Source organism: Pteronotus mesoamericanus, unplaced genomic scaffold (assembly GCF_021234165.1).
Source record: "Pteronotus mesoamericanus isolate MK-2021 breed Mesoamerican mustached bat unplaced genomic scaffold, CSHL_Meso_final scaffold_174, whole genome shotgun sequence".
NCBI classification, from domain to species: Eukaryota; Metazoa; Chordata; class Mammalia; order Chiroptera; family Mormoopidae; genus Pteronotus; species Pteronotus mesoamericanus.
The window spans coordinates 46,637,794-46,892,724 of record NW_026555309.1 but is presented as its reverse complement, the minus strand read 5'-3'; the positions used below and the strand labels follow the sequence as shown (position 1 = coordinate 46,892,724).

At 65.8% G+C, this 254,931-nt stretch overlaps 26 protein-coding genes across 38 annotated transcripts in view; 13 read left to right on the top strand and 13 right to left on the bottom strand.

Annotated features, from left to right (window-relative positions):
• The window catches only part of LOC129084408 (zinc finger TRAF-type-containing protein 1), a 20,379-nt gene extending 17,113 nt beyond the window's left edge, over positions 1-3,266 (top strand). For both annotated transcript variants that reach the window (XM_054590663.1, XM_054590658.1), the window contains exons 3-4: positions 551-762; positions 2,243-3,266. In XM_054590663.1, the coding sequence (XP_054446638.1) occupies positions 551-762; positions 2,243-2,634 (604 nt within the window). In that variant the 3' untranslated portion in view covers positions 2,635-3,266. The remainder of the gene's footprint in view (positions 1-550; positions 763-2,242) is intronic.
• Positions 3,267-6,175: 2,909 nt separating this feature from the next.
• TONSL (tonsoku like, DNA repair protein) lies at positions 6,176-17,097 on the top strand. The gene is made up of 26 exons (XM_054590593.1): positions 6,176-6,200; positions 6,301-6,396; positions 6,565-6,707; positions 7,071-7,254; positions 7,586-7,715; positions 7,835-8,006; positions 8,088-8,202; positions 8,653-8,798; positions 8,891-9,043; positions 9,207-9,332; positions 9,435-9,618; positions 10,540-10,622; positions 10,718-10,807; positions 11,110-11,182; positions 11,253-11,416; positions 11,504-11,627; positions 11,755-12,455; positions 12,554-12,630; positions 13,020-13,173; positions 13,258-13,336; positions 13,724-14,025; positions 14,158-14,329; positions 14,952-15,127; positions 15,568-15,641; positions 15,887-16,020; positions 16,904-17,097. The coding sequence occupies exons 1-26, from the start codon at positions 6,176-6,178 to the stop codon at positions 17,095-17,097; spliced, it is 4,071 nt and encodes a 1,356-aa protein (XP_054446568.1).
• A 357-nt stretch (positions 17,098-17,454) lies between these two features.
• On the top strand, positions 17,455-21,794 carry VPS28 (VPS28 subunit of ESCRT-I). 4 transcript variants are annotated; one of them, XM_054590676.1, is made up of 11 exons: positions 17,456-17,518; positions 18,165-18,316; positions 19,006-19,072; positions 19,605-19,633; positions 19,728-19,765; positions 19,913-20,002; positions 20,579-20,684; positions 20,771-20,872; positions 21,237-21,290; positions 21,377-21,468; positions 21,541-21,794. In XM_054590676.1, the coding sequence occupies exons 3-11, from the start codon at positions 19,036-19,038 to the stop codon at positions 21,656-21,658; spliced, it is 666 nt and encodes a 221-aa protein (XP_054446651.1). In that variant the 5' UTR covers positions 17,456-17,518; positions 18,165-18,316; positions 19,006-19,035; the 3' UTR covers positions 21,659-21,794. The 4 variants fall into 4 exon arrangements, with proteins under 4 accessions (XP_054446649.1, XP_054446651.1, XP_054446650.1 ...); XM_054590674.1 differs by lacking the exon at positions 18,165-18,316 and having other exon boundaries at positions 17,455-17,518; XM_054590675.1 differs by lacking the exons at positions 17,456-17,518; positions 18,165-18,316 and adding an exon at positions 17,780-17,857.
• Positions 21,795-28,746: 6,952 nt separating this feature from the next.
• Positions 28,747-32,702, top strand: SLC39A4 (solute carrier family 39 member 4). Its single transcript, XM_054590624.1, has 12 exons — positions 28,747-28,938; positions 29,292-29,558; positions 30,078-30,273; positions 30,364-30,506; positions 30,599-30,770; positions 31,043-31,215; positions 31,371-31,508; positions 31,582-31,707; positions 31,883-31,937; positions 32,025-32,177; positions 32,306-32,493; positions 32,574-32,702. The coding sequence occupies exons 1-12, from the start codon at positions 28,747-28,749 to the stop codon at positions 32,700-32,702; spliced, it is 1,932 nt and encodes a 643-aa protein (XP_054446599.1).
• A 1,617-nt stretch (positions 32,703-34,319) lies between these two features.
• CPSF1 (cleavage and polyadenylation specific factor 1) lies at positions 34,320-44,863 on the top strand. The gene is made up of 37 exons (XM_054590590.1): positions 34,320-34,567; positions 37,071-37,098; positions 37,190-37,332; positions 37,446-37,526; positions 37,662-37,813; positions 37,905-38,051; positions 38,131-38,270; positions 38,346-38,456; positions 38,531-38,624; positions 38,718-38,805; positions 38,882-39,004; positions 39,241-39,292; positions 39,379-39,473; positions 39,541-39,615; positions 39,704-39,784; positions 39,856-39,945; positions 40,121-40,231; positions 40,312-40,453; positions 40,528-40,706; positions 40,778-40,914; positions 40,985-41,159; positions 41,241-41,447; positions 41,532-41,621; positions 41,694-41,837; positions 41,918-42,070; positions 42,637-42,753; positions 42,824-42,914; positions 42,983-43,067; positions 43,146-43,287; positions 43,373-43,525; positions 43,599-43,775; positions 43,853-43,919; positions 43,993-44,040; positions 44,123-44,278; positions 44,356-44,485; positions 44,557-44,695; positions 44,770-44,863. Exons 1-37 carry the CDS (start codon positions 34,424-34,426, stop codon positions 44,815-44,817), a joined length of 4,335 nt encoding a protein of 1,444 aa, XP_054446565.1. The 5' UTR covers positions 34,320-34,423; the 3' UTR covers positions 44,818-44,863.
• A 113-nt stretch (positions 44,864-44,976) lies between these two features.
• ADCK5 (aarF domain containing kinase 5) lies at positions 44,977-58,731 on the bottom strand. The gene is made up of 15 exons (XM_054590625.1): positions 58,690-58,731; positions 51,727-51,821; positions 50,952-51,101; positions 47,387-47,462; positions 47,049-47,249; positions 46,832-46,972; positions 46,614-46,727; positions 46,388-46,519; positions 46,231-46,314; positions 46,030-46,111; positions 45,862-45,940; positions 45,693-45,784; positions 45,378-45,630; positions 45,191-45,307; positions 44,977-45,113 (listed from the first exon to the last, which is right to left on the bottom strand). The coding sequence occupies exons 1-15, from the start codon at positions 58,699-58,701 to the stop codon at positions 45,008-45,010; spliced, it is 1,734 nt and encodes a 577-aa protein (XP_054446600.1). The 5' UTR covers positions 58,702-58,731; the 3' UTR covers positions 44,977-45,007.
• A 7,134-nt stretch (positions 58,732-65,865) lies between these two features.
• On the bottom strand, positions 65,866-69,203 carry SLC52A2 (solute carrier family 52 member 2). Of its 2 annotated transcripts, XM_054590653.1 has the most exons (6): positions 68,866-69,203; positions 68,292-68,518; positions 68,128-68,189; positions 67,316-67,683; positions 67,095-67,218; positions 65,866-66,993 (listed from the first exon to the last, which is right to left on the bottom strand). In XM_054590653.1, exons 2-6 carry the CDS (start codon positions 68,419-68,421, stop codon positions 66,781-66,783), a joined length of 897 nt encoding a protein of 298 aa, XP_054446628.1. In that variant the 5' UTR covers positions 68,422-68,518; positions 68,866-69,203; the 3' UTR covers positions 65,866-66,780. The 2 variants fall into 2 exon arrangements, with proteins under 2 accessions (XP_054446628.1, XP_054446627.1); XM_054590652.1 differs by having other exon boundaries at positions 67,316-68,189.
• A 79-nt stretch (positions 69,204-69,282) lies between these two features.
• FBXL6 (F-box and leucine rich repeat protein 6) lies at positions 69,283-72,159 on the top strand. The gene is made up of 9 exons (XM_054590701.1): positions 69,283-69,725; positions 69,976-70,134; positions 70,252-70,315; positions 70,594-70,725; positions 70,800-70,907; positions 70,992-71,105; positions 71,173-71,404; positions 71,504-71,750; positions 72,009-72,159. Exons 1-9 carry the CDS (start codon positions 69,298-69,300, stop codon positions 72,157-72,159), a joined length of 1,635 nt encoding a protein of 544 aa, XP_054446676.1. The 5' UTR covers positions 69,283-69,297.
• A 103-nt stretch (positions 72,160-72,262) lies between these two features.
• Positions 72,263-74,186, top strand: TMEM249 (transmembrane protein 249). Its single transcript, XM_054590700.1, has 6 exons — positions 72,263-72,337; positions 72,909-73,065; positions 73,250-73,344; positions 73,432-73,627; positions 73,764-73,849; positions 73,998-74,186. The coding sequence occupies exons 1-6, from the start codon at positions 72,263-72,265 to the stop codon at positions 74,184-74,186; spliced, it is 798 nt and encodes a 265-aa protein (XP_054446675.1).
• An 8,035-nt stretch (positions 74,187-82,221) lies between these two features.
• SCRT1 (scratch family transcriptional repressor 1) lies at positions 82,222-85,464 on the top strand. The gene is made up of 2 exons (XM_054590666.1): positions 82,222-82,653; positions 84,524-85,464. The coding sequence occupies exons 1-2, from the start codon at positions 82,539-82,541 to the stop codon at positions 85,462-85,464; spliced, it is 1,056 nt and encodes a 351-aa protein (XP_054446641.1). The 5' UTR covers positions 82,222-82,538.
• A 5,483-nt stretch (positions 85,465-90,947) lies between these two features.
• DGAT1 (diacylglycerol O-acyltransferase 1) lies at positions 90,948-98,756 on the top strand. The gene is made up of 17 exons (XM_054590644.1): positions 90,948-91,270; positions 95,068-95,155; positions 96,166-96,206; positions 96,310-96,395; positions 96,477-96,529; positions 96,742-96,847; positions 96,984-97,097; positions 97,186-97,281; positions 97,383-97,486; positions 97,573-97,611; positions 97,695-97,736; positions 97,811-97,855; positions 97,928-98,040; positions 98,122-98,187; positions 98,268-98,355; positions 98,454-98,516; positions 98,601-98,756. Exons 1-17 carry the CDS (start codon positions 91,074-91,076, stop codon positions 98,754-98,756), a joined length of 1,497 nt encoding a protein of 498 aa, XP_054446619.1. The 5' UTR covers positions 90,948-91,073.
• A 1,326-nt stretch (positions 98,757-100,082) lies between these two features.
• HSF1 (heat shock transcription factor 1) lies at positions 100,083-115,224 on the bottom strand. Of its 2 annotated transcripts, XM_054590635.1 has the most exons (14): positions 114,938-115,224; positions 104,877-104,985; positions 104,382-104,518; positions 104,029-104,153; positions 102,988-103,063; positions 102,855-102,916; positions 102,656-102,752; positions 102,441-102,574; positions 102,099-102,356; positions 101,659-101,742; positions 100,853-100,958; positions 100,716-100,775; positions 100,555-100,624; positions 100,083-100,486 (listed from the first exon to the last, which is right to left on the bottom strand). In XM_054590635.1, the coding sequence occupies exons 1-14, from the start codon at positions 115,052-115,054 to the stop codon at positions 100,281-100,283; spliced, it is 1,641 nt and encodes a 546-aa protein (XP_054446610.1). In that variant the 5' UTR covers positions 115,055-115,224; the 3' UTR covers positions 100,083-100,280. The 2 variants fall into 2 exon arrangements, with proteins under 2 accessions (XP_054446610.1, XP_054446611.1); XM_054590636.1 differs by lacking the exon at positions 101,659-101,742.
• A 182-nt stretch (positions 115,225-115,406) lies between these two features.
• On the top strand, positions 115,407-133,751 carry BOP1 (BOP1 ribosomal biogenesis factor). Its single transcript, XM_054590609.1, has 16 exons — positions 115,407-115,546; positions 117,010-117,201; positions 121,390-121,473; positions 130,899-131,053; positions 131,127-131,244; positions 131,321-131,422; positions 131,489-131,701; positions 131,780-131,941; positions 132,016-132,096; positions 132,165-132,234; positions 132,325-132,457; positions 132,549-132,729; positions 132,823-133,111; positions 133,217-133,301; positions 133,375-133,482; positions 133,561-133,751. Exons 1-16 carry the CDS (start codon positions 115,460-115,462, stop codon positions 133,712-133,714), a joined length of 2,214 nt encoding a protein of 737 aa, XP_054446584.1. The 5' UTR covers positions 115,407-115,459; the 3' UTR covers positions 133,715-133,751.
• On the bottom strand, positions 127,953-129,369 carry SCX (scleraxis bHLH transcription factor). The gene is made up of 2 exons (XM_054590680.1): positions 128,818-129,369; positions 127,953-127,991 (listed from the first exon to the last, which is right to left on the bottom strand). Exons 1-2 carry the CDS (start codon positions 129,361-129,363, stop codon positions 127,953-127,955), a joined length of 585 nt encoding a protein of 194 aa, XP_054446655.1. The 5' UTR covers positions 129,364-129,369.
• A 133-nt stretch (positions 133,752-133,884) lies between the features above and the next one.
• On the bottom strand, positions 133,885-173,990 carry MROH1 (maestro heat like repeat family member 1). Of its 4 annotated transcripts, none has more exons than XM_054590585.1 (44): positions 173,930-173,990; positions 166,557-166,660; positions 165,622-165,700; positions 165,360-165,505; positions 164,165-164,296; positions 163,506-163,668; positions 163,196-163,294; positions 162,675-162,826; positions 162,106-162,246; positions 161,745-161,837; positions 159,785-159,863; positions 159,495-159,608; positions 155,451-155,524; positions 154,553-154,675; positions 153,280-153,387; positions 152,998-153,142; positions 152,871-152,911; positions 152,503-152,644; positions 152,203-152,255; positions 151,695-151,802; positions 151,316-151,435; positions 150,996-151,118; positions 150,206-150,352; positions 150,098-150,124; positions 148,983-149,105; positions 148,731-148,810; positions 148,538-148,649; positions 148,336-148,431; positions 147,742-147,846; positions 145,785-145,920; positions 145,565-145,677; positions 144,704-144,856; positions 142,441-142,595; positions 139,928-140,093; positions 139,182-139,378; positions 136,889-137,026; positions 136,299-136,413; positions 135,720-135,866; positions 135,317-135,505; positions 135,044-135,199; positions 134,837-134,971; positions 134,654-134,756; positions 134,520-134,585; positions 133,885-134,094 (listed from the first exon to the last, which is right to left on the bottom strand). In XM_054590585.1, the coding sequence occupies exons 3-44, from the start codon at positions 165,641-165,643 to the stop codon at positions 134,009-134,011; spliced, it is 4,923 nt and encodes a 1,640-aa protein (XP_054446560.1). In that variant the 5' UTR covers positions 165,644-165,700; positions 166,557-166,660; positions 173,930-173,990; the 3' UTR covers positions 133,885-134,008. The 4 variants fall into 4 exon arrangements, with proteins under 4 accessions (XP_054446560.1, XP_054446561.1, XP_054446562.1 ...); XM_054590586.1 differs by lacking the exon at positions 173,930-173,990 and adding an exon at positions 171,619-171,840; XM_054590587.1 differs by lacking the exon at positions 150,098-150,124.
• LOC129084454 (testis-specific serine/threonine-protein kinase 5-like) lies at positions 170,756-179,887 on the top strand. The gene is given in 12 exon segments (XM_054590699.1): positions 170,756-170,767; positions 171,629-171,760; positions 177,453-177,650; positions 177,954-178,061; positions 178,197-178,399; positions 178,491-178,546; positions 178,827-178,920; positions 178,922-178,957; positions 179,032-179,117; positions 179,431-179,496; positions 179,499-179,543; positions 179,616-179,887. Coding segments are annotated over 12 exon segments (1,308 nt in total).
• A 31-nt stretch (positions 179,888-179,918) lies between these two features.
• Positions 179,919-182,972, bottom strand: HGH1 (HGH1 homolog). Its single transcript, XM_054590651.1, is given in 7 exon segments — positions 179,919-181,222; positions 181,304-181,426; positions 181,511-181,602; positions 181,802-181,900; positions 181,996-182,096; positions 182,169-182,803; positions 182,805-182,972. Coding segments are annotated over 7 exon segments (1,398 nt in total). The 3' UTR covers positions 179,919-181,042.
• Positions 182,973-188,571: 5,599 nt separating this feature from the next.
• On the bottom strand, positions 188,572-197,102 carry WDR97 (WD repeat domain 97). The gene is made up of 25 exons (XM_054590698.1): positions 196,973-197,102; positions 196,647-196,768; positions 195,834-196,480; positions 195,612-195,733; positions 194,738-195,434; positions 194,522-194,664; positions 194,199-194,435; positions 194,034-194,124; positions 193,714-193,846; positions 193,505-193,626; positions 193,187-193,247; positions 192,868-193,017; positions 192,663-192,762; positions 192,504-192,613; positions 192,308-192,421; positions 192,134-192,217; positions 191,184-191,312; positions 190,856-191,074; positions 190,582-190,776; positions 190,307-190,504; positions 190,099-190,220; positions 189,859-190,021; positions 189,045-189,583; positions 188,888-188,949; positions 188,572-188,774 (listed from the first exon to the last, which is right to left on the bottom strand). The coding sequence occupies exons 1-25, from the start codon at positions 197,100-197,102 to the stop codon at positions 188,572-188,574; spliced, it is 4,893 nt and encodes a 1,630-aa protein (XP_054446673.1).
• Positions 197,103-197,226: 124 nt separating this feature from the next.
• On the bottom strand, positions 197,227-200,306 carry MAF1 (MAF1 homolog, negative regulator of RNA polymerase III). 3 transcript variants are annotated; one of them, XM_054590669.1, is made up of 9 exons: positions 199,936-200,306; positions 199,573-199,647; positions 199,088-199,198; positions 198,842-198,970; positions 198,600-198,765; positions 198,339-198,460; positions 198,138-198,257; positions 197,871-198,002; positions 197,227-197,745 (listed from the first exon to the last, which is right to left on the bottom strand). In XM_054590669.1, the coding sequence occupies exons 3-9, from the start codon at positions 199,168-199,170 to the stop codon at positions 197,724-197,726; spliced, it is 774 nt and encodes a 257-aa protein (XP_054446644.1). In that variant the 5' UTR covers positions 199,171-199,198; positions 199,573-199,647; positions 199,936-200,306; the 3' UTR covers positions 197,227-197,723. The 3 variants fall into 3 exon arrangements, with proteins under 3 accessions (XP_054446644.1, XP_054446646.1, XP_054446645.1); XM_054590671.1 differs by having other exon boundaries at positions 199,573-199,643; XM_054590670.1 differs by lacking the exon at positions 199,573-199,647.
• Positions 200,307-200,493: 187 nt separating this feature from the next.
• On the top strand, positions 200,494-204,781 carry SHARPIN (SHANK associated RH domain interactor). The gene is made up of 9 exons (XM_054590655.1): positions 200,494-201,176; positions 201,483-201,657; positions 203,387-203,524; positions 203,601-203,742; positions 203,829-203,919; positions 203,996-204,149; positions 204,229-204,350; positions 204,435-204,563; positions 204,655-204,781. Exons 1-9 carry the CDS (start codon positions 200,979-200,981, stop codon positions 204,736-204,738), a joined length of 1,233 nt encoding a protein of 410 aa, XP_054446630.1. The 5' UTR covers positions 200,494-200,978; the 3' UTR covers positions 204,739-204,781.
• A 1,062-nt stretch (positions 204,782-205,843) lies between these two features.
• LOC129084412 (cytochrome c1, heme protein, mitochondrial) lies at positions 205,844-208,316 on the bottom strand. The gene is made up of 7 exons (XM_054590667.1): positions 208,157-208,316; positions 207,347-207,543; positions 207,131-207,257; positions 206,881-207,038; positions 206,634-206,794; positions 206,261-206,361; positions 205,844-206,145 (listed from the first exon to the last, which is right to left on the bottom strand). Exons 1-7 carry the CDS (start codon positions 208,283-208,285, stop codon positions 206,041-206,043), a joined length of 978 nt encoding a protein of 325 aa, XP_054446642.1. The 5' UTR covers positions 208,286-208,316; the 3' UTR covers positions 205,844-206,040.
• A 3,990-nt stretch (positions 208,317-212,306) lies between these two features.
• On the bottom strand, positions 212,307-215,522 carry GPAA1 (glycosylphosphatidylinositol anchor attachment 1). The gene is made up of 12 exons (XM_054590622.1): positions 215,360-215,522; positions 215,045-215,224; positions 214,849-214,960; positions 214,543-214,690; positions 214,361-214,462; positions 214,080-214,276; positions 213,812-214,008; positions 213,569-213,722; positions 213,313-213,408; positions 212,972-213,162; positions 212,721-212,891; positions 212,307-212,639 (listed from the first exon to the last, which is right to left on the bottom strand). Exons 1-12 carry the CDS (start codon positions 215,431-215,433, stop codon positions 212,396-212,398), a joined length of 1,866 nt encoding a protein of 621 aa, XP_054446597.1. The 5' UTR covers positions 215,434-215,522; the 3' UTR covers positions 212,307-212,395.
• Positions 215,523-216,079: 557 nt separating this feature from the next.
• EXOSC4 (exosome component 4) lies at positions 216,080-218,696 on the bottom strand. Its single transcript, XM_054590672.1, has 3 exons — positions 218,389-218,696; positions 217,175-217,381; positions 216,080-217,064 (listed from the first exon to the last, which is right to left on the bottom strand). The coding sequence occupies exons 1-3, from the start codon at positions 218,557-218,559 to the stop codon at positions 216,705-216,707; spliced, it is 738 nt and encodes a 245-aa protein (XP_054446647.1). The 5' UTR covers positions 218,560-218,696; the 3' UTR covers positions 216,080-216,704.
• Positions 218,697-223,699: 5,003 nt separating this feature from the next.
• On the top strand, positions 223,700-233,282 carry OPLAH (5-oxoprolinase, ATP-hydrolysing). Of its 2 annotated transcripts, none has more exons than XM_054590591.1 (27): positions 223,700-223,773; positions 224,225-224,448; positions 224,523-224,714; positions 225,173-225,272; positions 225,344-225,467; positions 225,576-225,771; positions 225,848-226,013; positions 226,094-226,232; positions 226,310-226,377; positions 226,506-226,771; positions 226,908-227,020; positions 227,107-227,277; positions 227,480-227,617; positions 227,706-227,844; positions 227,964-228,076; positions 228,294-228,445; positions 228,904-229,064; positions 229,152-229,253; positions 229,325-229,499; positions 231,023-231,207; positions 231,338-231,484; positions 231,581-231,715; positions 231,899-232,048; positions 232,170-232,327; positions 232,410-232,570; positions 232,746-232,843; positions 233,083-233,282. In XM_054590591.1, the coding sequence occupies exons 2-27, from the start codon at positions 224,278-224,280 to the stop codon at positions 233,227-233,229; spliced, it is 3,867 nt and encodes a 1,288-aa protein (XP_054446566.1). In that variant the 5' UTR covers positions 223,700-223,773; positions 224,225-224,277; the 3' UTR covers positions 233,230-233,282. The 2 variants fall into 2 exon arrangements, with proteins under 2 accessions (XP_054446566.1, XP_054446567.1); XM_054590592.1 differs by lacking the exon at positions 223,700-223,773 and adding an exon at positions 223,783-223,907.
• A 65-nt stretch (positions 233,283-233,347) lies between these two features.
• LOC129084401 (sphingomyelin phosphodiesterase 5-like) lies at positions 233,348-235,428 on the bottom strand. The gene is made up of 7 exons (XM_054590650.1): positions 234,593-235,428; positions 234,423-234,495; positions 234,053-234,193; positions 233,883-233,972; positions 233,734-233,797; positions 233,520-233,655; positions 233,348-233,445 (listed from the first exon to the last, which is right to left on the bottom strand). The coding sequence occupies exons 1-7, from the start codon at positions 235,418-235,420 to the stop codon at positions 233,353-233,355; spliced, it is 1,425 nt and encodes a 474-aa protein (XP_054446625.1). The 5' UTR covers positions 235,421-235,428; the 3' UTR covers positions 233,348-233,352.
• Positions 235,429-237,416: 1,988 nt separating this feature from the next.
• Positions 237,417-253,707, bottom strand: SPATC1 (spermatogenesis and centriole associated 1). Its single transcript, XM_054590626.1, has 6 exons — positions 253,503-253,707; positions 245,038-245,277; positions 244,387-244,746; positions 243,772-244,290; positions 243,515-243,654; positions 237,417-237,746 (listed from the first exon to the last, which is right to left on the bottom strand). Exons 1-6 carry the CDS (start codon positions 253,705-253,707, stop codon positions 237,417-237,419), a joined length of 1,794 nt encoding a protein of 597 aa, XP_054446601.1.
• Positions 253,708-254,931: the final 1,224 nt, after the last annotated feature.

The window sequence follows — 254,931 nt, the reverse complement described above, 5'->3', positions numbered from 1 at the left end:
GCTCCCGGGTCTCCGCGTCTGTGCACACGTCCCTTGGATGACCTTGCAGGGCTGGGCCAGCGCGAAGCGGCTCAGGGTCCAGTCCCTGCGGTGGGCTGGGCGTGGGGCCCACAGAGGGTGGGGCTTAGGTCTGCACACACTGGCTGGCTGGACCCCACTGTGGCCGTCCAGGGGTCTCTGTCTGTGTGGCGGCCTCTTACATAAAAGGCTGCGCTTGGCCTCCCGGGGCCCAGGAGAGAGCAGCCAGCTCAGGAGCTCTGGGGCCTCGGGGAGAGGCTGTACTGGCTCCCCAGCCGCTCCCCAGTCCCTGGCAGCTGGGGCCAGGGTCCAAGACTGGTCCAAAGCTGCCCTTTCCAAGCAGAACGGAGACCCCACGGCAGCGGGTGTGGCTGGCTTGTGCATTCACGCCTCGCACAGCTCCTCCCACGCACACTCGCCTCTTCCTGGGGGGCAGTGCCTACTGAGTGTGTTCTTCAGGGAGCGGCTCATGAGTGAGCAGGGCTGCACAGAGGCATGGGGCACGGGCCGTGACCATGTGCCTGCCCCCCAGGGTGACCCAGTGCAAGTACAAGCGTATTGGCTGCCCGTGGCACGGCCCCTTCCATGAGCTGACTGTGCACGAGGCCGCCTGTGCCCACCCCACCAAGACGGGCAACGAGCTGATGGAGATCCTGGACGAGATGGACCAGAGCCACCGTAAGGAGATGCAGCTCTACAACAGCATCTTCAGCCTGCTGAGCTTCGAGAAGATCGGCTACACAGGTGAGGCACCCACTGCCCACCGCATGCCGCGGAGCCTGGGGCCGGCGGCTGGGCGCCCGGGGAGCAGTGGGCACAGGCTGTGCCCAGGGCTGGGCTCTGGGCGAACCCCCGGTGAACGGGGGATGGCTTGCGGGAGAGGCTGGCCCGCAGGCTAAGCAGGGGAGGGGCGGGGCAGGACCTCAGGGGCACCTGCATGGCTCTCACAGGGGCCCCGCCCACCCATCCTCCCCTCCCAGCCCCACCCTGCCACCTCGGCGAGGTGGCGTCCTCACTGCATGGGGCTGCACAGCCTTAGGACCATGGGTCTGAACCGAAGGTGGGTGTGGCTCGGGGGGCCCAGGAGCCGGTGGCCTGCCCTGCAGAGCCAAAGGCCAGAAGAAATCTCGTCGTGTTGGGTCCTGCCGGTGGGTGTGAGGCTGCAGTGGCCACAGACCTCCTGAGGCCAGCGAGAAGATGCTCAGGGCCGGGGCTCCAGATCCAGCTGAGGGTGCCGAGCTCGAAATGCAGAGCTGGGAGTGGACGCCCGGGGCCAGGCAGGCTGGACTGCACCCAGGCCCGCTGGACCTCGTGGGCGCTCCTGGCCACTGCCTTTGGACATGCTGGGAGCAGGAGCCAGCCCAGAGCCTGGTCTAGACACTGAACAGCCAGAAGCACCTGCTGATGCTGGGGCCGTTCAGGGAGACTCCAGTCCTCTACTGCCCAGCCCCCGCCGGGGGCCGGCTCCGAGAGCCAGGGGCTGTCACTGGCAGCCAGTCACACTGTGCTGCCTCGACTGGGCCTGGCTTAGTGTGAGCCCGCACGGGCCTGAGCGGCGGAGGGCCCCAGGGCCCATGTAGTTACAGCCTCGGCCCCCCTCATGGGCGCCGTGGCCCACAGCCCAGGCCAGGCCTCTGTGCCTGGGCAGGCCAAGGCATCCTGGCGTGGGCGCCGGCAGGGCAGAGAGCCCATCCACGCAGGAAGGACTGACCACCTCCGTGGAGGGACAGCCAGCCTGGGGCGTGGGCTGTGCTGAGGACTGACGGCAGAGCCCAGCAGTGGGCCGCACACCAGCACTCGACTGGCCGGATGCCACACGCCGGCCTGCCTGCCTGCCAACTGTCTGGCAGCTGTGTATGGAACCAATAAAGTGCACTGTTCTCGGAACTGCATCCTGTCTGTGTGTCTGCTTACCCACGGCCCTGGGGCGGGCGGGGGGCCAGGAGGGAGGCCAGGGGTCGGGCTGGTCGCCCACCTCGCAGCCTCTGGACTCCCTGCCGCTAACGCGTGTCACTTCTGTTTATAGTTCTTTCCCCAAAGCTTGTGTGTGCCTCCATTTGCCATAATTGCCTTTGATTTGCCCTGTGACAAGCAGAGCACCTGTGTCCTCCTGGTAAGTTGCCTTCCGCCCGGCTGAGCCTGTGTTCTCAGCTGGTGGGAAGGCGCCACCACTGGCCTGGCCCACCCTGACTGCCGGCTCTTTCCGGCCTGTCTGTCTCCACAGAGGTCCAGTTCCGGCCATACCGCACGGACGACTTCATCACGCGCCTGTACTACGAGACGCCACGGTTCACGGTGCTGAACCAGACGTGGGTCCTGAAGGCGCGTGTGAACGACTCGGAGCGCAACCCCAACCTGTCGTGCAAGCGCACGCTGTCCTTCCAGCTGCTGCTCAAGAGCAAGGTCACGGCTCCCCTGGAGTGCTCCTTCCTGCTGCTCAAGGGCCCCTACGATGACGTGAAGATCAGCCCCATCATCTACCACTTCGTCTTCACCAACGAAAGCAACGAGACGGACTACGTGCCACTGCCCATCGTGGACTCCGTGGAGTGCAACAAGCTGCTGGCCGCCAAGAACATCAACCTGCGGCTCTTCCTGTTCCAGATCCAGAAGTAGGCGCCCGCGGCGCTGCCCACACCTGTCCAGCCGTGGCTTCGCAGTGCTGTCTGACCATTTCAGCGGAGGAGGAGGAGGAACAGATGTGAACACTGGGGAAGTCTGCATGCGTGTGCGAAAGTGTGAGCGCTCACCACCTCGCCCTCCGCCCCGTCCAGGGCGCCGGAGCTGGTCCAGGGACACCGCGAGGCACGCACAGCAGACCCGCCAGTCCCCGTCCCTCGGCGGGGCGCCCCGCCTGCCCTGGGCCACACACAGCTCCTGGGCCAGGCTCACAGGGCGCTGGCTTCAGACAGCATATTTGATTGCAATTAAAAAGGCACCCTTGTTTCCTACTTTCTGTTTTGTTCAAGGGTAAGGCGTGGCTGTGATTGGACATCTTGGGGGCTTTGGTTTGGCCTGGGCGTCAGAGCCTGCCCGCCCTTCACTGTGCCCCCTGGGAGACACTCGGAGAGGCTGCCCCTCTACCATGGGCCCTGGCAGGGGAACGGGCAGGGTCAGGGGTTTCACAGTGTCCTCAGTGCACCTCCCAGCCACTCTAGGGAGGCAGGACTTGGCCACCTGGGCTCAGCAGACGTTTCGGAATGCAGGGTGAAATTCTGTCTCTTCCCAGGAAATAAATGAAACTCTTTACAGGCTCCTCTATAAGTTACGCAAATTTAGCGAGAGAGACTCGATTTTGTCACCAGGCTGTGAAGCGAGCTCTGGGGGCTGCTGGCCGTGGCGAGCCTGGCCGGACGAGGGTCACAGTGGGCCAGCCGCCCCCATGCTCTCAGGGACCAGCTGCTGGTCCTGCATCGGGGCCCCCGGGGAGGGAGGGCAGCGCCTGAGCACCATGGTTTCTCACTGAAGAGAGGTGGTCCCTTCCTAGCTGTGAATTTGCTGCTCCCCGAGGCCCGAGCGAGCATTCCCAGGGAGGGGCCTCGGAGTGAAGGGAGCCCTGTCTGGAGGACCTTGGGACCCTCGGAGCTACTGGAGAGCTTGTCCCTGCTGCCCTTCTCCGGAGACATGGCTCTTCTGTGATAGTTTTTTGTAGCTTCAATACCAAAGAACTGTCTCCTTTGCCCCTGGCCAGGCCCACCCTGTGCCTCAGAGCAGCCCGATTGCTCTGGCCCTGCAGGGCTCAGCGGGCAGTGCAGCCATGGCCTGGCCTCTCTCTGGGGCGCCTCTCTCCTGCCAGGGTGGCTCCCCAAGCTCCTCTGAGGAGCCCATGTGGCTTCCTGCTCCAAGCCCAGGGCATGGGGCTCGGGCGGGGGCGTTCCCCTCCTTCAAGGCCAATGGCCTGGCCCCTGAGGGGACCAGAAGGCACACTGTTGGGTTTTCTGTCCTCTACGAAGATCCCACTGCAGCCCCCATGAGTCTCAGTGTGGACGTGAGCGCCCCTGCCCTCGGCAGACCCCCGCTTGGTGGGTGCACAGGATGACAGGCAGGTAGACGCACGCCGGTGTCCTGTGTGTAGGAGATGGAGCTGCGTCCCTGCATCTCAGCCTCTTGGGGCCCGGCGCCTCCGCAGAGTTCCTGGATTCCCGGGTGACGGTGTTGTGAGGGCGTCCAGGCAGGGAAGGGACTGCCCGGCCCACTGGTGTCTGGGTGGCCTGTGTGAGCGGGAGTCAGCGTGGGGGGGGCGGGGGCAGCCCCTGGCGGCCCTCTTGGGGGCGCCGGGGGAGAAGTAGCCGATTCCTGCGTGCGGGTGGAAGTTGACAGCTGCCAGACAGGGCTGGGCAGTCCAGGCCGCCGCTCTGTGTGCACGGAGGGAGGCTCCACCCCACGTCAGGCTTCCAGCCCACGGTTCTGGCACCAAGGGCGTGTGTGGGAGAGGGACCAGGCCAGCTGGCCCTCCCTGTCGCGGGCGTGGGTGTGTGTCTGGGGTGCCCAGGAGGCCTGCTGGCCCGTCCCAGCCCCGCGATGGCCACCTTACAGCCCGGGCAGCCTGGCACCCAGGGAATCCCAGCCCCCACGGGGCAGCGGCTGACCTCGTGTCATCTTGCCGGGGGCCGCTGGTTTACGGCCACGCCAGTGGGCCGTCGCCAGGACCTGCTGCCATCCTGGCGCCCGGACTGGGAGCTGGCAGAGGTGCCGCCTCCGCGGTGCCGGGGAGGCCGCGGGGCACCGACCAAGCCGGCCTGTCCGCCTTCTCATCCCCGCCCGCTGTGAACATTACATTCTCCGTTCACCCAAAGTGAGAGATTTACCAACACAATAAAACGTTTTTACAGAGCGGTTGCAGAGGTGTTTTTACCGCTGTTGGAAATGACTTTCATGTCACTTTTGTGGTCTGAGTTCTCTTCGGATATTATTTGTATGTAACTGAGCTTTAAAAAAAATTCCAAACCACGTTTTGTCTGTTTCTTTATGAGAGGACAGCCTCCCGGGTGGGCTTCCTGGGCCCTGCAGGCCCCCAGCCGGGCTCAGCTCCGGCCCCTGGGGGCTCCCAGCCGGTGGCCTCCCCGGCCTCCCCAGCCTCCAGCCCCAGCGCAGCGCCAACGGCCATACACACCCGGCTGACCGGTGGGGAAACCGAGGCATAGAGCAGCTGCGTCCTCCCTGGAGAGCAACGGGGCCCCCAGGACTTGGCGCCCTGAGGGTGCAGGGGCTGCAGGGGAGCCGGGCAGCACCGCGGCGGTGGCTCTGGGGAGGGCGCTCAGCCGAGCCGCTCGGCTTCAGGGTCTCCTGCCCCGCTCGCGCCGGGGCCACACGCGTCGGGCGGTGGGGTGTCCAAAGGGCCCCGCGGCCCGCCTCCTGCCGCGCCGGCCGCCAGGCCCTGGGCAGCCGTTCTCAGACCGAAGGCCCCGTCTGCCTGCGCGTCATTCCCTCCCTAACAGACCTGGGCTTCCGCCCACCGGCCGAGGCTTTGACGCCATTGGGGGCCTTTCGACTTCCATGGAAGATAAATACGTCCGTCTCCCATTGCTTCTTTCCGGGCCTCCTCTAGGGCCTTCGCGGCGCCGGCCGCGGCCCCGGTGCCCTGGGCTGGGCGTGCCGTGCGGCCGGGGCCGCGGGTCCCCGCGCTCGGAGCCAGGCCCGACCCCGGCCGCCTCCCGCATCACAGGGTGGGCCGGCGGCTCTAACGGAAAGCGTGCCCCACCCTCCGCGGCCCTGGCGCTGAGTCCCCAGGCGGGTCGGGCCACGGGCACGTCGAGGGCTCGGCCGGCGTGGTCACGGATCCCCTCCCACACGACGGCAGCGCGCTCCTCAGGAAAAGTCGCGCCGCGCGTAGGTTGGGTGAGTGTGGGGGTCTGCGGCGGCACGGGGCGGCGGCTGCCGCGGGGCCGGCGCGGGGGCGCCTCCGCGTCCGGACGGCCTCGGGAGTCCCGGCGGGCGGCCGCCCTCTCGCCGCTCCTCCCGCCCAGAGCCAGGCGGACTACAGTTCCCAGGATGCTTCGGACGACCGGACTACACTTCCCGTGAAGCTCCACGACGCGCAGGGCCTGAGGGGCGGGGCTGAACCCACGCTGGGGCGGGGCCTGAGCCGGGGAGGCGAGGCGGGGCGGGGCCGCCGGAGCGCGGGAAGTCTGGATCCCGGAGCGGCGGCCCGACCACGATGAGCCTGGACCGCGAGCTCCGCCGTGAGTCCCCGAGTCGAGCTCCCCAGCGCGGTCCCGGGAGCAGTCTCAGGCGGGCGCGAGCGGAGGGCCTCAGCTTCCCGGCCTCGTTCTCTCTCTGCAGAGCTGAGCAAGGCCAAAGCCAAGGCCCAGAGCAGCGGGCAGCTGCGGGAGGAAGCCGCGCTCTGCCATCAGCTGGGAGAGCTGCTGGCCAGCCATGGTGCGTGCCTCGCGCGGGGCCGGGGGTGGGGGCGTCCACAGCCGGGGCCAGGGCGTGGTGGGGGGGCGCTCGGGACGGGGGCGGTAGCCTTGTGAAGCGCGTTGCCCGCGGCCCCGGGCCGCCTGCCCGCCCGCCCGCCCGCCCGGCTGAAGGCCGCCCGCCCGACAGGCCGCTACCTGGAGGCCCTGCAGGAGCATCAGCAGGAGCTGCGGCTGCTCGAGAGCGCGGACGATCCCCTGGGCTGCGCCGTGGCCCACCGGAAGATCGGGGAGCGGCTGGCGGAGATGGAGAACTACTCAGCTGCCCTGCAGGTGGGCGGCGCACCCGGCACCCCCGCCGGCGACCGAGGCGCAATCTCTACTGTCCCGTCCTCTGGCCAGAGGGGGACGTGCTGTGTGCGACTGGGTCTCGCCGTCAGGGGGTGGTGGCCTGGCCGCGGGGGGCTACAGTAACCCAACTTTCACATACTGTCCCTTTGCTGTTCTGATGTTTGCTTGTTGGGCTGTGGGGCCCGTGTCCTCGCAGGGAGCCTTTGGCATGCAGGAGATGCTCCGGGTGGAGGGGGGAATGTTCTGGGGAGCAGAGGCTCTTCTGTCGCAGGGGGGGTCCCTGGACACGTGGGGTTTGCTTCAGGCAGGAGTTGGCTCACAACCCCTTGCCCCTCTGCACCCCAGCACCAGCACCTGTACCTGGAGCTGGCCCGCTCGCTGTCCAGCCACACGGAGCTGCAAAGGGCCTGGGCTACCGTTGGCCGCACTCACCTGGACATCTATTACCACTGCCAGTCACAGGATGACCTGCTGCAGGCGCGGGCTGCCTTTGAGAAGAGCTTGGCTATCGTGGACGAGAAGCTGCAAAGTGAGTGCCCTGGGTCCAGCCCTCCCCACCCTCTGCCTCCAGAGCTGTGGGCCGAGGACCCTGCAGCCCCACAGCCGGCCCAGCCTGCGTGGCGCTCACCTGCCTGGGCGGGGCTGGGATTGTTCTTAGCAGCCCCCTCCTCGGGGGACACAGCCCGTGCTCCTGGCAACTTCAACTCCGGCAGCTAGTCGCGTGCTCTTGTTCCTTCACGCTGTCTGCAGCATGACCCCTGGAACCGCCCCCCGCCCTGGAGAGAGGCAGGAAGAGGGGTGGGGGTCGGGGCCCCCCCAGCTGGGGTCAAGGCCCTGAATGTCAAGAGGTCATCTTCCAGGGACGCTGTCCAAGCGAGAGCTCAGTGAGATGAGGGCCCGGCTCTACCTCAACCTGGGCCTCACCTTCGAGAGTCTGCAGCAGACGGCCTTGTGCAGCGACTACTTCAAGAAGAGCATCTTTCTCGCCGAGTAAGGCTGCCCTGTTCGGCCCAGGAGGGAGCTGCGTCCATTGTCCCCCGGGGAGGCAGCTGTCGGGTGGGCGGCTGGGCCCTCCGTGCGGCACTCTGAGCACTTGCCTCCGCCTGCAGGCAGAACCACCTGTACGAGGACCTGTTCCGCGCCCGCTACAACTTGGGCGCCATCCACTGGCGCCGAGGGCAGCACTCCCAGGCCATGCGCTGCCTGGAGGGCGCCCGGGAGTGCGCGCGCGCCATGAGGAAGGGGTACATGGAGAGCGAGTGCTGCCTGCTCATCTCACAGGTGCCCTTCTGGTGGCCTGGGCTCAGCTGCGGGCAGGCTGGGGCCCTGGACACCGCAAGCCTCACCTCCCTCACCCCCCAGGTCCTCCAAGACCTGGGTGATTTTCTGGCTGCCAAAAGAGCACTGAAGAAGGCCTACAGGCTGGGCTCCCAGAAGCCTTTGCAGAAGGCAGCCGTGCGCCAGGCCCTCAAACATGGTGAGCCTGGAGGGTACCCTGGGGGACGAGGCTCCCCTCGCCTGGCAGAGGGGACTGGGCATGTACCCTAGAGAGCAGGCAGCCCCCCACCCCCTGATGGGAGACAAGTCTTTCCTGAGTCTACAGCACAGTTGCTGGAGAGGCCCTTAGGGTGGCCAGGAGCCTGGTTGGGCACTTCCATGTGAACCAGAACCTTTGGCAAACTGGAGACAAAAACTGGCCCCCCACAGCGGGCAGGGCGCACGGCCAGGGTGCCGACGGAGGGCGCCAGCCGTGTGGACAGCGGTCTGCCTCCGGCCCAAGCCGGCAGTGCCGAGTTGTCACGTGCCTGTCCCAGTCCACGCAGCACCCCCGGGAGGCCGACTCCCCGACCAACCCACCTCCCCTGCAGGCCAGCGGAGGCCGGGCGGGGTGGGCGGGCCGCCCCTCACACGAGGCTCTTCCCGGCAGTGCTGGCGGTGGTCCAGCTGCAGCAGCGCCTGGAGGAGGCCGAGAGCAGCGACCCTCAGGGCGCCCTGGGCCTCTGCGAGCAGCTGGGGGACTTGTTCTCCAAGGCAGGCGACTTCCCCAAGGCGGCTGAGGCCTACCAGAAGCAGGTGCACACCTGGGCGGGGGCCGGGACGGGCTGGGCGGGGCTACGCTCTGGGCTCCCAGGTGGGAGGCAGCCCTGACCCCATCCTGTCCCCAGCTGGATTTCGCGGAGCGGCTGGGCCGGCCAGGGCCTGAGCTGGCCGTCATCCACGTGTCCCTGGCCACCACCCTGGGGGACCTGAAGGACCACCGCCGGGCTGTGCATCACTACGAAGAGGAGCTGAGGCTGCGAGGTGGCAACACCCTGGAGGTGAGCAATGCCGGCGCCCGCAGGTCTCCGCGCTTGTCCCCGCCGCTCGGCCGCGGCACCTCCGCTCTGGGGGGGGCGCGGGGGGGCATGCACGGGCCCGGCCCATCTTTCGAGGAGGGAGGGGGCAGTTGTCACCAAGCTCATCGCCCTCTTCTTGCTCCAGGAAGCCAAGACCTGGCTGAACATTGCGCTGTCACGCGAGGAGGCTGGGGACACGTATGAGGAGCTGGAACCGTGCTTCCAGAAGGCTCTCTGCTGCGCCCAGAAGGCTCAGCAGCCCCAGTTGCAGGTGCAGCCCTAGCCCTTGTCTCCCCCACCCCCCATCCTGTCTCCCGCGACTCGGGGCGGCCAGTCTCCCTGTGGCCGTGACCGGCTGCCCTCTGCTCCTCAGAGGCAGGTCCTGCAGCAGCTCCATGCCGTGCAGCTGAGGCTGCAGCCCCAGGCAGCCCCGGGCACTAAAGCCAGGCTGCAGGCGCTGTGTGTGGGCCAGAGCGAAGACGAGGAAGAGGAGGACGGGGAGGGAGACGAGGACAGCGGCCCCCTGGAGGCCAGCGACCTGGAGCTCTCGGACAGCGGTGAGGCCCGCGCGTTGCTAGCAGTCCCCGGAGTTGCCTCCACGACACCCAGTCAAGCTGGGCCTGGGCTGTGGCGGGGGAGGGTGGCGCCCTCAGGGGCCTGCTCCCCAGCTCGTGGCAGGGACAGCTTCAGGGACTGCGACCGAGGAGGGGCGTGTGCAGGGGTGCGGGGCAGCCCTGGAACCTCCCTGGAGGGGCTGGCGAGGGGGGCTGGCAGGCGCCCCCGAGGAAGGTCAGACCTGCCGATGGCACACCGCACGAGCACGGGCAGCGAGGGGCGGCGGAGCTCGGCACCGCCTGGAACCCCGAGGGCTGGTGCAGGGCCCCCAGGGGCCGGCGCGGTCGGTGTCACGGCAGGTGGACATGAGGGACGGGCGTGGACTGCAGCCGCCTCAGGGCCGCGGGGGCAGCGAGGGGGGGCTGGGCCAGGAGCCGCAGGTTCCGTTTTGAATGTGAGGGGCCTCCAGAAGCTCTCGGAGGTTGGGGCGTGGGGGGTTTGGGCCACGCCTCAAGGGGGTTGGGCCGGATGTCGCTTGGGGGTGAGTGCAAGGAGCCACCGCAGGCGCAGAGGGCGGACCAGAGACAGCTCTAGGCCCTGCTGTGCGGTGGGCGGTCCCAGTGAGGACAGGCTCTGGGAAGGGCCCGCGGCGGTGGCGGGGGCGGGGGGGGGGGCGAGGGGGGGGGGGGGGGCGCAGTGTCCCGCAGCCCCTCCACACCGTGCACGCGGCCGGCGGAGGGAGCGGGCTCAAGGACAAGCTGTTCTTAATGTGGGTGTGACTGGTCCCAGCAAGGATGCTTCTCAGGAGAGGGAGGACACTGAGCGCTGAGTAAGGCCTGGGGGCAGGACGGGAGGTCGGCCCTGGGCAGGGCCGGGGGCGGCGCGGGCTCGGCTCACCGGGTGCCGGCGCGGCCCTGTTGCAGAGGAGGAGGCCGACCGCCAGTCCCCACAGCTGGAGGAGGATGAGGAGCTGCAGGCCTGCCGGGGCCGTCGGCAGGCAAACAAGGTGAGGACCCTTGGGGGGTCCCCTCGGCTGCTCGCTGGTGTGGCCTGGTCCCCTTATGCCTTTATGTCCCCGTGTGGCGATGCCTGCACCCACAGTGGAACCGACGCAATGACGTGGGGGAGACCCTGCTGCACCGAGCCTGCATCGAGGGCCAGCTGCGCCGCGTCCAGGACCTCGTGAGACAGGTGGGCCTGTGCCTGTCCCCCCACCCCACGGGGCGCAGCAGGGCCCGTGCAGGGGGTGCGCTGCCTGCCCCGAGGGCATGGGAGGAAGCGTGAGCTGCCGGCCGTGCTGTCCCAGAGGGCCTCGCCGGGGGCATCTCCCTCGCTCTGGCGGGTCCTAGGCCGGGCCAGGCGGTGGCTGGACCCGGGGAGCCGGCTCTGGGCTCTGCCCCCCAGGACCTGGCCCTCCTCCGGCCGCAGAGCCCCGAGGGGAGGCCAGGCCCCGGGCTGCTCTGGCTGAGGCTCCTCTCTGTCCTTGGTCGCAGGGCCACCCCCTGAGCCCCCGGGACTACTGCGGTTGGACACCCTTGCACGAGGCCTGCAACTACGGGCATCTGGGTGAGCACGGGCCCGGGGGCCGGGGGCCGAGGAGGGTCCTGAAAGCTGGCTCACACCCCCCGTCCCACAGACATTGTCCGCTTTCTGCTGGACCACGGGGCCGCGGTGGACGACCCAGGCGGCCAGGGCTGCGAGGGCATCACTCCCCTGCACGATGCTCTCAACTGCGGCCACTTTGAGGTGGCCAAGCTGCTCGTTGAACGGGGGGCGTCGGTCACCCTCCGAACTAAGAAGGTGAGTGCGGGCGGGCCACGCGGGCACGGCACGGCCACGGCTGGTGGGCCGGTTCCCGCCAGCCTCGCTCAGCCCCGTGCCGCACAGGGCCACAGCCCACTGGAGACGCTGCAGCAGTGGGTGAAGCTGTACCACAGGGACCTGGACGGTGAGACGAGAGAGAAGGCTGGCGCCATGGAGAGGCTGCTTCGGGCGGCCTCCTCCGGCCGAGGTGAGCAGGGACCCCTGCCCCTGGGGCATCACTCCCTAGCCTGGGTCCCCTGGGCCCCTCGGGCGCGTTCACACAGGCGGCAGGAACGTGTCGCGCCTGCCTCACAGCAGATTCCATCTCCCCACAGCTCCCCACAGCCCCCTGGCTCCCCGGTCCTTCCCAAGTGACCATCTGTTTGACCCTGAGACCTCTCCTTCCTCGAGACCCAGCCCAGGACCCCCCGAGGCCTCTCAGGCCAGTACCGGGGTCTCGGGGGCACAGGCGGTGCCAGCCGCGGCCAGGCCTAGGAGGAGCAGGCACTGGCTGACCAGCAGCAGCAGCGGCGGCTCAGAGGGCGAGGACAGCCCAGGCCCACCGGGGCCAGCCCAGAAGAGACCTCGGCACGCGGCGCCGGCACAGCGAGCGCAGGCCTGGGTGCCTGGCCCGGTCGGCGCTCGGGAGGCGGCGGCGGCTGGCTGGGCGGCCAGCCAGGGGGGCAGTGCCCAGAGCTGCCGCCTGGGGCCTGGCCCGCCTCGGGGCCCAGGCGAGGCCCCCACCCCGCCGCCGGCACTGATCCCCGAGGAGTGCCTGCCTGGGGCCTGGTTGGAGGATGACCTGCTGACCCATGGCCGCCAGGGCAGAGGGTACAGGAGCAGGCGCAGTTCCTCGGGATCAAGCAGCGACGAGAGCCCCGTCCGGCAGCGGGCCCAGGCCAGGCAGAGCCAGCCACGCCGTCACGGCAGTCGGAGCGCAGCGGCCAGAGCACGCGGAGGCTGCAGTGCGGCCACGGAGCCCCCACGGAGCCCTGGCGTTCCCGGCGGGGACGGCCCTGCGGCAGGCCAGCCCTCGGTAGGTGTGCAGGCCTGGAGCAGAGCCGGCCCCAGGCTCGGGGTGGGCCGAGGGCTCTTCTTTCTGACTCGGCCATCTTTCCCTGCTGCTCCTGCCAGGGACCAGCCCTGCCCGCTGCCATCCGGGTTCGGGTTCGCGTGCAGGACAACCTTTTCCTCATCCCCGTCCCACACAGGTAGGGCGCCCACCTCCTTCCTCGGCTCTGGCTCCGTGTGCCTCTGGGGGTTCTGCTGGGGGCCCTGGGGTTTGCGGGTCAGGCGGATGTGGCACCCTTGCGGGCCCCGGGGGCCTGGTGGCTGGGGGCGGGGCAGCAGCAAGGTCAGGGCGCTCTGCACAAGCACAGGCAGGGCCCTAGAAGGGTCAGGTCGGTCCCACGGCCCCTGGGAGCAGGAGGTGGGCCGGGCTGCAGGGGCCATGGGCATTCTGAGCAGGCGGGGCAGAGAGGAGGAGCCGGAGGAGCGAGCTTTCCCTGGAGAGCAGGAGTAGCGGGGTGCCAGGGCCTTTCCTCGGCGGGTATGGGCGTCTGGCCAGCGCCAGGGGTCAGCGCGCCCTTTGCTCCCACAGCACGGAGGCCCACTCTGTGGCCTGGCTGGCCGAACAGGCCGCCCAGCGCTACTACCAGGCCTGTGGGCTGCTGCCGAGGCTCACCCTACGCAAGGAAGGGGCCCTGCTGGCCCCACAGGACCCCATCCCCGATGTGCTGCAGAGCAACGAGGAGGTGAGGGGCAGGAGCCAGGGCCCGGCGCGTGGGGCGCCCCGGGGCTGCGGGGGCCCTGCGCTGCCCACCCATGGTGCTTTCCAGGTGCTGGCCGAGGTGACCTCGTGGGACCTCCCCCCGCTGAGCGACCGCTACCGCAGGGCCTGCCAGAGCCTGGGGCAGAGTGAGGGCCCAGCAGGCCCACGGTGGCCTGGGCGGGGAGGGGGGGCGGGACACGTGGGCTCCACTGGTTCCTGCCCCTCCCAGTTCCCCAGGCGACCCTCACCTGTCCTCAGGTTTTCCTCCCCAACCACTGCCTGCGTGTGTGAGTGGCATGGAGGGGGAAGCGGCTCCACCGGGAGGCAGGACCTTGTGGAGACCCCAGAGCCGCGAGGCTGAGGGCCCTGCTGGGGAACACCTGTTGGAGAGACGCAGGCCCGCGCCACTTGCAGGCCTGCACAGGCTTGGAGTGGGGGGCTTGGCAGGGAGGAGGGGCTGCCTGCCTTTGCCAGGCTTCACAGGGCAGACAGCTAGGCTCTGGCCCTCGCGGTGACACCACGTCCACTTGCAGGGGAGCACCCGCAGGTGCTCCAGGCCATGGAGGGCCAGGGCTTGGGGCCCTCGTTCCGCGCCTGCTCCCTGGCCCTGCGCCCAGCCCAGCTCACGCCTGTGCTGCGGGCCCTCAAGATGCACTCGGTGCTCCGGGAGCTGCGCCTGGCGGGGAACCGGCTGGGGGACGGCTGTGTCACCGAGCTGCTGGCTGCCCTGAGCACTGTGCCTGGCCTGACTGTCCTCGATCTCTCTTCCAATCACCTGGGCCCCGAAGGCCTGTGCCAGCTCGCCAGGGGCCACCTGGGACAGGCCACCTTGCAGGTAAGGGCATGGGGAGCAGCGGGTCGGTGAGAGGGCGACCTCGGGGCACTCGCACTCGGCCAGGCCGCAGTGGGGGGCGCAGCTCCGGGGCGGCAAGGACACCAGGTCCTCTGGGGCCTTTGTCTTCCTCAGAACTTGGAGGAGCTGGACCTAAGCATGAACCCCCTTGGGGACGGCAGTGGCCCGGCCCTGGCCTCTGTCCTGCAGGCCTGCCCCGCGCTCGGCGCTCTGCGCCTCCAGGCCTGTGGCTTCGGTCCCAGTTTCCTCTCAAGCCACCAGGCAGCCCTGGGCCGTGCCTTCCAAGGTGAGCTGACTGCACATCCACTCCCTGGCCTCAGGGTTCCAGCTGCTGTCAGGAAGGGGTGTCCAGGCCCAGGAAGGGGTGTCCAGGGACCGTACCTTGAGCAAGAGGGGCCCTAGGGCATTGGCCTGGATTCTGGACACATGTAGGTAGACAGACACGGGTCCTGGGCCATCCCCCTGGGCAGAGTCCCAGTCCCACCAGCCTCAACAGCTCAGCCCCACGGGCCTGCGATCGTTGCACTGCACGCCTCGCGGTGCTGCAGAGCCGTGGTCCCGGCACTGAGGCTGGGAGCCGTGTGCAGTGGTGGTGGGCAGGGAAGGGAGGCTCAGACTCCCTGACCCGGCCACACCACATCCTGCCCATGCCTCTTTCGGGCAACGTGGGCGCCTCGTCGTGGGTCAGGGCAGGCAAAGGTCAGAAGTGGCGGGGAGCCGCTGGGTGCCAGAGTCCGGCCCCCCCTCCCCAGCCAAGGCCCCTGGGCAGGGGCAGCCTCTCTGCCTGCGCACGGTCTCAAGGGTCGCGGCTCGCCCCGGGGCCTTGTAAGGGGTCTGGGCCCAGGACTCCGTGGCACGGCTGGGGTGGCGGCTGTGTGCGGCTGACGCGGGTTCTGCCCCCGTTCCAGATGCCAAGCACCTGAAGACACTGTCCCTGTCCTACAACACCCTGGGCGCCGCGGCCCTGGCCCAGACGCTGCAGAGCCTGCCCGCCCAGGCCCTCCTGCGCCTGGAGCTCAGCTCCGTGGTGGCCGGCAAGAGCCCCTCAGGCCTCGTGGGGCCCGTGGTCAGGTACCTGACCGAGGTACGTGGGCGGGGACAAATGCTGTGCCACCGGAGCCCTGGGCCACCCAGACCAGCGGGCCCACAGCTGAAACCTGAGGCTGGGGGGGAGTTGCAGGCTTCTGGGGAAACTGCGTCAGGCTGGGAACTTCAGCAGGAAGGACACTGGGGACCCCGGTGGCCTCCCTTGTCCCCAGAAACAGGTCAGGCCTGCCAGGGCTCTCCCCGGGGGCTCTTCCAGCCAAGGCTGGGTCCCCGTGATTCCCACGTCACAATAAGCCAGGTATGGCTTCTGCCTGGAAGGACAGGTATTTCCTTCCTTTCTGCAAATCGAGGAGATGCTGCTCCCCCGACACCCCTTGGCGCCCAAGAAAGAGGACAGGTGTCTGGCCGGTACTGTGACAGGGAGGCAGGGGGCGCGTGCCCGCTTGCTGCAGCCTGCCTTGGGCCTCTGCTTTCTAGGAAGACTGTGCTCTGGGGCACTTGGACCTGTCTGCAAACCACCTGGGCGACAAGGCAGTGATAGAGCTCAGCAGGTAACACTGTCCTGCCCTGTCACGAGGGGGTTCTAACAGCAAGGCCTGGGGTTCGGGTGCTAGGTCAGGAGGGAAGGGGAGCACGTGCTGCCGGCCCTTCCCTCAGTGGGCCCGCGCCAGCTTGGGGGCAGGACCCACCGGGCCTGGCCAGTAGCCCCAGAGCTGTGGGTTTGTCTGGGGCAGCTCTCCACAGTGGGGGCCCCCCTCCCTGGAAGCTGACCGCTTTGCTTCTCCCCTCGCCCCAGATGTCTCCTTCGGTGCCCCCCACTTGTCTCGCTGGACCTGTCTGCCAACCCCGAGATCAGCTGTGCCGGCCTGGAGGAGCTCCTGCGTGCCCTCCAGGAGCGGCCCCAAGGCCTGAGCTTCCTGGGCCTGGCAGGTGAGCCCTGGGTTTGGTGGCCGTCTTGCTACACCAGGGCACCAGGGCTGGTGACACAGCTTCCTCCTCAGGGGCCTCCTGAGGCTGACATAGTGCAGGTCAGACAACAGGAAGGAGGTGTAAGCCTGGCTCTTAAAACACGGGGCAGGAGGAGCCCAGGGTTTCTGCCCCTGGCCTGCGTGGCCAGCCCCTCAGGCCCACGGTGGCGGGCATGGGACCCCCCTTCCAGGGGGACTTCCAGATTCCCATTGGCCGGAGGAGGGAGCTCAAGGTAACAGTGGTGCACACTGCCGCGAGGGGACCCTCCCAGTTCCCCGCAGGGGCTGACTGACCCCACCCTCCAAGCCTGGGGCCTGGCTCCGCTCGTCCCCACTGTGGGCACAGCGCCCTGCCAGCCAGAGCTATCTCTGTGACCTGGGGGCAGCCACCCAGCAGCGGGCACATCCACCTGGGGCCTGGGCAGGACAGCCAAGCTTGCCTCCCGGGGGGCCGAGCGCTGGGGGTGGGGTGTACTCAAGTAGCCCCTGGGGTCCGGAGCCTCCCGGGCCCTGTGACCTCCGAGGACTGAGCTCGTGCGCCTGCCACTCCCCGGCAGCCCCACCGCGCGCACTTTAGGGATGGGGGGCCCAGGCGGCGGCGCAGACACGCTCAGAGGCTCAGCTGTGAACGCAGCGTTTATTCCAGCCCATCTCCCTCTTGCCTGACCCCCGGCTGTGACGGGGCCCAAGGCGGCCCCCTGGGAAAGCGCTCCCACCCCGGCCTCTGCGGGCGGCCCTCCTTCCCCGGACACGCAGGTCGCGAGGAAGGGCTGGGGCCCCGCGGGACCACCCGGCCTGCCGGCTGGGAGCGACTGCCTGAGGCCCGCCCTGCCTCCCCTCCGCAGGCTGTGCTGTCCAGGGCCCCCTGGGCCCGGCCCTCTGCGACCAGATCGCCGCGCGGCTGCAGGAGCTGCGACTGTGCAGCAGGCGGCTCTCTGCCGAGGACCGGGACGCCCTGCGCCAGCGGCTGCCCAGCCAGCCGGGCCCCGGCGCCCGCACGCTGGACCGAGGCGCCAAGCTCTTCTTCCGGCGCCTCTGACGGCCGGCGCCGCCCTGTTCCCTCCCCGTGTCCCCAATAAAGGATGCCGCCGCTGTCGCCTCACCCCGGCTGTTCCTGCGAGGTGGGCGGGAGGCGGGATTGGCTCTGCTGCCGGGAAAGAGCCGCGGAGCCGAGAGTGGGGGCGGCCACCGAGAGGCCCTGTGGGCGACGGCAGAGCCCGCGGGCCCGGCTCCTCTTCCCGCCTCGGTCGGTCGAGGCCGGTCCGGCCCGCGGGCTGAGCGCCTGCGTCCGAAGTCGCTGCGTCGGGGGCGGGGCCGTCGTGGTACGGCGCAGGCGCAGGCGAGGGGGTCGAGCGCCAATGGCTGGGAGGTGTGCGCAGGCGCGGATGTGTACGATCGCCGAGCGAGCGATCGGCGGCCCCGCCCCGGCGCCATCTCCCTGACCCGCGCATCCCGCCCAGGTACTGCGGCCCGGGGGGCGGACGGGCGGGCGCCGGCTGACCCGGTGGGGACAGGAGACTCGGCCTGCGGGCACCGCCATCCCGCAGAGAGTACCCTTCCTCGGGCCCCGGCCCTTCATCTTGGGGTGTCCTCTCCCGGCGCCCAGGATTAGCGCCTCCGAGCCTGGCGGCCGTGGGTAGCAGCCCCAAAGCTCGGCCCCCGCCTGAGCACCTCCGCCGGCCGGCTCCGGGCCCGGGCCCCCGAGTGCGCCCCCACTCTGGGCGCCTCGTTGCCAACCTGGACCCGATGTCAACAGTCACATCGCGGGCATTCCCTGGGAACTCGCTTTTCTGGTTCAGGTCTGGTTTGGGAGGTTCTGCCTGCGCGCTCGCTTGTCGCCAGGGGGCGCCGGTTTGCGTGGCTGAAGGGGACGCGGCCGTCGCACCGACTGGGCGCCCCCTCCCTGGGGTTCCTGGGAGGTCGCTCCAGTCTCCGGGTCCCCATCCAGCGGGCTCTTGTCAGTGCACCTGCCCTCCCAGACCCGGCCCTTGTTTCTCTGCGACGTGCTCTCGGCTGGGACGTCGCCGCGCTCTCCCGGCCCCTGCAGCGGGGTGACCCGGGCTCCTTTTTCTCTTCGTTTGCCCCTCACTGGCCCCCGCGGGACAGCACCGGCTCAGCTCGGAACTCCCCCCGCCTCAGCACACGTCTTGGGTGGCTAATGTAGCCTCAACCCTCACACATCCGAACCAGGGTGCAGTTACCTGCACATCTGCCCGGCTGCCAACCTGCTCCTCTTTCTACTTCCGTCTCACCTCACGGTAGCGTCCTGGTGCCACTGAGCCAAAAACCAGTGTCACCCTTGACTCCTTTACACCCCTTTTCAAATCCTCCCGTGGGTCTGGTAGGGCCGCCTCCGGAGCCCTTCCAGCTCGAGCCCCAGCCACTGCATGGGCCACTTCCCGATGGGCCAGGGGCCTCCTGCCCCCCTCTTTCTCCAGCCCACTGCGCGTCCGGAGCCCCCAGAGCTTGTCTTCAGCCCTACAGGGGCCCCCACTGAGCCAGCACAAAACTCAGACCCAGACCCCAGCCCTGCGAGCGCCGCGCACAGCAGCCGCGTCCCTGGGATGCTCCCCACTTGGGAAGCCCCTGCCCGTGCTTGTCTGTTCTTCCACGTCGGTCCCCATGCAGAGGCCTCCTGTCACCTCTCCGTCTCCTGGGCCCAAACGCTCCTCGAGTCGTCGGTCGTCCATCCAAGCGCTGCCGCCTCCCACACCCCCCGGCCCCCGCCCCCGCCAGGCGCGTGCTCCACGCAGCCTTCCCTTCCCCGGACCACGGCTGCTGTCCTAGGTGCTGCCCCGACGGTGTCCAGGGCCGGGCGGGTGTCCCCACGTAGCATTCGCTGTCCGATGTGTTCGCTGCTGTTTCTCCTCTGTCCCCGCGGAGGGCGGGGAAGCTCTTGGGGAGGTGTCGGGGGCCCCTCTGAGTCAGTGCTGGTCCTGTTCCCCAGGTGTCTGCTGCGGCCACCTGAACTTACAGGATGTTTCACGGGATCCCAGCCACTCCAGGCATGGGAGGTGAGCGTGGCCCGCGCTGGGCCCTGGGGCGGGAGTTGCCCACACTTGGAAGCACCTGCTGCAGAGGCTGCTGGGAGCCGTGGCCGAGGGTTGGGGGGGGGGGGGGCGTCGATGTGTCTCCCCAAGTAACAGCCTCAGGGGCTGGTGCATTTTATCCCTGGGTCCCAGGGACCCACGCCGGGCACAGAGGTGACCGCGTTCGTGTGGCCGGGGCTCAGCACATCCTGGGCTTCCGGAGCCACCAGCCCGGGAAAAGATCACAGTGCGTGTGACAAACACTGGTGCCCTGTCAGGTCACTGTAAGCAGGGTGTGGTCGCCCTGCTGCGGGGGGCGGGGGGGGCAGTGGTGGAACGGGGGCCAGGCCTGGCACGTCGCCCCCAGCCCTGGAGGCCTGTCTGCTGCTCGAGTCTCCCCACAAACCAACAGCGTCCCCGCCCCTCCAGACCCCTTGTGGCAGAGCCCGGGGCGGGCGGTCCGGGAGGGGCCGGGCCGACGGACAGGCCCGCCAGCCCTTTGTCTGCTCTGTTGCAGCCCCAGGAAACAAGCCAGAACTGTACGAGGTGAGTGGCGGGCACCGGCCAGGTGGGTGTGGACCGACAGCACCGGCCCGCATGCGCGGCCGCCCTGGTGCCCACACGCCCTTCTCTCTGACAGGAAGTGAAGCTGTACAAGAACGCGCGGGAGCGGGAGAAGTGAGTCCAGCGCCCAGGCTGCCGCCCCGGGCGCACACCGAGGGCCCGGGGCACGTGGGGCCAGCGGGGCCCAATGCGGGGTCTGCCACAGCCGGGCCCTGGGCTCTGGGGGCCTCGGCGGCCCCCTGACGGACACACCCTCCTCAGGTACGACAACATGGCCGAGCTGTTTGCCGTTGTGAAGACCATGCAGGCCCTGGAGAAGGCCTACATCAAGGACTGCGTCACCCCCAACGAGTGAGAGCCCGCCGTGCCCAGGGAGGGGTGCCTGGCCCCAGAAGCTTGTGCCCGCCCTCCGGGGCCTGGGCGCTCGGCAGCAGTGCAGGGGGTCTGTGTGGGGCCCCGGGTGCCGGCAGCCCGGGCGCCTTCTCAGCCAGGAGGTCCTGGCTTTTCTGCAGTGTCCGCAGGGAGAGGCGCGTCCACGGCCCCAGTCACCAGCCCGCTGCCCTGGGTGCAGGTGTCCCTGTTCGCGCGAGGGCCTCAGGAGACGAGCGGCGGAGCGGGGAGGGGGCCTGCGGGCGCGGCTGGCCAGGCCCCGCGCCCAGGCTCACGCGCCTTTGTTCAGGGCCACAGGCCCAGCCAGAGGGTCACGTGCTGCGGGTGTGTGGCCAGGGCCGCGCAGCCCAGGAGAGCAGGTAGAGGGCGCTGCCGGGCCTCTGCCCAGTGCTGGGCTTGGGGCCATGCTGCCGTGTCCAGGCCGGGCGCCCTGGGGCAGCCGTAATTTGGCCGCCCCCCACCCCCTCATCCAGCGCTCTTTTCCTGCGGGGACCCGCGGGAGCCCAAGCTGAGCCCCGGGGCGGGTCCTCTCCGTAGGTACACGGCGGCCTGCTCCCGCCTCCTGGTTCAGTACAAAGCCGCCTTCCGGCAGGTCCAGGGCTCAGAGATCAGCTCCATTGATGAGTTCTGCCGCAAGTTCCGCGTGAGTCCACTGAGGGGCGGGGGCGGGGGGGGGGCCGTGGGGGTGCTGTTGAGAAGGGGCCCGGCCAACACCCCGGTGCCCCTCAGCTGGACTGCCCGCTGGCCATGGAGAGGATCAAGGAGGACAGGCCCATCACCATCAAGGACGACAAGGGCAACCTCAACCGCTGCATCGCCGACGTGGTCTCGGTGAGCCCGCCGTGGTCTCGCGGTGCGCGAAGGCCCCAGGCGTCCTGGCTGCCCAGCGCTGACTCCTGCGCGGGGAGGGCCTGTAGCTCAGACAGGGACAGGCGGGCAGGCCGCTCCCCTGGGCAGTGTCCAGGCAGCCCTGAGTCCCCTCCCAGCGGAGACCCCGTGGGAAGGCCCAGGGTTCTGGCAGCCAGGGCCGAGGAGCCCCCGGCGGTGGGAGGGGCCTGCGGGAGGAGGGAGGCTGAGAAGGGAAAGGCTGAGGTCCCACAGCCAGACGGGTTAGCCCCTGCGAGGGCGCCGCCCTTGCCCACCCCCCACCCCGCCAGGTAGGACGGCACCACCTCACACACACGCCTGCCCCTAGCTCTTCATCACGGTGATGGACAAGCTGCGCCTGGAGATCCGCGCCATGGACGAGGTGCCTGCGCCCTGGGGGGCCGTGGGGGTGGGGCGGCTCAGTGAGGGGCGGGGCGGGGGCGGGGCCTCACGGCGCTGTGTCTGCAGATCCAGCCGGACCTGCGGGAGCTGATGGAGACCATGCACCGCATGAGCCACCTGCCTCCCGACTTCGAGGGCCGCCAGACAGTCAGCCAGTGGTGAGTGTGGGACCCCCCAGCGGCCCCGGGAGCCCCCGAGCGCCCCTCTAGCCCTGTGCCCCTGCCTGCCAGGCTGCAGACGCTGAGCGGCATGTCTGCCTCCGACGAGCTGGATGACTCCCAAGTGCGCCAGATGCTGTTCGACCTGGAGTCGGCCTACAACGCCTTCAACCGCTTCCTCCACGCCTGATCCCGCCAGCCCGCCCCGCAGCCTCTCAGGGTGGTCTGCTTCCCTCCGACCGCGGGACTCGGCACAGCAGCCCTGCCTGTCTGTCCACAGGGCCTTGACCCAGGAGTCCCTTCCCCATAATAAAGATGTTTCCTGCCCCGGCTGGTGTGGCTCAGTGGATTGAGCGGCGGCCTGCGAACCCAAGGGTGACCAGTTCAGTTCCCGGTCGGGGCACACGCCTGGGTTGTGGGCCAGGTCCCCAGGAGGGGGTGTGCGAGAGGCAGCCACATAGTGATGTCTCCCTTTCTTCCTTCCCTTCTCTCTAAAAATAATTTTTTAATGAAAAAGGTGTTTTCTGACCTTGCTGCTGCTGGCGGCGCCCACCCAGGCCTCAGGTGGGATCCGGCCGCCCGGGAGCGCACGGGCTCCGAGCACAGTTCCTCAGGGAAGGGCCCGGGTGTCCCTTCCGGGGCGGCGGCGGCCTCTGTGATGGGCACTGCCTGGGCAGCCACGGGGGTGGTCCGGCCCCCACCGGGCCGGGAGCGGCGGCAGCCCCGGCCGACGCAACGAGGCCGAGGCTCCGGGTTCCCGGCTGCGCTGCTGCGCCTTCAGCAACCGCGGCGTCGGATAAGACAAGCCAGACTTTCACTGTGGCATCTCCTCCTCCGCGGTGTCCCGTGGTTCCTGGGGCGGCTCGAGGCAGTGGAAGGAGGGCTCTCACTTGTGTTTTGCGAGGCAAAGAGCAGAGCCGGGGTTGGCTGGAGGGTCGTTGGGGCGCGTCAGGGGTTGGGGGCTGGGCGTGGGCTGTGCTGAGCGGCGCCCAGTGTGTGCCGCCGGGAGAGAGTACCCCGAGAGGCACTGCGGCTCGGTGGCTGGGGAAGCACGGGCGCAGGGCTTCCCGGAGAAGCGCGGGCACCTGCGGGACACAGGGTTCGGTGGCGGGGCGGCCAGAGCCCAGTCGGCACAGGAGGAGCTGGACTCGTGTCTGGGCGGCTGGACATCAGAGGCTGAGGGCCAGCAACCTGAGGAGACGGCAGGTCTGGGCCCTAACAGACCGACAGGCCACCCTCAGTTCCGTTTTAAACAGACCCTTTTTATAAGGAGAAGAAAAGTGTAGGCAAGGGGTTTGGAATTTACGGGACAAGCTGATGAGGTAAAAGCCGCAGCGTCCTCTCCCCTGTGCTCTGGGCGAGCGCAGTGGCTCAGATCCCATCTCGATGGCCTGCGGCCTCCTGGGGCACAAAGGTGGACCCGCTGACGCCGGGAGTCCGGGTGAGCCACGCCTTCAGCGCCTCAGACTCTCTCTCTGTACAGGCACTGATTGCTCAGCTTACTAGCTTTTACCTGAAACCGAACATTTTCCAACTTTGGAGTCCGCCGTCATTTCCCCATTGTTACTTAGTTTAAACCATCTTATTTCTATGACAGCACTTTCATACGGAAGTGCTCATTTTGTCGAGCACGTATCTTAGCATTAGACCGTCCGGCAGGGGGCTTAGGAACACATTTAATTGCAGATCCCCCTAAGGGGGCACATTGTACGCAACAACATGGTACGATAGCGCAGGAAACAGTTTTTAGCACAGCTGACACTCTCCGGCTGGGGCTACATCAGTCACTTGTAAGGAGAACGTTTCTCAGTCCTTTGCGGGCCCCGCAGGTGCCCAGCTACGAGTATCAGAGGAGGCTGTTCTCTTACGGACACGCTGAAGCGACCGTGTCATCTCGAAGGCTCTCCGGGGAGCCCAGGCACCTGCGAGACTGGAGTGCGAGTTCGGTCAGCGTGAGACAAAATGCAGAGATGTTTAGAACCTTTTTGCTAAACGCAGCCAGTTTTTCTCAGGCGTGGTGAATCCCAGGGTTTTCTCCGGCAGCTTCTCCGCGGGGGGGCCGCTGAGGAGCCGTCCCCAGGCTCAGTCCGGGTCTGCTCTAGCTGGCTCTCCGGAGGTGCCGGTTCGAGTCTCGAGTGGCACCTTATCCCCCGGCTCAGGAATGCAGCCGTGTCTGGGGGGAGAGGTCCCAATACGAGCAAGGTCAGTAATCACAGCTGAGGGCTGACTTAACTGCCGCACATGTTTCTTTACCTTCCCTCCTCGATCTGCGGTCTCATCTCCCACCCACTCGCCGGAGTCCGTCTTCGCGGAGCCGCCCTGGCCGCGCGCAGGGCCCGAGGCACGGCCTGGCCCCGCTCGGCTCCGCTTCTCTTCAGGACGTGACGCGTCCTCTCAGCTTCCCGGAAGCCCGAGGCCTCCGTGCCGTGTGGAGGCTCCGCTTGATTCCTAAAATTTTACGAACCTGTGTGATTTCCAAAACAAAAACAGGCCCATCACTGCTCCGGCTGCTGCCAGGGAGGCCAGAGCGAGGGACTCTCCCCTGCAGTAGGGCTTCCACTGCCCGGAGGATGTCCCCATTCCGGTCGGACAGGCTTCCCCGCCTCCTGAAAAGGTGTCGGCAAAGACTAGCAAATACTTCCGCCCTCGGACCCTTGGCCTCTGGGTGATGCCTCAAACGGGCGCTGTCCTTGGTGGTGTTTCCCTTCGTTCTTCTGAGGGGGTCTGTCTAGGGGCTGTTCTTCTGCTGTGCAACACTCCCAGCATGACTTTGCACGTGGCTTTAGGAAGTCCAGGCGCTACGAGACGCGGTCCAACACGTGCAGTCCGTGAGCCCCTTCCGCAGCAAGTGGCCTCGCGCCCGCGCGCCATGCCTGGCTCCGCTGCGTGTTCGGGGAGCAGTGCGGCTCCTTCCTTACTCTTTCTCCGCCCGCTGTCAGCTCCTTCTCCATCGAAGCCCAGCTCTCAGCTTTCTCTGAGTCTGCGTCCAATATCCAGGGTCACACTGACAAGCCTAGAACAGGGACCAAAGGCACTACAGACGTCCCTTTAGCAGCCTCTTCTGCTGCTCGGGCAGCCAGGCTGCTTCCTCGGTCACTCAGTGTCCCCCTTCTGACGCCCCGGGCAGAGCGTCCGTCACTGCCACCAGCAAAGGTACCCGAACAGCGTCTAATAATGTTACAATTCCTGCTGCGTCCTGCATCTCCTTTTTTTGGAGGTTAACCGTTCTTTGTCCTTCCAGATGGAACCATGTGACCGTAAAATTAGGAAAGCATACCTTGAGTGAGTGAAACACACATTCACTGTCTTTTCTTTTCTTTTGTAAGATTTTATTTATTTTTAGAGGGAGGGTAAGGGAAGGAGGGAGAGAGGGAGAGAAACATCCATGTGTGGCTGCCTCTCATGTACTCCCCACTGGGGACCTGGCCCACAACCCAAGCCTGTGCCCTGCCTGGGAATTGAACCAGCGACCTTCTGGTCTGTGGGCACTCAGTCCACTGAGCCACAGCAGCTGGGGCCCATGCACCCCCTTTTCACGCGACAATTCCAGTGCCCTCGTCAATGCAATCAGCTCCGCTTTCAGGGCAGAGGTTCCGGCGGCAGGGCCTTGGCCTCCGCTTCTCCGTCAGGAGGCGCACCTGCACGCCCCGCCTTCCTGCGTCCTTCGTCCACCTACCTGCTCCCCTCGGCACAGACAGCCCCGCCCGCCTCTTCTGCAGGGTGGTCCTGTCGGAGGGTCCCGCTAGAACACACGTCAGCACGGTCCCCGCGTGGCCTTGTGTCAGCGCAGCCCGGTCCCCCTTCCCCCGACCCCCTTTCCGTCCCGCCTCCTGACTGTGCGACCTCACCTGCAAGAAAACGACTCTAGCTACAGTTCCATACAGCAACCGAAAGGCCCACTCGGCGGCCAGCGCTCTCCTGGGTCTAGATGACACAATGCAAAAGCCAAACAGCATCACAATAAAAACCACTTTCTTTTTAGTCATAGGTTTGTCAGCGTAGGTCCGCCAATCAGCTGAAACTTGCCCCAAAGGGCTGTCTCCTGCAACGTAGGCCTTGCCCCGCATTCTCCCGGACAGAGCTCTGTCATATCACAAAAACCCGGAGGCACCTTAATTAAACCAGGAGACACCTTGTGACCAGGCAGAGCTCCGTAAACCAGACGGAACCTCCGTCAGTGACAACCTGACCGGGGGCTGTGACCTGAACCGGGAGCACAATGACTCGCAGGTGTGAAGACGCCAGGACGCACCGAGGGTCCCCACGTGAAATCACTTGGCAGCTGCTAGAGAATCTCCAAATCTGCACCCCCGGGTCCCCCAGGCGAGGCAGCCAGCGGGGCTCCCCACCCAACACCCAGACTTCCAAAGACAGTCCCAAAGTTCGTCCTGTCACGGAGTCACCAGAACATGGGACCGGAAAAGCCGGCATCTGTGCTGCCGGTCACTACCAGACCCGATAAGGAGGGGCAGGGACCGGGCCTGTGTGGGTGCCTTATTCAGACGGCTGGCGATCTGGGGAGACTGCGGGTCTGAACCCTAACAGACTGTCTTAAATTCCACTTTAAATCGACACTTTTTTTTTTTTTAAGACTTTATTTATTTTTAGAGAAGAAAAGGGAGGGAAAAGAGAGGGAGAGAAACATCCATGTGCGGTTGCCTCTCACACGCCCCCAACGGGGACCTGGCCCCCAACCCAGGCCTGCGCCCCGACTGGGAATCAAACCAGCGACCCTCTGGTTCGCAGGCCGGCGCTCGGTCCACTGAGCCGCACTAGCGGAGGCTAAACCGACCCTTTTTACAAGGAGAAGAAAAGTGTAGGTAAGGGGTTTGGAATTCAGGGGAAAAAGTTAACCAGATAGAAGCCGCAGTGCCCTTCCCTCAGCGCCCCGGGCGGTGGGCTTGTCCCCCTGGAGCGCAGAGGTGCAGGCACCGTCTCTGTCGCTTTCGGCCCCGGAGTCGGGGGGTGGGGAGGCCTCGCCTTCAGCACCTCGATCACTTTTTACACACATTGATTGCTAGCGTATTGGTGATTACCTGAAACTAAAACTTTTCCAACATTTGAGTCCCCCATCAAGACCACTTAAAAATTTGTGTTTCGATCCTCACCCAAGGACATTGTTCACTGCTCTCAGAGAAAGCGGGGGAGAGGGGTTAACGCGATGCGAGAGACGCCTCCGTGGCCGCCTCCTGTACACGCCCTGCCCGCCCTGCCGGGAACGGAACCCACAGCCTCCTCGTCGTGGGGAGCCACCCCAGCGGAGCCGCACCGGCCAGGGCTGGACAGACCCGTTCCGCAGGTGGGTGAGGTGGGCAGCAGGAAGGACCCCAGACGCAGGACGCGGCCCTTCACCTGATGCCCTGCCCCGGGTGCCACCAGGCGCTAAGGTCGGAGTCCCTGGACCCGGCCTCTGCTCCTGTGGAGCTTCTGCCCTGCCCCATCCGCACACCTGCAGGGCCCAGGGCCAGGGGCCTAGGGGTCATTGAACCAAGTGGGCGGCGCCCTCCGGAAGGCAGAGCTGAGCAGAAACCTGGCGGGGGCGTCGGCTGGTCCTGGGGCCTGCCCCTTCCCCCGGGTGCCAGCTAAGCAGAGATAAGGCCGGGGTCAAGGGTCTCTGCGGGAGCCTGTGGGGAGGGGCGGGGGCAGCTTCCTTCACTCCGCCTAACAGGCCAGAAACCCTCCCTTTGAAGGCCGACCAGGGTCGCAGGGCCTGCGCAGTGACACTGCAGTCACCCATCCCTCCGTCGGGGACGCCTGGCCTGTCCACGTTCCGCCTGCTGCGGCCACGGGTGTGTCTGAAGACGGGAGTGCCCGCGGGACTCCCTGGACGACAGGGCGACGCTGGCGGGGCCGGGGGCGGAGGCGGGGCCGGGGGCGGAGGCGGGGCCGGGGGCGGAGGCGGGGCCGAGGCGGCGGCAGGAGGACTAGCCCCGAGGCCCGGGGAGCTGCCCCGGCCGCGCCTCCAGGGCTCGGGCTGGGAGGGCAGGCCGGGCTGAGGCCTTGCTTGGAAGCTAATAGGCCCTTGAGGTAGCGGGGTGGCCGGAGGGGCAGCCTGGCCCCGGGGCTCCAGGCTGCCCAGCACAAGGCGGGCAGGGGATGGACAGAGGCCGGTTTGGGCTCAGCCTGCAGAACTGGGTGAACGGAGCCTGCACCCAGCTTCCCTCCTCGTTGACCCAGGTGCCCAGGAACCATCTGAACCCTGCCAGGCTCTTTCTGGCCCCTCCCCGGCCCCCTCCCCAGACGTCGCCCAGTGGTGCCGTCCCGCCTTTGGGTGTGGGTGAGGTGGGCGGCAGAAGCACTGCCCCACCGGGACGCTGTCCTGGCCAGCAGCCCTGCTCTGGGCGACGCCGGACGCGACAGAGCCCTCGGGCCGGGGTCCCGGTTGCCCTGGAGCTTCTGCCCCACCCCGAGCACACGCCACAGGGCTAGGGTCAGGGGTCAGGGGCCGCCCGGAGGCTCCGTCCAGAGGGCAAGGCTGCCCCTCCCCCAGACGCCAGCTCGGCAGAGAGGCGGCCGAGATAAGGTGGGGAGGGGGTCAAAGGCCTGGGGCAGGACACTGGGGGGAGGGGTGGGGCAGGGAGTCACACCCAAGAGCCCCTCCCCAGGTGCCACCAGGGGACAACCCGGGCTCCCAGTGAGGAATTTTCCCAGGAGGGTCTGGGGGCGGGGGCGTGACTCGCCAACAGGTTGGTGGTTCCGCAGACTTCAGGCCACCAGGCCCGAAAGGGAGACCCCCGCCCAGGGCCCGGGAGGAGAGGTCCAAGGCCCCGGGGGTCTCTGGGAAGGGGTGAAGGGGGCCCTTGGGGGAATGTCGGGGATGGGCCCACTGAGGACCGGGGTGGCACCGTGCAGCTCTGCCCCAGGGCTGTGGGAGCAGCAGGCAGGCAGGGGGCTGCCCAGCCCAGGGAAGGGGGCCGAGCCCTCCCCGCGACAGGCAGAGCTCCTGGCTTTGGAGAAGGTCTGCGGCTGGAATGCTGCACCGCGGTGCCTCCCGTCAGACAACCGTGCAGCCCAGCAGGAAGTGCCTGGGAGAGGTCCTGGCCCCGCCAGACACTGGCCCCAGCGGCTCTCAGCCCGCGGGCAGGGCCGCTGGTTTCAGGGAGGACCTGCCCCTGGAATGGTTAACCTGCAACTGCGCCGACAGCCAATCACAGAGCCCTGAAGGAAATACCTGGGAGAGATCCTACCCCTGGCCCCAGTCTGGGCCCAGCAGCCCTCTCTGCCCGCAGCCTGCCCTGTGCGGCCTCCTCCAGAGCACCGAGCGCCCGCGGCCTGGGCATGGCGGGCGCGGCCTGGCGGGAGCCCGGGCTGCTGCTGGCGGTGCTGGCGGTGACCGCGACGGCGGCCCAGCCTGCTCACCTGCTGACTCTGCTGTCTTCGGGCCAGGGTGTTCTGGACCGCGTGGCCCTGGGCAGCCTGTTAAATACACTGGCGGCCCGTGTGCACTGCACCTCAGGGCCGTGTGGAAAGGTAAGTGCCCCACCCGATGGGTCTCCCGTGGGGCCCAGCCCTCCCTGCCCCACCCCGAGGGCTGGGCAAACTCCAGGGGCGGGCAGAGGCCAAGTGGCCTAGTCCCATGGCCTGGCCTGTAGCCCTAGCCCACTCTCCTCCCCGGGGTGGGGGTGCCACAGTGGGGACCCACAGCTCCAGGATCCCAGGCCCCCTCACCCATCGGCCCCCAGGCAGTGCATCCAGGGAGAAGCCCTCTGAAAGGGGGGCCCACTGCCTGGGACCTGTGTGTGCGTGCAGCCTCGTAATCAAGGGGAGCGTGAGGGAGCTGCTGATGGGGGACCCGGGCCCCACTCACCTGCCTGCACCCGCAGTGCCTGTCTGTGGAAGCCCTCCTGGCCCTGGGCCCGCCTGAGGGGCCGGGGCTGGAGCCCCCACACATCGCCCGCCTCAGTGCGGCTGCCGCCCTCTACCTCAGCGACCCCGAAGGCACGTGTGAGGATGTGCGGGCTGGCCGCTGGGCCTCCCAGGCTGACCACCTCCTGGCCCTGCTCGAGGGCCCCGGGGCCCTGACCCCAGGCCTGAGCCGGCTGCTGCAGAGGATTCAGGGTCAGACCGCCAGCCAGCCCCCCGCAGAGGAGGTGAGGGCCCAGGCAGGCCGGACGGGGTGGAAGAGGCACGAGGACGGGGACTGGAGGGGGACCCATTCAGGCGGTTGCTCCTGGCTGTGCTGGGTAGAACGGTCCACTAATCCTTGCTACGTATCTGGGGGGGGTCTAGGGACACACTCAGGAGGGCGGGCTTGGCTGGGGGGTGGTCACAACGTATGTTCAGCACCAGGCTGCGCCGGGGCTTCAGAAGCCCCTGGAGGTGCACCGTCATTCCCTCACGGGGAGACGGCCGGGAGGCGGCTGGGGCCCCAGGGAGTAGCCCGGGGGTGGCAGCCGGGACCGGCTGCCCGGCGGCAGAAGGCCTGCGGTCCCAAGGAGGGGCGGGGCCCAGCGCAGCTCTTAGGTGAGCAGGAAGGGGCGGGGCTCCGAGGCAGCCACTCTGGGCTCCGTCCCGGGCTCACGGCCAGTCTGGGGGGCCGCTGGGGTGATGGCAGCGCTGGAGGCCAGGGGACCACACGGGGGGCGAAGCTGAGGCCGGGCTCCCCGCAGGCCTGTGTGGACGTGCCTCAGCTGCTGGACGAGGCGGCGGGGGCGGGGGCTCCCGGCAGCCCTGGCTTCGTGCTGGCTGCCCTGCTGGACCACGTCAGAAAGGGGTCCTGCTTCCACGCCCTGCCGACCCCCCAGTACTTTGTGGACTTCGTCTTCCGGCAGCACCACGGCGATGCCCCCAACATCACACTGGATGGTAGGGCCTGGGCCGGCCGCGGAGCAGGGCAGGTGCCCGGGGCCGGCCGGGCCAGGCCCACACAGACGGCGGTTCTGTCCCTTCTGCCAGAGCTGGCGGCCTTGATGCAGCACCTGGGGGTGGGCGGCGCGGCCGAGCCCCACGGGGACCACAGCGACGGTCATCGCCACCCCCCTCTGGAAAAGAGGGCCGACCTGGCCGCTCCCAGCAGCGGCCCCAGCGCGTGGGACGCGGTGAGCAGCCCGGTGCCGGGGGGAGAGGCGGGGCCTGTGGGCCTGTCGGTCCCTGACGCCGGGCCCTGCCGCCGGGCCCTGCCCCCTCCCAGGTGTGCCTGAGTGCCAGGGACGTGATGGCCGTGTACGGGCTGTCGGAGCAGACAGGGGTGGCCCCGGACGCCTGGGCCCGGCTGAGCCCGGCCCTGCTCCAGCAGCAGCTGAGTGGGGCCTGCAGCCTCCAGCCCAGCGGCCCCACCCAGGACCAGCTCAGCCAGGCGCAGAGTGAGTGCCTGTCTCTGTGCCCGGGGCGCCAGCCCAGGGCGGTGGGGCTTCCCAGGGCGGAGGTGTGGGTGCTGGGCTGGCGGGGGGAGGCGGGCAATGCGGGGGCGGCCTGGACGGAGGAGGAGGGAGCTCGGAGGGTGAGCAGAGGCCTGGCCAGCACCGGGGCGCCCGCAGCCCTGCCGAGCCCCTGCTCCCGTCCGGACCCTCCCGGCCTCCGCTCCGAAGGCGGAGGGGAGGCTCTCAGCCGGCCCGTTGCCCCCTCCGCGCCCCAGGGTACCTGTACGGCTCCCTGGCCACGCTGCTCATCTGCCTCTGCTCTGTCCTCGGCCTCCTGCTGCTCGTCTGCGTCGGCTGCAGCGCGGCCGCCCACTACGTCACCCAGACCTTCCTGGGCCTGGCCGTGGGCGCGCTCACCGGGGACGCCCTCCTGCACTTGACCCCGAAGGTCGGCCCCACCCCAGGGACTCCTGGGCGGCCTGGCCCTCCTCCCCCTCCCCCCGCCCGCTCTCCTGGGGCCCTTCCCCAAGCCCCAGCCCTGCTTTTTCATCTGTGGGAGGGGCCCTGAGGCAGCCCGCCCAGCACCCCCTCCCCGCCCCCCAGGTCCTGGGGCTGCACCAGCACAGCACGGACGACCGAGGCCCACAGCCCACCTGGCGCCTCCTGGTCGCAATAGGAGGCCTCTACACCTTCTTTCTGTTCGAGAAACTCTGCGACCTCTTGCTGCCCCTGGACCCAGAGGTCAGGCTTGCAGGGCCTGGCAGGGTGGGGCGTGGGGAGGGGGTGTGGCAGGCCCTGAGCTGTCGCCCGCTAGGCCCCGAAGGACGAGCCTTGCAGCCACGCTGGCCACAGCGGCCACAGCCACGGCACATCCCTGCAGCTGGCGCCCAGGGAGCTCCGGCCGCCCAAGCGGCCCCAGGACAGCTCCCGCGCAGACCTGGTGAGCACCCCCCCAGGCGTCCCCCCGCACGGTCCCCTTGCACGGCCCCTTCTAGTACCTGCACCCCCAGCTCCCACAGCAGGGCCCCTGCCCCTGGCCGCTGGGGCTGGTCTGGGGCCCCGGCCCCGCCTGCCTCTCCAGGGGCTCATTCATCTGGGCCGCTGGGTCCCCCCAGGTGGCGGAGGAGAGCCCTGAGCTGCTGAGCCCCGGGCCCCGGAAACTGAACCCAGGTAAGCCCTGGGGAGGCCCTAGGCGGTGGGGGCCAGGGGTTTGGAGGTGGCCAGGCTGACGTCGGCGCATGCCCACCGGACCCGCAGAACTCAGGCTGCTGCCCTACATGATCACTCTGGGCGACGGCCTGCACAACTTCGCGGACGGGCTGGCCTTGGGCGCCGCCTTCGCCTCCTCCTGGAAGACTGGGCTGGCCACGTCGCTGGCGGTGTTCTGCCACGAGGTGCCACACGAGCTGGGTGAGCCACGCGCCGCCGGCCGCCCTCCAGCGCGCGGCGTGCAGGGCGGAGCCCGTCGGGAGCGGCTGTCGGGAGGGGGCGGGGCCTGTCGGGACGCGCTCTCCGCCTGACCCGCTGCGCCGCCCTAGGGGACTTCGCGGCCCTGCTGCACGCCGGTCTGTCGGTGCCGCGGGCGCTGCTCCTGAACTTGGCCTCGGCGCTCACGGCCTTCTCTGGCCTCTACGTCGCGCTCGCGGCCGGTGTCGGCGAGGAGAGCGAGTCCTGGATCCTGGCGGTAGCCATCGGCCTCTTCCTCTACGTGGCGCTCTGCGACATGGTGAGGGCGAGGGCGCGGAGGGGCCGCCCCGGTGGGGCGCTGAGCGCCGGGCTGACCTCTGACCGACGCCGCCTCCTCAGCTCCCGGCCATGCTGCGCGTGCGGGACCGCCGGCCCTGGCTGCTCTTCCTGCTGCACAACGTGGGCCTGCTGGGCGGCTGGGCGATCCTGCTCCTGCTGTCCCTGTATGAGGACAGCTTCACCTTCTGACGCCTCCATCCCATTCTTGGGCCCCGAGTCGGACCCCTGCCTGCGCCGGCTCGGCCAGCCCCTTGGACCCGAACCAACAGCCGGGCACCCGGAGTGCCCGGGCCTCTGAGGCTCTCCCTCCCCCAGGCCCCAGCAGCTCTGCTTCAATAAAGACATCCCTGCCTGGGTCGCCCAGCCTGCTCTTCCTGCTGGGAGGGAAGGTTCTCCCACCAAGAAAGGCTGCGGAGCGCAGCCGTGCCTGGGGCCCTCGTGAGGAGCCAACAGAGCTCCGCGGAGGGGCTTCCAGGCAGCCGCGCCCCAGCCTCGGGCCTTCCCCAGCCCATCGCCCTTCCTCCGCTGGTGGAGGCAGGGGATCCCCCAGGCGGGCCCCCTCGGCCGTGCCCCTGCCAGCCCTGGGGCCTCCAGCCCCCCTGCCGCCGCCCTACGGACGCGGTCTCGCCACTTGTCAGGGCTCTTCCCGGGTGCCAGCCTCCCGTCTGACAGTCCCGTGGACGCACTCCGTTTTCACTGGTGCCCTGTGATGGGGGTGCCGTGACCGTCCACGTGACGTGGATGCTGAGGGTCAGTGTTCTCAGCAGGCTTTTGCTGCCTCCTCCAGCCTCCGCACAGTCCCGGCTTCAGGACCTAGGACTTCTGAAGGGGCCCCGCGTGGCTCAGGGGACACCCACACCTGCCTGGACATCCAAGTGGCCCCTTTGCGCACTGCTCCACGGTCCAGACTCGAGCCTTGTTGCTGGCCTGAGCACGTGGCCCGCCTTGCATGCAACACACACACACTTATATGCCACTTTCTCAGGTGTCACTGTCCTCGCTGGGTTTTTTTTGTGATTCTGTTTCTACGGCCCAGGCCCGTTCCCGTGTATCTGGGGCTACTCCCTACCAAGGGAGAGGAGGTCTTCGCTGTGCGAGCTCCTGGCCCTGGGATCCTGGAAGTGGGCGACGGTCCCAGGCCTGGGGCGCAAGCAAGATCAGGACAGAATGGCTGCGCTCAGGAGAGGGGTTCACGTGGAGGGGTGCGGGGGAGGGGTGACTGGCAAGCATGTGGCCCCAGGTGCCAGGGACTGGTCGCCTTCAGCGCCCAGGCTTTGGTGGCGATGGTGGTGGGGTCGCCCTGCAGAGGGGATGCAGAGCAGAGGCGGGACGCGGGATGTACCCAGAAAGCTTTCCCAGCCCGGGGCTGGTGGGGCCGCCTCCACACCGGGGCACCGGCCGCAGCGGGCCTGCCTCCCCGGCTCCACAAGGACGAGGCTCGCCTCGCTCACCCAGGGGCCAGCTTCTGGCACGACATCTCGTACCGCACGCGCCTCTGCCTGCGGGGAGCGGCTGCGCGCTGACCCCATCCTGCGTCAGGCAGGGGACCCAGCCGGCCCCGAGCCGTCGCGGCCCCGCCGCGCTTCCACCCTGCGGCCGCGCTCCCCCTCAGCGGGATCCGGGAATGCGGGCGAGCTCGGGAACTCGGAGCTCTAGACGCGGAGCCGCGAGGCTTTCCGGCTGCTCGCGGCCACCAGGGGCCACTGTCGCCCTCGCGGCCGCTCCACCGAGGCGCCACTGCGCAGGCTCACGAACCCGGAACCTCCACGCTCAGTTTCCGGGCCCGGCCGGACCGCGTTCACTGCCGTCCCTGTCCCCCGCGAGCCGGCTCCAACGGCCAGGCGGGCGGCGGTCGCCGGCGACCCGCACAGTCTGTCGCCTTCGGTTCCGCGCAGCCCGGGCTCGGCGCCATGTACGCCGTGTACAAGCAGGCGCACCCGCCCACCGGGCTCGAGTTCTCCATGTACTGCAACTTCTTCAACAACAGCGAGCGCAACCTCGTGGTGGCCGGGACCTCGCAGCTCTACGTGTACCGCCTGAACCGCGACGCCGAGGTAGGCCTGCGCCGCGCCGTCTGCCGCCGCTCGCGGAGGCGGGTGCCCAGGTGCAGAGCCGGAAGCCGGCCGGTCTGCGGCGCGCGAGCGGGACGTGCCCCCGGCGCCCCGGCGCCTCTCTGCAGCTGTGGGCATGCGCCCTGCCCTCGTGCATCCTATTTGCTCTTTTGTTTTCCTAGCAAATTAAACGTAGGAATACCTGCTGTGGGCTAGATAGTAGGGATACCGTGGTGAACAAAATCGGAAAAAAACGGGCTGGGGGGACTTCCTTTACATAAGGACACACCTTTCAGCACACTTGTAGATTTCAGCAAGTGCCACGGAGGAAACAGGTCATGAAGGAGGCAGTGCCAGGAAATTGTCGGGAGAGAACATTGTGGCAAAGGGAACGGGCTGGAGTTAGGATGACAGCCTGTTGGGCGCAATTTTAGTGAAGTGCAATGAGCTCATCAATAGAGGAAATCGAAGGGTGCTTTTGTTGCTGGAGGTTGAGCGCTGGTCCAGGAAGGCTTCTTGCAGGAGGCGGCAGCTTATATGTTCTTGAAGGGAGGAGCAAGGCGTAGCCAGGCTCAGGGGGGGCGGTGGAGGATGCCCCAGGCAATAGGAACGCCCGTGCGGAAGCCCAGACCGGTGAGGGCGGGGAGGGCGTGCAAAGCTGGACTGGGATGGAGAGCGGAGGGAAGAGTTGGTCCAGGGCGCTCGGGCAGCCCTCGGAAGGGGATTTGTGCACAGGGAAGGAAGGGATGGAGCAGGAACTGGCAGGACAAGGTTCTTTTCAAAAGTGAGCAGACAGCAGCAGGCTTGTGCATGGAGGGAGCGAGCCGTGGGTGCCGGGTTTGGGGGCCACAGCCCACCACGCCCTAAGGGAGCTTTTTACGTCCTTAAAGAATTGTGAAAAGTTCCAAAGGAGAATCCTCAACAGACTAGATGTGATTGCAAAGCTAAGTCAGGTATTTGCTCTCTGGTCCTTTCCAAGGAAGTTTGCCACCTCTCACACCAGAGAGTGAGGTGTGGGGGCCCGAAGAGAGGCAGAGCGGGAGCTGGACAGGGGCTTTGAGTGGGCGAGAGGGTTTGGGACCAGTCAGCCGTGGATCGGGACAGCCTGTCCTGAGGCTTCAGACCACCTCTGTTGCCGTGGTCGTGCACGTCTGCGGGCCAGGAGTCTGGATGGGGCGCAGGCTGGCCCGTGGGTCGCCTGGCCTCTGCTCGGAGGTGGGACAGAGGACGGAGCAGCCGTGCGGGGCGGGGGTGGGGGCGTTGCCAGGGGCAGGTGTAGTGTGACAACCAGCCACACGAAAGGCCCCTAAGGGACAGAAGCCCATATAGCACTGAACTGAAATTAGTAAAAGTCCCAAGTAAACAGAAAATACATCATGGTTGCAAATGGGAAGTCTCATCACAGAGGTTTCAGCTGTTCCCAGATTAAATCATAAATTTGCTGTTCTTTGTCTCAAAGTCGCAGTAAGGTTCTTCACTAGATTAGTAATCCGATTCTCAAGTTTACATGAAAGAGCCAAAAATTAAGTACATGCAAGGTCCTTTTAAACACAAACAAGGTGGGCCACGTGCCTGGCTGGATTTTCAAGGATTGTGTGTGTGTGTCTTCATTTCAAAGCCGCGTTATTAGGTACATTTAAGACAAACATAGAATACTGGTTTACTGTTTTCAAAATGTGTTTTAGTTTTGAACTGACCTTTTCGTCGTGGAATGTCGCTTTTCATTGCTAGCGCTTCTTGTCTCAAGATCCATTTTGCCCAGTAGTAACGTGGCTGCCCCGGCTTTCTTTATTTTAAGTCATTGTACGGGATGTCTTTTTAAAATCTGAGTTGGTTGTTCGTTATTCTGGTGGCTTCGGTCTTCTCACTGGAATGTCTGTCTACACAGGACGTGACTCTTGTGTAATCCAGTCTGAGTGACGGTCTTACTCTGTCTCTCTGCTTGTTCCTTTATTTCTTCCTGGTTTCTTCTTCGCAGCTTTGTTCTGGATTAATCAGGGGTTTTCATTTTATTTTATCTTCTCTGTTGGCTCTTAGTTGTGTTTTGTGTCATTTTTCTTACTAGCTACGTTAGATGACCACAGGCCTTCTCGGTTTATGGCACAAAACTGGTGCTCTCGCCCCAAATGAGGGAGCGCTGGTCTTGCCCCGGCCCGGTGCGTGCCCGTGGCCTTTGTTCTGTGGTCCCGTGTGTCACGTCTGTGGGGGTGGAGCCAGGCAGCTTCGGGTGCACAGGGCGCTGCCCAGCCTCCGCCGCTGCGTGCGCCCAGCTTGGGCCGGGCGGGCTCCCCAGGAGAAACCCGCGGCCAGGTCGGGGCCCCGGGTTGAGTGCGACTTTGAGCACGTGGCAGGGGTGCACGTGGCCTCTCCAGAAGAGACACAGGGCTCCCCTGAGAGTTTGGTTGGGGCGGCTGGGGGCAGGGCCAGCCCTGGGCCGTTTTTCCCCTTGTCCCTCCACGAGGGAGCCATCCGTGGCCGCAGCGTGTCTCTCCCCTGCCCCCCCCAGGCACCGACCAAGAACGACAGGAGCACAGGTGAGAGCACGAGAGGCCGCCCTGGCTGTGTGCGGGGTGGGGCGGGCAGCGGGGGCAGGAGATCCCGACCTGTGCCCGCCTCCTGCCCCAGAGGGGAAGGCCCACAGGGAGCACCGGGAAAAGCTGGAGCTGGTGGCTTCCTTCTCCTTCTTCGGCAACGTCATGTCCATGGCCAGCGTGCAGCTGGCAGGCGCCAAGCGGGACGCCCTGCTGCTGAGCTTCAAGGATGCCAAGGTGGGCGGTGGGCTTGGCGGGGGTCCGGGGCCCGGCGGCGGGCGGCGGGCAGTGGGCGGCCAGCTGGGCAGGGCTGCGGTGGGCAGGCCACGGGTCTGACCTGCTGTCCCCAGCTTTCGGTGGTAGAGTACGACCCAGGCACCCATGACCTGAAGACCCTGTCGCTGCACTACTTCGAGGAGCCGGAGCTTCGGGTAGGGTCCGGCTGCGCCCCTGCCCTGCCTGCTCTCCTCTCCCCCTCCTGCCCCAGCCCGCGCCCCCCCCCGGCCCCGCTACCCTCGGGGTCGCCCGCCTGCCGCACAGTCACCCTGTTGGCCCTTTGCCCCCAGGACGGCTTCGTGCAGAACGTGCACACGCCGCGGGTGCGTGTGGACCCCGACGGGCGCTGCGCTGCCATGCTCATCTACGGCACCCGGCTGGTGGTCCTGCCCTTCCGCAGGGAGAGCCTGGCCGAGGAACACGAGGGGCTCATGGGCGAGGGGTGAGTGCGGGGCGGGGAGAGGCGCCTGCGCCTGGGCTGCCCTCTGCCTTCCGCCTTCCGCCTTCCGCCCGCTGAACGCCCGGCCCCCCAGGCAGAGGTCCAGCTTCCTGCCCAGCTACATCATCGACGTGCGGGCTCTGGACGAGAAGCTGCTCAACATCGTCGACCTGCAGTTCCTGCACGGCTACTACGAGCCCACCCTGCTCATCCTGTTTGAGCCCAACCAGACCTGGCCTGGGTGAGGCCCCTCTGCGGGCGGCTCCTTGGGGGAGGCGCAGGGGCGGGGACCCTCGCTGACGCCCTCGCTGCGGCCCCAGGCGGGTGGCTGTGCGGCAGGACACGTGCTCCATCGTGGCCATCTCCCTGAACATCACGCAGAAGGTCCACCCCGTCATCTGGTCGCTCACCAGCCTGCCCTTCGACTGCACCCAGGCCCTCGCCGTGCCCAAGCCCATAGGTGAGGGGGGCGGGGGGGCGGGGGGGGCGGGGGACAGAGCGCCCGAGCGCGGCCCACCGACCTGACCTCCTGCAGGTGGGGTGGTGATCTTTGCCGTCAACTCGCTGCTGTACCTCAACCAGAGTGTCCCCCCGTACGGCGTGGCCCTCAACAGCCTCACCTTGGGCACCACTGCCTTCCCGCTGCGTGAGTGTGGGCGGGGCGCCGCCCGGCGGGGGTGGGGCGGGGCTGCGGGCCCGCCTAATGTCCCCGCTGAACAGGCACCCAGGAGGGCGTGAGGATCACCCTCGACTGCGCCCAGGCGGCCTTCATCTCCTACGATAAGATGGTCATCTCCCTCAAGGGCGGAGAGATGTGAGTCTCCCCGCGGCGCGCCCTGTGCCCCTTGGGGGGCCGGCCCCCAGCCCCCGGAGCCCTGCCCCCAGCTCAGTGTCCCCCCGCCCGCAGCTACGTGCTGACCCTCATCACCGACGGCATGCGCAGCGTCCGCGCCTTCCACTTCGACAAGGCTGCCGCCAGTGTGCTCACCAGCAGCGTGAGTGGGGGCCGGGGGTGGGCCTGGGGCCGGGGCGGGGCCGGGCCGGCACCCTCACCACCCGCCCCTCCCTCAGATGGTCACCATGGAGCCTGGGTACCTGTTCCTGGGCTCTCGCCTGGGCAACTCCCTCCTTCTCAAGTACACGGAGAAGCTGCAGGAGGCCCCAGCCAGCACCGCCCGTGAGGCTGCTGACAAGGTGGGCGCCCAGGGCTGTCCGTGGCGGGGTGTCCGACACTTGGGCGTCTCTGGGCCGCGCGTTGAATGCATGGCGACACACAATCACAAAAAAACTTCCTAGCGTTTTAAGTAAATTTACGATGTTGGGTCGGGCGCGCTCACAGCCGCCCTGGGCTGCGCGTGTCCAGCCTCCGTGGGGAGACTGCACGGGGGTGGGGGGTCCTCGGCGCCGCTCACTGTCCTCCTGCCTCACAGGACGAGCCTTCGTCCAAGAAGAAGCGCGTGGACTCCACAGTGGGCTGGTCAGGTGAGGGCCAGGGGCCGGCAGGGGCGGGGCTAAGGGTGCAAGGCCAGGGGCCCTGGGCGGCTCAGGCGGGCTCCCTTGTGCTTCAGGGGGCCAGTCGGTGCCGCAGGACGAGGTGGACGAGATCGAGGTGTACGGCAGCGAGGCCCAGTCAGGCACGCAGCTGGCTACTTACTCCTTTGAGGTGAGGTTGTGCCCAGAGGGGCCCCACCCGGGCCGGCCCACCCCCCTCACCGCTGCTGTGCCCCCAGGTGTGCGACAGCATCCTCAACATCGGGCCCTGTGCCAACGCCGCCATGGGCGAGCCCGCCTTCCTGTCTGAAGAGGTGCCCGCTGTGGGCGGGGGGGACGGGCGGGGGACGGGGCAGTGTGTGTAGGGCCTGTCTTCACCTCGGGCCCCCCCCCCCCCCGCAGTTTCAGAACAGCCCTGAGCCGGACCTGGAGATTGTGATGTGCTCTGGCTACGGCAAGAACGGGGCCCTCTCGGTGCTGCAGGTAGGTGGGCGGTGGCGGGGGAGGTGCCCCCAGGGGACCTGGGTGAGAGACCCACCCCCATGTCCTTCCAGAAGAGCATCCGGCCCCAGGTGGTGACGACCTTTGAACTTCCGGGCTGCTATGACATGTGGACGGTGGTCGCCCCCCTGCGCAGGGAGCAGGTACGGGCCACCCGCGCTGCACGAGGGCCCCGGGGACGGTGACCGGGCTCTGTTCGCACGAGGCCTGGGGGCGGCCACCGGGAGAGCTTGCTCGGGCTTGCCTGCGGGGTCACCCGCCCCCCAAGCACCCCTGGCTGGTCCGGGGGACTGGTGTTCTTTCTGCCCCTCATCACAGGAGGAGACCCCCAAGGGCGAGGGTGCAGAGCAGGAGCCCGGCGCCCCCGAAGCAGAGGACGACGGGCGGAGACACGGGTTCCTGATTCTGAGCCGGGAGGACTCCACCATGGTGCGGGGCCCGTGGGCAGCGGGGCTGCCGGGGGGGGGGGGCCCGGCGGCCGGGGTGCGCCTCACCCCTGCCTCCCACAGATCCTGCAGACCGGGCAGGAGATCATGGAGCTGGACACCAGTGGCTTTGCCACACAAGGCCCCACGGTCTTTGCTGGCAACATTGGGGACAATCGCTACATCGTTCAAGTGTCACCACTGGGCATCCGCCTGCTGGAAGGAGGTGGGCAGGGCAGGCGGGCGAGCCGGCGGGCGGGGGCCGGGGGTGGGGGCGCACTGACCGCCCTGTGCCCGCAGTGAACCAGCTGCACTTCATCCCCGTGGACCTGGGGTCCCCCATCGTGCAGTGCGCTGTGGCCGACCCCTGCGTGGTCATCATGAGCGCCGAGGGCCACGTCACCATGTTCCTGCTCAAGAGCGACTCCTACGGGGGCCGCCACCACCGGCTGGCGCTGCACAAGCCCCCGCTGCACCACGTAGGTCCCCTCCCCCGGCCCCGCCGCCGCCCCGCCCCGCCCCCAGCCCTGAGCCCACCTGTCCCCCACAGCAATCCAAGGTGATCGCCATGTGTGTGTACCGGGATGTCAGCGGCATGTTCACCACCGAGAGCCGCCTGGGCGGGGCCCGTGACGAGCTCGGGGGCCGCAGCGGCTCCGAGGCCGAGGGCCAGGGCGCGGAGACCAGGTGCGCCGGGCGCCAGGGTGCGGGGGCGGGGCCCCGGGGGCGCGCTGCCCGTGACACGTGCCCTCCCCAGCCCCACAGTGGACGACGAGGAGGAGATGCTGTACGGCGACTCGGGCTCCCTCTTCAGCCCCAGCAAGGAGGAGGCCCGCAGGAGCAGCCAGCCCCCGGCCGACCGGGACCCTGCCCCCTTCCGGGCCGAGCCCACCCACTGGTGCCTGCTGGTGCGGGAGAACGGAACCATGGAGGTGGGTGGCGCGCGGCACCTGCACAACAGCCCGCTCCGCGCCCCGCGCCCCGCCTTCGCCAACCTGCGCTCCCCCCCACAGATCTACCAGCTCCCCGACTGGCGGCTGGTGTTCCTGGTGAAGAACTTCCCGGTGGGGCAGCGGGTCCTGGTGGACAGCTCCTTCGGCCAGCCGACCACGCAGGGCGAGGCCCGCAAGGAGGAGGCCACACGCCAGGGGGAGCTGCCGCTCGTCAAGGAAGTGCTGCTGGTGGCGCTGGGGAGCCGCCAGAGCAGGCCCTACCTGCTGGTGAGCCCAGGCCGCAGGCGTCTGCCCTCCCTGCCCCCGGCGCCCGCGCGTCCCGGCCCCCTGGTGACGCGACGCTGTCCCCAGGTACACGTGGACCAAGAGCTGCTCATCTACGAGGCCTTCGCCCACGACTCGCAGCTCGGCCAGGGAAACCTTAAAGTTCGCTTCAAGAAGGTGCGGTGGCGACCGTGGGGGTGCGGGGCTGCAGGGGCGGGGACCCGGTGCTCATAGCAACCCCCACCCTAGGTTCCCCATAACATCAACTTCCGAGAGAAGAAGCCAAAGCCGTCCAAGAAGAAGGCGGATGGCGGCAGCGCGGAGGAGGGGGCCGGGGCCCGAGGGCGAGTCGCGCGGTTCCGCTACTTCGAGGACATTTACGGCTACTCGGGGGTGAGCAGGCGGCTTTGCGGGAGCCGGGCTGGAGCGGCGGGGACCTCACCCCAGCCGCCTCCTCACGGTGCTGCCCCCAGGTGTTCATCTGCGGCCCCTCGCCCCACTGGCTTCTGGTGACCGGCCGGGGGGCCCTGCGGCTGCACCCCATGGGCATCGACGGCCCCATCGACTCTTTTGCCCCGTTCCACAACGTCAACTGCCCCCGCGGCTTCCTGTACTTCAACAGACAGGTGGGCCCTGAAGCGAGGCCCCTGGAGACCAGGGGAGGGGGGTCCAGAGGCCGTGGGGCCAAGGCGAGATGTGGGGCTGAGCGCCGGGAAGGGGCGGAGGACGGGGGGGCGGGGTTCGCGGCACCTGCCTGGGCCGCCGGGACGTGGTCCCTGTCCCTGCTCTGGGAGCCGGGCCCCCGGCTCTGCCTGTGGGGACGCGGGACTCCCTGGCAGAGGTGCTTGCCTTCTCTGTGCCCCACTTTCCTCATCTGTGTCATCCAGAGTCTAGCAGTGCCCCCAGGACCACTCCGGGAGCTCGGTGTTCCTGGTGCCGGCGCCCCCAGAACTGGGGCAGGCGGGGGGGGCGGGCCGGGGCCCCCTCGCCGTCCGCAGACCAAGCGTGGCCGCCCTCGGCCTCCCGGGCCTCAACCGCAGCCGTGGCCGACACCCCGCCCTGGGCGAGCCTGGGTCGGGGGTGGGGGCACAGGCAGCTCCAACTCCACCGAGGGCCGGCCCCAGTGACCCTGTGGGCCGGGGTCGCCTGTGCTCTCAGCGGGCACCTGGTCTCACTGGCCCCCCCCCCCCAGGGCGAGCTGAGGATCAGCGTCCTGCCTGCCTACCTGTCCTACGACGCCCCGTGGCCTGTCAGGAAGATCCCGCTGCGCTGCACGGCCCACTACGTGGCCTACCACGTGGAGTCCAAGGTCTGAGCCCCCTGCAAGGCCAGGGCCCCCCGGGCCTGGTCTCTGGTGTTGACGCCCTCCGTCCCCCCAGGTCTATGCCGTGGCCACCAGCACCAACACGCCCTGCACCCGCATCCCGCGCATGACGGGCGAGGAGAAAGAGTTTGAGACCATCGAGAGAGGTAGGGGGCGCCCGCGCGGGGCCCGCCTTGGGGGCCGCCCTTCCCTGACCTGCACCCTGTCTCTGCAGACGACCGGTACATCCACCCCCAGCAGGAGGCCTTCTCCATCCAGCTCATCTCCCCGGTCAGCTGGGAGGCCATTCCCAACGCCAGGCAAGGCTGGGCTGGCGCGGGGGCGGGGGCCGGGGGCACGGGCGGCCAGGGGCTGCGTCCTGACCCCACCGCCTGCAGGATCGAGCTGGAGGAGTGGGAGCACGTGACCTGCATGAAGACGGTGTCGCTGCGCAGCGAGGAGACCGTGTCAGGCCTCAAGGGCTACGTGGCCGCCGGGACCTGCCTCATGCAGGGGGAGGAGGTCACCTGCCGTGGGCGGGTAAGTGGCTGGCGGGCGGCAGCAGGCACGCCGCAGCCCCTCTGTGGTCCCCTCAGGTCACCAGCTGCCCACCCCCCGCCCCCAGATCCTGATCATGGATGTGATCGAGGTGGTGCCTGAGCCTGGCCAGCCCCTGACCAAGAACAAGTTCAAGGTCCTGTACGAGAAGGAGCAGAAGGGGCCTGTGACCGCCTTGTGCCACTGCAACGGCCACCTGGTGTCCGCCATCGGCCAGAAGGTGAGTCTCTGCCCCGCCCGGCCTATCGCCCCGCCCAGCCACAGGCGCCGGCTGCCACCTCTCCCCTCCGCAGATCTTCCTGTGGAGCCTGCGTGCCAGCGAGCTGACAGGTATGGCCTTCATCGACACCCAGCTGTACATCCACCAGATGATCAGCGTGAAGAACTTCATCCTGGCTGCGGACGTCATGAAGAGCATCTCACTGCTGCGCTACCAGGAGGACAGCAAGACCCTGAGCCTTGTGTCCAGGGTACCTGCGGGGCTGGCTCCCGCTGCGGGGGGTCCCTGGCCCTGTGCCCACCCTGACACCTCCTTCCCCGCTCCCAGGACGCCAAGCCCCTGGAAGTGTACAGCGTGGACTTCATGGTGGACAACGCCCAGCTGGGCTTCCTGGGTGAGTGCAGGGCCTGGGCGGAGGGCCCCCAGGCTGTGGGGCAGGCAGGACTGACCCTGGGCTGTGTTCGCAGTGTCTGACCGTGACCGCAACCTGATGGTGTACATGTACCTGCCGGAGGGTGAGTGCCCCCTGACCCCGGGCGGGGGCCGGGCGGGGCCGGCCAGCCCTGACCCGAGGCCCCCGTGTCCCCTGCCCCCCAGCCAAGGAGAGCTTCGGCGGCATGCGCCTGCTGCGCCGCGCCGACTTCCATGTGGGCGCCCACGTGAACACCTTCTGGAGGACCCCGTGCCGGGGCGCCGCCGAGGGGCCCAGCAAGAAGTCAGTCGTGTGGGAGAACAAGCACATCACGTGGTTTGGTGTGTGCCTGCCAGGGAGGGCGTGCGTGGCGGGCGGGCGGTGCTGGGGCCGCTGGGCTCATGCCGTGTCCCCGCAGCCACACTGGACGGCGGCATCGGGCTCCTGCTGCCCATGCAGGAGAAGACCTACCGGCGGCTGCTGATGCTGCAGAACGCACTGACCACCATGCTGCCCCACCACGCCGGCCTCAACCCCCGCGCCTTCCGGTGAGCACTGCCCCCGCCCCGCTGCCTCCTGCTAGGCCCACCCAGCTCCCCGCCACCTAACGCCTCCCTAGGATGCTGCACGTGGACCGGCGGACCCTGCAGAATGCTGTGCGGAACATCCTGGACGGAGAACTGCTCAACCGCTACCTGTACCTGAGCACCATGGAGCGCAGCGAGCTGGCCAAGAAGATCGGCACCACGCCAGACATCGTGAGTGGCCCGCCCGCCCCGCCGCCCCCTGCCCTGCTCCAGCCCCGCCCCCTCACCTGCTCTGCTCCCCACAGATCCTGGACGACCTGCTGGAGACAGACCGTGTCACTGCCCACTTCTAGACCCTCGGATACGGCCACAGCCCCACCCCTTTTTTTGTACAAAACACAGATGATTTGTTTGGTTTAAGAAGCGTGTGTGGTCATTGCAGGGCTCCCTGACCCCACCAGTGGTCAGCGCCGCCGCCCTGCCCCGCCCCCAGCGCCTCTGGTTGTGGCCGTCCCCACACGCAGTCCTGGCCGGCCCCGGGCCCTAGGTCTCCAGGTACTCGTACAGCCCCTCGGTCCGGGGCATGAGGCCCAGGTGCACCAGCGCTCGGACCAGGAGGGCGGTCAGCCGCATGGACAGGGTCTCCAGCCTGGGTGAGAGAGCGAGGTCAGCGGGGAGCAGGCGCCAGCCCCCCGCACGCCCGCTGGGCTCCCACTGTTCACTCACCTCAGGGCCACTTCAAACTTGAACGTCTCCCAGGCAACCCTGACGTGGCGCGCGACGCTGGCGCCGTAGGCACCCGGGTGTGCTGCGCCCACCAGGCGGCTCCAGCCCCGGACCGCGCTGTGGGAGACGGCGTCAGCCCAGACCCATCCCACCCCGGCCCCCACCCGGGCTCCCCGCCAGCGCCCACCTCTTGGCCATGAGGAAGTAGCGGTCAACGGGGGCGCCCAGGGCGCTGTTGATGGCGCGCACGGTGTTGATGTTCCGCAGCACCAGCAGCATGGACCGCGGCAGGGCCTTGAGCACGGCCATGATGTCCTCGAAGTGCTCCCGGGCCATGGCCTGCATGTAGGCCGCCTCCTCGCGGCTCAGCAGGTGCGACCGCCACAGCTGGCGCAGGCGCACAGGCCTCTGCATGAGCACCTCCGAGAACAGGAAGTAGTCTGGGGCGGGGCTGAGCCGGGCTGCAGGGCCTCCAGCCCACGCACACGCGCCCCAGGCTCACCTTCCACCCCCAGCGCGGCCGCGTGCGTCTTCATCGAGGTGTCGTCCCGCAGGATGATGGCCCGCCACAGCTGGCACAGGGCCGCGCGATCCCTGCGTGGCCAGAGCAGGCTGAGTCCTGGGCGGCTGGGCCAGGGGCCAGGCCCGGCCACCCTACCTCCCACACTTACTTCTCCTCTAGGAACTGATAGAGCCCATGGTCCAGCAGCACCAGCTGTGCCTTCCCGTCCGGGCCTTTCCGTACCAGAACTAGGGGCGAGACAGCTCATGCTCACCCACCCCAGCTCCGTGGCCCCACCCCACCCCGGCCCCGGCCCCGGCCCCGGGGCTCTGCCTACCGTTGCCAGGGTGGGGGTCGGAGTGGATGAAGCCTGTGTAGAATATCTGCTCGGCAAAAGCGTGGATGAGCTTCTCCGCTATCTGGGGCAAGGACAGGCCATGTGCTCACACGCGGCTCCCATCCCACGCCCCCCCCCCCCCCCCGTGCACACACACGTGTGCCCCTCCCTCGCCCCACACCCTGCACGCGCGGCACTCACATCCCGCTCCGCCAGCCCCATGGCCTTGATGGCCTCCACGTCGTTGACCTTGCAGCCCTCACAGAATTCGGCTGTCAGCACTCGCTGGGGGAGAGCGAGACACTGAGCTCGGGGGGCCGTGCGCCCCCAGCGCCCCCTCGGCAGGGGCCCCGCCCACCTTGCTGGACGTGGCCCAGTGCACGCGGGGGACCACGACGTAGCGGAAGTGCTGCAGGTCCCGCGCACAGCGCTCAGCGTTGCGCCCCTCGTTCTCGAAGTCCAACTCCTGGGCCAGGGTCCCCTTCAGGTCCTGGAAGCCACAGGCAGCCGGGAGTCAGGACCAGGCGCCGCGCAGCCCCGGCACGTGTCGGGGCCGCCCCCCGGCTGCCCGTGGGCAGCGGTACCTGGAGGACCCAGCTGAAGCCGAAGCTGGGGTGCATGAGCTCCACGAGCCTGAGCAGGAGTTCCAGGGTGTGGATGTCCCCGTCGAAGCGGTCCCGCAGGTCGATGTACTGCACCTGCAAGGGCGCGGAGGGTCAGGCGGCCACCGTCACCCAGCCCGCTCCTGCCTCCCGGGCCGGCTGCCGCGCAGGGTGGGCCCCCCAAGGCGGGCGCCTCGCACCTTCACAGCCACGGCGGTGCCATCGTGCAGCCGGGCGCGGTGCACCTGGGCCAGGCTGGCCGCGGCCATGGGCTGGTAGTCAAACTCCTGGAAGAGCTCCTGGGGCGGGGCCTGGAAGTCCTCCAGGAACAGCTCCTCCACCTGCCGGGGAGGAGGGGTGCTCGGAGCTGCGGGCCCCGTGCCCGCCGCCCGCTCTGCGCCCCGGGGCGGAGCTCACCTCCCGGAAGCCGCGTGTCAGGGCCCTGTCCTCCAGCACTCGCAGCGTCCGGATGTACTCGGGGGGCAGCAGGTGGTTGAAGGAGCACAGGCCCTGGCCCAGCTTCACGTACAGGCCCCCGTTGCTGATGGCCCCGGCCACCAGGGCGTCGGCCGCCCGCTGATGGCACGCGGACAGCACCTCCGAGTACCTCGGGCTGTTCTGGCCACAGACGTGGAGAGTGGGGTGGGGGCGGGCAGGCACCTCCACCTCCTCCGTCCCCCCGACACCTGCCGCCTCCAGCACGCCCACCCCACAGCACGGGGGGCCCGGCGGTCCCCCAGGACCCTCGGACAGACCTCGTCCACGCCTCGCAGGACGACGTTTGTGCACCACCAGTAGTCCATGGAGATCTGCAGGCCGATCCTCAGAGACCTGCCGGCACAGGCTCCCTCAGCGCCAGGCTCCTGGCCTCCGGCCCCACCCGCCAGCCCCTCGGTGCGCGGGGGCGGGGGACGCATGGCCTCCCTGCTCTCTGGACGGTGTCAGTCTCAGCTCCTGGCCAGCAGAAGAGGCCGCCGGCACCCACGATGACCCGCAGCACCTGAACGCCTGTCCGGCGTCCAGGGCCGGACCACCAGAGGCAGCCCTCCCACCCTGTTAGAGCCTCGTTACAGAAGGAGTCCACCCGAGACCGGCTGTGGCGGCGGCTCTTCAGAGGGCTGCCGCCGCGAGCTCCTGTGCGGGCGCCTCTGCGCTGGGCGCCCGGGAACGGGAGCCCCCTGCAGTCAACTCCTGACGAGCATCCCCACTGCTGCTGCCGACGGGACAGCCCTGCGCAACCCGGAGGCCCAGGTCCCTTCCGGAGCCAGCGGGTGTCCTCACACACACTCCCCACACCTCAGGCTCCGGGGGGGCAGCCCTGGGTCTGAGAGGAAAGGAACCAGGACGGACACCCAGGCCCCCGGCACTCAGGCCTCCACGGGAGGGATGTGGGGCGCCTGTCTCCCGAGGCAGGAGGCCTGGCGGGACCCAGGGCCAGCCGTCCGAGCGGAGCCTCTGCTTCCTGCCTCAGCCGCGTTCTGCCCCGGCCGCCAGCGCCACGGGTGGCACAGGAGCCAGACGGGGTCTGTGAGGAAGGGAGATGCGACGGGCAAGGCCAGCGAGAAGGGGGCTCGGAGCCCCCAGAGCCAGAGGGGTGGGGCCCTCCCTCAACAGCTCAGCCAGAAACCAGCGCGAGGTCTGCACGGGGGTGGGACCACCACTGAGCGAGCCCCTGAACTGCGGGCGAGCATAGCCCGGCGTCCCCCAGCGGGAGGGGAGGAGGCGCGAACACAGAACCGGCTGTGCTGGCGACCGGCTGCAAACGCAGAGGCCGGGCGCCTGCGGCGCGGCTCAGCGCACGGGCTCCACGCGGCCCCGAGACCTGCGGCCGTTCTCCACCCCCGGGACAGCGGTCCACGCCGGGCCGCGAAAGGGCAAGAGGAGCCCGGACCACCCTGCAGAGCAGGAGGGGCAAACGCTCACAAACGGAGACGTGTCCGAGGATTTGGAGACGTTAATGGTAAAATCTCAGTTCTCTGACGCGCATTCCCACCGACGTTTGAAATGTTTTACAATAAAAGGTTGATTTTTAAAAAAGGTCCCAGGAGTTAAGTTGAAGGGGTTCTGCCCAGCCAGCAAGGGGAACCGCTCAGCAACCGAGTGACAGCAACCCTGGCAGAGCAGCCCGCGGGGTAAAGCGTGAGTCCAGGCGAGGTGGGCAACGGAGGGACCGCGGGAGGCACGCCATTCCAGCCGGACGCCGACCCACGGACGCGGAAGGAACACACGGGCAGGGAGTGGGCGGAGCGGGGGGACGGGCTCCATCAGGTTGCAATCACAGGGGTGTCGGCACATGGGGACGCTGCCGCTCCTGCCCCGTGGCAGCCCCAGCCCAGCCCAGAGCTGGCACCAGACACACCCACCCCGCGGGCCTGCCTGCGATGAGGGCAGCCGGGGGCTGGCCTCCCGGGCCGCTGGTGCCCTCACTGCCCCGGCAGCCACGGCAGAGGCGGGCGCGGTGTGGGTCCAAGGAAGCTGCACCCACAAGCCGGCCCGCAGCCCGTCCGGCGCGTGCTGACGCCTCGAGCGCCACAGGCCTATCAACAGCCTCCGGGTCAGCCCGGTCTCTGTGCTGGAGAAGCAACCACCAGAGACGCCTGGCCTGTGCCCCAGTCCCGGCCCGCGGAGCTTCTTGAGCTGCGGCAGCGTCTCTGCTTCATGGTGGCCATGTGACTCCTAAGAGGGGCTCGTTGACCGGGGAGCCCCGTCCCGGGACCTGAGTTTTCAGGCTTTGAGCCGAGTGGTGTCGGCCCAGGGGCTGGCGGGGGAGGGGCGGGAGGGAGCTGGCGTCTGAGTTCAGCCTGAGGCCCACGGTCGCGCTGCACCTCTCGTATAACAGCACCCCAACCTCCAGCCAGCCCTTCCTCGAGTTCTGGGGGTCAGGCCGGGGACTGTCAAAACAGACGGCTGTGGCCACGAGACTCCCAACAGGGACCCCAGCACCGGCAGCTGGGGTCAGTGCCCCGGCCTCGGCGTCAGCCACCTGGGCCACGCACACCTGGGCGCTGCTCCCGACAGCAGGGCCGGGGGCACGGGCCCGGCACCGGTCCTGTGCTGGCCTGCTACTGGGGTGCACGGCGACAGGGCCGGGTCTGAGGGTCATAAGATACCAGCTCCCGGATTGTGGTCACGGAGAGGAAAGTCCTTGTTTAGGTGCACTCAGCGCTGTCAGGGCTAACGGAGCATGCGGACAACTTACTTGCAAAGGCTTCAAGCACAGAGTTCTTTTGTATTATTCTTGCAACTTAGTGGACATTTGAAATTGTGACCAAATAAGGGGGGAAGCGCAGAGATTATAAAAAGAGACCAGGTCCCGCTGCAAACCCCACCCCCACCCCAGTGCATTGGGCAGCGGACGCCTCCTGACCTCGGCTGTTCCGCAACAGGCCACGCCCCTGACATCTCCGCGCGGATGTGCCCGGCCACCCTGCCCCCACCGCCTGTTACGCAGGACCCGCCCTGCATCCCGCCTCCAGCGGGCCTGCCTGGCAACTGTTCCAGCTTAGAACTGACAAGGCGGGGCGGGGGGGGGGGGGATGCCCTTGGCTCCCACCCCAGCTCAGCCTGTGACACCCGGCAGTGGGGACCCGTGTTCCCGGGAGCAGAGGCAGCAAGACGCACCCTGGCTGCCATGGGGCAGCGCGGAGCCCGACTGCAGAGGGGCGGCCCCCCAGGAGAGGCCACGGAAGAAGGGGCGGCCAGGACCCCTGACTCTGCCGTGAGCCTCGCGGCCCACACGACAGAGACCACTGCCCGGAGCCCCGACAGAGAGGCAACAGGCTCGCTTCCCCCAGGAAGCAGGGGCAGGCCGCGGGCAGCCATCGGGCAACTCCGGCTTGAGCGTGAATCTCAGTGAAGCGTCCAGCTCAGTGCCTGAATGCCCGTGGCCCTGGCCTTAACTGGCCGCTGTCTGAGCAGCAGCAGGTGCTCACAGCCGGGGGGCCGGCCCCCCAGCCGCAGGCTCCCACGAGGCCTTTCCCTGGCACTCGCGCGCAGGGGTCTGGGCCAACGGAGGTTCTGCTTGGGGCCAAGGGCTGGTTCTGAGGGCCTCGCAGCTGCAGGAGCGCCGGCGCCTGGCCAAGCACGGGGCGCTGGCCCGTGGGGCCGCACCTGGAAACGAGCCGCACCCCGGCCCGGAGACGGCCGGCCAGGACACGCCAGGGCACCAGGGGCCGGCGCAGGTGCAGCCCTCCCTCGGGGGGTGGGGGGCACCAGCCCCCCCGGGCCCCGCGCCTGTCGAGGCGGATCCGGGGGGCTGCGAGGTGCGTCAGCGAGGACAGGCCTCGCAGGGGACGGCGCGTGCCAGGCCCCAGCTCCTACCTGCCGAAGCGCCCGACACCGTCCACCATGAGCCGCATCCTCCTCCTCTCCTGCGGCTCTGCCACGGAGTAGCGGACGCCAAGGAGCACGGGCAGCCCCAGTGCCGTGGCAGAGAGCACCTTCTTCCACAGCGGCAGGGGCCTCCAGGACCTGGGGGACACAGGGGCACGGCCGCCTCAGCCTCGGGCGCCTGTGCGGTCGGTGGAGCGCTCCCTCCGCACGGCACCCAAGTCGCCTGGCCTGGGCCCCACAGGCGCCCCGGGCCCCAGGCTCCAAGCTCTTTGGCTACATGGGAAGCCGCCCACGGGACCGGGGCCACCTACCTGCAGCCACCCTGCCGTGCCCCTCTCCAAGGGCCCAAGTCACCGCAAGCGTCAGGATGGCAAGACGTGCAGTTAACACACGGCGAGAGGCAACGGCAAGGGCACAGCGGGGGCCCGAGCAGCCGCTCACCGGTTCTCCCCGTCGCTGCCCCACCGGCCTGGGTCTCGCCGGCAGCCCCTCCACGGCACGGCCCCCGCCCTGCCCACTGGCTCCAGCTCTCACCCTCCCGCCCCTGCCTCTCGCTTTGGCCCCAACCCACCGCTACTGTCTGAGCCTCAGCTCTGGTTATCATCTGCTCGCAATGACGTGGCCAGGGTGCTGTCCCTGGACCCCCGTCCCAGCCAGGTTAGCCCACTGCACCAGGCACCAAACAGCCCATCGTGGGCCAGGAGGGTTCAGGGAAGGCCCACCCTCGCGCCCACAAGAGATCGAGAGGCTGCAGAGAACTCACCCCCAAGCAGGCGGGATCCTGAGGCTTCTCCTGGGGAAGGCGGCAGGGGCCGGCCGGCTCTGCAGCACCGCGCAGCGGAAGTGGCACCAGCATGACTGCAAAGTGGGCCACGGTGCAGGGTCAGGCCAGGCGGCCCCACGCCCTCGGCCTGCCCGGGACTGTCGGGGCCCTGCAGCCTCCTGGGTCGTGTCCCCTGCTGCCGAGACCACGGGGCCACAGCCCCAGGGAGGAAGTGTCAAGGGTGCCTAGCCAGGTCCTGGCGGGCTAGCTCGGCTGGGTCGAGTGTCGCCCCGGTTTGCCGAGGTCCCGGGATCCCTGGTCAGGGCGCGTGCAAGAAGCAACCCCTGCGCACATCCACAGTGGAACGACCAACTGATGTCTCTCTCTTCCCTTCCCTCCCAAATCAATAAATAAGAAAGATTGCTTCGCTACACAATCATCACAATCACGAAGACCAGACGCAGGAAAGAGTCCTCGCACAGGTCATTGTTCCGAAAGCCGAGGAAGGCACCAGCGCCGCCAGCTCCCGCGACCCCAGTGGCAGCGTGGCGACGCCAGCTGGCGGGGTGCGCAGGGGAGCTCTGTTCCCGGGGGGCGCTCTGCTCACGGGCAGCCGTGGTCTCCTGCCTCTCTTCCATTGCGGGTCTTACGCGTTCCTCAACCAGACTTCCAGACTGCAAATTCTGTTTTTGGGGGTTGGGGGGAACACTGTGCACAATAACCCATGGCCCACAACACAGACGCTGAGACCGTCGCTGTGAACTCTGGGCCAGATAAGGAGCTGACTCCCCAGTCGCTTCCTGCGTGCAGCCCTGAAGGCGGCTTCAAGGACAGCAAAACAAAGCAGAAGCCAGAGGAAAGTGCCCATGACCCGCTGTCCCATGAGGAGGTGGCGCTGGCAAAGCCCTGCCAGCAAGGCCACACACAGCGAGAGCTGGGGCGGCCAGGCCGCGACGGCACACGGGCCAGGGAAGAAGGTACCTGTGCGTGCGCACCGCGGTCTGCTGCGGGAGCACCGGCGCGCGCCTGCAGGGCGGCGGGTCCAGGCTGGGGTCCCAGCCTCCTCCCATCGGCATCAGATGGGGGCTCGCGACAGGCAGACGTGCCAGGAGGCCTCCGCCCTGCCCGCCCACACTGTGCCCGCCCCCGCACGTGCTTCTGCCCAGCCCGGTCGCCCGGCCCCGTGACCCGCCCCTGACTGTGTACCTTCCGCCACTCGCACCCCCTCACCCCACCCCCGCCACGGAGACCGGCCTGACAGCGGACCCCACGTGCGACCGAGGACCAGAGACAGACACAGACGGGGTTTTGGGGGCAGCCCCGGGTGCGAGGGAGGGAAGGAGGGCTCCCGTGGCCTGGCAGCGAGGGGACGTCCACGTGGACCCTGGAGAGTGTTCTAGACGGCGGACATGGCGTCAGCGAAGGCCTGCAGCCAGGAGAGGACAGGGAGTTTCTGAGAAGGAGACAGACCTATGTGGCTAGAAAACGTGCCCAGGGGCGAGGAAGGGCGGCGGCCAGTGAGAAGGGCAGGGCAAAGGGCGCATCCCAGGGCCCGGCCTCTCCCTGGGGCCCTCCCAAGGGAGGGGACGATGCACTGGGAAGGGCGGCCCTTCGGGAGGCGGCGGCAGGTGTCCAGTCAGAGGGGCCGCTGAGAGAGGGAGCCCGGAGGATTCTGGGCAAGTGTGAGGAGCCCCCGAGTACCACCAACACAAGACCACAGCCTGAAAGTAGCAACTGACAACAGCTTGGCTGCCAGCCACCGCGCTCGGCGCCCGCTGCCTGAGACCCTGCGCACCCCCGGCGGGCAGACCCAAGGGCCCGCCCGGCACCACAGCCTCGCCCCTGGGAAGCCGGCCGGGTCCGGGGGTCGGGGCCTCGTGCTGGGCACAGCCATTCATCAAGTATCTGTGCTTCTGTAAACATTTGCAGTTTTTCACAGGAAGACGTGAAATAAAAGGTTACGGGAAAAAAGCAGACCTGTAGGTCAGGAGGCAAGACAGACGGACACCGAGTGCAAAGCAGGAACACGCCGCGGCCTGGAAGCAGCACGTGCGCCACGCTCACTCGCGACGGCGGTTTTTGCAGACTGGGGTGTGGGGCAGCCCCGCGCCCCGCCGGCCTGTCGGCGCCGTTTTTCCGGCGGGCTCACGGGGTGCTCGGCGTGTGTTCGTGCGAGTGTGTTCCGATCCAGGTACGCACTTCTTTTTAGGACACGGTTCCTGCACACTCAACCGACTACAGCACAAACGTAACTTTTATATGTACCAAGAGGACGAAAATACCGGTGAGACGCGTTCTGCCGCAACACCCGTGTTACTGCGGAGACCTGGAACGTCCTTGTTCGGGGGACGTGCGCTGAAGGCCGAGAGGGTATGTTAAACCATCTGTGACTTACTATTGAATGGTCCAGTGACAATAAAACAAACATTTTCAAATAGAAATAGAAACATCCAGGGCAAGACATCAGACCTCGCTGGTGGGTATCTGTCAGCTGGTCTCTATACTTAAATGTTCTCACCATCAAAGGCACGAGGCATCGGCTACCCTACCCAGCGCCCCAGCCGGGGGTGGCGCTGCGGAGCCGGGGCAGGGGTCCTGCCTGCACAATTCCGCGCCAGGGTATCAGGCGCGGTCTGCAGACCCGCGCTGCTGTCACAGCTGGAGGGAAGCGGCGCGCCTGGCGTTGAGTGGGTGAAGGCCGGGGCCTAGGGCGGCCCAAAAGCTGAGCAGCTGGGGCAGGCCCTGACCCGGACCTCGGGGGCTGAGAGCGAATCCAGGCGCCAGCACTTGCCACCCTACGGCGTGGGCCAGTCACTTCCCTCTCCGCCCCTCAGTGCCCGTCTATGAAGCAGGTAGCGCCACACCAGTCAAGTGCGGGACCTGGGAACTGAGACGTGCACAGCCCTCGGAGCGCGGGGCCCGCAGGGGCGCAGGCTGAGCTCACGTGGGGCCAGCACGGCCCCTCGTCTCTCCCAGGCTGCCTCCTCGTTGCCCCAAGCCGCCCCCGCCCCCCCTCCACGGGCACCCAACGCGCGCTCCGCCCCTCGGCAGCCCTGCTCCACTCCACCTGACACACAGCAACTCACACTTGCTCGGCTCAACTGAACTGTTTGTTAACACAGCTCCCCACGGCCTCTCCCAGGGAAAGAGGGTTTGTTTTGCCCAGAAGAGAGACGACTCCCAAGATACGCAAAGCCTGGTGAGGGGTTCTGCACAGAATGGGAAGAGGCCAGAGCGGAAGGAGGCCAAAGGGGCTGCCGCAGGTCCCGTGAGGTTCGCCGTGGCGGGCAGAGAAGGGACATGGCCAGAGCCCACCGACGACCAGCCTGAGATGTCACATTCAGAACGAAGACCCGCCGGCGCTCCGAGCCCCCGTGCCGGCAGCCGGCAGGAGCAGAGCCAAGGGCCCCGGCTCAGAGGCTGCAGGTGCGACACCCCAGTGCCCGGCACAGCTGCCCTGAGGCCACGGCCGAACCCAGCACCACTCGACCCCCAGAGGCACCAGCGAAGACCGAGCAGCGGCCACACGCGCTCTGGCTGACCCGGCTCAGGCGGCGGACCCTGAGGGAAGCCTGCAGGGGCCTCCCAGTCCCTCCGCCTGGACGCACCAGGAGGGACAGCCAGTGAGGACTGGTCCCCGAAGATGTGTGCGCAGCCCCCGCCGGGCACCAGCCGGCTGCGGCCACTGGGGCTTCCTGGCGACCCCAGGGAGACAGCACAGGGCTCACGGGGGCCTCCTGCTGGTGACCGTCACGCGAGTGGGGCAGAGGCCACGAGCTCCAGGCTCCAGGACGGAGGGACAGGCCTGGTCTGCCACCTCGCTCCCCGACCTGGTGCTGGGCTGGCGCCCATCCTGGCACCACCCTTCCTCTCTGAATGGGGCGGCGGTGTCCCCCCCGCAAGGCTGGAAAGGCAAGACGGTGGGAATAAAGCACCTCGCTCAGGGGCCGCCCTGGCAGGCGCTCACGGAGGAGGGCGCTTCCTGCGCGGCCCCCGTCCCGGCCCCGGCTGGTGGCCCTGAAACCCTCCGGTGCAGAGGGCATTGTCCCTGCGTCCTTCCCATGCAAGGGCTGGTGAGAAAGTGTCCAGTTACCCAACTCACCAATAACCTTAAACCCCTTTGCTGTTAACACATACTTTTCTTGGGGGAGAGGGGGGAGAGAGAGGGTACAGAGAGGGCGAATGGCAACAGAGCACATGCAGCAAAAACAGCGCATTCCTAGTCCCACCCCAGTAAGTTCCATAGGGTTTTTTCTAGTGCTTTGCCTGCCCTGGCTGGCGTGGCTCCGTGGACTGGGCACCGGCCTGCAACCAAAGGGTTGCAGGTTCGATTCCCAGTCAGGGCACAGGCCTGGTTGCAGGCCAGGTCCCCAGTTGGGGGGCGCGTGAGAGACAACCACACATGGATGTTTCTCTCCCTCCCTTCCCCTCTCTAAAAATAAATAAAATTTAAAAGTAAAGTAACCAAATAAACGTAGAACATGCCGTCCCTCTGCAGGAGAGAACCCTAACCCGAATCATCTCACTCTAAAGCACGCGCCCCCGGCCTCCTGACAGCTGCCCAGCGCCGGCCGCCAGGGGCCCTGAGCACGAGACGGCACAGCGCCAAGGAGGCGCGGGCCGCGGTCCCCAGGAACCGCCCTCCCCGGGAGCCCCGCCCTCCCCGGGACCCCTCGTCCGGCCCCCGTAACACAGGTCCCTGCGGGGGAGCCCAGTCAGCCCAGGCCTGTTCTCCAAGCTGCTGTCCTGCCTGGAGAAGCCTTCGACTCCCCCTCCGCCGGGCCGTCCCTCCCCCGCTGTCCTTATCACACAGGAGAGACTGTCCGCTCAGCCTCTGGGTCCCCTGCAGCCTGAGCAGGGCCCGCTCCTCCGCCCCATCGGCACTTCTGGGTCTAGCACGCGCTTTGCTAGATGAAGCAGAAACTCCGCCAACACTTGCTGCGCTGAGATCAAGGGTGATAAGTTCAGAGCAGCCAAAAGCCAGGTGGCCCAGGCGAGGACACCAGCTGAGCCGCAGGCCAAAGGAGGGCACGGCCAGCGAGAGGTGAGCAGCCCTGCCGCAGCCTGGCCTGGTCAGGGCTCCGAGGGTGGGGCCTTGTGCCCACGATGCCACCCACTGCACCCACAGCCTCCTGCCAGCTGCGGACGCCCAGTGATCCCCAAACTCTCCCCATCACAGGGGAGGCATCCCCGAAGCCCAAAGAGGTCACGTCGGGCAGAGCCTGCAGCAAACTTTCCAAGGGCCAGTCCAGACTGGCTTCCACCGCATCACGGGTGCCCCGAGCCACAGCCAGGGCCTGAGCCGGTGCCGGCACACGTGGCGGGTCCTCCTCACCAAGACAACCGCACACTTTTCCCTGTTCCCCTCGCCCCCGCCCCCGCCGTGTACAGCGGAGGACGCGGACCTCCTGTCCCCTGGTCTGTCCTGCTTCCCTAGTGTGCACGCAGTAGGTCTGCAGAAACCCAGGGCTCGCCAGCACTGGCTGACAACCTACAAAACGGCAAGAAAGAGCGCTGAGCAGTAAGTAACACTGACAGCGGGCAAAGCTCCTAAACGGGGCACTTTACCGCAGAACATGCCGCCGTGTGGTCACGTGCTTTGTTTCCGTAAAGCCCGGAGATTAGATCGGACACAGCCTATGAGAAGGAGGGTGAGGACACCTGCAACAAGCGAGGGCCCGAGTCCCAGGATGAGGCGGTCAACAGGGGTGTCCAGCGCGCAGCCCACCCGCCGCATGAGGCCCAGGGACGGCTATGAATGCCACCCAACACAAAATTGTTGACTTAATTAATTGACTTAAAACATTTTTTTGCTCATCAGTTTTCGTTAGTGTTTGGGTATTTAATGCGTGGCCCAAGACGGCTCTTCTTCCAGGGTGGCCCAGAGACACCCGAGGCTGGACAGAGCCCTGCAGCGAGCTGACGCGGGCCCAGCAATGTGACCGCGGGGCCCAGGGTCCCCACCCCTCATCAGCCGGAGGGGCGCGCAAGCGCGACCTCGGGACGAGCCCGGGAACCGGGCCAGGGGCGCCGCGCAGGAAGGGCCGCGGCCGCGGGCGACCCCTCGGCCCGCCAGGCGGGCCTGCTGCCCTTGGAGGCAGGGAGCAGGATCGAATTAGGGACCAGCAGGGCCCCTGCACCGCGTCGGGCGCACCCGGGGACCTGATGCGTGAAGAAGCTTTATGAACTGTGAAGGGCTCCGCTCCAGGCCAGGTCCACGCCCCCCGCCCGCCCGTCGACCCGTGGCCGACAAGCACCCCAAGGCCTGGAGCTGCTCGCCGCCAGCTCCGCGTCCACGGAGGTCATCGTGCTGGGAATGGCTAACTCTGCACGGCCAGGCTCGCGGGCAGAGTGTGGGCTCCCCAGAAAACCCCAAGTGTCAACGCCGGGGGACCGCCTTCGTCCCTGCGGCTCCCGGCCGCGGCAGGAAGGGCCACATTCTAGGAGAGGGCAGGGTGACAGGGGTGCTCGCGGTCACGGGCCCCGGTCGGAACCTGCAGGTCAGGGCACGGCCAGGGCCGGGCGGGCGAGCGGCCACGGAAAGGGCGCCGCCGCGAGCCGCAGAAGCGGCCGGCAGGAGGCCCCCGGCCTGGGTCCCAGCGAGCCCGACGCCCCGAGGGGCCCGGGGGCACGCGGGGCGGGCGCGGCTGTCCACGGCCCGGAGCCAGGGCGCTGGCCGCCGCGCCCGCGCAGACTCCAAGGTGTGCGGGCGGCGGCTGCCGGGGGCTCCTCAGCGGCACTGGCGTCCGCGCGCAGGGCCTGGGGCTCCGCGGGGAGCCTGAAGGGCGGGGTCCCAGGGAGCCGTAGGGTCCCCTAAGGAGCTCCGAGGGTCCGGGGCGGGAGCCTGGGGGCAGCGTCCCCGACGGGGCCCGGACGAGGCGTCACTGGGATGCGCGGGAACCTGGGCCTTCGAGCCCTAGGGCCCTGGCGGGCGGCTGACAGCGACCGGGGTAAGGGACTCACCCGTCGCCACATGTTCGCCCTCCGCTCCGCGCCACCTCGCCGCAGCTCGCGTCGCCGCTGCCGGCACTCAGCGCGGGAAGCGGTGCATTGCGCACGCGCGCCCGGCGGGCAGCGGCGGGGGCGGGCCAGCCTGGGGCCCCGCCCCCAGCGCGCCCGCGTCCGTGGCGGTGCAGCGCCCCCTGCCGGCCCCCCCGCGGCCCAGCTCCAGGGCGCGCGCGCGAGCCGCGGCCGCTGGTTCTCGCGGCCCTCGAGCGCTTCGCCCGCCCCGACCAGGCAGCTTCTGCAAAGGCCGGTCCGCCCCCGACACTGCCCCATCTACCTGGGGCTGACATCACTGCCGCCAAGCCCTCGGGTGGGCGACACCTGCCGGCCTGCCGGCCTCCCGTGGCCTGGCCCTGCCGCTTGAGCCGGGGAGCCCGCGAGCCCGCGTCTCCTGCTCCGCACGCGCTACCGCCTCACCATCACACCAAGTTCTTCGGAAGCTTCCCCCTCCGTGGCGGCCGCCTGCTGGCAGCCTGTCCCCGTCCCCAGGGACGCCACCTTCCACGCTGTCAGCCCAGAGGAGCCTGTCCATCCGACTGTTCCCGGGCGGGCTCAGGCGATGCCGGGCCTCCGCCCCACAACACGCAACACCCTCTTCTGCTGTCGTCCACAGCACCGCCTAGCTCCCTCCGCCTCCAGGCTGCGTCCAGGCAGCCGTCCCCGATGTGCTTTGGCTACCTTGGCATCTCGTCTTCACCTGTGTCCCGGTGCCCAGGCCGACGTTCCCAGTTGCACATGGTCGGCTTCCCTACCTGACCCCTTCTGTTTATGAAACAGGCCCAGGAAATAGGCCAGGCCACTCCAGAAGTGCCTCCCGGGCATCTGAGAGGTGGCAACACCAAGGCGCGAGCCTGGCTGTGCGGGACACAAACATGGCTGAACGCCTGGGCCATGGGCGGCCCTGAGGCTGGGAGCGGGCAGCCGGAGGAGGGCTGGGCTGTCCTGTCCACTCCTGGGAAACAAGGGACAGCAGTTTCCCACCCCAGCCGAACAAAAGAATGAACTCCATCCTATTTCTACATCAAAGGACAGAAGTACTGGCCTGGCTCCCATCCCAAGCAGTGGGGCTCCCTGTCCAGGACAGGGCCCAGGCCCCAGGACAGCATGGGGGTCTCCCGCCCCTGATGGAGCTGTGTGGAGCCAGTTCCTCCACATGGGGATGCTGGGCCCCAGGGGCGGCCAGAAGACCATCCCTGCAGTGACCACCGCTCCCAGTCCACTCAAACCCCAGACTTCTGTCCCCTGTCAGCCCCCGGCGCCCAAACCCACCTTCAGAATCTCCCAGCCTCTCGGTGTTCCCAAGCCCTTGAGTCCCCTAAACTGCTGTTAAAGAAAAAAACAAGAGGAGGAGTGTATTAAGAAACATGACTCACACAGATATAAAATGAGCAACGTGTCCCATCCCCAAAGATATATCCAAGCAGTAGGCTCCAGCTTGTTTGTCCTGTGATTTTATTTGGAAATAGGGTTGTACAGCTGTAACTAAGGGTCTCTAGATGAGATCATCCTGGATGAAGATAGGCCCTAAATCCAACGGCGGGCGCCCTTCGAAGGACAAGGACAAGGATGAAGAGAAGGAGGTCTGAGACACAGGGGAAGTTCCTGTGAAGACAGAGAGAGAGGCGGGAGTGATGCAGCCACAAGCCGAGGCGCAGCGAGAATCGCGGGCAGCCACCGGAGGCTGGGGCGGGGCCTGGAACGCTGCCGCCCACTGCGAGCGCCAGGAGGGACGAGCCATGCCAGCACTTGGGGTTCAGACTCTGGCCTCCAGCACTGTGGAAGAATAAACTTTGGACACTGTAAGCCACCAAGTTTGTGGTAATTTGTTCCAGCAGCAACTCAAAAAGTCATACAGTGTGTCAAAGGCTTATTTAAGCCATTAACTAATGAGAGAACCAGGAATGTGGTTACAAGTTCAAAAGAGAAGTTCAAAACCTCAGATTTATATGGAATAAAGGAAGATTGCAATGAATTTTAAAATGATGGAGGTTTGCTGCCCTGGCTGGTGTGGCTCAGTGGACTGAGTGCCGGCCTCGGAACCGAGGGGTCACTGGTTTGAGTCAGAGCACATGCCTGGGTTGCAGGCCAGGCCCCCAGTAGGGGGCATGCGAGAGGCAACTACACATTGATGTTTTTCTCCCTCTCTTTGTCCCTCCCTTCCCCTCTGTTTAAAATTTAATAAATAAAATCTATAAAAATAAAAAAGAGAGAGATGGAGGTTTGCTTGGTCCACAGGCAAGAAAAACAATTGTGTCTCCACTGGACCTCATTGATGTGCAGGCCTATAAAATGGAAGGGCGTGCATTGCTGCTGGTCCCCTGCAGCATCCAGAGCTGAGCTGTAAAGCAGCTCCGGACAGGTGGACCCAGGCAATGTGAGCCTTTCCATTGGAAGTATCGGTAATGGATTTTGTTTACTTCAAAGTTTAAAATTGTCATCATCTTGTATGTGCCCTGACCGGAGAGGAGATCAAACCTGCAACCTTAGCATATCGGACAACACTCTACCCAACTGAGCTACCCTTCGATTAAAAAAGGAGATTTCAAATAACAGTCACGCTGGGCCATCGAATGAGGCCGCTCATAACCCCCGCGGCCGAGGGGCTCCCCGTGCCCCCCGGCCACATAGACCACCTTAAATTTGCTTCCCAGGAGTTTTCGAAAGAAACCTCAGACTGACTTTCAAAAACCTCTATTCCTTGTTTTCCCGAGGTGAGAAACATACTTCCTATGATTTGGGCGAATTTCTACGTTCGTGGGCCCAGTAGGAAGTGAGCTTCCTGATCACCTGCGGGGCCCAGAGTCCACAAAACCCCAGGGTTTTGGGGCGCTGTTGCCGTAAGCCGGCCCGAGTCCGTCAGAGAGGCCCATCACACCGGAGCCACGAGCGGCCTCCAGCAGCACGACAGCCCACACGCAGGGGCCCTAACCGGCTTCTGGGCGCGCCTCGGTCGAAAGAACGGCAGACTCTTACCGAACCCACAGAAATGGCTCTATTGTCGGGAAAAGTAAGGACGCTCAGAAGGGTCTGATAAGCGGGGTCAGGAGGTGATTCGGTGAGAATCCGCTGTCGCTTAAAAAGGTGGCATTTCCGTTTACAAAGAGTCTAGTAAATTGGTATGGGTTACATGTTGAGAGTAAAACAGAATCAATTAGATATTCCCTCCCCAAAAATAATATATTTGGGGAAGAGAAAGGATTGCCACCCAGCCCGTGTCAACCCAGGATGGCGGGCAGGCCCCCAGCGGCCTCGCAAACCCCCTGCCCCAGAGCCCCGCCCACAGGCCGGGAGAGCCCCGCCCACAGCCCCTCCCCACCGTGTCCCGGTTCAGGACTCAGCCACAGACTCCGCGGCAGCTCGAGGAGTAAGGGAAGGGCCTCCTGCTGCTCACTGTTTCGTGCACCCAGGGCACAGAGAAGTAAACAACGCTGACAGTTCTTCAGGCAAATGACCAGGGCAACTTGCCCCTCGCGGCTCCTGTGCCCCGTCACCAACTCCTTGGCCGCTGGGCTTGGGGGGGCCGTCAAGCAGAGAGCCTGGAAATGCTGACTCGGTCCCCTGTCCGAGCAACGCCAGCACAAGACGAGCCCAAAGTCCCTTCTCCGAGGGGTCAGAGTCCAAAAGACCAGTTTCCACCCTTGTGTGAGGCTCTGTCTCCCAAGGGCTTGCGACTGCGGGGCCTCAGGCAAAACAGAAGGTGACAGAGATTCCGTGGGTGGTTAGTTTGTTACCCGACCTTTTGTTTTAAGGCTTTATTTATTTACCTTTAGAGAGAGGGGAAGGGAAGGAGAAAGAGAGGGAGAGGGGATCAAACCTACAAACTTCTCTGGGCCAGCACTCTGATTTGGGCAAATTCGGGGACACATCAGTGTGTGCTTGACTCCTGCACGCCCCCTGCTGGAGACCTGGCCTGCAACCCCGGCGTGTGCCCCGACTGGGAATCGAACCGCAGACTTTTTGGTTCACAGGCTGGTGCTCAATCCACTGAGCCCCACCAGCCAGGGTTATTTAATTTAATTTATCCTCTTCCAAGGACTTTTTTCCCCCATTGCTTTTAGAGAGAGGAAGCGCGGGGTGGGGCCAAAAGAAACATTGATCAGCTGCTTTCCCTCATGCGCCCCAACCCAGGGACTGAACCTGCAGCCTGGCCGTGCACCCTGACTGGGAATCAAACCAGCAACTTGGAGCTTTGCAGGACGACGCTCTGCCCCCAACCAACCTAGCCACACCGGACTGGACACCACCCAACATTTTTAAATGTAAGACGCAACAGTGAATGTTACATCTGATTTATAAATACGGGTGAATAATTTATACATTCAATAAAAATTATGGGGACTTTTGTTGAAAAATGGCAACATGCGATATAAAATAATCCTAAGGCATCATACACATCAAATCTAAGAATCTACCAAGAGTTTCAGTAAGGCGACTGGTTGAGTCGGGAGCGGAGGCCAGAGAGACGTCTCTACTTTTACAGAACTGCAGGGGGCAGTCACGTGCGGCTGGTCGAAAACGCTGACCTAGACGACGCTTAGATGGAAGCGAGAGAGGTCAGGAGGGGCTGCGCCCACACTTGACGCCTGACACTGTGGCGGGTAACCTGCCGTCCTGTTGCCGGGGCGGCAGGCAAAGAGCCGGCAGGGCCTGGGCGGACGGAGGACGGCTCAATAGAAGGACCACACGCGTTTGGGGGGGGGCCCGGCAAACCTCCAGGGACTGCCTGGGGAGCCTGTGATGTGTGTGTGAGCCGCTGGCACTCATGCCGCTGCACAGCACAGCCCCGACCTCGGGAAGCCGAGCGCCGCTCCTGGTGGCGCCCCTCACAGCAACCACCCACAAACCAACCTGATGAAGCGGGCCCCTGACATCTCCCCAGGGGGAAGGACAAGCCCCCGGGGAAACCCCCGCTCCCCAAGGCCCTCCAGGGAGAAACTAGAGCCCTCTGCGCGGGCGCGATTGTGCAGCCGCTTCGGAGAAGCGGTTTTGAAACGTTCAGCAAGCGTGGCCGCCCAACTCGGCCCTTCCGCTGGGAGGCAAAGGGGAGCCTGCGGGCACACAGACGCAGAGAGACGGGCACAGTCGTTCCTGCCCACGGAGATCCAGGAAGGGAAACCTCATTTGGGGTAGATGGGAGGCCGGTGGGGATGCGCTCACTCAGCCAGCGGGCGTCTCAGGCAGGCGGGACGGTCAGTTTCAGACGCAGCGGAAAGAACCCTTAACCAGACTCGGCAGAGACACTCAGACTCCGTTCTCAATGCCTCGCAGGCGTCTGAACCAAGGCTGCCGCGGGGGTGACCAGCCGGTGGCCTGTCCGGGGACTTGCATTTAGACTGGGCACCCCTCCCTTGGTGGCTGCAGCCTTCTGAGAAGGGGCGCCCACAGAACGATCTTCCGCAGGGACCACCGCGGGGTGGCCAGCCAGGGGACCCCTTCAGTCCACTTGCTCAGTGAGCCTCGTTTCCACTGCCCGCACAAAGGGCTCAGAGTTTCGAGGTCAATTTGCAGCGTGTCTTTCATCAAACCGCAGAGCTTCCCCTGGACGCCCCTGGAGAGCTCACCAAGGTCCTGGCCTGAGGGGTGCAGTGGAGAAAGGTCCCACCTGCGTCGCCCCCCGCTTGGCCTGGCTGGGTCAGAGGCCCAGGGAGCTCTCCCTTGCAGGTGGAGAGCAGGTCAGGGACGCGCCCCCCCCCCCGGGGAGCTGGAGGTGGGCACCTAGGAGAGGGGGGGCTCCCAGGGAACGTGATGGGTAGTCACCACGAGGACAGACTCTCCCCCGGGCAAGGAAAGAAGGAAAGACAGAGCGGAGCCCTGCACCCCACACGGCTCAAGCCAGTGTCTGGGCTGGAGGTGGCCCAAGTGGCCCCAGGCGGCAGGCGTGCTGGGGGCGGGTGCGCGAGGGCAGGCAGCCGGCTCCGTGCCCTTCCCCTGGCTGGGCTCCCAGCTGCCCCCACACTCCCGTTCTTCAAAGCGAGACCGGGAGGCCCCTCTGAATTCTGTGGCAGGGACCGTGGTGCCGCGTCCCCAGGTCAGGCAGCAGCCCCTGGGCAGATGCAAGGGAGGGGCCTCGGCCACCCTGCCGCCCAGGCGCTATCACAGCTACAGCCGCCCCGGAACCCACACCCGTTGGGGGCTCTGTGGGCTGAGCAGCCTGGCCTGGGCAGGTGCCGACCCCACCCGCCGGCCTTTGCCCGAAGCCAGGTCCTGGGCTCCCTGCCGTTGCAGCCCAGGCGGTCACACCTGGGAACGGAGGCTGCCTGGGCCTGCCCCCTGGGGACAGCGGGGGGCCTCAGGTCCTGCCTGGGCCATGGCCTCCCTCCAGGGTCTCCTTCAAGCGCCCCAGCCCCAGGCCTGAGAGGCTCTTAGGGCAGAGTGGGAGAGCGGCTGCCACCCACTGTCCGACTGGAGGTCTGAGTACCCCACAGGCCCTTGGGGCAAGGCCCAGCTCTGAGGGGCCTGGCGTGGTGGGCTGCCCTTCCTCCCTGGCCAGGAGAGGGAAGGGCGTGCCGGTGGCGCCTTCCTGCCTGGGGTATTTCAGCCCCTGCCTTGTTCCCTGTGGGGCACCGACCCACTGACCGGAAGACACTGCAGACTTCAAAGGGCAGCGGCTTCCTCAAACCCCGCTTTCAGCCCCAGGCTGCCCGGGGGGAGCGGTGCTGATGAGGACGTGTGGGAGGGCACAGCCACGCCAGCCACCCTGCCTCTTGTCCTCCTCCCTCTGAAGCTTCACTCAGCACCACCAAAGCCCCCACCGCCAACGGCCGAAGCTGCCCCAGCCCCGGCCCCTGCCCCAGGAGGCCAGGGCTGCACCCCGCACCCCACCCGATGTTTGCCGGCACCGAGCGGAGGCCCTGGCGGTCAACATGTGCAGGCCCTTCCCGCCCTCAGGGGCTCCCTCATGTTCGGCTGGTCCTGCCAAGGCAGGCGGGGCTGAGAGGAACGACAGGGAGGAAGACGCCCTCAGAGGCCCACGCACAAGGAAGTCAGGGACAGTGGCCACGTCCCCCGGCACCCGCTTGGCACCCGCTTGCTGCTCCTCGAGGTGCCAGGGGCTCCCCGCCATGGTGGGGCCCCCCCGCCCCCCGCCCCCGCCCCCTGCGGCCCAGCTCAGGTGCTCCTCGCAGCCCCTGCTGGGGAACCGCCCAGCCCAGGGCAGGTGTGACTGATGCAGGAACCCGAGGCCCCACGCACACCCGCCCCAGGGTGGCATGGCCTCAGGAGGGAGGTAGCTGATGACAGAATAAAGGGCTTGGGGCCTCTGATTGTGGAAAGAGCCAGAAACTGGAGGCTGGTAGCTCAGGGAAGGGGTCCACGCTTTTGAGAAGAAAGGTCCTGTGACGCTGGAACCTCACGCACAGTCTAAGCCGCGCTCACTGTGCCTGGACCTCGCCACAAAGCCCCGGCGGAAAACCCCCAGGGCAGAAAACGGCCAGGGAGCGGACCACGCGGGTCCCACGGCTGGGGGTGTGGGGTGCCCTGGCCGGCTCAGCCCACCCCCCAACCCCCCCGCCTGCAGCCTGGAGCTGCCTGTGGGGCGGTGGCCCAGCTCGGGGGCCTCGCCGCTCAGCTGCAGATCCGGGAGGGCTGACACTGGGTGGACACCGCGCTGCCTCTGACCACCCGAGCCTCTGAGGGTCCCTGGCCCTCCCTCTAGGCCGCTCTCAGGGGGCAGGGGCAAGTCCAAGTAAAAATGGTTGTGGGGGGCAGGAGTCCTGGGACCAGGCCATAACCCCAGGAACCGTGGGAACAGTGGGGGGCGGCGGGCTCCTGCAGAGCAGCCAGCGCCTCACTGGACTCAGGGGAACTCCATCTGCACAGGAAGAGGGACGCCAGGGACGAACGTGCTTTACTGCGCAAACCCCACACGGGGCGGCGGGCCAGGCCTGTGCACGGCCCCAGTGGGACCCGGTTTGGGCCGGAAGAGCCAGGGCCTCCTGTAGAGTGTGTTGGGGCCCGCGCTCGGGCCACTGCATGGGGAGGCCCGCCCCGGGCAGGGGGTAACCCGGCCGAGGACAGGTGGGGCGGAGCGAGGTCCCCACGTGCCCAGGTTTAGGGTCCACAGAGGTCCACACAGTCCTTCCCGCTGCGGAACACGTGGTAGATGCTGGTGGGAGGGAACATAGCGACAGCACCAAGCAGGGAGCCCACCTGGATGGCCACGCCAGCGGCCAGCAGGGCCGGCTGGCCCCCCCCATGCAGCAAGGAGCTGGCGGCCACCTTCACGTATGAGAACAGCCCCAGGCACAGCACCCACGACAGCACCTGGAGGCAGAGACACAGCAGCAGGCTGAGCACGCAGTGTCCTGGCTCTGAGGCAAGCGCCCCACCCACCCTGTTTGCTTCGGTGTCCCCAGTGTGCTCACCACAAGGACCGTCCCCGCAGCAGTGCCCACGAGGGGTGGACAGGGGCTCAGGACCGCCAGCGCCATCAGGTAGGCCCCGAAGAGCATGCCCAGAACAGAGAGACTGCCCAGCCCTGCCAGAGACCTGCCAGGGGAAAGCAAAAAAACTCAGGGCCGGCTGTCCTGGGGCCGGGCCCCCCTCCCTCAGTTCCAGCCCGCGGGGCTTCAGGCCCTCTGTGCACCTGCAGAGCACGCCCATGGCCAGGAAGCAGGCAAGGGGGTTGGCGGCACTGCCCAGGACCGCGGCCAGGTGGTAGGCCAGGCGCCCGTAGGGCAGGCAGGAGAAGCTCTGCACCGCAGGCAACACGCCATTGGTCAGCGCGTTGGTGACGGCCAGCAGGCCCAGCAGGCAGGCGCTGCGGGCGGACAGCAGCCCCCGGGCCTCCGGGTCCGGGCCGGGGGTGGTGCCGGCCGCCTGGGAAGGTGGCTCCTGCAGCGGTGAGGCCTCCTCCTCATCCTCCTGCTCCACGCCAGGGGCTCTCACCCGCAGGCCCAGCCCCGCACCCTCTGCGGGCACAGACGGAGGCAACGGCAACAGCAGCAGGAGACCCTGGAAGGCAGCGGCCGAAGTGACCAGGAGGGCGGCGAGTATCCCGAAGAAGGTGCTGGCGGGAAAGCGCTCCGGGAAGTTGTGGGGAGGCCCCGGGGTGCCGTTGGTGGGGGCTGGCGGGCACTGGAGGCGGCCCACGCCCTGTGCGAGGGCCAGCACGCAGGGCAGCAGGGCGCTCAGGCCCTGGCCCAGAAAGAAGGACCTCAGGAAGGGCGGCGGCAGGTGGCTCAGGAAGGGCAGGAAAGTGACGTTCGAGGCACAGCAGGCCAGCGCGAGCACCGAGGCCAGTGTCAGGAAGGCCACGGAGTGGTCCTGCCCGGCCACTGGCGCCACGTGCTGCCACAGCGGGGCAAGCAGCACTGTGCCTGCCACACTCAGCGCCTGCACCACCTGGATGGGGGCCTGCTCGCCCTTGCCCGGGGCCAGCCGTCTCCACAGGCTCACCAACAGCAGTCCCAGGTTCCCCAGCGCCACGAGCACACAGAGGTAGGAGGGGAGGCTCCAACCTGCAGAGCAGGGGGAGGCCACATCAGAGGCCAAGGGACTAGGCCACGGGAGCCCAGCCCCGGGGCAGAGCTGGGGGCGCTGGCTGGCCCACTCTCACTCACCCTCAGGAAGGTCTTTTACCACCACTGGCAGCTCCACCCAGATCCCGTTAATGGCAGCCCAGGAGCCGATGCCAAAGAGGGCTACCAACAGGTGGGTCAACACCAGATGGCCCAGTGGGGGTGCTGCCATTCAGCCACGGCTGGGCCCCCAGGACAGGGCTGGGTCCCCCCACGTAGGTCCAAAGGAGGCGCCTCCACTCTTCTGGGAACTGAAGGCCGTTTCTAGCCTGAGGGGAACAAACACACAAGCGGAAGCGTAAGGAAGGGACACAGGAGTCAGAATGCCAGACAGCCAGGACCCGGGAAGGACGGGGGTGGAGAGGAGGAGGGGCCAACACCAGGACAACGCAGTACCGGTCTCCGGTGTCAGGACCACGACACAGCAAAGTGGAGAAACACAAAACCAGACCCAAACTGCCACGGCGCGCCCCAAGGAAGGATGAGAACGAGGGAACTGACTTCGGGGCTGCCCAGGCTACCAGCGGCCTCACCCCAACAAACACAGGGACAAGGACCCCGTGTCAGGGGCGCGTGTAAGGCGCCACGCGCGCGCCTCTGCGTTTTCTGCGCCCACCTGTGAGTCCGGAGCTTTGGTGAGATCCAGGAGGCAGGAGCCCCGTGGGGCTCTGACAGGGTGTGGCCAAAGCGAGAACTGCCCACGCTGCGTTAGGTGGGCGGTGGAGGGCAGCCCAGGGCGCCAGGGTCCCCGTGCCTCGGGGTACAGAGCCCGAGCGCTCCCCGATCCAGCGGCCGGTCTTCCCGCCACGCGGCGAGGGCGCCGCCTCCGGCCCGGGATCGTGGCTCCAGCCCAGAGCTGGTGGGGCCGAGGAATGCGGCGGGGACAGAGGAGGGACTCTTACTCGCCGGCTGAGACACGCGAAATTCCAGGGTCGGACAGCCCGCCCTCTGCCGGAAGTCCCGCGCCGGAAGCGGTGAGTCTGTGGGGAAGGGGCAGCCCCGCCCCTTCCGCTCCGCTGGGTCAGGCGGTGGAGCGCGACCGGCGGTTATGGCTCCCGGCGCGGCCCGGCGGCCGCGGCGGCCCCGGCGCCGAGTCCGGGGCGCACCGCCGGCTGGGGCGCAGGCCCGCTCGGCCGAGGACTGGTGGTGGGATCGGCTGGCGCCGAGCGGCTCCGGGTATCACCTGCTGCAGTCGGACAGCATGCTGCTGGTGCTGCCCGGCTTGGGGCCCGCCCGCGTCCGCGCGCACAGGCGCGCCGCCCGCCGCACTCAGCGGCTGCGGCCCCCCGGGTCCCGTGCCACGGCGGCCAAGGCCAGGCCCAGATCCGCACCTGCTCCCGCGCCCGCGCCCGCGCCCGCATCCACGCCGCAGCAAGGGCCCGACCCGGGCTGGGGCGACCGCATCCCTTTGGAAATCCTGCTGCAGATTTTCGGGTTGCTGGTGGCGACCGATGGGCCCATGCCCTTCCTTGGCAGGTACCCCGGCTCCATCGAGCGCAGCGGCCTGGCTCAGGCTGACCTGTTGCAACCCAGCGCGAGGCAGAGGCGGAGGGCGTGTACACACGCCTGGCAGAGAGGCAGTCTCTCCGGGGCTCCATTTGGAGCCCCGGGCGCCCGACTTTGAGCTGACATGTCTGCAGCGATGTCAGAGTTGCGGCCGGCCGGCAGCCAGTGGCGTGGCGTCGATGACAGAAGGCCCTGCCCTTCAGAGCAGCTTTTCTTTCAGGGCTGCGCGCGTGTGCCGCCGCTGGCACGAGGCCGCCTCCCAGCCTGCTCTCTGGCGCACGGTCACCCTGTCGCCGCCACTGGCTGGCCGCCCCACCAAAGATGGGGCCAAGGCTGAGAAGAAGCTCCTCACTTCCCTGGAGTGGTTTATGCCCAATCGGTGAGGCACCGCCTCTTTTCTTTCGCCCCTTCCTGCGCCAAGGGGACGGGTGGGGAGGACCCCGATGGAGAGACAGCGTGGGAACGCTGACCAGTGTTGCCTCTGCTGTGCCCCCAGGTTCTCGCAGCTCCAGAGGCTGACCCTCATCCACTGGAAGTCCCAGGTACATGCTGTGCTGAAGGTGAGTCGCGCGGCTTCCCCGCACGTGAGCTGTAACACTCTGGCGTCGCCATTGTTTTCACAGGCCCCGGTGCTACCGCATGGGCATACCCGCCGGGTTCTCCTTCTCTGTTGTCTCCTCCACCAGGGAGACGCGGACGCAGGAGCCCCAGGTCGGCATGGCATGGGCAGAACGGAGGCCGTAGCAGAGGCAGCCAGAGGGGCGCCGGCCCCCGGTTTCTTTCCTTGTCGACCATCACCTGCCCTCCTCCACTTCTGCTGGGTCTTTGTCTCCTGCAGCTTGTAAGCGAGTCCTGTCCTCGGCTCACCTTCCTCAAGCTTTCCGACTGCCACGGTGTGACCCCGAACACGCTGGTCATGCTGGCCAGAGCCTGCCCCCAGCTCCACAGCCTGGACGTACAGCATTCCACGGTGAGCCCGGCGCCCCCCGGAGCCCCGGAGAAGCCCAAGCTGAGGTGACGGGTAACCCTGTGCTGGGTCCCTAGGTGGAGTCCACGGCTGTGGTGAGCTTCTTGGAGGAGGTCGGGCCCCGAATGCGCAAGCTGTGGCTGACCTACAGCTCCCAGACAACAGCCATCTTGGCCGCACTGCTGGTAGGTTGGTGACAGGCAGGAGCAGAGCGGGTGCTGACGCAGGGACGGCCAGGCCACGGACCCTCCGCACCCCCGCCTCTGCAGAGCGGCTGCTGCCCCCAGCTCCAGCTCCTGGAGGTGAGCGCGGGCATCCACCGGAACAGCACCCCGCTCCAGCTGCCAGTGGAGGCCCTGCAGAGAGGCTGCCCCGAGCTGCAGGTACCTGGCGCCCCACTTCTTCCACCCGTCGTGCCCTCCCCACCTGCAGCCTGGCCCTTGCTCCCAGGTGCTGCGGCTGCTGAACCTGGTGTGGCTGCCCAAGCCTTCTGGGCGGGCGGCGGCCCCCGGCCCGGGCTTCCCCAGCCTCGAGGAGCTCTGCCTCGCCGGTTCCGCCTGCAACTTTGTGAGCAACGAGGCCTTGGGACGCCTGCTCCACGGCTCCCCTGGCCTGCGCCTTCTGGACCTCCGGGGCTGTGCCCGAGTCACACCCGCTGGCCTGCATGACCTGCCGTGTCAGGGTCAGCTGCCCCCCGGGGCGGGGCGGGCGGGCGGGCAGGCAGGCGTGATGCGGGGGCCCTTGCCCACCCCACAGTTCACCCCACTCCTCTCCTCACCAGAGCTGGAGCAGCTGCATCTGGGCCTGTACGGCACGTCAGACCGGCCGACTCTAGCCAAGGAGGGCAGCCCCCTGCTGACCCAGAAGTGGGCCCGCACGCTGCGGGAACTGGACTTGAGCGGCCAGGGCTTTGGCGAGAAGGACTTGGAGCAGGCCCTCGCTGCCTTCTCGGGCGCCCCTGGGGGCTCGCAGCCAGCCCTCTGCTCCCTCAACCTCAGGGGCACGCGGGTCACACCAAGCACGGTCAGGTCAGCACCCCCACCCCCGGGCCCGCTGAGCCAGTGTGGCATGCCTCCCATCCGGCCTGGCTTGCCAGCTCCAGGGGTCCAGAAGGGGAGCGCATACAGGCCAAGCCTCTGCTTGGGGTCAGCCCTGGGGATGCCGAGGGGACTGGAACGGGGCCTCAGTGGCTTGGGTGGCAGAGCAGCTGTGGCACACGGGCAGGGGGCTCCCCGGCTGGGCAGGCGCCCGGTGGCTCATCTCCCGTGGCCCACCCCGCCCCACAGCTCCGTGATCAGCAGCTGCCCGGGCCTGCTGCGCCTCAACCTGGAGTCCTGCCGCTGCCTTCCCCGGGGCCTGAAGCGGGCCTACCGGGGCCCCGAGGACGTCCAGTGGTGCCTGGAGCAGCTGCTCACCAGCCCCCCCTCCCCCCGCTAGGCAGCCTGGCCTTCCAGCCTTTCCCAGTTTTGGATGTTGGAACATTTTGTTACAATAAACATTTTTAAGAACTCTGTGTGGTCCTTGGGGTTGGAGTGAGGGGATGGGGCCTCCACCCGAGGGAGGGAACCACTGGGAGCTAGAGCTGGCCTGGAGGCTGTGGTCTCTTTTGGCGGGGGTGAGCCCCCAGGACTCACTGCTGGGCTGGAGTCCCGGACTAAGCGCGTGTGTGCCCCTGCCCCGGAGCGCCTCAGTGGAGCTGACCGCGAGGCCCTGGCCTGGGCCGGCGTGGCGTCGGAGGGGCGAGGCCCTGCTCTGCTGGGGGTTTTGGGAGGGGTGCCTGCCTACAGGTTTCCGTGTGTCTGAGGACTGGGGTGTCCCACCGCCCCATCCTTCAGTTGAGGATTTGAACCAGGCTGTACAGGGGGCCTCCCATGGGTGCGGTGGGGCCAGCAGGGAAGTGTTTGCCCACTGGAGTGACCCAGCCAGGGGACTCTCCTGGGAAGGGGTAACCAACAGTACGGACCCTTCTAGAACGCACCACCTCAGGCTTCTAGAACCCGAGCTGCCGCCCAGCCTGGACAGCCACCGGGTGTCGCTCCGCTTCCCTGCCCTGCCTGTCGCCTGGGAGCTCCAGCTCCTTCCTGGACCGCAGCCCTGGGAACTTTCTTCCAGGTACGAGCGCAGCTGTGGGCAGTGGGTGGCGGCCGACGAGCCAGCCGCCCGGCTGACCGCCTGTGCCTGACCAGGCCCAGGCCCCCAAAGGCTGGTTTCACCGCCTTTGCACGACTTCCCACGCCAAGCGTTTCCAGCTCTGGAACCTGGGACTCTCCTGCAATGAGCGCCACCTGGCCAGGCGCCTCAAGAGCAACAGCTTCTACCCGTTCACAGAGAAGCAGCCCAACAGTGCGCGCGGCCGGGCGGGGCCGGGCGGGGGCGGGGGCGGGGGCAGGGGCGGGGAGGGGGCGGGGACTGGGCGGGGCGGGGACCAGGGCCCGTGCCGGGGGGTTGCTGCTGAGCCCCGGCGCCGACGCCCCCGCGAAGAGCAGGGGCTGCCTGTCCTCACGCGCCCCGGCCGCGCCACCCGCAGTCTTCGTGATGGAGTACTACCTGGACACTCTGTGGAAGGGGACGCTGCTCTTTGTCGTCTGCCTCGTCCTCGTGGGCTTCGGCCTGGTGAGCAAGGTCTGAGCTCCTGGGCCGGCCTCCCCTCCCCCGCCGCCCCCCCGGGAGGCAAGAGCCGCTGCTGAGACGGTCCCGCGGCGCCCACAGGTGCAGAAGCAGGAGACGTGGGTCTTCCCCGCGTATGGCGTGGGCATTGGCCTGTGGATCATGATCTCGTCACTGCCGCTGCGCCGCCTGGTGCTGAACCACGAGCTCGGCATGTACACCTTCTCCATCCAGGGCCACACCGTGTTTCAGGGCCCCATACACCTGGTCTACGTGCGCCTGGCGCTCAGCTCCGACGGTGACGCACCGGCGGCCTGGCGGGGGGCGGTGTATGCAAGGGGAGGGGCGGGCCGCCCCGGCCCGCGGAGCCCCGCCCCCGGAGCCGAGCCCCGCCCCGCTCCCCGGCCCGGGCTGAGCTGCCTGCCCCTCACTAGCTTACGGCAGGTGCTTCTTCCAACTGGTTCTGTGCGGCCACAAGCTGGAGCCGCTGGTGCTGGTGCAGGTGTCTGAGCGCTACGAGGTGGGTCCGGCCCCGGCCCGGCCCCGGGGCTGACCGTCAAGCCTGGCGGTGTGGTCTGACGAGGGAAGGGGGCATCTCGGGAGTAGGGGGTGGCAGCGGCGGGGCCCCTCTGGTCCCTGCGAGAGCTGACCTCCACGCGCTCGCCCAGCAAATGGAATTCCTGGGCCGCCACATCGCCCGGAAGCTCAACATTAACTACTTCGACTGCCTGACGACGTCCTACCGGCACGTGGTCCACCACTGGCCGCTGGGGGCCGCCTTCAGCCCGGGTATCGTGCAGCGCAAGACCAGAGCCTGCGACAAAAGCTGCCAGTCGGACATGAACCTGGACGTGTGACGCTGCGGAGGCCCTGCACCCCTTCCCTCCAAGCGGGACACACGCTCCCTCCCCTCCAGTGTACCTGGCGCCCGCACCGCCCCACCCCGCCCGCCGCCTGTCAGTAAAGCTGCCGCTTAGTCCCAGCGGTCTCTTCTCCGGGGGCGTGGGGAGGCTCCCCCCAGGGCCTTCTCCCAGCGCGCCCTCCCCAGAGCCTCCGGGCTGCTGTAGGGGGCACCCCTGGCGTCCGGGCTGAATGGTGCAGGTAGCCGTGGGCACAAGGCTGAGGAGCAGCCGGGACCCAACCTCAGAGGCACAGGCCGCGCTGCCCCCCTGGACAGCAGCACTGAACGGGTCCCGCCTGGCCTCGAGGGCTGACCAGTGGGCAGAATCCTGGACTCAGAACCTGATGGGTCCCGCCCGGATCGGGGGCTGAGGCCTGGTCCAGTCAGCAATGGGATGGGGCACGGCCGCAGGTCCAAGCCCTGTGTCTGGAGGTGTGCCCTGGGCTCGACCACCCCACAGCTGCTGCGCAGAGCCCCAGGCCAGGGCTGCCGGCCGGCCTGGGGAGACCCCTCCTGTCTGCGGGAGCCCCAGTCACGTTCCCTCCCCCGGCAGGTGTTCCTGCGCCCTGGGCGCTGGGCGTGCGTGGGAGCAGAGCGGGCGGAGCGCCACGGGGACCGGTCGGAGGCCCGGCCTGGCGCACGGTGGGCCCGGCTCTCCTGGCCACACTCCCCCTCGTGGGCCTGTCGGGGGGTCCGGCGACCTGTGTCGGCCGAGTGTCCCTGGGCCCAGGACCAGCTGTGTAACCTGCAGGGCCCACGCGAAGCGAAAACGTGGGCCCCCCCGTCACAAAACCGTCAAGCATTTCCATGAGGTGGCACCAGAGCAGGAAGCCACACGCAGGCTTTTCTGAGCTCAGGGCTGTGCGGCTGCCCAGGCCGCCTGCCCCCAGGGATGGACCTGCCTGGATCCCTGCTCAGAGTGGACTTCTAGTCGCAAGGCTGCCCTGCACCAGCACCCCTCCCTCCCTGGGGTGGACCCCGGGGGCCGCGGGGGCCGCTTTAGGCCATCCCAGGGGCGCTGGCTGCTGTGGCACGGCGGCAGGACTCCCACCCCTCAGGGGTTGGGGCCTGAGCTGTCCCAAGGGTGGCAGGGCCCAGCCTTTACCAAGGGGATGGGCTCGAGTGTGGGCAGAGCCAGGCACTGAAGGCGCTGGGACAGGGTGGGGGGGTGCGGGGTGCGGGGTGTGGGCCACGGGGCTAGGCTGGCTGGGCCACGCCTTGTGGCTGAGCCAGACCCACCGGGCCCAGGCCGCCTGTCAGCTTTGGACGGGGGTTAGGAGGGCCTGCCAGCTCGTCCGACGCCGGAAGACTGCTCAGACGGGTCTGCAAGGCTTCAGGGTGGGGGCTCAGATCATCTGGGGAGGCAAAGCCCCTGCCCCCCTGAAGGCGAGGATCGATCTCGGAGGGCAGAGGCAGCCAGCAGAGCTAACCTGTCCGCGGCCGGGGGTGGGGGGACCTCTAGTAAGGGGTGAGGCCAGGCCTTCCTGCAGAGGCAGCATTTGACTCCTGCAAGGGGCCTGGAGGCCCGGGCAGAGGGTGTGGCCCCAGGCAGAGCCAGATGTGCGGAAGGAGCCGCGGGAGGCTGACTGGTCCAGGCCGGCGAGGCAGGGGCTGCAGCTCTTTGCCCCCGGAAACCCCTGGGGGAAACCACAGGGGCGTTGTGAGCCCAGATGCACTAGGATCCTGGAGGGAGGGGAAGGGCCAGGAGGTGGCGGGGACAGAGCAGAGAGAGAAGGGCAGCGGGGCCTCTGAAAGGAGAAGAGGGGAGCAGAGAGGCCCAGGGGCAGGTGTGAGCCGCGGGGGGAGGCCACAGCAGGCCAGGGGTGCTGGCAGGCAGGGTGCAGGCGGAAAGGAGAGCAGCTCAGGCTGGGTCCAGGGTTACAGGGCTGGGGCGGGGGAGGAGAGGCTGAGGAATCAGAACTTCTGAGTTAGGGAGGTCCAGCCCGCACCAGTGGGAAACTGCCGGAACAACAGTGCTTTTACAGACGAAACGCCCGGCAGACACCGCCTTTTACCCAAGTGACCGAGGTCAGCATCAGCGGGCGGGGGGTCACGCAGACAGACCCCCTGCTGGGGTGCAATAACCACCGCCCCCGGAGGCCTCCTCTCCAAACCCAGATCCTCAGCTGGTCACGAGAACGTCAGACATACCCCAGCTGAGACGCAGCCTACAAAACTGACCGGTACTCCTCAAAGCGGCCAAGGTCATGAAAAAAGGAAGGCTGAGAAACTGTCACAGAGCACGCAAGGCTAGGAAAGCTTGCCACCTGGGCGCAGCTGGGTGCCTGGACAGCCACCTACGAATGTCCTTCTGTCGCCCCCTCCTGGCCTCTGCGCAATCTAGTTACACATTTTATTACTACATTTGTCTTAAATCGCACATACGTTGTTACCGTTTATTTAATCCGTCAAGTATCTTTTACTCTTAAAGATTTATTTTTATAGGGGAAAGGAGGAAGGAAGAGAAAGAGAGAAACATCACTGTGTGAGAGAGACATTGATCAGTCACCTCTCTCGCATCCCCAGTTGGGGACCCAGCCCACAGGCCTGTGTGCCCTGTGCCCTGACCGGAAACCAAACTGGTGACCCCTCGGTTCGCAGGCCGGCACTCAATCCACTGAGCACACCAGCCAGGGCACGTTTTCAATAACAAGAAACAAAGTCTTTACATGTGCCCACTGTGTTATAATTTCTGTACTTTTCATCCCCGGAGACCTAGATTTTCAGCGGCGACCCCTTCCTTCAGGAGTTCCCGTGGTGCCGGCCAGTGGCTGGTGAGCTCTTTCTGCTTCTGTATGTCTGAGAAGTCCAGGTCACTTGCATTTTTTAAAGAGATTTTCCCTGGGTATAGGATTCCAGGTGAGAGGTGCTTTGATTTCAGTACTTTAAAGATATTGTCCCCATCTTTTAAAGAAAAATTATTGATTAATTTTAGAGAGAGGACGGGGGAGAGCGTTTTCTGTTCCACTTACTCATGTGTGCACTGGCTGACTCCAGCAAGTGCCCGCACCGGGGCTCACACCCAAAACCTCGGTGTATCAGGAAAACGCTCTAAGCCGAGCTCCCCAGCCAGGGCCTCTGTCCCGGCCGCTTTTAATGTTTCCCTTTGTCATCGGATGACAATGTGGCCTGGTGTGGTTTTCTTCCTCTAATGTGTACCCGGGGGTTGGTGATCTTCTTGGATCCATGCATTTTTCATTTCCATCAAATGTGAAAAAAAATGGGCCACCGTTTCTACCAATATTTGTCCCAGTCCCCTCCCTTTCTGGACTCCGTTGCACGTGCGCCAGGCCCCTTGCGGCTGCGTCACAGGCTAAGACTCTGCCCTTCCCTTCAGCCTCTCCCTCTGGGTTTTACGTCGGGTCATTTTTATTGCAGCTCTTCAAATTCACTCATCTGCAGAGTCTGATGGATTGATTCCATCTTGCGTATGTATTTTTTAAATCTCAGCCATTGCAATTTTCATTTCTAGAAGTTCAACTTGGGCCTTTTAATACCTTCCCTGTCTCCTCTGAGCGTGTTTGGTCACGTCCTGGCTGGGCGTTGCCCTGTGCGCCGGAAGGCTGCGTGCTGGACCCCCGGTCAGGGTGCGCACCGAGGCTGTGGGTTTGACCCCTGGTCAGGGAGCCTATGAGAAGCAACCGATCAATGTTTCTCATGTCGATGTCTCTCTCTCTCCTCCCCGCGCCTCCCTCTCCCCATTCCTCTCCCATATCCTCAGGTGGGATTTTTTAAAAACAAAGGCACACGATCAGCCTTCCCCCCAGCTCCCAGGGCCGGGATGGAGCCCTAACTTGGGGACGCCCTCGTCCACGAGTTCTATCACCGGTGTCCGCTCTGGCTCAGTTCTGATTGTTGATTTTTCTCCTCACTTTGAGCTGTGTTTTCCTGGCTCTGGGACTGCCTGGTAGTTTTTTCACTGGCGGCCAAATGTGAACGGTACATTGTTGGGCTCCAGAGGGTGGCGTCTCCCTACGAACGACCCTGACGTTGGCTCCGTGCCGCAGGTCCCCTCAGGTCGCGCTCCTCAGCGTGACTGGGTCTCAGAGTGGGGTTTTGTTTCGTTTCAATAGTTTCCCCCTCGGGGAAGGAAGCCCTTAAATGCTCAACCTGACACCCGTGGATCCTGAGGTCCCACCCTGTGTGAGCTCCAGGGGCTGTTCCTGCTCATCCTTTCGGTGGTCCTCTCCCCAGACCCCAGGACGTTCCTCAAACACCCGCGGCTCTCTGGCCTGGGGCTCCCAGCCACACGCCCCGCAGTTCGCGTGGCCCGCACTCCGGAGTCTCGGCTGCCCTCCACTGCCTCTCTCCAGCCCGGACGGGGCAGCTCCCGCTTCGCCTACCTGGGCCGCCCTTCATTCTGGGCAGCGTCCCGCCCTGGGCCGGTCTGTGGGGGCCGGGAGCACAGGCCCAGCGTCTGCTGCCCTTGCCTCAACAAGCAGGGTGCAGCCTGGTGCTCAGTGCAGGTCTGCAAGGTGAAGGCAGAAACGGCTCCCAACACGCCAACCTCTCCAAGATCTTCTTACCTGCACCCACACCCACCCCGGCCTGTCCCTGACGAAGCCTAGAGACGGACCCCGCGGTGGTCTGGAGGGCGAGACCCCCAGCACCGACAGAAAGGCTTCTCGAAGGGTGTGCTGGCTCTTTAACCCTGGGCTGCAGGGGACAGGGGCTGCAGAGCCCTGAGTCCCATTGCACAGTGGGACAAGGGGAGTTGGGCCGGAGTCAGCAGGGCGGGGACCACAACTCTGCGCCCAGCACACCAACTTGCTTCCGGGAGCAATTCTGCAGTAGAAGAGAAGGCTGTCGCGGTGCCAGGGAGCCAGACCAAAAGGAGGCTCCTAGCCAAGGTAGGGTCCTGGCAGCCAGGGAGGGGGACGTCCAGGGCCGGACCCTCTAGGCCGGGCTGGGCTGGAGCCCCACTGGGGCAGAGGAGGGCTTGGAAGGTGACCGCAGGACCCACGGAGGGCACATACGGGCCTCCGGGCTCTCGCGGGGCAGGGTACTGAGGACACAGCACTTGGAGTCTCTGCCTTAACCCTGGCCTTTCAGTAACAGGGGACCTGCCCAGGGCCGGAGGTGGCACACCCGGAAGCAGAGGGTGGCGGGGCGGCACCAGACCAACGCCGCGTGTGCCTCCCACCCCCGTGGAGGGGGCCGGCCCAGCAGTGCTGTGCACCGGGGCCGCGGAGCAGTGGCCCCTACACCCGGGAGGGGGCCCGTGGGGCTGCCCAGGACCCGAGGGTTCTGTCGCGCAACAAAGCCCTGCAGGCCGCCAGCCCTCAGAGGGAGGGGCGCCGCACGACCCCAGTGCAGGAGGGCTGAAAGTTTCCCAAGGCCTGACGATCACCAACTGTCCTTGCCCAGCCTCTCCAGGCTGGACCCCAGGACCGCGGCCCAGGGACCTCGGGATGGGGGGCCACCAAGGCGAGGAGGCCAAGTAATTGAGCCGGGCACATGTGCGCTGCACACCCAGGAGGCTCCGGACCGATGGCCAAGGCCTGGGCCCAGCTGCCCCTCCCCGCCGGGCGCCCCGAGGGCTTGTGAGCTCCACCGCGGCAGAGAGCGAGGGCCGCCCGAATGGTTCCCCAGGGAGCACCGGCCGCGGGCACATGGGTCAGGGCTCCGGCGCCTCCTCTTTCTAGAGGGTTGGGGGCCAAGGGGGGGGATTGACAGAGAGAGGCAGGGACGTGGACAGCCAGCGGATACGGAAACAAGGGGACAGAGAAGGGCGATCGAGGAAAGAGGTGAAGACGGAGGGACAAAGGGCAGGGCCAGAGCGACAGGGTGACGGGGACTAACGGAGGGGGACGCGGAGGCAGTCGCAGAGCAGCGACGGGGGCCGCGTGTTTGGGAGGAGGCAGGGAGCACGAGGTGAGGGGCTGCGCCTGGCGCGTCCCGGCAGCACCTGGAGGGTTCGCCCGGTAATTAGGCCTCGGTCCAGATGGGCCCCCCAGTCCCGCAATCAAAATGCTAATTGGCCCCGGGCCTCCGGCTGCGGCTCGGCCCGGCCCGGCCCCCCTGGGAGGGAGCAGGGACCAGCGGCTCGACGGATGAAGATCCCGGTACCCGCCCCCACTCCGGACCTCGCCGGCTGCGGCTCGGCGATAAGGGGGCGGCCGCGCCCCACCCCCGCCCCTCGGGAGCGCCTGCCACGCAAGATGAATATTCTGTCGCTGCCACGGCCGGGGCTGCCGGCCACAAAGCGGGCCTGCGGTCTCCTCCGCGTCCCCGCGCCGGGCTGGCTCGCACCCGCCCTCTGACGACTCTCGGGTGACGATGCGGGGGACAGCGGGGCGCAGTGCAGGCTGCGCCGGGGCGCTGAGCTCAGCAATCTCCGCACGCCCCCGCGCGCGCGCGCGCCCGCCGTGGCCCGACTGCCGCGCGCGCCCGCCGAGCGGCCCCACACAAGGTCACCGCGCGCAGCGACGGGCGCGCGCACCGCAGCCCGGCCCGGGCCCCGAGCTCGGCCGCGCCCGGAGCCGCCCTGCGACCCGGGTCCGCGGCGACAGCAGGTCGCCTGAGGCCGCCCGCCGACGGGGCAGACCCGCAGCACCGGCGGGGGCGGGAGAGGGGACAATGGCGGCTCCGGGCCCTAATAAGGGACATATGTCCCCGCGTGCTGCCATTGTGCGGCTCGGAAACCGCCCCCCCACCCCGCACCCTCGCGCCCCGCCATTGGCTGCTGGGCCTGACGTCATGGGGGCCTCGAGCCCGGGGTGGGCGGCCGCGGGAAGGGTTTGCCCGCCTGTTACGGGGCCGCGGGGCGGGGGGGCGGGAGCCGCAGCCGCGCGGAAGGGCGGAAAGCCGCCAGTGAAGCCGAGTTTCTGGAGCAAGGGCATGGCAGCCCCTGTCCCCGCGCGTCCCCCGCTCGCTGGGTCGCTGCCGCACTCGGCACCGGCCCCTTGGGAGGGGGGCGGGTGGAGGGAGCCTCGCCCGTGGGCGCGGGGTCAGCCCGGGTGACCGAGAGGCAGGGCGACACTGCGGCACGGGGCGCGCGCAGAGCCTCCACGCTGCGCTTCCGCTGCCTCAGCACTCGCAGCCTCGCCGCCCGCCGCCCCGCCCGCCGCTGCGGGTCCCTGGGCTCCGCACCCGAAAGCGGGCGGGCGGGCGGGCGGGACTAGCCTGCGGTCTGCCCCGCGTCCCCTCCCGGCATATCCTAAGTCCGGGGCTCGTGGGTCCCGGACGGTTTCCAACACCGCCCCCCCGCCCCGCGCCCCCGACAATGCCGCCGGCTGCGCGCTCCCATCCCCGAGCCGCGCGGGGGAACTACCCGACGCGGGGGCCGCGGCATCCCCAGGACCCTTCCCAGGAGACCCCGGCCGGGCCCGGCCCCGCGCAGCCATTTCCGCCGCCCTCCCGCCCTCCCCCTCCCGCAGCTCCCGGGCTTTAAAAGCGGGAGGCTGGGCCGGGCCGCAGGCAGAGGCGGCCGCGGGCGCAGGAGGCCGGGCCGGGAGCTGTCCGAGCGCCGAGCCCCGCCCCCGGAGCCCCTGTCTCCCCCTCCCCCTTTCCCTCGGCCCGCCCTCCGTGCGCACCCCTCCCCCCGAGGACCCCCGCCCCCCGCCCGCCGCCGCCGCTGCCGCCGCCGCCGCTCGGGCTGCAGAACAATAAAGCCAGCCTCCCCGAGACCCCCGCCGAGGACCCCCGCCCGGCGGCCGAGCCCCCGCGGCCCGCCCCGCGCAGCCCGCGCCGGCAGAGCGCGCCCGGTCGCTGGCCGAGGTGCTGGCCCGGCCGGCGCTGGCCGCGGTGCTGAAGCTGCCGCCGCTCCCGCCGCCGCCGTGTTCGCCGGGCCCGGCGCCGCCACCCCCGGGGACATGGGGGGTCGCTGACTGAGGCTCCGCCGCGGCGGCGGGGGGGAGGGGAAGGGGGCCGCGGAGCCGGGCCAGCCCTGCACCCACTCGCAGCCTCTGGGCCCGGGACGGAGCCGCTCCCCCCTCCCGCCCCCCCAGCCTCCTCCCCCGCCTGTCCAGGGGCGGCACTGCGGGCTGGGAAGCCGGGACCAGAGGAGGGAAGGAAGGAAGGAAGAAAGGAAGGAAAGAAGGAAGGAGGGAAGGAAGGAAGGAAGGAAGAGAAGAGAAGACACAAGAGGCGCCGCGAGAAGAGTGGAGAAGAGGGAAGGAAGGCAGGCGCAGAGGAGGAAGCGCAGGCAGGCGGAGAGGACGGCGCTCCTGCGGCAGCATCCAGAGGCCGGAGTGGGGACCCGCGCTACCTCCCGCCGCTCCTCGGATGGTGACGGGGCCTCGCCGCGGCTGCAGCCCCCCCGCGCCCCGGCTCCGCAGGCCCGCAGCGCCGGAGCCCCGCAGGAATCATGCCCAGGTCCTTCCTGGTCAAGAAGGTCAAACTTGACACGTTCTCCTCGGCAGACCTCGAGAGCTCCTACGGGCGCGCCCGCGGCGACCTCGGCGTGCGACTGCACGAGAAAGGTGCGAGCCGGGCTGAGGCTGCGGGCGGCGGGCCCGGCAGGGCTGCGAGGGGTGGGGGCCGGAGGGCGGCGGGGCGCGGGGGGCAGGGACCCCAGGACACAGGTCCCCGGGAAGCCGAGCAGCAGCAGGCGGTGGCTGAAACCAGACTGTAGGGCGGATAGAGATGGCGGTGGGGAGAGGGGAAGGCAGAGTCAGGCCAGGACTGGCCCCGGGCTGGGCAGCCAAAGTATCGGTGCCCGGGGGCGCAGGGGGCGCAGGGGGCGCAGGGGGCAGGAACGGGAAGTGCCTGAGGCGTGCCCTGACCCGCGCTGCGGCCCATGCCACATGGACACCTGCCGGCGCGGCGGGACCCAGCGGCGCAGGCAGACCCACACCCAGGAGCCTGGGCCTGCCTCAGTGTGCTCTTCTCTCCCTCGGCGGCACCTCCGAGGCTGCCTGCTCGGGCCAGCAGGGGCGGAGTGGGCTCCGGGGAGCAGGCACGGGGCCGGCGGGGGCCGCCCACCTGTGGGCTGAAGGCGCGGGCAGAGGCGGCAGCCGGGTCCTCCCCGACGCCGGGGTCAGGGAGGAGGAAGTGGGCAGGGGAGGCTCTTTGTGTGAGGGCACCCGAGTTCAAGGACAACGGCCGGCACGCGGGCACGGGTGCCGGGAGTGCCCGCGACACAGGGCGGCAGGACGCGTGTGACCTGCAGGAGCACGAGCCTGTGTGTGAGCCTGTGTGCGCCCATGTGACTGCGTGTGGCCATGTGACTGTGCGCTTGTGTGTGACCCTGTATGAGCGTGTGCCTGCCTGTGTGCCACTGCATGGGACCATGTGACTCCGAGGCCACCGTGCACCCATGTGACTGGCAACCCTGGCGGAGAGTACGTCCGGGTGGCTGCGTGCGTCCCGGGGTCAGTGGGCAGCCCACCCTGAGGGGCGCCAGGGTGGGTGGCGGCGGCGAGTGGCCCTGGAGGAGCCGGAGCCCGCCCCGCCGGCGGCCTGGGAGGCCCGTCTTGCGCCCTGAGAACACCTGCGGCTGCCAGCCTGAGCGATGCTGCCCGCCCCGCCGGCGGCTTGTCCCTGCGCAGGTGTCCCCCGGTGGACGCCCTGGCCGTCTCCCTCGCCGCCTGGCCTGCCTTGGGAAGGCCCCGCAGGAGTCAGGGCCTGCGGGAAAGGGCGGTGCGGAGCGAGGCGGGACCCCAGGGTGCAGGATGGCCGAAGGGCGTGCAGGGAGCAGCGGCGCAGAGGCAGGGAACCGGGTCTGGAGCCCGAGGGGGTCAAGTCCAGGGAGAGGGGACGAGGGGGTGGGGCCTGCAGGCGAAGGCGTCTCCAGGGCTCCTTGTGGGACCTAGAGGACCCGAGAAAGGCGGCATCAGGGCTGGGTGCAGGCCCCGGGGACCCAGAGGAAGAGCCGCTGGGAGCCCCGGGGGGCGGTAGCGATGGGGTCCCTGGCGGGAGGCGCCGGCTTTGTGCGCTGCGGGTCTGCAGTATGTTGCATAATCAGAGAAAACTGCTGAAGTGGGGAGAACCCGAGGGGGAGGGGAAGGGGAAGGAGGGCGAGGGAAGCGCCTCCCCTCCCCCCTGACCTTGAGGCTCTGCTGAAGGGGGGCAGCCGCGCCGAAGATGCGCGTCTTCCTCCCCCGGCGAGGGTGGGGCCGGCGGGAGGCGGGGGCGGAGCCGGGCCGGACTCGGTCTCATCTCTCCTCTCTTCTCTTCCCCTCCCCGCCGCCTTCACCCTCCGTCCCCGCGGTCCCTCGGCCCCTTCCCCTTTGTCCTCCCCCGCTGCCCTCTCTCCGGACCCCGGTGTCTCCCGCCGCCCGCCTCTGTGTGTCTCGCCCGCTGCCCGTCTCCTTTCCCTCTGCCTGCCTGTCTGTCCGCCTCGGTCCTCAGGATACCTCAGCGACTACGCGGGGCCCGCCTCCGTCTACGATGGCGACACCGAGGCGGCCTTGCTTAAAGGGCCGTCCCCGGAGCCCATGTACGCGGCGGCGGTGCGCGGGGAGCTGGGCCCGGCGGCCGTGGGCTCGGCGCCGCCGCCCACCCCGCGCCCGGAGCTGGCCACCGCGGCGGGCGGCTACATCAACGGTGACGCGGCCGTTAGCGAGGGCTACGCGGCCGACGCCTTCTTCATCACCGACGGGCGCTCGCGCCGCAAGGCCACCAACACCAACGCTGCCGCCGCCCCGTCCACGGCCTCGGCCCCCGACGGCGACGGCGGAGGCGGGGCTGGGGCGGGCGCGCGCGCCGTGGGGTCCGGCGGCCGGGGCAGCACGCGCGCAGGGGCGGGTGCCGAGGCCCGCGCGGGGCCCGGGGCCGGCAGCGCAGGGGGCCGGCACGCCTGCGGCGAGTGCGGGAAAACGTACGCCACGTCGTCGAACCTGAGCCGTCACAAGCAGACGCATCGCAGCCTGGACAGTCAGCTGGCGCGGCGCTGCCCGACGTGCGGCAAGGTGTACGTGTCCATGCCGGCCATGGCCATGCACCTGCTCACGCACGACCTGCGCCACAAGTGCGGCGTGTGCGGCAAGGCCTTCTCCAGGCCCTGGCTGCTGCAGGGCCACATGCGCTCCCACACCGGCGAGAAGCCCTTCGGCTGCGCGCACTGCGGCAAGGCCTTCGCTGACCGCTCCAACCTGCGCGCGCACATGCAGACGCATTCGGCCTTCAAGCACTTCCAGTGCAAGCGCTGCAAGAAGAGCTTCGCGCTCAAGTCCTATCTCAACAAGCACTACGAGTCGGCCTGCTTCAAGGGCGGCGCCGGCGGCGGCGGCGGCGGCGGCCCCGCGGCCCCAGCGCCGGCCGCGTCGCAGCTCAGCCCCGTGCAGGCTTAGGGCGGCGGCGCCTCCGTCAGCTGGGGCGGCTCTTCCAACGCGGGCCCCCAAGGAAGCTTCCGCCAGCGCTCGGGCGGAGGGGCGGGAGGGTGGGCCCCTCCTCACAGCAATAGGGGGAGGGGGCCCGGCCCCGCCCCGCCGACAGGGGCCTCGCCGGCCCCTTCAAGCAATAGGGTCCCGAGGGGAGACCCACCCCGAGCTCCCTCCCTTCCCCTCCAGGGTGCCCCAGGCTTTTTCCCAGCAATAGGGTCGAGGAGACCCAGAACCGAACCTCAGCTCCGAGTTAGGTTTCTGAAGACGGGGGTGGGGTGAGGTAGGGCGCGTCCCCCTCCTCCCTCCTCTGCGCCCCTGGATCTTGTCGCAGAGACTCAGGTCTTCCCCACCCCTTCCCAAGCCTTCCAGGGCCAGGCCTGCGGCCTAGATGTCCAGGGAGCCGGTCCCTCCCCAGCGGCAGGCCCGGAAGGAGCAGGAGCGCGGCCCGCAGAGGCATCCCCACTCCTCAGTCTTCGCCGACCCCGGAGTGCGAGACGCGTTGGGCACCGGGGAGGGAGGAGGACAGCGGCGCCCTTTTCCCTTGGATCCCTTCTGGGGCCTCAGTCCGAGCCGCTCTCTTCCCCTCGCCTCGCACCCTCTGCCAAATCGGATTCTTCCAGCCCCGCTCCCCGGGCTCCGTCCTCCATAACGAATATAACGACGCATATCGAACCGCATGGACGTTCCCGACCTCCTCAGACCCCCGCCCGCCCCGCCCCGGGACTCCCTCCCTCGCACCCGGGCGCTCCGCGCTGGAGGACGGATTCCTGGGGCCCGGCAGGCAGGCCCAGGCGCGGCCCTCTCCACACCTCTCTGTATTCGCTTCGCGGGTAAAGCCCCCTGGGGGGGTTGCGGATGCGTCGGGTTTCTTTCTTTCTGTATTTGTACGTTTTCTTTATGAACGGATTGCACTCGGGTCAGGGAAGGGGCGCTGCGGCCCCATCCTTCCCCCCGACGCCCGGGGCTTGGGATGTCCAGGATCACTTTCCCCGCCCCCGAACCCCGCTGCCACCTGGGCCCCGCCTCCTGGGAGCCTCAGGCCCCGCCTCTCCGAGGCCGGCCCCTCCCCCGAGTCCCAAGCCCCTCCCCCACTCTGTTGCCAACTTTCGCCCGTCTATGCCAAAGCCTCGGCGGCGACTCCGCCCCAAGGGCCCGCCCCATTGGCCGCCGCCTTTGTGACGTCACTGCATGCAGCCCCAACCCTCTTCCCGTCCCTTCCCGGGGCTGCCCGTTCCCTCCCCCTCTTAGTTAGTCCGATGCTGACTATAGAGCAATAATGCGCACTGCATGCGAAGCTGCCGCCGCCTCTAGAGTTACTGAGAATCAGGTATCCCCCTGCCCCACCCACCCCATAGGCCCCTAGATCAGGGACGCTGCGCGGGGCCGGACGCGCAGACTTTCTTCCCCTCCCACTCCCGCCCCCCCCCCCAAGGCAGAGCCCGGCGGTGTAATGGTTCCAGGGGCGGGGCGGGGGGTGGTTGCCCCCCCAACCCCTCCTTCAGTTGTCCATCATCCATTGGCCGTTCATTGGGTACCTACTATGTGCCAGGCCCACTGCGCAGTCTGCCAAGGCCACGGCGACCTGCGGGGGTGGGGGGGTGCGTATTCGCGACAGGGGCACAACGCTCTTGGATGCGCCAGGGACAGCGGCAGTTGCAGCAGAGGCCGAATCCCTAGACCCCACCCCGCGCCCTACCCTCTCCACCCCGGGCAGAGTGCTGGGCGCAGTCCGTCTCTGCCTTCGATTTGGTCCTGGCGTCCTCAGCTCGGTGGCAAACACCTAGAGCCCCAAGGCCCAGCGCCACCAAGGCCGCCCATGCCGACCCAGTACTTCCACACTCTGGCTACCAGCTCTGCCCTGTTGGGCCAGGGCCCCGGGACAAACGGAAAGGTGCACGCTGGAGCCTATGACTTGGTCAGCCCGGTCCCCGCGGGCGCCAAGCGCCGCTGCTGCCCAGCTGCATCCGCACGGGGGGACCTGAGGGCCCAGCAGAGCAGGGTGCACATCCCGAACCCCTACACCCCGGCTGGGTACCCACACAGCTCCCAAGCCGGGACCTGCCCTCCTGTGTCGGGCGCACCCGCATGCACACACACACAGGCACCCTCCCCCCCCCCCCCCTCCCACGCCCGTCTACCTACCTACGGAGAAGGCTGGAGGGCCGTGGGCCGGCCAGGGCCTCCTGCTTCTCCCCGCACCGCGCCGCCGTGGAAAGCCATGGGCCCCCTCCTGCCCCCATAACTAAGCAGCACAATAACCGACTTAGCGAATTCAGGTAGAAGGAACGTTTAGGTAGCACCTATTTTGTACTGATTCTACAAGTAGGGCCCGAGATGCGGGGGCCCTCGGGTGGGGGCTGCGGCCGCCGGCCCGCCCCGCCCCCACCTCCGCCTGCGCCCCGCCGCCTTGTACATATTCCCACCCGGAACAGGCCGGGATTTTTACTCGGGCCGCGCCTCTCTTCCGCCCCCGTTTGGGGCCGGGCCGGCCGGACAGACGGACGGACGGACAGACCTCCTTCCTAAGCACAATAGCACCAGCTCCCCGGAGCACCGCACCTCCACGAGGAGAATAAACGCCACTCTTGATAGAACTTGGAGTGTCGGGCTGATCTATCCAGGGCTCTGCCTGCTCTGCACGGGGCGCGGGGGACGTCTGGGGGCATCGCTCCTGGTTCGCCGGACCCTAGGGTGCGGCAGGCGCAGGCACTGCGCTGGGAGTGGCAGCCTTCTCAGCAGCCCCGGGGCACGTCGCTGCTTTTCGCCAGGGTGCGCCCGTGTTCCCTTTGGCAAGAGAGTTGCCCTCTACACCAGCACGAGCGGCGGCGGGGGGGGGGGGCCTCCAAGCCCCGGGGACATCCCTTCTCTCCAGGGCAAAGCACTGGGCACCTCTCCTGCGGCAGGTGAATCTACACTGTGCCAGCAGTTGGAGGCGCTAGGGACTCCAGCAGGCAGTCAGGCCCAGCTCCAGGCGGTTCTAGAATGGCCAGAGTGGGCACAGCAGGGCCCGCAGTCCAATGGCCCGAACTGCCCCCGGTGTCCCTGTAGGGTTCCTGCCGCCCCAGCAGCGCTGACAGCCACCAGCGAGCCCTCTTGACGCCAGAGAAGGTGGGGACGGGAAGGGGGCGAGGTCTGGTCCCTTCCTGCAGCCTTTGGCCCGCATCCTGACCCTCAGAGGTGGGGGAGAGGTTCCCACACTCTGGGGAGGCCGGCATGGTTCTGGGGGAGGAGGTGCCAGGGGGCAGAGGGGCTTGCACAAGCACCCCCAGCTCTCGGGCTCTAGAGAGTTGGGGCGATGAGGGGTGGGGCTGTCACGGGAGGGACAGCCCAGGGACAGGGATCCCCTGTCCCAGGGACGTCCCCCTGCCCCCCTCCCCCCACATCCTGATAGGCAGGAGTTGAGAGGCCCAAAGTCCTGGAGCCACGTGGCCAAACCACGTCAGCCCAGCTGTTCCCACCGTGGCATGGGACGGGCCCAGGGGCCCACCCAGACTCCAGCGGGTGGACAGCAGGCGAGTCTGACCGGCAGCGGGTCCGAACGCACGGGCCTGCTGCTCAGGGTGGGGCTTCCATGGGCCCCGCCCCCACCTGGTGTTCCCGCCCTGCCCACCCCCCCGCAGACGCCGAGGTTCTGCCTATTGGTGCGCCCACAGTCCGTGCCTTCCCATTGGCTCGCGCGGCCCTGCTTTCTTTGCTCTCGACTCCAGTGCGGGAACCTTGGCTTTCTCCTAACCCTCGTCCCGGGTCCGTTCTGGTCACCTCACTCCGCCGCCACTTGCCAGCCGACCGCTTGGAGCCGAGGCGTGGACACGGTCATCCATCTCCAACACAACCCTGCACTTCTCATTAGCTACTGCGCTCAGCCTCTGTCAGCCTACTGGTGTCCTGAGCCGTCAACCTTCTTTGCCAGTCCGCTGGCCAGCCTGGGCCATCCTTCTAGTTTTTGGATCTGTGTTGGGGAAGGAAAAGGCCGGAAGGCGCGCGGGGACACGTGGGCGCCAGTGCGGGTCTTCCCTCTTCGCAGCCTGGGAGATGGAGCCGGGAGGGAGTGGCGAAGCTCCCAGGGCTCACCTCTGTTCTGCGTCTTCCCAAAGGACCCTCTCCTTTGTCTCCTCTCCCCTGGGATCAGTACTCCGCTTGTCCGGGGTCGGGCGACAAACAGACGAACGCTCTTGGAGACTGGATAGGAGACGGGGCTGGTCCTGGCATATCGAACCAGGGGCCACGTGGGCACGCGAAGGCTGCTCTCCCTCCCAGTCAGGGCAGCCTCCAAGCAGGCTACTCGAAGACGCCTGCCAGGTAGCCCCAGCCTGCCAGGTAGGGATGCCAGGCTAACATCAGCCCCAGAAGGCCGGGTGGCAGCAGGAATGTGCCACCAGGGGGCCGGGGCACCGTCGTAGAGGTGGTGGTACAGGGGCGAGCCAGGCCCATAGGACAGGCCACTGACCTCAGGCTGAGCCTCTCGGTTTACTAGCTTCCTGCGAGGTGCTCCTCTCAGCATGGCTGACGGGCTCTGCTGCTGCAGGCTTCTTGGGTAAACCAGGCCTGAGCCCCCAGTAAGAACCTGAACCTCGAGATCCAGGCTGCTCACATTCCGTGCCCCGTGCAGGACGCGGGTCCAGCCTAGGTGGGACGCGGCTCCGCCCACCCGCGTGCTGCATTTTGAGGTTGTCACTGTGGATTAGTTGTTTTATCTAACGCAGGGGGAGGTGGCACAAGCTGTGCAATGACACAGAAGCCTCTGCATCCCTGCGACCCGGCACCCCAACCTCCCCACACCCTGGCTGAACTGGCTCCAGTGGGAAACGGGGAGGCCCCGCAGGTTTGCGGACGTGGGCGGAAGGGCACCCGGTAGGAGGAGGCGTGAGTGGGCGTGGCCACACCGGACGCCCGCACCTGCTCCCCTCCCGCGTCGGGTCCAGGGAGCGCGCGGGGCCTGGGGCCTTTTCCACGCGCCAGTCCTTGGCCTGGCGCTTGTCTGACAGCCTTGGTTGAGGAAAAGCGGGTGCCTGTGGTGGTCACTACAGTCGTGCTCCGCGAGGTGCGCGCTTGGGAACCAACGCGCTGGGTGGCGGGCGCGCCTAGGCCCCGCGGACGGGGCTGCGGCCGGCGACCGGACGGTAACGCACGACGCGTTTCATAAGCAACCTCCACCCCACACTCCGCGCCTGACTTCATGGAGTGGCCATGGGGCAGACCAGCGGCCAGCGGAGGCGCACAGCTGCCGCAAAGCCGGCGTCAGCAGGGGCGCCGCCGCCGCCACCGCCGCCGCCGCCGCGCTCCAGCCAGGGCCGGGCGACCACGACTCCCAGGGTGCCCCGCGCCGGGCGACCACGACTCCCAGAGTGCCCCGCGCGCCCGCGCACTACAAATGGGCGCGCTCCCGGGCCGCCCGCCACTTAGCGGCTCTTGGAGCGACGCGGCGGCGATCCGTGGGCGGGCCCGGCGGCGCGCGGGCTACGGCGGCCGGCAGGGGGCGGTGGCGGCCGTTGGCCTTGGGTCTGGAGGCGGGGCCGAGGGCCTCGGGCGCTGAGAACCCCGCGGGCCACGACTCGGCGGCAGTGTCGGGCTGAACCATGGGCGACCGCGGCGGCGCGGGTGGCTCCCGGCGCCGGAGGACGGGGTCTCGGCCCTCGAGCCAGGGCGGCGGCGGCCCCACGGCGGCGGAAGAAGAGGTGCGGGACGTAGACGCCGGGGGTGACGCGCCGGCCCCGGCCCCAGAGAAGGACAAGGACGGAGACGCCGACGTGGGCAGCGGCCACCGGGATCTGAGGTAGCGGGGCCACTGACTCATAACCTCTGACCCCTGACCTAGGCCCCTGCCACCGTCCCCTGCTCCTCGGGCGTGGCCGCAGCAGCGCGGGCTCCGTTTCCGAGAGCCCGGCTCCCGGACTTGGCGTAGACAGGTGTGCCGCTTGGGCTCACCCCGGGAAACTGAGGCCCGGGGGGAGCGTCGCCTGCCGAGGCCACTCGCGGGGGGCGCACGGAGGGGAGCCGGCAGTAGCTCCGGTTCTAGACCCTCCGCCGTCCGCACATCCTCAGGTGGGTCCGGGTGCGCGTTCCCGGGGGAGCGCGGCGCCGGGCGCTGCAGGCGGGCCGGCTCCAGCCTTGCACAAGTTTCCTCTGTCCGGAAGGAGACGGAGCTAAGGGGGCGCTCTCAGATGAAGGGGGCTCCTCCTGAGGGCTGGGAGGGGAGCCTTGGGGGTAAAGGAGGGCGCCGGCCGGGGAGGGGGCCAGCGGGAGAGGGGCTGCCCAAGGCCAGGAGCAGCGGCGGTGGGCGGCTCTCCCGTCCTTCGGACAAGAACCGGGCCCCTTCGTTTCCCAGCCCGTCCATCCCTCACCCCGCGCTGGGCCGACCTGCGCCCTGCTTGTGTTGCCACAACAAGTACTTGCAGGAGGAACAGGCTGGGTCCTGCCTGGGGTACAGGAGAGGGGTCGGAAGTGGGCCCACGCGCGGGTGAAGGGCCGGTGGACCGGTGGAGGGGGCAGGCGGAGCCTGAGGGGTGGTCCCGGCCTGCCTGGACACTGGCTCCCCCTTCCACCTGGCTCCAAGGGATCCCTTTGCCCCGCTCCAGCCCTCGCCTTGGCCCCCCGGCCCTCGGGGCTCTGGCTTTGGGAGCAGCGTCAGGACTAGGGGTCATTGAGCAGGAAGCGGGCAATCGCTGGGTTAGAGGGCAAGGATTCGCCCTCTTAGAGGGAGAACAGAGGCTTTTCTCCGGGGCCCCTGGGGAGGGTGGGCCTGGGCGGCCGGGTGTGGGGGTGTGGGTGCTGCCCCTGCCCGTGGACTGCGCACAGTCCACCCGGCAGATAAGATTATCTCAGCGTTGAGCCTGTGAGCAAAGGTCGGCCGTGAAGTGCAGGGAGGCTTGGTCCCAGGCGAGGTGGCCCTGCTGAGAGGGGTGCCTGCCTCCTGTGTCTGTCGGGGGTGCTGCCAAACGAGGCCGCGTGGAATAAATGGGGTCTGGGAGCGCCTGCGTCAGCTCCCCAAGCTGCCCTCTCTGGGTGCGGGGCATGGCAGCCCCCTCGCCCCTGCGGGCGGTGGGGCCGGGTCGTCGGGGGGGCTGGACGCTGGATCTGGGCTGGGCCAGGGCCAGCAGCCCCTCCCGTGCGCTTGCTCGCCGGGTGGGGTGAGCAGGAGCCCAGTCGGCCCCATTCTGGGGGTCTGGACCTCCCGCAGGAGGAGCAGTGGATGGCAGGGATGGGCCTGCCCAGGGCCAGAGGGGCAGCTGGTGACCACAGTGCCCTCCTGGTGTCCCAGACATTTGGGCTACGTGCGTCTGTTCCTCCAACCCAGTGCCACCAGGTTCGGGCCGGGGGCTGCGGTCAGGGTGTCGGGGCGGCGGGGGCTGCCGGCCCTGGCTGCCCTCCGAGGCCTCGGCCCCTGGCGCGCCTCCTCGTCATCCTCCGGAACGGGCCTGTCCTCTTGCCGACCTCCTCACCCCTCCCTGCACTTCCTGCTCACCTGGGCCTGCCTGTGTGAGTTCCTCTCTTCCAGCCCCGGGCCAGGGTGTGGCTGTGCGCAGCCGGGAGACGGCCACCCTTGCTGCTCTGCCTGTGGCTCCCTCCTTCCCGCAGCTCCTGCGCTCTCCCGGGGTTCACGGCTTCCCCGGGGTGTTTGTTCTGGGGCATCCTCTGCCTCTCCCTGTCCGGCAGGGCCCGAGAGTGTGGGGAGCCCACCAGCCGCCTTGTGCCCCAGGCCTTGGCCCAGGTGGGCGTGGGGTCCTGGGCGTGGTCCATACCTGGAAAAGCTTTGAACCTCCTGGAGCCTCAGTTGCCCTGTGCGCCTGCCTCCCAAAGCTGATGTGAGGGCTGAGCAAGGTGGCACGTGTGACGAGTTAGGGTGGCACTGCTGGCTGGGCGCCTGGGGAGCAGGTGGGACCCCAACAGGCACGAGGGTGAGGGCCGCCCCCGCAGAGGGGGAGAGGCTGGCCAGTGCCGCCCCCGCAGGACAGGGCGGCCAGGCCCTGCCGCCCGTGCCACGTGCCCGTCTGCGCTCTGGCCGTCTGGCCGCTGCTGCCAACTGTGCTGGCGCGGCCGGACCTCTGTGGGCGCGGGGCGTCCTGCCCTGGGTCGTGGCCTTTGGCCGGAGGGGAAGGCATGCCTGGGGTTGAGGAGGGTCAGGAGGCAGGCTGGGGAGGGTCTGGAAGGTTCTGTGATGTCATTTTGTGTCAGGTTGGACAGCGACACCCTTTCTCCACCTTCATTTCCACCTTAGCAATTGCCACAGACAGGGCCAGCGTGGCCTTGGTCAGCGAAAGGGGGCAGGGGTCACAGTGCTGTGAGGCAGCCGGGGGCGGGGGTGTCCAGCCAGCACCACAGGAGGCGGTTTTGGGCCGGTTCCAGTGGGAGCCAATGGGCTTGAACTTGGGCTCCAGGGACAGGCTCAGAGACCCTCCCTCTTTGATGAGTGGGGCCTGGGGCCCCTGCCTGCCTTGCGGAAAGGCAGGTGTAGGGACCAGGGAGAAAAGGGCCCTGGGGGGAGAGCACAGCCCCCCGCGCGGCGGAGGAGCCCGGGCGGCCAGGCCTGTGGCTGGGCGGCCGGAGCTTGGTTTGGGGAGGCCGAGGTGACCTGTGTGCAGTGCCCCGGGTGAAGAGTGCAGGGCAGCACCTTGGCTCCTTGGCCCCGCACCTCGGTCCTGCGGGCAGGGCCGGCTCTGAGGGGAGCCGCGGTGCCCACTCCACCCCCGCCCCCGCCCGTGCCCCTGCGTGGGTCCCTCCCGAGACAAAGACGTGCCTGCAGGAGGGAAGGGAGGCCCTCGCCTCGCCTCTTACAAAACTGGAGGTGTTGCTCAACACCGCGTGGGGCTTCCTGGGGCTCCCAGGGCCGTGCTGCAGGGGTGAGGTTGGGCTTGGCCTGTGTGTGGGGGGGCAGGGCCCCTTCCCCACCCCTGTCACCCTGAGAGCCAGGCAGGGAGATAAGGATCTGCCCGTGTCCCCCACCTTAGCACTGGATGGGGTAGTGCTGCCTGCTTTTGTGAGAGAAGTCCCCCGCAGGTGCCTGTCCGCCCCCCCGCCCGGCCCGCGGCTCCTCTCATGGCCCTTGGCCTTGGTCCCTGTGCCCACTCAGCCCTGGGTGGGCCATGCGTGAGGAGAGGGGGTTTGCGGTGGGGACCCCTCAGCTGGCTGGGTGGTGGGAGGAGCGGACCGGGCGAAGTGGGCTTGCCTCCCGCCCACCTCTGTCCAGCACTGCTGGGCAGGTCCGCCCGTCCCCGGGGTGGGCTCTTCTGTGGGCCCGTCACCCCTCCGTGGCCGGCGTGCGTGGTGGCAGCCAGAGGCCCCTGGGGAGCGAGGCTGGGCTCCTGGCCTGGGGCGCTGTGGCTGCCCCTGCCCAGTGCCCAGAGGGGCAGGCCCGGATGCGCCTCCCTGGTTCCTCTCAGGCTGTAAATGGGGAGTAGGGAGAGTGGACAGAAGAGGAGGTGGGGTGGGGAGTGTGGCGCCCCGTTGCCGGGCTGGATGGACGAGCGAGGGGCTGGATCTGGCCCAGCCCCCGGGTGCTGCTCGGCCCTGGGCCTGGCAGCGCGGGCAGCTTCCGGCCCTGCCCGAGGTCCTCACTGCCTCCTGCCCCGCCAGGTGCCACCGCCTGCAGGATTCTTTGTTCAGCTCGGACAGCGGCTTCAGCAACTACCGCGGCATCCTGAACTGGTGTGTGGTGATGCTGGTGAGTGGGCTGGCGGTCGGGTGGGGTTCGGTGGAGCTGGGCCGCCGCTCGTGCACAGAACTCGTGTGGCTGGGGTTTGTGGGAGGGCCTCTGCGCTGTGAGTTGCGGCTGAGGGTCCCTGGGGGGCAGAGGGGAGGGACCGGGTGGGTGGCTGGCCCCGGGCTGGCAGCTCCCGGGGCGCGGGCGGGCGCTCTGTGGGAACAGGCTTCCCTGGCAGCGTGTGCCGGTGGTCGTTCTTGCGGCCCGAGAAGTGCCCCTCCTCCTGAACGGCCCTTGTGGGTGTGGGGCCCCTGGCTGGCCCAGCCTGGGGCCGACAGGGGTGAGGAGGTGGTTTGTGGGCTCAGGGCGGCAGCCCCAGCCCCAGCTCTGCGGACCCCCAGCCTCTCCCCCTCAGCCTGGCTCGCAGGTGCCCCGGGACAGCGCCCCTGCCTCACCTGTGGCCTGGCGGGGGCCCCTGCCTCTGGGGCCCAGGTCCCGCTGGGACCTTGTTGGGCTGGGACCAGCAGTCCTGACCACGCAGGGGCTGGAGTCCAGGGCTCCAGCGGGCGGCCCGTGGGGCGGGGCAGAGGGCCAGGGCCTGTGGGGCCCAGCCCCCAGCACTGGGGCTGATGTGGCGGCAGGCCTTCGACCCGCAGCCCCGCAACGCTGACACGCCTGCCTCCAGGTCAAAGGCAAGGCTCCTGCGGCGGGAGGGGCTCTTGGCACACCCACAGCTTCCCGCCTGCGGCCCCAGGATGGGCCCGGGAGACGTGGGGGACACGTTGCCTGGTGGGTGAGAGGCTGCTGGGCAAGCAGATACGCTCAGGAGACAGTGTGTCCTCGCCCCTGGAGGCCACTGCTGGCCTGGGCTGGGTGTGCAGCGGGGCTTGGCAGCCGCAGCACCGTCCTCCTGAAAGGCCCTTGGTGCCGCCCACGGCCTTTCCCCTGCTTCTGGCGCCCGCGCCACCCCCGCCCCGCGATGGCAGCTCTGCGCTGCGCTCAGGGCCGCCGCCAAACCCCCTCTCTTGCAGATCCTGAGCAACGCACGGTTGTTTTTGGAGAACCTCATCAAGTGAGTGTCTTCCCCAGGACCCCAGCCCCACCCGAGGCCCCGCCGCTCTCACGGCCCACGCGGGTGCCCCTGCCTGCTCAGGCCCTCATCCCCCAACCCACAGGTACGGCATCCTGGTGGACCCCATCCAGGTGGTGTCTCTGTTCCTGAAGGACCCCTACAGCTGGCCCGCCCTGTGCCTGGTGATTGGTGAGCTGGGCACCGAGGAGGCCCTTGGGGGGGACAGGCCTCACCCACACCTGACCCTGCCCTACGGTCTTCTGTCCTCAGGGGCCAATCTCTTCGCGCTGGCTGCCTTCCAGGTGGAGAAGCGCCTGGCGGTGGTAAGCAGGGCCCTCACCCCCTGCCCCGGCCGGAGGTCTGCTGCTCCCCAGGCCTGGGCTCCAGGCAGGGGGTGCCCCGCCCCACTGAGCATCGCGCTGTGCCTGGCTTTCCCCGGTGGGGCTGTACCCTGGGCCTGACAGCCTTTCACCGGGGAGACCCTTTGTCCAGGGAGTGGGGCCCCTGGCTGAGGACTGCTCCCCCTTCCCCCCAGGGGGCCCTGACGGAGCAGGCGGGGCTGCTGCTGCACACGGCCAACCTGGCCACCATCCTCTGCTTCCCGGCGGCCGTGGCCTTCCTGCTGGAGTCCATCACTCCAGGTGCCCCCACCCCGCCCCACCCCAGCCCGTCCTGGGGACCGCAGGGGAGGCCCAGCCAGCCTCGGGGGCCGCCCCGGGGCCGCAGCTCTCCGGGGGGCGGGGTGGGGGCCGCAGCCTGAGCCCAGCTCTCCCGCAGTGGGCTCCGTGCTGGCCTTGGCCGTGCACACCATCCTCTTCCTCAAGCTGTTCTCCTACCGGGACGTCAACCTCTGGTGCCGGGAGGACCGGGCTCGGGCCAAGGCCAAGACTGGTGAGGGGCTCTGGGCCACGGGCGGGGGCGGGGCCGGGCGCAGCAGGGCCTCACCTTCCCCGCCCTCTCCTCCCCTCGCTGGCCCCAGCCTCTTCAGGTAAGAAGGCCGGCGGTGCGGCGGCCCAGCGTGCGGCGGCCCAGCGCACAGGCGCCGTGAGCTACCCGGACAACCTGACCCACCGAGGTGAGGGGCCTGCAGGGCCGGCCGAGGGCGGGCCGGGGGGCCGGGGCCGGGTGCTGGGGTCAGCAGGCCGGCCGGGTGCCAGCCCCACCCTCCCGTTCCAGACCTGTACTACTTCCTCTTCGCCCCTACGCTGTGTTACGAACTCAACTTTCCCCGCTCCCCCCGCATCCGAAAGCGCTTCCTGCTGCGGCGGCTCTTTGAGATGGTGAGGCTGGGGGCTGGGGGCCGCGAGGGGCTGGAGGCTGCCAGATGCTGGGGGCTGAGCCGGCTGCTCTCTGCTTCCTCCCCCAGCTGTTCTTCACCCAGCTCCAGGTGGGGCTGATCCAGCAGGTACGTGGGCCAGGACGGGGTCGGGGCCGGGGGTCCCACCCGGTGCTCTGGGGCAGGAGCTGACACTGTGCCCTCCTTTGCAGTGGATGGTCCCCACCATCCAGAACTCCATGAAGCCCTTCAAGGTGAGGGGTCAGGCTTCCCCATGGCTGGAGGGGTGGGGGCGGCCCAGGGAGCCAGCTGAGCCTTGTCCCCGCAGGACATGGACTACTCGCGCATCATCGAGCGTCTCCTGAAGCTTGCGGTGAGCGGGCTGGGCAGTGGGGCAGGGCGTGAGGGTGGGGCCTTCGGGAACCTGACTTCGCCTCTCCCCCAGGTCCCCAACCACCTCATCTGGCTCATCTTCTTCTACTGGCTCTTCCACTCCTGCCTAAATGCCGTGGCCGAGCTCATGCAGTTTGGAGACCGCGAGTTCTACCGGGACTGGTGGTGGGTGACTCTGGTGGGTGCTGGGGCCGGGGCCGGTCAGGGTCACGGCGCCGCCTGACCACCGCTGCCTCTGAACCCCAGGAATTCCGAGTCTGTCACCTACTTCTGGCAGAACTGGAACATCCCAGTGCACAAGTGGTGCCTCAGGTGGGTGTGAGCCTGGGTGCGGGGCGCTGGCCAGCCCGCAGGGAGCCTGGGCGCCTGCCCACAGCCTCCTCTCCCCGCAGGCACTTCTACAAGCCGATGCTCCGGCGTGGCTACAGCAAGTGGGTCGCCAGCACCGGTGTGTTCCTGGCCTCGGCCTTCTTCCATGAGGTCAGTGCTGTGTGGGCGCCCTGCCCTGGGCTGGGGGCGGGGGCCCGGGGCCCGAGGCCTGAGGAGCAGGCTGACGCCCGCCCCTCCCGCCCACCCAGTACCTGGTGAGCATCCCTCTCCGCATGTTCCGCCTCTGGGCCTTCACCGGCATGATGGCTCAGGTGAGCACCTTGTGGTCTCCTCACCCACCCCTCTGCCTGCACCGGGTGGTCGCCGTGGCCCCTGACCGCGCACTCTGCCCCCAGATCCCACTGGCCTGGGTCGTGAGCCGCTTCTTCCGCGGCAACTACGGCAACGCAGCGGTGTGGCTGTCGCTCATCATCGGGCAGCCCGTGGCCGTGCTCATGTACGTGCACGACTACTACGTGCTCCACCACGAGGCCCCGGCGGCCGGGGCCTGAGCCGCCGCGCCCGCGCCTCGCTGCCGCCGCGCCGCCCCCGCCGGAGTGCTCAGCGCAGGCTGCCTGCTCGGCACTGCCTCCTGGCCCGCAGGAGGCCTCTCTGCCCCTATGGGGCCGCCTCTTCCCCCCTCGGGAATGGGGGACTCGGCACAGGCCAGCACCTCAAGGGTCTGTGCGGGTTCTGCCCAAGGCTCTGAGGGTATCAATAAAGTACTGTCCAGAGTGACCAGCTTTCCTGAGGGTGCTGGGCTGGTGGAGGTGACAGCCACACCACACGGCCCCTCCCAGAGGTCCATGGGGGCAGCTGCTCTGACGGCGGCGGTGCTCCTGAGCTGCGGACCTGGGCCCCACGGACCGCCCTGGGAGAGGCTGCCGCACTGGCCTGCGGGGCACCCTTGGTGGGAGGGAGGGGCGGGGGGGGGGGGGCGGGCGGGCTGCACACAGCACGGGCCTGAGGCGGCTCAGCTCGGCTCACACTTCCGTCCAACCACCTCCCAACCCATTGATCCCATGCGTGGGGCGGGGCCCTGCCCACAGCCTCCCTGGACGTGGACCTTGGCTCAGGGCAGGAGCCCAGGGCGTGGAAGAGGGTCACGCATCAGCACCAGATCTTACACGTGGCCTCCCCCCTCAGCGGAGGCCAGAGCACATGCTCCAGCCGCGGAGCTGCCCACACCTGACCTGGGCGGGGCCCCAGCGCGCCCTACCTGCCCTCCTGCCCCCAGGGCTGGGCGGCCCCCACAGTGCAGCCCTCAGGACGCCTCACCCCTAGACCCTGCCGCCAACCGGGAGGGTGGGAGGCCGCCGTGGGTCCCTGCCCCTTCATCTCGGTGGGTCCGCTCAGGGCGCTGGGCTAGGCCAGGTGTGCCCGGGCTGCGGGGCCAGCAGCTCAGGTGCCCCCACCCACACCCTCCCCTCCCCTGGGCCAGAGGTGCTGGAGGGAAGGGGCCCACCTGGAGACACCCTTCGGAGCTCAAAACGAGGCCCCTCCCCGATGCCCACCCAGAGGGAGACAACGGGGGCAGTACCCCCCACCCCTCGGCTGGCCAAGTGCAGGACACGCAGCAGGCTGGGCCCCACTCCCCTTCCCTTGGACCAGAACCCCCAGTTCCACAGCCGGCCCCGCTCCCCGAGGGCGCTCTGCTGGGAAGACACGGGAGTGGGCCTCCAGTGGGGAGCTGTGGGGGGGGGGCCTTGCAGCCCCGACCTCCCCTTTAACGATCGCTGCGCACACAGGTCCTGTGGAGCCAGGTGGGCACGGGGTGCCCTGGGCCTTCCCCACTGCCCCCTGGGAGGAAGTGGACACAGGAGGCCATGGGGTAGAGCCTGTCCTTTATAGATCTCTGCCTGTCTCCGTCCGTCCGTCCGTCCGTCCGTGTATATACCTGCATATTTCTATAGAAGTGGAAAGGGGACTTGTGTAAAAACCCAAAATACAATTTGACTGTGAACACCCCACAGTACTAGTCAGTCCGGCGTGGCTGTGAAGCCCCCAGCAAGTCATGGTGAGCGGGCCCGGGCCCTCTAGGAGACAGTGGGGTCCTTGGCTTTGGGGGGCTCGGAGCCCGTCAGCAGGGAGATGGTGGGGTCATCTGCGTAGTCGTCCCCCTCCGAGAAGTAGGGGCCCTCCCCCAGCTCGAAGAGCACAGGCAGGTCGCTGCTCCCCACGTCCACGGGGCCCGGCTCCATCAGGAACAGGGGCTGCGCCGTGTAGTGCACCAGCTGCTTTCCTGGGGGGGGGAGGCGGGGTTAGGGTTTGGCTGGAGGGGGTGGGGGGGTGGCAGGTGGGCTTGCTCACCTGAGTCGGGACTACTGTCCTCCACCTCGAGAGGCTTGGGGGGCTCCTGGGGAGACAGGAGCTCCTGGATCTGCGGGCACAGGAGGGCAGATGAGGGTTCCTGCTCACGCCCTCCTCTCAGCCCTGCCCCTCCCCACCCCTCCCCCACCCACTCTACACACACTGGCCAGGCTGCTGTCCAGGTCGGGCAGGTTCATGTCTGGCACCGAGGGGCTGAACAGCTGCGAGAGAGGAGGACAGTCAGGCAGTGCCTGTGAGCGGGACGGGCCGGGGTTGGGGGCGGGCAGGCGCGACTCACATCCAGCAGGGCAGTGGTGTCCACGCTGAAGCCGTGGCTCGTCAGCATGGTCTGCAGGTTGTCCAGATTGGAGTCCATGGCGTCCAGGTGCTCACTGAGCTCGGCCCTGGTCAGAGCGACAGGGGTCGCTGAGGCCCTGCCCCAGGCACCCCCCCACACCCTCCCCGGCAGCTACACCCCTCCCTGCTGGAGGCCAGAGGAGCGACGTGTACGTGGGTGGGGTCCGGGGGCCTGGCCACTGTGGCTCGGTGGCTCGGGCCACGCTGCTGGTCCTGTCCTGCCAGGCCCCGCCAGGCCCCACAAGGCCCCTGGCGGCACTTCAGGCTGGGCCACGGTGGCAGGGGGCCCAGGGGGCTCGGGGCTCGGAACAGCTGGGGGCAGTTTTTCAGGCGCAGTACGTCTTGCCTTCGCACTGGAAGGCAGCAGGGACTGGGGGCAGCGTGCAGGCCTGAGTGTGGGGCGCGCTGGCCCGGCCCTGGTGCGTGTGGGGCAGACGCGGAGGCCACGACCGAGAGTGTCCTGGGCCGCCTGGGTCGCTGGCCGAGCGGCCAGGCTGGCTCCCGGAGGCTCCCCCGGGGCCCAGCCCCACGCGGGGAGAAGGCCGGCTGCCGTACTTGCCCGGGGGGGGGGGCCTATGCCCGTCCGTCAGTGACACGGAGCGTGGCCGGCGCCCCAGAGCCTGGGGGCCGCTCCTGCCGCCGAGGGCCCGGGATGCCCGTTCACCAGGCCGGGCCCAGGGGTCCTCAGCTGGGGAGGGGCCCGAGCTCTGGCGGAGCCCCCCCGCCCCCAGCGGGGACTGCGCTAACCCTGGCTGGAACCGGCCATGCAGAGAGGAGGAGGGGTGGGGGAAGAGGCGGGCGACCCCAGACATCTGTGGAGTGAGAGCCAAACTGCAAGATACAAAGAGAAGAGCCCCCATTGCAGGCAGGGGCCTGGCGGGCGCCGTGCCCCCCGCCCTTGCGCGCCCAGCCCCTGGGGCAGGGACTGCTCGGCAGCAGGGCCAGGGGACGACAGCAGCCAGCGCGGCCTGGAAGCAGCTGCAGTGGGCCACACGCCCCGGCTCCTGCGGCGGCAAGGCTGTGGGGCGTCCTGGCTGGTCCCCGACTCCCTCCCCACCCAGCCCCCAGGCTCTGAGCTCACCACCAGGTCTGCAGACTCACTCCTGGCGGCCCCTGTGCCCAGCCCCCCAGGACAGTCCTAGCCAGAGGCCGGCGGCACGTCCAGAGGGTGTGGAAGGCGCACTCACTTGTCCAGGCAGGCGACGCTGAGGCACTTCTCAGGGGAGGCGGCAGGCGGGGTCGAGGGGGGCCGGGCCCCTGCATCTGCGGGGGCCGTGGCGGCCGGCTCGCTCTCCCGCAGGATGGAGTCGATGAGGGCGGTTGGGGACAAGGGCGTCTCCACGACGGAGGCCTGGCGCCTTGGGCTCGCTGCCCCCGCCCGAGGGCTCGGAGGGGGGCTGGGGGGCTCCTCCTTGACTCGCACCCGGGGGCTGCTCGACGGGGGCCTGCAGGGGCGGGCGTGCCCGTCAGCAGGCCCGTCTGCGGCCCCAGCCCCCCTCCAACCGCTAGGGAGGCACCAAGGTCCCCACCCCTCGTCCGCGCTCCTGCCGGGGGCGGCCACGGGGCTGCCGGGGGCCAGCTCAGTGACGTCCGAGATGATGGGCCCGGAGCTGGGGACCGCGTCCGAGTAGAGGCTGGAGCCGCTGTAGGCCGGGGCCGGGGCCTGCCATCCAAGGGGGTGACACGTGGGGCTCGTGCCGCGGCGGCACCGCCCCACCCGCCAGGCCCGAGCGCCTGAGCTCACCGAGTAGGGGCCCGAGCCGTGGATGGGCTCCAGGGAGAACTGCCGGCTGTACTTGGGCAAGGAATGCGCGGAGCTGCTGTCGTTCAGCATCAGGGGGCTGCAGGGGAGGGCGGGGTTGGTCGTGTCCCCGGCAGCCCCCCGAAGCTGCAGGGTTGGCCCAGGCCCCGGGGCAGAGGGACAGGCACCCCTAGCGCCTCACATCTTCCTCTTCACCCCCAGGATCCGGTTGGACTGCACCAGCGAGATGAGGAACTGGATGAGCTGCGGGGCAGAGGCACGGTCAGCCGGCCGGGGACGGGCTCCCGCGGGGCCCCCGCCGGCCCGCTGCGCACCTTGTTGACGACCTTCTGCTGCTGGGCGTGCTTCTGCCGCAGGCTGGCCACTTCCCGCCACAGGGCCTCGTTCTCGCTGCAACAGACCCAGTGCAGTCACCGCGGCCGGTGCCACGAGCCCCAGGCGGAGGGGGCTCCAAAGACACTCCCCGCCCCGGGCAGGGGCAGGGCTGTTGGTGACCCCGTCTGGCTGGCTTGTCCCCACCCTCCTTGCTTGGCTGCACGTCACGGGCAGACGCACAGAGGGTCACGGGGGCCTGCCGGAGGGTGAGCTCGGGCGCGGCCAGCACGCCCCCCGCCCCCGGCTGAGGGCCGCTCAGGGGCCAGCCCGCGAGCGCTGTCCCCGTCGCCCCAGCTCTACCCAGACTGAGCCTGAGGGCAGGAGGGGGGCCCTAGGGGCAGTGACAGCCCAGCTCTTCAGGCTGCAGAGTTGGCCCCAAGGGGAGGGCAACAGCTCCCTGAGCACATGCCCCCAACCAATGAACGGCGCTGCCCTTCCCAGAGGCCAGCACCCCCTCATCTTCCTGACACCACACGGACCCCTTTGGCCTCACCCTGAGAGGCGCCCGTGTCTGGAAGGCCAAGCTCACCGGGCCCCCAGTGTGCAGAGTCAGAGGCCAGCAGCCACCTCCATGACACGGGGGCCCGGAGGACCTGCCCCCTGAGCAGCTCTGAGGCCGCCCTGAGCCAGGGACAGCCACCCAGGCTGGCGCTCCTGACGCCCCCGGAAGCAAGCCCGGGGGGGCCTCCCTGGGGTCCTGACTGGTTGCCGGACACGGCCCAGGAGCAGGGGTTCCAGGCTGCAGAGGCGACGCCCGTGCCAAGTGACACCAGGGACAGTGAGCGCCAGCGGGCGGGGCCTCGCCACCCTGGCCTGCGGGGAGGGCCCGGAGGGCGGGCGTGACAGCCCACTCCTGGGACAGGAAGTCGAGGGCAGGGCCCGGAGGACCTCCCACACACTCTGCAGGAGGCAGGGGGGCGGGAAGAGCCCCGCCCCTGCCTTCGCACGCCCCCCCCCCGCCCCCGCCACGGGGGACCTACTGCTTCATGGCCAGGAGCTTGGAGTCCATGCTCTCCTGCTTGCCCTTCATCAGCTGCACGTCAGTCAGCAGCTTGGTGACACTGTCCTGGTGAATCTTTATGTCCTCGCTCTTCAGGGTGGACACCTGGGTCCCCACAGGGAGGTCACTGCGATGGCCGCCCTGGAGGAGGGGGGTCTGGGACACGGGGGAAGGGCCAGGGGCCGTGGCCTGGAGGCCGGCCTTCACCGCAGCGGCCGGCGGGGGCCTGGGCGGGGAGTCCAGGACGGGCAGGCGGGGAGAGCCTGTCCGGCCCCCCAGTGGACGGGGTGACCCCTCACCGCCCGGAGAGCGTCCAGGAGGCCGGCTACTCACGCTGGTCACTTTCCTCTTGATGTTCTCGAGCAGCTGCTCCTGGCCACGCAGGAAGCATGGGTGCTGGAACTCGGTGTCGTCCCTCTCTGGCTTGACCAGGCCGCCTTGTTCAATGTGGACCACCTTCCGGAAGCCGTCTACGCGGGGTGGGGTGAGGGCAGCTCAGCCTCAGGGCTGGGGCCAGAGCCCCTCGCCAGCCCTGCGAGGGCCCGTGGGGGCGTGGGCGGCTCCCCTCACACCCGGCCCCGCTCTCCCAGAGCCCCTGCCTGCAGCAGCTGGGCGGTCTGGGTCTGAGACCCCGGTCCCCACACAGCAGCCCCTGCCCAGCGGATGTGGCCACGACTGGCTGGGGCCTCAGGCCCCCCAAGTGCACGGGGCCCCATGCTTGGCCCTGGCCAACACCGGGATAAGCCTGGAGGCTCCGCATTTGCCGCAGGCAGGGTCACCGGGCAGGCGTCCCGCCCCCGCCCCTCCCACCCGGAGGCAGGCACTCACACATGTTGAGCTGCCGCACGAAGCTGGCCATGTTGTTGTGCTTGAAGTACTTGGGCAGCACCTCTTTGGCAAACTGGCCTTGGTCGAACACATGGAAGCTGTTCCCACTCTGCCGGGAGACACGCGGGCGGTCACACCCAGCAGCGAGGGGACGCGTGCCCTCCACGAGCAGCGGCAGCCACGCACCCGCCCTGTGTGGGGCCGAGGCCGCAGCCGTTGCTCAGTGCCGGGCGCACATTCAGGAAGCTCCACAGCGCTCTAGGCCCCTTCCTGAGGGGACCCCACTTTCGCTGTCATCAGCAAATTTAGACTGCGAGCCGCTGAGACCCTAAGGTAAAGCAGCCAAGAACACGGGGCCCTGATTTTAGTTCCTCCAAAGGAAAACGCACAGCGCGCTCAGGAACGCAACTTCCTCTTCCTTTTGGCACACGACCTGAGCGCGGGCTGCACAGAACCCCTACGTTACACTCTTCTCTGTTTCTTTTCACGCGAGGGGTCAGGGCAGACTCTATGCTGGCGCAAGACTCGGAACGGTGGCCCCGTGCGTGCGCTAAGGGCGCTGGGAGCAGGCTCCCCGTCAGGGGAGGGGGATAGACACGTGGGGGGACCCCAAAACACCCTGGAATTTATCTATGTAAAACTGTGCATTTATTTATTACATTTCAACTTCAGTCACCTTCAAAATACTTTCCATTTGATGCAATACACCTATTGAGATATTTTTCCACTGCGACAGTTTCTGAATGCATCAATTTTTTAAAGACTTTTTTGTATATTTATTTTTCAGAGAGGGGGAAGGAGAAAGAGGAAGAGGAAGATCCGTGTGTGTTTGCCTCTCGCGCGCCCCCCACTGGGGACCTGGCCCACAAGCCAGGCCTGTGCCCTGACTAGGAATCGAACCTGTGACCCCTTGGTTCACAGGCTGGTGCTCAATCCACTGAGCCACACCAGCTGGGGCTGAACCCGTTAATTTTTATGTCTTTTAGTGCTTCTGCTCTTTTTTGTTTCACCTCTTCCATATTGGCAAAACATTTCCCTTTGAGGACTTTTTTCACCCAGGAAACAAAAGTTGCTTGGGATGAGACAGGGGAACAGGGAAGGAGGGGCACAGGGGTCCTGCCGTTTTTGGCCAAAAACTGCTCAACACTCAGTGTGGTGTGTGGGCAGGTGTGCTCATAAATCACCTGTCATGAAATGTGTAAACGTGTTGAAAGAATCTTCACACACACACACAAAAATCGCTGAGGCTGAGCGCAGCCTCTCGCAACAGCACCAGCTGGCGCGCCGGCCCAGACGGGCCCCTAGAACGCTCACCCGGCGGGGAGGCCTGCCCTCCAGAGGGCCATCCGGGCTTTCGCGGGTGCCCCCTGTACGGGCAGGGCCGCTCCAGGGCCGGGGTGCCGCTTTTCAATTCCTGCGTGTGCGGCCTGTCCAGAAGCCGCCCAGCCAGGGAACGAGGAAAGTAGAGGCTTCTACTGAAGGAGACGTGAGACACAAGAAACACTGTACGTATAGGACGATGCCACCTCAGTCCCGTTTGAAGCCAGCACCTGGGGACCTCGCACCGTTCTCCCAGTCGCCATCAGCTGCCCCGTCGTATTTTCCTGAATCTCATTGCCAGTCTGAAATCTCTTCCCTTTCAAAAGTGATTTCAGTTTTGGGAAAAGCCAGAAGTCGCAGGGCGCCAAACCTGGGTTGTAGGGGGGCTGAGTCACCTGGGTGATTTGAGGTTTCACCAAAAAGCTTTGCACAAGACGTGATGCATGAGCGGGCATGTTGCCGTGATGAAGCTGCCGGTCACCAGTGGGCCACGGCTGCGGCCTCTGAGTCATCCGAATGGTTTCCGTGGAGGAAGGCTCAAGCTTAATGCAATTTCTGATGCAGATCCGTCACTGTACTTGCTCAGTCATTTTGAATGCGATGGCTACACAGCGCACATGCTCACTCCACGGCATCTACCACCCCCACTGACTAGGACAGTGAAGTCGCCATTGTTCACTCGTGTGCATTCCAGTCCCCGCGCCTTGGCTGCCCGGTTACATCGATGTCATGCAAACCGTTCTCATTATATTAACAATGGCTGGACTTTTTCCACACAGACCTCATATATGTGGACATTAAAACAAAAACACGTAGATGTGGAGAGCGGCTTAAAGTTTTCTCCTCCAAAGCAGTAAGAAAACTGGCAAAAGAATGTTACAGCCAACTTTTTCAAACTGCTGAAAAATTAAACAAAGGGCCCTGTCTGATGTGGCTCAGTGGGTTGAGGACCAGCCTAAGAACCAAAAGGTTACTGGTTCGATTCCCAGTCAGGGCACATGGCGGGTTGTGAGCCAGGTCCCTGGTTGGGGTGTGCAAGAGGTCTCTCTTTCTTCCTCTCTTCCCCTCTGTCTAAAAAATAAACTTATAAAAAAGTAACCAAGGGGTTGTGTCTCAAACACTACAGACTCACTCTTTCTACTTTCTTGAATAAATGCTTCTTCTGTTCTGGCCGGTAGCTCAGCTGGTCAGAGCACCATCTGATGCACCGAGGCTTTGGGTTGGATCCCCAGTGAGGGCACATTCAAGAATCGACCAGTGATGCATCAATAAGGAGAACAACAGATCTATGTCTCACTCTCTAAAATTAATCAATAAACATTTAAAAATGTTTCCTCTTTCGTTACACGTCTTTAGGAAACTCCCCAGAGACTGCGCCGCTTAAGGCAGCTTTGCTTGCTCCGCTGTCTGAGGCTTTCCCAGCGTAAAAGCCTTTGCTCTGGGGATGTTTGGCTTTTCGACCTTGTGGATCCTAGGACAGTAGACAACCTCTGGGGCAAACAACAGACTCACCGGAAAACTTAAAAGGAAGAGCCGGGGAGTGAGTGAGACGTTGAGAGGTCTTTGAGAAGCTGTAAAAGCTACACACCAGCGCAGGGCTGCGCGCTGGCTGCGCGGGGACTCGGGCCTCAGCTCCCACTCGGGCTGACTCGGGGGCTCTAAACGGGCAGAAAGTGACGGGTGGAGCTGCCGGCCGCCTGGGGGGCCTCCTGCTCCCAAGGGTCCGAGGCAATGCCTGTCCCCCCGCTGCCTGAGCGCTAGGCCAAGGGAGCGGAGCCTTCAGTGGTCTCATGCAGCACAGACTACGAGAGCCTCTGAACAGACAGCAACGACTACAGGAAATCCTGGGGGCTGGGGAGGGGCAGTTCTGATAGCCAGAGTTTAATGTATTTCATGTTGCGTTAACTAAAAGTCTAGTTTTCAACAAAAAACATCCGAGACACATGAAGAAACATGGTAAGACCCACATGGAAAAAAAAGAAAGAAAGAAAGAAAGAAAGAAAAAAAAAAAGGGCAACCAATGGAAAATATTGCAATGGGAGCACCGATGTTTGACTTGCTCGACAAAGACTTTTAAGGCAGCTATTTCATGTATGTTCAAAGGCCAGAACAAAACTGCATCCAAAGAAATAAAGGAAAGCGTGAGAGTACGTCACAGAATAAAGACTAACAGTAGAGAGACAGATTATAAAAATGAACTAAATAAAAAATTCTAGAGTTAAAAACTCTAAACTCAGGTTTGGAATTCATTGCTCCGAGGAGACCAGAACCAGATTGGATGAGAGGGAATCAGCAAACACGAAGGTAGGCCAGGCAGGATTATTCAGGCCAAGAAACAGAAAGGGAAAGAAAAAGGTAAAAAAAAGAAGGAAAAGAAAAGAAAAGAAGGGAAGAAAAATGAACAGATCCTCAGAAGCACGTGATATATCACCAACCAAACCCTAAGATATGCATAATGGGTATCCCAGGAGAGGAAAAAAAGGAACAGAAAGAATATTTGGAAAAATAATGGCCCCCAAATTCTCCAAATTTGATGAAAAATACCCAAGAAGCTAAATAAACTCCAAGATAAACTCGAAGACATTCACACCTAGATACTTCATAGTCAAACTGCAGGAAGCAGAAGACAAGAGAAATCTGGAACACAGCAGGGAGCAACGGCTTCATCACGCACAGGAACCCTTACTAAGATCAACAGCTGGTTTCCACCGGAAACACGGAGGCCAGAAGGCCCAGGGATTAAGGTTGCTGGTTCAATTTCTGGTCAGGGCACATACCGAGGCTGTGGGCTCAGCCCCTGGTCGGGGCGTGTATGCGAGGCGGTTTCTCTCCCTGCTACCATCTCTCTAAAAATAAATTTTAAAAAATTAAGAAAAAGAAAGAAAATAAAGGAGCAAGTTCCACTTCTGGGACAGCAGTGAGATCAGACCCACTGAACCACTTCCACCTGAAGCAAGCGTTGATTATTTAATTAACTTAGGCTTTGGAGATTGTCCCAGAGGCACATAACCAAAGAAGAAACATTTACTCAAGAAACCCAACTAAAATTCTGCAGGACAGAGACTCTGCAGTGCAGGCAGCACAGCCCCCGCCTCCCGCGCCGCACCCGCCTGCCCAGCGGCAGCGCCTGCCGCGGTCTCCCCTTGGGGCGAATGCAGGCTGCAGGAGGGCCGGTCACCGCGTTTTCCATCTGATGCAGCTCCCTGGTGAAGCGGCGAGTGCTTGGTGGTTGCCGCCAAGAGATGGCTCCCTCCGCTTTGCCACCACCCACAGAATGGAGGCTCTCACGGGCACGGCGGGCCAAGCATCCCGGTGCCCGCGCCCAGCTGGCAGGCAGGCCGGGGCCCCAGACTGGGAGAGACAGGCCGTGAGGACCGGAGGCTACTGCACCGCACCCAGGGCAGCGGCTCGGGGGACCTGCCGGAGGGGAGGCGCTCGAAGGCAGAGGGCTCCCTACAGCTCTCCCGGGGGGCTCGCTTTGTTTGGAGCAGAGGGTGCTCTTGGACACAATGGGCCCTCTAAATAAGAGCAGGAAGCTAAACCGCAGCCAGCTTGTCCACAGAGGAAGGGGACAACCAAGAGCTCTCCAGGGGCCAGAGAAACCTCAAAGACTGACCTCAGAAACTATCACCGCTCCAGCTAAGTTTGGAGCAGGCTGCTGAGCGACGTCGACCCCAGGGCACCATCAGGGCCCCGGGACGTCCGCAGTGATGACAGAGTCTAGCGAAGGCACAGCACGGCGGGGGGCGGGGGGCGGGCGCGCACGGGCTCGGTGAGCTAGCAGAGCTCAGGAAAGAGGAAGCTCCAACAGCCCAGCCCGGCACAAAAGGAGGCGTGAAAACAGCAGAAGCAAGTTGCTAGGGGCGGGGAGGGTGGAGATCATCCAGAAGTACTCAAAATGTAGCTTTCCTTTTCTTTTTCCATTTCTTCCTTCTTAGCGAGAAAAACATCAGCTTTTTGTTGTTCTGCTCATTTATGCACTCATGGGTTGCTTCTTGCATGTGCCCCGACTGGGGATTGAACCCACAACCTTGGTGAACTGGGGCAATGCTCTAACCAGTTGTGCTAACCAGACAGGGCCTAAAATGTAGTTTTACAATAAAACTACACGGCATGTAAAGAAACAGTAAGCGTGACCCATATATGGGAAAGAACCTTGAATTTCAAAGAAGCCACTACCAATACATTCAAGGAGATAAAGACAGTTGTGAAGGAAGGCCACACGACAACCTCTCAGACAGCAGCCACGGAGACCCGAGTCGCACAGGGGACCCGACGAAGTCCTGCAGCTGAAAGCGCAATAAGCCAAGTGAGAACTTACGAGGAGGACGACCACAGAACCGACACACGTGGCAAGTGAAAACCGACTGAGGTCACAGGGGAGACGCGGGCCCTGTGACCCCACGGCGGGGGCGGGGGGGGGGCGCATGGGAACAGACATTCCAAGAAATAAGGCCTGAAAATGCCCCAAGTTTCCTTTAAAATAAATCCATAAACATGGCACAACTCTTTTCTTAGGTTACCTTTGCTTTCTTTCATAAATGCTCTCATAGTTTTATACTTGCAGTATACAGATCCTTGCTTGTTTTTATTAGATTTATATTTAAGTACTATTTTTTTTTGAGCAATTGTGATTAAAAAAATCAATTTCCTATCATTGCTAGTATGTGGAAATATAAGCAAAATTCATTTTTAGTTCTAGGATTATTTTGTAGATTCCTTAAGATTTTCTTTTAAAGTTGTACATTTAGAAATACAAAAAAATAAAGGTGTACATTTTATATTTTAGGATTTTCTATGTAGACATTCACGCTGTGAATCAAGACAGTTTCACTTTACATATACCTTTAATATAACAATATATCCATGTATTTAATTTCTTGTCACATTCCCCTAAGGTACTGGATAGGACTTCCAGCGCAACGCAGCCCGTTGTGACCTCTGCCGGGGCCCCGGGCAGGGCAGCCGTCCCCTGCCCCAGTCCGACGCTGGGCGCAGCTGTTCTTGCAGACACTTCCGGGTCAGGCGGAGGAAGTTCCCTGCTTTTCCTAGCCTCCGAGGCCTTTTCTTTTCTTTTTTCTTTTTGCCAACTTCACAAATCTCAACTTTTGTCAAATGTTTTTTCTGCATCAAATAATATGACCATGCAGTCTTTCTTTAGATTTCTGAACCATCCTTGCATTCCTGGGATAAATCCCATTTGTTGTGATGTTTTTCCTGACTTGGTTGTCTTGTATAGAAGACATAATGAAGGACGCTGGGGTGTAGCTTTCTGGGATCGTCTCTGTCTGACTTTGGTATCAGGGTGATGCTTGTCTCACAAACTTTGCTGCAGAGTTGCCTCCTCTGCTTTCCTGAAAAAGAATGTGTGTGATTGGTGTTATTTCTTCTTCGAATGTTGGAGTTTGCCTGTAGGATTATTTGGGCATGTAGATTTCTTTTTAGGAAGGTTTATAACTAAGAATTCAGCTTTAATAAATTCAGAACCATTAAAGTTATGTTTCACTTTGGGTGAGTTTTAGCAGTTTGTGGTTTTCAAGGAATTGGCCAATTATACCTACGTTGCTAAAGAGCCGCTCATGGTATTTCCTTATAATCCTCTTACTGCCTGTAGAGATATGTCCTTTTTTCCTGATATTGCTCATTTTTGTCATCCTTTTTGGTCAGTCATGGTACAAGTTACCAATTTTGACCTCCTTAAAAGAATCAGCTTTTGAATTTTTACTGTATTTTGCTGTCTTCGATTGCACTGATTTCTTCTGTTGTCTTTACCGTTCCCTTCTGCTCGCTTTGGGTTTGCTCTGCTCTTCTTTTCTCCCCCACTCAGGGTAGAAGCATAGAAACCATTCTTATTTCCAAAAACAGCCATTTAATTTCCCGCGGCACCACTCTAGGAGGCCCTCGCACGTGTTTGGAGAGCAGGCTGCAGCTGCTGCTGGGAGAGCCTGCGGCGAAGGAGGGGAGGTGGGCACAGGGAGCGCTCAGTCTCAGGCTGCGCGGCTGCGGCGTGAGGGCCGCTGGCCATCGTTGAAGCCGCCTGGGCTCAGGGAGGGCCCGGGAACCTCCAGCCCCGCAGCGCCTCACGTTTTGCTCCTGGGGTGTGTAACCTGGGACGCTCAGACAGCATTTTGGGTCAACTGCCAGATCCCCAAGGGCGGGGCCCATGGGACCTGCCGGACCCTGCCAGCTGTCGGAGAACGGGCTGGGCAAGCTCGCACGTCTCAGCCTGCTCAGCCAGGGCAGGGGTGGGCCGACAGGCCGCGAGCGCTGAGGGTGGTCCAAGGCCAGCTCAGTGCCCAGGTGTGACTAGGCCAGTTCTTTAAGTGTCTCTGGGGAGCCGGGGACCTAGACACAGGGGCTGCTTTGCCCTGGACTCTCTGACCAGAGACCCGGCCTTGCCTGCGACCCTGGCCTCGGCGATCAGCTACACACAGTAGAAAGGGTCATTCCTGCTTTCCAAGAGCAGAGAACTGCGCCAACCAGGCCGGGACCAGGGTGAGGCCTGAGAGCCACCAGGGGCCAAAATTTAAGCAGGGCCTCCAAGTGCAGGTGGACCTAAAAAGAAGCGCCCCCCCCCCGCCCTGCCCCCACCCAAGCAGGCCGGACTCCGGGCGCGGCCAGTGGGCACCGAGGCGAGCGCACAGCACACACTCAGGTCAAGGGAGTGGCGCTCGTGCTGAGTCCCCGCAGCCCCGCCCTGGGCGAGCTGCAGTGTCCTGCGGGCCCTGCCTAGGAGCCTATCAACTGGGGCACCATCCAACGTGCACCCGTAACTGGACAAGGATTCGGGCAGTGACCTGCCGCTCGTCTCGCGCTGGGCAGGGCACGAACAAAATGGTCCAGACCTAGCCCCACTGGCCAGAGCCTCTGGGGCTGGAAGCGGCCCCCGCCCTGAGCCAGTCGCTCAGCCTCGGGAGCCAGCCTCTGCCCCGTCTTCTGCAGCGGGCCAGAGGGCTCCCCGCGGCAAAGCCGAGGAGTCTCCAGCACGGAAGGGGCCGTGGCCCGACTCTGGGCCACCCGTCCGTCCACACAAGGCCCTGTGGGAGTGCATTCGACAGAGGCCACGGGGCGTGCGCGGGCGTCCCGGAGGCCGCAGGCACGGAGCCGCCCCCTTCCCCCAGCACAGCAGCTCCACAGCCGCCGCGGCCCGCGCAGACAGGGCGTCCTTCTGATCCTGAGCCCGCGCTCGGTCTCCGTTCGGTCTCCGCGTGCTCTGTCGGCTCCAGTCCCCGCCACGCCCTGCCAACGTGCGAACAGACCAGGTACGATCCAACCCTCGCGCTCCAGCAGGCTCTTCCTGCCCCCGCGGGGAACGTGCCAGTAGGGCTCACGGCTGGTGGGGCCGCCGTGAGTGGAGGCTGTCACAGGCCCGGCTGTCCTGGGCTCTCCGGCTCCGAGGCTTAGGCCAGAACACAGAATGTGGGTCCCGGCAGTATGCAGGCGGCACTCCGCCCACACGCCCCGCCACCTCTACGCAGAGACAGCAAGCAGACGGAGGAGCAGGGCAGACTGTCGTAGGAGGGTTAAACTCGGGATGCCCCAGAGGGGCTCTGCGGTTGCTCCCCGAACTGGATAAGAGCGCTCCCTGAGAATTCACAGAGCAGAACGGAGGCGGCGGCAGAACAAAGGAAAACAGAAACGTGGGGTCATTTCCTTCGGTCGGGAAAGTTCGAGGTCTAGAAAAAACAAGGGGACGGTGGCAACGTGACAGCCTGCGGGAAAGCACCCCGCCACCCTCTGGGTCACGAGCTGCCAACGAAGAGACAGGCTCCGGGGAACGAAGAGCACCCCCGGGCGCGGACGGTGAGGCCGATGGAAGGGGTTTCCAACAGGAACGCCGCAGGAGTCTAGTCTCTTCGAACATTCTTCTGGCAGGGCAGAGCTTCAGCCCACGGACAGCCTAAGGGTGGGCGAACCTGGCTGCGAGCTCAGGGGTCCTTCAGCCCCGGCTTTTCTTCCTTCCTGATGGCTTAAGAGTAGGAAAGGGAAGTACTTCGTAGAGTCTGAGAAGCCCCGCCCTGCCTGCTGGCGCACGCCTTTCGGCCCCCAGGGGTGGGGCATGTTTTGAGGCACCTGGAGCCCCTGCCTGCACGACCGGACCGCCGTCAGAGCACGACCTGAGGAGCGGCTTCTCATCCCCGACTGCAGCCCGTCTCTAATTTACCTCTGCAGACCGGAGCTGCACGGTGTGGCAGGGCCAGCCCATGTAAACAAGACTGCTGCCAGGCAACTGGGCACCGGGACGGGAAGAGAGACGCCCTGTGAGGCAAGGAAAGCAAAGCTGCTCTCGGAACCGCACCTGTGATATCTGGACACGGCTTTGACACCAACCTGAACTTTACTACGTTCTACTTTGTTTGCGCTCCCTTTCCTTTTTTGCACTTTTAGAGTCATCCAACGCCCCCGGATTCACGCGCTAAGTTCTGAATATTTTCCGAAGAGCTGTCGATCGCACAACTGGTAACTCCTTTGGGAAGACAGAGAGAGCCACCCGGACACAACCTTCCCTGGCGAAGCTGGGTGCCGTTCAAAGGCGCACCTCCGCAGCTGACCGAGAGTTAGCAAAAGCCCGAGAAAAAGAGGTCCTCCTTCCCTCTCCACTCCGGGAAAAACTGGCGCGGAGAGGAGCCAGCAAGGAGAGGGCCCCGGACGCTTTTCCTCCCTACGGGCCCCCCGCCCCCACACCGGGCGGCCGAAGCGGGGGCCTGCACTGCCCTTCCCCAGAGCGCGTCCCTCCTCACCGGGCTCCAGCAGATAAGCGCGTCGGTGTCCGGGTCGCTCACTAGGGTCCACAGCTTGGTCAGGAAGGCCGGGACGTTGCTCGGCCCCGCCGCGCCGGGGCCCACGGGCAGATCCATACCGGGCAAGGCGGGGAGAGACGGAAGTAGCGATCGCAAAGGGAGGCCGGGGCCGGGCTAGCGCCGCCGCCGCGCCTGCAGGGCGGGCCGCGCCGCCGCCGCCCGCTGCGCACACACAGCCCCGGGGCCCAGCATGGCCGCCGCCATCTTGCGACGGGCGCGCTCACGCCGGCACCACCCTTCTGCGTCCAGGGGGCGCGCGCGCGCCGGCCCCTCCCCGGGCTCCGGTTCCAGGCTCCGCCCCGGACTCCGCGCGCTTGCGCATCCTAGCTTCTCCGCTCCCCACCAATCAGACCTCACGGGGCGGTCCAGCCGCGCTCTCTGACCCCGCGGACCCCGCCCTCAGGCCCACGCGACCAAGTCGCTGCCGGAAGTGGCGGTGAGGGTCGGGACCGGCCGGGGAGCATGGTGGGTTCGAGGTGCGCGGCTGCGGCTGCGGCGGGAGCACGTCCCGGGAAGCGGCCGCAGGAGGAGGACATGGAGCCGAAAGAGGTGACAGCGAGCTACGCGGGACGGGAGCGGGAGTGGGCAGCGAGCAGGGGGACCGCGACGCGGGCCGCACGTGGTTGCCGAAGGCGTGGGGCCGAGTTCTGTGTGCGGATCGCGGACCGTCGGCGAGCCGGCCCAGCCTGCGGTGGGCCTGGGCATGTGAGCAGGAGCGGGTCGCCTCTCCTCTGCTGGAGATGGCCCGGGGGGCGTCCTAGGCAGAGAGCACCTCTAGCGCCAAGGGCGGCGGGAGGGGGGGGGCGGTTCCATGGGTAGAGGGATGTCTGAGCAGCAGAGGCGTAAGTAGGGGAGCTGGGCCCCTGTGCAGCAGCCTCTCAAACCCCTTGAATTATGCCTCCCACCATTTCAAAAGTTTTAGCTTATTCACCCGCAGTGAATACGTTTGTCGTATTTATACACTGCCCGTATGTTAGACACGGTGTGAAAACAAAAGAGGCTATGACGGTAAGAGAGTGTGAATAGAACCCTGTGACCATCGCATCGGTCACACCGTTCAAACCGGACTGACAGCGACTAATGCTGCCCAGATGAACCCCAGCTTGGTTATGGGGGTGTCATCAAAGCTGGGTCATAGGAGGCCTGGGAAGTGGAGCCTCTCTGCTGCCTCCAGCTTAGCTGGATCGCCAGGCCGCCCTTCGCTTTGTGACATGCCCTCCAGCCGCTCGCCTGCAGGCAGGCAGCTCTGGGCACCAGGCTTGGCTGCTCGCACCCCTTGGCTCTGCTCCTGCTCCTGTAACTGTGTAGCTGATAAATATTGGAGATAAACAGCCTGAGTGAGGATGCGCCAGGGCTGTTTCTACGAACGCTGAGCGGAGTGTTATGGAGTAACTGTTAAGCGCTGGCTGTCCAGTTAGGTGAGAAGCTTGTAAACACTGAGAGGCTGAAACCTGGGATCCAGCACTCGGATGCTTCCTAAACGCCTGCAAGCTCCTGCCCCACAGTGAAGGCGAGGGCGGGCCCCACTCACTGCAGAGCTAGGGAGGAGACGGTGTCTGCTTGGGACAAGCTCCAGTCCTGCTCCCTTGGGGGCCGTTTAGAGCCAGGCTTCATTTTTACCGCTGTTCTGCCGAAATTGGCACCCACTGCCTGTCCAGCCTGGTTGGGTGAGGAGGCTCTTGCAGTTGGAAAAGCCCAGTAGCGTTCTGGCCCTCTCCTGGCCCCAGCCCGTGCCCTCCTGCCCTCGGAGCTCTGGGGCCTTGCACGACAGGGTGGGTGCTGGGGGTGGAGAGCCGATGGGAGCGGGGTTCTAAGAAGAGGACATTGTCCTTCAAAGTCCTTCCCTTGGGAGATCCTGGGGCTTAAATGTCCTTCCCAGGGCAGATGAGCAGTGAGGAAGGCCTGGGTGGTGGCTGGTTGTGGTGGGGGTGGGGGCTCTGGCCTTGGAGCTGGGCCACTCGGCTCGTGGGCAGGCTCTGGGTCTGCCGCCATCAACACTGTGCTCCCTGCAGCCTTCCCTCCTGGGGGCCCCTGCTCCTGGCCCCGCGGATGACAGCGACCCCGGCCTCTCAGACAGCGAGGAGAGTGTCTTCTCGGGCCTGGAGGATTCCGGCAGTGACAGCAGCGAGGACTCCACTGAGGGACAAGATGGCTCCAGCAACGGCGAGGGCCGTGGTGGCACAGAGGAGACCGCTGGGCAGCAGGTGGGTGGCTGAGAACCCGCGGTGGGCTCTCCCGTCTGTGCGTGCGGCCAGGAAAGAGAAGGCCCACCAGGCCTTGGGCGAGGGGAGGGGGGTGCGGGGTGCCCTGCGCTGCTCTCTCGAGTTGCCTTAGGAACCTCCCCAGGCCTTTGTCCCTCCCCCGATGCACCCAGGACACGTCTGGGGCGAGGTGGCATGCTCTCCGGGGGACTCAGCCATAGGCTGCGTTTCTTAGGGGCAACTCCCGAGGTGGGGGTTTGTGGGCAGGCGGCCGCCTGGGGACACGTGAGAGAGCCGGGTCACCCCACATGACCACCTATTCTGTGATGATGGGGAGAGGTGCACCCTGCTCTTGTCTAAGGTAGGAGAAGGAGAGAAGAGCTTAACTCAACTGAAATACGTTTGTTAGAATGTTCTAGAAACACGTTTACAACTGTTTGTACTGGCTCTGTGTCCTGGACGTTCAGACCTTGGCGTGTACAAAAGCCCATCCCACAGTGCACATCAGAAAGCCATGCTGGCTTGGTCTGCTTCCTCGGGAGCAACAGACCTGAAATCAGACTAAGCCACTCACCACTCAGGCTTTAACCGCGGGGCTGGGTGTGCAGAGGAGATGGTGCCCGAGCTCTGTTGACCCAGTTGGTAGGGTTACGGGCAACTGTCCGTCCTTCTCTTTTTAAGTTTTTAAAATTACAAAATGTACCCTCCATGACAAAAACGCCAAAACCCTGCCATCAGCAGCACTTGAAAGTGGGAGTTCCCTCCCTACCCTTCTTCCAACTGGTGGCCACACCTGATAGTTTCAGCACCTTCCCCCTTTACTAATTAAGGACCCACACATTTAAGTATTTAATTTTTTAAAAAGATTTTATCTATTTTTTAGAGAGAGGGGAAGGGAGGGAGAAAGAGAGGGAGAGAATCACCTCAGTCAGTTGCCTTTCCCATGCTGGGCGACCTGGCCCTCAGCCCAGGCAGGTGCCCCGACGGGGAATCCAACCAGCAAACTTCCGGTTCGCAGGCCGGTGCTCAGCCCACTGAGTCACACCAGCCAGAGCTAAGTGTTTGAATTTTTATCTTTTTGTATAAACAAGAGATTTATAATAATTTTTAAAAATCAAAAACTTTAAGTGGAAATAATTTTTTACTTAAACTGCGGACGAGGTAACGTGTGCCCAGAGGCTGTGCTGCGGGGGCGGGGGGGGGCGCCGGCTCCAGGTGCGCCCTCGCCTGCCCCTCCGGGCCCCTGGGCACGTGCTCGTCCACCTGGGATGCCGCTCAGGCTCTGTGCCCTGTCACTGGCCGCTTCCCGCAGTCCTGCCATCCCGGGTCTGCGGGCCTGAGGCTGCAGCCAGGAGAGAGGAGCCGCCCGTCTTCTCCAGAGGGTGGGGGGCCGCGGGGGCCGTCGGGGCGGGGCCGCCCCTGGCTCCGCAGCCGCCGTGTCGCCCGCTGTCCGAAGCCAGGACCGCGGCCCCTCCCTCCACGCTTCGCCGGGGCAGCCTCGGGGCTCCAGTGCCTTGGCTCCCGCCCGTGGGGCGCCCTCCTGTGTCACGCCCGGGCTTCGGGGGCCTCCTGGCCAGGGGTCCCTGCGTCCTGTCCTGGGCTCAAAGGGGCTGGGTCTCAAGGCATGGCCCCACGGCCAGCCGGGTGCCAGTGGCTCCGGGCCGGGAGGCGACCTGAAGGGTGGAAAGCCCCCGTCGCTCCTTCCCCACCTGTTCCTGGAAGGCTGTCCACACCCCCCCGCCCGCCCCCGCAGACTGCGCTGGGTGCTGCCCTGCGCATCCCTGTTCACGCCCGCCCTGGGCCTCCCCGTCTAGGCTCCGTCGCACAGCCCGGGGCGGGAGCCGAGCCTGCAGGCCGGTCCCTGCTCGCTGCGTGCTCTCCTGTCCTCCTGCGAGGGGCCCCACGCAGCCTGCCGTGCGCTGACGCGTGGGCCCTGGCTGTCCTGTTCCTCTCCTCCCGGAGCCACTTGAGGGCTCGTGTGCTTGGACCCTGCTGCCTTGTTGGGGGAGGCCACCCGCACTGCCCGTGCCCCCCACGCGCCCTTCGGCCTCCCCCCGGGCCTGCGACCGCCCACCGCGGTGCCCAGCGGCCCCCTGGCCCACAGTGGCGGCGCCGTCTGGCCTGCAGTGCGTGTGTCCAGTGCGCTGTGCCGGACCCTCCCTTTGTCCTCCCGCTCAGCTGCTGCTTCCCTGCCTGTCGTGTTGGCCGAGTCCTTCCTCCCCCGCAGGGTCTCTCTGCTGTGTTTCCTTGGTCTCTCCTGAGAAAGGTCTCGTTTTCTTCACTAGTCCACGTCGCTGGCCCCAATCAAACAGGACCCGGTTGGGTCCTAGCCCGACACGCAGCGTCTGTCGGTGACTCCGGGAGTCCAGCCCGGGCATCTGCAGACCCTGGGGCGCGGTGCGTGGGGGCCCCTGCACCCCCGGGCTTCTCCCCCTGCAGCCCCGGGCCGGGGACACTGCCTGCAGGGCCGGCCTGTGGCCCCTGAGCAGCTCGCGTGGGCAGCTTCGGGGGCAGCGTCTGACCCCGCCCGGGGCTGTGTGGGTCTGGCACCCGCACCGCCTTGCGTCTGCACCAAGTCTCGCGTGATGGTGGCGGGGTGGAGGTGGTATCTGGGGACCTCATTTCTGGGCCGGCACCCGTTTCTGTTTGACGCGCCTCAGTGGTCTTGTTTCTTAACTCCTGCAGTGTCTCCAACCTGAAGGGCCGGGCCTGCCCGCTGGCCTGTTCGCCCCCGCCACCCCCCACCACCGCCTGGGAGCTGGGGCTACGCTGCTGCTGCCCCCTGGCGGCTGCCATCTGCCCTGCGCCTCAGGTCTGGGGGGATGCGGTGCCCTAGGGAGCCGTGCAGGAAGCGTGTGTGGAAGTCACTGTGCCGCACACAGGACAGGGGACATGCCTGCTGTTTCCTGCCAGGGCCCCAGGACCACGCCTGCGGCACAGTCGGTGTGGGACTCGGGGGTGGGCGCCAGGAGGAGCATCGGGCAGGCTGGCGCTGTGGGCGGCTATGGGCGGCGTCCCCCTGGGTGCTGGTCCCGGCTCGCAGCCCGGCCCAGGGCCTGGGGCGGCGCGTGCACGAGGACTTCGGTAGGAACGGGAGCGCGCCCTCGGCGCCCCCCCCCCCGCCCCCGCCCCGTGCCCCCGGCCGCCGGCCAGGCTGACCCCCTTTGAGCAGGCGGGGCTCCCGCAGCACCGGGAGCAGGAGTGGGGGAGACGTGGAAACCGAATCCTGCCGTGTTCCTGGCCTGGAAAAAAACTTAGTCCCCCACTCTCCTTACACTGAGGGGAAAAACAGGCAAGAGGGAGAGCGCCTTGCAGGCCTTTGGCTCCTGCCCGGGCGGGGGCGGGGGCAGGGGAGTGGGCTCAGGGCCGGTGGGCGGCGCTGTGGCGGGCTCCTGCTCCCGAGCATTCGCTGCCCCCGGGGGTGAGCCGCGGGCTGTTTTCCCCATCACCCTGGTTCCGGTGCGCCCGGCCCCCGCCCTGCGGCTGGAATCTGTTTTCCAGGTTGAGGTGCGAACGCTCAGAAACACCCACTCACTGCCCTGGTGGACCGGTCAGCCTAGGGCCAGGCGTGGTGGGCGGGGCGGGGTGCCGGGGCCTGGGCCCGCGTGCTGAGGGGCCCCTTGTGGCCGGCGGGGCGGGATGTGATTCAGCCTGGCCCCCGGGCGAGGGTCTGGCCCCAGGAGTGGGCCAGCTGTGCGCCTGGGGGCCCAGCTGCCCCAGGTAGGACACCCCGGCCCTGCCTGGTCCCCCGGCCCCGGGCTGGCGCCGGGCCCAGTGGGGCTGGCTGGTGAACTGTGGGGCAAGGATCCCTGTGGCCGGTGTTCTCGTCGAGGGGCACAGGTCCGGCTGACGGCCCCCTTCCTGGTCTGCCCCCGGCGGCCGCCCCCTGGGGGGTCCGCTCCCAGACCACGGCCGTCGGGATGGGCTTGGCTGTTGCCTGACGGACGACCCTGAGTTGCAGCCCCCGCCAACCGAGAAGCCCACTTAGTCGTGGGTGTCCCTGGGCTTGTCCTGAGGCCTGGGCCAGTTTGGAGCTTCTCAGAGGTTGGGGGCAGCGGGCGCCTTGGCCGCAGAGTCCGCCGGAGGGACAGTTCGTCCTTCCCAGGCCAGGCCTGTTCCTAGGAGGGGCCTGCCCAAGGTCAAAGGACATGGGTGTCTTGACTTGAGCCCTTTCCCCGTCTCCCTCCACAGGCCAGCAGGACCCCCGCCCCACGGACAGAGGCCTCGAGAGCGCGGGTCGAGGACGAGTACGCAGAGGACAGTTCCGACGAGGAGGTAGGGCGGGCTGTGCCCGGGCGGGGGCGGCCCCCAGCGCGGCCTGAGTGGGCGTCCTGGCCCTCGCCCCGCTCCCGGTCTGGGAGAGCGATTGCGGGCTCTGGGGCTCGTGACTCCGGGAGTGTGTGTGTGTCATTGCCGGGGGCGGGGGCGCAGCGTCCCGTGCCCGCCTCTTGGCCCTGTGGGGTGGCTGGCGCTCTGGGGTCCTCACGTAGCTCACGGGGGTCGTGCTCACACCCTGGGCGGGCCCGGGCGGGGGCTCCCCTGCACCCGCTGGCCTGTGCTGGCGCCCTGGGCACAGCTGCCCTGTCAGCCTCCCGCGGGAGACCGGCGGCTGGGTGCCACCCCTGCCCTGCCCCGCGTCCCGGAGGCACAGGTCGGCTGGGGCCCCCCCCATCCGGTCGTCCGTTCCACGTTCACGTTCTGAGGGGGGAGCGGGGACGGCGTGTTGTTGGGCCGGGGTGCTCAGCCCGGCCCTCGGGGTCCCAGTGTGCGGCGGGCGGGCGCTGCGGCTCAGCTTCCCGCTGCACTTCGGGAGCACCGGGAGCCCAGGCGCTCTGAGCCCCAGAGCTGGCCCTGGCGTTTCTTGCCTGTCCCCTCCCTGGCATCCTGGGTCAGGTGTGGCCTGGGGGCCGGGGGACCAGGCCTTTGGCCTCAGCAACGCTTCCTGCCGCCTGTCAGGGGCGGCCAGGCCTGGGGAGGGTGGCCCCCCTGCTCGCTTCCACCCCCATCCTAGGCTCTGCTGGCAGCGGCTGCAGGAGCCTTGGCCGCCCGCCCGATCCGGTCTCTGTGCGTTCAGAGAACAGAGACAAAACAAAATAAATTGGTTTCCTGGCCGGAGCAGCGGGCGCACTCGGCGGAGGGGGGCTGTGCAGCGCGGCTCCCTGCCTGCCTCCCTCCCCGGGGCTCTGGCTGTCGGCAGCCACATCCTGTCGGCTACTTTTTTATATTTGGTATTTTGAGAAATCGATGATGATTGTAAATGGAGTGCAGGCCGGGGGCGGGGCTTTCCACCTGGGGGGGTTGCTCCTGTCCCGGAGCCACTGCGGGGGCTGCGGGCGCTTCCTCCGCGATGACTATCCCATATGTGGGCTGAGTGACAGGAGGGAGCCGCCGCTGCTGCCAGCAGGGCCAGGCAGCGGCGGGAGGGGGCGGCAGAGCCCAGCTTTCGGGAGCACCGGGCGGTTGTGCCCTGCCCCCGACTCGGGCACCTCGGGGGCTCGCGTCTCCCACCCTGAGGTGGGGGCCGTGTCTCCGTGTCTCCAGAATCGGAGCCGAGCGGGGTGGGCTTCGGCCGAGGGGACCGCGAGGGCGGGGGTGCGGGGGAGCGGACGGCTGGCCGGCGCCCCGGAGGCAGGGTGCGTGCGCTGCTGCGGTCAGGGCAGCCCCTCGCCCCAGCACGTCCTTGGAGGTGGCCCGCGGGCCAGGGCCCTGCTCAGCAGCAGGCCGGGGTCCTGACCGGTGTGCACTCCTGAGGGGACCTCGGCCGCCTTGCCCCGACCCCGGGCTAGATCTGGGGCCCCTGCGGGGACGCTGGGGCTTCCGGGCCCCGTCTGTGGCCTCTGCCGGCGGGGCGGTGCCATCGCCCTCACAGGAGACCCGAGTCCTGACGCCTACGCTCGCCCGCAGCCCTTTTCCCCCAGGTTCACCCTAACCTGCTGTGGGCAAAGCCCCCGGCTAGGCCGCTGTGCCCGGCGGGGTCCTGGCCGCGTGGGGGGAGCCTTGAGGAGCCTGTGAGCTGCGCCCGCCCCGCCCCCACGTGTCCCCCTGCCCCTCTCCACGGCACCCGCACCTCACAGACGTGATCTCATCCAGCCGCCAGGACGGGGGCGGGGGGAGGGGGCTGGGGAAGGGGCTGGCGGCCTTCACAGCAGCTGCCCCTCCTCTTTGTTTCAAGCAGCTGGAGAAACTGAGGCCCGCGGTGGGCGGAGGAGGCTGCACAGTCAGGGGGAGGGGTTCAGGGCCCCTGGGAACTCTGGTCGGAAAGGCTGGGAGGACCCCAGCCCCCACCTCTGGTCGCCGCCGGCCCGGGTGGGGGCAGGGCTGCAGCCCTGGCCGGACCCTCGGCCCCTTGGCTCGTGGTTCCTCGGATCCCGCAGGGACGGCCGGGCCGTCTGCATCCAGAACCCGCGATCCCCTCTGCTCTCTCGCCAAACGCCGTTAATGGCTTCTCCCAGCTACTGAACCGGCAGCTGCCTCCAGCGCTGGCGGCCTCCGCTCCTCCCGGGGCGCCTGCCCCCGGCCGCGCGCACTCAGAGCGCTTGCGTCGCTGCTGGCAGCCCCGCCGGTTGGCTCAGGTTTCTGAGCTGTTTGTGGGGACGCCCGCCCGTCGCTGAGCCTGCGAGCGTCTCGGCCTCCCAGACCGCCCCACGCCCCTGCCTCCCTGGCGGCCTTCCACCCCTGCGGCCAGCCTCCGAATGGGGCCACTGGCCAGCACCCGGGTCTGGCCCCTGCCTCTCCGGGGAGGGGCACTGGCCTGCGCTGCGCTGCTGACCCACGGCCTGGCGGGTGGCGGGAGGGCTGAGTGGCCGTGAGGGCTGTGCAGGGCTCCAGCTCCAAGCAGGGTGCTGGGGCGGGGCCCCGCCTGGTGTGGGCCTGGCCCTTCCCTGGAGCACCCTGGTGGGCGAGGAGAGCTCCCCTGGGGGGCGCGGTGTGGGGGTCCACGAGGAGCGGTGGGGGGGGTCCTTGTTCTCAGCAGGTGTGCGGCGAGCGTCCAGCAGGGTCTTGGGCCCAGAGGCTGGGCCGCAGCTGCAGGTGGAGGTGGGCTTCAGAGCCCCTTCCCAGGGCGGCGGCAGCCCCGGCGCATGGGTGCAGGGAGCAGAGCCTCCTGGGAGAGGACGGTTGGCGCTGGGGCGTGGGCTGCGGGGCAGGGAGGCCCGGGCCGGCCGTGCGGGGCTGAGGGGAGACCTTGAAGGGGCCTGGGAGTTGGGGGCCGCTGTGCAGCCCCCAGGCCCCGCTGGACGCAGCCGCACCGTCTCTGAGCCGTGTGGCTCGGACCAGCCTTTGCCCCTCAGCCAGCGGCCCCGAGCCCGTACCCACCTGGAGCTCCCTGGGACCCTGCTCAGCCCCAGGAGGGGCAGGTGGGTGGCGGCAGGGGCGGCCTCTGTGCCTGCTCCCCAATAGCCCTGCAGGTGCTGGTCGGCTGAGCAGGGAGCCTAGAGGGGCCCAGCCAGCGGGCCGGGCCGGTCTCGGCAGAGCTGCCCTGCTGCCCGAGGCGGCGGGGGTAGGGGACGGGCGCTCGGAGTCCCCTGCCTGGCGGGCGCGCCCAGACCCGCTGGTACAGCCAGCGGGCCCTCTGCTTCCGGCCAGTCTGCTGCAGGGGTGCGGGGTCCCCTCCGCTGGCTCTGGCCTTTGGGTTAGGACCCGGCTCTTCCCCCGTAGGTCTGACAGGCAGGACCTGTCCTGCGGGGCCTTCTGTGGGTCCGGCGGCAGCAGGTGAGCCGGGCCCTGGCGGGGATGAGACGCCGCGGAGGGGCCAGAGGGACGGGGTGCAGGCAGGCCCCGGCTCCGAGACAGGAGACAGGCGGGCTGCACGCAGGGGAGCCAGCGAACACTGCCGGCATTGTAATCGGAGAGGGGCAAGGGAAAAGAGCGAGCGGAGCGAGGGCGGCTGACCCCGCGCTCCCGGGGGACAGGTGGAGCGGGAACGAGGAGCGAGTGAAGGATTCCAGAGGTGGGCCGGCTTCCTCCCTCGCAGACAGACGGGGAGGGAGGTGGCAGCGGGCCAGGCCGTACCTGCAGTTCCAATCTGCGGTCCTGACAGCTGCAGCCACTTTGGGGAGGGGGAGGGGGAGGGGCGGGCTCATCCAGTGGAACCGTCGTCGCGGCCCAGCCGCGGCCAGCTAGTGGCCGCCGCCTCCGTCCGTGCCCTTGGGGCGGGGACCCTGACGGTGGGTCCCGCGGCCTGGCCCTGGGGCAGAAGGGCCCCAGGAGAGCCAGGCTGGGGCCGCCTGCGCCCTCAGCCAGGGCTCCCAGCGCCGTGCCTGACCCGGAGGGGTTGGCGCGCGCCCCGTGGGGTCACATGCGCTTCCTGGCAGCCACAGGTGCTGGGCAGGGTGGGGGCTGGCTGGCCTGCGGGCGCAGGCGGCCTGGTGATGAATCATGTGGTGCCGCCGGCAGCTCGTTCCCCAGGCCGGGGACAGGGAGCTGACAGCCGAGGCCGGTCGGAGTGTTTCCAGCCCAGCTTGGCCCGCAGAGGCGGCTGCTGGCCCCGTGCACGCGAGCCCCCTCCTTTCCAGATGCCTGTGGGGCACAGCACAGAAATCCCGGGGCCTTTGTCCCTGGGCCTGCCCCGGTGGAGGGAAGGAAGTGGGGCTGAGGTGGGCGGGGAGCACCTGCCACCCCCAGCCCCGCGGCTGTGAGCAGCCGAGTGGACTTGCGTGGGGCCGCCCCAGCCACCCCCAGTCTGGTTTGAATTTCTGGAGCAACGGAGGGTGACGAGCGCTCCTCCCCGCCCCCTCCCCTCCCCTGCTGGCTGGCGGTCCAGGCCCTCGCCGCCGCCGCTGCTACTGGTGCAGCTCAGGGAGCAGCCGGGCCCGCTGCCCAGGCCCGAGGCCGGCCAAGCTGCAGCCGCTGCCGGAGTCACAGGCGCAGCGGCGAAGGGCTTGGCCTGGGTGCACGGCCGGGCCCCGGGGACCGTCCCAGAGGCCTGTCCCCCCCCCCCCCCGCTGGCTGCCCACCCCCACTCGCTGCCTCCGGCAGCAGCGCCCCGGGAAGGGTCCCTGACGCCTCCCCTCCAGCCTCCCCGTCTGCCCTGCTCCCGGAGGCGCCCCTCCCGCCGCACTTTCTCCCCCCCCCACCCCCCCGGCTGCGCCCTGCCTGCTCCCCCTTCCCTTGTGACCAGGATGCGAGGTGGGCGTCCACGGGCTTCCCTTCCTCTCGGGGGTTTCACGGGGGGGGGTGTTGCACCCCCAGCCTGGGCCCAGGTAGGGGATGTGAAGCCAGTGGGCCCTGGAGTCTGCACAGCCTGCCCGGTGGCCGGCACAGCAGGCAGGGGCCTCGGAGACCCGGGGAGCTGCCAGCATCTCCCCCCAGGGCATGTCCGCCAAGTGTCCCAGGGTCCCAGGAGGGGAGGGGGGTGCCTCTCTCCGTCCACAGCCAGACCCGGAGTTCCCTGGCTCCTCGGGCGGGGGCGGGCAGGGAGGGGCCTCCACAGTGACCGGCTTGCCCTCTCCCCGCTCCCTGGACCAGCTGTAGCTCCTCCAGGATTAAGGAGAGGAAATTTGGGGTTGGGTTTCTCCGAGCAGGACCTGCCGCTGTGACTTTTTATCCTGTTATATTTCTATCAGATTGGACACAGCCCCCCTCTAGCCCTTAATGGCTCTGGCTTTGAGAATTTCCTCCAAAATTACACCACCACTTCCTGCTCTGCAGTTCCCTGGAGCCCGTCTGTGCAGAGGAGGGGGCCGCTCTGGCCCTGCCCTGCTGGGGTGCCCACGTGGGCCTCGGCACCTGGCTGCTCCCCGGGGCCCCAGAGGGCACGTCGCTGGGGGCCTCGAGCCTGCCCTGAGGGCCGAGCGGGCCCAGGGCCAGCACCTGGTGCTCTGCGCCCTTCCCCGCCGGGGCCACCGCGCCCCCCCTCTCCCTGTGCCCGTGGAGCTCACGCCACTGAACTGTAATTGTCACCTGCAGGGTTTTAATGGCGAGCCAGCTGTGCACAGCTCGGGGAGGGGCCTGGATCGCCCTCCTCATTAGCAGATGGGGCTCTCGGGGAGCGGGGTGGACGCGGCGGTCAGTGACCGGGGTCCCCGGTGCGGGCAGCGCTATGAGGGCTGCGTGCAGGGCTGGGCAGGAGCAGGGCCCTGGCGGGTGCGGGCGGGTGGGGGGGGAGCGCAGGCACCGCCTCCAGGCTGTTAGGCCTCTGCTGGGCCGTGCCCAGTGCTCAGCTGCCTGGGCCGCTTCTCAGGGCCCCCCCGGCTCCAGCACGAGACCCTGGGTGGGGCCGGCCTCGCCCTTGGGGCCCCCGGGCGCCGTGCGGGCCCTGGGCCGCCTGCAGCCGTCAGCCCTGCCTTCGTCTCCCGCGGCTGGTTCCCCGCGGCTGGTTCCCGGGCAGGAGGCACCTCGCTCTGCCTCGGGCCTGGGAGGCGGGGGCTTCCCTGAGCACCGGGGTGCTCCCGGCCCGGGGGGGGCAGGACGTGGAGGGAGGCAGCGGTCGGGGTGGGAGCTGGGCTCAGTTGGTCCTGGACCCTTCAGAGGACAGTGTGCTTCCATTTTTGGAAGATACCATTTTGTTTTTAATTATACAAAATTTCCAGACTTTATATTACCATATCAAAGACACAGATGCCAGCACAAGAGCAACCAGAAGACCCAGGTGGGACGCCAGCGTGGGAAGTCCCAGCGGGCCCGGGCGGGTGCTGCGGCCGCCCGTCTGTCCAGCGGCCCTCGCGTGGCCGGAGGCGGACGCCCGGTGGGCGCCCTCACGGGGGCCTGTGCCGCGCCAGGTCCAGGGTCCGTGCGCCGCCCCGAGGCGTCGGCCTCTAGCTCCGAATCGCCGTCTTTCTGTCCCGGTCCTTGCTCTGCAGAGGGGAGGGCAGTGTCAGGGCCTGGGCCGCGACCCGGCGCCAGCCCGCGCCTCCGGGCTCCCCCACGCCGTCTCGGGTGGCGGGCAAGGGAAGCACCCCCTTTCGCGCTCACCCCGCTTCCCCGTGCGCTTGGGGAGGAGAGCACACTGCTGCGCAGCCGGAATTGTAAAATTAAATTTCCCAGATGTTCAGGCCCCAGGAGCTCGCGCGTGCTGTCTGGAGAGGAAATGGGGATTGGGGGAAGCCGAGCCGCCGCTCCTCCGTGCTCACCCTGCTTTTCCGGTGCCACCAAGCACAGCAGGAGCTGTAAATCACAGTGGCCGGCGCCCTGCAGCGCGGCCCTCGCCCCCAGCCCCCACGTCGCCTGCCGGCCTCCTGCCTTCAGGCCCACGGCCCCATCTGAGTGGGCGGCCCCGCGGCCGGGCCGGCCGGGGGAGGGACGGCAGGTGCCCGAGGAACCTCAGGCCAGCGGCAGGGGCCGGGGCCGGGGCGTGCGAGCTGCCCTGCGGGGTCTCCTCACTCCCTGGCTGCCCTGCGGGGCCTGGGGGTGCCCGAGCTGCTTGACCGACCCTCCTCTGGCCCCCATCCTGTTCCAGGTCAGTGCCTGCCCTGCGGGCCTCTCAGACCCCGACCCGGTCCCGGGCAGGGCGCCCTGGTCCCCCCGGAACCAGTGCCCTGGGGACTTGGAGGGGGAGGCCCAGCCCTGCAGCCCCAGCCTTGCCCTCCTCCATCCCTGGGAACCGCGCCCTTGGGGTACAGGTGCTGCTGGGGGCTCCGCTGCCCGGCCCTGCCCGTGTGGGTGCCCCGCGTCCACACTCACCAACTTTCTCTGGTTGCTGAGGCAGAAGGTGCAGATCTGCTTGGGCTGGGCGTTCTCCCCGTCGCGGGCGGGGGGCGGCGGGGGGCTGCCGGCGCGCGCCGCGTGGAAGAAGGCGGGCCCCGAGTGGCAGGGCTGCCCGTCGCCACAGGCCTCGCCCACCAGCAGCACGTTGCCCAGGTGCGAGATGTAGCTGGAGGCCAGGCGCAGCGTCTCGATCTTGGAGAGCTTGCGGTCGGCCGGCTCGGTGGGGATGAGCGTACGCAGCGCCGTGAAGGCAGTGTTCACGCTGTTGGTGCGGTCCCGCTCGCGCGCGTTTGCTGTGTGCCTCTGTCGGGGCTCCCGGCCCGGCCGGCCCCCGGGGCCCGGGCCGCCCCCCGCCCGACGGCCCCCGGCCCGTCTCCGGGCGCCCTGGAGGCCGCAGCGCGCCGCGTGCACGCGGCAGGGCTTCTCGTCGGAGCCCGAGCTCTCGCTGCCTCTGTCCTCGTCCTCCGACAGCGGGCTCACCTCGGGGTACAGGTAGCGGCCAGGCGGCGCGGAGCGCAGCATGGCGAAGGACACGGCGGGCCGCCGTCAGCTCCTCCGCGCGCAGCGCATGCCGCCGGGCCTCGTGGGCGGGCGCCCGGGCCGGGGAGGCGCGGGTCTGGGGCGCCCACGGTGGCGGCGCGCCGCGCGCACGTGTGCGTCCCAGGCTGGAGCGGGGGCTGCAGGCCGGGCCTTTATAGCAGTGGCGGCCCCTCCCCCGCGCAGGCCCGCCCTCCTCCCCGCCTCCCAGCCCCTGGAGGCCGCTGGAGCAGGGGCCCTGCGTCCCTCTGCCTTCTCCCGCCGCGCCGGAGGGGCCCGGAGCATCTCGCTGTCTCTCGGGGATGCAGGGGAAGTGGGAGCCCCCTTGTGGGTGGCTCTGGGGCAATGCAGTCCCTTCCTCTACCCCTCAGCCAAGGCGGGAGGGTCAAATGGGACCCATGACCCCAGCCTTCTCCGGTGGCGTGACCAAGGCAACCCAGCTGCCCTGGCCTGGGCGCCAAGCCACACCCTGTCTGTGCTCCCTCCCGTGCACTCTCGGGCCCTCTGTGCCAGGCATGGGGGGCACAGAACACCGAGGGGCTGGAGCTCGGCCCCAGCCCCTGAAGCCCCGCTCACATCTACACGTGGGGTCCCCTGGGGGGCGCAGCCTGTCTGTCCTGCACCTGCCCCCTTTCCTGGCTCCCGCTGCTCCCCTGCTCAGCAGAGCCCTCCCTGTGCCCCTCCCTACCCCTGCCGCTGGGTTCCCCACCAGGTCTGCCCAGTTAAGAAATGGCCAGGGAGACTTGGGGACACTGGAGGCCCCCCACCCTGTGCAGGGAGAAGGAAGGGCATTCCTAGCAACGGGCGCTTCCTGGGAGCACTCAAGCCGGCAGGTCCTGGGGTGGGCAGGTGCAGAGGGGCAGAGCCCAGGGGGTCCTGCCGGGTGGGGGCCTCGGGCTCCCGCTGGGCCCCGTCTCCTCCGAGCCCCGCCCCCTGTGGCTACTGTTGCAGGAAGCAGCCGCCTGGGCAGCAGCCTTCGTGCTGGGCGGAGGGAGGGTGGTGGCTGGCAGGGGCCTCGACCAGGAATGTGTATCCAGGAATGTGGCTGCTCTGCCCGTTGGGAGTGGGGGGGCAGGATGGGGAGGCGGGGAGGGGGTCTTCGAGTGCCTGTAGGGTAACGTGCAGTGGCTCCTACCGCCCCTTGGAGGGGTTGGCAGGGCCTTCCCTGCCTGTGGCGGCCCATTTCTGCGTAAGGCCCCGCCAGGGGAGGGAGCCCACGCGATGAGCTCACCCTTGTCTGTGGCTCCAGAGCCCTGGCCAGGGAATCCGGGGCGGGGGGGGGGGGCGCTTGGGGTCGGCACCGCTTCAGTGGAAAATGTGAGGTGCGGCTCCGGAGCCTCTGCGGGCTGAAGGGGGGCAGCCCGGTCGCCGTGCCACGTCACCGCCCAGGGCCAGCACGTGTAGGGGTGCCTGGCCCTGCCTCAAGGCCCCTCCCGGGGCCTCGCCCTTCCGCCTCACCCTCGGCTCCGCAGGGGTGGGCAGGGGTGGGCAGCCACCGCTGACAGGCCATCTCCTGCCAGGACGTGCGGAACACGGTGGGCAACGTGCCGCTGCAGTGGTACGAGGACTTCCCGCACGTGGGCTACGACCTGGACGGCAGGCGCATCTACAAGCCGGTGCGAACCCGGGACGAGCTGGACCAGTTTCTGGACAAAATGGACGACCCTGCCTACTGGTGAGCCTGGGGACGGCCCGGGGGGCGGGGCGGGGCGGGGCGGGGCGCTGGGGTCTGACCAGCGGCCCCCCAGGCGCACAGTGCAGGACCGCATGACGGGGCGTGACGTGCGGCTGACGGACGAGCAGGTGGCCCTGGTGCAGCGGCTGCAGAGGGGCCAGTTTGGGGACGCGAGCTTTGACCCGTATGAGGTAGGTGGCAGTGGCCGGCCCTGGGGCCTGGGGCGCCCGCAGGACCCTGGCCTGCAGCCTGCGCTTGTCCCCCCAGCCGGCCGTGGACTTCTTCAGTGGGGACCTCATGATCCACCCTGTGACCAACCGCCCCGCCGACAAGCGCAGCTTCATCCCGTCCCTGGTGGAGAAGGAGAAGGTGGGTGTCTCCCGCCCCGGGGCACGGCCCCCGCACCGCCTGCCCTGACCGCGTGTCCATCCGCAGGTCTCTCGCATGGTGCACGCCATCAAGATGGGCTGGATCCAGCCCCGCCGGCCCCGGGACCCCACCCCCAGCTTCTATGACCTGTGGGCCCAGGAGGACCCCAATGCCGTGCTGGGACGTCACAAGATGCATGTGCCTGCGCCCAAACTGGCCCTGCCTGGCCACGCCGAATCCTACAACCCACCTCCCGAGTACCTGCCCAGCGAGGAGGAGGTGGGTTTGGCCCAGGTGGGGCTGGGGCCTGGGCCCCACGCCCACCCCAGCTCAGCCCCCGCTCACCCCCGTCCACAGCGCCAGGCATGGGAGCAGCAGGAGCCCGAGGAGCGGAAGCTCAACTTCCTGCCACGCACATTCTCGAGCCTGCGGGCTGTGCCCGCCTACAGCCGCTTCATCCATGAGCGCTTTGAGCGCTGCCTGGACCTCTACCTGTGTCCACGGCAGCGGAAGATGAGGGTATGCAGGGAGCGGTCCGCCGGGCAGGGGTGTGGGGGAGGGGCACAAGGCGACCACATGTTCTTCGGCCCCAGGTAAACGTGGACCCTGAAGACCTCATCCCCAAACTGCCTCGGCCTCGGGACCTCCAGCCGTTCCCCACGTGCCAGGCCCTGGTAAGCAGCGGGGGAGGGTGGGGAGCACGCCCCTGGGCACCCATCTCCTCACGGCCCCCCCCCTGCAGGTCTACAAGGGCCACAGCGACCTCGTCCGCTGCCTGAGCGTCTCCCCCGGGGGCCAGTGGCTGGCTTCAGGTGGGCCTTCGCGGGGGGGCGGGGGGGGCCTGCAGGCTGGGAGCCCGCGTCGGGGGCAGGCGCTGAGGGCCGCCTGCTGTGTGCGCCCAGGTTCGGACGACGGCTCGGTGCGGCTCTGGGAGGTGGCCACCGCCCGCTGCGTGAGGGTGGTGCCGGTGGGGGGCGTGGTGAAGAGTGTGGCGTGGAACCCCCACCCCACCACCTGCCTGGTGGCTGTGGCTGTGTAAGTGCAAGGCTTGGGGCCGGGGTGGGGGGCGGGGGGCGCACAGCAGAGCTGCCGTGTCTGAGGGGCTGCATCTGGCCCTGGACTGCAGGGAGGACACGGTGCTGTTGCTGAATCCGGCCCTGGGTGACCACCTGGTGGTGGGCAGCACAGACCAGCTGCTGAGCGCCTTCACCCCGCCTGAGGAGCCTGCCCTGCAGCCTGCCCGCTGGCTGGAAGCCTCGGAGGAGGAGCACCGGGGGGGCCTGCGGCTGCGCATTTGCCACGGCAAGGTGCGGGGGGGTGCGGGGCGCGGGGCGCGGGGCTGGGCAGCGCGGTGGGGGCGCCGAAGGGCTGTGCTCAGCAGCCTTCCTTGTCTCCTGCAGCCAGTGACCCAGGTGACCTGGCATGGGCGTGGGGACTACATGGCCGTCGTGCTGGCCACCCAGGGCCACACCCAGGTGCTGATCCATCAGCTGAGCCGGCGCCGCAGCCAGAGCCCGTTCCGCCGCAGCCATGGACAGGTGCAGCGCGTGGCCTTCCACCCGATCCGGCCCTTCCTGCTCGTGGCCTCCCAGCGCAGCATCCGCCTGTACCACCTGCTGCGCCAGGAGCTCACTAAGAAGCTGATGCCCAACTGCAAGTGGGTGTCCAGCCTGGCTGTGCACCCTGCAGGTGAGGGCAAGGGGCCAGGCGTGCCCTGGGGTGGGGGGGTATGGGGACACACCCCTTGGGTGGAGCCGCCAGGCCCCAGGCCCCCACCACCACGTCTGTCCCCAGGGGACAACCTCATCTGCGGCAGCTACGACAGTAAGCTGGTGTGGTTTGACCTGGACCTCTCCACCAAGCCCTACCGAGTGCTGAGGTGAGGCCCCCCTCATGCATGTTGGGGGGAGGCGGTCCTTCCCCTGCCCCCCTCACTCAGGCCCCCTTCGCAGACACCACAGGAAGGCTCTGCGGGCAGTGGCCTTCCACCCGCAGTACCCGCTCTTCGCGTCCGGCTCCGATGACGGCAGTGTCATCGTCTGCCACGGGACGGTGTACAAGTGAGTGCCAACCCCCGCCTGCCCCGCCTGCCCTGCGGGGACCGGGTGCCTGTCTGAGCCGCCCCCTGCCCCCCACAGCGACCTGCTGCAGAACCCGCTGCTGGTGCCCGTGAAGGTGCTGAAGGGGCACGCGCTGACCCGCGACCTGGGCGTGCTGGACGTGGCCTTCCACCCGACCCAGCCGTGGGTCTTCTCCTCGGGGGCCGACGGCACAGTCCGCCTCTTCACCTAGGGGCCTGCTGCTCTGGGTCCCACGCCTGCTCACGCCCCTCAATAGAGACGTTTCTCTCCTCTGACTTTGTAGTATGACCTTGAATCTGCGTTCTTGCTGGGGCCCCCCCTCCCCCGCCGTCCCGCCTCACTGCATCGCCCCTCTGGGGGCGACCCGCTGACCTGTCCCACAAGGAAAGGCATGGCATTGCACCCCCTCACCTGCTGAGGAGCGAACGGCTTTATTGGGAGTGAGGTGGGGACGCAGGCTGCCCTGCGCCAGCTGGTACTGCGTGTGGGGGCGCGCGCAGGGGCCTCAGGCGAACTTCACCAGGCGGCCCAGAGTCTCCGCGGCCTGGCCTCGCACTGCGGGGGCCGGGTCCTTGAGCAGGAGCTGCAGGGCTGCAGGACAGGGAGCCGTGCTGCGGGCGCCTCCGCGGCCCTTCAGCGCTGGCTCTCCTCCGGGTCCCCACGCACAGCTGCGCCGGGCCTTGGCCCGCCCCCTTCCCGGCGCAGAGCCAGGACCCCGTGGAGCCACTCCCCACCCTGCGCGTGGGGCTGCCGCCCGCCCACCGCCCTCCTGCAACAGGCCTCTGCTGGGAGGGCTTGGGAGCCAACGGAAAGATAGTTTTTCCTTTTTTAGTGTTTTTTAAGCTCTTTTGGAACAGTTAAGAAGTTTCCGTGAATTACTAGAGACGATGAGGTCACCAGTGACAGGGAAAAAATCCTTGAAATCCAGGAAAATCACTTAGTCCCCCCCTGGTGCCCACAGGGTCAGCAGGAGCCCTGTGCAGCCCGACAGGTGGGGGGGCGGGGGGGCTGCTCACCAGCAGTGAGCTGCTCCAGGTCCACCTGTGACCGATGCTGGGGCTCCACGTGCAGCACCAGGAACCCTGCGGGCAAGGGTCAGGGTCAGGGCGGCGGCCAGCCGCGGTGGAGGGGTGCGGGGGAGGGCACTCACCCGTGAGGAGGGGGGCCGCGGCGCGGACGTCCTCCCAGCTGCTCTTGAAGTAGAACAGGCTGGTGCTCACCAGGCGGCCCAGCAGGTCGGGAAAGTGGCGCATCTGCAGAGACCCCCCCCCCAGCTAGTCACGTGCACCCCGCGCCAGCCACGCCCCCGCACGCTGCCGCCACGCCCCCTCACCAGGTGCTTGCAGGCTGCGTTGAGGAACTCCCCGAAGTGCAGGCCGCGGCCGTCCTGCAGGTGTTTCTGGAAGGCAGCCGCCAGGTCCTCGCACTCCAGGTTGGGGCCACACATGCGCAGCGCAAACCTGCAGGCCTGCAGGGCAGACGCTCAGGTTCCCGGCCCAGCCCGAATGGGCTGCCCCACGCCCCGGCACTGGCTACTTACATCAACGACGGGGGCCTGGGGGTCCCGCAGGTGCAAGAGCAGGGGCACCAGCCCGCCGACGACCTGCTCCAGGAAGACGTCCTCGCAGGCCCCGTGGCAGGCCTCGTTGAGGTGCCCGAAGAGGCGGATGGACACGGAGCGGAACTCCATCTTGTCCTGGGGGACACGCGGGCGTCACCCCATCCCTGCCCACACGCCGGCCCCCTTCCCTACACATCCCTGTCCTTGTGCCAGGCACAGTGGGCAGGCCCCCCCGCTCCCCGCCCTGCTCACGCTGTCGAAGAAGGGCCGGATGCGGACGGCCGTGTGCAGCAGCACCGAGTGCAGGTCCCCGGGCTCCACCAGGCCCAGCAGCCTTGCCAGGCCTGCCATGGCCGACAGGGCCACCAGCCCGTGTGGGTCGTCCCCGTCGTCCAGCCCGCTGATCATGGCTGTCAGGAGCTGCGGGCCATGGAGCCGCACCTGGGGGTGCCCTGCGCTCAGCTGTGTCCCCAGGCCACCAGTCCCTGGTGCCCATCGCGCATCACATCGCAGAACCACCCACCCCGCTGCCCTGTGGTTGCCAGGCCGCCTCTGCACGTCCCTGCCCCCACACCCTGTCTGCCCAGGACTCCCAGGCCCCAGCTCAGCTGTCCTTCACGGTGCGGGCCCCCGAGGGGCCGCCTGGCCCACTGACCTTGTCAGGGGCGCCCGAGGCAACGTTGGCCAGGCCGCGCAGCACCAGCCGCCGCACGCCGGCGCATGGGTCCCTCTGCCGGGCTGCCAGGCCGTCCAGCAGCGGCTCCAGAAGCATCAGGTCGTTCACCACGTTGCTGCTGAGCAGCTGGGGGCAGAGGCGCCGTGACCTCCTGCTCCCCCAGGGCGCGCCCGCCGGCCCGAGCCACCGCCCTGGGGGCTGCAGAGCTCCTCCCTGCCAGCCCCTCCTACCACTCCCCACTGCGCTGCTGGGTCACCTCGTCCCAGGCCCCTGGGAGGGGGGTACACGGCAAAGGCCAGCTGAGGGCCGAACTAGGCCCATGGCCTAGCCGCCGCCTCTCCCCACACTTGACCGCAGCCCCGTCGGTGCTTCGGCCCAGCCCAGGCCACGCACAGCCCAGGCCTCCCTCCACAGGGCACAGAGCAGGGGCGTCACCAGGCGGGGCCCAGAAGCTGCTGTGCCCGCAACACCAAGCTGGGGCTCGGCACAGTGCTGGCCGGGCGGGTCAGTGCTGGCCGCCCCGGGCCCCATGAGGGGTCCACAGCAGGCAGCATCTACCTCGGCCAGGAAGGCTGTGGAGGTGACCCTCTGGACTTCGTAGACGCTGCTGTGTGCACCCAGGAGCTCCTTCATCACCAGGGGCAGCCGGGGGCCAGCGAACTTCGCCATGGCGCTGCGGGGGGAGGCCGCACCATGCAGGGGTGGTGCTTTGGGCCGCCCGAGCCCACCCTGGGCCAACTCCCCCATGGAATGCGGGTGGGGGCTGCTTCTGCTTTCGCTCTGCCCAGCGGACCCTCTGGCCCATGAGCCTGCCCCCAGCTGCCTGGCCTGGCGCACCGCCCCCCCGGACACGCCCCTCCCAACCCACCTTGCCAGGCCTTCCCTGAGCGGCCGCCTCGCCCCACGCCCAGCCCCAGGGCAGGCACCGCCACCTGAGGTGCACAGCTGCCTTCATGGCCCCCCCACTTCGCATGCCAGGCGCGGGCCCTACGCCGGCCCTCACCAACGTACTTGCTCTCGGGCCGGACCCACAGACTCGGGAAGCTCGGTCCCCTCCCGCGTGCCACCAGGTGTCCCTCGTTTGTGCCTCCCTTGGGGGCCCGGGGCCCCTCGACATCGCCGCAACAAGAGCCACCCACAGCGCTCACCTGGCCAGCCGGGCGACCCCGTCCTCGTGCCCTGCGGAGGTCCTCAGCAGCTCCCAGCCCCCCTCCAGCTCCAGGCGCTGCACCACGTCCTCACTGCCGCCCCGGAGCAGCGCAGCCCGCAGCGCGTCCACTGAGGAGCTGCGGGGCGGGCAGGCAGGTGTGCGCTCAGCGCCATGCGCACCCACCCAAGTCCCAGGGCGGGCAGCCCGCGCCCTGCCGGCTCCCCCTGCCGGGAGCGGGCCGAGGGCTCGCCCTCCCCGCGCGGGGCCCAACCAGGCAGCTCTGGACCACCCAGTGTCCCGTCTCCTGCACCTGGGTCCGTTCCTGCTACGTGCACAGCCACGCCCACCACCCAGGGAGGCCCCCACCACCTTTCGGGAGTGGACCGCAGGCAGGGCCCAGCCTGCTCCCAAATATGTGACTGGGCCACTGTGGAAATGAGCAGCCTCTGCTCCGAGGACATAGGAGAGCCAAGAGCTGGGGCAGCTGTCGGGAGGTGTCCAGCTCTGTCCGCCTGCTCAGCCCATGACGGGGGGACAGGTGTGCGCCTTGCCTGCTGCCCCGCCCAGAACCCGGCAAGAAGGGCCAGAGTCCACGGGGCCCAGCTGGGACTCGGTGCCTGTGCCTCCTGCCTGGACAAACCCCCGGCTCCGACAGAGGAAAGCAGCGTGGGCCCTGTGCCTGGCAGGACCTCCCGGCACAGCCTGTGGCTTGGAGACAGCACAGCAGGGTCCCCAGCCACACAGAGAGCACCTTCGCCCTCACTGGCCTCCTCTCCCCAGCACGGTGGCAGCTCCACTGGCCTGTGGGCCCCGAGGCATTGTCCCTGGGAGTGCCGGGCCCAAGGGCAGACACCCCCCTGGGGTGCAGCGCACCGGACTTGCCTCCCTCAGCCCACAGGTGGACACAGCCCAGTGTGCTTGGCCCACCCCTCCCCGTGGCCGCCCTCAAGAAGTGTCCGAGAACACCCTCCCCGCAGCCCCCTCCCCGAAAGAAAGCACTAAAGGCCGCTCTTGCTGTCCCCGGAGCCCAGAGCCCAGGGGGCGCACAGTTGCTGTGGGGTTGCCCTCACCGGCCACCAGAGTCACCGGGCGCACGCCCAGGGCAGCCCCACACCCTGCCCTGGGCTGAGACCGGCGCTCGGGGCGGCTCCCGGGTGCCGCGCTGGCCGGGGAGAATGTGAACGATTTAAGGGAGGGGCCTCCCCTGCCCGTCTGCGCGCCGCCTGGAATTTCTGTGGATGTGGCATTTGCAAGGGTCTGACTCGCTGGCTGACAGCCTCCATCACCGCCAAGGCCTGTGCCTGGATCTGCTCGTGTCCCTGCTCAGGGGTGGCAGCCCAGGGGCCCCGGGTGGGGGCGTGCGGCCTGCAGTCTCCGCCGCTCACGGCCAAGGGGCAGCGTCCTGGCGCGCCAGGCCCGGGGCTTGTTGGGCTAGTGTCCTCTGGTCGGTTCACTTTTTCCACTTGGTCTGTGCAGAGCTGGGCAGGCCCTGGCACACGGCCCCTGCTAGACTTTACAAGCTGGTCCTGCAGGGAGCAGCCCTGCAGTTGGGACGGGGTGGAGGGACACTGCCCCTGGGTGTCCTGGCCAAGGGGCACATCCAACCTGAGACCTGGGACGGAAAAGGAGGCGACCTGGCCTGTCACTCAGGCTCTAGTGGCCCTGAGCTGTCAGCTTCCTGTGCTCACCCTGTGGCCCCAGGCAACTGTTCGGATCCACGAGATGCCAGCGTTTGGGAGCTGGTGAGAGCCCCAGAGATCGGGATGGGCAGGCAGCCACCCAGGCTGCTGAAGCTCTGAGACCCGCCCTCAGCAAGGAGCTCGATCTCGCCTGTGCCGTCTCCTGCCAGGACCCTCGGGAGGGCTGAGGCCAGGTGCCTTCCCCGGGCCGGGGCTGGGGGCTGACGTGGGACAGCAGGCCGCTGGGGAGGCGGCCGGGCCCCTGCAGTTTCTATCGGAGGTGGCGTCAGAGGAGGGACCAGAGGCGGGGCTGGAGGTGCAGCTTCCACTGCACCCCAGACCGTCCTGCACCTGCCTCAGGGCCCGTAGGGCCCTGCCCGCCAGGACTGCCCCAGAGGCCTGCAGCTGCCTCCCCCACGCCCCTGCACCCAACCTGCCAGGGCAGGTGAGGAGGGACAGCCCAGAAAAGCTGTGTTCCCAGCAGGAAGGCGCGTCCTCGGGCGCATCGCCAGGGGTGGGGGTGGGGGCAGCTCCAGGCAGGGACTTGCCCGCAGCCTGGTGCACACGCAGGGCAGTGCGGGGCACTGTGGGGGCGGGGGCGGGGGCCGTTACCTGCAGGGATCCAGGGTCCTGGGGGCCGGAGCCGAGCTGGCGGCCCTCCGCTCCTTGGCCTGCAGGTTCCGGGGCAGCTGGACACCCACGGTGCAGCTCACGCGCAGCAGCAGCCCCGCAACCAGCTGGGGGTAGAGCTCGAGCACCGCGGGCCCGGACGCCGGAGCGGACATGACTTCGTGCAGCGCACAGGTGGCCTGGGGACAGGGGCCACCTCAGGCTCGCCCCTTTCTCTGGGACCAAGTCTGAGGAGGGCGGCGGCGGCGAAGGCTGGGCCCCGCTTTCCTGGACCCAAATGAGCCCGCAGCCGGTCAGCCCTGTGTGCGCCGGGGGTCTCGGTTCTGGGGGAAGGAAGGGCCCCCGCGGGGCCAGGGTGCGGACAGGCGAGGGCGCAGCCCTGCCCAGCTGGGCCGTCCGGGGCAGGAGCAGGGCCCGGGGTCCGTGTGGCTGCCCGGGGACAGCCCCTGACCATCTGCTCTTGACTCCTGAGCAGGGAGGAGGGGGGAACCCTCACAGCTGCTTTACTGCTGAAAACGCTGCCAAGCCCGGTTTATTTTTTTTTCCGCAGGATGAAACAGAGTGGTCTCCCTTGGGGACTGACACCTGCGGGGACTTTACGAGGCTGGGCTCCCAGCTCGCTGGCTCTGGGGTTCCAGCCAGCCGCCAGGTGCCTGCTGGGCGGCACCCAGGCCACCTGCGGGGTTGTCCCGCCAGTGGGGAGAAGGGAGCAGGGGGCCAGCACTCACCGCGAGGGGCAGCTGTGTGGCCACGCGGTCGGGGGAGCTGCTCAGCAGGAAAGCCCGGCTCTCCTTGAAGGGGACGTCCCTGCTCATCTTCTCCAAGAGCAGCCTCAGGACCTGTGTGCTGACGCTGGGCTCCACCGCCAGGGCCCGCCAGAGGGTGCAGGTGTGGCTGGAGCAGCACAGAGGGCGGTCACCTCACTGCCCAGCAGCCCCAGCTCCACGCCCCCCACACGCCCACCAGACACAGCTCCAGCCGGGCGGGGGGTCGGGGCAGTGGTGCCCGACCTGACCTCAGAGCCAAACTCGCTCCTCCTCTGGCCCCCGGGTCCACAACAGGGCCTGCGTGGGGTGGGGGGAGGGCCCGGGAGCACCTATGGAGCCCCTCCCAGAGCCGCCAGCAGCACATGGCCAAAGGCCAGGCACACGGGAGGTGCCTCAGAGATGAGCGGACGGCGGTGTTCAGACACATAGGAAGTGGCTGTGCTTGAAGTCACGTGTGTATAGAGAAGAGTGACAAACTTCAAACACTTGACAACTGGAAACTCTAAAAGCAGACAGCAAGCGAGACAGAAGCAGCGGGCCCTTAGGGACGCCGGGCAGCACTGCGCTCAGCGACACGTGCGGGCAGCCTGGACCCCGCAGGAGAGGGGACACTGGCCCGGAGGACGGAGGGAGAGCCAGCAGAAGCAGCGGGGGGAGGGGCACGGGGGGCCCAAAGACCGAGCCAGATGTGAGTCTGCAACACTGACCGACGTCCCGGGAGCAGAGGCGGGGTCTGAAGGGAAGGAGGTTGAGAGGCATCCAGAGCCAATGCCAGACTCTGGGACGCCTGGCACTTCCCGGCGGAATCCAAGGACCCCGCTCGACCTGGAACGGGCACGCCCCAGAGACAAAGGGTGTTGCCTGCACATCCGAGGAGGGCGCGCAGCACCCCTCAGGCGGAGCGCCAGCCAGACACCAGGAGCCAGGCGTTATATGTCGTCTCATGAGCAGTGAAAGAAAACTTGCTAAACTCACATTCCAAATGTTGCAAACAAGTCAAGGACGGCAGCCAAAGACATTGCAGGTCGCAAAGGGCAGCACTTTCAGCAGCCAACCCTCAGGCAAGGGAGTCCTGGAGGGCGCCCTTCGAGCGGGAGGAAAGGGTGACCGCCACCAGGCGAGGGGAAGCACGGGGGTCCCTGGGACAGGCACGCACGCCCGCCAGCGCAGCGAGGACGCACGGTGGGAGGCGGGCAGCGGGCGGCCCGCCCACGCCCACCCCGGGAGGCCACGGACTGCCGTGGGGACACGCGGGTGGCTGGGCCCGATGCCAGGCCCTCATGGACACGGAGACCCAGCCTCACGTGACTTCACGTTGTGAAGCCTTAGGCGGCTGATTTCCGCCGGCCACCGATAAGTGTGAACCTATTCCTAGCTCCCAGGCTGTGCAAAAACAGGGGCGGGTCCAGGACAGCCTACCCCTGCCACAGCCCACAGAGCACCGCACGGCCAGAGAGAACGCGTGGCCACGCGTGCACCCGAGACCTCACGTCTCACGGGGCTCCATCCGCTGCCTCCCCCGCATCACCACCCGACCCAGTGATGGTGGGGCTTCTCTGTGAGCGACACCCCCACGAAAGCTGAAGCAAAGAGACGAACGAGGAGCCACGTGCAGACACAGGCAGACATGGCTGCAGAGTGACCGCCCAGGAGCCGCGGCGACGCTGAGCCCAGGGCCGAGAGGGAGGTGGCGCACGGGGACATGCCCTGTGCACGTGCGCTTGTTTTTTAGGGCACCCACTAAAAGAACAGAGGCAGACTGAATGGAAAACAATGAAATTACAGAAAAGACCTGTCGATCTACAAAAGAGATGAAAGAAAACAAGAGAAAAGATAGGTTGGACCGGCACAAGGCAAGATGGGGCCACGGTGCTGCCCGCAGCGCACAGGCACCGAGGCCGGGGGGCGGCACTCAGCCCCCACGGAGGGGCTGCTGGCCGTGCCACGGGCGGACGGGCCTCCGGCGGCAGGTCGCCCAGGGCGTGCCTCGGTGCAAACGCCCGGTGACGGCTGGGGAACCTGTGCAAAAGCACGGGTGTCCTAGGCACAGGGGGCCCCTACCCACAGTGGGAGCAGCAAAGACGGGCGGCCCCAGCGGGCCCCGTGACCATAGCAGCGGCCACCCGGAAGAGCGGGCGACGGGGGAGGCAGCGGCTGGGCAGCCGGACGGGGCCCTGGCAGGGGCGCGGGAGCTGGCAGTGCGATGTGGGGGGCGGGGCCCCTTCCTGGCTCCACGTGAGAGCCACGCCCTGGGGTCTGCCTGCAGGGAACAGGCCAGAGGTGGACGGCACAGCCCATGACAGCGACCCCAGGGCAGGGGTGTCCCCGCCCCCCCGGGGGCCTGGGGTCTCTCTGGGTCCCACGCGGAGGAGCAGAGCAGAGGCTGGTCGGGGCTGGGGCACAGGGCTCCGCACTAGGGCCCGATGGGTTCCCAAGCCTGGTGCGCACCCCCGCAGGTTGGCGGGTTCCGGTACCTGTCGAAGGGCAGGGGGCTGCCCAGGAGGCTGGACACCAGGGCCGGGCAGTGCTGGGTGGCCAGGATGCGCACGCTGTGCTGTGCGGCCTGCGGGACGTGCTCATCCTGGGAGGCCCGCACCTTGGCAAGCAGCGCGCTCACGATCTCGGGCACCTGCGGGCGGTGGGCACCACGTCAGGCCCGGAGGCAGGACGGCCCCGGGGCACCCAGGCCAGATGCTGTCCGGGCGGGGCCGCTGGGCTGGGGCGGAGGAAGGGAGCCCTTGGGGTCCGGGTGGGGCACTGGGGCCCATGGCTCCGGCTGGCCCCTCGCACCCCGTTTAGGGTCACCCAGCCTCCGGCGCGTGGGCTGCCCACGTGGCCGCCCGCTCCGACCAAGGAGAAGGTGGGCAGGGGGTGGGGGGTGAAGGACAGAGAAGGGGAGACTATCGATTCCCTAGACTGAGGCTGGGACGGGCCAGGAGCGGGTGGGCCGTGACCCTTGCTGTGGACTGTGGAAGCCGCAGATGGGGCAACCAGGGCGATACCGCAGGCAGCGGCCCGCCAGCCCGGAGCCTCCCCAGGACCCGTGGGGCTGGCGGGCGGGCAGGTGCCCAGCTCCACAGCCCTGAGTGGCCTCCAGCCGGCTCGGCATGGCTCGAAGGCCCTGTGGCGGGCATGGCCTCAGCATTCGGGCCCGTGCCCCGGGCAGGGGCTGGCCCCACCACAAGGACCCCCAGCGCCAAGCTGTACACCTGGGAAACACCTCGGTCTGAGGGGAGAACAGGAGACGGCGCTGAGGGAAAACAGCCCCCAGGGCGGGGCAGCTGGCAGACCGTGCACTGCACCAGCCCCTGGGTCCCGAGGCGCCTGCCTTTACCAAGAACAGGGGGACCCCAAGCTATAAAACCCCTGGAAGGAAACAGGGGAAAAACTTTATGGCATTGGATTTAGCGATGATTTATTGGACATTACACCAAAAGCAAAAATAAACATGGCACTGTATCAAACTCCTATGCATCAAAGGACACAATCAACAGAGCGAAAAGGCAACCTGCGGAGCGGACGGAAATACTTGGAATTCATACAACTGGTAAGTGGTTACTATCCAGAACATATCAAAGAGCTCAACAGCAAAGAACCAAATAACCTGACTTAAAAGTGGAGAGACTCGAACAGACATTTCTCCTACGAGGACAAGCAAATGGCCAGCTGCCCGACAGGACACTGCCCACCCCACCTGCGGGGGAAGGTGAATCAAACCCTCGTGCAAATCGGACCCTCGTGCCCGGCTGGTGGAAGGCGCGACGGGGCAGCCCCCGAGCAAGCAGCGTGGTGGCTCCCAGGACACGCGGCGGAGTTACCGCAGATCCTGCAACCCCGCTTCTGGGCGTGCGCCCAAAAGGGCGGAGCCCAGGACACCGAGGGGACGTTTACACCCCACGCTCTCGGCCCCGTCCACAGGGGCCGAGGGGCCGGGCAACCAGTGCGCACAACGGCCGGCAGGCAGGCGGGCGGGCGGGCAGGCGGCGTGCGGGCACCGGGCCGCCAGTCCCTCCTCCCGCAGGGCCACGGGGCGCCCTCCCCCCACCGCACCGGACCCAGAGGCCCCACTGAGCGCAGGGGAAACCCAGGCCCCTCCCGGCCCCCCGCCGCAGGGCGCTGCCCGCGCCGCTGCTGCCTCGCGACCTGGGAGGGCGTCCCCGCCCCGGCGCCGCACGGCGCCGCAGCTCCCCCATCAGCAAACATCCACTCGAGCCCACAACACACGAAATGCTGATCAGTAAGAACGGCGCGGCCGACCCAGAGACAGCGGGCTGAGCCGGCGTCCTCGCAGGAGGGGACGTCCGCGTGGCTGGCAAACGCGTGAGGACAGGCGAACTGAACTGACTGAAGCCACGCACGCCGACAGAGCGGGGCCCACCCAGACCTTCCGGCGGCGGCCGCCGGAGCCCGGAGCCCGGAGCCCGCCCGGCGCGGGGCGGGCGGCCTCTCCGCCCCGGCGAGGACCCTCAGGACCGGAGCCCGCCGGCGCCGGGAGCCACCCGCCCGGTGCCTTCCCATTTCCTTTCCTCACCTTACTTTCTGAGCCGGGGTGACTTCCACTAGAACCTAACTCGGTCTTCAAACAAGAGAATTTGTCCCCATTGGGCCCACAGGGACAGGGGCAGAGACTTTGGGGCCACCCCCTCCGAGCACCGGCGCCGGCCCCACGCCCCGCCCCCGCCGCCGGGCCCCGCCCGCGCCCCGCCCCCGCCGCCGGGCCCCGCCCCCGCGCCGCACCTTCTCCTGGAGCAGGCCGCCCCGCTCCTTCAGCAGGCAGTTGATGAGGACGGTGGCCGCGCGGGAGCAGTTCTTGTCGGGGTCCCCCAGGCTCTCAAACAGGGTGAGCAAGAGGCTGATGAGCTGATCCGGAGGGAGGCGCTTCGCAATGATCTAGGAGGGGGGCCGCGTCAGAGCTGGCGCAGGGCCTGCACTGGAGCGGGGCCGCCGGGACGCAGCCCGAGGGCCCTGGCAGGTGGTCACGGCCCTGACCTGGGGCTGGCTTGGGAGGGCCCTGCAATGGCAGCCGCTCCCGAATTCTCCAGAATAGAGCCTCAAAGGCAGATGGCGACAGGTCCCGCCCCGGACAGTCCAGCCCTAGGCCCACAGCACCCTCGCCTGCCCGGCAGCGGGCCCCTTCCTTTCTCCCCTGAGCACCACAGAGCAGCTAGGAGCTTAAGCAGGTAAAGCCTCACGAAGGTAAGTGGCTGAACATCAACACCTGGGATCCCACCCAGAAGTCCCTGCTGCACCTGGACACGCCAGGCCTGGGTTTTGGCCTCCCAGCATCCGAGTGCCCACAACATAGTCCCTGCTAATGCCACCCCTTCCTTCTGCAGGGGAGGGAGCCTCGGGACCCCGAGGGCCGCTTCCCGCACCGCGCGGCAGAGCAGCACCGTCCCGGCGGGGAGGCTGCCGGGACAGCTCCCTCAGCCTGGGGTCGGGAGGGCCTCGGCGGTGGGGCCCGCCGGGCGCTTCTCTGAGTGAAGCCTGCTGCTGCTCCCGTCCCTGCGCCCAAGCCCCCCGGCCCCAGGGCCCTGCAGGGCCCCCGTGGGGCACGCGCTCCTGCGAGGATCCCGCTGGGGACCGCCTGGCAGGTACCTGAGCTATGCTGTGGCAGGTGTGGAAGAGAATGGCGGGGTCGGGGTGCACAAGGCCGTCTTTGAGGGCGAGGAGCCGCTCGGCCACGTCGTCCCGGTAGTCCCGGGAGAAGCCTGCAGCAGAGACCGAGGGAGCGTGCAGCTGACGGGACCTGCCCCGCCACCGGCGGCCCGGGCTCCGCCCCTCAGCCCTGGGCACCTCTGCCCAGCCAGGGGCTCACCCTCGTAGCCCAGCTGGAGGCAGAGCAGGGAGTAGACACAGCTCACGGCCTCCTGGCGGGTGCCCGGCCACAGGTCCGCACACCGTGGAGAGAAGAGGCCGACGAGGAGGCCCAAGTTGTGGAAGGGCACCAGGGCCTGGAGGGGAGGAGGGTGGCCAGAGGGGGGCGCTGGCCCAGGGGAGGTCCGCCCCCTGCAGGGGAGCCCCTGCCCCCCGCCCCCGTGTGCGCTCCACACAGCTTGGCCCTGACCGCGCCCGTCTACTGGGGTCCCTAAGGGGGCCCGAGGGCCAGTGCAGGCCGAGGGCCGATCGGGAGGCGGAGAGGGGGCAGGGGGCAGCGCCCTGCTGATGCTGCCACCCCATCAGGTCCCGACCCTAGAAGGAGAATCCCACTGCGTGAGGGAAACCCCCTTCCATCTGCTTCGCAGAGCCTTTTCTCTTCTCAAACAGCGGCCTTGCATCCTGCCCTAGGACTTTCAGCCCCAGATACCACCCCTAACTCGACCACTCAGACTTCCTGCCCCCGCTCTCGCCCTGGGGCCAGCAGCGTGGGGACCAGCAGCAGGAGAGGAGGCTGGAGCACTGGGAGAGGGACGCCGGGGACCAGCTGCGGGCGTCGCGGCCGACACAGGGATGAGCGGGAGGGGTGGCCGCGACGGAGCCTGAGGGGGGCGGCCCACCCGTGGGGGCGCGGGAGCCACGAGCCGCGGGGAGGCACACGGCAGATCTGACCGCATGAAGAAGGAAGCTTGGGTGCATTTAAAAAATAACAAAACACCAAGGGAAAAAGCCCACAATTCTCCCAATAGAGGGAAGAAAGGCACCTGACAGCACCTCATCTGCCCCTGATGAGAGGCCTCACTGAGGCCCTGGCTGGGGGGCTCCACGGCCTGGAGCGTCGTCCCGACACCCCAAGGTAGCAGGTTCAATCCCCAGTCAGGGCATGTACAGGAAGCAACCAATTGAGTGCATCACGGAGCAGAACAACCCCCCCTCCCGAAACCAGCAAGTTAAAAGTTCTCATTAAAACAAATAGGGAGCTGGGGAGCGTGAGGAAAAGTGGACGGGGCCCAGCAGGTCCAGCCTCACACTCAGCAGTGAACCGACCACAGGCGGGGCCTTGTCAGGCTCCCGAGGTGCCAGGCGAGGGGCGACTGCAGTGCCCAAGTGTTGGGGGAAAGCCAGGAGCCCCGGGTTTGTCAACCATGTGACTGTGTGTCTGAAAAGCACAAGGAAACTCACTAAAAACTTACTAGAAGTGACAAAGGAGTCTCACAAACTACCCAGTTATTAAGTACCCAAAACCCCACAGTTTCCCAGACACCAGCAATAAGCAGTCACAGGTACAACTGAAGAAAAGGCTACGCAGACCACCACACCCCACGATGGGCGGGGAACACCTGTCCTCACAGGGCCGAGTCCACGGGTCCCGCTGCCGCCACAGGCACATTCGGGCTGCATCACACGGACCCAGCGTCACCTGGACCCACAGCCGCTGAGGATGGCGGTGGGACTCGCGAAGGGCGCGAGAGTGAGCTCTGAAGCCTTGCCAACGCTGACGCGCGCCCCGCCCACAGCCCCCCACGGTGCCCTCCTCCCCCGTGGCCTTCTGCAGGGTCAGGATCCATCTTTGCCCAAACTGCTGCTTCCGCCCCCAACGCCCTCATTCCTCCCCCTGCAGCCGGCACGCTTCCCCTCCCTTGGAGAGTATGTCACACGGCAGTGCTGGTGGGTGCCTGTCAGCCGACCTCAGAGCGGCCGGCTCTGAGGACGCGCCTGGCCCTCCATCCATGTCTCCAGAAAGCAGGGGCGCTCTCTGGAATGTGACATGAGCCCAGGTGACAGCCAGAAGCCCACTGGGCGCTTTGTGGTGTGAGGGCAGCAGACCTCCAGCTTGGGCCCCGGGAACGAGCCGTCCGGGAAGGGGCGGGGCGGCTGCGTCAGCGCCGGTTACTCACACTGACATGCAGGTGCTCCAGGAAGAACTGCAGCAGGCCAGCGCTCAGGCCGAGCGCCCGCGCCCGCTCGTAGCCCCGAGGGGACTTGATCCACGGGCTCAAGTGCTGGGGAAGAAGGGGCTTCACACAGGCGCCAGCTCGGCGGCCAGCCCAGCATTCCCGCCAGGCCCCCCTTTCCAGCTTGGGGGCCCAGCGGGGCCTGGTCAGAGCGGGTCACCGCTACGGCTCGCCCCTGTCCCACCTCTGTCCTGCCGACCTGGTCACACATATGGCCCAGAGCAAGCTAGGCCTGGGGAGGGATGGGGTGGCCACCACCTGCCCATCCCGCCGCCTCAGTGGCCCCAGACGGTCAGAAGCTCCCATCTGGACCACCTGCGGGGTGTCTGTGTCCAGGCAGCACGAGACAAAGGGGACACGGGAACAGGCTCCAGGCCCCGCGTGGGTCAGGGCCCACCCCGCCTGCACACATGCCCACAGACCCCGCGATGTCGCAGGAAGCACCCAACAGCCCCGTGCTGCCCCCAGGCAAGGAGGGCCCCGAGAAACAGGAGAGTGAGCTGCCAGGTGCCCCCGCCCCCCGGGACTGCTGCGCACCTCCACCATGATCTGCAGGCCCTGGGGCGTCAGGTCCCGCCGCAGGATGCTCCTCAGCAGGTCCTCGAGGGCGCGCATAGTGTCCAGGTACAGGGACTGGGAGGGAAGGCGGCACCGGCCCCACTGGTGACCCCTCTGCCCACAGTGGCCGCTCCCCTGCCCCCCCCAAACACGAACAGGGGCAACAGGCACGCAGCAGCACCTCCTGGGGGCCATCCTCCCCCTCGGGCTCGGGCGGCACGGCCATGATGCTGTGCAGGCAGCCGTGCACCATGTCCGTCCGCACCTGCTCTTCCAGCTCGGGCTCCAGGGAGCTGAGCCGTGTGTTAAGGGCCAGGCCCGTCCAGCTACCCTGAGCCCTCGCCCCAGGAGCCCACATCCGGAGAAAAGGATACACCAAGTACATGCAGGCGAGCATGGCCTTCTTCCGAATGCGTGTTCGCAGGGAGTCTGGGGGCTCCGCCTTGATGAAGTCCTGGGGGGCAGTGCACGCTCAGCCCAGGGCCAAGGCCCCGGCTCTCCTCTGGGCCAGCGACGGCTTCAGGCCAAGTGCTGCATGTGCCCCGGCCTCCCCAGGCCCACCCCCCTTGATGGCGCCAGTGACCCCCCAGCCGCCCCGTGTCCCACCAGGCCCCGCCCGGCCTCACCATCATCTGGGCCACCAGCTCTGCCTTGCGCGCGAAGTGGAAGGAGCCAGCTTGCGCGCCGCTGCAGACGGCCTGGCACACCATGCCCACGCTCTGCACAAGGCACAGCTGCAGGGCCGGGTCCTGCGGGGAAGGCGAAGGCAGGCTGCGGGAGGCCGCCAACGCCCGCTCCCCAGCGCGGCTCCGCCCTGCAGTGGGGACACTGCCTCCTGGCCCACAGGGCTGGGCCAGGGTGGGCGGCTGCCCACAGCGAGAGGTCAGACCACCCTCCCCTGTTCCCAGGGGCTCGTGAAAGCCGCCGGGATCAAGAGGATGCCGTGAAGGAGCCTTGAGGTGTTACGCCCTGCCTGGCCCAGGCCCTGGGGCCCTTGGGTCGCGGCTTGGGCAGATAACTGCAGGCAGATGGCGGCTCTGTCCCGCTGCACCCCGCAGTGTGGCCGAAAGGATCCCCCAAGGAGGGAGAAGGAAGCACACCCGAGAAGAGCCCCAGCAGAGTGAGACTGCCCCCTGCCGGTCCCCCCAACTTGGCCTCTGGGGGTTGGAGAAGGGGGCGTGCCCCCCACCCCGACTCTAAGGGGCTCAGAGAAAAGAGACAACTCTCAGGGCAGCCCCACCCCCCAGCCGACCCCAAGAGACTGGAGGGTCTGTCTCCAAGGGGAGGGCCCGCCGGTCCCAGAGCGGGGCTTCTAGGTTAGTGCCAGAGGTTCCAGGAAGGAAAGGTGTTAGTGAGGCCAGAGGCCACTGTCGCTGGCCGCAGAGCTCAGCCCTTTCGCAGCTGCTCGCTGGAAGGTCAGCCCCACGAGCATCAGGGGGCAGGGCCGGGAGACCGGCTGTGGCCCGCAGCTTCCCACCCCCACCTGCGAATCCGCCGCTGCTGCTCAGGTGGCAGAAGGCCCCTTTCTTCCCACCCACCAGCCAGAGCCCGGGCCACAGCAGGGGAGGGCCGCTCCTGGGTGCGTGAAGGCAGGCCCTGCGTGGGGGTTCCCAAACGCCGCCCCATGGACCTGCACAGGGAAAGGCCCAGCGGGCATCCCCGCGGCTCCTGTCCCTGAAGCTCAACCCAACCCAGCGGAGAGAGAAAGGCAGAGTCCGTGCTTATCTCCTACACACTGTACCTTGGTCTCTACCTTTATTCCCAGAACCTGAACAACAAAAAGTGAGAGGCGTTAAAACACGAGACTGCGGCATTAGCGCCCATCCCCTATGCCCGTCCCGGCGCCCACCTTGGTGCTGAAGCACTGGAACATGTTCCGCAAGATGTCGGACTCGGCCCTGGCCAGCACCAGCTCACGGGGGGCCTGCGCGGCCACGTGCCCGTAGCACAGGATCAGTGCGCCCTTCACTTTCTCTGCCTCGTTCTCGCTCCGATCCTGGGGGCGGGGACGGCAGCAAGACTCAGTCACACAGTTAACCTCCCCAGGAGGCCTTGCACGCCACCCCCAGGTCACTTGGGAAGGAGGCGGAGCCGCCAGCCATGTCAGAGGCTTACCCTGATCACACTCGACCCCGGACAGCCCGCCCACTGGGGAGGGCAGGACAAGCCTGACTTTAGCTGTTTGGGGACCAAGGGACAGAGGCGAAAGGTCTGAGCAGGGAACCAAGGTGGGAGGGTCAAGCGGGGGGAAGAGCTGGGGAGCCGAGCCAGGGCCCCTCCGTCCTTGGGGTCTGCTCACACCCAGCCCAGCCCTCGGACTCCATAACCAGAACAGGCATCGGGAGACAGAACACGGACGGACCAGGGCTCCGGAGCAAGCGCACGGCTGCCCCCCAGAAAGGGGCTCTGGCAAGAACACTGCCTCTGTCAGCCACCAGGGGGCAGAGGACCAACAGGAGGTAGATGGGACAGGGGAGGGACATGTGCCCCTTGTCACCAGCTGGGATGGAGCCCACACTTGGTTTCCCACGAGGAAGCAGAGGCTGGGTGAAGCCAGAGCACCTGCCCCCGAGCCTGCAGGCCGGCCTGAGCCCAGGATGGCCCCCAACGGCCACCTCCCAGCCTGGCTGCTGCTGTACCTTGAAAATGTTGAAAATGCCCATGGACTTCCTGGACACATCCGATCTCACGAAGTCCTCCAGCTGGGCCAGGGTGTCATCCAGGTGGGAGATGGCACAGATCCCAAAGCAGCAGGCCAGGCCCTGAGGAGGCGCGGGGGGCACTCACACAGGGCGGGGCCGGGGGGAGCAGCGCGGCCGCGCACTCACGGGCTCGTGCCACAGGGCTGTGTCAGTGCGCAGCACGCACGCCCTCGCTGGCTCCGGCCCGAGAGAGGACAGTGAGCCCTGGCGGCCAGCGAGGGCCCAGGGCTTCCCGGGGCGGGGGGCCAGGCGGGCACCTCGCGCTCAGCCTCCTCCTGGTATCTGGCCGTTTCCAGCAGCTCCTGCAGCAGCTTCCTCACCACGTCCTTGCTGGAAGCGGCGCCCAGGGCGGTCCCCACGCACTTGTACAGGAAGTTCTGCAGCGAAGCCCAGGAGTGAGCTGTGCGCGCGCCGGCGCAGGGTGCTGTCTCTGCCGGCCACGGGGACCCGCGGCCCCGGCCCCTGCGTCGCCCAGCCACCAGCCACCCTGAGGTGGCCCACAGCCTCCCCTCTGAGCTCTGCCAGGGCCCCCAGGGCCGCCGGAGAGGCTCAGGCAGCAAGTGACACAGAGTCAAAGCACAGGAACGTGGACCTAAGGACCACGCCCAGAAAACCCCGGCAGGCTGCCCCCCGCACCTTCTCCTGGGGGGTCCCACTGTAGCAGGGCAGCTGCTTGCTCATCTCCAGGCTCAGCTGGCAGGTCCATGTGTTGTCAGACACAGCGGCCAGACTGTCCCGAAGGAACTGCGGGCAGCAATGGCAGTGGGGGCTGGGACTCGGCCGACATGGGGCTGGCTGACGAGGGGCCACGGCCCGGGGCGGCCCACGGTGGCTGCTGGGGCCTGTGCCATGGCTCTGGATGGCTGGGGCGGCCTTCGTGTCCAGACAGACACGCCGGGTTAGGGCCACAGACAGCTCTGGGCCAGGCAGTGGACAAGCCAGGAGATCGCTGAGGCCGGGGTTGCGCGAAGCCCCCCTAATTTGGCTGTCACGGCAGGGTGGGCAGTCTGTGAGGGGGGCAGACAGTCCCCCCCTCGGCCACACCACTAGGTCAAGGCCGGTGCCACAGCCCTGGGGAGGCACAGCCCCCAGGCCCTCCCCACCCAGGCCAGGCCACACCTCAGTCTCCTCTCCCCTCTCTCACCGCCAGCAGCTTTTCCTCCCATTCCTTCTGTGACAGGGTGTCCTCGGTATGTTCTGAAAGGAAGTCGCCGTCAGCCTGGCAAGCAGCCCATCCCAGCAGACAAGAGGAGGTGCAGGGCACAGAGCAAGCCCAGAGAGGCCCACCTCCCGGTGCCCCGCCGGCCTGCTGCCCGGGCCCCCTTTCCGCGCCACGGCGGGGACGGCCGCTCCCCACTCACAGCGCCCTGGCCCCACGGCCGGCGCCGCCCCGGCCGCAGACCCGGTCAGAGGCGCAGGGCCCGCCCGCCGCCCCGGGCCTCACCGTCCAAGTGCTCCAGCAGCAGCGGGACGGTCGTCGCCCACCGCGGCCCCAGCAGAGGGTGGATGTCCCGGTGCAGGACGCTCAGGAGGCGCAGCGAGGCCGCCCCGCGGCCATCCCCCAGGTAGGGGCGGGAAGACACGGTCTGCGAGGCAGAGGGGAGCTCGTGGCCACGCCAGACCACAGGGCCGCCCACAAGGGGCCGGGTGGAGGCAGCAGGCCCCTCAAGACACAGCTCCCCAACACCCAGAGGGGAGCACCCGGGAGAGCGCCCTTTCCTCGGCTGTGACAGCACGAGGACAGGCGCCCAGGGACAGAGGGGAGAGCCCACTCCTCTTCTGACGCCCCTCGAAGGGCGCCGTGCCGCTTACCAGGAGCCTGGTGGCTATGGCGAAGGGAGATGGCAGGGCCACTGCAAAGGAGACACAGTGGTCAGCGGCCGCTGGGGCCTGGCGTGGAGAGGGGGCGGGCCGGGGCCGGGGCCGGGGGACGACGCACCGTTGCCATCGCACTGGATGAGGAGGGCGTCGGCCCCCGCCTCCTGCCTCTTCCGGGCCAGGTGCAGGAGGCTCCTGCAGAGCGGCGTCAGGGCTCCGGTGAAGCGCTCGGGAACGAGGAACTGGAGCAGGTACGGCCAGAGGACCTGGGGCGGTGCCAGGGCCGGTCTCAGGGGCGCAGCCGCGAGGGGCCCCGCCCCGGGCCGGCAGCACGGGCGGGTCTGGCCGGCAAGCAGGCGCTGGTGGCGGGCCGGTCAGGCACAGGGCAGGGGGCCGCACTCACGCCGCTCATCCTGTCCACGGTGGTGCTGACCAGGTAGAGGGTGCTGACGCTGACGGCGCGCACGCTGTCGGCCGGGGGCTCCACCCCGGGGCCCCCGGGCTGCTGGGGCTGGGGGCAGGCAAGGCAGGAGCGTGAGGGGTGCCGCGCCCCGTGGCTCTGTTCCCCAAGGTGTCTGGCCGTGGGCTCTGAGCCGCGAGACCCAGCCCCCACCACAGGGACACCTGTGCCTCCGGCCACGAGCGGGAAGTGCAGCCTGCACGGAGGTCGGCCAAGATGGCGGGTCGCCCGGCTGAGTCCTAGCCTCCAACTCAAAGGACACCCCAGCATCTCCCGCAGCCCCTGCGTGCACAGAGGGACCTCGCCTGGACACCCGCACTGCCCCCTGCAGCGACAGAGCCCTTCCTGGACGCGGGAACGCGCCCACCGAGAGTCGGGGCTGGCGGCAGCCCCAAGGTGGTGCACCAGGCTCCCGGGCAGCTTGTGGGCAAGAGAATGGCCAGCTCTGCAAAGGCCCCGCTGCCGCCCACTCACATCACAAAAAGCCAGGGCCACACAGCAGCTGCGACGCCTGTGGGGACTGGTCGCACCTCTCCCTTAGAAATCGAAGGTGAAGCAGAACTAGGGATACCCAGGCCTTGAGGCACATTTCCTACCACGAGAGCTTCGATCCCCCCTGGCGAGCCTCCCGACTGGACGGGCACACGAGAGCCGCAGCGGGGCTGGCCAACGAGGCTCCCGCGCCGTCGGGGGCAGGCTCCCAGCCCCGCTCGCTCGCTGGAGCGGGACTCATGTTCTGCACCAGGGCCCATGCCCAATTTAGGGGCACTGAGTCCCCGGCTGGGCCACCTGGGTCTGCGTTGGGCAGACAGGCCGGCGCCGAGGGCCTGAGGAGGCCAGGCCCAGCACGGGTGGGGACTAGGGGCACCGCTCATCGTGCTGGCGGCTGGGAGGCCGCAGCCACCTCGCCGTGCCTGTCTGCCTCACCAGGGCCTGCCTTGCTCTCCCTCGAGGAGAGAGTAGGACTTTTCTTTGCAACTTTTCGATAGAAGAGCCTCAGAGAGAGCCCCCTGCCCGTTCTGCCTCTCCCGTCTGAGTCCCAGAGCTGAGGAAGCGACTGGTGGGGTGCAGAGGCCCCAGCTGGACGTGGAGAAAGCTGGGGGCACACAGCCCAAGGCCGCAGCCACACCACCTGCTCCAAGCACCCGTGTGCCCCTGGCGCCCATGCCCCTGGCAGAGCTGCCAGGTCCCGGCCCGAGCGGGGGCGGGGCCCTACCTGGGCGTCGGGGGGCAGCGCGCACTGCTGCACCAGGTACTCCAGCATCGCCTCGCCGCCAGGCTGCTCCAGGTAGCCGTGGTGGGCCATGGCACTGATCACCTGCACCACCGCCCGCTTCACCTGCACGGAGGGACGGTCCCCGACGGTCCTGTGTGGACCCACACATCTCGCCCTTTCCCCTGCCTGCACCTACACTGGTGCCTTCTTCACGGCTTTCACGGCGCCGGTGGCCTTTTCCAGCCTGCGGACGCCTCACATCCGCAGGCTGTGCTCCTTGTGCCCCCAACCCGCCTCACAGAGGTCTGTCAGCAGCCGCTGCCCAAACCCCCGGGAGCCCTGGGCCTGCCGTCCAGCCCCACTCAGGGACAGCACCCTCTCCCGGGAGCCAGTGCCTCCGCCGGGCCACGCCCACCAGCTCGGCCTCCCAGGGCTGCTGGCTGTCAGCCACCAGGTCTACACAACAGAGGCCGACAAAGGCCCCGGGCACCGGCAGGGGCTTCCGGGGGACAGCCTGCGTGTGCTGTCACACTGCTGCCCACAGCTCCACGGGGAGAGGGCAGCTGGGGCTCCGCATCACAGCCTCTGGGCCCCCCCACCCGCCTCTGCCACGGCGGAGGCCGCTCTGTCTTTTCGTCGCAGCGAGCCATGGCTGTGAGTGTGACAGCTCTCATGAGCTCTGCTCCAGGGAGCTCTTGAGCCTGTGGGTGGTGCTGGGACAGTGCCGGGCCTCACGCCTGGGGAACTGTGTCAGGAGCAAGATGTGGGGACTCCCAGGCCCACGCGCCCTGGGCTGCTGAGGGCCGGCCGGCTGCCGGTCGGGGGCAGTGTCCAATCGCAGCCCGGCCACAGCCCCCGCGGCAGCGGAGGGCCCGGCTCAGCTGGCCCTGAGACTGACCTTGCAGTTGGTGTCCAGAAGAGGAAGCCTCATGGAGGAGAGAATAAAGGGCTTCTTAACCTCCATCTGAGCAGCTGCAAGGAACGAACCGGTGGCTCAGCCCGACGGAGACCTGGGCCACTGGCCTATCCACCCGGAGGCCAAGGCCCTGCCGCTGGCGTTCGACCTCCGCGTGGCCCTGCAAGTGGGGGCGGACAGAGCGCACGCACAGAGCCCACCGCATCCTTGCAGGGGGCATATCACTTTTTTACGCCACATAACATTCTGCCCCATTAAAAAACTGCAAGGTTGGTGGTTGAAGGCAGCAGGGAAGTCAAGAAACCATGAACCGAGAATTTTACATTTTATAACCAGCAAAACAGACCATCAAGTGTAACCCAAAGAAACCGTTCTCAGCAGAAATCAGGACTGTGCTCCCCCAGCCCCCCTTGGATCCGCGGGGAACGAGCCCCCGCATCCAAGACGGCAGGCGCACTCATCCACCGCGCCCTGCGCGCCCCTCCGTCCCCGCGGCACCATTCCCAGCAGCCGGGACCCGGAAGCAACGCGGGAGCCCACCCGCGGCCGTGCGGACGGACAGCGCAGCTGCGGTGCGGCTGTGCCACGCAGCGCGACGGGGCTGCAGCGAAGCAGGAAGCCGCGCCGTGTGCGCGGCCACGGAGGGACCTACGGGGCGTTATTCCAAGTGAACTGAGTCAGAGGCAGGCCTACGCCGCATGGCTGCAGGCAAACAAAATAAACGAACAAACAAGCAAAACAAAACAAACAGACCTACAGACGCGAGGACACGCGGCTGGGCACCAGGGGAGGGGGTGGGCAGCAGGAGCGAACCAGGAACAGAAAACGTGCACGTCAGCTCACTTCCTACCCGCCACAGCCTGGGAACAGCCCAGGTGGCCACGGCCAGAACAGCACACTTCCATTCACAAACTGTAACGGAACACAACTCAGTAGAAAAGGAGGACCAGTGCGCGCACAACACGTACGCGTCTGGAAGGCAGTGAAAGAAGACAGGCCCAAGAGGTGACCCGGTTGGTGACCTCGCCCACACAGGCAGGGCCGGCGGACTGCGCGAGAGGCCGGAAAAGTGGTCGCTGCTTAGGGCAGGGCGGCTGCTGCCTGAAAGTGAGCCCGAGGAAATTTCTGGGGTCTTTGTTAGAATTTTCTGTGTTTATTTTTAGAGAGAGGAGAATGGAGGGACAGAGACATTAGTGTGCAAGAGATACATCGATCAGATGCCCCACGCATGCCCCCGCAACTGGGGACCCGGCCCACAGCCTGGCTGGGAATCAAACTGGCGGCCTTTTGGTTTGCAGGACGACACTCAGCCCACTGAGCCGCACCAGCCAGGGCTTTCTGGGGTCTTTCGAAACATTCCACACTTTGATTTGAGTAATGGTCACATGGGTGAACAATGTGCAAATATCACCAAGTTATACTTGAGATTTGCGTTTGTCACTGGATGTAATTTGTTCTTGAAATCATAAAATGAAATTCTGAAGGGAAAAAATCATGACTGGAGAACAAAAACTTTAAATGGCTTGATTTTAAAAATACAGAAAGTGGGCAAAGATGATACAAAACACATATAACAAGGAGTTCCAAACAAGAATTTTCAAATAATGGAACACTGCAATACTAGACGTATTTTTAAATTCCTGAGACAGAGGAAGACTTAACACTGCACACTGCAAAGGCACGGCGTGTCCCTGAGGGAAGATGGCACCCAAGGACAGCCGACACAGGCAGTAACATTTCTGGATCCGGGATAATAAAACACAGCACCACTGGGAATCCGCACAGAAAAGACCAAGCCACTCACAGGGGAAGTCGGGCCGCCATCGGACACGGCAGGGACAGCCACGCGCTGGCGGCCTGCGCAGGAGCGAGCACCTGCCCGCGCGGCCCTGGGGGGGGGCCAGCCACAGCCCGGCCTGCAAACACCCTGCACCGTCTTCACTCGAAGTGCAGGACTTCCGAAATCAGCAGGGCCCTGGTGCACCCCGAGGGGGTGGCGTCCGGGTCCACTGCCACGCCGACAGAGGCCTGGGATGCGCCTGAACCCCCCGGGCCTTCCCATGGGCGCCCAGGAGGGTTCCGGGAGCTCGGGCACAGGGACAAGGGCTCAGACCCAGCAGCGCCCGGGACACAGTGAGGGGAAGGGGTTCCTGAGGCAGGCGCCCTGCTGGGAAGAGGCCGTGGTGCCCACCCACACACACCCCTTAACGTTTCACAAGGTTATACGTCGACTACACTGCAACAAGGCAGAAGAAAAAAGAATAAAATCTGATCGCTGTCAAAGAAAAAATTTTAAGGACTCTGGACAGATCAACAAGGCACTGAAAAATTTTCCTTGTAAGTCAAGGGCAATAGTTTCTAATTTTACAGAAACCACAAGGAGATGCCACAACACTCTCAAAGGACCAGGATGGAAGCCTGCCCAGTGCGGCACGGACGCACTGCCTGGGCCCGGGGCGGAGGTGACCGGTGCACCGCTCACAGCGGCACCCGTGCAGCCAGGACCCAAGAACGCTGCTGCGGGCACCCGAGCGCACAGGACAGGCTGCGGCACAGGCCCGACAGCAAAACCGGGACCCCGCCCCCCGCCAGCCCTGGCAGGATGGGCCGGGAGCAGGTTCACAGGCCGGGGCCACCCCAGCAGGGAAAGGTCTGCCTCACGCCTGCAACACCCACAGGCAGGGGCGGAGGGAAAGCAGCCGGAGGCAGCCCTTCCCGCTCGGAGCCCGTCCACGTGGTGGCGTGAGAGGCGGGGGCGGGCACAAAGCTCGCCTGTGGCACGTCGCTGGGCCGCACGGGGCGGGGGGGGGCGCCGTGCGCAGTCCTGTGCCTGTCGCACTCCGAACAGAAGCAATGAAACAGGACGGCCGCGTGTGCGGGCTCTGCGCCCTGCAATGTCCTCGGATCTGGAGAAGCTGGCTTTTGGTTAAGGAAAAACCTCTCTCTGCACATATGGACAAGAATGTGTGTGAATACGGCAAGAGCCCACAGGGAAAACGCAATGGGTGAGCACAGGACAACGTCCGGCAGCATCGGCGCAGAGACAGAACTGACCAAGGCCAGGCCAGCGGGCCAGGCACCCAAGAGCACTGAGCTTCTGGGTGGAAGGAAACATCTCCCCCCTACACAAGCAGACGTCCACGAGGACACGTGGGTGGCTCCGCCCAGTGCCACCCAAGGAGTCCCAGTGTCCCTGCACTGCCCTCGGCCCTGGTTCTCTCCTCAGTGGGGGATGGGGGAGCTTTACACAGGAGCCAGCCAGCTGCAGGCTGCGGTCTATCTGGGCTGCCCATCCCCTGTCCCTGCCCCTTCCCAAGCTGCCCCACGTCCACGGTGCCATTTGTAACCTGCTGCCAAGCTCTGGACCTCATGGGACTCACAAGGGGACTCACAAGTCAGCACACTTGCTCCCCAAGGGGCCAAAGAGACAACCCTGGGGGCGGCAGGGCCACGCGAGGCCTCCGTCACCTCTCTCCTCGCCTTGGGAGCCTGCTGACAGCAGAGCCCTCCCAGCCCGCGGGGTGCAGGCTGCCAGTAGCCCCTGCACAGAGCCCAGGAGCAGGGCGGGATGGGACTCGCAGAAAACACAAACCTGCCATGGCTGAGGTTCCAGCTCGGTGCCAAGCAAATTAGCCGTAAAGGCGGGAACCTGGAACCTTCCATCTAACTGAAGAAATCGTCAGACACGTGCAAACTGAGGGATGCGCTGCCGCACAGCTGGCCCAGCCCTCCCAGAAGGTGCCGTCAGAGAGGCAGCCAACCAGCCCGTGGCCCACCTTGAGGGCAGCGGCCGCAGGCAAGGCCTGTCTCGCCCACGCGGCTCTGGGCCTCCATCCGTGGGCGTGTGGCCCGTGCCAGCTGGGGCCAGAGGCGCAGCGTCCAGCATCCGCGGCCAAGTGCCAGAGGCACAGTTCTCAAAAAGTTCGCCAGTTTGCACAGTAGAGAACTGGGACACGTGCGTGAGGATGCGGAGCGAGAGGCTCACCCCCGCCCCGCAGCCTCTCAGGCGCTGCTCTGCACGCTCACCGGCCGAGTTGATGATGTGCCTCAGGACTTGCAGGCTGCCCACGCGGGTCCGCTCGTTGCCGGCGTCCAGCTTGGGCAGCAGGAAGGCCAGCAGGCGTTCAGGGGAGAAGCACGCTGCGGGGGAGCACGCACACCGTCAGGATCTGCCCCTGCTCCGCGCCGCCTGCACCTCCAAACCTGGCCAGCAGGGGGCAGGCTCGGGGCTGAGGCCCGGGCAGAGCCCGACCTTCCTGCAGCTGCCACTGCGCCTGCACCCCCAGCGAGGGTCCCTGGGCACGGGCGCCACTCACCCAGCACCGTGAAGCAGCGCAGCACCTCCTTCCGGTTGCTCGTCACCACGGGGCTGGACGACTCCACAGGCACGCAGATCTGCTCCAGGAGACGGGACGGAGGTGACGGGGTGGCACTGCCCCCTGACAAGCGCCAGGCACAGGCGTTGCCGAGGGCCCGGGCCCCCCCCCACCGCGCGCAGCCAGGTGCCGCCGTCCACGGGCTCTCGGCCGCAGCAGGGGCTCACCCCGTGACCGACAGGCTGCGGGCAGGGGGCGTGGCTGCCTCAGGGGGAAGAGTCTGGCTGCTTCAGTGGAGCCCCTCTCCTGAAGCAGAGAGGTGGTCCCCGGCCCTGCCCAGCCTGCGCCAGGCCAGTTCTCAGAGCTGGGGCAGCTGCTGGGGCCAACGCTGGCCCAGGGCTTTGCCCCGGCCTCTCACTGCAGAGACCACCTGGTCACCCAAGGGGCCTCTCCTGCCTGCTCTTGCCGATCGCTCGCTCTGGCAGAGCAAAGCCGCGTCCTGAGGACCCTCAGGCAGCCCTGCGGAGAGCCTGCGGCCAGGCACCACAGCCTCCACCTCCAGCCCCGCGAGAGAGCCACCGTGGACGCAGGGCCTCCAGCCCAGCAGTGACTGCAACCACAGGGACTGGCCAGAGCCACCAGCGAGCTGCTCCTGGGGGCCTGGCCACAGTGACTGAGAGACAGTTTCTGTTTAAGGTGCTAAGTTTCGCGGTCACTGGCTACAGCAGTAACTGACGCAGGTGGGTAGCCGTGTGGAGGAAAGGCAGACCTGGGTTCTCGCTTACTTTCCCGTGAAATAAACTCCGGGGGCTTCAACACTGCAAGCACAACGGAATGAGAGAATGCAACAAGCACAGGATTGAAAGGCCTTTCTAAGTATAAGGAAACCTGGGCTGTCAGAGAGGACAGACAAAGGGCGATGCGAAAATTGTGTCTCGTGGCAAAAAAGTATCATTAACAGAGCCCAGCAACAGAGGACTTTTTCTGTCCTCCCCCTGGGTCACTGCTGGCATAGAGAAATACTGTCGGTGTGCACGGTTAGTCCCCACATGTGTGGAGCATGAGTGACTCCCAGATGAGCACCGTCGTCCGTCCTGCGTGCTTGTAAGTGGCAGGTGCCGGCCTAGTAGCCGGGACGCGGCCATGACCCAGAGAGACCGACCCCGGCCTCGCGCAGCGGCCCCCCCAGCAGGACGGGCAGCGGGCAGTCGCTCGCACAGGGGACCCCGAGCAACGCAGAGTCAGGGGCGCTGCGCCCCGAGCCGTCACAAGTCCACATGTAGCTCTGGCGCCCTAGCACTCCCTACGAACAGCCCGCTGCGGCCCGAAGCCTTGCCGGCGCCACCGGCAGCCGAGAAACACTGTGTGAGTTGTGCACATCATGCGCTGTACCCTGACCCTGAAGTGAGCGATGGGAAAAGTCAGTGTTCACGGAAAAGAATCCGCGTGTAAGTGGACTGGACCCAGTGCTTCCACCCGTGCTGTCCAGGGTCAGCTGTGTATTAAGAGGAGGCCAGCGTGGAGGGGGAAGCAAACAGGGACCAGAACTGGGAGGCGGCGAGGAGGGACAGTCCGCGTCCCCCGGGCCGCACACATTTCAGCCCCACTGCTGCCTCCCTCTCCGAGAAGTGGCCCTGGGCCCGCTCTCGGCGAGTGGGGTGCCCCTGCCCCCGACCCGGAAGGCACCGTGCCGGTCGCGCGCTGTGGCCCAGTAAACTCGACCGGGCGAGAGGAGCTCCTCTCCAGCCCCAGCTGCCGAGAGCTCTGGGGGTGGGTGGGCACTGAGCTTCCTCAGAGGCTTTCTCTGCACGACTGAGATCAGAGGGTATTCCCTCCAGTCTGTCTCCCTGTGACACAGCAGCCCCCGGCCACCGAGCTCCCACGGCCTCCACACCTCTCATCCGAGCAGGACCCCCTGACCCCAGAGCGCTCCCGCCACCGCCTCCCTCGCCCAGCCTACCTGAGCGTGCAGAGTGGCCAGGAGGGCGTCGAGCTGGACCTCCAGCGTGCGGCTGCCCACGCTCACTGCGGCCTCGAGGATCTGCCCCAGGCTCTGCCGGGCAGAGGGGCCATCAGTGCCGCCGGAAGCCCCCAGCCCTCCCCCGACCTAGACAAGTCGGGGCGGGGGGGGGGGATCCGGAACGGGGATGCGGGATGAGGCCGGCGGTGCCGCTTCCCGAGCTGCTGCCCGGGGCGGGGCGGGGCACTGAGGGGAAGCGTGACGGGGCCCCGCCCACCGGGGAACCCAAGCAGCTCTCGGGGCCCCTCCTGCTCCCACCGGAGGCGGGCACCCCGGACCAGACCCCGGGCTGAGCCCGCACCTTGGACACGCGCGCGGCCTCGGCGTGCTTCCTGTAGAGGGCGAGGACTCCGGGCAGCAGCTTGGGGAGCTGCTCCTCCAGCTTCTCGCTGGGCATCAGGTGGCTCGCGGGCCCCAGGGCCCCCACCACGGCGAGCCGCAGCTGCGGGGACAGCAACACAGACTGCTGCGGCCAGGCCCCCGGCCCCCAGGGGACAGGGCGGCCAAGGGCTCACCCGCCGAGAACCGGGGCTGGCGGGCGGGGGCCGGCCCCGTGATGGGGTCCTCGGGGCCAGGCCTCCTGCCGTCTTCAGGCCCTGGCACCCCCCAGGCGTGGGGGAGGGGGAGGGGTGTCCACGGCAACTGGGGCTCAGGAACCGGCGCCTTCTGAGGGGCCTGCAGGGGAGACTACACAGGGCACGCCTGCCCCCTGGGAGGGGACCTCATTTCCTGGTTGCAGGGCACTGGGATGGGGCACGTGCAGGCAGACGGCTCCGTCCTCTAGCCACACGGCAGAGGCGGCCCAGGCGGCGGGAGGGGGCCGGGAGGGCACTGTCAGGGGGGCAGGGGCGGCCGGCAGGCGAGGCGCACCTTGGCTTCGCGGCTCTGCAGCCACTGGTGAAAGAGGATGTCGTAGGCACTGCCGATGTCGGAGGCAAAGGCGTCCTTCCTGACCGTGGGGTCCGGAGCTTGGTCCAGGTTGGCCAGGTACTCGAGGGTGCTCTCGCTGAAGCGCTGCAGAGCTGCAGCAGCCGGCGGTGAGCGGGAGCGGCCGCGGGCTTCACACCTGATGTGCGGAATGATCCACAACCGCCCAGCGCACCGGCCCCGCTCGCACTCTGGGATTCCACCGGGCGCAGTCCCCCAAGGTCGTGCCCTCTCCAGACTTCGGGAGGGGACCTTTCTTGGAATTAGGGTCTTTGCAGATGTAATTAGTTAAAACGTGGTCCCTGGAGTCGAGCAGCCCTAATGCCACAAGACTGTGTCCCCAGGAGACGGGCACAGGCGCAGGGAGAGGACAGTCACTGGTGCCATCCCGGCCCCACCCCCGCCTGCGGTCCTAAGGACCCAGGGCCCCGCCAAAGCCCCCGCCCGCCCTGGGCCCGACTCACCGCAGCAGAACGCCATCCTCATGGAGTCGTGCTTGGCCAGGCCCAGCATGGGCAGCATGGTGCTCAGGACGGTCGTCAGGAAGGGCACCGTGCCGAACACTGCAACGTGTGCGCCTCAGCGGCCTGGCACCCCGCCCACCCCTCTCGCCCCGGCCGCCCGCTCCCTGCAGGGCCTGAGCTCTTCCTGCTCAGCCTGGGGCAGGCGGCAAAGCTGCTGAACACAGGGAGCCGAGGAGCCAGCAGGGTGCCGAGAAAGCCATGCTGGCGCGAGAGCACAGGGGGAAGGGGGCGGAGGCCAAGCGCCACCTACCATTGGAGACGGCGAGGTCGGCCAGCGTCTGCACCACGAAGCAGTGCGGCAGGGTCCCGGGCTGGAACTTGCTGAGCAGCTCCTCCATCACCATGCCCACGAAGCGCTGCCCCACCGCCACCAGGACGCTGCTGGCAGCCTGCTGCCAGTCCTGGACCACGTCCTGCTCCCCGGGAGGAAACGCGTCCTGACGGCCCAGCCAGCCGCCACCAGGAGGCAAAAACCACACACCCTGCCCTCGGTGCCCTGCTTTCAGGCCCCCCACTGGCGCCTGTCAGAGACCGCAAACCCGGCCACCCACCCACGGAGGCCACGGCGTCCACGCCACCTGCGGGGCAAAGCACAGCCCCAGGAGGAAAGGCCCATGCTGAGCCTGGCTCCGTGCCCCAAACACCGGGACGTGGGCACCGGCGCCCCTGCATTCGCCCGGACAGCTCAGGCACTTCCTCACTGCTGCCGCCTCTGCCTCTGAAATGACGCGGCGACCCTCCCCACCCAGAAGGGTGCTCAGTGGGCAGGGCCAGGGGGCCAACCCTGCGGCAGCCAGGCCCAAACCCACATCCCACAGTGCGGGGGGCGGGGGGAGGCCTGGGATCGAAGCTCCCAAGCCACGCCCAGCCCCACGCGCCAGGGAGCAGCGCGGCCGGCGCCCTGCGTACCTTTGCCTTGGTCATCTCGCTGGAGGCCAGGAGGATGATGGCCCGGGCCGTGTCCTTGTCCAGCTTGCCAATGTGATTGCTCACAACTGTCTCCATGGCCCTCAGGACCATCGTCCGATACGGATGCGCCAGCTGAGGAGAGGGACCGCTGCGGAGGGGCCGGCAGGGGGCGGAGCCTGTCGTGTTCTCTCGGGGTCACTCACAAGGACGTCACCCCCGCCTGCCCCACCCAGGAGCGCTCCTCCTGGCCTTCGGGACCGCCTTAAAGCCTCGCACGTAACGGGGGACACATGGCCTTCGGAAGGGGTCTGTGCCGCCCGATGGCGAGCGGAGAGCAAGCGCAGACCTCCGCCGTCCCCGGCATGGCCCAGCCCGAGGGTGTGGTGAGACCTCCGACCCGCTCAGGCTGAGCCCTCCCTCGGCCCAGCGTCTCTGCGAGGCCCCCCGCTCCCCGCCCGGGAGCCGCCCGGCAGCCGCGGGTCATCAGGTCAACTGTCGGGGTGCCGCGCTGCCTGTGCTCAGGTCCCCCTTATTTTACTGAGCAATGGCCCCGAAACACAAGAACAGTGATGCTGACGCTTCAGGTGGCCAAGGAGAAGCCGAAAGTGCTTCCGTCACGTGGAAAGGTGTGTACACACAGGCAGAAACGTCGTGCGTATGGGGTTCAGTGTCACCTAGGATTCAGGCGCCCACTGTGGTAAGGGGGCCACTGTGCAGCCGACAGGCAGTCCCTAGAGCCTGCCACACTTCTGACAAGTCCGCCAAGTCTGGAGGGCAGTGGGGGCCCGGCCCCTCCGCAGACCCCCTCTGCAGGGCCTGCCCACCTCCCACGGGGACCGTGCTGACCTGGCAGGGAGGGTGGGCGTGGCAGGGGATGGTAACAGGGCCCCCCCCCATAACCCACCCACGGCCCACCCACAGCCCCCAGGCAAGGCGGGTCCTCTGTCCCGGAAGCGCCCTCCCCCACCCGCCCCAGGTTCTGCCGGTGCAGCTTTCTGCCCTGTGCCTGAACGGCCGGCCTCGCCCTGCAGACCCCACTGACCCCGTCCCCAGACCCTGAAGCCTCCACCTCCAAAGCCCACACACCCACCGCGATACCAGGATCCTCCCCAGACAGCCCCTCCCGCGGCACTGCCTCACCAGCCCTGCCCCGCGTTCGCAGGCCGCCCTCGCGGGTGGGCGGCTGGCCCCACACCTTTTCCTGCTGCCGCAGGTGCTCCTCACAGGCGCTGATCGTCCCCTCCGGCTGCGACTCCCCGAGGGTGCACAGGGCGCTGCACACCTGCTCCTGCACCTGCGGGTCCTTGTCGGTGATGGCGTCCAGCAGGATGGTGCACAGCTCTGTGGAGACAGAGCCCGCTCACGCTCAGACCTGCCTGAGGGCCCAGCCCCAGCGCGGGAGCACAGGGCACGTCCCCGGCAGCCCCCCGGCCCCCCGCCCCCACAAACACACGCACTCTTCACGTAGGACATGCTCATCGTGGGGGTCTCGGCCTCCTCTTGCCTGGTGTGGACATGGACAACGACGTCTCAAACCTGGAGTGGCCAAAGCAGACGCTGAGCTCCTAAGCTTCCTCGGTCACAAGCAGCCCTACTTCTGCGGGACACCCGCCACGGAGAGGAACCGTTCTGTGCGACGGGCCCTGCCACATGTGGGCTGCCGGCCGGGGAGGAGCCGGGTCCCCTTCAACGGTCCCAGCGCTCCCCACCCGGCGCCCATGGGCCCATCCCTGGGCGCGGGCGCGGGCGCGGCAGAGTCCCTGTCTTGGCTCTGAAGAAGAGAGGCCTGGGGCCGGGGCCTGCGCGTGGGAGAGACCCGAGGGCCAAGAACAGGCACCGGAGCCCCCAGGGCCAGGTCCCCACGCTGAGAGCTCTAGCGCAGCCTAAACGCGCCTCTGGGGGCCGAGAGAGGCTGGGGGGGCAGCACCAGGGCCGGCGAGTCTGCTGGCACCTGAAATCTCGGCAACCACACAAGGGCCTCTCCACCCCACTGCGTGGCCGCCCCGCTGCCTCGCTCACACCCTCAAGGAGCTGTGAGGCCAGAGGGCCTGGGCCCTCAGCGGGGGGCCACCTGCTCCCAACACTCGTGTCCTCGATTCGCTGGGGCGCCCACTGCCTCTTCGTTCCCTCCCTGAAAGGACCAAGGTAGTAAAGGCGAGACGCCACGGTCTGCCCGGCCAGGTGGCTGTGCACACGCGGGAAGAGGCAAGAGAAAACCCACGGGACGGAGAGGCAGGGAGTTACAGATACACGAGCATCCAGCTCAAGACGGCAGATGAGTCCCACGCGCTCACCCGTCACCGGGACCTCAGTGAGAGGACAGGAGGGCGGCGTGTTTTAGAGACTAAGCCCGCGAGAACACTAGAAAACAGGAAAGATAAAATTAGCAGACCAGGAACTTCGGGGAATCCCAGGCAGACAGGAAGCAGATGGAAGGGCTCTGGTTTGAAGAGGGCGGCATCTGCAGGGTGTTTCCGCGTCCTTCCTGGAAAGCATCTGAAAGTAACGCGGAAACAAGAGATAAAAATGCATTCTCTCTGGGCAGAGAGCAAGGACACGGCAAAACCCCAAACACCATGCCTGTCAGGCGGGCGCGAGGTCCCTCCCAGAAAGAGCCCGCAGAACGCACTTCCCAAAGGTAAGCGCGCCATCACACGGAACCCAAATCCCGAGTTCCCAGACCCGGCCTGAATCTGGGGGGTGGGCAGCCTGCCCCTGAGCAGAGGCTTTGCCCTGTGAAAAGCCACAGCTGCCTATCTCCAGTGCCTGCGACAAGACAGGCACTAGGCCAGCTCCAGCCCCACGCAGCCGGGAAGGCCTCTGATACGGGTGCAAACGGCTGTGCTCGCTCAACTCGGGAGCAAACGGAAAACGGGAGCGTGACAGCCATCAGCGCCCCACCCCGCAGGCAGAGTGGATCAACTTGCCCTCCCAGCCACACAACCGGAACCCTGGACAGAACACATGAAACCATAGTTGGCAGGGGGGTGGACATCAGGAGTGAAGGACAGGGGACACAGAGCCCGCTCCAGTTCACCGGGAGGGCACATCCCGGCGGAGCAGCCACGCCCCTGAGCTGAGGAGACGCCGGGAGAGTATCGGAAGACCTAGGTCCTGCTGGACTTCGCAGGCTCTAGGACCAGAGAGAATCCCAGAGACCTGCACAGGGTCCTCTGGTTGCTCAGCTGTTTTCCTGCGCAGCACTGAGCAGCAGATTGATGTTCTCAAAGACGCTCACACCCTCCTCTGCAGACCCGTGGCTGTCACGTGACACAGCAGAGGGGATTTTAAGGGCACAGAGGTGGGGGCTCCCCTGGATTACGTGGGTGAGACCAGCCTAATCACGCAAGTCCTGAAAAGCAACAACCAATCTAGCTGGGGGAGGAGACATCAAAGCCCAGAAAGGACTCAACCCTCCATGGCTGGCTTTGGAGATGGAGGCAGGAGGCTGTCAGCCCGGCCCGGCCGGGGGAGGCCTGTAGAAGCTGGGAGCATCCCTCAGCAGAGAGCCAGCAAGAGGACAGGGACTTCGGTCCTACACACACAAAGAACAAAATTTTGCCCACGGCCCAAAAGGGCAGGAAGCAGCTCCTCCCCAGAGCCCCCTGAACAGAGAGCAGCCCTGCGGCCCTCGGTCTCAGCCCAGTGACATCCGCCGCAGGCTGCCGCCCTCCGGAGCTTTAAGATAAGTGCCTGCTGCTTAGGCCACTACTTTTGTGGTTATTTGTCACAGCAGCCACACGAAACTAATACGACACCACGTTTAAGAAGAAACCACATGTCCTGGCTGGTGTGGCTCAGTGGATGGAGCGCCAGCCTGCCAGCTGGAAGGCCGCAGGCTCATTCCCGGGCAGGGCACAGGCCTGGGTTGCGGGCCAAGTCCCCAGACGGAGGCATGCAGGAGGCAACCAACTGATGTTTCTCTCCCTCTCTTTCTCCTTCTCTTCCTATCTTTCTAAAAGTAAATAAATAAAATCTTAAAGAAGAAGAAGAAGAAACCACCCAAAGCCAGGAAAAGAGCCACCCAACGGGTGAGCAGAAAAATATCCCTGGAGGCCCCGGCAGCCAGCGGCGGAGGGGGGGGGGGGGCACCCGAACTCTCAGGGCGGCAGGCAGACAGCGTGGGCGGGGCCTGCCTCGGCGAGGCAGTGAGCCGAGCCCGAGACCAAACGCCACTCTGGTCTCAGCCAGCACCGCGAAGAGCGAGACCTGAAGGGCTCACACTGTTCCCAGGTAACTCGGCCGCACCCCAGCACCAAGCTCAAGAACAACAGGAACACAGAAATCTCCAAAAAGGGAAATGGAGATGGTAAATGGAAACATCCAGCAAGGGCAACATTTGACACCCAATCAAAAATTACCAGGCATTCAAACAAGCGAAAAATAACATAAAATACAGCCCATAATGAGCATGAACCAATCGATGCAAACTGGCCAGAAATGATGCAGAAAAAAGAATTTGTAGGCAAGAACATTTAGACAGTTAGCATAACTGTGTTTCATATAGTCAAGAAACCGCAGGTGCCCTGGCCGGTAGCTCAGTTGGTTAGAGCGTCGTCCCGATGCGCCAAGGCTGCTGGCTCAACCCTCAGTCGGGGCACATGCAAGAAGCAACCGATGCGTGCACAGATAAGTGAGCTGATAAATCAGTGTTTCTCCCTCTCTCTAATAAATAAATTAAAAAATTTTTTAAAGTTAAAAAAAAGAGAGAGAGACCACAGGCAGGACTGACTATATTAACATAAAGAGGTTACAGCAGAAGGAGAGAAAAAAAAAACGAGGCGGACACCAGTCACAGGAAAACCGGAGCCTCTGCTCATATCAGACAAGGGGTGTCCGAGACGTGCCGTCCCAAACGCTTCTGCACCTAACAGCAGAGCCTCAAAACACACAGAACCAAAACTAATACAAATGCAAGGGAAACACACAAATCTAAATTGCAGCAAGAGATTCCAACACCTCTCTCTCTGTATGAGGAAGAAATAATACCGACTCTACACAAATTCTTCCAGGAAAATTAAAAATAAGTGAATACTTCCCAACTGATTCCATGAGGCCAGCACTAGTCTGAAAACAAAGCCAGAAAAAGAGAATATAGGAAACACAGTAATTGAAACTATAGATCAATATTCTTCCTAGACACAGATGCAAAAATCCGTAACGATAGTTTATCAAATCATATCCAACAACAGGTGAAAAAGGACACTCTATCATGGCTAAGCAGGGGTTCTCCCATGAACACAAGGGTTAGTTCAGCCACTGTAATCCACAGTGATGGACCAGAAGAGGAAAACCAGACAGACAGTCCCCGGCTGGCGATGGTTCGACACCCAACTTCCAACCGTGCGAGAGCACCAATGCGACCATTGTGTTCAGTAGAACCCGGACTTACCCTTGTCTTTAATTAATTTACTTATTTTCAGAGAGAGGGGAAGGAAGGGAGAAACAGAGGGAGAGACAGGTGTCTGAGATACACTGGTCAGTTGCCTCTCGCACACCCCCACCCCAGGGACCCGGCCGGCAACCCGGGCCTGTGCTCGGACCAGGACTCACACTGGCGGCCTTTCGGTTCGTTGGCCAGCACTGGACCCACTGAGCCCTGCCAGCCAGGGCTGTACTTAGGGTTCTTATTTGTGCTCTGTTCTGGGCTAGCGATGCGCAGCCCAGCCCTCTGCCCGACGCATGGCCGGAGCGGCGGGTGCAGCGCCGGGCACACAAACCTAAACCACCAGCGCCCTACAGTGCAGCAATCGACGCACCGTTCATCCTACAGTATTTTCAACCTGCAGAGGGTTTATTGGATGAAACCCCTGCTGGACACGTTCAGGAGCATTTGTAACCATCTCAGTAAATGCAGAAAAGCATTTGTCACAACCCGACATCCACTTACAGCAAAAATGGCCAGCACCTCAGGGAAACCTGCAGAACACCATCCTCAGTGGGGGAAGACGACCTGCCGCCCCTGGGGGACAGGGAACGGGGCTCCTACCACCTGTCACGCTGGAGGGTCCAGCCAGTGCAGCAAGGCAAGAAAGGCAGGGACGCTCAAGGTGAAACAGAAGTAAAACTGTTTTTAATCACAGGTGATACAATCCTTCATGTAGAAAACCCTACAGAATCTACAAGAAATCAGCTAGCAAGGCCACAGGATATAAAAATGAAATATTTAGGGATAAATTTGAGAAACAGGATAGACAATACACTACAACTGTCACGCATTGCTGCAAGATATTAAAGAAAGCTCAAATAAGTGGATCTACAGAGCAAAGACATCAGCTCTTCCCCAAGGAATCTACAGGTTGAATATGTTCCCCATGGAAATCCCAGGAGGCTATTTGTAAGCAACAAGAGACTGACTTTAAAATTCATATGGAAATGCAAAGGGCCCGGAAGAGCCAAAGCAACTCTGAAAAAACCACTGGAAGACTAACCGTGCCTCACTGACACGGCTGACCAATTCTCAGCAAAGACACAAGGGCAGCTCAGTGGAGAAGGGGTGGATGTCCCGACAGGCGGTACCGGACAACTGGACACCCACACGCAAGAAAGTGGACTTCAGTCTGTGCCTTGCACCACGCACAAAAAGGCAAAATGACTCATGGCGTAAGTGTAAACCGTGAGGCTTCTGCCCCGGCTGGTGTGGCTCAGTGACTGAGCACCAGACTGCAAAACAACGGGCGGCTGCTTCGATTCCCCGTCAGGCCCTGGGCCTGGGTTACAGGCCAGGCCCCAGGCTGGGGGCGTGGGAGAGGCAGCCGACGCTTCTCGCACACATTGATGTTTCTCTGCCTCCCTTCCATCTGTCTAGAAATAAATAAAATGCTTTTCTTTTTTAACTATAAAACTTCTGGAAAGAAACACATCTGAGCAAGGCTCGATTTTGCGGGTTTTTTCCATAGGTTTTATTTTTTTTTAGACAGAGGGCCAGGGAGGCAGAAAGAGGGGAGACACACGGGTGTGTGGCAGCCTCTCGCGCGCCCCCTGCTGGGGACTGGGCCCCCTGACTGGGAATCGGACGGCGACCCTTCGGCTCACAGGCCATGCCCAGTTGAGCAAGGCTGGTTTGTCAGCTCCTACGGGCCACCCTGCCCCAGACCAGGCGGTCTGTGCACTAACACCGGACACTCAGGGGGTGACAGTGCCCGTCTGCATGGCCAGACCTGGGAGCACGTGGATGGCAAACAGGGCGCACACGCCACAGGGGGAGGGGCTGCAGAGACGGGGGAGGGTCCGGGAGGCCCCCGTCCTGCAGGAAGGCGCTGACGCTCACTGCCCGGCCAGCATGGCCCAGCGGGTCTGAGGGACACACAGCTAGTTAGCAGCGAGTCAGCGGTGGGGCAGGGCTCAGCCAGGACTGGCCCCCACCAGCTCCATTCTGCAGCCAGGTCATGGGGGCAGGCCTCCCCCTCCCTGCACCGGACGCGTGGGTAAGAGCCAGCTTCCTCCTCGCTCACCTGGCCTCAGCGTGCGCTGAACCGCAAGTGTAAATGCCCACCGGGCTCCGTCCTGGTGTACCACCGCGGCCACTGGATGTGGCACCGGCCAACAGAGGCACCAGGCCACCGGCACCAAGCCCCAGGCCACGCCCCCACGGCCGTGAGTCTGTATGGGGAGCCAGTCTGGGCGGGGAGCCTGGGAAGTCAGGGTGAAGTTCAGCCAGAGGGAGGCCCACGCGACTTTCCCTCACAGCCCTGCAGCTGGAGAAGGAGTCCCCTTCCAGAGTCACCAGCAAGAACCTGGGCTGGCTGGTGCTCATGGACTCTGAGAACACTACTGCTCAACAGAGCCAAGCAAGCTGTGCCCAAGTGCCCAAGGCCAGGGGCCCCTCCAGCTCCTTGAATAAAGCACATTTTTCATGGCATCCAGCAGCCAGAATTCCCTGAGCACTGGCCAGGAGAGCACACGAGCTGCAGGCCGTTCTGGGAGCCCCCGTCTGCAGGAGACCCGTGAGGGCTGGTGACGGGGCTCAGAGACGTGGGCTGCCAACCACACACAGGCAGCAACCCGCTGCTCACCTGGGCCTCGAGGACCCTGGGTCTGAAAACTAAGAGCAGACACCTGCTCCAGTCACATGGCTCAGCCGCGATGCGAGCAAGCACAGGCCCCACGGCTCCAGCTCCGACCCACTGGTGTCCTGGGGGAGTGAGACCAGCGAGAAGCTGGTCTGAACGAGCCATGACGGCCTAGACATTGGCCTCAAGGTGACCAGGACCACCCTGGCCGGTGAGGCTCAGGGGGCTGGGCATCATCCCGCAGACTGAAAGCTCGTTGGTTTGATTCCCGGGCAGGGCACAGGCCTGGGTTGCGGGCCAGGCCCCCGGTTGGGGGCAAGGCAGAGGCAATGGCTTGGTGATTTTCTCCCTTCCCCATGTCTAAAAATAAATAAATAAATTCTTTAAAAAAAAAAAAAGGTGACTGAGACAGCGGACTTTCGGTCATTCCACGCTGACACCAAAGCGAGACCAGAGACACCTGCTCCCTCGAGCCCAGGCCGCTCCCAGGCCCTCTGGCCGCCAGAACGCTGACCTGACGGTCGGTGCCCCGGGTCACAGTCGTACCCCCGGAAGTGTGTCCTTGACGAGGATTCCCCATGGTCTCCTGGGGCCCAGTGCCCGCCGGGCTTCCTCACTGGGGCCACTCGCTGAGCGCAAACCCTTCACCCCTGACCTCTTCCTGTGTCACCAGGCACTCAGCTATCGGGGCCAGGGATCAGCACCGCCCCGTCCTGTTCCTCACCTCCCTCCCACACCCTGCGGTGCACTCCTGGCCTCCTCCTCCACCTCTGCCACCCCTACCAACATCCCCTTTCAAAACAGTCCCTGCCTCCAGACGGTCCCCTCAAAGATGGCCTCAGCCTCAACGCTCCGTGCCCCTGCCACCAGCGGGCCGTGCCAGCTTACACTCCGAGGCAAGGCCACGCCTCCGCTCCCAGTGCCCTCTGCCCCGCCCACGCCCCTCGCCCCTCGGTGCTTAGCGCTGGCCTCACTGCACTCGAGCCCCCTCCCCGCCCTGCCGCTCCCGCGGCAAAAGGGGAACCTCTGCAAGTATGGTGGGAACCGCCTGTGCCCACAGAGCCCTGGTCCTAACGCTGCCCCGCCGCTGAGCCGGCGCTGCGGGAAAATCGGAACCCAAACCCAGGCCGAGGGGCCCAGGGACCCGGGCTGGCCAGGCACCACGCAGCTCTCACCTTGGCTGAGAGCTGGGCTTCCCGTGGCCCCGCCACTGTACCACCTACACCCTCTGACCAGTGACCCTCGTGACTCCGGACAAATGCCCCTTGCATGTCAAAGGGAAAGGATACAGCGATCCTCAGCTTTGAGACTCTCAGAGCCTCCTTTGGGGGAAGCAGGAACGTGGACCACATGCCCTCAGGGAGGCGACAGGCGCTAGGACAGGGGACCTCCGGCCCTCAGCCCGGGCACCCCGCGTCCACCCTGGGAGGGGCCGGCCACTCCGCGCCGGCGTAAGGAAGCGGCGAGCGGCAGGGCTCCCGAGCCTCTCTTCCGGGTTGTGACGCGGCGAACGGGCCCTGCGGGGACCTGGGCGCACCTGAGCCCGGTGGGAGGAGGGCGGGCTGGCGGGCTCGGCCCCACGACGCCGGGTACGCTCCCCGCGCTAGCCTGGTGACCTTGGGGAGGAGCCCCCCGACTCGGCCTCCAGCGCGACCTGGCCGAGGCGGCGCCGTCCCGTCTCAGCCCCCCGCTGCCCCGACGAGCGCCTCCCCGCGCGAGCGCCGCGGGGCCCCAGCCCCCACCCGCCGGTTACCTGAAGTGCAGCCGCCGCCGCGGCCGGGCGCAGCCCTCCCGCCCAGCCGCAGACCGGAGTGGGCGGGGCCGAGCGTCGAGCCCGCCCCAGCCGTCCTTCGCCAATCGCGACCCGGAGCGCGGCGGCCCGAGTCCGGCCCCATGCGATCTCTGCGCTGATAGGTCGGAGGCGCGTCCCTCTCGCCCGCTGCCTACCGCCTACTGAGCCCCAGCGAGCGGGAGTGCGCAAACTCCGCCTCGCGCTCGGCCCCGCCCAGGTCGCCCCTGGAGCGCCCCGCTGGACTGTTGGCTCCACCGCGGGTTCGGCCCGTCACTGCGCAGGCGCAAGGTCCTTTCTGCGAGCCGGATGCTTGGTCTCCTCTCTCACTTTCCTCAGTGTTCCCACTGGATACTCATACCCTCACGATCTCCGCACACAGACACCGCCCACACAGCCGCACAGGGGTGACCCAAGAGAGACGCGGGCTCTGCGCGCCATCGCGCCCAAAGCCGGTCCCCTCGCAAACACACGCCTGAACAGGTGCGCGCGCCGGGTGGACCCGACCTGGACACACACGCGCACTATGCTCTCTCTCTCTCTCTCACACATGAACACACATACTAAATACCCAATAAGGACCTGGAGACCCCGGGGCCGCCGACCCCCCCGCGAACAAATGTGCGCACACACATGCAAGAGGAGGCTGTGTTCAGTGTGCCGGCAGATCTTGGGATGAAGAGGAACAGGTCTCTGCGCTCAGGACCTTGGGTCTGGAGAGGCAGATAATAAGCAAGTAAACGACCCATAAAACACACGACATGGTGTAAGGGGGCGCGGCTGGGAGCTGGGAGAGCAGCCAGCGTTCTAGGCAGAGACACACACGAGCACCTGCAGAGACCCCGAGGCTGAAATGGCCTGGACCAGCTCACAGATCAAAATAAAGGAGCGAGGGACGTTCAGAGAGCTCAGGAAGTGAACGCCGCATTCCGGGAGGGAAGTGGTCCCAACACTACATCCACAGTGTGACAAGTGTCTGTGTCTTGCTGCACGTTAGGTCTGCAGTGTTTGGGTGCGGGTGCAACGTGGCAGAGTGGGGCCCCAAGGTCGGTTGCACGAGGGCAGGGTGGCCACAGAGGGGAGGGCCATTGTTCTTCACAGAGAGAAGGGCTTCGGCTTGTTTCTTTTGTAGGGGAGGACAGAACGCAAGTGGCCGAGCGAGGTGCTGGCAGATGAGGCTGGCCCCTCGGGAAGAGCCCCAACCCCACCTTCCAACCGTAATCCCACCAGCCTGGAGGGGGCAGGGGTTAACTAAGGCCCGTGGAGGTTGCCAGAGAGGAAGACAGGAGGCTGCTCCTTCCAAGCTCACCCCGAGACGGCTTGCTCTCCTATCTCCCCACCCATCTTCCCAGGCCAGGGCTGCATGCCCTGCCGGCCCTGCCCCTCCCCGGCCTCCGCTGGACTTCAGTCCCCGAACACACAAACTGCCCAGCACACATCACAGATGTCACTTCACCTTTATTAAAAGATTTTATTTATTTCTCTTTATAGAGAGGGGAAAGGAGGGAGAAAGAGAGGAAGAGAAACATCCATGAGTGGTTGTCTCTCGCACGTCCCCTACTGGGGACCCGGCCCACAACCCAGGCCTGTGCCCTGACTGGGAATCAAACTGGCGACCCTGTGGTTCACAGGCCGGCAGGCCCTCTACTGAGACACACCAGCCTGGTCAGTTTTGTTAAATTATTAACACCAACCTCACTTCCCCAACAGTAAGCTCTGCGAAAGGCCCGTGTCTGCAATTTGCTCCCAAGCGCTCAGCACCGAGCCCAGGGCGTGTTGAGTGCTCAAGGAGCGTCTGTGGGCTAGAGGGATGGCCCGGCCTACGGAGGAAGAGGAGGGAAGATGGGCTGCAGAAAGGAGCCGGGGACCGGCTTGCTGGCCTCCGGTGTGTCCCCGGCCCCAGCGGGAGCCGGTGGGGGCAGGCAGTGGCACAGCCACCCTCGGCAGGAGCCCCACACCTTTCCCTGGTGCTGTGCTAGCGCTAGCCAGGGCCCTTCTCCAGCCCTCCCAACGTCTGAGGAGCAGCCGGGCCTGAAGTCCCCTCTGCTTGGAACACCTGGAGTGGTTGCTCTTTACCTAACCTGCGGGTCAACAACAACAAACCAGTTAGCTTGTCCATGTTTGCTATATTCCAGGCAATTTGCCAGACGCAGCCTGTGGGTGAGCAAGGAAGGGCAAACACAAGCCTGGCTCTCAAGCAGCCCACAGTCCGACCGGGATGAGACAGTGAGCCTCAGCATGCCCGGCAGAGACTCCCCGGGCCTTCCCTGCAGCGGGGCACACCACCGCCACCGTGAGGGACAACTCAACCGCGCCGACGCCAAGGCCCCACCGCGGCCCAGGCCTGTGGGACACTCGCAGGACCGCCATCCGCCGCCTCTGTGCTAGCCACCTCCTGGCAGAGACTCTGCACGTTCGGGCCTCCGTTCTGTCACCTGTAAAATGGGTATCACCCGGCTGTGCTCCGCTTAGAGATCCTGGACAAGCACTGCCTGCCTGGGACAGGCACGTCAGGTGGGGTCGGCGGGAGACGGTAACCGCAGCTCCCAGGGCCGCTCGCTCGGTACCTGGCACGCAGCAGGTGCTCAGGGAATGTGACCTGCTGCTCCCCGTGGTGGCAGTGCTCACAGGAGCCTCTCCAGGACAGGGCAGGGCAGGGCCGCACTGGCTGCCCTCTCCTGGGGCTGCAGGGTTTGCGGTGGGCTCCGGCTGGAGGCCTCGCTTGCCTCGCACACAGGTCCTCAAGTCTTCAGGGAGCTCTGGGGGAACGTCCTCTAGCAGGCCTCGGCCCAGGTAGGCGCAGCTTCCAGGCCTCAGCAGAGGAAGGCTGTGCTTCTCTCCCGCCCCCTCGGCTGCCACCTTGGGACCCACCCAAAGGACGAGGGGTGCAGGTGACACAGTGGCTGCCATGTGCTTCCCTTCTCCCTCCTCATGTTCTTGGGAGCCCCACGCCCAGCCTCCTTAAAGGTCTCTGGCGTTCAGCTACACCCAGGGCGGCCCACAGAGGCCTCATCCTGGCTCTAGCATTTGGGGGTTCTCACCACACAGAGAGCAGGCCCCATGCAGGGCAGGGCTGACTCCAGCAAGGTGTTCTCAGGACAGGCAGGTCCTGGGACAGAAGGACACACACACACACAGACACTGCCTTTGAGGGCACAATGCTGGTGCCGCTCTAGAACCCTCCGTTCTAGAACCCGCCCCCGCTTTCCCAGAGCCCGCCCTCCCCGGCACCGGTCCCTGACTGCCTCGGGCCCACCCTGAGCTCTCGGCCAGGGTCATCCCCCTGCCTCTGCCCTAGTCCCGGCAAGACTTCCAAAACTTGGCTGCAGCTGTGAGGGGGCACAGGTCCCATGTGGCCTCCGGTGGCCCTGTCCTCCCTGCCCCTCTGACATAAGTCAGGCCTCAGCCACACCCCCCACCCCTTCCCAAGAGCCCGCATTGAGCGGGCCGCGGCCGTCCCTTCTGCCGCGGCCTGCTCTCCGTGAAGGGCAGTGGCCGGCGAAAGCTGGACCGGCAAACCTTCACGGCGCAGGGGCGTGAGTGCGGGGATGAGGGCTATCTGCTCCCCTCCAGGAAGGCCGGCCCCGGCGCCTTCTCCAAAGTCCCCCTGGCCCACGCCACACACGAGCGCTCGCTGCACAACCCCAGGCCGGCCTCCGACCTGCAAGGCTGTCCTGGAGAGCCCGCCGCCTCCTCGCGGTACCGGACTCGGGACACCCTCCAACCCAGCCCCTGCCCTAACCCTGCCGGGTCCCTCCCAGCTGCTCCGGCTCCCCCCCGGCCCTGCGCCCTCCCACAAGCTGACCACCTCCAGCCCTCGAACCCCTGAGCACATGAGCGCCTGGGACAGCGCTGTCTCCCAGGACCCCGCTTGCCCTGCTTCACCCTGCCAAGTTCAGCAAGTGCACAGAGGACAAGGGACCTGTCTTGGCCAGTCCTGCCACGAGGGGCCGCAGTCTGCACACAGTGGCTCCCCTCCACCCCGCAGGTGGCCATCAAGGTCATCTCCACCGCCGAGGCCCCCGTGGAGCTCTCCCGCAAGTTCCTGCCCTGTGAGATCTCGTCACTCAACGCTACCTACAAGCACCTGAACGTGGTGGGCACACACCCCAAGACGGCCGGCCCCACCCTGCCCATCCCCGGCACCAGCCCCGCTCCATCCTGACACCCCAATCCAGAGCACTGGACAGCCCCTCCTTGTGGTGAGAGCAGGCAGGCGGGGGTAGCGCAGGTGCAACTGTACGAGACCTGCCACAACAGCCAGCGCTCCTGCTTGCTGCTGGAGCTGGTGGGCCGTGGCGACCTGCTGGAGCACATCAACGCGGTGCCGCACCACCGCTGCAGCCAGGGGCTGGAGGAGGCAGCGGCCCGCAGGCTGTTCCGGCAGCTGGTCAGCGCAGTGGCCCACTGCCACTGCTTGGGCGCCGTGCACTGGTGAGGGCGCAGCCCGGCCTGCCCTCGTCTGCAGGAGCGGCCTGCCCACGCCCAGCCCCAGCCCCAGCCCCACCTGCCCTTCCCCACACAGGGACCTAAAATGTGAGAACATCCTGCTGGACGACCAAGGCCTCCTGAAGCTCACGGGTGAGTCTGCGGCCCAGTCCTCGCCCTCGTGCCAGCTTGGCCTGACCCACCCCCTGCACAGTGTTGTGCCTGCCAGGCCCCCAGCCCCCTCCCTGGTCTGCTCCAGACTGGACCCCAGCCTGGCTTGACCTCCAACCCTCCCGGGAGGCCTCCACCCCACCCTCACCCACAGCCACCCTGCAGCCACCCCCGTCCGTGCCCACCACACAGCCATCCCCCCGGAGCCCACCCGCTGGTGCCGCCCCTGCCACGGGACCGCCTGCCCTGCACCCCTGCGTAGACTTCGGCTTCGCCAGCCAGTCGGGAATCAAGAAAGCCCTGCTGAACACCTTCTGTGGCTCCATGGCCTACACCGCCCCCGAGATCCTCATGAGCAAAGTACAGGGGGGAGCAGGCTGACCTGTGGAGCCTGTGCGTGCCACCCACTGCAGCCCGCAGGCTGGGGCCCAGGGCGGGGGGCACGCCTGAAGAGCCCCTGCCCCCAGGGGCGTCCTCCTCTACGCCATGCTGACGGGGAAGCTGCCCTTCAAGGGGCGCCGTGGCCCCAGCTTCCCACCAGGCCTGTCCCCAGGTGAGTGCCACTACCGCCTTTCCCAGGTCCCAGCAGACCTGGGCCAGAGGGCCCCTCTGTGCCACGGAAGGAGTCACAGAGGAGGCTCCCCTGGCCTCCGCCTCCCGCCCGCCGTAGTGAGAGGGAAGCCAGGCTGAGCTGGGAGCTCACGCGGACCTCGCCTCTCTGCGCCTGTCTGCCCAGAGGTGACAGGCAGAGGCCCCCCAGCAGACCCCTCGAAGCTGCCGGCCCTGTTGGCAGGGCGAGCGCGGGGTGGGGAGGTGAGGGCAGGTGGGAAGGGGACCGGCTGCAGCTGCCGAGCCCCCGCCCGCAGAGTGCCAGGACCTGACCCAGCTGTGCCCGCCCGCGCGCCTGGACCTACGGCAGGTGGCGATGCACCGCTTGCTGCACGCATGCCGTTCTGCACTGTGCCCAGCGCCTCGCCAGGTGGGGCAGGGCCCGGAGGATGGGGAGCTGGGCACCCTGACGCCCAGACTGACCCCTCAGTGCGGTTCCCAGAAGAGAACCCGGGGGAGCCCAGAGAGGACTCGGAGCCACCAAGGTCACTCCTGCAGCAGCGTCGCCCCCAGCAGCTGGGAACCCCCAAGAGCGCCTCTGGCCCAGCACCAGAGGCCCCAGAGGCCAGCCCAAGCGGAGCTGGGGGCTCCCCCGGGCTCAGGCCCCGAAGCACTGCAATGGCCAACCCAGGCGTGGGCGCCTCCAAGCAGCCGCCTCCACTGTGCTCCAGGGGCGCCACCCCGCGCATGTCGGGGCACTACCAGGTCAACTGAGGGCAGGCGGGTAGACCACATGGAAGCCAGATAAACCATTTATTCTCTGGAGCCAGAGGTTTCAACCAACTGGCACTAGGGAAACAGGACGCTCCTGAACCAGGCACAGTAAGTCCATGCACCTGCATTCCAGACCTATAATTGGGGGGGCTGTGGAGGGAGACACACGGCACCCAGCCTCCGTGGGACAGCACACGTGGGCAGACCTCCAGCTTCAAAAACGGCACCAGGACAGAGGACGAAGAGCAGGGCTGCGGGAGCTCCTGGAGAGCCCAGCTGCACCACAGCGGCAGGGCGCGCAGGCCCCGGGGGGCCAGGGCTCAGGTTCCGCGCCCCTGACGGCACTAGCAGCTTTGGCAGGAGGCCCAGGGAAGGAGCACGGGGTGGGGGCGGGGGCGGCCACACTGACAGCCCACCAGTAACAGCTTGAATGCTGCAGAGTTAAGGGGACCGCATGTGGCACTGGGGAAAATCAGGCTCTTGTGCTGGCAAGGGCCTGCAGGCAGAGCCAAGGCACAGGTCAAGTGGGAGCGAGGATGAAGGGGCGGCAGCACCCAGCCGGTGTCCGAACGGCAGGCCAGGCAGGCGCAGCTCTAGGAGACCCCCAGGGCAGGCTGTAGCCAGTGAAGGCCTCACCAGGTCAGCCCATTGAGGCGGAGGGTCAGCCAAGGGCCCAGACGGAGGGACCCGGTGGGGCTGGCAGGAAGGGGCACTGCTGGCACCGCTGCCCGCCTGGGCTCAACCCCTGTAGCGCCCCCGGGACTGGAAAGCTCCAGCTGGCCTCTCACGCTTGCGACATTTTCCGGTCCAGCCTTGCCACCACGCCTGAGACAAGGCGATGGCCCCACTGTCCAAGCAAGCCCCTGCAGGTCCCCGAGAGCCCCAGGGCCTGGCCGGCTCGGGCTGAACAGCTGCACTGTTGCTGGAAGCGGCAGAGCACAGGAATGCGCTCTCCACCCTCCCATGTTTAAGGGGCATCAGCCCTAGAGTCCTCAGCGTGAACCTGGAGCTTAGGGGTAGCTGTGCTTCTCAGGAGGACACAGCCGTCGAGCAAGGTGACCGAGACCCGCAGGCCACTGCAGAAAGGCCTGGTCTGGGAGGCCAGGACTGATGGGCTAGTAAAGGTGTGCCTGGTGCTGGGCGGGCTGCACGGCCTCAGGTGGGTGCGCCCCCCTCCGCGCGGGGCTCTGGGGCCAGCTCCCACTCCTGCTGCCCCCGCTGGCACTGCTCCTGCTCCTGGCGGTCCAGCCGCTGCAGCTGGTGCTCCACGTCCTCCGGCACCTGCACCTCCAGCAGGTTTTCCATGCCTTGCTCTGGCTCATCCCCAATAAGCACCTGCAGCAAGGGCGGCAGGTGAGCGGCTGGCTGGCAGGCACACCACGGACATCTCCCCACCCCCACAAACCCTGAACCCACCTGGATCAGTTTCTCACAAGTCACCCGCACGTCAGACTCAGGCTCCCAGCTGTGCAGCTCACGCAGAATCAGGTAGGCTCCCTGGTCCCTCACCTGCTGCCGACCCCGGGCTGTGGCTGTCAGCTGGAAGAGAGCAGAGGCTAGCCACGTGACAAGGGGGTCCTGCGTGTGCTGGGGATGGGGTTACTGCGCAGGACCTCTGCTCACCAGCATGACGGCCTCGATGAGCATCTTGCGGATGTCGGCGTCAGGCTCCCGCTGCTTGTCCGACGGCAGGTACTGCAGGTCCACGGGCAGCCCTAGGGGTGAATGTGGGAGCCTCTGGGTCCCTGTGATAGGCAACCAAGCCAGACCCCACCTTTGTAAGCCCCATCTGCACTCCGCAAATTTCTGCTAAAAGTTCTCAGAAGGGAGCCTCATCGGGACACTTCCTTCCCCTCCCACTACTGGCCTTCCCTCCTGCCAGGTCAACCCTGAGGGTCCACTCAGCCTACTCACGCTCCATCTCCTCCTCAGAGAATTCCTCGGGCCCAGCCAAGGGCAGTAGCAAGAAGGGGAGAATGTCCACCTTGGGCCCCAGCAACCACTCGTGGTGTCCTGAGGAGGGCAGGGATGGGGGCCAGTCCAGAGGTGCCCCAGAGTCCATTCTCTCCCCCATTGCCCACCACCGCAATGCCCCCGCCACCACTCACGGTGCTCGAAGCAGCAGTTTCGCAGCGTCCCCACGACCCCGCCCCTGCGCACCGCAGAGTCTGGGTATTGGGTAAGGGGCAGCAGCCGTTGGATCACGCACCTGAAGGAAAGGACCAGTCAGTGCTGTTCCTGCTCACTGTCACTCCCTCCCCCCGGGCATCCTGGTGTTCACCTGTCGGGGTCCAGCAGGAAGGCCCGCGCCGCGGGACGCTGGCTGAGGTTGGAGAGCACTGGCCCCAAGTAATGGAGGGGCGCGCGGGCGTTGTAGTCGGGCGTGCACAGAGCGCGCACGAGCCGCTCCAGGCCGGACTCCCCCAGCTCCGCGGCCGTCAGCGCCTCCATCAGCGAGACACACGGCGCCGGCTCGCGGCTGAGGTTGGCCAGCACGGCGGCTGCCTCCTCTGCCCAGGGCCACTGCGGGTCCAACGCACGGCCCAGTAGGCAGGCAGGCAGCCCAGGCTCGGCCGCCAGCAGCGGCTCGTGCAAGCCGGGGTCGGCGGTCAGGTTGACGAGGGCGCGGGCTGCGTCGCGGGCAGGGGCTGGGGCCGGGGCCGCCGCCAGGCTGACCAGCGCCCGCAGCAGTGCCTCCTGGCCGGCCAGCAGCGTCCGCCCCGGCCCCGAGCCGGTCAGCGCCAGCACGTGCCGCGCTGCCTCCTCCTGTAAGTCCGCCCGCGCCCCGGGCGCCAGGAAGGGCAGCAGCTTCGCCGCCTCCGCCTCCGGAGTCAGCAACTCTGCCGGGCCGACGCCACCCGCGGTCGAGCCACAGTCCCCCGCGACCTCCCCCATGCCCACCAACACTTCGCAACCCCGCGGGCAGTTCAGGGCCAGTCCGCGCGCTCCGCCCCGGGGAGACACGTGGTACGTGGCCCCGTCCACCAAGAAAGCGGAAGCCACAGCGGCCAATCCGAGTCTGAGGACTCGGCGCAAGGGGCGGGACCATCATGCGGAGGCGGGGCCACGCCGAGGTCCGGGGCATTGTGGGGCTGAGGGCCGGCCGGAAGTGACCCGCCAGTTTGTGGCGAGGGGCGGCGGCGGGGGTCACGTAGGGACAAGCATTGAGCCGCCTGTTTGGCCCCATCCCTTGGTGTGACCCGCCAGCCCCTGGTGGCTGGCTGATGGATCGGCCCTCCTCCATCGTGGATTGAGCAGAGATCGATCTTCTCTGGGAGAGACAGATGATCAATGACACTGATTGACATTCCAATGTCAGACCAGCCTTGCGCTCCCAGCACAACCCCCTTTGCCTCTTGATGTAGTTTCATTTTTATATTATTGTATTTAATTTGCTAAAATTTTGTTTAGGCTTTTTGCCTCTCTGTCCACGGGGGAGACTGGTCTGTTTTCTTGTAATGTCTTTGGGGGTGATGTTGACCTCAGAAGGATTGGGGAGTATTCCCTACTCTTCAGTTTTCTGGAAGAGTTTGTAAAAGTTGTATCGTTTCTTTCCTTAGTGTTTGGTAGAACTCCCTAAAATTCTGGGAATATTTTTCAACTACAAATTAAATTCCTTTAATAGATACATGACTATTCAGGTTGTCATTTTTTCCTTGGCTGACTCTTGGCAGTTTGTGTCTTTCAAAGAATGAGACCTTTTCATCTAAATTGCAGAATTCGTTGGCATGAAGCTCGTGATAATATTCCCTTAGTATCCTTTTAATATATGTAGAGTCTGTAGTGGGGTCACCTATCATTCCTGATATGGGTAATTTCTGTCTTGTTTCTCTTTCTGTGGGTCTTGCCAGAGGTTTGCCAAAGTTACTGATTTCAAAGAACCACCTTTGGGATTCATACATTTTTTCTATTGCTTTCTTTTTTTAATATTGATTCTTCACTTTCACCTTACTATTTCCTGTCTTCTGATTACTTTGCTCTTCTTTTTCTAATTTCTTAGGGTAGAAGTTGAGATCATTAATTTGAGATATTTCTTCCTTTTTTAAAAAAAGATTTTATGTATTTATTTTTAGAGAGAGGGGAAGGGAGGGAGAAAGAGAGGGAGAGAAACATCCATGTGTGGTTGCCTCTCACATGCCCCCAACTGGAGACCTGGCCCACAACCCAGGCCTGTGCCCCGACTGGGGATCCAACCAGCGACCCTTTTGTTTGCAGGCCGGTGCTCAGTGCACTGAGCCACGCCAGCCAGGGTTTATTTCTTCTTTTCTGTTACAGGGTTTTGCCCTTATTTATTCCTTGAATCGTGGGTTATTTATATATTCTACTTTCACATGGTTATGAGCCGCTTGGTAGAGTGGTATCATTTTTATTTCACACCACAGGCTAGGATGACATCTCTAGGGTCAGCGATGCCCAGGAGAACCACTCTCGGGGAACAGCATCCCCGGAAGTCTGTAGGTCATAGGTGCAAGAGCTGGGATGTGCCTGTGGCTAAGACCCATGGGAAGGGCACTTCATAGCCTCAACCCCCACCTAACCTTGTGTGAAAGTCCCATGGACACTGAGGAAGGGAGTAGATGAGTCCAAGCAGGTGTCCAGCTCTCCAAGGAAAGCACATGCTTAGGACATACAGATCCTACCCATAAAAGTTGAATATTTCTTGCCCTGGCCGGTACGGCTCAGTGGATTGAGTGACAGCCTGCAAACCAAAAGGTCGCCAGCTCGATTCCCAATCAGGGCACAGGCCTGGATTGTGGGCCAGGTCCCCAGTTAGGGGGCGCGTGAGAGGCAGCTGATGAGTGTTTCTCTTGCACACGGATGTTTCTCTCCCTCTCTTTCTCCCTCCCTTCCCCTCTCTCTAAAAAATAAAATCTTTTTTGAAAAAGGCTGAATATTTCTTGAGGAAGGGAACTGGAATACCATGGATAACCTAGGTAAGTGATGCCCTCTGGTGGGTACTTCTGACCAAGACAAAAATGCGCACCTTCAGGGCCCCCTGGACCAGAAGTGTTTACAGTAATCACCAGCCAGGGAGGCTTAGCTGTTCCCAAGATAAATTAAAAGATACGAAGACCTCCGGTCAAGATGGCGGCATCGGTAAACATAGCTCCCCTCTTTGCACAACCACATCAAAATTACAACTAAAATATAGAACAACCATCACTCAGAGCCATCAGAACTCGAGTTGAACAGAAGTCTGACAACTACAGAATTAAAGAAACCACATGCACCCAGGCTGGTAGTGGGAGCGCAGACGAAGAATGGGCCGGTCGCTCACCCAGGTGTGGGGGATAAAAATTTGGGAGGGACATCTCAGGAGCGAGGAGTCCCAGCCCCACACCAGGTCCCTCAGCCCAGGATTCCAGTGCCAGGAAGATAAGTCTCCACAACTTACGGCTACAAAAACCAGCAGGGATTGAGTCAGTGGAAGAAACTTCTGGAGCCCCAAGCAGTTCCTCTTAAAGAACCCACACACAGACTCGCCTACTCAGACTCACTCCCTCTGGGCTCCGGCACTGGGGTGGCAGCTTTAAGGACACCAGTGGCACCGGGGAGGAACTGAAGTGTCTGGCATCAGGGCGAGCAAAGGCCACTGGCCCTTCTCTTCTCTTTTCTTTTTTTAAAAGATTTTATTTTCAGAGAGAGGGGAAGGGAGGGAGAAAGAAGGGGAGAGAAACATCGATGTGTGGTTGCCTCTCGTGCGCCCCCTCCTGGGGACCTGGCCCGCAACCCAGGCCTGTGCCCTGACTGGGCATCGAACCGGCGACCCTTTGGTTTGCGGGCTGGCGCTCAGTGCACTGAGCCACACCAGCCGGGGCGTTGTCCCTTTTCTAAACCCTGAGCTGCCTGGCCAGGGCTCTAACCTATTTTCTGTCTCTATAAAGTTGCCTATTCTAGGTACCTCAATGGTTACATTTTCTGTAGCTCTAGTAGTGTGGAAGCCAGGCATGTACCTCTATGTAACCGGTACCATAAACACAACAGAGAACGGTTTAACCACCACAAAGATCTCAGGGCACTTCTGTCCTTAACCTCAGCAACCAACAACCTCCTCTTCATCTAAAAAGGTTATATACATGGCAACATACAGTATCTGGCCTTTCCAGATCGGACTTTTTTCCCACTCAGTGTGATTCTCTGGCAGTTCACTCAGGTCGTAGCGTGTGTTGCTCATTTGTCCACTTTTATTGCTGAAGAGCCTTCCACGGTGTGGCTGCACCCCAGTCTGGTTACCCCCTCACCTGTTTAAGGACGTTTGTGTCATTTCCAGTTTCTGGCTATTACAGATAAAGCTGCTGTAAACATCAGAGTGCAGATTTGTGTGTGGACAGCCGTTCTTGTTTCCCTGGGCGTTTAGTTTTGGAGAAACTGCCAAATGGTTGTCTGGACACTTGGGTTCCCACAGCAGCGCGTGGGGATCTGGCTGCCCTGCGTCTCCCCAGCCTTCGGCGGGGCCATGCGCTCCTAACCCAGCCACCCGTGGGCTGCGGTCCCCGAGTGGCCAGCGATGTGGCACCGATTCTGGTGTGTTCGTTTGCATCTGCATCTCCTCCTCGGGGAAATAGCTGTTCCTGTCTTCTGCCCATTTTTCTAATGGGATTGTTTGTTCCTTATGCCCATGTTAAGAATTGTCTCTACATTGCAGACATGTGTCCTTGGCGGGTGTGCATTTGCGGATATTCACCCGCAGTGTGCAGCGTGTTTTCATCCTGTTAACAAGGCCTTACCCTGAGCAAAAGATCTGAGTGACCAAGTCCAAGTTATCGAATTCTTTTCTATCCAGGGCCTTGGGTGTGATGTCGGAGGACTCATCAACTACTAAGGAACAGAAGATTCTGTTCACTTATAAAATTTTTAGTTTCTACATTACAGGATCCACTTTGAGTTTTGTCTTTGATTTTATGGCGTCTTTTGCCATACTTTTCCCCCCTTCTTTTCTACTCAGAAGATATGGCTGTCTTTTCCTCCTAAGTGTTTCTGAATTACCTTCTGAGGTATTTATAGTTGCATTGCTTACATTCTAATATTCAAATCACCTGGAAATTTCTCCTGCGAATGACAGGAGGGAGGGTCCGGCTTCATGTCCTGTCCACACACCCTGTTCCTAAGCGGCTGAGGTACGCGAGACCATTTAACCCGCCCAGCAGCCCTGCGAGACGCCTTAGCGCTGCCACCCCCTCTCGCAGATGGGGCACCTGAGGCTGACAGGACTGCGGTAACTGGCTTAAGGTCACACAGTCCCGAAGTGGCGCAAATATACACATATTTGCTGTGTTGACTTCTTCTGTACTGAAAGACCCACACTCTTGATTTTTGCACATTTTTCTACTGGGTTGTGTGATTTTTCTCACTGTTATTAATTTGTAGATGTTCTTTCCGTATTTTGGAGATGAGCCATTTTTAGTTTTTCACTCTCCTAATGGTATATTTAGGCTAACGGTTTTCTTAATGTAAACATAATTAGCCCTGGCTGGTGTGGCTCCGTGGAGTGAGTGCTGGTTTGTGAACCAAAGTTTCACCGGTTCGATGCCCAGTCAGGGCACGTGCCTGGGTTGTGGGCCAGGTCCCCGGCAGGGGAGGCACACGAGGCAACTGCACATGGATGTTTCTCTCCCTCTTTCTCCCTCCCTTCCTCTCTCTAAAAATAAAAACATAGTTATATATTAGTATGTATTAAAACTGTATTTTCCTTTATGATTAGTGGGTTTTTTGACCTGTTAACTACACTTGCCCAACTTTCTCATGTTTTTAACTTTAAAGCATTTACTCCTTTGTGATTTAAACCACGAAACCCCGCGGAAGCGGACCTGCTGGGGCTCGAAAGAGCCGCCCACCCAGCAGCCCCGCGTGAAGGCCGCTGGCCGGGCCGGGGGGCGGGGTGTGGGGGAGGTGTGGGAGGCCGACTGTAACCATAAAGCCATTGAGAGGAAACCTGCCGAGGCTGAAAACACTCACAGGAAAGAACGCGCCGCCCAGGCAGCGCAGCAGAAGGTGTGAGAACCCGAGCACGTCCTGTGCCCAAGCAGCCCAAGCAGCCAGCACGCGGGGGCCCCCGAGGCCCGGGCCGTCAGGAGACGCTCTAGACCCTGCGCCTCGCAGACCGAGTGCGACCCTCTGGGTGCTTGGGTTGCGGGGTCCCGAGGACACTGCCCCCGCATGGCTCCTTGGTGAAGTGGGTGTGGCCCCGTCACGGGTTCTTCCTTCCGGGCGGAAGGTAACAAAGTGCCAGGTCTCACCTGCATCAGAAGGCGCCCCCCCGCCCCCGCCTGGGCCAGCCAGACTCTCTCCTGTCCCCCGAACATCTGGCCACTTGCTGGCTTATCAGTCCCCCTCCCACCTTGCCCCCAGTAACCGACTGGTAAGCGCCGGCTGAGTGCCTGAGCAGGGACGAGCCCACACTATGGGACCCCGCCTGGGTGAGCAGGCCCGGCCCACCCGTGCGGCTGCCCCACCGTGGGCTGACCACACCCTGGGCCCAGTCCCACCCACTCCACCAGCCAGGCCTCCCTGCCCACCCAGTGGCCCCCCAAGACGGACGTGGCATCCAGTTTGCTGGCTGGACTTTATTCCAGCCCCATGCCATGGCCGGGGCGAACAGCCCAGTGAAGAGCCGAGCCCCGAGCCCACGCTGGAGGGAAGAGGAGGCTGGCTGGGAACGGGGTGAGGCCTAGGACGCTGCCAGGTCAGCCGTAGCTGGCTGGGTCCGCGTCGTCTGGCAGAAAGTAGCGCTGCAGGGAAGGCTGCAGGAGCAGGGGCGGCCGCGGGCGGGCAGGCCGGGGCCAGCCCGAGGGGAAGGGCCGCAGTTCCACCCGAGGCAGCGGCAGCTTCAGCGTCCGGATGGAGACTTCGAGGGTGCGGCCCTCCCGGTGCCGGGGCAGCATTTGGCCTGAGGCCAGTGGGGCAGTGAGGCCTCGGGTGGGGTCAGGGCCCTGGGAGACCCAGGTTGTGGAAGGCGTGGGGGTGAAGCTCGGGGTCCAATCTCTACCCGTTCCCACTCACCCCTCTCTCTCTTTGGAGACTTCCAGATCTTGGTCTCCTGCAGCCGTAGCATGGGGTCGGGCCTGGAGGGGTAAGGAGGCAGGTTGACTGAGCCCCGCCCTCAGCCGCCCCCTGCGGGTCCTGCCCTAGCTCACGCCTGGCACCCTCAGCCGCTCACAGGCGGTGGCGGGGACACGGCACCACGGCGTTGGGCCCCGGTGTTCCAGGGCTCAAGCACGGGCTCTCAGGCTCCTCCTGGTGCAGGAAGCTCGGCTGCCGTGCCCGCTGGAGCTCGCAGAAGAAGTTGAGCGCGTCGATCGGCTCCAGGTCCAGCATCTTTGACTGTGACCAGTCCGTCTGCTCCAATGGCAGTGGGTGGTTGGGCAGTGCATCTGGCGCCAAGGAAGGCAGCTGGACCTCAGGCAGGGAGGAGAAGGGCAGCAGCGTCTCGGAGAGCGTGCGGGAGGTGCGCCAGGCGTGCACTGGCGAGAGCGGCCACTGGGACTCCTGGGTGGCCGAGCCCGGCTCCCCGGGCGAGACCACCAGAGAGGGCATCCAGGAGTGGACCGAGGGCGTCACAGGGATGTGAATGGGTGCCCCGGAGACCATGGGAATCGGCAACAGGGCCTCTTTGGGGGAGGGCGAAAGCACTGACGTCTCCGAGACATTGGACAGCATCCCCGACAACTTGGCTACTGATGCCTGTGAGGTTTCGGTCTGCGGGAAAGGCAGCCAGTGAAGGACACGCCAGGTCCCAGGGAGTGGTGCTGTGCCTGGGTCCCAGCTGGACCCCAACGCAGACTCCCTCCCAGGAAGCAGCAGGAAGGTCCCAAGAGACACGGGGACCGGCTGACAGGGGACACGCAGAACTAGAGCAAGGCAAGGGGCCTAGCAGCTCAACCGGGCTCTCCCCCCTGGACTTGCGGACAGCCCCAAGAGAAGGCCAGAGGCTCCCCTGGCAGGTGGTCCACCCCTCCCCTACCCAGCCAGACCTTCAGGCAGTGGATCATTTCCTCCAGCTTCTCGCAACAGCGGCTGCGCAGCACGGCCTTGGAGTCCAGGTCGGGGCCCTGGACCCAGGTCACCATCTCACTGAAGAGGAAGCCGTCCGGGTCCTGCAGGCCTAGCCCGTCCAGAAGCTTCTTGAGCTCAGGCCTGCGACAGGCGAGGGTGGCTTACCCTGAGGCCTTCCAGCTGGCGGGCAAGCTATGCGGAGAGAGAGCGGGCCTCACCGGCAGGAGGCTGGAGAGTAGAGGGAGTAGGACAAGAGCTCCAGCACCACCTCCTGGGACTCCAAGGAGCAGGCCAACACCAGCTCCAGCGCCAGGATCACGAACTGCTTCTGCGACTTGACCTGAGCACAGGCGGGCAGAGCCTGATTGGTGAGGAGGCCGGGGCGGGGCGGGCCTGGGGGGGCGGGGCTGGGGGGCTGGAGCGGACCTGGAGGCTGGGGGGCTGGTCCAGGTTGAGCAGGTGCAGAAGGAGGTCATGCAACCTGATACAGAGGTGTCTGCTCACATCCGGAAGCAGCCTCAGCAACGCCTGCAGGATGTGCACGCGGTCCTCCCAGGAGGCCTCCTCCAGCAGGTCCATGAGCAGAGAGACCAGGCCATCCACTGTGCCCACCTCGGGGTACGCCTGTTGGGACGGCCAGCTGGGGCCCTGCCTGCGCACCGCCCCCGCCTACCAGCCTGCTTCCCGGGCATGTCCCGAACCTCCAGGGTGAAGATGGGGAACAGCTTTTTGAACCAGTTCTGGATGACAAAGAAACGCAGGAACCCGGGCAGATGCGCGTAGCGCTCTTCCAAGAGCGAGTGCTCACGGTGGTACCAGCGGGGGTGTAAGTCGGTCTCCTTCCTGGTCCTGGCAGCGCTGTCTCCGGAGTGCCTCCTGGCCAAGGACTCCCAACTCTGCGGGCAGGAAGTCGGCAGCTGCAGGGTCCGAGTCTCCATCTGCTGCTCGCACCAAAGCCCTGCCCTGGGCGCCCACCTGCGCTGATGGCTCCTCGGACCCCCGCAGCTCCTGGGAGAGCTCCGTGTCGGAGCTCAGGTAGTCCGAGGCCCAGTCCAGATCCAGCTGCTCCTCCTCTTCCTCCTCCTCCTCCTCCTCCTCTTCCTCATCCAACAAATGGGCCGGCTTCTGCCGCCAGTTGGTGTGGTACCGCCTGCCCCGCGACAGCCACAAATCATCCTGCTGGCTCCCTGCTGACTGTGGAGGGGACAAGCAAGTGGCCCGCAGCTGGCATGGCAGGCCTCAGCCCCTCCCCCGGCAGTGCCCTTCCCAGCCCCGAGGTCAAGCCCCCAGCCCCGCCCCTTGCCTTGAATGAGCCCCGGCTGAGGAGCCGGGCCTGGGCTCCTGGGCCGCTGACCTCCCTGGGCAGCCACATCTGCTGCAGCACCACGGAGTTCGGGACCCAGCCAGGGAAGTGGATGGGCCTCGGCAGGTCCTGGAGGTAGAGCACAGCACGGCGGGCTGAGAACCTGAATTCTGCCCCGTCCGAGGGACCGCCCTGGCAGGGCACCCTGGCCACCAGCCCCGCTCCCTGCCAGGTCTCCAAGAGCTGGACTGGTCCCCCGCCCGTGCCACCCACAACCCTCAGACAGGCAGAGAGCGCCTTCGGGAACCAGGGAGGCGGGCTGTCAGGGAGCCGCCAACCGTGGTACCCAAGGAAGGAAGTCTGGGCCACCCTGCCACCCCACATGCTCTCCACAGGGCTGGACCTCCAGCCCTGGACCAGGCACGTCCATAAGAAGCAGGGGGTGGGGAGACAGGAGCCTGGAGCGGGGCTGTTCGGGACTTGGGCACGCGGTGCCGCAGCTGGAGGGGTCAGGGGCCGCCTGGCCAGCAACAGCGCCGGATGTCCGCTGGGGCGGAGGTCTGTCTTGGCATCTGGGGTGGGAAGGCGGTGGGTTGCAAGGGGCCAGCTCCCATCGACTTTGGTCCCCGGAGGGGAGGGGGTTGTGTCTCCCAGACACTCACTGGGGAGGGGCATGCAGGCAGCCCCGCTGGCACGAGGCCCTGGCTTGCCCCGCGTCTGCTCCGGGAGCCCCAGGCCTCTGGCAGCCACTCCGAGTGCAAGCATCAGGGCCACAGAGCGGCAGCTTCAAAACTGGGCAGGCGGGGGGGTGGGGGGCGCTGCAGGTGGGCACGGCCCTAGGTCAGATTTGGACACAAGGGTTTGCAGCGAAGGGAAGATGGGGGACACGTGAAGGGCGACCCCTGGACGGAGTGGCCTCGAGAGGGAGACAGTGTGTGTGTGTGTCCCACCTTGTAGGGCTGAACGGTGGCAGGAAAGAAGCCGCTGAGGTTAGAGAGAAGCTCCTTGGGCCGCCTTTCCAGCAGCAGGGGCACCTGGGGGCGGGACAGAAGCTCAGAGCCCGGCAGGGAGCGGCCCCCGCAGCTCAGCCTGGGCGGCAGGGTCCCGCCTGCCGGGCCCCTCACCCTGTGCCGCAGGTGGGAAGGCGGTGGGTCTGCAGCCGCAGGCCTCTCCTGGTGGGGCTGCTGCCACCGCAGCTGCGGGTCCACACCGAGGCCCGGGGAGGGGCGGGCCAGCAGCTGGCGTGAGAGAGGGGGCGTCGCAGGGTGGCACCCGGTCCTGAGGGCAGGGCAGAGGGGCAGCAGGGCCGGCAGGCCTCACCTGTGACGCCCTGCTGGGTCCTTCCTGGCGGGTGGGTGGGGTGGGAAAGGTGACTCGGCGAGGGCGCGCAAAGGACCGGCCCCGTGCCCGCCGCTCCTGCAGGGGCAGGGCTGTTGGCGGAGTGGGGGTTTCAGTGCAGAACCCAGCCTTCCCCGAGACCGGGGGCGGCTTGGGGCAGGGCGCACACACCCCCGGCTTCTCTCTCTGCTCGGAGGGTCACGGCGCTCAGCGGCTGCCACTCGGGTCCGGAATGCATGCCCTGGACAGGGCGGCGGGAGAGACGTGGTCAGGGCTGATCGGTGGTGTCGGAGCCCGGGATGAGGGGTTGGGTCAAAGCTGGTGCTGGGGGAGGCACCCCACCCACCAGCAGGGCTGGGCCGTAGATCAGACGCAGATAGTTGTCAAAGGCCTCCTGCTGCTGCTGCCAGGAGGGCGGGCGCCGAGCTGCTGGGACCACCTGCCCCAGTCTCAGCTGCTGAAGGTCTTGGTCCCGGGCAACCAAGGCTTCCAGGTCCTGGAGTGGAGGTCAGAGGTCAGCCCATTCCTCCTGGAGCCCTGCCATGTGCTGCCTAGGTAACCACAGTGATCCCAGGCCTGCCACAGAGCGCGACGGGCTGGGGCCGGGGCCCGGGCAGTGGGCAGCGCAGGGCACCGGGGCGGCGAGGGGTCAGGGCCGGCCCTACCTCCTCCAGCACTGGCTGCTGAGGTGCTGCCGTCTGGCAACGGGTGAAGGACGAGGCTGTGCTGTGGGCAGGGACGAGCACAGGTGGGACGTGAGCACCGGGATTGGGCTGAGGCCGGGATAAGGGTCTGGGAGGGGGGCCAAGCCCCTGTCGGGGCACCAGGACAGCCAGGAGTGGGAGTGCCAGGGCTGGGACAGGCTGGAGGTGGCCCCGGGTGCCTGGGAGCCCTGGGACCTCATGCTGGGCGCATGAAGCCAGCCTCTGAGCTGGGGAGCTGGGTGGGGCCTCCGAGACAAGGCAGTGGGCCTGCCAGAGGACCTGAGACTGGCCACCCCATGCAGGCTGGCGAGCCTCTGCAGCTGGGCTGCGGTCAGTGACTCCCGGCTGGTCAGCGGCAACGGAGGGTCATCCACCACATCGGGAACCTTCTGGCACAGCTCCTGAGCAAGGAAAGCAGCCTGGAGCCCTAGCCTGGGAGGCTTGTCTGCTGCGGCAGCCCCGCCCCACACGCTGTTCCTCCTGCACACCTTAAGTAGGTAGGATGTGGGCAGGTAGAGCCTGTGGGATACCAGGCAAAGGCGGGAGCCCAGGGCCAGCACCAGGTCCCCGCTGTTGCTGCAGAAGGTCAGGGCCTGAGGGGCTCCATTCAGCTGCAGGAGCCTGGAGGGGTGCCCAGGGCAAGAGTCGAGCCGTGCTCCGCAGGGCAGGAGATAGAGGCAGCAGGATGGGCGAGGCCCTCTGCTGCTCAGCTGCGGGGCTCTGCTGGGGCCCGAGGCGGGGAGCCCAGCGGCAGACCCCGGGCCCCTGGCCTGGTCCCCGCCCCCTCTCCCTCGGGGCCCCAGCCCACCGCAGCAGGCGGTTGTCTGCAGTCCAGATTTGGATGGTGCGGTCCAGGCTGGAGGAGGCATACAGCTTGAGCGTGGGGCAGCAGCACAAGCCTAGGGCCGGGGCGCGGGGTCAGGAACCAGAGCCAGGCGGTGGCCTGGGCCTCACCTTTGCCCTGCCCCCTCACCAGTGATGTGGTCCACGGGGTCGTCCTGGGGCCGGTGGTCATAGCGCTCGCTGTTTTCCAGGTCAAACTGCACCAGACCGTAAGTGGCACTGTCTGGGTCCTCAAAGGCCACGGTGACACGCTTCCCCAGCGCACAGAGCGCCCGGGCAGGGTGGCAGCAGGAGAAGGTGTGCAGCAGGCTCAGGCTCTCCTCGGCGTAGGGGAAGACACGCCACACCTTCACGGTCAGGTCTCCGCCTGCCGGGTGGGAGCCAGGGCTGGCCTTCGGCGCGGCAGGGAAGGGGTCCCCCCGCAGGCTGTCGGGGAGGGTGGGAGGTACCGACCCGAGGACACAATGCTGTTCCAGGTAGATGCAATGGCGATGACTGGCTCGTGGCCGTGCGCCTGCGTGTGGAAGACAGGCCTCCATGTGCACCACTCCAGCACTGACAGGCTGCCGTCTGTGTGTCCCACCACCGGCAGGTACCTACGGGTGACAGCAGCCTGTTGGCGTGGTCTGTGTAGGCCCCCGCTCAGCCCTCACTGGCTCTGACACCTACCGGTTCTTGTCCTTCCAGGCCTGGGTGTCGCTGCGGCGCAGTTCGCCCCCGTGCTTGCGCACGATCTCCCAGCTGGCAAACGCACTGCCGGGGTCTGTGAGGTGGCTGTAGAGGTGCAGGCAGCAGGGCCTGGGCGCTGGGGGCGGTGGCGGGCACGCGCGGTACAACTCGCACATGGGGTGGCGCGCCGCGGTGGCGCACACCAGGTCCCCGGCGCGGTTTAGCAGCCACAGCGTTTCGCGCGGCAAGCAGTAAGCTACGGCGGCCGCGCAGTCCTCGGGCTCGAGCAGCAGCGCGCTCACGGTAAGCCCCGTAGCAACGGACACCAGGTAGACGGAACCGTCAGTGCATGCGCACACGAGGCGCGCGGGCAGAGGCGGGTGCGGGGGCAAGGGCAGCGCCGGCGCCACCTGCAGGTGGAGCACTGGCGCGGACAGCTGGGCCAAGGGCGAGTAGAGCTCGCGCAGGCGCCACAGCTCCACGCTGCCCGCACGCAAGGAGAGCACCGGCCAGCTGGGGCCCGCGGGCGCCAGGAGGCGGTCCACGCCCTCTGACCTCATATCCTGACCCCAGTAGCGCAGCGTCACTTCGCCCACCTGTGCCACCGCCTGCAGGTCCCACGTGCGAAGCGTCCCGTCCTGTGAGGCCGACAGCACGAGGGATGTGTTTGGGAGCACAGCCAGAGCGGTCACCGGGCCTGCGGGAGGGGTGCAGGTCACTGGGGTACACGGGGGACGAAGGGGAGGGAAGCCCTTGGCGCGGGTTCCGACCAGCACAGAGAAGCGTGGCCAGAGCGGGCGGGAATTCTGCGCAGCCCAGAGCTCTTTGGGGCGGAGAGAGAAGGGGCCTCCAAAGCCGCCGGGGTGGGGTGCACCTGTGTGGGCCACAAACACCATCCGGATCTGCCAGTCGGCCTCCCACACCTTCACGGTGCTGTCCTGGGAAGCTGTCACCACGGCCTCTACCTCTCCGCAGTACGCTACGTCCGAGATGGTGCTGGGGGAAGGCCAAGCTGACTCAGTGTCATGCCAGTGAGCAAGCCCGCACCGCGGCCGCCATGGCCTTCCCACGCAGACTCGTCCCTGGGCCCCCTTACGTTTTGTGCAGATCCCGGCTCACACCTACGATAGCCCAGGTGTGCAGATCAAAGGTGAGTACGGCCGAGCCGTAGGCTGCGAAGCAGCGTGGAGGCTGGTGGGGAGGCAGGGGCCCCAGAGCCAGGCGAGAGAGCACGTGGGTGGAGCTTGGCGCGTGGGTGGAGCTTGGCGCGGGCTGTAGAGGTGACCCACTGGGAGCCAGACGGCGACCACCTAAACGGAACTTCCAGAGCGCCAGGCTGCCGCCCGCCTCCGCTACTAGCAGCAGCCCCAACTCGGGCACTGGCAGGCAGCAGACGGGCTCGCGGTGGGGCGCCCGATGCGCCCCTGGCTCGCTCAGCCACAGCACGCTGAGGTCTGGCCTCAGTATGGCCAGCCCTGCGGGGCCCCAGCCCACAAAGCGGCCCACAGAGCCCAGCGGGCCCGGCACTGCCACCAGCCCCCTGAGGGCAACGGGGACCAGCAGCTTCTCCTGAGCCCAGCCGTCCTCTCTGTGCAGGTGCAGGCGGCCTGCGCCGTCCAGCACCACGAATCGTCTACCCACCGGGTCCTGCGCCACCGAGCACAGCCCGGCTGCCACCTCCAGGCGGCGCAGTGGCTCCAGTCCGTGCGTCAAGCGAGCCACACGCAACTCGGATCTCTTTTCCTGCGGGCCGGGTGGGCAGGCCCGCGGTCACCTTGGGGGAACCGAGAAGAGGCCGTGCACCCGCCTGGGGGAGCCAAGAGGATCGGCTGGGATCCTGACAGGGACCCCTAGGGGAAGGGCTGGGCAGGAAAGAGGCCTCCAGGCAGGTGCCATGGGCCAGTCGCACCTTTTCCACAAAGCTGTGGAGGCTTGCGCGCAGGAGCAGCCACAGCTGGCGAGCACGGGTGGTTGGGGTCATATTGAGACACCGGGTAAAAAGCTGCGAGACCCGCTCCGAGGTTGATGGCTCTGCGGGCCGGTGCGGGGAGCGCTGTCACCGTGTGGCCTTGGGACCCCGCCCCTGGAGCTTGTGCGCAGCCAGGGGCCTTCTGGAGGGTCCGGCGGGTTCGGGGACTGCCTGCGGGGTGCTGCACTCCTGGCGGGAAGCGCCCGCGCCTGAGTGAGGGCTGCTTTTAGGCGGGTCATCCTGAGGGTGAGGCCGGGCCACCTCACCGTTCTTTCCCTTGAGCAGCCCAGGGTCTGGGATGTCATGGCTGTCAGCGTCATACAGGTCTGGGTCCAGAGTGGGGTTGTCGCCTTTCAGTGAAAAGGGGTCGCTTGTATCCAGCACATCCATCTCCATTTTGCAGCTGCTCCTCCGGGCGGCTTAACAGCTTCTTCCGGCTGTTGCTAGGATACCAGCGGACACAGGCCCCGCCCCCAAACCAGGCCCCGCCCCCAAGCCAAAGAGAGACCAGGGCCACAGTCAGTCACATAAACTTTTATTGGAAACAAACAAGCTGCAGCAAAGTGGCACTCAGTGCACGCCGCCCAGTGGGCGAGGCGGGGAGCACAGGCGGGCTCCCAGCGCCGGCCCAGGCCCAGGCCCGAGGACCGCTGGGGCTGCTCGCTGGGTCTCGGGCCCTTTGGGCTGGAGTGTGCAGGCTAATGCCCGACCCCATACAAAATACAAAAATAAACTCTGTGGTCCAGCTGTCCCTGCCTGTGTCAGTTCGTGTGGGCAGGGCAGTGGCTGTTCCCACCAGGCCTTGTGCTGTCTGTCCAGCCCAGCCACAATGTGGGCAGCAGGGCCTGTGGGGTAAGTGGCCATCCACGGGCTGGAGCCAAAGGGCGAGGTGGGCAGCGCTGGAGCTGTGGCAGTGCCGGGGTCTGGCCAGCAGCTGGGGAGGCCTGGGGGCCCTCAGGTGGGCAGGCCCGGGCACTGGCTGAAGCTGGATGAAGCTGAGGCCTCTGCTCCTCTTCTTCACATACAGATCACCGGGACCCTAGGCAGAGGGGGACACACAGCCAGCCTTGAGGAGCTAACACTGAGGAGGCCGGGCAGAGGGGCCCCACCCTGTCCTGCCCACCCCAAGCTCCGGGAAGCCAGGCCACCGCCGCCATCCCCTACCTGTCCTCCATGGGGCTGGTCTCCTCGGGTCCGCCCTCACTGCCTCCACCTCGGAGTTCCTCCTCCTCCTCCTCCTCCCCCAGCTCCATGTCCAACTCATTGCCCACCTCCGAGGGCGTGTACGTGGATCCACTGGGGGAGTTGGGGAATCGGTCTTAGGACTGCCCACCCTGGCCTGCTGCTGACCCCAGGAAGGATGTCCAGGGAAGACAAGGCCAGAAGCAGGGTGGGCCAAACAGGGAGCTACAGGAAGGGACAGTCGCCAACCTGATGGAGCGGCAGCTGAAGAAAACAATCCGCTTAAGCCGCTTGTTGTAGAAGAAGTAGTTAAAGGACCAGAGGCTGCCGTCTTCCCCAAAGGGGTCTGAGTCCAAGTCCGGGTTGTAGCTGGGTAGTGAGGGGCGAGATCGGTGTGTGATCCCAAGTGCCACCCACACCCAGCACCCACCTGCAGGGCCGCCAGCCCACCTGTAGATGTCACATTCAGCCAAGCAGATCTCTTCATCCACTGCGTCCCAGAGCTGTGGCTTCAGGGCCTTGAAGTCCTCCCGCACGGCCGAGAACAGACTGCAGTTGACTGCATTCACCACCTAGGATGGTCACAGCTCGGGCTGACTAGGTACCAGGAGAGCAGGCATGGACTGGGGGGAGCCCAGGGGTCACTGGAAATGGGGGGGGACAGTGGGGATAGCTGTGGGCTGCAGGTCCCTCCCCCCACCCATCCCTCACCCAGCTGAGGCTGGGCTCCCGGCTGAACTCGTGGCTTCGGGCCGTGCTGAAGTCATAGTCAGGGCGGAAAGACTCGTTGAGTGTGGCGATCAGGTAGAAGAGGGTCTTGCGGCTGCACTTGTCGCTGAGGGGGCCCTCGTCCTCGCCACCTTGGCTCTTGCTCAGTCTGCACAGAGAAGCATCAGCCCAGTACTGCCCCTGCACCCGCCAGCACCCAGTGGGCAGGCCCTGCCCTGGCTCACCTGCTGGGGCTGAGGCCTGAGGTCTGGGGTGGGGATAGTGCCTCTAGCACATGCGGTTGGCCCTCCTGGCAGAACTGCTTGAACATGTGTTTGTCATCTCCCGCCATCTTGCACGAGTAGCTTTCAATCCTGCAGGATGCAGGGGCGGGGGACGGGGGACGGACCTTGGAGCATGCCTCTCTCAAATTCGACTCAGGGCCAGGGCAGAGTGACCCGAGACACCAGCTCACGGAGCGCCACCCTCACCTGCCGATGATGTGGGCGTCTCCAGTCTCCACAGTTAACTGTGAGTTGATGGCCTCGAAGCTGGAGTTCTCCAACAGCTTCATGTCCTGTGCTGCAAGGGGCTAGTGCTGCCTGGGGACAGGAGGCCAGTCCATGGGTATCTGGCCCCAGGCCCTCCACCTTTGGCCCTCCTCTCCCATAACTGGAGCCGAAGCAAACATGCTGGGTCCCTCCCACAGCATGCTCCCAGTCTCTGAGTACTGCCGGCAGGGGCAATGAAATCCTGTTACCTGACAGTGGTAAGTCCAGGCCCCGCTCAGCCACACCCCATGCACCTCATTCGAGTTCTGGGGCCAGGCTGAGAGCCCACAAGGGATCCTGCTCACCCAGGGGGGCTGCTGGTTTAGTCTCTCTCAACACCCTATTCCGACAAAAGAGCCCGCGAAGGGACTTGACACCAGGAGTCCCCCTCCGGCCTGACTTCTCAGCCAGGGTAAGAACCCCACCTGGTCAGGAACACCTGGGGCTCTGGCTTGCAGACACCGGGACGAGGCGCTCTTCCCTGCTCTACGGACTGCTTTCTAGCGAGGAAAGGAAACTTGTGTGCTCCTCCGTTCTTCTCCAAAAGTGTGCCTGGTTTCTGCGAGGCCCCCCAGCACCCGAATGGCCTGTCCTCACGCCGCTGGGGCGCTCCAGCTCCCGCCCCGCAGCGCTCGGCACCTCCCGACCCGGGCCTAGCGGAACCTCAGCCAAGCCTGGGCAAACTACAAATCCCAGGAGGCCGTGCGCACGCGCCTGCGCGCGGCAGCTGGGGGGGGTTGTAGTTCTAGAAGCCCCTAGACAGCGCCCGGCACAGGGCGGACACCTACCTGCTTGCGCTGTGCTCTCTCTGACCGGGCAGGGCCAGGCCGGGTCGGGTCGGTTGGTGTCGGTGCGGGAGAAAAGGCGGCGAGGGCTCTGGGCAACGCGGGGTCCTCAGGACCGGAGGGCGGCGCCGCGGCCTCCGCTTGGGCCGCACTGTATCCGGGGGAAGAAGCTCCGCGGCGACATCCCGTTACTCCCGGCCTTGCCGGCCCATCCGGGTTGCCACTGCGACATAGCCTCGCCCCCGCACGGCGCCCGACTGCCGCGACCGACCTGCCCGCCGACCGCCACCAGTATCCCCAGCTAGCGAGCGAGCAAGCGACCGACCTCTGCCTCCCCTGGCCGGACAACAACAAGCGCCCGCAAGGCCCGGCCCCACGTCTCTGAATGGCCGGCTCCAGCCGTCGCGATCGAGAACTCGGAGGGCCATTGGGAACGTTACCCGCCGCTCAGTCCTGGCTTCCACACCTACTGGCTGCAGCGCCTGTCCGTCACTCTTCTCGCCTTCCGAACCCGTCTTCCTTCCTGGCGCTCATTGGTTCCGGCCCCTCGACTGCTCCGCCCCCGGTGGCCGCCCGGGTACACGGGAGGGGCCGGTAGACCTTGCTGCGTGTTTTGGAGCGCGCTACCCGGCGGGTGGCTTATCGGCAACCAGAAGGGTCTTGGGAGCGGCGTCCAGCTCTCGCCAGGCCCGCGGGTAAATACAGACCGTCGGGCTGTAGCCCCCGCCCGCCCAAATCTCTAGGGCGAAGGGACCGCGCCTGCCTTCTAATCTTGGCTGTCACTTCCGCGCCCGACACTTTCCTCCGGCGTACTAGCCTCCAGGCCCGCCCTCGCCCGCCCGTGTCCAGAGACCCTTGGACCGTGTATATCCTGGACAAAGCCGGAGGGTCAGATTCGCCAACCGACTCCCCCGCCCCCGGGCTCCGACGTCCTGGCTGCGCCCGGAACCCCAGGCCCGCGGCCTCCGTTTCCGGCCGGCTCAGGCGCTCTGCGGCCCCAGCCCACGGAAGCAGACTCGGAGGGCCGAGAAACGGCCGGACTGGAGATGGCGCCGCCGGCGGGCGGAGCGGTGGCGTCCTCGAACCCGGGCTCGGCAGCGGTGCTGCTCGCTGTGCACGCCACTGTGCGTCCGCTGGCAGCGGGGCCGGACGCCGAGGCGCAGCTGCGGAGGCTGCAGCTGAGCGCGGACCCCGAGCGGCCCGGGCGCTTCCGGCTGGAACTGCTAGGCGCGGGTCCCGGGGCGGTGAGTGGGAGCGTCGTGGGCGCGTGGCCAGGCGGCCTGGGCGGGTCGCGGAGCCCGAGGCCAGGGCCCTCCACTTGCCCGCTGAGTTCCCTGTAGCAGGTCACTTTCCTTGTTTCTGTTTCTTCGTCTATAAATGGGGTTAACGTTGGTACTTTTATAGGACTACTATGAGGGTTTCATAAGACAATGAGTCTTAAAAGAGCGTAGGACAGTGTAACTGGCCTATTAATGTTACCTCATATGCTTTTGATCATCGTACAGTATGTGCTGGCGGGAGGCATGAGCCTGGACTCTCCCTGTTCTCAGGTCAGTTTGGAGTGGCCCTTGGAGACAGTCTCCTACACCGTCCGAGGTCCCAGCCAGCATGAGCTGCAGCCTCCACCAGGGGGGCCTGGGACCCTCAGCCTGCACTTCCCCAACCCTCTGGACGCTCAGCGGTGGGCAGCCCTGGTCCGAGGTGCCACCGTGGAGGGACAGAATGGTCAGTGCCCTGGAGCAAAGATTCATTTGGTTGGCCAGGGATTGTGCTGGGGGACAGCAGGAGTAGCCCTGGCCTCCCAGGCCTGGGTGGGGGATGTAGTGGGGAAAGACAGGCCCACCTTACCTGCTGCTGGCGGTCTGGGAAGGCTCCCAGAAGAAAGTGGAGAAAAGGAACAGGCCATGAGCTAGAGTCTGGAGTACCAGGCAAGTGTGAAGGGGCAGAGCAAGCAGGCCCTGTGGACCTGGATGAGAAGACACCATATGAAGAGCAATGGGGGAGAGACAGGCTCAGATTTGAGCTCTTGAAGATTGGTTGAGACCTGCGTCTGTAGAGTGCAGTGCAAATAGAGCTGGATAGAAGGACATTTGCAGAGATGCTCAGGAGATGATGGGATTGGTTGGACTTTGTGGCTGTTTAAATTGAAGAGTTAGTGGTTGAGATGGGAAGATGGGGCACCAAATACGCTTGGGCTCCCAGAGAGAGGGCCTGTGTGGGAGGGCGTGGAGGTGGCCCACTTCTTATTCTTCCGGGGGGAGTGGGAGCAGATGGGTCTGGGCTGGAGCTGGGGCTCCAGAAGGTAAAGACTGGGGGTAGGAAAGGTTAACCAAGGTCAGGAGGAGAGAAGAGGGTCAGGGAGGCAGACGGTGCCTCAGGGAAAGAGCCCACGGATGTGTCACAGGAGCTGCCAGAGGGGCAGGAAGAAAACCATGCCAGGGAGTGGACGGGAGGCCCAGACAAGGCAACACTTGTGGAGGAAGAACGGCTTTCCTCCCTCCCTCCCTCCCTCCCTCGCTCACTCGCTCACCCGGCAAACTGTGTCACTCTGGACTAAGCACTCCTTCAGGCCTTGGAGGTTTAGCATGAATAAAACTTCAGACAGCCCTCTGGGAGCTTGCAGATCTAGAGGTGTGGCAGGCACAGAAGACGCGTAAATAAAGTTCTGCCAAATGGTGGAAGTGATAAGAGTGCTGGGAGGGAGGCCATGCTGGGCGTAAGGCGACACCGGAGTGGAATTTGAAGGTTGAGGTGTCACCATGTGGCTGGAGAGCGGTGCATTCACAGCCTGGAGGCAAGAGCAAGAGCCAGGCTGGGCCTGGCCTGGGGCCGATGGCTCAATTCTGAGAGCCCCAGCTGCGTCCGCCCTGGGTGGGCTGGGCCTGCAGTGAGAGGGAAGGCGGGGGAGACAGCGCGGCCAGCTCTGTAAGGACGCCCAGGGCCGACAGTGGCCCCAGGAGGGGTGGTTTGGAATGGGAGCAGCCTGAGGAATTCTGTACTGGTGGTAGTGGGAGACGGGGCAGCGGTCCCTGAGGGCACCAAGAAGAGGCCACGCTGACCGCAGGGATCCTGAGCACCCGCTGTGAGGTCAACAGAACAAGTGTCCCTGGCTGGCTGACGGCCTGTGGAGGCCAAGAGAAGTGGCCTGGCCTCTGGAGGAGGTGCAGAGGTGGGACCAGATGGCAGAGGACCTGGAGACTGCAGAGTGCAAGTGCAACTCCAGCTCTGAGAGGAGTCTGCAGGGACGGACCCATTGGCCCTTCTAAGGCCAAGGCTTGGGGGAAGACCTGGCTGGAAGTGTGGCCAAGGCAGGGCACCGGCATGGGCTGAGGTGAGGAGGGAGGTGGCAAAGGTCCTGGAAAGCGGAGGTCAGAGAGCAGAGGCCTAGATGAGTACTCGGCTGGGGGGCTGGATCTGGGGAGACCACCAGCCCACCCCACATCTTCCCTCCTAGGCAGCGACAGCCTGCCTCCAGCCCTGGGCCCAGAACCATGCCCTGCTTCCCCCTCCGGGCCCTCTGAGGTGCACTCACCCAAGGCCTCCCAGCCCAAGATGGATGTTTCCTCGAGTCCCGGAAACTTGATGGAGAAAGGTAAAGGCAGGCGGCTAGCGGGGTTTGGGGCAATTAGCCATGCCCAGCTGTGACGGTGTGTTCTCTTTCCTTGCAGAAGAGCTGGCAGGGCGCCTGGCCCGGGCCATTGAGGGTGGGGATGAGAAGGGGGCAGCCCAAGCAGCAGCCATGCTGGCCCAGCACCATGTGGCCCTCAGTGTCCAGCTCCAGGAGAGCTGCTTCCCTCCCGGCCCCATCAAGTGAGACCTGGGACTTTGTCCTGACCCCACCCTAACCCAACCTTCCTGGGCACCCCTTCACTCCCCCAACCTGCATTCTGGCCCAGGCTGCAGGTCACAGTTGAAGACGCCGCCTCCTCTGCCCACATCTCGCTGCAAGTCTACCCCCACTGCACCATCTCCTCCCTTCAGGAGCAGGTGAGTACAGGTCTGGGGAGCCCTGCTGGGGGCAGGGATCCTGGGTGACTGCTGAGCCCTGATGCTCCGGCTCCAGGTGTTCTCGGAGTTTGGCTTCCCGCCAGCGGTGCAGCGCTGGGTCATCGGGAAGTGCCTGTGTGTGCCGGAGCGCAGCCTGGCTTCCTACGGGGTCCGGCAGGACCGGGACCCCGCTTTCCTCTACCTGCTCTCAGCCCCTCGAGAAGCTCCAGGTCAGTCCTCGACTGCGGTGGGATGAGGACGGCAGGGCGCGGCCTGACTCCGCCCTGAGCTCCCCTGCCTCTACCGTAGGGCGCAGCCCGCAGCACCCCCAGAAGATGGATGGGGGGCTAGGCCGCCGCCTGTTTCCTCAGTCACTGGGGCTGCCCCGAGCCCCGCAGCCAGCCAGCTCCAGCCTGCCCAGCCCCCTTCAGGTAGGCAGGGGCCCAGGCAAGGTGGGCTGGGCAGCTGCGGGCAGGGGAAGGAAGGGGTAAGCAATAACTGTGCCCCCTCTCCAGTCTGGCTGGCCCTGCCCTTCCTGCACCTTCATCAACGTCCCGAGCCGGCCTGGCTGTGAGATGTGTAGCACTCAGAGGCCCTGCGCTTGGGACCCCCTTCCTGCAGCCTCCACCCAGCAGTCACTAATGGTACTGGAGGCAGGGGAGGGCTGGGGAGGGGAGGGAAGGGGTTAGGGAGGGTGGCAGAACAGCCAAATGAACCACCTTCCCCCTGTCCCAGGTCACAAGGGGAGAGGATGGCCCTTCACTTCCAGGCCCGAGGTCCCTGGACACCCTCCTGAACCTCTCAGGGGACCTCCGCTGACTGCTCCTTGGGGGCAGAGCCAGAGTCATTAAAGACACTTTTTGAGCCAGCCGAGTGCCCGCTTTGTGCGAACTGGGCTGCTGGGAGGAGGGGGCGCGGGTTGCAGCCCCACCCAGGCCACTTGGCAGAGGGGGCGGCCTGTCCCTCGGCGGGCAGGGCTCCCCGGCGCAGTCCAGGCGGCTACGGGAGGGCTCACTTGGATCCCAGGTCCCAGGGGTACTAGGGAATTGGGCTGGCATTTCTTCCCATATCTCAAGGGCTTACAGAGCCCCCACCCTGGCTGCTGACCACTGGGCTAGGGGCCTCTGTAAGCCCCACCCCCAGCTGGTCATGCCTCCCCTCATCTGCCTAGAGCTCTGCAGGCATGCACCCTCTTCCTTCCTTCCACTCAGCTCCCTGCCCTCCACGTTGGCCACCTTCCCCGCTTCAGGGCCGCTCCAGCCAGGAGGTCTTACGCCCCCTTCTTGGGAAAAGAAAAGCTCAGAAGCTAAGAGCCTTAAGTCAGGGCTCTGGGCTCCCACTCAGGCACCGTGTCCCTGTGCTCAGCCTGGCTGCCTGCAGTGCCAGCAGGCACGATCGCATGACCAGCACCCAGATGCCCCTTCGCTACCCTGCCTCCCTCCAGTGTGACCCTTCTCAGCGGACCCCTCCATCTGTCCGGCCAAGACCAGCGGCATGTGCCAGGTGGTCTCTGCTTAGCTCTGCTGCAGCAGGGCCGGGGTCTCCCTCTCCCAAACCCAGCCCCAAACAGCGCTGCGGTTCCTACTTGAGGCCTGGCCTCCCCTGTTGGAATGCTGCCTGGGGCTCCCTCCCCGCTGCCCTCAGGAGGCAGCCACGCAGTTCGAGGCCGTGACATTTGGCCGGCTGCTCTGGCAGATCCCTGGGTTGTGCCCAGCCTGGCCCTCTTGGCCTGTGATGGAGCCCTGCTCATTCCAAGTGTAACAGCGTTCGGCTTCCCTACATCCAGAACTGGGTGGATCCAGCCAGTGGTCAGTGCGGGGCAACGCTGGCCACACTGGATGGGACATCCCTGGGAGCTCTGAGGGCGAATGTCTCAGTGTCCCCTGGAAACTGCACTCCCATAAAACAATAGCTCAAACGTGTACACTGAGAAACTTAATTTATTTCCATGATAATTGAGGCTGGAGAATCGAGCTCAAGCTCGGTCTCCTGCCCCCTCTCCTCCTGTCCCTGAGGAAGAGGGGCTTCGCCAAGAGGGCCGGCTGCGGCCTGAAGAGGCCCAGGTGGCGCCTTGGCTCAAGGGCCCGTTCAAGCAGGACGGCAAGCAGACACTAGGCAGGGTCACTTGGGTGGCCGATAAGCCAGCTTCCGGCTCTTCAGGACTGACCACTTATGCCGCTTCATGGCGTAAAACAGGGGCAACAGCAAGCCCATCATCATCAACATCTGGGGGTGAGGGAGGCTCAGCAGGGAGGCGGGCAGGAGCCCCCCCAGGCTCCCAGCCCCTCCTGCACCCGCACCCGCACCCGCACCCACGGGGCCCCTCGCCCAGCCCTTTCACCTTGAGCCCCATGCGTTTGCGATGGTCGTGCTCTGGCTCTGATGCCCAGCGCAGGAAGGTACACACGTCCTTGGCTACCTGGGACATGGTGGCTGGGGTGCCTAGGCCAAGGGCAAGTGAAGAAGGCTGCTGTCAGGGTCCCTGCCCGACCCGGGGGAACCCTCAGAGCCTCCCCTCCACAGTAGATGGGTTCCTGCCCAAGGCTTCGGAAGGGATGGGACCCCGTCGGCACACCCCGAGCCGGACTGGGCTGTGAAGGCCGACCAGGAACCTGTTCAGACACAGCACCCCAACCAAGGAGAGCCCGGGGAAGCATCTGAGGCGGGGGGCGGGGAGCAGGGCCCACCGTGACCACCCCCGGGGGGAGCCTCACCATCATCAAACTCCAAGACCTCGTCGTAGATAGGAGGGGCCATGGCAATGGCCTGGCCAGGGAAGTAGGGGTTGAAGTAGAGGCCTTCCCGTAGAGACACGCCGGTGGGCGGCTCACAGTAGCCCGTGAGCAGGGAGAAGACGTAGTCCTCACCACCGTGCCTGGAACCAGATCCGCGCCGCCTCAGGCCCTGGTGTGGGTTGGACCTTCCTCCCGTCCCGCCACGCCCTGCAGGAAGCCCGCGTACCTAGCTCGCACGATGTAGCTGAGGTCAGGGGGCAGTGCTCCGTTGTTGGCTGCTCTGGCGGCCTCAGGGTTGGGGTAAGGTTTGGGGAAGTAGTCAGACAGCTTTCCTGGTCGCATGAACATCTCCCCATCCTCATTGGGGCCGTCCTGAACTTCCACCTGCCACCGAGAGCAGCATCACAACCCTGGTTTCTGGCCTCCGCAGTGGAAGCCCCAACCCCGGTCCTCGGCAGCGTCCCCAGGCCGCGCACCTCTTCAGCCAGGGCCTTGGCTTCCCCCTCAGTGTAGCACACGCCCACCAGGTGGCGGTAGGCCACGTAGTCCATGCTGTGGCAGGAGGAGCACACCTGCTTATACACCTGGAAACCCCTCCGGACGCTGATGGAGAGAGGGAAAGGGTCAGAGGCGCCAGGGCTCCCACCCCACCCAGTCCACCCCGAAACTCCCCCGGCCAACCAGCCGCACACCTGGAGTGGTCCAGGGAAGAGAGGAGGCCGCGGTGGGACCACGGATAGCTGGGGGGATGCAGCTCGAGGTCGGTGGCACTCACGGCGGAATGCAGAGCCACAGCCAGGCCTGCACCCCCTGCCGCCAGCATGCCCAGCGCTGACAGCATCACTTTCCGGCCCCGGGACATGCCGGACTGCGACGACAAGGACACTGCCTGCAAGAGCCCCGCTCAGCGCCTGCCAGAACACCACCCGGCCCTACCTGGGGATCTGACGGGGGGCCCACCTTTCCCACGCATCACCCAGCACTGGCCACCTCCCGCGGGCCGCCCAAAGCACGCTCGGCGCCACTGCCCGCCCCACCCCTCCCCGCCGCGGACCCCGCGACCGTGAGTCGGCCCTGAGGGCAGGGTGTGAGGCGCGTTCTCGGATCCTGGGCCGGGGATCACGCCGAGGTGAGCAAGGGTGCTGGGGCAGGCCAAGGTCATGCAGCTGGCCGAGGTCAGGCTGAGGTCACTTCAGGACGCGGGCCCAGGCCGGAGCGGGAGTAGGCTCGGAAGCGCCCCGCCGAGAAAGCCCTCAGCCCCGACCCGGCAGCGAGCCCGCCCCGCCGCCCTCACGACCGGCACGAGGCGCCAGGGATGCTCCCAGGGTGGGCGGCCGGCCCCGCCCCCCGGAGGCACCAGGTCGGCAGGCAGCGGAGACCCGGCAGGGGCGCCGGGTGGCCGAGGTCTCTCTCCCGCCGGCTGGCCCGCGCCCGGAGCCTCCCCGCCGTGACCTTCACGGGCTGCGGGGCCGCGCGGCGGCCGGGGACGGGCCGGCGCTCACCTGAGGCGTCCGCAGCGGGAGCTGCCCGGGCCGCGCGCCGCACAGCAGACCCCGGGCACGCGCGCCGGGCAGCCCCGCGGCCCGAGGGCCGAGCACTGCCCCGCGAAACGAAGCCGCCGCAGCCGCCATCTTGGCCCTCTTCAGCGCGGCCGCCGTTCCCGTCGGCCCCCGCGGCGCCCCTGGCGCTTAAAGATCGCGAGATCCCTGGGCGCGGGGCGGGGCAGCGCCTCGGGGCGCTGCTTCGGGCGTCTTGGGAACTAGCGGTGGGGCTGTCCCCGTCGCGTCTCCCTGTTGCCGTGACAACGGCCACTTACCGCGGCTTTCCCGAGCCGGCTGCTGGTGTCCGGGGCTCCGTGGAGATGCGCCCCCGTGCCCGGACGACTGGTCCAGCAGGTCCTGCAGACCTGGCGCGGTGGGCAGCGGATCCTGCACCTCCAGGTTGAGGGTAGAAAGCCGCCCAGCGGGGCAGGGTGGGGCCTCTCGCTGCCCCGGCCTGCCCGCACTCCCGCTCGGCCGCGGCGGGCCCCTCACCGCCGCCCGGCCCACGCGAACTCTGCTCCCCCGCCTCCGAGGGACAGGGATTATCGGGCACAAGTTCGGTCCGGAAGCCGTCCGCCACCGCAGCCAGGAGCACGGCAGCCAAGGCTCCGCAGGAAGCCTTGTACGCTCAGTCCGCAGTGAAGGTGAGCAGTCTTTAAGGACCTCGGAAAACCTCCTTCCCCCCTCCCCTCGCATAAGAGTGAGGGAAAAACTAGCAGTAATTGTCAGAGTCAGCTTTTTCAGAATTCTGGATATTCATCAAAGGTAACGTTGACCTTAAGAATAAAGCACCCATTTTTTCCAGAAAACAAAAAAAGTGAGCTTATTCGAGAATAGTAGGGAGTTGTAACTCGGGACAAGCATGCGCTAACAAGAGCTAGAGGCAAGTCCCGGGAACGAAGGGAGGCCCTCCATAGAGCGAAAGGTGAAAGCTGGAAGGGGCAGCTTTGAAAGAGCCCGGGAAGGAACCCGAGAGGTCAGGGTGAAGGCTTCTCACTGGCTGAATTCATGGAAGTTGAAGGCCACACTATCCATTAACAGCTAAAAAAAGGAAAAAGAAAAAGCACAAACAAGGAAACAACCCAAATGTCCATCCCTTGATGAACGGGCAGACAAAATGTGTGGCAGGTCTGTACAATGGACTGTCCCGCCGTAGAGAAGCAGCCCGGACGCTTCGGCAACAGGGTGAACCTGGAGAGCGCGGTGCGGAGCGAGGGAAGCCAGTCGCAGCAGACGCCCTGCTGCCCGAGCCGCTGACTGAGTCCAGAGCAGAGGAAGCGATGGAGGCAGACAGGGGATTCACGCGGCAGGGGCGAGGGGCCTGCGGCATGGGAGGTGGCGGTTAGGTTGGGACACAAATACTCCGAGGTGACTCTGGCACCTCCAGGAGGTGAAGACAAGGGTGGGGCTTCAGAAGGGGGTGCAGGGTGGGGGACAGGAGCTGCCTGTGGGCACGAAGACGGCTGGAGTCTGTGGGAGCAGGTCACAGGTCACATCGCCCCGAGCAGCCCTGAGGTCCTGACGTGAAGCCCCAGGTAGAGTGGGGGACTTGGCAAAGGGTCTCAGAGGGCACAGGGGACCCCTGGGACACCCAGGGCAGTTGCCGGGGGCACCTCAAGCCCAAGGTGGGCATCTGTGTACAGCCTGGTAGTTGAGAGGGGTTTGGGAGTTGAGAAGCGGGGAGGGGGCGGGGCGGGAATGTTCCCCCGCCTCTGCCTCGGCTCCCGGGGCCCATACCCCCATCACAAGCCGGAAGCGGACCTCCGGCCCTGCTGGAAGGTCTCCCCGACCCCGGAGCTTCCTTCTGACCTCCATGACTGCACTCACCGGGATCTGATTCTTTCCTTCAACACATACATACGAATACTCTGCGGGGTCCCTGGTTCTGGGCTGGTAAAGTGGCAGGAAATAAGAAAGTGCTACTTCTACATCTGTTCAGCTGGCACCACCTGAGGGTTCAGCAGTAACCCCTCTTGTACTGGTTGGAAGTAGATTGGAGTGTCAGAAAACTCCAAATAGCGTTGGCTGAAACCAGATGAAGGCTTCTCTCTCGTCTGTGACGCCCAGGTGAGCAACCCGGGGCCGCCCCGGGGCCTCTGCCCCTGGCTGTGGGCTGTCCCTCAGGTCCCAAGCATCGCTCGCACATCCCCACGGGCGGGAGAGAGGGGGGCTGCGAGGCCTCGGAGGTTGCCCTCGAAGCTTCTGCTCGTTTCCTGTCAGCCTTCGTGTAGCCCCGTGGTCACGCCAGGCTGTGGGACAGCCGGGGAGTGTCCTTATTTGGGGGTGGACTGAGTTCCTGTCAAAAGCGGGGCTCTGTGACTAGGGACTGATATTGGGGGAGAAGTCGCTATTCGGCCACACATCTTCAAAGGAAAGTTTAGGTTTTTATACTCACCCCTTTTATGTCTGATCTACATCTTTACCACCTGGCTTAAAAAAAAAAAAAAAACCAACCAAGTGACGCTGCCCCCCCATCAGTTCTGCGGTCGCCACGCCCCCTCAGCACCGTCTGCGGCCAGAGGGTTCTGCACAGGTTAGGGGCAGACACAACTGAGATGGTCTTTTGTTTTAAAGTTACTTTTAGAGAGGGGGAGGGAGGAGGAGAGGAGACAGACACGGATGTGGGAAATACCAATTAGTTGCCTGCAGATGCTCAACTGGGGACTGAACCTGCCACCCAGGCACATGCCCTGACTGGGAATCGAACTGGTGACCTTTTGTCTGTAGGATGACGCCCCACCCACTGAGGGATACTAGTCAGGGTGAGGTGGTCTTTTCACTTCTGTCCCCACCTGTATGTTCCATGATTTAATGTATTTTCATGGTGTATTTAAGGGACTGCCTAGGTCCAGTTAAAAACCGTTGACTGAGGCCAAAGTGGCCAGAAGGGATTTTGTATGAGATACCAGCCCACAGGGACGGAGACTACAGGAGACCACAACAGAGTGGAGATGTCCGCCCGTCCTGGAAGGCAGGGGGCCCAGGACAAGCGGTGCCGGGCTGACCGGGGAGGCCCAGAGTGGCCAGCCTGGGCGGTGCTCCTGGGGGCAGGGTGGGAGCCTGAGGACCCGGACAGCTTGCTCCACAGAGAGCGAATAGGGGTCCTAGCAGCTTGGGGACTGGCAGGCCGAAGACAGGCTGCTGGTCACAGTGGGGCTCCGCACCCTGCCCCACCCCGTCTCCACCCCGCAGGTCAGAGCACACCTGCCCCCCAACCGGGGGCCGGCGGGGGCCTCTGGACAGAGGCCCCAGAGAAAAGCCCTCTAGGCGCTGGCCCTGGGGCTGTGCCAGCTGGTCCCCACGGTGGGCCGGGGGCTGCCTGACAGAGGGCGAGCACATCTCCGGGGCAGGGCCGACCGGCGTCGGGGGCCGGAGCGTCCTCCTTGGGACTTGCCGGGCCGCAAGCAGCACTGAAGGGACAGTGGTCAGAGCGGGTCCTCCAGGGGGCGCAGCTGCACCGCGAACACTGAGGCCGGTGAGGCCGAATCGCCCCGCTGCCCCTTGGGGTGCGGGCAAGGGCCCCTGGGCCCACCCGCGAGGAGAGCCTCCCCAGCCTGGAGGGGTGTTGCTTCTCTTCCCTCCATGACAGACACTGACGTCCCAGCTCCTTTCTGGGGTCTCAGAACCATCAGCATCCGTCCCCGGGGCACTGCAACCCCACGGACTGTCCGTCATGGGGCGGGGGCTGGGTGGGCTCCCCTGCCCCACCCACCACGGGCACCGGGCCTGGGTGCTCCTCTGCTCTATCCTAAGCTCACCCCAGGCCCTGGCCTCGGCCGGGCTCCATCCCTCCCACCCCAGCCCCCTCTGCGGGGCTCCAGCCCCAGCCCCACTGCCCCTGCAGCCCCAGCACCAACTACAGCGGTGCCGGGAGGTCTGTGGGGGCTTCAGCTCCCCACAGACCCCTAAGCCCCGCCCACTGCCTCCTCCGGCCCAGCACTGGGCGGCGATGCGCAGAGACCCCTGGAGCTGTGAGATGCCCTCCAGGAGGAGGGCCAAGGCAGCGCCCCAGGAAGGAGCTGTGCGCAACGCCAAGCCCTGCTGGCCGTCTCCCCCGCGCCCCCGGCCCAGGGTCCACAGGGACAGGGACGGCGGGTCAGGAGCCCCGGGACAACAAAACACCTGTTTATTTCCTAGGAAGAACACGGGGGTGTTTGGGGAGCTCGCACTGCAGCCCTCCTGCCGCAGGGCGCGCACACATCACTTCCAAAAGAGGACATTCCAGAAGAGCAGCCAGCAGGGGTAGAGGCCCAGAGCCAGCAGCGGGAAGAGCAGGGCGCCGTAGGCGTGGTGGTCCAGCACGCCCTGGGCCAGCGCGGCCAGGAAGAGCTGCCAGCCCTCAGCCAGCGACAGCGGGGCCTCCTGCAGCTCCCGCCACAGGAACAGGCTGCCCAGGAGCGTGGCCGCCGGGCTGGTCAGCACCAGAAGAGCGGCACAGAGCGGCCTGGGCGGAGAAGTGGGGTCAGGAAGGCTGAGGCGGGGCACAGGCCCCGGGGGTGGGGGTGGGGGGCCCAGCGGCACGTACCGGGGCCCACAGGGCTTAGTGAACGCAGCGGCAGGCACCATGGTGGCGGCCAGCAGGAAGCCCAGGGAGAAGTTGGTGAGGGTGATGCAGGCCAGCTGTAGTGCCAGGTAGATCAGGGCCACCAGCTTCAGTGCCATCCAGCCCCTGTCTGGGGCCTGTGTGCTCACCACACTGCAAGGCAAGGGCTCAGTGGCAGCGGCCCGTGTGCCTGGGGTGCCCCCTGCCTGTGCCCACCCAGCCCAGCGCCTCACCGGTGGGTGTTGTGTGGAAGAGCCAGGCCAGCCACATAGATGGCCAGCAGCGTCAGCACCACAGCCTCAGCCTCGGCCACGGGGAAGTGCTGGGCGGCCACGTGCTGGCCCAGCACGGGTAGGACGTAGAGGGCCAGGCCCATGGCCTGCGAGATCAGCAAGGGCGCCACGAGGGAAGCCAGCCCCACGCCCTGTGGGGCAGACAGGGGGCTGGAGATGGACCCCGGGGCCAGGCAAGGCCAGCGGTCCTCACCACCCCCACCAGGTGAGACTGTGGCAGCAGTAACCACCTCCGGGGAACCTAGAAGCCCACCCCAAGGGCAGAGCGGGGGGACCGTCACCTGTGCTGGGGGTGGGGAAAGACTCAGTCCGGAGACCGCCCCAGCCTCCGTGGGGCCTGCTCCGGCCTCGTGCAGCTGCATCCACAGCTCCAGGGCGTGGCCTAGTCAAGGACGCTGACAAGAGGTGCGATGGGATCTGCCTGGGGGGACCCAGGGCTCCCCCCCACTCCCTCACCCGAGGGTGGGGGCTCTCCTCAGCCTAGAGTGGAGGGGACCTGGGGCTGGCCACAGGTGGGCAGAGGGATGCGGAGGATATCTTGAGACCGAGGACCAGGAGCAGGAAGCCGGCGGCAGGCATGTAGAGGCCGATGGAGACAAAGCGGGAGAGGGCAGGGAGCAGGTAGAAGAAGAAGGACTGGTGCAGACGCTCCAGGAGGTGGTTGAGTTTGCGGAACATGCCCTCCAGAGCCCTGCGGGCGAGGGACAGGGTCAAGGCCGGCCGGGGCCCCGGGCACCCCTATCCTGCCCTGAGCGTGGAAGGGGGGCCAGCACCACTTACTTGCCCACGGCCACCAGATCATACTTATACTGGCGGAAGCTATTGATGCCACGGAGGGTTAGAGCCTCCACGCGGTAGCGCAGGAAGAGGCCGTGGGGGCCGTGGGGGCGGCCAGACGCCTGCTGCAGAACCATGAGCAACAGCGTCTGCAGACCCTGCAGCGGCCCGTCTATCGACGTCCAGTCCTGGGGCTGCAGCTTTGAGGGTGTGGAGACAGGGTCAGGTGACGCCCCCACGGGCCCCGCACCCCCCAGGCAGGCCGCTCTACCTTGCCCTGCAGCGTGCACAGCAGCCCCAGCCTCTGGCAGAAGGTCTGGAAGAGGTTGAGCAGGTCAAGGTTGGGCAGCTGCCCGTTGAGTCCCTCCACGGCCACATCAAGGCTAGTGACCACATCGCTGCTCAGCTCCAGGGCCACAGCGGCCTGGATGGCCCCGGCCCGGCCCTGCAGAGGGGACGACTGCATGCCTGTAGGGGCAGGGGAGTGAGCGGCCAGCGCGGGGCTGGGGAGGGCAGGGGCCTGAGGGGCTGGGGCAGGGCAAGAGCACCCACCAGTGACGTTGACGTCGTGGTAGGCTTCAAGCCACGCCTCAGTGCCGAGAAGGTCGTGTTCTGTCACCAGGAAGATGATGTCTTTGGCCCAGTAAATCTGCCCTGGAGGCCAGAAGCAGGGTCAGCAGGACCTGAGGCAGTGGCGAAACCCTCCCTTGCCAGGAGTAGCCCCCGAGACTCACCCCGAAAGTGAGCAGCCAGTGCCAGCAGCAGCCCCACAGCCTGGCTGTTGGTAGACTCAGGGCCACAGGGCACGGTGAGCACCAGAGACTCGGTGCTGGCAGCGCGCGGGGCCCGCAGGATGCCGTACACATTGGTGCCCGAAACCATCTGCGCAGATGGGTGGGGAAGCCTCAGCACGACCCCACCCTTATTCGGCGGGAGCCTCTCCCCTTTCGGCCACAGAATGCCCACCAGGACTTTCCCTGGCCCCAAGCCATCCCCTCAAGGAGCTTTTAGGTCCCAGGCACCCCTTCCTCCCACTATACATAGCGCTCGTGGATCTCATCTGGAAAAGGCAGTTTCCGGGAGAAACTCTGTGTGTAGACTTCCAGCCCCACGGACCGCATAGTCCGTTCCAGCCAGGCCACTGGCAGAGCCCTAGAGACACAGGTCAGCCTTTGAGTAGAGCGCCCCGGCCTTGACCGCCACTGTGTCCCCGACACCCACGGCTCCACCGCTCACCCCGACTTCTTGCGGTGGGCAGCGAAGTCCCGGGCAAAGTTCCGGGCCCGGTCGCCACCCGCAAACTGCTCCTCCACCATGGTGGAGCCCATGGCGTTCTCCGACATGTATGTGCGCTGGGTCAGCGGCGGGAAGGCCAGCGCCAGGAACCAGGCGATGCCCGCCACATAGCTCAGCACGCTGCGGGGAGAGGGGGCGTGTCTGAGGGACCCGAACGCGCAGTCCCGGCCCTGGCGACTAGGGACGGGAGAGCTGAGCGCGGCCTGATGCCCCGAGTGATGCCGGCGAGCCCAGACCCCCAGGGCCCGCCCTCACCAGAGCGGCGCGTTGAGGCGCAGGATGAGGCGGACGAGCGCGCGCCGGCGCACGGGGTCCGACAGGAGGCCCATGGCCGGGCGGCTCGCGGACCCCGCTCCCGCCGCCTGCTCCCGCCGCCGGCCCGGCGCGCCCCTGCTGTCACACGCCGGGATCCGCGCGCGACCGCAGTTCCGGTCCCGGCGGCCCCCGCGGCGCCGCGCACGCGCGGCACGGGCCCACCCCGCAAGGCCGCTGCGCAGACTCGAGGCGGCGGGTGTGACGCGACCCAAGGGGCGGGGTTCCCAGGTCCGCAGTTCGCGGCACCGAAGAGCCGTGCGGGGCACAGCCCGCTGCCGTGGCAGGTCGGGGCAAGGAGAGAGCTCCGGCTCAAGGCTTAGGCGAATCAGAGGAGGGAGATGAATTGGGCAGGTGGGTGGAAAACCGGAGCACGGTTGCCGGAGGTCCTGAAGGTGCTGCTACTGGCAATGACAAATCTGAGTGCCCGTGGAGTGGTGAGAAGGGGGCTCCTGCGGTCTGACAGGCCACGACGCGGGCACTCATTCTCATGGATGTCGGTCGCCAAGAATGGCAGTGGGTGCCTGAGTGGAAGCACCGCGTGAGCCCACCATCGGGGTCAGAGGACCACAGGGAGGAAGCAGCGGATGGTACAATCAAAACGGCTTTCAGAGAAGCTGGGAGCGCTCCTGTCCAGGCCGGGAGGTGCCGGGATTTTAGGGGAGAAGCAGCCTCTGGATGTAGATCGCTGGGGCGGGTGCTCAGGGCTCAGGCAGGTCTGAGAGCAGGAGGGAAAGGAGCGGGGAATGTGTGTCCCGCTGAGGGTGGGTCAGAGCTGAGGAGAGAAAACTCCAGGGGGGAATGAGCGTCTGTTGTACTTTTGGGGCCGAAGCTAAGAACAGACCCAGGGTTTTTAGGGGAAAAGGAGCCATTTAGTCCTAAGTCATAGTCCTAGGATGTGGACGCGGCCCCTCCCACATCAGCAGGGTGGGTACCCAGAGCCAGCTGAGAGCTACCTCAGCCCTTGTGCTCAGGGCCACGCGTGTGTGGGGTGAGGAAAAGACTCCACCTAAGGGCCTGGCTCAGTCTGTCAGGCCACACCTCACTGCTCCGCTGCCTTCAACCCCTCTCGGCACAAGCTGTTTTCTCCATCAGGGACAAACTCTCCCCCGCTCTTCTTCAGGATTCGAATCCTGAGGCTGCAAGAGGTATGCAGTTCGTGCGGGGGAGGAAGGTCCCTAGTCGCCCCCCCAAGCCAGCACCAGGCCAAACTCTGAACTACTGTGGGAGATCAAAGTGCAGCGGGCTGTGTGTGGATTTTATTCTGGCCGTGGGTGATGCACTTCATTCAGTCCCCGAGCATCACAGAGGCCTCTCGCACATGCTGCCGGACCACACGGTCCAGCAGCGTGTGCACATCTCGGGCAGCCCGGGCAGCGGCCTCCAGCACCCGCTCCAGGTGGTCCTCATGCAGCCTGGCATCCATCTCAAGCAGTGCGATCTGGCCTGAGGCCGGCAGCAGGGCCAGGGCCAGCTGGGGACCACCCGCTGCTTCCTCCACATGGCTGAGGTCCGCCAGGGCGGTGCCGTCCACGGAGCCGGCGGAGCAGGCGCACACAAAGTCCCGCATCGGTATCCCGGCATCCAGCACTGCCAGCGTGGCTGCATTCACACAAGCCGCATAGGTCCCACCGTCTGCCTGCAGCACCTGCAGGGACCCCGCCCCGGTGGCATCAGTCCCTTCGGCTGCCTACCTTCAGCCCCCTCCCTCCCTCCCTCTCCCGCCTCTCCCCAGGGTGAGGGCGCCTGCCTGCTCACCTGCACGTAGATGTCAATCTGGGAGCGGGGGTGCAGCTGCGTAAGGATGGCTGCCTCAAAGGTCTGACGCAGCTGCAGACCCATCTCGCAGGACTTCCGGTCCCCATGTGGCCGCCGCTTGCGCTCGCCTGTGCTGAAGGTCGCAGAACTGTACTGACAGTTTACCAGGGCCCTGTCTGGTAGGGCTCGTGCCCGGGAGCCCCGGATCTGGGGGAGAAAGGACACGTGAGCCAGGCCCACTCCTCCCAGCTCACCCTTCCTCTGGCTCAGGTCCGGAGCCTCAGCCTCCCTCTCCTGCCAACATCTCAAGTGCAACTCCCTCCCAAAGAGAGCCTGTCGGAGGGCCACCCGATCAGCCTCTAAGCCACCATCACCTCTGGGCCTTACCTCTCTTAATAGGCCTCCCTGTTTGCATCCTTGCCTCGTCCCCTCCCAATCCATTTTCCATTTGTAGCCAGAGTCAGTGTTTCCTCTACACAGCCACATACTTCCAAAGGCTTCCCATCAGATAAAATCCTAAATCTCTCCCTAGTCTACAAACTCCACGTTTGTGCCTCCCCAAAAGCCCCTCACGCTCCTTTAGAATCCCCCATCTCCCCCGCCAGCGGCCCTTCCGCTCCGCAAAAGAGCCATGCTTGTTCCCACTCCTTCTGGCCTGCTCTCTCTTAGCTCCCTCCCCCAGGAAGGCTGAGCTCCTAGACTTAAGCTGGGGGCAAACATTTTTTCAGTGCCTGTGTTGGCAGGCTTTGTTAGAAGGCTGGCGACTGGCAACAAAACCAGGGAGTTTTATTTAAAGTCTCTGTGCTCACGGAGCTTATGTTAGCGGGCAGACCACCGATGAGAAGTTAAATTGGGTGCCTGAGCTGATAGGTGCAGGAAGGCAGGGAAGCGTGCAGTTGTAGGCAACAGGACTTGCCACCTGGATAAGGTGGTCTGGGGAGGTGCCGTCCAGACGGTGCAGTCGGAACGGAGGTGAAGAAAGGAGGGGGAGCACGCCTGGCGCTTTGAGGAAGGGCAGGGAGGAGTGGAGGGCGCAGGCGTCAGAGGCAGATGAAACAGGAAGGGACCACCGAGCATCACAGTGCAAGGATTTGGGCTTGTACTCCGGCGCCGCGCGCGGGTCGTCGCACTCGCTCAGGCTGAGCGGGTCGAAGCCTCCGCTGAGCCTGGCGGCCACCGCCCACCCCCGCAGGTCGCCCGCCAAGTCCACTCGCCTCGTGCGGCCCGTAGACCACGGCCAGCGCCTTGGTGTTGCCCTGCTCGATGTAGGCCGAGCCGTCAGCCTGCGCGAACACGCCCATCCGCGCCTGGATCTTGCGCAGCTCCCCGGCGCGCCGCCCGTCCACCCGGTAGCCCTGGTCCGACAGGAGCTCCAGCCCCGCCATGCCGCCGGGTCGCCAGATCGCCTCCCGCCTCCCGGAGAACCACACTAATCGCTCCCACTTCCGACCTCTCGGGGGTCTACAATTTTCGGCGGACCGGATCCCTACTTCCGGCCTCACAAGGACGGTTCCAGGCAGCCCAGATCCGCAACTTCCGGTCTCAGAGAACTACGGTTCCCGGCGGCGCCACTTTCCTCACTTCCGGCCCCGGGGGACTTCGGCGGTGCTGGTGGCGGGAGGCCGGGCTGTCCCCGCAGCCGCCGGGGTGGAGCGGCGCTGGGGGCAGAATTCCCCGGCCGCACGCCACCCTGGTTGCCTCCGCCCGGCTCGCCTTTGCATCTCTGGATGCGGGAGTCGCCTTGGAGGTTTACGGGCGTAGATGCGTCCATTCGCCCAAGCTGAGACACTTTCTCTTCTTTTCTTACTCTGTAGTGTTTATAGTTGAAAATGGACACGTGACTTTGTATTACCCGTACACATAGTCTCATTCTTTTTAGAGCAGTTTTCATTCTCCACGTTGGCCTGATTCTCCTGTCCGCACACCCCTCGCTCCATTTCACTTACACTAATAAATGGTGCTTTTCACGTGTCCCTCCGTGCTCCCATAATTGGGTACAAATTACACGCAAATACGAGGACATTGAGTAGCTTTTGGAATTCAGGTTATTTTTTTAATGAGATCGTTTCATACACTTTTTGTGTATTTCACAAAAAAAAAAATCCTATGAAATCCGTCTAAATAATTCTGCAGAACTCATTAATATTTTGTTGGCTGCTTGAAAACCATGGTGTAGATGTGCCAGGATGTATCCGGCCACTGCCCCGTTGTGTATACGTTCCGGGGGGTGTATATGTTCGACGGCGGTTATTCTCGCCGACCTTTCTTGTGCGACCGTCACACTAACCTGTTTCAGCACATGCTTTTTAATTTTTTGCTGAAAATGTGACATTTCAGATGACCTGTTCTAGGGGCTCTGGATTATAATCAGCCAGTCTCCCCCTCAGCATGCTGATGCTGCTTTTTGGTTAGTTTACCAGCCTTGTGTGGTCTCCGGGACAGTGCTGTGACGTCCGTCCGCTCTCCCACAGTATGCATCTTCTGATGTCACTCCTCGCCCCCCACTCCTGGTTCTTATGATTCCGGCTGGTGCCCTGGACGTCACATCTCAGCCAGCGTGGCTTAGGGTTCAGCCCCCACATTGGGCAAAGATTGTGCTTAAGCTTCCGGAGCCAGTGAGGCACAGTCCTTCGCTGATGGACCAGTGTGTGGTTAGGGAAGTTTTCAGGTCTGTCCCATATCCAGCCAGTGTAACAGGCTGCAGAACACCCTCCAAAGACATCCGGGTTCTAATCCCCCAAAGGCTGTGGATGTACCTTATAAGGCAAAAGAATTTTGCAGAAATGATTCTGTTAAGGACCTTGAGATGGGGAGAGTGTCCTGGATTATCCAGGTGGGCCCCACGTGTAATCATGAGTATCCTTTTAAGGTGGAAGCAGAGGAATACTTGGTTACAGAAGAAGGCGAGGTGACCTTGGAGGCAGGGAGTAGAGTGCTGTTGCCACAAACACAGGAACACTGGACACTGGAGAAGGCAAGGAATGGATTCTCGGGAGCCTCCAGGAGGAACCCTTCCTGCTGATACTTGGATTCTAGCCCAGAAGACTCAGCATGGACTTCTGGCCTCCAGAAATGAAAGAGAATAAAAGTCTGTTGTTTTAAGCCTTCAAGTTTGTGGGAATTCGTTGGTAATTTCCTACCTTCTCATTACTAAGATGTCCATTGTCTCCCAGAATACCACACTCAAGCTCCAAAGCAAGCCAGCCTGCTTGGCCTTGCTGGGGAGCCGCTGGGCCTTCCCTCCTGCCTCCCACCCTGGGCAGGGGCTGGGGGAGCTGGGGGCGGGGTAGGAGCCTGACCTACAGGTTGGTGTTGAAGGGGATGGTCGGCCTTGTCTCCTCAGCTTGTCCTTCCCGGTGGAAACCTCCACCCTGCAACTGGAAGGCCTGTCCTCGGCCTCAGCCTCTTGGAGTCGAGCTTTCAGGACAGGGACCTGGGGTGGGAGGGAGCAGGTTCTGATTCACACGCCAGATTCGCGTTCTTACCAAGACTTAGTAGACCCCCCTGAATAAATGCCGTGTGTCCTTCGGTCAACTCCAGAGGACAAGGGTCACACGGTCCTCCTGGAAGATCTGCCTCTCCCCCTGCCAGGCCTCTCACAGTCAAGGCCTGGTACAGGCACATTGTCACTTCCACCGTATTCCTCTGGTCAGAAAGGAGGTGCACGGCCAGTTCAGGTGGCTGGGGGTGAGGAATGGACCCCCTTTGAGGGGACAGCAGCACATCCGTCTTTGAGTGCCTGTCTACATCTCAGGTGAAGCCACTGCCAGCCTCCTCCCGCAACTGGAAGCAACTGCTCCTGCCAGGAAGGGGGGCTCCTGGGAGTTCGGGAGGGCGAGGTTGCGGAGGACCCGCGGAGGGCCCCGCCCTGGGCCTTGGGGCACTGCCTCTGCCATGGGAGAGTGCGCGTCGGCTGTGCCCCTTGTATCACCAGGTCCTGAGCGTCCTTCACCCAGGAGGCTGTGCGAGTTGTCCACTTCTGTGGGACAAGTGACCACAGTGAAAACTACACCTGTTTGTTAACTCACAGCTCTGCAGGTCAGAAGGCTGGGCACAGTGTGGCCAGAAGTTGGCGTTGAATGACTATCTAATGTGACTTACTTTCAGCTGGATCAGCTGGAAAGACTTTCTTTATTTTTAGAGACGGGAAGGGAAGGAGAAAGAGAGGGAGAGAAACATCCATGTGTGGTTGCCTCTCACACACCCCCTCCTGGGGACCTGGCCCGCAACCCAGGCCTGTGCCCCGACTGGGAATCGAACCGGTGACCCTTTGGTTCACAAACCAGCACTCAATCCACTGAGCCACACAAACCAGGGCTATTTGTTTATATCTTGTAAAATGTAAACCCAACTGTTGGCCTTGGGGTGGCCCCCCTGTCCCCAGGAATCTGCAGTCCTCGGACCGCTCAGGGGGCCTGCCCGCTGCCTGCCCCGAGGCGGAGGCCCTGATGTGGGGCCTCACCCAGAGCGCCTGCCCTCTACATGGCAATGCCGCCCCTGGTGCCCCTGGAAGCACGGCCAGGTCCTTCTCTTGGCCTCCCGCTCCAGCCGGACATGATCGGCAGCTCAGCCCTCCTGCCGACCCGGCAGCTGAGTCCGCTGTCCAGCTCCTGCTGCTGCTGGGCCACTGCCCCCTCCCTCCAGGCGGCTCAAACACCCACCGTCTAGGTTGGCGATTTTCAATCAGGCACGCGGCAAGCAGTCTTAACACTTGCAGTACCTGACTATGGAGTCAGGGGCACCGACCTCTTTTCCCTTAGGTTATCAAATAAAATTGACAAAAACCAACACAATAGCCATCCATCGTGGATGAATAAAAATTATACCTATTTTTTTGTCAGATCGGCAAAAAACATATTTTTGGGTGTGCCGCAGAACTTTAGAAATTAGGTCATGTGGGCCATGAAATGAAAAAGGTTGAAAATCGCTGCTCTAGACCCTCCAGACGCCGTGCGGGCCGCCACCGCCTCGGGCCCCATGCCCAGCCGCCCAGCCCCACGACCTGGCACGGGCGGGCAGGACACAGAGCGGCCAGAGGGGCCAGTGGGGGTGCCTGAATCTCCACCCATGTCCGTGCAACACACCCGCGCTGGGCTGGGATGAAGACGCTTCTGTCCTCCGGGAGGGGCCTCCCTACAGGCACCCCGAAGGCTGGGGCAGGCCTGGACTCTCTGGTCATTCGGCCCTGGGCAGGGCGGAGGGCAGAGGTCCGGGGTCCTGCTCACTTTGCTCCAGGCAGCTGGAACCCGGGGCCCAGGCTCTGGAGTCCTGGGATGGAATGCCACTGAGACCAGGGGGCAGGGGCAATGCTGACCTCACAATGGCGGGGTCTGCTGTCCCCCGCTAGCCCGCTGCCGCCGCCATCGCTGCTCCGGCCGATGCCTGGCATGTCCCTCCTCAGCAGCTACGAGGGTCTGCGGCAAGAGATCCAGCGGCTGGCGCAGGAGAACGAGGAGCTGCGGCGGCTCGTGCAGCTGATCCAGGAGAACCAGGAGCTGAAGCTGGTGCTCAGGAACCGGGGCAGCAGCCTGGGCTTCTGCAGCTCTGGGCTCCTGGCTGGGGTGACCTCCAGCCCCCGACTGCCCCGGCGCAGAACCATCAAGTTCAAGGATGCTGAGAGAGGTCAGCAGCGCAGAGGCTGCAGGGGCACCCCTCCTTCAGCTCGTGCCTAGACAGGGAAAAGGAGGGGGCTGGGACGCGTGCCCTGGAGGAATACGGGACAAAGCAAGGGCCCGGGCGGGGGGTGGGGGGCTCCTTTAGTAGGTGCAGGTGAGAGAAGGTGGCCTCACGGAGAAAGTGACATTGGACCAGAGTAGGACGGAAGTGTGGGGGACACGAGGCGGGGCGGGGGGCGGTTTCCAGGTGAACATCCGTGCAAAGGCCCTGAGGGGGCAGTGAGCTGGGTGTGCGGAGCCAGTGCTGGTGGGGTGCAGGGCAGACCCGGACCAGGCAGGCTCTGTGCAGCGCCCCCACCTCCGCCTTGACTGACGGAGGATGGGCTGGGAGGGACCGTCCTGGTGAGCAGCGCCTGGCGGCCGAGCGCAGGGCGTCAAGGGTGGTGGGCTCCAGATGCACACCTGGCAGGACTTTTGTCAGGTTGGGGTGGGGTGCCAGAAAGAGGGATACCATCCAAAGTGGCTCGTAGGGTTTGGCCCGAACGCTGCAAGTGGGCAGCTGCCCCGGAACAGGCCGGTGGCAGGTGACCCCCAGGCCTCACGGAACTAGCTCCACGCTTCGGGGCCTCTGGCCAGTACAGAGTCCAGGGAACACGCGAGTGGGCGTTTGGCGCAGGGCCTGACGGCCTGACCTGGAGGCGGGCCTGGGTGGGGCGGGGGAAGGGACGCGCGGGCACCGCACCGCCCCGCCCCGTCCGGGATCTGGCTGGAACGGCCCCGGCCGGCTGTCCTTGGGTGGCTCGCGGCAGAGGGCGGAGGGGGGGGGGGGGGGGACGGCTCCGGGCAGGCCCAGCCTGACGCCACTGGGAGAGCCGGGCGCGCCGGGACCTATCGTGCAGGGGGCGGGCCCGCTTCCGGGCTGGGGCGGTGCGGGCCGGGCGTACGTCCCGAAAAGACGGCGAGCGACGCGGAGCCGCCGGCCAGGTGGGCCCAGCGCCGGGACCTCCGCGACTTCCCTCCAGGGCTGCGTGGCCGCGCCCCGCAGAACCCGGCCGCGACCCCGCCCCGCCTCCTGCGCGGGCTCCGCCGGTCCGTGTCCCCCAGGCCTTGGCCCCAAGGTCGGGCCACTGGCAAGTGGAGCTCCCCTCACCCGCTCCAGCCTCGCGCCTCCTCATGCTGAAGGGACCCAGGCCCCGCAGGACTGCCGGCGGCTGCCCCTCCTGCAAGGCCCGCTTCAGGCCCGGGGACCCCCGCCGCCTGGCGCCCGGACCCGCCCAGCTCTGGCCCTGCCTCAGGCGGCCCTCTGAGCGCGGTCCTGCGGCTCTGGCTCCTCGCAGAGCCCCTCCTGGGCCTGGAATCCCTATCCCCACTCTGCGCGGGCTCCCCACCTGTGGGTGAGCCCCCGTCCCTGCCAACACCCCCTGCCTCTGCCCAGTTCTCCCAGGACTACACACTGAAGAGTCCCTGCGGGACTCCAGCCCCGTCGCCATGGGCAGCCCCGAGGGGCGCTTCCATTTTGCCATCGACCGGGGAGGCACCTTCACAGACGTCTTTGCCCAGTGTCCAGGGGGGTATGTGAGGGTCTTGAAGCTGCTCTCCGAGGACCCAGCCAACTACGCGGACGCCCCCACCGAAGGCATTCGCCGCATCCTGGAGCAGGTGGCCGTGGCGGGACTGTGGGGCAGGGAGGGACCCCATGGCCAGAGGCCTGACCCCAACCACGTGGTTCCCAGGAGGGGGGCACGCCGCTGCCGAGGGACCGGCCCCTGGACACCAGCCGCATCGCCAGCATCCGCATGGGCACCACAGTGGCCACCAACGCGCTGCTGGAGCGGCGGGGGGAGCGGGTGGCCCTGCTGGTGACCCGTGGCTTCCGAGACCTGCTGCACGTGGGCACCCAGGCCCGCGAGGACCTCTTTGACCTGGTGAGCTCACCCATGCCAGCAGGTGGCGGGGTCCCCTTGAGGCGCGCAATCCTCAGAAGGGTCGGAGCCAGCCCACAGCCACCAGAGGCAGAGAGGAGGTTCCGGGCCCCCCCAGTGGAACGCGGCGCCCCCCCAGCGTCAGAGTGGTGGTGCGCTGTGCTCCTCCTGTCTGCCCCCACGCCCTGTCCTGGGCCCCAGGTGTGAGGCAGCCCAGGCCAGCCCGTCCAGGGCGCGGGAAGGGAGTCCGCCCCACCCCCACCCCCGCTGCCGGGGGAAGGAGCTGTTTTGGGGCAGGGCAGTCGGCCACATGCAGGTGCCTGGGTGGGCCGCCCCGTCTGTCCCCGGGCCTGTCCACTGGCCTGTTGGGACAGAGTCCCTCGCCTGCACTGCCCGCCCGTGCAGGAACCCCGCCCACCGCGGGCCTGGGCCCCGCTGAGCCTCCGCCCCGCCCCCCCCAGGCGGTGCCCATGCCCGAGGTGCTGTACGAGGAGGTGCTGGAGGTGGACGAGCGCGTGGTGCTGCGCCGCGGGGAGCCGGGCACCGGGACGCCGGTCACAGGTGTGTCCTCGGTGTCGGGCTCTGGGGCAGCATGGCCTCCTGGGTCTTCAATGGCGACGGCTTCCCCACAGGCTGCACGGGGGACCTGCTGGAGGTCCAGCAGCCCGTAGACCTGGGGGGCCTGCGCGGGAAGCTGGAGGGGCTCCTGTCCCGAGGCATCCGCAGCCTGGCCGTGGTGCTCATGCACTCCTACACGTGAGTGGGAGCTGGCGGGTGGGGGGTGGGGAGCCGCCTGGGCAGGGGCGGGCGAGGCTGGGGGGCGGGGCTGAGTGGAAGGTGCAGCGCTCTCGGCCGTTGCCTCAGGTGGGCCCAGCATGAGCAGCAGGTGGGCGCGCTGGCCCGGGAGCTGGGCTTCACGCACGTGTCGCTGTCCTCGGAGGCCATGCCGATGGTGCGCATCGTGCCGCGGGGGCACACGGCCTGCGCCGACGCCTACCTCACTCCGGCCATCCAGCGCTACGTGCAGGGCTTCCGCCGGGGCTTCCAGGGCCAGCTCAAGGTGAGGCCCCGCCCCTGCCGCTACCGCCGCAGCGCGCGGGTGCCCAGCCCCTCACCGCCCGCTCGCCTGCCTGCAGGACGTGCAGGTGCTGTTCATGCGCTCTGACGGTGGCCTGGCGCCCATGGACTCCTTCAGTGGCTCCCGGGCTGTGCTGTCCGGCCCCGCCGGGGGTGTGGTTGGCTATTCTGCCACCACCTACCAGGCAGAGGGTGGCCAGCCTGTCATCGGCTTTGACATGGGAGGTAGGAGGGCCAACGGATGGGGTCCGGGGCGGCTCAGCGGCCAGGCCTGCGGGGCGACTCCTCACCAGCAGCCCCCGCAGGCACGTCCACCGACGTGAGCCGCTACGCTGGGGAGTTCGAGCACGTCTTTGAGGCCAGCACAGCAGGTGTCACCCTCCAGGTCCCCCAGCTGGACATCAACACAGTAGCAGCTGGTGGGGGCTCCCGCCTCTTCTTCAGGTCAGCCCCCGCCCTTGGCTGGGACCCCGTGCCCAGCCTGCCGTCCCATCTCCAATTCTAGCTGTCCCTCCCCCAAGGTCCGGCCTGTTTGTGGTGGGGCCTGAGTCCGCAGGAGCCCACCCTGGCCCTGCCTGCTACCGGAAAGGTAAGGTCACTTGCAGGACCCTCCTGTGCTGCCCTGACCCGCCCGCCCGCCTCTTCAGCCTCGCCCCCACTGCCCACACCTGGTCCCCCGATTCCAGCCCCCAACCCCACACCGTGCGCCCCCCCCAGGGGGCCCCGTGACAGTGACAGATGCTAACCTGGTCCTGGGTCGCCTGCTGCCGGCCTCCTTCCCCTGCATTTTTGGGCCGGGAGAGGACCAGCCCCTGTCCCCTGAGGCCTCCCGGAAGGCCCTGGAGGCTGTGGCCACCGACATCAACAGCTTTCTGACCAACGGGCCTTGCCCAGCCTCCCCGCTGAGCCTGGAGGAGGTGGCCATGGGGTTCGTGCGTGTGGCCAATGAGGCCATGTGCCGGCCCATCCGCGCCCTCACGCAGGTACACCCGCGTTCGCCCTTGCCTCCCCGCCCTGCCACCGCCCCTCCCACTCAGGCAACCCCACGGAGGGGTGGGGTTGGGAGCCTGACGGTACTTGAGCGCCCGACCCTCTTCACCCTCGTCTGGCCCCCTGCAGGCGCGAGGTCACGACCCCTCGGCGCACGTGCTGGCTTGCTTCGGGGGCGCTGGCGGGCAGCATGCCTGTGCCATCGCCCGGGCCCTGGGCATGGACACTGTGCACATCCACAGGTGTGTCTGGGCCTGCGGCATGTGGCCGAGGGCGGGGACCACCTCCGGGGGGGCTGCCCTCACAGCCCTGTGGCCCTGCCCTGCAGGCACAGCGGGCTGCTGTCGGCCCTGGGGCTGGCGCTGGCCAACGTGGTGCATGAGGCGCAGGAGCCCTGCTCCCTGCCCTACGCGCCTGAGTCCTTCCTGCAGCTGGACCAGAGACTGAGCCGGCTGGAGGAGCAGTGTGTGGACGCCCTGCGGGCCCAGGGCTTCCCCAGGTGGGGGCCTAGGGGGCGGGCCGGGCTGGGCAGAGGGCTTGCAGCATCCCAGGTGCCGCCCCCGTCCCGACCCGCTAGTTCAACCCCTGACTACCCAGATGGGGCCGGCCCCTTAGGGAGGACGGACCGTGAGGCCAGAGGAGCAGCACAGGCGCCCTCGCAGGGTGCCCTCTGTGAATGTCCTGCCTGGCGACCACGACAGGTCCCAGATCAGCACCGAGAGCTTCCTGCACCTGCGCTACCAGGGCACGGACTGCGCGCTGATGGTCTCCGCCCACCAGCACCCGGCCACTGCCCGCTCGCCCCGTGCTGGCGACTTCGGGGCAGCGTTCGTGGACAGGTAGGCAGGCACGTCACCTGGGAGCCCCGGCGGGTGGCCGGCCGTCCTGGCCGCCTCGCCTGACGGCCCCCTTGGGTCGGTGGTGCAGGTACATGAGGGAGTTCGGCTTCATCATCCCCGACCGGCTGGTGGTGGTAGACGATGTGCGGGTGCGGGGCACCGGCCGCAGTGGCCTTCGCCTGGAGGACGCCCCCAAAGCCCAGACCGGGCCTCCCCGGGTGGACAAGGTTGGTGGCCCCGCCTGTGCACACCCACCTACACCCTCAGGGGCACTGGGACACGTGTGGAGGGACGTCCCGGGGACAGGTGCTGGGCCTGGAACCTCACTCACCCCCCGCCTCTTCAGGTGACCCAGTGCTACTTTGAGGGGGGCTTCCAGGAGACCCCCGTGTACCTGCTGGGAGAGCTGGGCTACGGGCACAAGCTTCAGGGGCCCTGCCTCGTCATCGACAGCAACAGGTCGGCTGAGGCCTAGCTGGGTGGGGCCGCGGGGCCGCGGGGCCGTGGGCTGGGGCCGCAGCTGCGAGGGCCTGCGTGAGCTGTGGGAGCCTGGCGGGGGGTTCTGCCCGACGCTGCAGGGGTCCGAGGGGCTCTGGGGTCCCGTCATGGCTGGGGTGTTCCCCGGCCAGGGGATGTGCAGTCCCTGGTTGGGACTGTGGTCTGGCCCTGCCCCCAGCACCATTCTGGTGGAGCCCAGCTGCCAGGCGGAGGTGACCGAGACCGGGGACATCCGCATCTCGGTGGGGGCCGAGGCTGCCAGCACGGTGGGCGCCCAGCTGGACCCCATCCACCTGTCCATCTTCTCGCACCGCTTCATGAGCATCGCTGGTGAGTGGCCCTGCCGGCCCCTGGCCCTGCCGCCGGCCTCATCCGGTGCACGCTCTGCCTCCTGGGCAGAGGTGGGCACAGCAAGTGTCACCCGGGGAAGGGACAGGCGCAGAATCTTGGCTGGTGGCAGGGTGGGCACGGTGGCCCTGGCTCTGGGATGGCACAGGCCCCCTGCACTGGCAGGCCTTGGGAAGCGCGTGGTCCTCCTCCTATTAGCGGCCCTGTGCCCGGGGGTTGCCTTCTGTCTGTGTACGGGCAGTGGGCTCAGCACAGCGACCCCACCGCCACAGCGTCAGGCTGAGGGCACCAGGCTCTCACCATGCGTGGCAGGGCAGCTGGGCATGGGGCCCAAGGTCCTCGCTGGTCCTGGCTCTGGGCCTCAGGTCCGGCCTCCCCATGCCCGGGGCTGAGCTGCGGGAGGGCGGGGCCCGCGGCGCCGGGTCACTCTGTTCCTTCAGAGCAGATGGGCCGCATCCTGCAGCGCACGGCCGTCTCCACCAACATCAAGGAGCGCTTGGACTTCTCCTGCGCCCTCTTCGGGCCCGATGGGGGGCTGGTCTCCAACGCCCCCCACATCCCCGTGCACCTGGGCGCCATGCAGGAGACCGTGCAGTTCCAGGTGTGTTGGGTCCCTCTCCCTGCCCTTCTCGCCTGCCCCACCTCTGCCCCACCCCCTCCACACTGCTGACCCATGTCCCGGCTGCAGATCCGGCACCTGGGGGCTGACCTCCACCCTGGCGACGTGCTGCTGAGCAACCACCCCAGCGCAGGGGGCAGCCATCTGCCAGACCTGACCGTCATCACGCCGGTGAGGGCCGCTGCCCGGGAACCTCGGGGCGCAGGGAGGCCACACAGCTGACCGCAGCTCTCCACTCCTAGGTGTTCTGGCCGGGACAGGCTCGGCCCGTGTTCTACGTGGCCAGCCGCGGACACCACGCAGACATTGGGGGCATCACGCCAGGCTCCATGCCCCCGCACTCCACCACGCTGCAGCAGGAGGGCGCTGTTTTTCTGTCCTTCAAGCTTGTCCAGGGAGGAGTCTTCCAGGAAGAGGGTGAGCGGCAGTGGGTCTGGGGCGGGGACAGGGTTCAGGGGGCTGCACGCATGGCTGCTGCCTACAGCCAAGCCAGGCCGGACCCTGGGACACAATCCGCCGGCCCAGACCTGCCTCGAGGCTGGGGGAGCCAGGTGGTGACGTCTCTCAGAGATGACCGGAGGAGCTAAGTTCTGCCTGGGCCCAGGAAGGCCTCATTGGTTTTGAGGGGGGGGGAGTTGGCCAGGACACTGAAGGGACCAGGCACAGCGTGGCGAGGAGCCTACTTCAAGGTGTTCAGTCTGCACTTGGTTCGCACCAGGTGTGGGGGCCGCAGAGAAATAGCAGGGCTGGGGCTGCAGGCCCTCGGAATGCCTCCCCGCGCCCGGGGCCGAGTCCCTGGGTGGTGGGGCAGCCGGGCGGCTGTGAAGGGCTCCAGCGGGTGCCCGCGGGTCCGCTTGTTGTACCATGACAGCCCCGGCCACACGCAGAGTGGGTGGGCGTCCCAGGTGGCCGGGACCCTGCGCAGGGGCAGTGGGGCGGGACAGCTGACTGGAGGTCAGTGCTGGTCTTGATGGGGTTCGGGGTGAGGGGACCGGGTAAGGACCAACAGCTGGAGGACGGAGGCCCTGGCTCTGAGCGGGCACAGAGCAGCGGCAGGGAAGGTGGGTCAGCGCTGGGGGGGAGGAGCCTCGGAAAACACAGAGCAGGTGTGAGGCTGTCGCGTCGGAGAGCGGGGGGCATTCCGGAGTGAGAGGAGGCGACCCAGGCAGGGCAGAGGATGGCGTCATAGGGCCACAGGCTGCCGAGGACATGAGTAGGGTGGCCTCGGTCTGGCTGCTCCCTTGGTCAATCAGGGGCGAGGGCAGGGGGCACGGTCAGGGAGGGGCATGCGTGTGCAGAGGACCCAGTGGCCAGGGAGCCTCAGAGAGGACCTCGGCCTAGGCTTGAGCGCAGCTTTCCTGAAGCGAGGAACGGCCCCTGGGCCGGGACCTGCACTGCTGGAGGGGGGCTGGGGTCTGCACCCGGTCTGTCGGGGGTCGGTGCACAGGCGGCCACCTGGTGCTCTTTCAAAGTGGGTGGTTTGTGGGTGGCTCTGCGGGGGCCCATGGGGGCCACAGGGCAGAGGACAGTGTGCATGGGGGACGGTTCAGGGACGTGGTTTTGCTCCTGGGGACAAGGAGGCAGGCCCAGAAAAAAGCCTGAAAAGAGCGGGTCCAGGAGGTGGGGAGGCAGGACAGGAGGGAGTGAAGGAGCGAGGAGACTCTGCCGAGGGACAAATGTGCCCTGTCGCCCTCTGCTCCGGCTGCCGGCCCCAGCCCAGGGTGTGTGTGGGGGCGGAGGCGTGGGAAGGAGAAGGTTCAGCAGGTGAGAGGAAGCTGTGGGTCTCCGGGGTGCCGGAGGGAGTGAGCAGGGTCAGGGGGAGCCAGTGAAGGGCCAACATGGGGCCCCACAGTGCCCAGCAGAGGTGCGGCAGGCGCGGAGCGGGGCGCCAGGCAGCCCCCAGGGTGGAGGGTGGCTCAGTGGTGACTCCCTCTGTCCAGCGGTCACCGAGGCCCTGCGGGCCCCAGGCAAGATTCCCGGCTGCAGTGGGACTCGGAACCTGCACGACAACCTGTCAGACCTCCGTGCCCAGGTGGCAGCCAACCAGAAGGGCATCCAGCTGGTGGGGGAGCTCATCGGGCAGTACGGTCTGGATGTGGTGCAGGCCTACATGGGCCATATTCAGGTGGGCCCGGGAGCAAGAGCCAGAGGGCAGCTCTGCGCCAGCCCCCAGGCAGCGGGGCAGGGAGGGAGGGTGGCACCTGCTCCCCCCCCCAGGAGGTGGTATGGCTGCCTCTGAACATGATCCCTACCAGGCAAACGCTGAGCTGGCTGTTCGGGACATGCTTCGGGCCTTTGGGACCTCCCGGCAGGCCCGGGGCCTGCCTCTGGAGGTGTCTGCGGAGGACCACATGGATGACGGTTCCCCCATCCGACTCCGCGTGCTTATCAACCTGAGTCAGGTCTGGCTGCGGGGAACCGGGGTGGCCGGAGGAGGCGGATGGAGCGTCTGGGGTGTGGTTGCCTTACTGCTGCTGACCTCCCCTCTGCGTGGGCAGGGCAGTGCCGTGTTTGACTTCAGCGGCACTGGGCCGGAGGTGTTTGGCAACCTAAACGCACCGCGGGCCATCACGCTGTCTTCCCTCATCTACTGCCTGCGCTGCCTGGTGGGCCGTGACATCCCGCTCAACCAGGTGTGCAGACATGTCCTGTGTGTGCAAGGTCAGCAGGTCCACCCCAAGCCCCAGGTCACCCTCAGGTGAGCCTGGGGCGAAGTCAGCCCAGCAGCCCAATAACGGACTGATGATCCTAGAGGTGCTGGTAGTGGGTGGACGTATCTCCCAATTGCCCCTGAGAGCTGGCCCCTCCCTGCTCAGGGCTGCCTGGCGCCAGTTCGAGTCGTGATTCCTAAAGGCTCCATCCTGGACCCGTCCTCAGAGGCGGCCGTGGTGGGCGGCAACGTGCTCACGTCGCAGCGCGTGGTGGACGTCATCCTGGGGGCCTTCGGGGCCTGCGCAGCCTCCCAGGTACGGCAGGCGGGAGGGCGCCGCTCGGAATTGCTGGGGATGGGGCAAGGGGAGGGCCGCGGGCTGCGGCGCTCAGGGAGCGGTTGCCGCCCGGCCCGCAGCGATCGCTTGTCCCCACCAGGGTTGCATGAATAACGTGACCCTCGGCAACGCCCATATGGGCTACTACGAGACAGTGGCGGGCGGCGCGGGCGCGGGTCCCGGCTGGCACGGGCGCAGCGGCGTGCACAGCCACATGACCAACACGCGCATCACCGACCCCGAGATCCTAGAGAGCAGGTGCGTGATGGGGGCGGGGCTGGGGGGGCGGACGCCCGGGGGCGGAGCCGGGGCCGCCGTGCGGAGCCATTGGCCTGCGCAGGTATCCCGTCATCCTTCGTCGCTTCGAGCTGAGGCAGGGGTCCGGGGGCCGCGGCCGCTTCCGGGGCGGCGATGGTGTCATCCGTGAGCTGCTCTTCCGCGAGGAGGCGCTGCTGTCCGTACTGACCGAACGCCGCGCGTTCCGGCCCTACGGCCTCCACGGTGAGCGCCTCCCTCGACCCCCATCCCAGCCCAGCGCCTCTCCCTCATCCCAGCCCAGCGCGGTTCCCCTCCATCTTCTTCCTCCCGCCGGGTCTCCCCTGTCTCCTTAGCAAGCCCTCCTATGCCTCTCTCTTCTTGCCTTCTGGGCCACCCCACACCTCGCCTTTTACTGCAGGGGGTGAGCCTGGTGCACGTGGCCTAAACCTACTGATCCGCAAGGACGGCCGGACGGTGAATCTGGGCGGGAAGACATCGGTCACCGTGTACCCTGGGGTAAGGATCGCCATCTGTCCCGTCCCATCTCCATCCCCACAGCGGCTCTCATCCCAAAGAAGGTGAACGGAGTTGCAAAAATAACCACTCAGTTTAATTTGGCTCCTTAAGGAAAGGGGGCAGCAGACCAGGCTCCACGGCTCTGGCTGGTTCTGTGGATGCGGTGCTGTGGGGATGGCGCTGCAGGGGGAGGTAGGTGGGGGCTGTGCCTGTGCCGACCCTGGTCCTCTGCTCCACAGGACGTGTTCTGCCTCCACACACCAGGTGGCGGGGGCTACGGGGACCCCGAGGACCCCGCCTCGCCTCCCACGCTGCCCCCGCAGCCCCCAGCCTTCACTGAGCGCGGCAGCGTCTACGAGTACCGCAGGGCCCAGGAGGCTGTGTGAGGGCGGGCCCACACAATAAAGACCCGTTCAGTTGCCCTGCTCCTGCTGCGACTTGCCAGGCTCACACTTCGCCTCCTTGCCCTTCTTTCCACCGGTCTCATAGCTGTCGCCTGTGCGCCTGCCTCACGAGGCCATGGAAACTCGGAGCCGAAGTCCCACGGCCAGGTGGTCGGTGAGCCCTGCTAGGGCGGTGCTGAATGTCACCTGTTCTACTTCCTGGGGGGTGGGAGGTGGGTTAAGGGGGTTGTCCCAGCACCAGCCTGCCCAGCGCCCTGCGCGTTGGCACTTACTGGACTGAGCAGGCCTCCTGGCTCTCCACGGTAGGTGATGTAGTCCAGGCGCCGGCCCCGCCAGGGCTTAGCCCGGGGGCCTCCGTGGGGAAGGCCTGCCAGGTAGTGGTGGCGCCCTTCCTCCTGCTCCAGGGCCCTGAGGAGGGGTGGTGTGGTCAAGGCCAGGGCACCCCTCCCTTTTGGGCGGTGCCCGGCCCCGCAGGTGGCCGCTCACCTCCGCAGCATCTCCGGGGAGCAGGCCACTGAGTGGTGGAGCCTGGAAGTGCTCAATACTGTTCCTGAGGGAGGGCGGGGATGCACTCTGTTAGCAGGAGTTCGGCAATTGAGCCCTCCCAGGGTCCTCCCCCAGCCTGGGTGCCGTACCCAGGGCCCACGGCTGGTCCTGGCGCGTGCCCAGACGGCAAGGGTCGCGGAAGCAGCTGAAAAGCTGGTGCTCCTGCTCCAGTGCGTCGTCTGCAGGAAAGGCCAGTGCTAGGTGGGCAAGGCCAGGCCGCCTCCCCGCTCCGCCCCACCTCGCTGCAGCCTCCTCTCACGTAGGGAGCAGTTGTCAAAGTTCAGGTCACCCAGGAGCACGCTGAAGGCCACAATTTCGTCACTGTGGTTGCTTTCAACCTCAAACTGCTCAGCCCAGTCCAGCAGCGCCGTTAGCTGCTTGCAGCGCAGGGGGCCATCCTCTGTGGGATTGGGGGTGGGGGCGGGGGCAGAAAACTCAGCCCCGATGTCATTTCAAATCCGGGACACAGCTGAACCCTCCCATCACTCACCCTTCCCCGGTAATCTGAGCCCACCCAGACACGCAGGGACACGAGGTGTAAGGGGCAGTGAAAAAAAGGTGGGAGGCAGGCGGTGGGGGGTGGGGTCCGCTGCTCGGTCTGCACACGTGCCCCCGACCCCCGGGCTCACCACTCGGCGCATGCAAGTGCGTGCAGTGCAGGAAGCCCACGACGCGGCGCCCGTCCAGGATGCCCACTTGCGCCTGCAACACCACAGACAGCCCCAGCAACCCTCGCCCGTTTGCCCGCACGCCCCGCCTCCTCCCCGGCCGGGGAGCGCCGCCGCCAGTGGGCGGTTACCTGTGCAGAAAGAAGTCCCTTAGAGGCCAGCGCGTCCTCGCGACGAGCGTCGGGGAAGGACCGGAAGGCAGCGCGCAGCAGCGGGTAGCGGGATGCCAGCAACAGCCCACTGCCCAGCAGCTTGAGGTGCGGCCCGGGCTGCAGGCCGAACGTACCCACGTCGTATAGCACTGGGCCCAGATTGGGCGCCAAGCGCCTCACCACGCGGCGCGCCGCGCGCAGGTCGAACACCTCCTGCAGGCACACGAAGTCCAGACCCGCCGGCACCGTGGCTATCAGCACCCCGCCGGGCGCCCCAGTCCCTGGCGAACTGCAGCCCATAGCCCCATAGCGCAAGGGCCGCAGGCCGGCGAGCAGCACGGCGCCCACCGCTTCGGCTCGCCGCTGGGTGTGCGGCAAGTTGCTGAAGTGCGCCAGCCCGTCGGGGAGCAGGCACACGTTGGCGCTGAGAAAGCTGAAGCAGCGCGCGGGCTCAGCTGGGGGGCGCCAGGGCGCGGGGGGCGCCCAGCCCTGCGGAGGGGCCTGGTAGCAGAAGGGGCGGCGCCAGGCCTGCAGCGGCAGCCAGAGCAGCAGGCCCGGCAAAGCCAGAGGCAGGCCGACGAGCACGAGCAGCAGGAACGCCCCCCCGGCTCCCAAGGAGACGCTCAGCCACTGTAGGCAGCTCGGGCGCGCCAGCGGCGCCCAGCAACCCAGCAGCTGGTCCAGGGCCCAGTAGGCCGGGAAGAGCAGCGCGCGGGCCAGGCCGTGGAGGGCATGCAGCACAGGGTTCGGGAAGGGCGAGGGCGTGAAGGCGCCAGGCACCGGGGGCCAGTCCGGCGGAGGTTGCATGGTGCGCGGGGCTCTTCTGCCGCGGGGCACCCCCACGACTCATTCGCTTCCACCGTCCGAGTTGACTTGGTGCGTCCGCTGTAGCTGGTGGGGAGCCACAGGGGTAAAAGCCAGGTGGCACAATCTATGCGCTGACCCGGGAAGGTGCCCGTGAGCCTGGGGGCGCGGGCGCAGGCGGAGATATATGCCCAGGAAACCGCCCTCTCACCCGCGCGAAATCTTGTCGGCGGTTGAGAACAAAAAGGAAAGCGGAAGGCACCCTGGCCTCGCAGTCCCGCCCCAGATCCTCCTCGCCCCGCCCCGCCCCCTCCCCAAGGCCGCACAGGGAACCCCTAGCCCGCCTGACGGGAGTGGGGTCTGGGGTGCAGCCCGCGCAAAGCGGAGGGGGATCTTTTATAGTGCGGGCGGGCGCAGTGAGGGACATTCGGTGAGCGTTGCGTCCCGCTCCCCCCGGCCGCCTGCACGTCCGCGTGGACTTGCCCTGGCGGCCGTGCTGCCAGACTTCAGGACATGCCCCACCCCCACTGCCTCCCCAGAGGCGCGATGTCCATCCCTTGAGTTAAAAGACATGTGCTCAGATGAGGCACGGTCTTCCTACAGTAGTGGCAGCTCTGTGACCCCACCCCAAGGAGCTTCCAGTCTAAGGGAAAGGGACTGTTGTCTCCACCCTCGTGGCCCCTCCCCTCGGGGGCGCGAGCCAGGTGGAAGCCACCGCCGTTTCTGCACTCGGCTGGTTGCCAGGATGAGCTGCCTCCCGCTCCCTCCTGCATTGCCCGCCCCCCACCTTTCTAACTGGAGCTTGGAGCCAGCCCCTACGGTTTCCAGGCGGTTCCTATATTGCCTTTCTCTGGGCCTGGCAGGGAGGGAGGCGGTGAGCTTCTGCCCTCCCCAGTGTCCCCCCTCCCGCCTCAATTTCCCAAGGAATTTTGATCCCTTTTAGAAATTAAGGGCTGGGGCTGGGTGTGGTGATGGCTGCTTCGCTAGAGCCACAGGCCTCCAAGCCTCTCCCCGGCCCAGGGGTGTGCCTGGGCCCCCTGAGTAGCAGGCTTGCGAGGGGGGAGGGCTGAACAGCAGGGCCGCCCCCACCCCCTCTCCTGTCCTGTACTCCGCACTGGCGGCTGGCGATTCCTCTTTAAACCCAGATGCTGGGTCTTCCCCCTCACCTCCTGCCGGCCCTCAGGCACCCAAGGGCTTCCCCTCCTGTGCCCCTGTCCTCAGGTGTGTCCTCACAGGGACGATGACCCTAGCCTACGCCCCTTAGCTCCTGCACCATCCACAAGCCCTTCCCGCTCAGAATCTACGGGTTACCTCCCGGTGTCTCCTACTGGCCCCCCTCCACTTCTCCCCAGCTTTGTTCTGCTTTCCCAGCCTGCTTGTGCTCCTAGGCTCCACCCCTGCAGCAGGTGGGGTGTGGCCTTTGCACCCTGTGGGGCCGCCTCTGCTTCCTGGGCCACTGATGTCTTGGGAAGGGGCCCCATCCGCCTGGGCTGCTCCTTGCCCAGGTCTCAGTGAACTTGGTTCCCCTGTCTCTAAAGTCCGCCTGCCCCCAGTGAGGGTCCAGAATCCCCACTTCATCCAGGCCTCGCCCAAAGGAAGGAACTCTCACCCCGCATGCTTGTCTCGCGCACCCAGCCTGCCCTGTGTTTGCACTCAGACCTCAGCTCTGTGCCTGGCGCCAGCGTCAGCAGCCCACCTCCGCAAGCCCAGCTCCTTCCCGCTTCTTGCTCTTTCCCTTGAAGCCTCGGGGGCTCTCACGGCTCCCGCTGCCAGGCGAAGGGAGTCTTGAGGCCTTGGGAACACCCCATTGGCCAGACAGCTGGCCCAGGGCAGGCAGGACTGACGGGGCACAGGGGAGAGGGCACTGGGAACCACCCAAGGAGGCAGCAAGGCAGAAGCGCAGGCGGGCCCAGCAGCCAGCATCTGCGGGGAGCTTTACTGTCCGTGCACCAAGGAGTGGGGCAGAGCGGGGCCAGGCTGGCAGGGCCGGCGTCGTGGGTCACCAGATGAACATGGGCTTGCCGTCCTCGTGCGCCAGCTGGCTGAGGCAGGAGAGCAGGAGCAGCGCGTCGCTGAGCATGCTCGGGTGCACGGTCTCCACCAGCACGCGCTGCAGGAACTCCACGGTGAAGGAGCCGCCCTCCGACACAGCCAGCTCGGGCCGCTCACGCAGGATGCCGTAGGCATTCACCAGCTGCTCCGTCAGCGCCGGGTGCACCCGCCCGTTGTAGCCCAGACTCTGCAGCCGGTTCATGATGCTCACGTAGCGCTGCGTGAGCGTCTGGCACAGCTCCTCATCCAGCTTGTGGTTGCTGGGGTTCAGAGAGGCCTGAGGGAAGAGGGAAGGCACCCGTGCAGGTGAGGGGTAGAGGTTCCGGAAGCCTCCGTCCCCTGTTCCACAACCACCAGGGATTAGCGACTGAGCTGAGGCTGAGAGGAACGGAAGACAGAATATCGCTGGGAGAATGGACAAGGAGGAAGGAGCTCCTAAGGCCCCCAGGGTTGCCTGACCCAGGAGACACCACCAGGGGGCTCTCCCAGGCCTGCCGGCTCCCTGCCCGGCCTCCCCAGGCCTCCTCACTAGGCCCATCCTCCGCACACACCCTGCTGGAGTCCCCTCCACCCCACGCACCCCTCCCAGAGCCAAACTCGCCCTCTCAGCCCTGGGGCTGCTGCTGCTGCTCCTCGGGCGCCCGCTCCCAGTGCTGGGACCCGGGGACGGCAGTGGCTGGGTTGTCTCCACCTACTTCTCCATCACCTGCGCCCCCCTCGCCAGGCAGTGACTGTGTCCTTCCTATGAACTCAGTCCTTTCTCTCCACCCCTCCTGCTATGGCCTCCTGGACATGTGACCGGGGCAGTCACACGGAACACCAGGCTCAGAAGGGCCCTGCACTCAACTTAATGCCCTGCTGTAACCCTCTATTTTCCTTCTTTTTTCTTTTTTAAAAAAAGATTGTATTTATTTATTTTAGAGAGATGGGAAGGAAGGGAGAAAGAGAGGGAGAGAAACGTCAATGTGTGTGAGATACATCGATTGGTTGCTTGCCCCCAGCTGGGACCTGGCCCGCACCCCAGGCCTGCGCCCTGACCAGGAGTCGAACTGGTGACATTTTGGTTTGCAGGCTGGCGCTCAGTCCACCGGGCCACACCAGCCAGGGTGCCCTGTATTTTCATTTGCACTGGGTTCTGCAAACTGCGTCTTGTTGCAGGCACGGCGGCCCCCAGGCCTGCAGAACTATGGGTCTGAAGCGGTCGTCGGATGCGGCGTCTCCCTGCCCGAGCCCTCCGGTGGTTCCCACAGCTCCAGCTCTCGGGCCCCGGCAGTCCGGCACGGTTCTGCTCTGGTCCCGCTCGCCCCCTTCCAGCCATTCCCTAGATGCCTGCCAAGCTGCTTCCTAACCTGATGTGAACACCCAGACAAGCTGCTTAGGCATCACGTCCTCCAGGAAGACCACCCTGACCTACCCTCCCCAGAGGGTCATGTGAGCAGAGCACTGGGCTCATGGCTGGGCTCGGCTGAAGCAACCCTTGACCCCCGGCGGGTGCACCCAGAGCTCCTTGCTCAGCTGCTCACCTCCAGCTCAGCACCAGGACAGGCCTGTCTCCCCAACTCTAGCCTCCCCTTGGCCCCTGGGTCTTCTCACTCCGATTGCCTGTTCCCAGGCCCCAGAGGGAAGAACTGCAGGACCTTGGCCAACACAGGAGGGCAAACAAGCGCATCTGTTGTACCAGGATGGCACAGAGCACTGTGGGTGGACAGCCTTAAGCTTGGCCCACACAGGGACGAGACCCATGGCCTGCTCAGCGGGGGCCGGGGCTGAGTCCTGCTGGGCCAGGCCTGGTGCACAGACCTCAAGACACGACCAGAGTTCAGCAGGGGGCAGACGGTGCCCGCCCTGTCGGGTTGCTGGCCCCAGGAGAGCAGTGTGGGCTGAGACAGGCCAGGCTGCCCTGAGGAAGTACCCTCTTGAGAGTGGAGTGAGGAGCTGGTGGGGCAGAGCAGGACAAGCCCCTGGGCACGGCCCCCACCCAGGTCCTGGGAAACGGACAGAGCAGAGGCACGACCGGGGAGGGCCCTGGCCTGAAGGGGCAGGAACTCGTGGTGGAGTTTGTGGTTTTAAGCAATCGAGCTGGCCACTGTGGGGGACCGACAGAATCCGGTAATGGCGCGGGCGGGGGCGGGGCGGTGGTGGCGGCGGGGGCTGTGTGCATCCCTCCTGCAGACACTCTCCGAGGCAGGCGGGAGCTGCGGCAGAGGTGCCGGGCCGCCTGCGGCGGCTCTAAGGCCGCTGGGTTTTCCCTCCGCCCGGGCCCGGTCTCACCAGCCACTCTGGCTGGTGTTCCTGTCGTACCAGTTGTTAAATAATCTGCCTACCTCCCTGCCCTAAATGCATTATTTATTTACAAACAAAAGAGACGTGAAATGAAACGACTGAAGTGCTCAACCCCAGAAAGAAAAAGCATATCTAAAGGCAGCAGAAGGAAGTACTAGAGCATAAACGAGGAAACGGAATCCAAAGGATCACTAGAGAGGATCCTGCGGACAACACAGGGCAAAGTGCACACAGTCCGCGGCGGACGACGGGCGACCCTGCCTTGCCCTCGGTAAGGAGGCTCCCAGCCCAGCCCAGCCCGAGCGGCCGCCGAGCCGCCGCAAGTCCTGACGTCACTGCATTCGAGCCAATGGAGTGACACTAGGACTGTGAGCTCGCCCCCGAGTCCAGCTCCGCCCCCTGGGCCCGTTCGCGGACCTCCCACATCCCGAAGCGGGTCCCCGGGTGGGGAGCAGGGCCCAGCAACCCTGGCTTAACGAAGCCTTTGCATTTATATCACCGTAGCTTGGCCGAGGCCTCTGAAAAAGCAGCGAAGCTGGAAGTCATAAGTAACAGTGAACGGAATCCCAGTGCGAGAAAAACCGCCAGGGATGGAGGCGGATCATGATCAGAACATCCGCTCTAGCGTCTCAATAAGTGCTGAGAAAAAGGGGAGGGGGAAAGTCATGTGATCGTCTCATCAGCGACAGAAAAACATTCGAAAAAACTCAGTATTTGTTCCTGATTAAGAAAAAAGCCAAAAATTCTCAACAAATCAGGAAGAGGGACAATTTCTTAATCTGGCGTGGCAGATACTGAACCTGGCTCATCTGGATTCTGTTCTAGTGCCTTCCTGAACTCTGAGAGGCTGGAAGCTAAAAGCCACCTTTTTCAGACTCTCTGTGACCTGATTTCTGCAGTGGCGTGTCAACTAGGAAAGTCCCTGGTGTGCCGGCACTTTTACTGGATGTATAGCAAAAAAAAAAAAAAACAACCCCAATTTTGTATCCTTTCTGGAGCTTCTAGGACCATGCAAACATTTACAACAAACCCCTTTCTGCTCCCATCAGCCGGAGCGGACTCTGTTATCTGCAACGGAGAGCTGAGGAATCTGGCAAGAAGCCTGGAGCACACACCGCACTTCACGGGAAGACTGGAAGCGTGTGTCCCTAGTCAAGTCAGAAACGGGATGAGACTGCCATATTGTGTGCTTCTCTTAAATGCCATACAATATGATGCCTATGTAGAAAAGCCAAGATGATGATATGCAAACTATGGAAACCAGTAAGCGGGTTTGGCAAGGTAACTGGAAAACAAATCATAATAACACAGAAATCAGAAACATTCTCGACAGGCCGGCGAGTGGGACCGTGGGGCGCTCCGGGGGGCCCATGGAGCCCGCTGGACACAGGCACAAGGCGCCACCTCTGGAAAGCCTCACCGACGCAGCTGGACTCGGGGCCTCAGAGGAGCAGGGTGGCGAAAGGGAGGAGTCAGAGCGCCCCCCACAGAGCAGAAGGTCATTGCAATTGGGTGGAAGAGGTGACAGGCATGAGCACTGGGACAACGTTTAGCTGGGCTTAAAAGGTGGCATAATTGCCTGCAAACTTATACTAAAAGACACCGAGGTTCAATGATAAAAGTCAGTGAGTCCCGGGTGCGGGAGGGAGAAGAGGGTATGGGGGACAAATGGTGACGGAAGGAGACCTGACTTGGGGTGGTGGACACACAATACAATATGCAGATGATAGACTGTAGAATTGTACACTTGGAGCCTACATGATTTTATTAACCAACGCCACCCTAAGAAATTCAGTTAAAAAGAAAAAGAAAAAAGAGTGAAGTAAAAACCAAACAAACTCAGTGTGTCCTCAGTGCAAAGAGGACTCTATGAAAGCTTGCGGCACTCGTGAAGCCCGCAGCCCCAGCGCGGGCAGGACCAGGCTTGGCCAAGCTCAGCGAGTCTGCATGTGATTTAAAGACGCTAGCAGTCATGAGCATTGGAGTTCAACGTGCAGAGAAACACACAGGATGCTCTGCTGAAGGGAGAGAAAAGGCGGGCAAAGTGGAATTGGAGGGAGATGGGAACCGACAAACGGTCCAGCCAAGCAGGTAGAGCAGCCTTGAGACCAGGATGCATGTTTGTGATCCTCAGATGCCACCCTGCAGTGGGCCCTGTGGAAGGCTAGCCTGGGGGTGTCCGCCCAGGTTCCGAAGGCAGCTTCTGTGCACGTGGGCTCCAGCAGAGCCGCCTTGAGGAGCTCAGGCACAAGGATGTATCCTGGCAGCGCCTGTCATTGCTGATGGAAGGTGAAGGAGGCCAGTGGCTCTGGAACTGGTCATGGTCAGCAGTCACCGGGTGGAATGACCAGACACGAGTTGTGGTAAACGCCACATTTCCCCCAGGAGTCGCCAGCACGGTGGCGGAGGCACAGGCTCGCGGGCACTGAGCTCCTTCACATCCTCAGACTCCAAGAGAAAAAACACAGCCTTACATACATTCTGCTCTCCTTTTCCTGCTCTTGTCTAAAGAATTGCCACTTAGTGCCATCACTTACATCCTGCAGCGTAAGCGCAGTTCACAGAGGAGCCCGGCAACACGGCATTGGCACAGCCACGCCCCCCACTGGAGGGCCACGCGCTTTTATCTTCTTCCATTTAATCAGGCATTTTCAAGCAACAGGAAATCTCTTTACACAGAGATGTTGGTACCTACTATGTGGACAACTAGATTGTGCTTATAAATAAATGTGTCTTTGCAACTAGACATCACATGCAGCATTTTAGAGACACACATGTTGTGCTTCTATCACATCAGTTGCTGACTTTTAAGCAGCCGTGGCCCTCGTGAACCAGCAGTGGCTTCTGGGGTCCCGGACAAGAGTCAAGGGTGGTCAAACCAAACAGGACCATTGCGGCCCTGAGACACGAGCAGCAGAAACAATGGGGGTGTGGGAATAATCCACAGGGTAAAGATGTGCAAACCCCCCTTTTCATCCATAAATCAATGCAAAGTTAGCTCTGGGAACGTGGAGGACTCATCCGAGATTCCATATTGAAGAATGAAGGGCCAGGAGGAGCCGAGACAAAGCAGAAGAAGAGAGATGCCCTGGCTGTGTCGCCCTCCCGGGAGGAGGACGGCCGGGGCCCCGGGATGTCCCCGACCCCCGCACAGGACGGGAAGAAGAGGCTGGCAGCTCCCCTTCGCCTTCGCCCCCCAGGCTTAAGCCAGGCATGGAACATACAAGCAATAGAGGAAGAGGTGGGTGATTCTGACCACGTTACAATGAAAGCCCAAAGGCACCTTCACAAAAAGAGAAGACGCGCTCAGACCTGGGTGTGCATGAACCCCCTGCAACCGAAGCCGTTCCTGCCCAGCCACACACCCCGGTCTCTCGGCACAGACAGGCGGCCTGGAGGGCGTGGCCAGGAGCATCGCGGGCTCTTTCCCAAGGGGAGCCCACCTGCAGGACCCCCTCCAGGCTGGGGAGGGCCCCTGGGAGGCCACTGCAGCGGCACAGGGGACAGTACAGGCCTGACTGTGCCCGGACCCGCCCTCCCCTGGCTGGGACCACAGGCCCTGTGGTTAGATGCCCTGGACACTGCTGGCCACTGGGACTGAGCACGGTGCTTCCTCCATCCCGGGGTGCACTTGGATTCCACCGTGCTCGCCTGGCTGGGTCGCTGGGACCCCAGCCACCCCCAGGGTCCAGCACACTCCCCGTTCCTGCCAGCTGCCCAGGCAGGCCCTTTGGTTGTGCGTCGGGGACGGGCATCACATACCTGGATGATCTTCTCAGGAATGTTTGAGACCGTGAAGCCGTAGAGGCGCACGCGCTCGGGGAAGATGCTGGAGAGGATCCTGCGGTCCAGCTGGAAGGCGATCTCCCCCACCAGCCTCTCCCAGGCCAGCTGCTTTGGCTCTGGGGACAGCAAGAGGAGGGTGTGGGCAGTAGCTGAGCGACCCTAGCAGGTGACCTGGGGGTCTCTGAGGGCGGCAGGTGCCCCCGGACCGGAGTGAGCCCCACTGTGGCACTGACCTCGGGGGCTGTCAGGGAACTTGTTGCTCTTGCGGTGGGCCAGCTTCCGCTCCAAGTCCTGGACGCTTTTCCGACACGTTTCCAGGATACGCGGGCCTCGCGTGTCATTGACAGACGCCGGGGAGGATGAGGTGCGGGGTGGGGAGTGGGGGTTGCGTGGAGGGGAGTGGGGGGTGGGGGAGGGCCGGGGGGGGGAGTTGTGCGCTCGGGTGGGGGCGTGGGCGGTGTTCTCGGGGCTGTAGTTGGTGGCAGCTTGGGGGGCAGGGGCAGGGGCAGAAGGGAGGACTGAGATGGTGGGGGAAGCGGTTGGGGCAGTGGGGACAGGGGCAGGAGCCGCGTGTCCCTGGGAAGTACCCGGCTGAGCTCGGGCACCCGAGGTGCCGTAGGAGAAGGCTGTCACGGAGCCAGGCTTGCCCACGGCGCTGACGGGGGTGGAGGTGTGGATGGGCCCACCCACGAACGTCACGCTGAGGGGCTCGGGGTCCTGGGTCAGCAGGGGATGCTCAGTGGAGAGTGGGACTGGTGACAAGGTGGGGCAGAAAGGAGGGGAGGAGGATAAGGGCAAGGCAGGACCAGGGACTGGCCTGGCACAGGCCCCTCCCCCGCACCAGTTACCTTTGGAGGTGGCAGCAGGCCCCGCGCCAGCGGAGGGATGGGGTCCAGAGGGGCATCCGCGGAGAGGCTCTGGCAGCCGCACCCTTGGGGCCTCCTGCAGCACCACATTGCCCATGGGGTTGGCCAGAAGGTTCTGAGAAACAACTGGAGGGGCAGCCGTGGAGGTGTGCAGGGGGCTGCTCAGAGACATGGCTACAGGGCCGGCCAAGGGGCCGCTTGGAGTCAGGGGGCCGGTGGAAGGAAGGCCCATGGAGCTGGCCAATGTGCCCGCTGGACACGCAGCCACGGGGCCGGCCAAGGGGCCGCTTGGAGTCAGGGGGCCGGTGGAAGGAAGGCCCATGGAGCTGGCCAATGTGCCCGCTGGGCACGCAGCCACGGGGCCGGCCAAGGGGCCGCTTGGAGTCAGGGGGCCGGTGGAAGGAAGGCCCATGGAGCTGGCCAATGTGCCCGCTGGGCACGCAGCCACGGGGCCGGCCAAGGGGCCGCTTGGAGTCAGGGGGCCGGTGGAAGGAAGGCCCATGGAGCTGGCCAATGTGCCCGCTGGGGACGCTGCCATGAGGCCAGTTAGTTGGCCGCTTGGAGTCAGGGGGCCGGTCGAGGGCAGGCCCATGGAGCTGACCAGTGAGCCCATGGTGGGCGTCGCCACGGGGCTGGCTAGGTGGCCGTTCAGGGGGCCGGCCAGGAGGCTGGCGAGCGTGCTGTTCTGTGAGATGGGCCCCGGGGAGGGCAGCAGCATGCTGAGAGAGCCCGTCATGGGGCTCACGATGGGGCCTGTTGAGGGGCTGAGCTGCGGGCTGTTTAGCATGTCGGCCAGGGGTGCCAGAGACATAATCCCCCCTTCTTCCAGGGCAGGTTCATTTGCTGCAGCCGGGGACGCGGGCAGGAAGACACCTGGGGGACACAGAGAAAGCACTGAGACCCCCGATGGGCCCCTGGGGGAGAGAGCTCTGTCCCCTCTGTGGCAGGGCCTGGGCCAAGGTGCCCATCTGCCTCTGATGAGCTGCCCAGCCTCCCAGAGCCTTCCTTCCTCGATGGGTCCCAGGCCAGGAGCTGGCCCCTCTGAGGGAGCCTCGTTCCTCCCAGGCTCACCTCTCTAAACACCGGCCCGCCCGGATCTTCCACGGCTGCCCACCCTCAAATGTGCTCGCCGCACCGAACTGCTGGCCCCTTGCTGAGGAGAGGAGAGTCTCCTGGCGGCTGGGCTCACAGGTGGCCAAGGCGAACCCTCCATTCCCGGGAGGAGTGGGCCCCAGCCTCCTGACCTCTGTTCTTGCAGGGACAGCCACGCCTCGCCATGTGGGGGACCCTGAGGGAGGCCAGAGCTGGGATGGGGGTGACGCTTGGTGGGGTGCCAAAGGTGTGCCCAGCCCCAGCCCACCTGTGAACAGTGCACGCAGGCACAGGAGCTAGAACTATACAATGATTAGAAGAAGACGTGGCAGTAAGTCCCCATGCCTTTGGGTTAGGCAATGGGTTCTTAGCTATGCCACCGAAAGCAGGGGCAACAATAGATACGTTGTATTTAGTAAAACTTAAAGGCTTCTCAGTTTCAAAGGACGCTGTCAAGAAAGTGAGAAGACAACCCACAGAATGGGAGAAAATATTGGCAAGTCATGCATTTGATAAGGGACTTGTATCCAGAAAATATAAAGAACTCTTACAGCTCAATAATAAAAAGACAAATAGCCCAATTTAAAACTCAGCAAAGGATCTGAACAGACATTCCTCAGAGATGATATACAAATGGCCAGTGAGCACATGAAAAGATGCACAGCATCATTAGTCATCAGAGAATTGCAAATTAAAACAACAATGAGAGACTAGTTCACACCCTCTAGAATGTTTATAATTAAAAAGTCAGATAATAAGTGCTGGCGAGAATGCAGAGAAATTGGAACGCTCACACATTGCTGGTGGGAAAGTAAAGTAGGGCAGCCACTTTGAAAAAACAATTTGGCAGCTTCTCAAACAGTTAAACATAGTTACCATGTGACCCAGCAATTCCACTCCTAGATATCAACCCAGGAGATAAGAAAACACATTTACGCAAAAAGTTGTACATGGATGTTTATAGTAGCGTTATTCATAATGGCCAGAAGGCGGAAACAAAAGTCCATCAAATGAATAATGGACAAACAACATGTGTTGTGTCCATTAGTGGCATAATCCTCATCCATAAAAAACCCTAATGCCACCTAGAAATACTGATTCATGTTACAACACAGATAAACCTTGAAAACATTGCGCTAAATGAAAGAAGCCAGTCACAAAACCACATTTACAAGTGCATTTACATTTACATGAACTGTCCAGAATAGACAAAGTCACAGAAACAGAAAGTAAATTAGTGGTTGCTTGCGTTTCTTTTGGGGGTTGATGAAAGTGTTCTAAAATCACTGTAAGGTTTGTACATATCTGCGAATATATGAAAAACTATAGAATCATACACTCTAAATGGGTGAATTGTATGGCACATGAATTATATCAATAAAGTTGTTATATAAAAAGGGATTCATTGGGGTCAAGGCATTTGGGGTGCAGGAAGGACATAGTCATGGTTCAGGGGCCAATTAAGTGCATGCGTGGGTGGCACTGCAGGCGGTCCGATGCTCAGGGCCAAGACTGCGCTGGCCTCGGTCACAGACACAGAGTCTATAGGATTTGTGACCCGCCTGAGTCACTGGTGAGAATCTCAAGAGCAGCCGTCCTGGAATCTCTGGCTGGGACAGGAGTTCGGGGAGCACGGAACCCCAGGTGTGAGCAGGAGTGTTCGGAGCTAACAGGGGCCAGGGGCTAAGCCTGTGTTTAGGAGGTTCCGGTCCCATAGCGTTGTACTCCATTGCTTAAGGTATCAGTGACTGTTTTAACCTTTTTGTAATTTGTATTTAATTGATTTAGATTTGTGAGTTGAAATCTTCCTGGGTCTTAGTACGGTATCAGAAACTTGGAGATAACCTTAGATTTGCTGCATTTATATGTTTCTTTCATACGCATGAATTATTTAGGGTGCAAGAATGTTTGTTATCTCCCACAATTGAAGTTAAAAAGAAAAGCAAATGCTTTAGATTTGCAAGTGTAGTTTCCAGTGTTTTCAACTGTTCAGCTGAACTGATTCACTCCCCCACGTGCTCCTAGCTGGCGCGGACCGTCCTCTCCCCGGGGCCGAGGCCGGAGCGTCCCTCGGGTCACCCCACCCTCACTTCGCAGGTCGGGACCACGCTCTCACGCCGTCCTGGCTTCCGCCACTCCACCTCCCCCGCCGTGGGCTACAGCCGCCTTCGCCGTGGTCCCTCCGGGTCTGCCCACCTCCCGCGGTCCTTCTGGCCTCGGATCCCTCAGTCCGGCGCGCGTACGTCGGACCCTGTGAGTGGCAGCGGGGACTCACCGGTTCCACTCAGGAGGCCAGAGGCGAGGTCGGCGGGGCGGGGCCGTGGCGCCGGGGCGGGCCCTGACCCGGTCGAACGTAAGCCTAGGGGCGGGGCCGGAGTTCCCCGCCGCGACCCTGCTTAGGGGCGGGGCTAGAGTGCTGGGCGGGTTCTAATGGGCGGGGCCCGGCGGACGGGGCGGAGCCCTGATGACGCACAGCCAAGCATGGAGGCGGAGCTAAAGTGCGAGGACAGGTTTACAGTATTAGGGCGGGTCGTGACCGGCGCCACTCTGTATAGGGGCGGGGCTAGAGTGCAGAGCGGGGCTCAACGGAGCGGGGCCTTGATGGGGCGGGAAGGCACTTGCTTCAGAAGCCAGAAGACGGAGAGGGGAGGCTAGATGTACAGAGGGTAGACGGGTCAGCAAAGGCGGCGAAGCGGCAGCGGGAAGGGGGAAAGAGAAAATGGAAATGGGAACGGGTCCTGAGGGGAGACGGAGTCCTGAGGGGAAACGGGGTCCTGAAGGGAAAAGGGGTCCTGAGGGGGAACGGGGTCTTGAGGGGAAAAGGGGTCCTGAGGGGAAACGGGATCCTGAGGGGCGACGGGATTCTGAGGGGAGACGGGATTCTGAGGGGGCGGCTCCGGAGGGGAAACAGGGTCCTGAGGGGAGACGGGGTCCTGAAGGGAAAAGGGGTCCTGAGGGGGAACGGGGTCTTGAGGGGAAAAGGGGTCCTGAGGGGAGACAAGATTCTGAGGGGGTAGGTCCGGAGGGGTAACGGAGTCCTGAGGAGAGACGGGGTCCTGAGGGGACGAGTTCTGAGGGGAAACGGGGTCCTGAGGGGATGAGTCCGAGGCGTAGCTAAAGTGCGAGGACGGGTTTTGCAGTATTAGGGCGGGTCGTGACGGCGAGACTCTGCATAGGGGCGGGTCCTGAGGGGAGACGGGTTCCTGAGGGGAAGGTTCTGAGGGGGTGGTGACAGGTCCTGAGAGAAGACATAGGGACAAGTCCTTGGGACCGGGCAGGACACTGCTGAAGTGAGCGGAGTGGTGGGCGGCGGGGGAGGGGGGTTCAGCGACTTGAGCGCTAGGTGGGCCCTCGTCGCCGACCCCGCCCTGACCGGACCCATCCACCTCCCGCCCGCGGAACCTCCCCCGTGAGCTACTCCAGCCGCCGCCTCCGGCCTCCCCGACACGGGCCACGCTCTCGGACCCCTGGCCCATCGGCCTCTATTCCTTCCGCAGCCAGCAGCCCGCCGCGCGTCCCCGGTCGCTGTGCCCTCGGCGCCCGCGGCCTCCCGCACCAAATGCTGCCGGAGAAGGCGCGCGGCTGCTGCCCTCGCAGCCCGCGGGCGCTGGCCCCCGGGGCCACCACGCCGGCAGGCACACCGGCCAGCCGCCCCTCCCGGCCGCGGCCGTCTCCACTCCGTCAGCCCCCGCCCGTCTTCCTGTGCCCTCCTCGCTCTCAGAGAAAGACCTCCTTCCGCAGAGTTGCAGCCGCGGGCTGGGGTCCCGGCCGCCCGCCGGGCACCCCGGGCCCTGCCCTGCCCGGACTGGCAGCCTCGCTCCGCAGGAGCCCTTTCGCAGGTCTCGCCGCACTCGTCTCCGCCGGCCCCTTCGCGCGCACACCAACCAACCCCGGTTTCTCTCCTGGAAGGAAGCTCTCAACTCCGAACGCCGAGCCTCACCGGTGACAGGCAGCCCGCCCTCGGCGGCGTCTTCTCAGCACCCTTCGCCCCGCTCCGGGCCTTCTCCGCCCGTGGTCATGCTGCCGTCGCTCTGACAAAGGGTCTTGAACGCCAAGTGGCCGAGGCATTAGCGCTCTTCTTGCTTGCCCTCTCCTCAGCCTTCATTGTGGTGACGCTCGGCCCCCGGGGAAGCCGTCTCTTGGCTGCTGTGACATTCCGCTTTTGAGGTTGCCCCAGCTCTCTGGCTGCTGCTTTGCCAGCTTCCCCACCTGCGCGGGCTCAGGGCTGTGTCCCAGCCTCTCCTACTGGGCTCTCTCCTCGGGTGGTCTCCCCACCGCCTGCGGCTCCCGTGCCCCCAGCGCGCGGGTCTCTGCTCTCTAGCGCGGACCTGTCCTCCCGGCCCCAGGTGCCTACCGCCGCGGCTTCCGACATGCTCCACACGGATGTCGGGTGAATGCCCGAAAGTCGCTTTATCCAAAGTACCACTCATTCGCTTCCAAACTATATTTCCTTCTCCCGGCTCCCCTTCGGCAACGGCACAAGCAGAGCCTGTGTGCCACGGGTCAAAATAGTCCAAAGTTGTCAGTTAAGCTCACAAAGTGTCAAATTATGTTCTATTTTCCTAACTGACAAAAAATTTTGTAACAACCTGAAAGATGAAGTTTAAATTTAGGGTTCTTGTAGTCCCTGGAGTTCTGTGCCACAGTGCGGTGGCCTGGGGAGAGCGGGCCCCCTGCCCGACCCTCACCCTCACCCTTTCTGTCCCCTCCCATCTGGGCTGCGAGGGGCCTGGTACTCATGCTGTGAGCCCCCACGAGCCCAAGCTGCCTTTCCTTCCTGTTCTTTCTACGTGAGGATGGGCCGGCGCTCCGGCTGGAGGGTGTAGGAGGTGGCGCTGTGCACGGGGTGCGGGGAACAGAAGGGCTGGCCCAGAAAGAGGAATCGAAGGTGGAGTTCATGGCAGCAAAGCAAGAGTCAGAGCCTCTTCCTCTACGAGGAAGGCCAGTCGGAAGAAAGGAGCAAGGGGAACAGGCAGGGTGACGAAGTGGCTGAGACAGATCCTCCAAGGCAACAACGGGGGCCTTCCTTGGCTGGGCCTGGGAACGGGGAGCTCTGCAGTCTTGGGTGGTGGCGCCGTCCGTCGCCCAGCCGCCCCAGCCGGAGCGGCGGAGGCTTCCTGGACTCCTTCTTTTTCATCCCTCATACCCAGGCAGCTACTTTTCTCACTAAATAACTTGAATCAATTTTTCTCACTGCTAGTTCATGCCATCCTCCTCCACCGGCATGACTGCACACCTCAGTCTAACGCCTTCCTGCCTCACTCTTGTCTCCCTTGAATCCGTTTTTCCCACAGCATCTGGACTGATCTTTTCAACTTTTTATTAAATTATTGGGGTGACGTTGGTTCATAGGATCCTATAGGTTTCTGTTTATTGCACTGCGTACTCACCAACCAAAGCCAAACCGTCTTCTGTCACGATATATTATGCCCCTTCCACCCACCCCCACTCTTGTTTTCTGCTTCCTTCTGGTCACCACCACCCTGCTGCCTGTGTCCCTGAGTTTTGGAATGGTCTTCCCGAGGCACAGACATAATTACTCCCTGTTAGAAACCACCAGTGTCTGCTTATTGCCTTGAGAAACATGTCCAAACTCATGATCATGTCACTCGCAGTCCTGGGCGATCAATGCCTATGACCTCTCCAGCTACATTGTTCACCTCTCACTGGCCCCAACCCAAACAAATATCCCCCCTGACATACATACATCACACAAACACATACATTCATACACATCACACACAAAAACATTCACACCCTATCACGCAGCAACTCACGAAGCAGTCATACACACCGCACATAATTACTCTCATGTACTCATACCACACACATGTTCCCGCACACAACACACTCTCAAGGCACACATACCACACCCCCCCATCACACACCTACACCACACACTTTATACACATACCACACAATACGCACATGTCACACTGTACACTGCACACTCATGGACCACACACCCCTGCAGACCACATTCACATGCTCACACACCTGAGACAACAGGTGATTCAATCATACATGCTCATACCCCTCCCACTCCATCCCTGTACCCACATGGTCTCACATACATACCACACACTCAATACTCACACACACACCCAGAGCCTGGCTGATCTGTATCTCATTCTTGCACCCCAGGTCTAGGCCTTTTACAACTTGCTCCTCCTCCCAGAATTCCCCTTGCCCCCTGCTTTACAACCAGCTGTCTGGGCTCGCCTTCTCCAGAAAGTCTTTCCTAATCCCCTAATCTTGACCCTTCAGGAGTTGGAAAACCAGAAGTGGTCCAAGGATTTTCTATGAATCAAACTTAAGAGGAGAAGGCTTGCTTGGTTAGCCTGGGAGTAGGAAACCAGAGTCTTAAACTGTGAGATTTCTTAAACGTCGTACCTCCCTGTGTGTATTAGTTTTGTCACCCTGTCCATTGTCTCAGTCTTTAGCAGTAGAACCTTTCAAACAAGAGGGGCCTGTGTGCTTGTCATCAGTGAGGGGGGGACTGCTAGACTGGTCCCATGCCACAGCCAGGGTGAATGGCAGGGAACCCAGTGGGTAGGGAGCAAGGGGAGGCAGCTTTCCAGAGTAACAGCTTTGAGCTTGAAGTGGGGTGGGGAAGGAGCGCAGACCTCAGGGCTTTAGCACCCTAGTGGAAAGGACAAGCTCTTAATCAGAAGTGTGGCTAGGGACCTGAATTGCAGGGACTCACTGGGCCTGCAAGAGCCTCTGAGGGCATCACTTCTAGTGGAGGGTTGAAACCCACAGCGGGCAGGTTTGCTGGGGGTGGAGGGCAGGGCCCGAGCAGCCTGGAAGCAGCAGTGCTTAAGTTGAGTTGGTGGGGGGAGGCCCGAAGGTGCTCTTGGAACTCAGAAAGAGAAGGGTTTTTAATCCCCAATGACATACAGAGGTTCAGAAGGACATGGCACCTAGGAAGCCATTTGTGACCTTCCTCTAAGAGCAGTGTCAGGGTCCAGTGCCAAGCTGTAGTAGGGGCTTATGGGACGGAGACGGAAAGAACAGAGTCCTCTCAGGAAAGACAATAGGTTCACACATGAGTGAAGAGAGTAGGGTCACAGCAGGTGGAGTGACAGGGAAGGAGGACTTTGAAAGGAGGAGGGGAGATGTGGATGTTAACCACCACTGCATTTTGTCACCTCCTAGCCCTATAGAATTGTCACCAACACACTGATAGCCAACGACTCCTGTTGTCACAACCTGGGATCTTACCACCCCCCTAAAATTCCCCCTCTGATCTCTTCAGTGCGAACCATGTTTGGCCCCCATTTGCCCATTCTTCCAGCACCTGCCTTGTTCCCGTCCCCACATTCAGCTGTGCAGCCTCTTTGGTCTCCAGGCCTCTGAGTGCCTGCCTGGCTCAGCCCCTGAACTCCGGGTCTAACTCCTCACAGCGTCACTTCAACTGTTTTTCTTCCCACCCCTGTAACTTCTCTGCCCATTCTCACCTCACAATACCCAGTAAATCTCCAGGCCCAGGGCTCTGTCACATACTAATTCCCAGACCTCCAGCTTCGGCCCTGGTTTCCGCCCTTGGCTTCTAGACTTGGGTTGTCAGTGGCCTGCTGGCCATCTCTGAGTGGGCAGTGCTGGGGCAGGGGGTCAGGGGTGCTAAGGGTGAAGGATGGAGGAAAAGGGTGGGAGGCTGAGGGTGAGTCACATGCCAGACGCTGTAGGCCAGCACATTTGGATTCCAGAGCCGGGAAGTTCCCGGACTATGGAGCTGCCGGGAAGTTCAGCTGAGGGGGAGGGAGTGGGCGGGGGCTCCTCCCGCCAGGTGAATGGGATTGGTGCCTAGTTCTGCCCTTTCATTCCAATGGTCCTGTGTCCTCATCCTCCCCTCACCTGGTGGGGCCACTGTCCTCCTACAAGTTTGTTACCATCTGTGCCCTTCTCCCCATGACTCCCGAGACCCCAGCACACAGCCTGTCCTCTTTGGTGCAGCCTCACGCTTCCCTTCCCGCTCTCCTTGAATTCACGCCTCTTATAGTTACCCTGGCGTTGAGAAGGGCCAGTTGCCACCTCGCCATGCCCGCTGGTGAACCCGCTGATGCCCAGGCCACCTGCCTGTGTCTTGATTGCTGACTTGAGCTCGTGATTCTCCCGAATGAGCCGCACCAGCTTCTTCAGTTCCTCATTTTCCCTCACCAGCCTCTCGATCTGATGCCGAAGCCCCTCATAACTGGTGAGTAGAGACATGCCCCAGGGCAGCGGGAAGGGTGCCGCCCACTGGAGGGCACTGCACCTGGAGGCTGCCCAAGGCCCCGGGCCTTGCCCGGGCTGGAGGAGGGCGCCAGAGTTTGCAAGTGGCAAGGCTGGCCCAAGGGGTATTGTGAGGTCAGAGCCTGTGCCCTCCTCCTTGCCCTCTCTGCTCTAATAGGCTCAGCTCTCTGTGCCTCCGGGCCCGTGCACAGACCCTGCCTTGGTCTGGAATGTACTGATCCCTTCTCTGTCCAGACAACTTCACTCTTAAGCTGCCCCTCTATGAAGCTTCCTCTTTCCCATGGCAAGCTAGTCGCGGCTCTCTAGGCTCCCCCATAGGTGCGCTTTCTATCATAGCACTTACCTGGCTCGGTCTGGTTAGTTCTTTAAGGTGGTTTTATTCTCTGCATTGAGGGCAGGGACTGTGGGAGTCCCCAGAATTCAACAAAGGGCCTGGTGCAGCATAGGTAGGTAGTCAGTGAATATCTGTTGAATGAAAACTCATCACCCTCCTTTCTGGCCAGAGTGCCCTTTTCTTCTGATCTTGGGCATGCCCAGGTATGGCCTGTCATCCTTCTCCTGGGGACATTCTATCTTGGACACCTGGACACTGGACCATGCTTTCTTCTGATCCCAGGTGCTCAGGGTCTTTCCCTGACTGCGAGCCCAGGAGATTCCTTGTCCAAGCACCTGGCTCCCTATAACTTGGAGTTTCCTTTTCTGGTGACTCAAGTTCCCTTCTTCCAAATCTCCTGGCAGCAGCCACTTTGTGCCCATAACTCTATTCTCTGGCTCCTTGGTTTTTCCTGACTGTAGACCTTCAAGAAGCTGACCACATTTCTTGTTAGGTCCCAAGAACTCAACTCTCTGAGTCCTCAGTGTGACCCCTTTTGAAAGAGCTGCCTACGCAGAGATCTTAGTGGGCCTGACCTCGGGAGTCAGGCGAGGCCGTGGCCTCGTGACCTCTGCTGGGCCTGCGGGCATCCGCTCTCAAAAAGGAGAGCAGGGTGAAGTCCAGGTATGAGCCAGAGGGCACACGCCTGGTAGGAGGGTGGGGCAAGGACAGGGTTGAAGATCAGCCAGGGCTGGGTCAGTCCGAGTGGAGCATTCTACTTGGACCTCACAATGGTGGGGGGACTTGCCCCCCCCCCCTCTGAGGCCCTGGACTGTAATCCTGGGTGAGTCACTCTGGCCCTGGGAACAGTGCCTAGATGTCCTCAG

What these genes read in the sequence shown, in the direction of transcription:
- SCX (XM_054590680.1), bottom strand. Translation starts at nt 129,363, where the DNA reads ATGCTGCGCTCCGCGCCGCCTGGCCGCTACCTGTACCCCGAGGTGAGC. An exon ending in TCAGCAACCAGAGAAAGTTG is followed by an intron (nt 127,992 to 128,817) that starts GTGAGTGTGGAC and finishes TCCCCTCTGCAG; the next exon opens with AGCAAGGACCGGGACAGAAA.
- SHARPIN (XM_054590655.1), top strand. Translation starts at nt 200,979, where the DNA reads ATGGCGCCGCCGGCGGGCGGAGCGGTGGCGTCCTCGAACCCGGGCTCG. An exon ending in TAGGCGCGGGTCCCGGGGCG is followed by an intron (nt 201,177 to 201,482) that starts GTGAGTGGGAGC and finishes CCCTGTTCTCAG; the next exon opens with GTCAGTTTGGAGTGGCCCTT. An exon ending in CCACCCAGCAGTCACTAATG is followed by an intron (nt 204,564 to 204,654) that starts GTACTGGAGGCA and finishes CCCCTGTCCCAG; the next exon opens with GTCACAAGGGGAGAGGATGG.
- ADCK5 (XM_054590625.1), bottom strand. An exon ending in TCCTGCGAGGCGTGGACGAG is followed by an intron (nt 47,250 to 47,386) that starts GTCTGTCCGAGG and finishes GTCTGTGGCCAG; the next exon opens with AACAGCCCGAGGTACTCGGA. An exon ending in TGACACGCGGCTTCCGGGAG is followed by an intron (nt 46,973 to 47,048) that starts GTGAGCTCCGCC and finishes CCTCCCCGGCAG; the next exon opens with GTGGAGGAGCTGTTCCTGGA.
- LOC129084401 (XM_054590650.1), bottom strand. Translation starts at nt 235,420, where the DNA reads ATGCAACCTCCGCCGGACTGGCCCCCGGTGCCTGGCGCCTTCACGCCC. An exon ending in GGACCAGCCGTGGGCCCTGG is followed by an intron (nt 233,798 to 233,882) that starts GTACGGCACCCA and finishes GCCCTCCCTCAG; the next exon opens with GAACAGTATTGAGCACTTCC. An exon ending in CAGGAGGCCTGCTCAGTCCA is followed by an intron (nt 233,446 to 233,519) that starts GTAAGTGCCAAC and finishes CCCACCCCCCAG; the next exon opens with GAAGTAGAACAGGTGACATT.
- TONSL (XM_054590593.1), top strand. Translation starts at nt 6,176, where the DNA reads ATGAGCCTGGACCGCGAGCTCCGCC. An exon ending in CTGCGGCAGGCCAGCCCTCG is followed by an intron (nt 12,456 to 12,553) that starts GTAGGTGTGCAG and finishes TGCTCCTGCCAG; the next exon opens with GGACCAGCCCTGCCCGCTGC. An exon ending in TGGGACAGGCCACCTTGCAG is followed by an intron (nt 14,026 to 14,157) that starts GTAAGGGCATGG and finishes TGTCTTCCTCAG; the next exon opens with AACTTGGAGGAGCTGGACCT.
- DGAT1 (XM_054590644.1), top strand. Translation starts at nt 91,074, where the DNA reads ATGGGCGACCGCGGCGGCGCGGGTGGCTCCCGGCGCCGGAGGACGGGG. An exon ending in GGACAACCTGACCCACCGAG is followed by an intron (nt 97,282 to 97,382) that starts GTGAGGGGCCTG and finishes CTCCCGTTCCAG; the next exon opens with ACCTGTACTACTTCCTCTTC. An exon ending in AGCGTCTCCTGAAGCTTGCG is followed by an intron (nt 97,856 to 97,927) that starts GTGAGCGGGCTG and finishes CCTCTCCCCCAG; the next exon opens with GTCCCCAACCACCTCATCTG.
- MROH1 (XM_054590585.1), bottom strand. Translation starts at nt 165,643, where the DNA reads ATGAGCATGTCCTACGTGAAGA. An exon ending in GTGGGACCCCCCAGGAGAAG is followed by an intron (nt 151,436 to 151,694) that starts GTGCGGGGGGCA and finishes GCTTCGCTGCAG; the next exon opens with AACTTCCTGTACAAGTGCGT. An exon ending in AGGACCCTGGATCCCTGCAG is followed by an intron (nt 137,027 to 139,181) that starts GTAACGGCCCCC and finishes CCCGCCCCGCAG; the next exon opens with CTCCTCAGTGGACGCGCTGC.
- MAF1 (XM_054590669.1), bottom strand. Translation starts at nt 199,170, where the DNA reads ATGAAGCTGTTGGAGAACTCCAGCTTCGAGGCCATCAACTCACAGTTA. An exon ending in TTCAGCTGCCGCTCCATCAG is followed by an intron (nt 198,003 to 198,137) that starts GTTGGCGACTGT and finishes CAACTCCCCCAG; the next exon opens with TGGATCCACGTACACGCCCT. An exon ending in ACCAGCCCCATGGAGGACAG is followed by an intron (nt 197,746 to 197,870) that starts GTAGGGGATGGC and finishes CCCTCTGCCTAG; the next exon opens with GGTCCCGGTGATCTGTATGT.
- HSF1 (XM_054590635.1), bottom strand. Translation starts at nt 115,054, where the DNA reads ATGGATCTGCCCGTGGGCCCCGGCGCGGCGGGGCCGAGCAACGTCCCG. An exon ending in CTGGGGGTGAAGAGGAAGAT is followed by an intron (nt 102,753 to 102,854) that starts GTGAGGCGCTAG and finishes CCTCCCCTGCAG; the next exon opens with CCCCCTGATGCTGAACGACA. An exon ending in CATGGCCGGTTCCAGCCAGG is followed by an intron (nt 100,959 to 101,658) that starts GTTAGCGCAGTC and finishes CGCTCTGACCAG; the next exon opens with GGCCGAGCTCAGTGAGCACC.
- BOP1 (XM_054590609.1), top strand. Translation starts at nt 115,460, where the DNA reads ATGGTGGGTTCGAGGTGCGCGGCTGCGGCTGCGGCGGGAGCACGTCCC. An exon ending in AGGACATGGAGCCGAAAGAG is followed by an intron (nt 115,547 to 117,009) that starts GTGACAGCGAGC and finishes TGCTCCCTGCAG; the next exon opens with CCTTCCCTCCTGGGGGCCCC. An exon ending in TGCGCATTTGCCACGGCAAG is followed by an intron (nt 132,730 to 132,822) that starts GTGCGGGGGGGT and finishes TGTCTCCTGCAG; the next exon opens with CCAGTGACCCAGGTGACCTG.
- EXOSC4 (XM_054590672.1), bottom strand. Translation starts at nt 218,559, where the DNA reads ATGGCGGGGCTGGAGCTCCTGTCGGACCAGGGCTACCGGGTGGACGGG. An exon ending in TGGTCTACGGGCCGCACGAG is followed by an intron (nt 217,382 to 218,388) that starts GCGAGTGGACTT and finishes TTTCTCCCCCAG; the next exon opens with ATCCGGGGCTCCCGGGCACG. An exon ending in AGATTGACATCTACGTGCAG is followed by an intron (nt 217,065 to 217,174) that starts GTGAGCAGGCAG and finishes GGGTCCCTGCAG; the next exon opens with GTGCTGCAGGCAGACGGTGG.
- WDR97 (XM_054590698.1), bottom strand. Translation starts at nt 197,102, where the DNA reads ATGGAGATGGATGTGCTGGATACAAGCGACCCCTTTTCACTGAAAGGC. An exon ending in GAACAGCATTGTGTCCTCGG is followed by an intron (nt 194,436 to 194,521) that starts GTCGGTACCTCC and finishes CCCACCCGGCAG; the next exon opens with GCGGAGACCTGACCGTGAAG. An exon ending in CCCCGTGGACCACATCACTG is followed by an intron (nt 194,125 to 194,198) that starts GTGAGGGGGCAG and finishes CCCCGGCCCTAG; the next exon opens with GCTTGTGCTGCTGCCCCACG.
- LOC129084412 (XM_054590667.1), bottom strand. Translation starts at nt 208,285, where the DNA reads ATGGCGGCTGCGGCGGCTTCGTTTCGCGGGGCAGTGCTCGGCCCTCGG. An exon ending in TCTTCCCTGGACCACTCCAG is followed by an intron (nt 207,258 to 207,346) that starts GTGTGCGGCTGG and finishes TCTCTCCATCAG; the next exon opens with CGTCCGGAGGGGTTTCCAGG. An exon ending in GCAAACGCATGGGGCTCAAG is followed by an intron (nt 206,146 to 206,260) that starts GTGAAAGGGCTG and finishes CCTCACCCCCAG; the next exon opens with ATGTTGATGATGATGGGCTT.
- CPSF1 (XM_054590590.1), top strand. Translation starts at nt 34,424, where the DNA reads ATGTACGCCGTGTACAAGCAGGCGCACCCGCCCACCGGGCTCGAGTTC. An exon ending in TGAGCTTCAAGGATGCCAAG is followed by an intron (nt 37,333 to 37,445) that starts GTGGGCGGTGGG and finishes TGCTGTCCCCAG; the next exon opens with CTTTCGGTGGTAGAGTACGA. An exon ending in GGCCAGGGCGCGGAGACCAG is followed by an intron (nt 40,915 to 40,984) that starts GTGCGCCGGGCG and finishes TGCCCTCCCCAG; the next exon opens with CCCCACAGTGGACGACGAGG.
- FBXL6 (XM_054590701.1), top strand. Translation starts at nt 69,298, where the DNA reads ATGGCTCCCGGCGCGGCCCGGCGGCCGCGGCGGCCCCGGCGCCGAGTC. An exon ending in AGGTACATGCTGTGCTGAAG is followed by an intron (nt 70,316 to 70,593) that starts GTGAGTCGCGCG and finishes TGTCTCCTGCAG; the next exon opens with CTTGTAAGCGAGTCCTGTCC. An exon ending in GCATGACCTGCCGTGTCAGG is followed by an intron (nt 71,405 to 71,503) that starts GTCAGCTGCCCC and finishes TCTCCTCACCAG; the next exon opens with AGCTGGAGCAGCTGCATCTG.
- GPAA1 (XM_054590622.1), bottom strand. Translation starts at nt 215,433, where the DNA reads ATGGGCCTCCTGTCGGACCCCGTGCGCCGGCGCGCGCTCGTCCGCCTC. An exon ending in GATCTGGTGGCCGTGGGCAA is followed by an intron (nt 213,723 to 213,811) that starts GTAAGTGGTGCT and finishes CCTCGCCCGCAG; the next exon opens with GGCTCTGGAGGGCATGTTCC. An exon ending in ACTAAGCCCTGTGGGCCCCG is followed by an intron (nt 212,640 to 212,720) that starts GTACGTGCCGCT and finishes TTCTCCGCCCAG; the next exon opens with GCCGCTCTGTGCCGCTCTTC.
- VPS28 (XM_054590674.1), top strand. Translation starts at nt 19,036, where the DNA reads ATGTTTCACGGGATCCCAGCCACTCCAGGCATGGGAG. An exon ending in GCATCGCCGACGTGGTCTCG is followed by an intron (nt 20,873 to 21,236) that starts GTGAGCCCGCCG and finishes GCCTGCCCCTAG; the next exon opens with CTCTTCATCACGGTGATGGA. An exon ending in AGATCCGCGCCATGGACGAG is followed by an intron (nt 21,291 to 21,376) that starts GTGCCTGCGCCC and finishes CTGTGTCTGCAG; the next exon opens with ATCCAGCCGGACCTGCGGGA.
- SCRT1 (XM_054590666.1), top strand. Translation starts at nt 82,539, where the DNA reads ATGCCCAGGTCCTTCCTGGTCAAGAAGGTCAAACTTGACACGTTCTCC. An exon ending in CGTGCGACTGCACGAGAAAG is followed by an intron (nt 82,654 to 84,523) that starts GTGCGAGCCGGG and finishes CTCGGTCCTCAG; the next exon opens with GATACCTCAGCGACTACGCG.
- SLC52A2 (XM_054590652.1), bottom strand. Translation starts at nt 68,421, where the DNA reads ATGGCAGCACCCCCACTGGGCCATCTGGTGTTGACCCACCTGTTGGTA. An exon ending in GGTAAAAGACCTTCCTGAGG is followed by an intron (nt 68,190 to 68,291) that starts GTGAGTGAGAGT and finishes CCTGCTCTGCAG; the next exon opens with GTTGGAGCCTCCCCTCCTAC. An exon ending in CTGCGGGGACGGTCCTTGTG is followed by an intron (nt 66,994 to 67,094) that starts GTGAGCACACTG and finishes CTCTGCCTCCAG; the next exon opens with GTGCTGTCGTGGGTGCTGTG.
- SLC39A4 (XM_054590624.1), top strand. Translation starts at nt 28,747, where the DNA reads ATGGCGGGCGCGGCCTGGCGGGAGCCCGGGCTGCTGCTGGCGGTGCTG. An exon ending in CCAGCTCAGCCAGGCGCAGA is followed by an intron (nt 30,771 to 31,042) that starts GTGAGTGCCTGT and finishes TCCGCGCCCCAG; the next exon opens with GGTACCTGTACGGCTCCCTG. An exon ending in TCCTGCACTTGACCCCGAAG is followed by an intron (nt 31,216 to 31,370) that starts GTCGGCCCCACC and finishes CCCGCCCCCCAG; the next exon opens with GTCCTGGGGCTGCACCAGCA.
- TMEM249 (XM_054590700.1), top strand. Translation starts at nt 72,263, where the DNA reads ATGGGGCCTCCACCCGAGGGAGGGAACCACTGGGAGCTAGAGCTGGCC. An exon ending in GCTTCGGCCTGGTGAGCAAG is followed by an intron (nt 73,345 to 73,431) that starts GTCTGAGCTCCT and finishes CGGCGCCCACAG; the next exon opens with GTGCAGAAGCAGGAGACGTG. An exon ending in CCTGGCGCTCAGCTCCGACG is followed by an intron (nt 73,628 to 73,763) that starts GTGACGCACCGG and finishes GCCCCTCACTAG; the next exon opens with CTTACGGCAGGTGCTTCTTC.
- OPLAH (XM_054590591.1), top strand. Translation starts at nt 224,278, where the DNA reads ATGGGCAGCCCCGAGGGGCGCTTCCATTTTGCCATCGACCGGGGAGGC. An exon ending in CGGGCCCAGGGCTTCCCCAG is followed by an intron (nt 227,278 to 227,479) that starts GTGGGGGCCTAG and finishes CGACCACGACAG; the next exon opens with GTCCCAGATCAGCACCGAGA. An exon ending in CGGTCACCGTGTACCCTGGG is followed by an intron (nt 232,844 to 233,082) that starts GTAAGGATCGCC and finishes TCTGCTCCACAG; the next exon opens with GACGTGTTCTGCCTCCACAC.
- SPATC1 (XM_054590626.1), bottom strand. Translation starts at nt 253,707, where the DNA reads ATGTCTCTACTCACCAGTTATGAGGGGCTTCGGCATCAGATCGAGAGG. An exon ending in TGGCCCTTCTCAACGCCAGG is followed by an intron (nt 245,278 to 253,502) that starts GTAACTATAAGA and finishes TGTGTCCCCCAG; the next exon opens with GTGTCTTCCTGCCCGCGTCC. An exon ending in GCCTGCTGCCACCTCCAAAG is followed by an intron (nt 244,291 to 244,386) that starts GTAACTGGTGCG and finishes CCTTGTCACCAG; the next exon opens with TCCCACTCTCCACTGAGCAT.